This window comes from Podarcis raffonei, chromosome 3 (genome assembly GCF_027172205.1).
Source record: "Podarcis raffonei isolate rPodRaf1 chromosome 3, rPodRaf1.pri, whole genome shotgun sequence".
Lineage (NCBI taxonomy): Eukaryota > Metazoa > Chordata > Lepidosauria > Squamata > Lacertidae > Podarcis > Podarcis raffonei.
In genome coordinates, this window is record NC_070604.1 from 51,597,986 (window position 1) to 51,852,280 (window position 254,295).

At 40.9% G+C, this 254,295-nt stretch overlaps 2 protein-coding genes and 3 long non-coding RNA genes across 11 annotated transcripts; 3 read left to right on the forward strand and 2 right to left on the reverse strand.

Moving 5' to 3' along the window:
- Positions 1–93,084: 93,084 nt before the first annotated feature.
- PRDM1 (PR/SET domain 1) lies at positions 93,085–179,413 on the forward strand. Of its 6 annotated transcripts, XM_053381561.1 has the most exons (10): positions 93,085–93,514; positions 94,192–94,304; positions 94,914–94,953; positions 140,002–140,056; positions 158,492–158,741; positions 168,446–168,565; positions 172,262–172,511; positions 175,078–176,123; positions 176,753–176,881; positions 177,120–179,413. In XM_053381561.1, exons 5-10 carry the CDS (start codon positions 158,559–158,561, stop codon positions 177,693–177,695), a joined length of 2,304 nt encoding a protein of 767 aa, XP_053237536.1. In that variant the 5' UTR covers positions 93,085–93,514; positions 94,192–94,304; positions 94,914–94,953; positions 140,002–140,056; positions 158,492–158,558; the 3' UTR covers positions 177,696–179,413. The 6 variants fall into 6 exon arrangements, with proteins under 6 accessions (XP_053237536.1, XP_053237535.1, XP_053237537.1 ...); XM_053381560.1 differs by lacking the exon at positions 140,002–140,056; XM_053381562.1 differs by lacking the exons at positions 93,085–93,514; positions 140,002–140,056 and adding an exon at positions 94,005–94,088.
- Positions 95,122–110,546, reverse strand: LOC128410394 (uncharacterized). The gene is made up of 3 exons (XR_008329489.1): positions 110,460–110,546; positions 96,498–96,531; positions 95,122–95,973 (listed from the first exon to the last, which is right to left on the reverse strand). It is a non-coding gene; the product is annotated as an uncharacterized LOC128410394 (long non-coding RNA).
- A 9,604-nt stretch (positions 179,414–189,017) lies between the features above and the next one.
- On the forward strand, positions 189,018–199,711 carry LOC128410392 (uncharacterized). Its single transcript, XR_008329487.1, has 4 exons — positions 189,018–189,240; positions 192,477–192,685; positions 198,333–198,469; positions 198,617–199,711. It is a non-coding gene; the product is annotated as an uncharacterized LOC128410392 (long non-coding RNA).
- A 3,409-nt stretch (positions 199,712–203,120) lies between these two features.
- On the reverse strand, positions 203,121–233,877 carry ATG5 (autophagy related 5). 2 transcript variants are annotated; one of them, XM_053381566.1, is made up of 8 exons: positions 233,772–233,877; positions 230,982–231,144; positions 229,948–230,075; positions 220,369–220,447; positions 216,314–216,476; positions 213,384–213,478; positions 208,386–208,503; positions 203,121–205,507 (listed from the first exon to the last, which is right to left on the reverse strand). In XM_053381566.1, exons 2-8 carry the CDS (start codon positions 231,087–231,089, stop codon positions 205,371–205,373), a joined length of 828 nt encoding a protein of 275 aa, XP_053237541.1. In that variant the 5' UTR covers positions 231,090–231,144; positions 233,772–233,877; the 3' UTR covers positions 203,121–205,370. The 2 variants fall into 2 exon arrangements, with proteins under 2 accessions (XP_053237541.1, XP_053237542.1); XM_053381567.1 differs by lacking the exon at positions 233,772–233,877 and adding an exon at positions 232,974–233,178.
- A 295-nt stretch (positions 233,878–234,172) lies between these two features.
- Positions 234,173–242,508, forward strand: LOC128410393 (uncharacterized). The gene is made up of 3 exons (XR_008329488.1): positions 234,173–234,386; positions 234,895–234,989; positions 242,098–242,508. It is a non-coding gene; the product is annotated as an uncharacterized LOC128410393 (long non-coding RNA).
- Positions 242,509–254,295: the final 11,787 nt, after the last annotated feature.

Sequence of the window (254,295 nt, forward strand, 5' to 3'; positions counted from 1 at the left end):
CAAGTAGCAACTTGCCTGTGAATAAATAAGCCATCACAGATCAAGCACCGCTGATAAAAGATTAACATGGTGCATAATTTTATACGCCCCTACAATGTCCCTCTTACTCACTTTTTGCATAAACTGAAAAGCCCCAAATGTTGTAACCATTCTTCATAGGGCATCCCTTGATCATATTGCTTGCCCTTTTCTGGACTGTTTCCAGCTGTAGAATATCATTTTGGAGATTTGGTGACAAGAACCACACAAAGCAGATGTTTTCAACCTTTTTGAATCCACGGCTCCCTTGATCAACTACACTCTTTTTGTGGCACTCCTGTGGGGCTCAGGAGCCCAGTTATGTCACCCCTTGCCTGCAGAGCTGGCAGCCTCTTACCCTTTCTTGAACACCCTCCCTTGGGGAGTGTTCCCTCAGCCTCCTCTCCTCTCCCCTCTCCTTGGGAGTCCTCTGGGCTTCCACTGCTGCTGCTCCTGATCTCTGAGCTCCCCCCCCCCACCGCCTGAAAGAGTGGTGCCTCCTCACGCTGTCCCACAGGGGCCTAGGACATGTTTGTCCATTTCCAACAGCGAGGGCTGGCAGACTAGCTGGCTGGGCTCCCTTTCCTCCTTGCTTGCTTGCTTACTCTGAGGCTGCTTCAGCTCCTGCCAACCAGCATCCCCTGGCCAGCCCCAGAGGCGCCACTCCTCTGCGGAGCTTGTAGCCAGGGCTGCTGCCACAAACAGCTGTGCAAGCCTTTGGGAGCAGAGATGCAGGAGGGCATCAGAGGAGGGAGGGAAGGAAAGAGGGACAGAGGGACATCATTCAAGGCACCCCAGGGTGCCACGGCACACTGGTTGAAAACCACTGACACAAAGTCTGCTGCTATTTTACCATGCTTGTAGGCTTCCTAGGTAGGTTGGTTGGCTAGCTGCTGTCACAGTGGTGGGCCTTTGTTTAGCTCTACAAGGTTCTTCTTATGCCCTCTGAATTCCTCCTTATGAGTAGTTTCTTTGATCCAGTGTATCAGTTTTCTGTTCCCCTTCTTCAGTGGAAACTAGACTGCTGACCTGAAAGTAACCTGAAATGAACTGACAGGCTGGATTGCCAAACATGCTCTGATATGAAGTGTATGGCCCTCTGGGCAATGCCATGTGTCTTACTGTTCTCCTGAATGCAATGCATTCTTGGGGATTTTCAAAGGACAACACAGAAACAAAACAAAAAGCACTTTCGTTCATTCCATGATTCACATTGTGGTCAGTAGCCAAGCCCATTCTGAGGGTAGATAATTAGCATGAGGCAGATTGTTTTCATCTTTAATAATACATTTGTATGTAGAAAAGGGTGTGGATATTTACGGCAGTCACTATCGTGCTAGAGTAATCGCCTCATGGGTTTCACTATAAGTGCAGGTAATTTCCAGAATGTCTATTATTAGGTTCAATAAGGCATAGTCATGGGCATAATTACAAAATATCAGAAGGAAGGCAGTGACAAAGTTCTAGGGCATGCTGTAAACAAAGAGAAGCAGGGCTGTCTTGCCTCAGCAAGGTGCAAGTCAAGCAAAATCTTTTGGGATTCCTCACTTCCCCCTTTGCACAATACCCTTTGTTACACAAATGTAGCCAAATATGTTGTTGCCTGCAATGTGGCTTTTTACAAAACAAACAGAAAAATGCCTACTGTGTGGGGCTCCAACAGGATCAGATAGCACTGAGCCTGCTGTCCCATGACTGCAAAGATTTCTTCCTGCACAACAGAATGTTCTCACCCCCTCAACACTCTTTGTGCCCTCTTTTTCTAGGGTGCAGGGTGTACGCAGGGGGGGGGGAGTCCTGCTGCACAAGCAGAAAGCCTTGCGTTGATGGGACACAGTAGTTGAATACCACCCACAGTTTCTGCTGTGCAGCAGGAAAAACATTTCAAAGTAAGTTCCTAAATGAATCACAGGTTAAAGACGATGTCTGAACGAAAGTGCAACCTGTTCCTTTTGCTGTTGGAAAGCATTTTTGCCATACCTTGAGGAACCCTCTTGTTTCAGGCAGAATTAGTTACAAGTTAGCTTTCTTAACAAGTGGCTTCAAGTTGAACATTCTAGCTATCCCTAAAAACATTACCTACCTAGTAGAACATTTATCCCCAAAGGATAGCTGGGTAAAAGTCAGGAAGCTAATGTCTTATCACTTGTCTTTTATTGGCAAGCCCTGCTAAGAATAAGGGACATGGGTGGCACTGTGGTCTAAACCATTGAACCTCTTGGGCTTGCCGATCAGAAGGTCGGCGGTTCAAATCTGCACAATAGGGTGAGCTCCCGTTGCTCTGTCCCAGCTTCTGCCAACCTAGCAGTTCGAAAGCATGCCAGTGCGAATAGATAAATAGGTACCAGCGTGGCGGGAAGGTAAACGGCATTTCTGTGTGCTCTGGCTTCCATCACGGTGTTCCATGTGCCAGAAGCAGTTTAGTCTTGCTGGCCCCATGACCCAGAAAAGCCATCTGCGGTCAAACACCGGCTTCTTCGACCTGAAAGCAGAGATGAGTGCTGCACCTCTCCATAGTCAAATTTGACTGGACTTAACCATCCAGGGGTCCTTTACATTTTACCTTTTCACCTGCTAAGAATATGACTGAAGGTTAACATAGCAGCAGCCCAGCTCAAGACCCTTTTCTCTAAATTTAGCAGGGGATCAAATACTTTCCCCCCTCACTGTAGATAATTCATTCTGCTTATGCCTCACTAGATACATTACTGAGTAGGGGAGCAGAACTTTTTCAGCCCAAAGGTGACATTTCCTTCTGAGGGCCGCATGCCAGTGATGGGCAGTGCCAGAGGCAAAACTGGTTGGAGTAACAAATGTATTTTGTGGTTTCTGCACACACCCCTCTGCATTCTCCATCCAGACATTGCAAGAGGCATTATCAGAGTTCAAGGGCACATTCCAGCTGGGGGGGTGGGGGACACTCAGGCTGCAAAGCAAGGCCACTGGGGAAAATTCCAAGGGCCAGGCAGAAGCCTTGGGGGCCACAATTGAGTCCTGGCCTGAGGTTTACATACTCCTGCATTACAGTACAGGAGAGTAAGATTGACTTCAGCACATCCCTGTGGAAAGCAGCTCATTCACTTCTGTTGCCACACACATGGGTGACCTGTGTCTCATTCTAATTGGGAAATGCAATCTGCCTTTGTTGCCAGACCGGTACTTAGAATTTGAGATAATTTCCGAAAGCAGATCAGAAGCAGGTTTTCAGCTTGACATCCAAGAGTGCTCAATCTTCCAGGATGTTGCATAACCGACATTTCAGTCACCAGACAAGATTTTACTGTATGCAAATCTACAGAACAGATATATGATGAGTAAACTTAATGCAACCACCAGCTTCATTCCATGTGTTGTTGCTGCCATTATCAACATGACTGAATTCTGCTTGTAAATAATTAAAGGACTTGCCCCCACCCTGTCATCAGGGTGTGTCAAGAGTTGGTGTATCCCACTATAAATTGCATATTATCTGGACGTGAAGAAAATGAGCCGGTGCAATCTTGGTCTATGGATGTGCAAACTAGATTGTGCAAAATGAGTATGGAATGACAAAAATCTGTAACGTCACAATTTCTGGGCTTACTTAAATCCTATCCTATGGATTCACACTGAGCTGTGGAGGAAGAACATTGCTCCGGTATTAAAGGACAGGACAAATTGTACAAAACTAGTTCAACCAGATCAGGGCAGAAATTTACCTCAGTCCAATGTGCATAAACACAACATCATATCTATATATAAAAACATGTTATGCCTCACCTAGAGCAACCCAGAGACATTTCACGGAGTGATTGCACAGCTTATTAATTATGTCGAAGGGCCAGGCTTTGGTTATGCCCTATTTCTTAAAAAATGGTTGTAAAAAAGATTTGCAGTGTTGTGTAAATCACTACCTGTAAACAACCTAAAGCTGTCCTTTATTTCTTTTGCAACTCATGTAAATTAAAATTCCCAGCAGTATCTTAGCATATAATGACCTTTATAACTATGGCACATTAACAATTCAGCCATAGGCATGCTCACTTAGAAACAAGTTTCTTACATTCAGATGAGTTTACTTTATGTGTGCTGCGGATTGCATTTGAAATAATCTAGAGATGGGTGAATGGCAATAGTGTTCTTGTTTGTCTTTTCCGTTGTCAGTAATGCACACTGTTGTGCTCCACATTTGTTGACTTGAACTGCACATTACTCTCAAATTCCTGACACACCATCACTAACATAGGGCTAGTCCACACTTGAGCAGTATTTAGCTTTTAATCCATGTTTTCCTCATTTGAATTAGACCAGAGTTGTCCACACCCAAACATATTTGAATCTGTATATGAGGAACAACCTTGGTCATCTCCATTAATACTAGTAGATGTTCCCTTTTGTGTTTCCCCTTGCCTTCTCATTTGTTGATTTTATTATGCTGATTAAGTACCAAGAGGGCATGCATGTAGATAGTTGTGTGCACACCTTGTTGTTGCTGTTTGAAAAAATCCACACCCAAGAAGCTTGCAAAAGCACACAGTCAGCAATTGTAAATGTGCTTGTGCAGTTTTGTGGGTTTGTGCAAATCTGAGATATAAAAAGAAAAAGAAATAGATAAAAGGCTCAGCTCCTGACGCATTATTGCAAGCACGCTGGAAAGAAATGAAGGCCACTATATATTCTCATCACACACTTTTCACATTGCTGCTCAATGTATCTGGTGCAGAAATTTCTAATGTGATTTGCTTGTGCAGTTTTCCTGATTTTGTGGAAATCTGAGGGATCAAAGCGGGAAGGGAACACCCTCCATTGAGAAGCACACCACAAATAGTTATGAGCACAGCCAGAAAAGAAATGAAAACACTGGGGAAGTAGTGGGCATGGAAAGGGGAGTAGCAGAAAGTGATAATAGTTACACCCACCCAGGGCTTTTTTTCAGCTGGAACTTGCAGAAGTTCAGTTCCGGCACCTCTCAGGTGGGTGCCATTGCCATTATAAGAGAACAAGGGATACATTCATGGTGAATTCCGGCACCTCTTTTTCTAGAAAAATAGCACTGCATCCACCCAAAAATACTGAAATAAAAATCATCTGCTACCCCAAGTGGAGCAGTTTGGAGCCAGATATTCCCTAGTTTATTGGATTATTCCCGTTACAGGTAACAGGTAACCTTGGCATCTCAAATTTCAGCAGCAACATGTGCAACACCAAATTCCTTCCCACTGCCTCTTGCCTTCCACTGGACTTCATAGCTGCAAGGCCTGCTGTAGCACCCCAGCAGCTCCATCAATTGAAGTGATTAAGCTTCCCTAGATCCACCTTTGCAGGTAAACAAAGGAACAGCATTGAGATTGGTGTTTGATGGTAGTGTCATGTGGACTGTGCAAATTAAATAGGAACACCAACTGGTGCAAACACACTGCAGACTTTGGCCCAGAAGTTGGTATTCCTTATTCACCCACGTATGAGCATCACTGGAGGGGATGATTTCAAAAGTGAAGACATTTGGTCCTTCTCCAAAACACTAACAGGTAGGGTGGTCCCTTAAGTATCATCCCCAATGAGGAAATGTATCACATGAAAGGGCAAAAGATGGCACAGATAGACACTAATGTAGACAAATAGACCCAAATTTAGAAAAAATGGCTATAATTTAAATATAAATACATCTCACTGTAGTGAGAAAGCCTGTGACCAGGTAATGTGTGTGTCTTGTTCAACTTGCTATCCAGACACAAATTGTTGATCCACAACGTCAAGGTCTCTGCTCTCCCTTCTTGTTTTCCTTTGTTTTTAAACTGGACAGCCCTTTGCAGTATTCGGATCTGAGCTCCTTAGGAGGAAAGGCAGGATATGAATTTGATCCATCCATTCATGCATCAGGATTGTCATCTAAAGCTTTCGGAGTGGGAGTCCCAGGAAGCCCATACCCCTCAATTGTTTTGATAAAAACAGGACATCCCGCTTGGGGAGGCTGTGCTCTCAAAAGTATGGTGCCCCCAAAAGCAAGGTTTTGGGCTCATGTGGATCACTTGACTTTCCTGGGAGCACAGCCCAGAAGGTGTGTGGCCCATTTTTTTGCCTGGACCTGTTGGAGGTTATGGAAGCCCAGTGTACAAAAGAGAGAACTAGGAAGCATCCGTATGCACCTTTGTGTAATGTATCAGCCTCATAGTAACCCAAATATAGTGTTATGTACTGAAGTTCTCACCCTGGGCCAGCAGGGGGATACTGTAGATAGTTATGCAAATGAAGGATCGAAAAGTGACGTTCAGTGATTGGATAGTTTTAGAAAATGGCAACAGTTGCATTGTTCTGGAGCTCTATATAAGCAGGCTGACTGAGCTCCTCAGCCTAGTTCTGTTCTGGCATCTGAATAAAGAAGAGCTGTTTAAAGAATCGCTGTGTCGTCTGACATGTTCGCCCACAACTTAACATATAGCACTTGAAACTAGGACTGAATTATAACTACATCCCTGCCTTGCTGGTTGCAAACCTGTCACCTTGCAAAAGTTAGGCCTTTTTAGCCAGAATGAAGAGTCTTTGCGAAAGTGAAACCAACAGCTAATCATCCTGTTTACACATGCTGGATCTTTCCCCCTGACTAATTTCTCTTGTAGTGGGAGTAATTAGGTTTATTAGTAACAGTGAGCGCATTGTTACCTTCAGGCAAACACTGGAGGACTTGGTAACTAACAGAGCGTCACTTGACTTATCTTGCACTGTTAACTCCAGTCTTTGCTCTACAATTAAATGTCTGCCAAATATCATCTGTACTGTCTTGTTTCCTTTTGAAAGCAACAATATGGTATGTTAGCTGTGCAACATTTTCTGTCACACTGCTGGAGGGCTGGTACACCTGTGGGTGAACCTGTCAACACTCTACATGTGTTCAGCCACAAGGTTGCATTGACAATGAAAAACAGTGCAAAGGAAGTGATGTGCAATGCCCATAGAGCCAGTGCGGTATAGGGGTTAGAGTGCTGGACTAGGGCCTGGGAGACCAGGGTTCAAATCCCCATTCAGCCATAAAGCTCACTGGATATCATTGGGCCAATAACGATATCTCTCAGCCAAGTCTACCTCCCAGGATTTTTGTGAAGATAAAATGGGGAGGGGAAGAACCACCTATGCCACCTTGGGTTACTTGGAGGATATAAAAGATGGGATATAGATGTAATAATAATTACATCTATAACACATCTATATGTAATAATACATCTTAATCCTCACCTGAATCAAAGGAAATAAACCAGGATGTGCCGGCAAATGTGAGACTTTCAGTTAGCATTGGAAGATACCCTTTTAGTTCTGTGTAAAAAGTAACAGTATAGAAGTCAACAGGTAAAGACAGGTAAGGAACCACCATTTTCAGTGTGCCTCCAACTAACTACAAAGAAATAATAATGCAGCAACATTAAAGGCTCAAGTGAGGAGGCAACCTAGGTCTGGTTTGAGAGAGCTGCATACTTGGAACAGCAGCTCATATCCAAAAGTCCTCAAAATGACCACAAGACTGTGTAGACAGAAAAGATGAGAGTTATGTCTGTGACCTAATATCTGTGGCAAGTGCTTTCAACACTTTGGCAACCACCATCATACTGATCACATTAAAAATGATTGGGGATGTAAAAATTCTGTGGGAGGCATGAGCATGTTCAGCGCAAAATATGAGTTTTGTAGCCCTCAAAATATCATTCAAAAGCCACACACAACTTCTCCTTAATCTAATTCATTGTCTTTCTCCGCAGCTACTTTGGTACTATTTTTAAACTAGTGTTCTTCCAGAGGATTTCATCCTATGCAAGAAAGGATCACATAGCTAGGATTATTATTTCATAATGCAATATAATTAATTTGATTTGGCTATATTGTGACATTAAAAAGCCAAATCAGAGTGAGGGCAATGTTCTCTGACATCTCTCTTCATAGGTAAGCACTTTTGTCTCTGTTCACAGATCCCTCTCCCCTCAGTAACACACACAAACACTGAAAGAAGAGGTGTTTTTCATGGAGGATATTCTTAAGGGACAGCTTAGAAACTATAATAATAAGAGTGCTTGCCTGTGGGATAGGAATCATTTTCTTGGCAGTAACATATTGCCCTTTTGTGATCCAGGGTGAATCAGAAAAGAAACGCTACCTGGAGAGATGACATGTGAGCAATATCAAAGCCTTTGCTGTGCAAGAAAATTATAATCTGGAAAAGACCCTTGGCTCTGTTGCAACCATACTTATTCATGTAGCCAACCAGACATGCCTATAAAGCTACTGTGTAAACAAGTCAATGTCTGCAGGAGAGCTTGAACAATCGTTGCAGACTTTTCTCATCTGTTCCCTCCACCCCCAACTGAAAGCATTAAATCAGAATCTGCCAGAGAGGTTAATATGCTCCTTCCAAGTTGATATCAACATCCAAAGTACTTTCTCCCATTAACATGGAACACAATAGAAAACTGGATCTCTTGGGGATTAGGAAATATGCATACAGGAAATGGGGTCACATACCCAATTATTACTTGAAATTACAGTATACCAAGTGCAGCAATATTTCCTTTAGATCTAATCAGGGGAAAATAGTCAGGGGTGATGTAAGTATTTGTGAACTTATTCTGTAGGAGGAAGGGCTTGGCTGCCACACGAAAGACAGCTTAGAGGAGGCGGTAAAAGAAGACAAGGGAAAGGAGGGAAAGGCTTTCGTTAGGGTGTCTCATCCAATACAGTCATTGCCCTTGTTTCACTGCATCCTCCACTCATTTCAATGAGGCTTCTGCAAAACTAGTAGGTGGTGTGCGTGCGCATGTGCAATGAATCCCCGTTGCGTCCCTGCTTTGGATGAAGCAGGAATGAAATGCAATAGATATTTCCTGTTTCTATTTGTTTAAGAAAGCAAACACTCTAGAAGTTACTGTTGCACAGTTTGTTTGATGGTTGTTTTTTTCTTTTCTTTTTTGCATTGAGTCATAGAGTTGTAGAGTTGGAAAGGATGCAAAGGGTCTCTAGTCTAACCCCCTGAGATGCAGGAACCACAGCTGGGCTACCCAACCTCTGTTTAAAAACCTCCAGTCAAGGATAGTCCATGACCTTCCAAGCAGTCCATTCCATGGAGGAACAGCTCTTACCATCAAAAGGTAATTTCTAATGTTTGGTTGGAATCTCCTTTCTTGTAATTTGAATCCATTGATTTGGGCCCTACCCTCCGGAGAAAGAGAAAACAAGCTTGCTCCATCTTCCACATGACAGCCCTTTTGATACCCACAAAAGGTAGTACCTCTCCCCTAACACCCCACCCAGGCAGAATAGAGTGGTACTATTACTTCCCTTGATCTGGACACTATACTGCTGTTGATGCAGTCTAGAATTGCACTAGCATTTTTTGCTGCTGCTGCAACACACTGTTGACTCATGTTAAGTTTGTGGTCTACTAAGACCCCCAGATTTTTTCACATATTCTCCTGTCAAGCCAGGTGTCCCCCATTCTATATTCTGAGGCAGGAATAATCAGATGCACAAAAATAGAATGGGGGACACCTGGCTTTGGTGCATTTGAGCTAATGACAATAATACTGAACCTTCAGTTTGTAAAGGGACACCCCACCCCCTCATTCCTCCTCTCCTACACACAGTTTTTTTTTAATATTCAAAGGGATTGGTCCTGGTGCATTACATAAAAACATTGCAGGGTTGTCAGGTTGCAATCCAGAGATTTACTTGTTCCCTTAAAGTACACCAATGAAGCAGGAAGCAAAGCATTCCCCACCAATCCTTTCATCTGCATTTTTGATCACTTCCTGGGCAACATATCAGAAGGTCTGATCAAGGAAAAGGAGCAGGGCATACATAGAGAAGGAGCTGTGGCTCTTTTCTCTCCCAATTAGATGGTGGATTTAGTAGTAAAGAATGATTCACCAGGTGCAACCAGGAACCTTGCCTGTTTATTTTGGATATAACTTCCAAAGCTGCCCCCTCACACTAACCTGAGAAAGGTGCAGACCTAGAGGAACCTTCCCCTGGTTCCTCCCAATGTAAGGACAAAATTATCTGGCCTTCTACAGACTCAGAAGATGTAATCCCAGTAAGATCCCTATCCCCTCCACTGTGTAGGAATCAGTACCTGCAGAATCAGGCTAGGGGTTCTTCAAATCACTACAACTAATCTCTCAAGGCTTCAGATGCTTTCAGTTCTTGTCTGAGATAATATCCTTCATAGCTCAGCCAAGAGGGCCCACTGAGAGCTGACCAGGGTCCTGACCTCCTGAGAGAGACTTACCTTTCCTGGATCTGCTTTTACTTGGCCTGCGTGGAAAAAGCTCTAGTTTATTTCTTCCCAAGCCCAGCGGAACCTGCCTGGCCTTCCTCTGTTGTTTTCTCTCTGATGAATATTGACTTCAGTGTGATGTGAAATGTGCTAAATATGCTTTCATGCATGCAATCACGTCTTTACTGCCTTTATCAACCTTCCCCCGAAACCATTTTGCACCAGATACCATTATCTGCAATATGACAATGTAGGGCGCAAATTTGGGAGAAAACAAGTGGGGAAATATTCACCACATTTTTCTTTTTTTATAATAAATGTTTATTAGGATTTTACAAAACATAGAAATCATACAATCACATAAATCAAAACAGAAAACAGAAAACAGAGAATACACACTTAGTAAAGAAAAGAAAAAAGAAAAAAAGAAAAAAGATCCACTTTTAAGTTTCAAGGTTCTATATCCCTCTTTCCTGACCTCCTTACATCTCCCTTTTTTGTGTTCCTCTTTATTCTGTCAAATTCAGCAAATTCTAACCCTCTTTCAAACCTCATTTATAATTATATGTTCCCACTTATTATGTCTCTAATTTCCCTTATCTTGGTCCTTTACTCCACCTTATATACTTTAACATAATATTATTCTAGTCATACCCCCCTTCTCTTTTTTAAAATTCTTTTTTTATAGCTCTTTTAACCATATCCCAAATGCCATGTTACCTTCACATCCCACATCATTTTAACATTCAAACATTTTAGAATATTTCTGTAGATAATCCTTGAACTTTTTCCAATCCTCTTCCACCAACTCTTCTCCCTGGTCACGGATTCTGCCGGTCATTTCTGCCATCTCCATATAGTCAATCACTTGCATCTGCCACTCTTCCACGGTGGGTAAATCTTGTGTCTTCCAATATTTAGCAAGAAGTATTCTTGCTGCTGTATTCTTGCTGCTGTTGTTGCGTACATGAAAAATGTTCTGTCTTTCTTTAACACCAATTGACCGACTATGCCCAAAAGGAAGGCCTCTGGTTTCTTTGCAAAGGTAAATTTAAGTACCTTCTTCAGTTCATTATAGATCATTTCCCAGTAAGCCTTAACCCTTGGGCAAGTCCACCAAAGATGAAAGAATGTTCCCTCAGCTTCTTTACATTTCCAACACTTGTTGTCAGGTAGGTGATAAATTTTTGCAAGCTTAACTGGGGTCATGTACCACCTGTAAATCATTTTCATAATATTCTCCTTTAAGGCATTACATGCCGTAAACTTCATACCGGTGGTCCACAACTGCTCCCAGTCAGCAAACATAATGTTATGACCTATGTCCTGCGCCCATTTAATCATAGCTGATTTGACCGTTTCATCCTGTGTATTCACCACATTTTTCAAGGCCCATGGGCTTTGGGATTGGCTAGGTGCATCACAGGAAAACTATGACACAAATTTGCATATGTTAATTTATATGCAAATGCAGAAATAATTACCAGAATTTAAATTTTTACAGAATGCAATCCAATTAATTTCTCCTAAAAATAATTTTCCATTCAATAAATCTACTTAATTACCCACACAGATCACACCATATACCGTATTTTTTGCTCTATAAAACTCACTTTTTCCCTCCTAAAAAGTAAGGGGAAATGTGTGTGCGTGTTATGGAGTGAATGCAAGCTGCGCAGCTATCCCAGAAGCCAGAACAGCAAGAGGAATTGCTGTTTTCACTGCGCAGAGATCCCTCTTGCTGTTCTGGCTTCTGAGATTCAGAATAATTTTTTTCTTGTTTTCCTCCTCCAAAAACTAGGAGCATCTTGTGGTCTGGTGCGTCTTATAGAGCGAAAAATATGGTACATTCTTCAGATCACCAGATTAATAACCAGATCAGTTCTGCAACTATTTTATATCCGTTGATATTCTACCCAGATCATGCTGCCGATCAGTTATCCCATTCATCATTAAAGCTCAAATCATCTCTAAGTAAATCCCTCTTAAATGACATCATCTCTCCTCCCCACCCCACAACAAATTCAACATCCTGCCCAATTTTTGGGAACTTTCAGAGGGGAAGAAGAAAGCTGAATGATTTTGGGGAAGAGATAGTGTCTCTATATTGTTTATTTTTATTTTTATAGTTTATTTTATATACTTCCTTTACTTTCAGCAATATAAAATGTTATATTGTATATTTTTTCCTGTATGTATATTCTTTTCTGATTAAATGACTGTTACTTATCATTTTAGGGTGCAGTGCCGCTGTGCACCTTGAAAATGGACCACAAATGTCCCTGGGAAATAATGGTACTTGATGGTGTACTGTGATTTCCAAAGCCATTGTTTGGGAACTGGTGGCTTCTTTTCTTTCCCAAGGGAATACAAGGGAGTAGCAGAATAGAAAATAAAAGATTCAGCTAAAGTCTTGCTAGTGCAGCATATAAATCATAAACAACCATTTCCCACCCAGCACAATCCAAGTTATGAAACTGCAAGTTATATAATTAACTTTCCACATCATTTGACTTTCCTGTTCTGGAATCTTTGGTCTCTTGTTCCTACTTTTATACGACATAACCTCAAATTAGCTCTTTGGAGAGCAGGATAGACAGCTACTTAAGTGTTTCACAATTTCAGTATCAGACAAAAGTGCTTACCTGTGCCAGGTTTTATAAGCCCAGTCTGACAGCTGAAATTCATTGTTTTGTATTTTTAAATTGCCAGACATAATCATGGTGTAATCGCAATGCTACTTTTGGCAATTCATTTTGTAACACCTAATTCTAGACATGTCTGCTCAGAAGTCCCAGTGAGTTCAATGAGATTTACTCCCCGGTAGATGTATTCCAAGCTTGCATAAACTTTGTATCCCTGGCTAAGCAATTGTTTCAATTTGGCAAAGGTGAGCTAGTTTCAAAGTAAAATAATCTAAATCAAAAGCGAGCCCAGTTCCACTATGAGATGTGCAGTTGAGCCTTGCCATGTACCCCCAGAAAAGAGTCCCATGTTTAGGATTTCAGCCTAGGATCATTTTGGATGAGAAAACTATGCTTATTATTTATTTGTGGTTCCTTTGTTAAATCTGTTTCCCACCTTTCCACCAAATATGATTGATTCTGGAGCTTGGTAATACAGTAGGGTTGAGCAAAGTGAGATAAAGCTTAGGATTCCTCACAAAATAACAAGGAGGCTGCTTGAACGCTATCCAGCACCATATAATTATCTCTCTCTATATATGCAGTGGTTTGCACATGGATTCAAGTACCATATCTCGATTTGTTTCTTTTCTGCCTGAAAGATTCCTACTGGCAGCTTAACCAAAACCACATGAATGTGGCAGATCTCATAGTGATCCACTGTGTACAAACAGATAATTGTCTGAAGCGGTCATCATCAGATGTAATTTCAACATGTAATTTCAACATGCATCAGATTTGGGCAAAACCTGAGGTGAAATGGGATGACTTGTGAAGTATCTGGGGCTGGTCACAGGTGAAGTAGGATTTCTATGAGGTGGGCACATCAAATTATAGACTCCTAAAGTAATTTGTGGCATCTCAGTGACCGAGACATCAAAATAATGCTGCAGACAAGCATCTGTTGAAAAATAAAGTCATGCCTCTAAACTTACCATGGTGGGATGGTGGGTAAGGAACAGAAAACACCCAAGTGGGAAAATGGCAGGGAGGAAGATGTTCATTGTGACTGACAGGTCTAGCTTGAATCAGAAGAACTTACGTTACCAATATTGTTCAATCCAAGCACTTTTGGAAAGGGGACAGAGAGTGAAACCTACATCTCTAAGCTTAAGGAAGTTACTAGGATGGAGGAAGAGAGAGCTTCTTCATGACTAGCAGGTCTAGATTGTCACATGGGTGAAGCCAGCTAATCAGGATTCATGTAATGAAAGGATGATATCATACAGCCAATCAGCTCTGGCTGTGTGGTGACAACTCTAAGAACAGGTAAAGTCAATTGAGAGTGAGAGCAAGAGAGAAAAGTAAATGAAGTAAATTGGAAGAGTAGCATTTGTTTTACTATGTTAATGATTTTTGAAAAATAACTGTGAATAGTCAAAGTTCAGCCACAGTTGGAAGTCACTTTAAAGCCTATCCCTGGAATCATGCAACAATACAGGGAGGCCTAATATAAGAACTAACCATAACAAGACAACTGTAATTTTGCGTGGTGGCTTGTTAGCAATGCAGATTTTGAACTAATGCATAATGATGATATAAGTTGGCCTTTGTCCATCCCCTCACCTGCACTAATTCCATCAGTGTGGCACCAGAAGGAAAGTGAGATGATCAAAGTGCACAGGCATGGTGCCAGATTTGATTGCAGGCATGCCATGTATAATCAGCCAGGTCATGCCGGCCCCTTCTTAATTGGCTACACACCCACAAATCTGGTATAAATTAATGTATGGCCATCTGAAGAAATGTCATTCTGTTCTGGGTCAAGGCAGTCATTTACTTCATAGCATTCGGTATACTAATTTGCTTGATGGACTTGTTTACCTTCCCAAAGCATTCTTCAAATATCTGTTTCATTCACAATGATGCAACTTCTGACCATGCTGAAATACAACCTACCCACCATTTATGGTAGCCCACCAAGGACTCAATAAACCTACTTTTTCTGCCTTTGCCTAACTAGTGGGTTGTTATTCTTTATTAGATTTCTTATCCACCTTTCACCATAAGGTTTCAGGGCAGGTTACAGCAATTAAAAATACAATATTAAAAACAGTTAAAAGAGAGTATAGTAATATCATATTGTTGTATTCAGGAAACTAAGCCTCCTGTAGCCTGGGAAAAATCCTGCAAGAGGCATATATTATTTTAGAGAAAGTTATTTTAGTTATCAGCACCTATGTGAATCTTGGTTTCAATAATAAAGATGCAACAGACAAGAAACCTGGGAGGAATTTCCATGTGTCTGGAAACAACTTCTTGAGTCACAGGTTGTACAGACTTGGTTAGCTGGAAGCCATTTGTAGCACTCTAGGAACTGGTAACTTTTGACCTAGGGATCTCATGCCACGTCAGCAGCTTTTGGCTCTCTTCTTGCTAGATAACTGGAAAATGGAAATGTGATAAACAACTTCATAAAGCAGGCTACAGAATCCTCCTTCTTGTTCATCACATTACGCAGCTCTGTCTTTCCAGATAGGGATACTTCATTTCCTTCTTGAAGCATATATTTCTAAGATAGAAGTATGCACATGCATACATGTAATAATATGGTATGCATAAATTTAGGAAGATATTCAAAACAGGACTAGAGGTATATTATGCATCAACTCAAGCTATTATTGCTACACAGCCTACTTATTTCAGGAGGAAATGACCCCACACTAAGGCATAAATATATATTAAATTATGCATTGTATACATTATAGAGTATATTTTGGATAACTGACTGGTAGGGTGGCCAGGTTCAAGGGAGGACAGGACTCCTCCTGGCTGTGTATAAGAGGATATTTCATTAACATAACACACTTTGCCAGAGAGAGCTTTGCCAGATGAGCAGCACAGGCTCATTTCAGGCCTCAGGTGGGACCATAGATAGCTGTGGAGTATGAAGCCACTCCTGACAGTTTTTTCACTGGTTTCAGGCCCTGGTAGCAAGCCAGTGGTGAGATCTTCTAATCAGAAAAACCCTAGGGTCACCCCTTCCTCAGTTTTATAACTTGAACAGAGTTGTGCTTTTAATGCCTTTGCTTCTTGTCCTGTGAGTTTAGCATGGGTCAGATCGGTAAAAACTTTACAAATATGATTCTAATGGTATATTCTCAGTTCAGTAAACCAATAAAGAAGCATCCACTCTTTGAAACTTTCAATGTATCGGAGTGCTCTCCTGAGAATTAGATGAAGATATTTGCTCATATTCACCCTCCTCTTCATAAATATAACCTCATTATATTCCCAAATGGGCAGGCAAGGGAGTCCTGAGGAGAGGGGGGAAAGAGATGCTTTGAACATCGCGAAAATGCTTGAGGTGTTTTTAATCAATTCTTGAGAACATGACATAGTCCTGGTTATCTCTTGCTGCAATGTAGCTTCACATCAACCAGAGCCAGGGCCTTTTCAACACTGGCTCCGGCCTGGTGGAATGCTCTGTCTCATGAGACCAGGGCCCTGTGGGATCTGATTTCTTTCCACAGGGCCTGTAAGACAGAGTTGTTCCGCCTGGCCTTTGGCTTAGAATCAATTTGGTTCCCTCCCCCACTTTCTTTTTTCCTTTCTCCTCCTGTGATGAGGCTGCATTTTAATGTTTTAATTGTTTTAATGTTGTATTTTAAGCTTGTTTTTTTTAGTTGTATTTCAATCAACTTGTTTTTATTATTGGTTATTAGCCACCCTGAGCCCAGTCTCGGCTTGGGAGGGCGGGGTATAAATATTATTATTATTATTATTATTATTATTATTATTATTATTATTACTATTATTACTATTATTATTAACCTACCTCTCCTCAATCTCCAGAAACATAAATGATGAAGACCTTTCCCAAGAAAACATGTAGCTCCTGATTGTGAGTTCTCAGAATAAAAGGCTTGCAACTGCAAAGCTACACAAGAATGCTTACCAAGGAAATTAATCCACAGCAGTAGGGATCAAAGTGAGTTATTGGACAAGGCTTGAGTCCCATTGGAACCTGACAACCCACATTAACTGAGGGGACTATTTACCTGTCATAGCTGTTCAGCATATTTTTTTTTTATTTATGAGAGTGAATGGAGTGTGGTGGTTAGAGTGCTGGATGAAGACCTGTTCAAATCCTCACACATCCATGCAGCTCACTGGGTGATTGTGGGTTGCCTTTAATCGCTTCTACATTTGTTTTGTTTTAAGCTGTTTTAATGGAATTTTATTGTTGTGGATTGCCCTGCACACCCTTTTGGAATGATGGGCAGGTTATAAATGTGAAGCAGAATAGCAGTGCCTAATCTTCCTGGCAGGGTTGTTGTGAGGATAAAATATGGGGGAAAGGAGAGAGAGCTATGCATGACACTTTCAGCACTTTGGTGGAAGATGAGTTATAAACTTAACAAACAAACAAGCAAATACATAATAATGATGGGTACATAACTGCTATAATCAATTGTATTTTATTCAAAATACATTAATATTTCATATGGCTTCATATTTGTACATGTATAACTTACATATACAGCCGTACCTTGGATCCCAAACACTTTGGTACTCAGCTGTTTTGGCTCCCGAACACCACAAACCCGGAAGTGAGTGTTCCAGTTTGCGAACATTCTTTGTAACTCGAACATCCGATGGGGCTTCTGCAGCTTCTGATTGGCTGCAGGAGCTTCCTGCAGCCAATCAGAAGTCGCACTTTGGTTTTCGAATGTTTTGGAAGTCGAATGGACTTCCGGAACAGATTCTGTTCAACTTCTAAGGTACAACTGTATAATGGACATCTACAGAGGGTCTGTTCATAAAGTGTATCACTTATTATTATTATTATTATTATTATTATTATTATTACTGCTACTACTATTACTATTACTATTACTATTCTTATTTATTACCTGTCATTCACCATAAGGACTGGACTGACCCAGCAGGGCTCACCTTATATAATTCACAATTCTTTAGTTTAGTTTATCAAATTTGTTGATTGTTTTCCACAACCAGAGAAAATAACTTACAGAACAAGAATCAAAAAGAAAAAGAAAGAAAATACAGTGTGCTGTTTGCAGAATATTCCTCTACTGTTGGTGGCCTTGGACTTATGAGGATCTTGAATGCCAAAAGGTGGCAGGGAATTGGCAGAACACAATGTGCTAAGGAGATTTCAGTTCCTGGTCACAGGTTCCAAGGTAACAGGCTAATTCTTAGAAGAAACAAGAGTTGCAGTTTCTCCAGTCCAGCTAATTCAAATATGTCAATGTTGTCATCATAATCATCACTTCTCAGTGTTTTCCAGGTAAATGATGTACAGTTTCTAGTTAAGAATAGTTTGCCAATGAGTCTGTACATGAAAACTCACTGTGGAATCTGGGAGTCAACATGTGTTACTTGTTTCCCTGTTGAATTCCATCCTCAAGGTTATCTGGAACAGGTTGCACCTAGCTAGATGCATGTACAGTTTTAGGCTTCTGGCCTTTCCTCTTAAGGCATTACCACACTTCATTGTAACCTAGATTAGGCAGTGACCTTTCTGCTTCCTCTTCTCTGGCTGGTGTTTCTTCAAAATTAATCTCCAGGCTTACTGATACAGTCACATCCCTACATGTTGCCTTCTCTCCCTTTTGCCTTTCCAGAAGCCCATTAGATTTGACACTTTGTTCTCAAATTTCAAAAAGTAATGTGGGCACCTGTTTTAATCATGTTGGAGCCCCATTTAGCTGTTGTTATTGCAAATGACGAAAATGCCTTGTAGTGTTGTGTCATTCCCCTTTCAGCCATAATGCATATGGGCTGCAATAGGAACTAAGAAGGACCCAGGAATGCTGCAGCCACACCCTACCTGGAGAGCTGAGGGCATCTCAGTCCACTTCTTAGTAAAGATATATCTCTACGGGTATATCTCATGATCTCTTGCATCCTTTGCAAGCTCTGTTGTCTTTTGAGCATTGCATGCTCCACCCATCTGGTTTGTTCTCTCAGTCTATGTATTATTTTAGCATTATAAACCCCTCAAGGCAGGGTTCTGGCTTATTAGTTGTTCCAAATAAAACAGTTCAGCATTTTGCACCGGCATTAAAATCACTGGGAGGATTCCAGTGTGTATTTCTACATGCTGCCCAAGAGCAGCCCGAGAGATCTGTTGTTGCGGCTGTTGCTGTTGAATTCCTGTCATTTTCACTTGTAAAGAATTACTCTCAGCCAAAAAGTCAACAGCTTGGAGTTTTCCTATTACCTTCCTGTTACCTTTTGAAAATGCGATCCTATCTGTGTTTTACACCCACAGTTGGTGCAGACTGGTCTGTTGGAGAAAATGGCGTACAGCCCTACCAGCTCCGCTCTGCCTGTCTTGCTACTTACAGCCAGTCCAGAGGGTCCTGGCTCTCAGCTTTCTCCACCTTAGTCTCAATGTTGCCATTATAGAACTCAACGGGGAGGAAGATGGGGACAGAACTAGAATTTGTTGGATCATCTGCTCATCACTGGCTCTGGCTCCACCTACTGCTGACCTGTCTTCCACCCTGCCAGTCCCAATGGGCACCAGCCACCGCTGCCCAAAGCCCGGGCATCTTTCATTAATCTTACACTGGCAGAGCACCATGTCACACAGGCAGGGTAGCAGCAGTTCCTTTGTGCTGGCTTCTGTTGCAGGCCTAAGCCTTATGTCCATGAGACTTTGCTTTCAATTGGAGAGTGGCAGGGTGGAGGAGGGGTGTAATGGGGGAGGAGTATGCCTTAAACAGACTCTTCACTCTGCAGAAGAGGTGGTCTAAGTTAACACACATCCATTGAACTAAGCGGAGAAGCAAAGGGTTGTGCCCCAAGCTCTACTTCAGACACAACGGAAAACGGGGTTCTGATAAAAGCCCTCATCAGGCATTTCCCCTGTACATACCCTGTTTCCCTGAAAATAAGACAGTGTTTTATATTAATTTTTGTTCCCAAAGATGTGCTAGGTCTTATTTTCAGGGGATGTCTTATTTTTCCATAAAGAAGAATACGGTACACATACCGGTATTCCGGGGAGGCCTTATGTTCAGGGGAGGCCTTATTATCGGGGAGGTCTTATTTTGGGGGGATGCCTTATATTACAGCGAGAGGCAAAACTGGAAGTAGGTCTTATTTTCGGGGGATGTCTTACTTTCGGAGAAACAGGGTATACATGTATATAATGAATGCATTGCCCACAATGATGACACAGCCCCTTGCTATCAGTGTGTTTTTCACCGGTCTAAAGGGAGGGGAGAACTGGGGGCATGCAGTTGTTCCCATACTGTGTTGTGACAGATTCACCTGTCCATATCAAAACAAGATGAAAATGTAGCTACACCTGTGGGCATTGTGCTGTTCTTCCAGTCTTTTCAAGAAAGCGGGACTTGCTGCAGTAATAAGAAAGACAGAAGCAATTGAAAGACCTACGAGGCTTACAAATGGATGGTGATACCCCACCCCCACCCCATGACAAAATGCGACTGAAGGAGGCATAGTGATTCCACACTGAACGTCTAGTGTGGAAGCAGCCTACATAGGATTGCAACAATGATATGCCAATAGAAGCCCTAGCATAGCAGCCGCCTGGCATAGTGGAACCATAGGGTTACCCTGCCTATCAGTTTGCCAGTCACTATTAACTCCTGCTCTATTCTGCCTCCAGAGTTGCTATGTAGGTGTTGCTGATCATTGTCGATGTGTTTGTACAGTGCCTCGTGCGGCCATCTCCATTCTAAGCAAGGCTAGTAATCTCGCATATTTATATGACCGACTGCTATAATAATTATAGGGTGTTTTGAGTTTCACTTTAATTAATGGTTGTGAGTGACTTTGGATTACTTGCAAAAAGAGAGCTATGTGAACATGAAAGTCCTGAAGGGCAGACTTTCCAAAGTGTAAGGGGAGGCTACTCCAAAGAAGAGGGAAGTCTTTGTGAGAGTTCATGTAAACCTCTCCCTGAGTGGTTCCCTTTTAGCCCTGATTGGCCAAAGCGGGTTGGGAAGAAGATACCCATCCACTCCTTTCTAGTCAATCAGTGGGGGGCAGAAGCCCCAGCTCCTTAGAACCACTCTTACTGCCATGGAGCTGTTAAAACAGCAGAGTTTTACCATCTTATTATGATCCTTCCCTTAAAAAGATTTGGGTGGCTTTGCCATCACATTTTAGTTTTCCAGGATAACATTCGTTCCAGGAAAACTGAGAAAACATCTGTACAGCTTTCTCCTCCACAGAAGGGAAGGGAAGGGTTAAACCATGGTTAGGCAAATTAAGGCCCGGGGGCCGTATCCAGCCCAATCGCCTTCTAAATCCGGCCCACGGATGGTCCAGAAACCAGCGTGTTTTTACATGAGTAGAATGTGTCCTTTTATTTAAAATGCACCTCTGGGTTATTTGTGGGGCCTGCCTGGTGTTATTATATGAGTAGAATGTGTGCTATTATTTAAAATGCATCTCTGGGTTATTTGTGGGGCATAGGAATTTGTTCATTTTTTTTATTCTTCAAAATATAGTCCGGCCCCCCACAAGGTCTGAGGGACAGTGGACCAGCCCCCTGCTGAAAAAGTTTGCTGACCCCTGGGTTAAACTCACCCCTCTTCATCCACTGTGATCCTGGTAATGTTCAGTGTCTCCCACTATGCCGTATACATTTGCAAATATATGTTATAGGGAAGTTTTTAATGTTTGATGTCTTAGTGTGATTTGATTTGTTGGAAGCTGCCCAGAGTGGCTGGAGCAACCCAGCCAGATGGGCAGCATATAAATTATTATTATTATTATTATTATTATTATTATTATTATTATTATTAAACACCTAGTTTGACCTTTCACTATGCTGGGGATGCCTGAATAGTTTCTTTTTATTTGAAGTGACTCACACTGTCTATGTTTATGAATTCCTACTATAGAAGTTTCCCATGCAACCATCCTTTCCACGTGGATTTGAATCAAGTGTGGCGAGAAGGTGACAAATCAATAATACCAGTTCCTACAACATGAAATGGATTTGGCAAGAAGCCAAAACTTTAAGCTGTACATCCCAGAGAGCAGGAGTTCATTGATTCTTATTGACAGGTTATAGAGGAGTGCTATTTTTGCCTTCTACATCCCTTGAAAGCTTTGGACCACAGGTGAGATGAATAGTGCAAGTATTTTCTCCTTGCAACTCAGCTCACCATTCATCAAAATAGATTTCAGGGTGGAGTACAACACAAATTACATAAAAAGTGTCACGGGTGATATCCAGCTAAGTCATACTTGGAGTTGATTTCAGTGGGTGTAATCTGAGTATAAACTGCACTCATAAACTATAAAACAATACAACCAATAAGAGCAAATAAAAATTACAAAGTACGGTAGGTTCTTTCAATCCACAAAAAGCCACAAATCTTCAGTTAGCACCAAAATGCTACATGTGTTGGCATGCAAGCATCCTTCCACAAATGGATGTCTCATGTCTTTGCATAAGGCATGTCCCCTGAGAATGGTACATGAAGTCAAGCCTCCTTTGAAGATCTAAAGCCATAGTAGGGCATGGCAAGATGACCTTTAAAGATCATAACATGTTTATAATGCAAAGCATATTAGATGGTTACTTCCTCAAATACTTTTCTTCTATTGTCATAAATAACAATCAACAGTACACTAACCACTAGAGTTTAAATTTGGATTGAGGTGCTGTTGTTTTTGCTTACACCCAAACTAAAATGCATGTTGACCTGTTTCTGACCCCAAGAAAAAGGAGGATTTTTTTTCATTATGCAACACTTTCGACCAGCTTACATAATCTGAATTAAAAGTATCAATGCTCACCAAGACAGTTCATTAAGTGCTCTAAAGCAATGCCTTGGCTGTTTCCAGTGTTTTTACTTCCAGCAATGTGAAATTTCTGTGCTGAATATAGCTGCAGTTCTAGGCAGCTACAGTACCGGTATATAGAAGCCTTCCACACCAACTGAGATGCTGATTTGCTATTTCTTTGACTTAAGACACTAGTATTGTAGGCTTTCCATGTATTTGCATAATCAGAAGAGAAAAGAAAGGAAAAGAAAAGAAATATTTTAATGGGTTAGTTTCACAGTACTGCTATTTACTCAGTATTCCAATACCATTAGTCATTTAATCATAGGTCCTAGGGTAAAAAAAATAACAAAAGACTATGGCTCTGCTCCAAGGCGTTTAACACACACACACAAAAATATTTATATATAAAACTACAGTAGTACCTCAGGTTAAGTACTTAATTTGTTCCGGAGGTCTGTTCTTAACCTGAAACTGTTCTTAACCTGAAGCACCACTTTAGCTAATGGGGCCTCCTGCTGCTGCCGCGCTGCCGGAGCACGATTTCTGTTCTTATCCTGAAGCAAAGTTCTTAACCTGAAGCACTATTTCTGGGTTAGCAGAGACTGTAACCTGAAGCATATGTAACCTGAAGCGTATGTAACCCAAGGTACCACTGTACTATAAAACTACTATTGGTCTTCTAGGATAGTGATTGCTTTCTGAGAACATTTCTCTTCTAATAGAAATGATGGGAAAGCATATAGTGGAGACTGAGTGTCACAATGCCCAGGGTTGCCCTTACCACTGCAAGCAACACCACAGAGGGATATAGGAGCAAAGGCCTGCCCAGAAAATTGCTGTCATGGCCCTAACAGTATGGCTGGGGTCCATACTTGTATCCTAGGGCAGCCACTAAGGCCCCAGTCTTTTGCAAAGAGCTGGTGTTAAGATCTTCCCAACATTTCCCCCCAGTCCAAGACTATGAGCAATGCAAGGATCTGACCTCCTTTTTCATTTCCGACATTTCCAACCTAGTGTTACTTTGGAGCATTATGAAAATTTTAAAAGGTGGTTAGACCCAGCTGCCCACAGCTGCTTGGAGTGCCACCACTGCAGTTCGGCCTACTGACAGAGCAGAGGCCCACCACTTTGACCCAAGCTCCTTCAGATCCAGAGGCAGCCCCACAGAACAGAGTTCCATTCCCAGCCTTGTTTATCTTGACAACTGCCTAGAACACGCCTCCGTTAGACAATATCAATGGTTGATGAGTGACGTTTCCTGCATTCGGGATGAGTAGCTTTATGGTTGTTGGACTTTAACTCTCATCAGCCTCTACCAGCATGGCCAATGGTTGGGGAAGATAAGAACTATAGTCCAGCAACATCTGGAGAACCAGAGGTTCCCACATCCCTGAACTACATGCTACCTCAATTCCAGCCAGTCAAAATGGGTTCCTCTCAATGCCTTCTGAAAGCAGCTAGTTTTCAGATGGCAGATTTCAGACTGGCTTTTCCCGCTTTCAGTTCCACCTCTCTTTGTCTCATAAATAAACAGGCATAGACATTGGCATTTTGATTTTTTCCTTTAGGTCCTAAAGAGCCAAAGTGCATGTTACTCTAAATGCTTCTTACACTGCAGGTGTGGGTGTGTTTTAACTGCAGCTCATTCATTCATAATTTTATTATGATCAAAGACCAGCTCGCAGGAAGCTATTCAATCCAGATCTAAAGACCAGTGGTGTGGAAGAGGATTCGATCCTTTGTCCCCACACCTTGATTTCAGTGAAATCCTCCCTGCCATTTCCCACCCACACCCCCAAATAACAGCTTCCCTTACAGGTCACATGATAGCTTTGGGGAAGAAATTTCCATCAGAACCATGATATGGGCATAGACTGTTAAGTTCAAACCACTTCCCCCACATGGGTGGTTGCTTTGAAAAACAAACACACAGGCACAATTACAAAGACACATTTAATGTGATGAATAGTTTGGTGAGATCTATACTGTGACTGCCACATAGATGCTACATAGTGAAATCCTCCCTGCCACACAGATGGCAACACAGACTGTTGTAAGTATAGCTGGATAAGGCAAATTGCATGTAGTATAGAGAAAAAGATAGGTGTCCACTTTATATTAGTACGTACTCTGTCTAGCACCTACAGCATTCTCTAAATGTCATAAAGGTAGCCAATAATCAAACTGTCCTCTTATCCCATATCTCCTGCCTTTAAAAGTAACAACATCAAATTCACCTCTGTATTGGGCTAATACCCAGCCAATGTTTTTACATTCAGAAGTGCTCTGTGATGAAGGTAGACTAATCCCATGCTTTGATGAAATTCCATCACCCTGTGGATAGCATCAACAGTATCACAATAGATACAGTGAACTGAAATGGGTTCCATTTTATTGAGTAGCCAGTGTAAGTAAATAAATGCAACCAGCCCTTCCATAGAACTTCACTCTTTATGTAGCAAGAAATAAACACCCAAGGTCACTTCCAGAAAACCTGTTTATTGAGTATTCATCCTAATTTGTTTGCACAAAGTTTGCAGAGACTGTTGGCTATTTATTGAGCATTGATTGTAGTTTGTTTGTGAAGCAGTTAAATGAAATTGCTTCAGCTAATGTCATCCCACACTTTCCAGTGCATTTCCCCATCACTTTCCTTATCAGAAAGGCTTGGAGGGAAGCAGGATCATTGTGCAAAAGCTCCAAGTCAGCTTTAGTTACACAACCTGTATTGGCTGGTGTGTCGTTAAATGCCCCCCACCTGAAAATGACAAGACTCCAGCAAGGAGACCCTGAGAAACATGAACCCAAGCAAGCAGATTCACTCTTCCAGCTCTTCTGGCAGAACTGCAAGGCCCGTAAAGAGAAACAGCTGGCCCTCCAGATGCTGCTGGACTGCACTCCCATCCTTGCTGATCACTGGCCCTGCAGGCTGGGGCTGATGGGAGTCACACAACAATGGGAAAGCCGCAAGCTCCCTATCGCTTCTCTATAGTTTACCACCAGGTCCTTTTAAAGCTGAATTGGATTATAGTGGACACCATGACTGAGGCTGCATTGAAGCAGCATTTTATTCTGTTTTCCTAATGTTTCCTTGGCCTGATAATTTCCATGTTTTATGTGATCTTTCACAGAATGTAAAAGTCACTTTTGGAAATCTAGCGGAAATTTAGCACTCGTTTCTGTGCTAATTGTTTGCAAGCCAGTTAACCCAGAAAATTGTGAGAGTTTTAAACTGTGATTTTCATAGTCTTCAAGGATCATGCCATGTCGTAAAACAAATAAAAAAGCCACTGTTCCATAATGCAGCAAGTATTGCAGTTAAAAGTAATGTTAGAAACCAGGACAGAAATGCTATCTTTATAACCAGGAAAACTAATGCAATAATCCCTGTATCTGAATGCCCCCTGAGTGCAGTAATCACCTACCTTTCTGCAGGGGGTAGTTTACAATGGACTTGTGCAAAATCTTGCACAATTGTTTCTTTTGTTGATTACAAAGAGGGTTAGCTGTAACCCCCTCCATAGGATAAAGAAGAAGCAGTTTTGCTAGTGCTACTATCCCATTGTAGATGCAGAAAGTATCACTGGGCCATTCACTAGTGATTTGCTGAGAAAAAAAAATTATCTGGGGCACATTGCAAAACAGGAGAAAGACACTAGGCTAAATCAATAAGAGGAATGCTAATCAAGGGAATTCCCTTCCAAAACCAGGAAAAAGCAAAACTTAATGCCTCTTCCTGCTAGAGCTAGAAAGACTACATCATTCACCTGTCTATCATGCTAATGCTTTTTATATACTCCTTATAAATCAGCTCTAAAAGCTTTCTATAAATGCCAATTAGCAGTTAAGGCAGAGCACAAATTAATCCTAGCTTGAGGACAGCATAGGGAAAGTCAGAGCATGTTCACATTATTACATTTTTTTCTACACTCTTTTGAAATGCATCTTCGTGAATATGCACTCACAGTCAGTGCAGCCAACATTCATAATAAATTCCAAAGGTGCTGGTACCCTTGGATCACAGAAGGCATGCTCTTGTGCTTGAATCCATCCCAGTTTTCAGTGAAATAAAAAGGGTTGACTGGCTAAAAAGCAAGTGAAGTAAGAAACACTAAAGGCTCAACCAGATATGATGACGAAGATCTGTGGTCCAGATCTACTCCGTTTTGTTTAAGAAGCTAATAGCCTTCCCCAGCCAGGTCCCCTCCATACATTTAGGGCTACATCTTCCATATTCCCCAACCATTGGCTATGCTGGCCGAGACTGATGGAAGATGTAGTCCAAAACATAAAGAGTGAACAAGCTCACAAGCTCACTCTGAAACTCACCTACAGGTGGTACCTAACACCAAGAAAACTTGCGCTAATACGCCCAGGAACCTCACCAAAATGCTGGAGAGGGTGCACCTCCACAGGCACATACCTCCACATGTGGTGGGAGTGCCCCAAAATCCAACTATTCTGGACAACAGCCATACAAGAAATATGTAAAATAAATAGGCAAGTATTAGACATCACCCCAGAATTGGCCCTACTAAACATCTTCCAAGACGACAATGCCCATTTACACCACAAAGAACTCATAACCCACCTACTTTCAGCAGCCAGAAACACCATAACCAGACACTGGAGAGACACTGGAGAGACCAATGGTACCAAATAGTATGGGAAACTGCCCTACTAGAAAAATTAACCAATAAACTGAAACTGACACGGGGACAAACAGAAGAAGACGCCTTAACCCCGGAATGGCTCCCCTTTATCACATACACAGCCCAACAAGACAATGACAATAATCCACCAACAGCATACAAATCAATATGGCTAACCTGATCCAAAACACCTACGCACCCCACTCACACACGAAAACAAAGGTCACCACAGCCAATCACAAGCAAACAACCACACCCTAGGCCAACCCCAACCTCTCTCACCACCAAAGAAACACAAATGAACAGCATGAGCAACGCTGATAGCAAACCCTACATACATTAAGCAAAATAGAAACATCGCCACCCGACCCCACCCCCACCCATCCTCCCCCCCTCCACCCCTTTCCCCCCCTAATGGCTCAACAAATGAAACTGATTTGTAAAAATGTTACATGGAAAAAATGCGAGAGACATTACACATACTTCTGTAAAACAAGAAAACCTTTAATAAAAAAAAAACAGAGCTCTGAGGAGGAAAGAAGAGCCCTGATGCTGAAGGTGAAAAAAAATAAAAAATAAAATAAAGAGCGAACAAGGTTATAGTGCCGGATTTATGTATAGGCTAAGTAGGCTGAAACCCAGGGTCTCCAAATCTAGGGGGCCTCGCCAGCCCTCCCGCTCCCCAGTGGGCAGTCTCCCCTCTCCCAAAACTGTAAACCCAAGACTTCGGGCAAGGGCAGGGCAACTCAGGCCCAGCAACTATTTGACTCAGGGCTAGCCAGTGGGGGCCAGTTTGAAGCAGTGGGGCGCAACTTGATTTTTATTTTCATTTTGTAGGGCCTCAGTTCACAGCCAAAGTCTGCAAAATCTTATAGATATAAATAAAGTCCATCTAGATTGCCCTGGTGCAACCTAGGGCAATTGCCCTAGGGCCCCCTTATGAGAGGCCCGTGGAGCCCAATTGCTCCAATTGCCTTAAGGTCAGCCCTGATGAGACTGCACAGGGGTTGGACTGACAAGCCCTGCACCTGGTGTCACCATTCAGAGTACAGACTTAAGGACTTGTTATGGAAATAAAGGGGGGCACTTACTGGAAATCAGTTTTGTCACCTCTCCCCCCAAACCCCGAGACAATGAGCCCAGCCACCTTTTATTCACAGTAACATAAACACTACACTACAGCATGGCCATAAACTTGTACGTTCAACCGCTGAAATATACACCCAATATGTAGCAATGGAGATTTCTGTTACTGCTCCAATCCAAGATAGCCCTCTCTCTGATACAGAAATCTGTGGGTGCAGAGGCAAGCTGTATACCCACTTTGAAGCTCACAAAGCCCATCACTTCACCCTAAATAATTGGGGCAATGGGGGGGGTTGGCTCTAATAGTGCAGCTGAACTATGTGCAGTGGTGGAACAGATTTTGAAGAATACATTACAGATGAAGCCCTAACCCAATCAACTCCAAGGCAGCTTTGCTGTCAGCTTGAAAAGAACATGAATTATAACCGAGACAAGCAATGTGGCCAAGCAAGCGCTGCTGGAGGCAATTCCACTTTCAAATCAGAGAGCAATTTTTTAATTAAGCAGCTTCAAGGTTGCATTAGCATGTTTATTATACTGCTTGAGCAACATCACGCATTTTTTAAAAATGCTTTTCCTTTCCAGAAGCTTGAACAGAATGCATAACATCCTGTCTCCTTGTTTCCCTTTTTCTTTCTACCTCTGTTCCTCTCCAGTCTCTACACTTGAGCTCCTTCCCAAGAATCCAGCACAGCATTTTGAAGTCCCAGCAATCTGGAGCTTCAAAGTACTGCATCACCTGATGTCATTGTGACCTCAGGTAATGGACAGGTGAGGTGCCATGCCCACCTATCAAATTCTGATGAGGTTGAGTGAGATAAGGATCTGGCCCACTGGCAATATCCAGTCCCCACACCCCACTCTACAGGATTGTTCCCCACATTGGATTATTTGTGTTATGCAAAGGCACATATGACCATCCTGGTGCCTTATTTTGTGTGTGTGTGTGTGTGTGTGTGTGTGTGTGTGTGTGTGTGTGTGTTTTGTTTAATGCTCCTTCAGGAAAAGGCAGTTGAGATGAAAAGGCTGGGGAACAGCATAACTCTTGTTCATAATTTTCACAACTCAAATACCACCTGGCTTCAGGACTTCTTCTGCAGGGTTTGCAAACATATGCAAACAAGTAAAATCCACTGGGGGGAAGGGAGGCAATCTGGAGTGAGGAAATCTCAGGTGGGGAAAGGGATAAGCTCTTGAACCCCCAACCCACCCCACACACATACTTTCAAGTCAACCTGTTCTGAAGGTTTCTTTGGTACGTATTGTCATGTGCAGTCAGCTCTTAACTCAAGACCAGCCAGTCTGAAGCATTAATGCCACTGGACAGGGTGTAAATCTTAGAAATAATGTATCATAGAACATTAGCCAGTTACTTTTATCACTGTAATTTCAAAGCTTATGTTGACATTTTGCAATACTTTGAAAGCAACTGTTTCTTGTCCTCAGAGTTTAAACAGTTGCCATTGCTCACTAATATGGAAGGCTAACAGCCTTAGATTCACACATAAGAACATAAGAAGAGCCTGCAGGATCAGGCCAGTGGCTCATTTGCAGATAAACTACATCTGTGATTGCTGTTGGATGCTGTTCTCAGAGTGCCAACCAGATGCCAATGGCAAGTCCACAAGCAGGACATGAGCTCAAGAGCACTCGCTCTTCCCACTATTTCCAGCAACTAGTATTGAAATCCCCCAGGGATCTGTCCCCCAGTGAAATGTTTCGTGTCATCGCCAGCCAGGCATCTTTACCACACTATGACACTTACCTTCTGTCTGGCTGAAAATAGGAGCACAGGTAATCACAGGCAGTTAACACGGACAAACAACAAGTGGCTTTCCCCTGTGATTATTCCTTGTAGAGATAACTGTGTTATCTGTTTTTGGAAAATGAACTAAGCTACAAAAGAAAAGTGGCTTCTCAAATGAGAACAAAAAAACCCCCAACCCTGCTGGATATCGTTTCGTGTCACCCGTACCAGTAAAAGTTTGAATGAAGACAAAACAAGAGTTTTTACAGCATTCCTTGTTTTTATTCTAACATTGGTGGTGCCATGGAGTCTGCACACCCATCTCTCCCCCAGGGCTTTTGCAACACTTAATGAGAGTTCTGAACTCACAAATGATATGTACCTGTGATGCAAATGGATGCCAATTGGTTCAGCATCAAATTATCTCCACTTAGGTCCTCAAGAGGAAGATTGTAAACATGCATCAACTCAAAACGTGTAAACAGAACCAGTAGTTCAATATGCTTGTCATCTGATATTTTAAGAGAGGTGGGGCGGACCCTCATTTCTCAGTGCATACTTGCTCAAAACTCCTCTGAAGACAAACTGTGCCATGCATCATGTATCATTTATGGTGCCTGTAGTTCTCATGTTCCTCAGCAATTCTACATGTAAAGAAATGTCAAATACCTAAGGCCTCCGTGTCAGGAATCTGGCCTTCCCTATCACTGCAGCCATCGCTGATAAACAGTGCATGTGCCACAAAAGGCCTATTGGAGAGAACACTGGACATGATCATACATGGGTACATTCAACACATGTACAGCTGTCCACCCAATCTGTACCCCACATCAACTTTTAAATCCACCATGCGTTCACATTATTATTTCTATAGACTCTTTGTACATGTGCAAAGCATAGCATTGGAGCAGTCTTATGCACTCCTTTTATATGGATGAAGTAGAGAAGAAAGCAGGTGTCACACGCTCCCTCTCCACCCTTGAGTAGCAGCCTGTGGGGCAGGTTGGTGCTGCTCACCTGGCTTCCCAATGCAGACTTCACTGCTGGTATCCAAAGAGGGGGTAGGGAGGTGGCAGGGAAGTTGGTGTGGGCAGAGCAGCAGATCCAGTCCAATGCTCCTGCTCCTGCCACTGCACCTGTACCCCACTGACCTCCCCACCACCTCATCACTACCCCTCTCAGTTACCAGCAGTGGCTTCCACTATAATAAGCAATGCAGTCCCACCATGGTCCACAGGCCACGACTGACTCTTCGAACCTTGGGGGATGAGGGTTCTGAAATACACAGGGAGTCTATACAAAAAGAGCAGACTCTCCACTGCACAGAGTCACCCTCCAACTTGGGGTGGGAGAGGGAGAGGGTGGGGCTGGCATGCTCATCTTCACTTACTTTTCCTTCCATCCATGCATCCAAGTTAGTTAGTTGGTTAGTTAGTACACCACCCTTTATCCGAAGATCTCAGGCTGGTTCACAGTGTAAAAATACAATATAAAAACACAAAATACATAATGAACACAAGAACAAGAGAAACCAACAACCCTCCCTCCCTCCCACAAACACGTTTATATAGGATATAGAATGTTAAGTCTATTTGAAGTCTATTTGAAGAGAAACATTTTTGCCTGGCTCTGACCAAACCAATTCCTGCTTAGCTTCTCCAAGGATGTTGCAACCTATGTGCCTCCATGTAACCCACAAGTTCTCTGCAGCATGGAAATCTGATTCTTAGTTTGCTACACACATTACTCTACACACACAGAGAGAGAGAGAGAGAGAGAGAGAGAGAGAGAGAGAGAGAGAGAGAGCTCTGTTGATATCATTTTAGTTAAAATGGGAGCCTAACTCTCCACCTCTTTTAAGAACTGGATATGCGGAAATAGCCACAGGCTGGGGCATTTTGGCATTGTAATCCTGTCAATCCATTTGCACTTTCCAAACATAGCTTTATTGTGAAAGTTAACAAACAAAGCAGGCAAGATGGGGAGGGGAAAGTATGAGCAAGAATAGAAGATTTCAGCAGGCAAACAAAGAAACAATGAAAGGGTGTGTTCTCCCTCCTGAAAAAAGTCCTTCAAAGGGTGTTAGCTGCAAAGATAATAACACCAATGTCTCCCCTTTAAGGTAGTAAGTCCTTTTGTTCAGCAAATAACATGGAGATAACTCATCCCTCAGTGTCACTGTTTCAAACACATTTAAATTAACCCTTCTAATACCACCATCATCTCAGAAGTGTCTGTGGAGGGCATATATTGATTGAAAGTGTATTGTATTGTAACCGTATTGTAACTTTTGAATAAATGTTTTCTGAATTTTTTATTTAAAAAATTAACCCTTTAAAGGCATCAAATTGCTCTCATATTCACAATTCATCAGTTGCAACTCCTATATCATCACCATCGCCAAATAATTAATTATAATAATAGTTTATTTTATTACATTTATATGCTGCTTGATTGTAAAAAAAAGAAAAAGCAACCTCATAGCAGTTTACAAAAATATAAAGCAATAAAATTGATAAAAACTTAGAACAATACTTTAAAACATACCAAAGTTAAAACAGATAAAAATTATCTCAGTTCAATAATAATAAACACTTGGTTGTCACCTTTGTACAGAAATCCTATACTCGGTAAAAGGTAAAGGGACCCCTGACCATTAGTCTAGTCGTGGACGACTCTGGGGTTGCCGTGCTCATCTCGCTTTACTGGCCGAGGGAGCCAGCGTTTGTCCGCAGACAGCTTCCGGGTCATGTGACCAGCATGACTAAGCCACTTCTGGTGAACCAGAGCAGCGCACGGAAATGCCATTTACCTTCCCACTGGAGCAGTACCTATTTATCTACTTGCACTTTGACGTGCTTTCAAACTGCTAGGTTGGCAGGAGGAGACTGAGCAATGGGAGCTCACCCCATCGCAGGGATTCGAACCACCAACCTTCTGATCAGCAAGCGTTACATATATAGATCAGGTCATCAGACTATGATTCCTACTGGATTTGATAGCAGGAAAACATGGTGCTGTAAAAGCAGCAGGATTTGTGCTTGGGGAGTGATTCGACTTTTGCTGTAGTCATCTTTTCCTAGTTTTTCAGTGATTATTACGTGGAATACTCTCAGCTCACATCCTTAGGATGAAATGGCTGACTCATGTTCTTATTTATCTGAGTGTCTCAAGAAGGGAGCATTACGGGAGGATGGGAGTCTAGTCTCCTTGCTGGGTTAGAATTGTCTGAGGAGCTCATAGGTCTTTCACTGTCACAAATACTTTAAACAGCAAATCCAGGACCGGATGCCCATCACCAGACCCTGAGTCTATAAGAGGACCATTTTATCTGTATAGCTGCATTCTTAGGTTTTCATTGATTGGTTGCTATACCTGGTTTTGTTTTTGTAAATCGGTTTGGGTCACCTTAGTGAGGAAAGTGACTAATATATTATTGCTGTTATGAGAAGAGGAGGCAGAGCAAAGCACTAGCCCCTTCTTCCATCTCCCAGAGTAGATTGCCATTAAGTCCTGTTCAATCCCCTGCAATGCAGGAATCTTTTGCCCAATGTGGGGCTCAAACCCACAACCCTGAGATTAAGAGTCTACCAGCTGAGCTAGCCACAGAATGTTGAGTCATCCTAGATGTAGGGCAGTGCAGAGCTTGCCCTATGTCTATCACTGTCACTGCATTTTCCATCGTTTCCTCATTCCTTAGTCATTTTGGGCCTCACTGAGGAGCTGCTTAAGAGATCTCAGTTGTCTACATGTGTAGCTCATCAACTGCTTTGTTTTTAATCTGTTGGCAATCTCAGTCCTTTTTGCTTTGATGTGACAGTACACAGAACAGCTCAACCAATGTAACTAGCACCAGGTTCTGTGCTTGGGAGTAGCCAGTGTGCTACCCTCCAGATGTTTCAGACTACAATTCCAATAAGCCCCAGCCAGCATGGTCAATAGAGAGGGATGATGGGAGTTGTAGTACAGTAACCCCTGGAGGGGGTTGCACTGGCTACCCTTGGCTTCCCTACTATGCTGGCTTGTGGGTGTATTCTTAGCATATTAGGAGCATAGGACTATTATCAACATAGCTGACTGTAAAGTACATTTGGGATGGGAGACAGATAAAAAAAATAATCTGAATAAACTATCTTCCATCTTCGTAATGCTTCCATATTCAGTTCTACACTGTGTTCATTGTTGTACACAGATTCTTTTACAGAAGCAGGCTGCCAGGGCTTAATTTATGACCCAGAAACTTTGTGTTAAAAAAAGGGGTGTGTGGCAGAGTTGTGAAATGCTGCTAAGAATGAGCCTTGTTGGCCTCCCATGACCCCCATGAATCTCCTGGCAGGGTTGCTTAAGGTCATCTCATGATGTGTCATTGTCTTAGGAATTCATATTTCTCTCAGGTCACAACCCTTCCCCCCTCTACTGTTGACTGTCACAGACCTAAGTAAGGTGAATCTGCACTGTATGCCTCCAAACCTTTTCATAGCTTGCCTTGTTCTCTTGCCTAGGAGAAGTGGAGCAGCTCAGCTCACTGGTAGAACACAAACACTTAGCATGCAAGAGGGCCCAGGTTCAATCTCTAGGCTTCAGTCTACAGCCGTGGAGACCTTTTGCTGTTTGCTGTTGACAATACTGACCTAGATGCATCCGTTCCATGAATTCCAGAGATGACCGTAGATTAGCAGTAATTATTTAATTGTCTAAAAGTGACTGCATATAACAGCCCTAACAAACTCGCTAATGCTGACCTTTCTTGTGTTTCAGTTCTACATGTAGGTTCACTTTCTATGCCATACTATACTATATAAGGCATCATCTATATATGCAGGATCATATCTTACTGCAGCACTATTGGTCTAACTTCTTTTTTCAGACAGGAAGCTATGTCCCTAAGCCTTCCATGGAGCATGCGGAGGAGGTTAAGGAATGGGTGGGTGGATCCAACTCTATTTTGTATGTTGTTGTTGTTGCTGTTGTTGTTGCTGCTGCTGCTGCAAGGGCTCTAGCATATTTCATGAACCCAGGAAGATACAGAGAGCTAATTTGACCCAGATAGGTTTTGTTGAAATAGGCCCAATGCAAACTGGAAAGGTTGCACCATGAGGCTACCATGATCTTCCATTGTTGCCTGACCAGGTCCAGCCTGAGGAAGAAGCTTGTGCAACTGGTAGAACATGGGCTGAAACTGTTCCAGATTCCTTCACATTAAAAATAGGCCTGCACTGTGTTTTCACCAATTAAAAACAACAACCACATCCTCATTTGCTTATGATTTTCATGCATTGTTCACCATTTCTTTTTCCAACATGCTGCTTGTTGCACTATACGTTTCAAACATTGGCTCCTACCAGAGGTGATCCCAGCCAGCCTGGGGTCCTCATAGCTGTGTCCATACATTGTGTGAGGATAATTAACAATGTGTTCACATGCTTCAAATATGTTGATAACCCCAGCTGAGACTGTTGGATTTCCCCTGGTAAGTAGTTTATAAGTACACAAGGACGACCTTAAAGGGCAGGCTCTAGCAAAATACACTGAATACTGTACTTACTACTGTACATTCAAAACATCAGGTCATATAGACAACTTCCAGAACAGTTAGTCCTAAAAATTTAATAGTCTAGTCAAGCATATAGTGTTCAGTGCAAAACGACAAGTGTCTAGATTAATCTAGAAGCTGTCTAGATTAACTTTATACCAAGGAACTTATTTTTAAACTATATCTCTCCCTGTGAATGCTTAGAAGAATATATATACATCACACACACACACACACACACACACACACACACACACACACACGATGACATGTAACCTCTGGGAAGGTGATACAAAAAATAAATAAATCTTTTGAATGACTCATTATATTTCAGACAATCCAATTAACATTCTGTACTGTCTTTAATATTTCTTATTAACTCATGCATTCAGTTCTGGAAGATTATCTGCTCATCCTACCAGCTACTACTTTTAAATTAGTTCTGCAATCTCATACACATGTGCTCATAACCCTAGTCATGATTTTCAGGAGGAAACCGTCATTTTGCTGCTAATATGCTTGTCCATACCTGCCACAGAATTTCCCATAAATTCCACTCACTAAATGTTTATGCCATTCTGACTCCAATTTCACAGCATATTTGTTCATTTTCCATCACTTACATTTTTGTTTTCAGGCAGACAGACGTCTCACTTACCAGAAATTAAACGCTTCATTTCCCTGTTTTTCATTTAATAGGCATGTGTGACAACTGGCCAGTTTTTGAAATGCAAAACATAATGTCAGCAAAAAGAAAGGATATGTCTGATGCTGCCGTTGGTCTGACTTGGATTAACTGCTCTTCCACCTCCCCCACTACATGTTGTGAGAATGAATGTCCACAGTCATATTTTCTGACCTATATACACATTTACTTCTTGTAGGCAATAGATGAATTTGTCAAATTTTGGTTGATCTCAGTTTCTCATTTTTTCCAATCATAAATTCAGTTTGCAATTATTGTTATTTTTAGGTCCTCATGAAAACCCATCAGCATTTTAGTGCAAATTCCAAATCCAAAAATATTTCCACCCACTGCTAAAAAATGTACAGGTTTTTTTGTATGTAGTTTTCACCAATATGCAAATTTTTGCGAATATATATCTGTATCTCCCAAAACCAACACCCATGGGTTGAAAAAACTGCTCAGAGAGAGGAAATGCCACACGAAATCTTACATAGGGGAAGTGAGTGGCAACCTCTCCTGTGGCCTTGAATGAACTTTCAGGCCAGATTGCTTCCTGTAGTTATTTGGGGAGGTTGACATTACTGGGCAGTTTGACCCTCAGTGGTGACAATCCTGCCAAAAACTATTTACTTTCCTTTTAGGAGGAGCTTTGACAGGTAAGAACTTCACGCCTTTCATAGTTCAGAAGTGGAGAGAATGTTATAATTTGTGAGACTGTCATTATATGAAATTATAACCTGACAGACCTGTTGTGACATTAAAATGACTGGCAGAGCTTGTTTTGCTTCTTTTGCAAAGAGCAATTTCACTTCTCTGTCCCTACATGATCTATAAATCTCACTTTGCGAGATTCTTCAGTACCACACTGTTCACTGTGTTAAACAATAACAAACTCAGGAACAAGAAAAACTGATTTCTATCACCTATAAACATTAGGTACACATGGCATAAACTACTGCTAGTTATTAGGAAGGGAAGCATACGAAGGCTAGGCTCTCAGCTGATGGAAATGCAGCTTAGCTTCTCCACCACTCTGCATGCGATCTCTGAAGTTTTAGCTGGTGTTGCCCATCTTCTCAACCAAAACGATATGAAATTCCTTTAACAACAGATTTGTAAGGCTGCTGAATTCTGCATCCAAGTATCGGATTTTGTGGCTGTCCAGCACAAGCGCAGAACTGCATGGAATAAAATACAAATTTTGGTAATACGGGGTTCATGAAGCTAGATGGAGATTGCTCTCCTCAGATCACTTCCTGTGCATACCTAGTTAATTACTGCGGGTGGTGTTTGTTAGTAGCAAACTTACAAAACAGCACCTTGATTTGCCTATTCTGAGCTCCCATTTCTTCCCTGGGAAAGGAGAAGAGGCAACCAGTGGCGTAGCGTGGGGGATGCAGGGGGGACCGGCCGCACCGGGCGCAACATCTGGGGGTTAGGGTTAGGGGGCGCAAATCCACGGGTTAGGGGGCGCAAATTACTTGCCTTACCCCGGCTGCTGACAACCCACGCTACACCACTGGAGGCAACATACAATTCTAACTAGTTTTCATGCTGGGTTTGAGAGGGTGACATGCGACGTCAGAGTCTCTCTCCACACAGACAAAGGGAGTGGCCACAGGGATGGCATTCTCACTTTGTTCAGAAACACACAAGAAGATCAGAAGCAGTGTTCGTAGATTTAATCCAACAAGCAGGACTCGTACCTAGGAAACTATTAATTAACAGCAAAAAGAGCATTTGCTGAAGAGCTGTAAATAAATAAATAAAATCTGGAGATTTTCAAACCCCCCTCCCCAACTTTCAGTCTTAAAAAGGGTCTCCAATGTGGTTTACGGGGGGAAAGAGAAAAATACCACAAAACAAAGTACTAAAAAGCAAAAAGAGCGGAATTTAAAAACCCAATCTAAAATAAAGAACCATTAGAAGCCAAGCAAAATAAAAATGCTTTTGCTAACTGCCTAAAAGGAATGGGGTCAACCTAACCTCCTTAGGGAGGGAACACCATAATGGGGTACTGCCACACTTTGTAACCTATTCTCCAAACCCTAAACTGTGGCTAACGGCATCTACAGTTTGTTTAAACAAGACAGCTTCGTACTCCATGGATTGAAGTTGACTCATTTCAGACAAACCATAGTTATCATTCACCACAGTTTGTTAAGTGCCGATAACACAATCTGCTTTGGCATATTTTAAACTGGATACAAAAGATTCCAAAGTTTGGCTCTGCTAGAGTGTGAGGTATCGCCCTGCTTTAGCATGACTTCTGACCCAAGGCACTGTCTCGTCATGTCCTGTTTTTAATGACGTAGTGAGCTGTACTCTAGCTGGGTCTTGGGGAAAACATGCACCGTTTGTAACCCAAAGGCAGCTAACTAGCTATGCATAGGGGCCGACTAAGTGCTCGATAACCCTAGGCTGTGTTGCTTGACTGGAATTGCAAAAACAGGGGTGCATCTGTCAGGCTTGTGTGCAACATTCAGTCTCATGGGGCCACAAGTTATTCAGGCATGTGTGAGATAGTTGAGTTCAAAGTGCTCCAGCTCCCCCATGCAAACTAGCTAGTGGTGACTTTGATAGATTTATTCTTTTATCAATGGCTACATCAAGAAACAATTAAGCTTAGGTGTGTGGGTATTTTACTTTCAGTTTCCATGTGATCAAAAGTTAAGCACATCTTTGCCAAAGGCGCTTCTAACCAGGGCCTTTTCTACTGCTGTTCCCAGGTTGTGGAACTCCTTCCCTAGAGAAGTTCACCTGGCTCCCCCTCTCTGAAGCTTCAGGGGAGCTCAGAGCTGCTAAGACCTTTTTATTTCACCACGCTTTTACTACAGGTTAAAGTCCTGTCTATTTGGTGTTTTTTTATGCTGAATTGTTTTGTCCTGCTCTTGGTTTTATTGCATGAAATTGATTTTCATGATTTGGACTGTGTTTTAGGTATTTTATGAACTTTTCCTATGCACTGCTTTGAGTTCCTTTTATAAAGGAAAACAGAGTGTGATTAAAAAAAACAAAACTAACATAGTGGTCACATCCACACCATGCATTTAAAGCACACGGCATCCCCTAAAGGATCCTGGGAACTGTAGTTAATCCCTCACAGAGCTACAATTCCAAGCACTCCTAACAAACTATAGTTTCCCGGGATTCTTTTGGGGAAGTTGTGTACTTTAAATGTGTCTTAAGTGTACGGTGTGAATGTAGCCAGTATTTACAGAAAAACTCAGTTTTCCTCTTGCAAGCGGGAATTTAAGGTTCCCTGCAACATCTCACTTCATGTATCCGGCATTATTCTCAAAGATAACTGTGGAAATTAGCAATTTAAGCTTTGAAGTTTCTGAGTTTCTGCTTGCTGTTCTTGAATTTGGGGTGATTAACTTGTTTGTGTAACTTGTGGTTGGCTGTCTGCACATCACATGAGCCACAGGAGAGGAAAGAAAGCATCTGCTTCTATTTTAGTCAAATCTGCCAAAGCAAATGAGGCAAAATGCAAAGTCTATTGTCAGTATTCATTGGCAGGGTGTGTGTGTGTGTGTGTGTGTGTGTGTGTGTGTGTGTGTGTGTAATATTCAAACTTGGCACAAGAATATGAAAACACTTGATTGCTTTACACCAAGGATGGGGATCCTGTGGCCCTCCAGATGTTATTAGAGTCCATCTTCCAGCAGCTCCAGTAAGCCTGGCCGATGGTGAGAGCTGGAGAAAGTGGAGGGCATGTGGAGGACAGCAGGTTCCCCATCCTCACCTTTCACTTTTCACTTGGAAATGGGGATGCATAAGAATAGCACTAGACAAACATTTTCAGGAATAAATTTGGTGGCATTGTACAGATGAAACACACTGCCTTTCTGACAAGACTACACTTGCTCAAGTTATACCAAGACAGGAAAGGTGAAATATGGGCAGTGCTGATTTCCTGGATGTTATTATGCTAGGAAGGTTTCTTGAACAGGAATTCTATTGTTCTGTGGCACCTTTAAAATGCAAACACTCACATCTTTCTGGGAGGATATATTTTACTATATTGTCCCTACCTTGCGGATCATAGACACCATGAATCAGTGTGTTTGCTTTGTTTGCATCCTTGCCTGTACATGCAGTGTGGTAAACCCCAGCTTTTCTTGCATAAGGTCCAGTGTCAGGCATCTTAAAAGAACTTGGGTAGGAGGGCTGAGATTCAGCCCTTGGAAAGATACTGCTTGTCAAGAGTACACTGTTTTGGGATACACAGACCGATTGTCTGAGCAAAGAACATAAGGACTGTCTAGTCAAGAATCAAGTTTCCCACAATGGACAGCCACATGAAAAGCCCACATGAGGACACAATGCATTTTTGCATTCCCCTAGGCACATTTCCAATGTCCTTGTGAAGAATATGGAAACATCCTTCAGTTCTCTCTTTGGAGGAATACTGATATAGGATCAATCCCCCAGTTTTGTTCTGGCCATGGTAAAATGCAGTCTAGCTTGGTTGCTTCAGCAAACTGGCTAGCTTAGTATTCCTTTACCTGCAGCCATGTGTGTGAGAGAGAGGGGCTGACTTGTCTCCTCTTCCTTCTGCGCCCTGTAACAGGCATAATGTAAGCTGATAAATTAGATATTCAGGTCCTTTGCCAATGGAGGTCCACATTCATTCAAACTCTATATTTCTATGGACCACTGCGCATGAGCTTTTAAAAATAATTTTATTTATATAATTAATTTTACAACATACAAAAAAACTTAAAAAGATAAGCTTGAAAAGCAAACAATTTATCATATATATCTTATTTAGACTCCCCTCCCCCTCTTTCTGTGGTTCCTTGTTTATGCAATACTTTACTGCATTTCCAAATTAAACCAATTTATTATTTATACCCTATGTTCCATGTAGATTTTTTTTTACTAATGTGCTTATTTTTAATGCGATAATTTGTACACCCAAATGTCTGTATCTGCAGTGGCAGCTTGTAACATTTTGACTTGGTAGTGCTGCAATTTTTAACCCTGCTGTTTTTATCACAGTAGGACTTGTACTACACTTTTTTTAGGAAGGTGGATAGATTCCTCAATGGCTGTTAGCCCTGGTGGCTAACTGGAAAAGTCCTGAAGCATTATGCCAGGGAACAGAAACCTATGGCCTTCCATCTGTTGTTGGACTTCCCCTTCCATCACTGGCAATACTGGCATGGGCTGATGGAAGATGGATTTCAATAATTTTTGGAGGGCCATAAGATATTCACCGCCTTTGACTACTGGACACAAACATGGCATGACCATGCTGGGAGGTACTAGAAGCATCTATTTGGCCATTGTGTGACAGAGAATCTTGGTCCTGGTAGGCATTGTTCTAATCCAGCAAACTAGTGTTTGTAGTCATTGTGCTTGAATTGCTCTAAGCAGAGTTATATAAATGTACCAAGTAAATCAAATTATATCTTTGTGTGTAGCTGCAATTTTGCTGTTGCTTGCTAGAGTCAAAGAAGACAATGTCATGTCAAGGGCAAAAATTGTTACTGAATTTGGCAGCAAGATAAAAGCATCAACAGGCCTCATTCCTAAAATAGTCAAAACATTTCCATCATTATAAGTCACCAGACTTATTTGTCAATGGAAAGAATGTGTTCCTGCACAGATGAGAGAGAAATAGAGGAAGCTAAATGCAGGAAGGCACAGGGATTTCAGTAAAATAACATTCCAGACAGTGTCTGTTCCTTATGGTTCCCTCAAAAGGCAAGACCTTACGAGTCATTGCCATAAAGTAAGAGATGGAAGGACATACTGTGCAGTCCATAACTTGGGTCAAACTACTAAACAAACATTTATCCTTCGAGTCCAGTGGGACAAAACACATACCTGGGGAAAAGAGGTGCTTCCCCACTCAACTGCAGTGTAGACTGCTTGGTCCATGCTGTCCCCATCATCTGAACCAGTATGTATACTGGTTGCACAATGAACACCCTTCAGAAATATTGTGCAGGTATGCCAGTAATGTTTGATCCTATCTTGTGTCATGCATGCTGATAGCAATGGGACTATTTCCTTAGTTCCTTAGTGCACATGCACCCACAGATGTTTCCCCTAACATCCACAGGGCCCTTTCCCTCTACTGAAGTTCAGCTTGAAAGAAGTGTCCTATTGTAGCCAATAGAATAGGTTGTGGTGTGTGCTTGGGGTGGGGGGTTGGTGCCCACAACAGTTTCTCCAGTTTGTAAATGTGCCCACAGGCCCCAAAAGGTTGGCAACCTCTGCTTTTGTATCTGTCATGTGTTGTATCCACAGAATATAAGACTGTAATCAAAGCAAGTAGAAATATTACTTCCTTTGCCTCGGTAGTACATACCAGTATGTGCAGGTATTCCTAATCTTGTCAATAAACCAGGACACTGAACACAATCAGAGAGAGTTCAGGGTCATTTCAGGTAAACAGGGTTGTTCTTGGTTTGCTATAGGCTTTTGTGCCATAGGACATAAATTATTTCCATAGAGGAGGAACCTTTAAGTGAGGCTGTCTGCCAAAAAAATGATCATTGTAAAAAAAAAAAAATACTTATGTTCCTGGGTGCTCCTTAAATAGCCCTTCATTGCTGTCTCACTTGAGCTTGAAACTGTGAGAAACAATTTGTATGGTCTTCACAGCCATCGTTTACAAGGAACTTAATGAGTCACTGTCTCAGGCTGCTCCCTTGCATGCAAGCATTTGTTCTTTTCAACTTCCTTCTTTTTGGGGGGGAAATTCTTAGACACGTATTCCAAAATGTACTACTTTCCTTATGGAGAAATAAACATTTCTGGGGCATTAATGAGGTACACGTATCCAAGTCAAAAAAGTTTACTGATGATGTCTCAATAGACAAACACAAATGAAATAACTCCATGCTGAGTGAAGAATTGTAGCCACGTGTCCCTGTTCAAATGTCCCATACTTATTACTCAATAACATAGAATTATAGAATTGTAGAGCTGGAAGGGACCCTGAGGATCATCTAGTCCAACCCCCTGCAATGCAGGAATGTGCAGCTGCCCCATACGGGAACTGAACCTGCAACCTTAGTGTTATCAGCAAGAGGGAATAGTTTCAACAAAAGTTTGTGTTCCATTTATGAATATTATGTGGACGTATGAGATGGGAAAATTCAGAGAGATAGTCATTTTAGTCTGCTGCTACAGAAGCAGCAAGAACAAAATGTTGCATCCAACTAGGTTTTAATCAGAGTAAACCCCTAAAATTGATGGACCTAATTTATTCAAGCCCATTAATTTCAGTGGGTTGTATTCAAAGCAGCTAAGACCATTGGTGCAAGCATTTCTCTTTGTACAACAGGATATTCTCCCTCTCTCCTCCCTCTAAATCCCTTCTGGGGTTTTCCCCAACTCTCCAGAGAATTTTTGGGGACAGTGAAAGGTGTGCACAGGGAGTGGAGAGGGGGAAATCCCCTTGCGTAAGGATTAATCCTTGTGCTAGTTGCTAAAAACTAGTTGAATACCACCCAGTGGGTTTACTCTGAGTATGACTAATGTTGGATACAAGCTAAAAGAAGATTGTGGCACCTTAAAGACCAACACATTTATTATGAAGCAGATTAGAGTCCAGTTGTTTTTTAAGTAAGAAGAGTACAGCTCTTGTAGATAGGAATTTCAATCCAGCAAGGGTTGTTTTGTGTGCGTCACCCTGTTGGATGCAATCTATGCTGCGTGCAAAGAACTGTGAAAGTCCACATAGCAGTGGTGGGGAACATGTGACCATCCAGATGTTGCAGGACTGCAACTCACATCATCCCTGATCATTGGACATGCTGGCTGGGGTTGATGGATGTTGAAGTCCAATAATATCTGGAGGACCACAGTTTAGCTCCTTAGTGACAGAGAAATCATCAGGAGTGAGAGTAGCTCAGTCAGTAGAGCATGAGCCTCTTAAGCTCAGAATAGTGGGTTCGAGCCCCACGTTGGGCAAAATATTCCTGCACTGCAAGGATTTGAACTAGATGACCCTCAAAGTCCCTTCCAACTCCACAAGTCTATGATCACCTCATTATTCATGTACATATTTCACACATGAATAGAGCCATATTATGGAAGACACTATGCTAGGGCTAAAGCTGGGTCAACAATCCTGTACTAATGTAGGAACACCAACTACCACTCCTACAGCACCTCTGAAAATATGTTGCTACGCACTAATCACAATGTTGCCAACAACACCCCCAAAATAAATATGCATGGCATGCAACAATTAATGCCTGGCAACTACTCCATCTCAGTATACATATACACAGCATCCAATAAGGCAGCCAGCCAAAAACCACAAGACTACCTCGAGAATCAGCTACTATAGTGCTGAGGGTGGAAGGCTTGCACAGATATCCCAAAAGCTTTCCAGAAGAAGGCAGCTTGCTGTGAAAATAATGGCTCTGTGGCAATCCACATTCCACAAAACACATTTGTATCACTGTCTCAGTAAAAGGAAGAAGCTTTTCGCAAGCAAGTGCAATAAGGGATATGAAAAAATGGGCACCACCACAATGGTTCCTATTCAGCAAGGCAAGGGCAACACAACAGAAAGCGTGGGTTTGAGTGGGATATGTATGGGATGTGGCAACTGTTACAGAGAGTAACATGCCAGCCAAAGACAGGGCAGAAAGACCAATGCTAAGAGCATCCACAGTCACCAGGGGCCAAGCAGTGAAGGTGCTAAAACAAATAATGCATTGCAGGAGCCTTGCATGGGGGTTGGGAGAACACCAAGAACAAGACATGGAGGGAAGCAAGGGGCATAATTCAGTCTGGCAAGCTGATATAATTGCTCAGATGGAACACTTGAAACAGCATGCTAGCAAATGCCACCCATAAAGGCTTGGCAAAGAAAACATAAAGGTCAGGAAGATTCTTGTAAGTCCACATGCACTGCTGTAAATACACATTATCAGCTTTAGATTTCATGAAGTGTCAAAGTTCCTTCTCCAACCTCCTCAATCTTTCCATAGATGTTTATGGCAGAAGAAAAGGTATAATTGGGAAGAAGCAAGTGGATCTGAAAACAATGATCGAATGAGTAGCAACAATAATTCTTTGGCCATTATTCATCTGATAGAAGCCTATACTTGCAGTTCATAACATATCTGAATTGCTCTGCTGACCCAGCTTTTTGATGTATCTAGCCATTGTTCTGCATTTAACAATTACCAGAAAATGTTGGTGCAATTTCTGCCTAAAGCAGTAATAGAAATGAACAGGTTACCATTGTTCTAAAGTCTGTCTTCTCAGTAAATATGATATTGAAAACATTGCCATCATGACACAACGTATTTCTATTTTAAAAATTGAATGAGTCTTTTCATATTGTGATCTGAAAACAATCTGAAGGCATGCACAAATTTTAATCTGGGAAAAGTAACCATATGAATCTATCTGTGTTACTGAGCAGTATTTAAGATTTATACTACCTTCTCATTATTCAACAGGGTGGTATCCAACAAAGTAGATCCGCTAGGACAAGGATTTCCATTTGCACAACAGGATCCCACCCTCTCTTCTCCCCATGTGCCCTCATGGCCTCCCTAAATCTAGTCTAGAGGTGTTGGGGAAACCAGCATGGTGGTGCGGGGAGAGGAAACAGGAGAGAAGTTCTGTTTTCATTTTTGACCAATTAATAATCATTTTTGCAATGAGCAAGTGGTGGGGATCTATTAAAATGTTGGTCTCCAAACACATGATGGATTTTGCAACCATTTTTTAAATTAGGCACAGCTAACCAAACCTTTGCATCTTGTGCAAATTATAGTAGCTATATGTTGGACTACTTCCTTTGTTTCCCACCATTTTGTCACTGAGAAATCATTGCTCATTGAGGGAAATATTGGTTGCATGAAATATCCACCCACACTTCACCGCAGTGAACTTTAAAAGTATTTATTTCAATATAAGAAACTGCACTCTTCCCTAATTCCCAGGAAAAAATGCATACATGTGCTACTGCTCATTACTGTATATGACTAAAAGTGACAACACGGGTGAATTACTAGTATAGTTTGTAAAGCCTGAGTGTCAGTTTTCGTTTCAGTTTTCCCTTATGTTTTCAAATCTACTCTTTATTTATTTAAAATAAAATTTAAAACAAAACAAACATAATTCTAAAAACAAAGCACAGCCTAATCTGAATAAAGCAATAGGAACAATTATTTTATGCATTACTTGGGGCATCCATATAGTTAGTGATAAACATTCTGAAAAATTGCAGAACACTCAGAACTGTAATGCACAACTGGAAAGACCTCTTCCATACATTCAATTTTTGCTCTAGTCATTAAAACATGAATTGATAGAGCACATAATCCACTGAGGCTGCCCCTGCCTCTTAATTCATGCTGGCAGTATGTGGAAGTTCATATTTTGCTTTCGTACATCCTGCAGCTCTCTTCTTTCACTGTCAGTGATATCACTACTGCAGGTCCTCACCACTGAGCAAACTGGGGTCACCCAAACTGCACAAAAGATGGAGTGAGAGCCAGTTCCCATGGCAAATTTGCCAGGAATGGAGACTGAGCATTTGACTTGGGGCAAAGATGTGGCAACTTTGGACTTATCCACACCTCCATTTGCCTTACTGCTTTCCTCCAAGGAAACCCAATCTTTAGGGTTCCTGTCTAATTGCTGTTTGTTCTGATTTAGCACTAAAGAGTAGGTTTTCTAGGGGAAAGCAGCAGGGCAAAAGTAAAACCTTTTGGACCCATGCCTAGAAAGTGCAAGACAAGCAGGAAACCACTCAGACCTGTGCTTTCTAGGCATGGAATAAGCAGGTGAGCTCTTGGTTTCAGAAAGGGAACAGTGCAGAAAGCAGCCCAAACTTTATCATGCCTCCACAAATGTAGGCCAAGTGGGTCATATGCTGCAGCATTCAGATGGCATCTACAGTCTGTACTAAACTCTGCACAGATTCCCTTTAACTGCATTCCAGCCACAACTATTTTGGGCAAAACTAAATCCAAGTTCAATTATTTGTGTCTTGCAGTTTGGCAAGGTACCGTAAATAAGATTAGGACTCTGATCAAAATCAGTGAGCCTTAAAAGTACTATGGTGGATCATGTGCAGTGTCATATGTGAGCCTAAACCTCTATTAGTTGAATTCTGATTTTGCATGTTCACACGCTTAAATCAGCAGGAAAGAGCTCAGCTTTGGCTTGAGTCTACATCATCATTATGATCATCATCATTATTAAACGTAGGTGAGTGACCAAACATTTAAAAAAAAATTAAAAAATTATTCCCATACATTTCTCAACACCCTCAAATTAAAGAGCTTGCTGGATCAGGCCAATGGCCTATCTAGTGCAGCATGCTGTTCTCACAGTGGTCTGCCATATGGTATTGCTTTTCCCATAGCCTCAGCCTTGGATTCCAACAGAAAATCAGGCATGGCTCTGACTCCCTGGCTTCTGCCTGCTTCTAGCCTGCACTCTATTTTGGCCTTAAAGGTAAAGGTAAAGGGACCCCTGACCATTAGGTCCAGTCGTGACCAACTCTGGGGTTGCGGCGCTCATCTCGCTTTATTGGCCGAGGGAGCTGGCGTACAGCTTCCGGGTCTTGTGGCCAGCATGACTAAGCCACTTCTAGCGAACCAGAGCAGCGCACAGAAACGCCGTTTACCTTCCCACCAGAGCGGTACCTATTTATCTACTTGCACTTTGACGTGCTTTTGAACTGCTAGGTTGGCAGGAGCTGGGGCCGAGCAACAGGGGCTCACCCCATCACGGGGATTCGAACTGCCGACCTTCTGATCAGCAAGTCCTAGGCTCTGTGGTTTAACCCACAGCGCCACCCGCGTCCCTTACTTAAGGGCCCTTACTTAAGGCCATTACCAAGAAGTTGACCTGGCTACTTCAACAATTGAATCCTCTGTTAGATTTTAACCATTGCCAGATCCAGAACTCCAGGGATCAGAAGGGATTAGGGCATCATACAAAGTACCGTAAACCCCACTCCCAGCAAGATCACAACAATATATATAATTTGTATGTGCTCCTTGAAGTAAGGCTTGGGGTACAAGAGTGGCTATTGAATTACTGCACTTTAAAATCAACCACTACACCACTGGTAGCACCTGGGAAGCAGGCCTTGAGAAGTCAGAAGAAATGTCCTTAAAATGGAACTGGGCAGGATTTTTGCAGCATTTCTGCATCCTTTCCTGATAGTTTTCCCCTGTGGTTTCTTCAGAAGAAAATGTGTCCAAGCATAATCACCCACATAAAGACACTAAGTGCCCTGAGGTTAGATTAGCCCTACATGCACATGTGAAATTGATGAGGCTGTTTGGCAAGAAAACAGAAAGTTTGGTTTCCTGTCTTCTCAAAGCCGTGTCCTCCGGTATTTAAGGAACTAATAATGCTTGACTTTGGCTGGCGGGAATCAAGAAGGGGTGGGTCAGTTTTCACATGCAAATCCTGGCAGTTCTTTGAAAGCTTGCACCACAGAGTCATCTGGTCTGGCTGGTATCTTGTGTGTGGCTGAACAGAGATAGGACCAGCTTGATAGCAATTGTGCTGGATCAACCAATCAGGGACATCCTGCAGGTCAAATTAGATAGGACACATGATCTCTGTGAACAGAATCATATACACACCCACACCACTTGATTGCCTTGCCACATTTCCAAAGGAAACATGAATCCTGGATCAGTGCCTGGAACTCCTGGAATCTCATACTGCTCAGAGATTGGGGTGGCATGTAACACTATGAAATGCGTTAATGGACTGAAGTGACTAGAAACCCTTCGGGCTTTCAGAAACTTTAAGAAGAGTCAACATTTATTGTAAATTATGCTCAAAATTCATGTGTCACAAATTAATTATTCACACTTGCACAATCTGACAGGAAGCTTGTGAAAAGTACAGTAAGAGGAGATCATGCCCACTCCATGGCAACTTCTCAGGAAGCACTGCACTTAACTCGCAAGCTTGCTGTTCTTGTGAAACAGCATGAACACAAGGAAATATGGACAGCAGAATGCAGTCAGCACAGAATGCAAATGGCCTGTTGTTTTTGTTGTTTGTTTGTTTTGTTTCTTTGGGTTTTGTTTTTAGAATAACATGTACTAATGCAGGATAGGAACAAGCTTCTAAGTGACCCTCTTGGAAGAGCCTGTAGGACAGGACAAACTGTTCTAGCGCAATAGGCACAAGCCACCACCCATCTTAAGTGCAGTTATAAACTGTCAATATAAGAAGACCACAGGTCCAAGCTAAAGACTAATCTCAGCCAGTTCAAAGCCATGAATAGGCTTTCTTCAGCTTTTACAGACTTCCAAAGAAAGTGCTGAAAGCTTTGCTTTTGCAGCCACAACTTCAAAGGCCTGAGAGTAAGCCTGATCCATAAACCTCTAGGCGCATTTCCAGCAGTGCTTTTCCTGAATCTGCTCCTGCTCTGGTCTATCCAGTTCACTGGTGCTGCTCCTTCCTCTTCCTTCTCCCACCATATATGTCAGAGTAGCACCTGGGAGGCAGTCAGCTGGCCACATCTGAATGTTGGTGAATATGCCTAGTAGGCAGAGTTAGAACAGATGGCACCAGGGCTTCGCAACTTTCCCTTCCCCCACCCTGGGCCTTGATTGCCTAGGCCTCTGCTACTAAAATCTGTTAAGTCTAAATAGCTCTCACTCCTCACTTATCTTTTCCTAATATTTGCAGATGCCTTGTCTGTGCACTTTGACCTTATTTTGAAATCTCAACAAGGACTTAAGTGGTACAATTGAACTGGCTTTCGTGCAAAGGAGTGGAGTCAGTGAGTCAGAAGGATGACTCATAATACAGACCCGATTTTTCATTTACGCCAGTTTAAGAATGAATAACTTCATTTTGTTCCTTTGGCTTTAAGGGTACTATTAAGAACATAATGAGAGCTTTCTGGATCAGCTATCTAGTTCAGCATGCTGTTCTCACAGTGGCCAACCAGATGCCTATGGGATGCCTGAAAGCAGAACTTGAGCACAACAGCCCTCTTCCCACTTGTGATTTCTAGCAACTGGCCTTTTGAGGCATATTGCATCCAATGATGGAGATATTTTGCATATTTTTTATTCAGCATGTTATGTGCTACATGTGAGAGAGGAGACTGATGTTGCTGTAGTAACCCTGTGCAAAAGTGTCCTGGCAGGATTGTTGCATCAATCTAGTGATTTCTCATTCAGATGCACAAATGAAGCTTCTTCAGTAGTAAATATTATTAAACTAGAAGTGCTTGCAGACAAAAGGGAAGGATTGTGGGAACAGGGGAATTGGGAGGGAAAGGCCTTTCTACTATTCTGAGAGTTCGGCAGCGCGAAACCGGAGGCTCTCCAGATGTTGGACTCCAACTCCCATCAGCCTCAGCAGCTTGAACAATGCTCAGGGATGATGGGAAATGGAATCTAGCAATGCTTGGAAGTCTGCAGGATTACCCATTCCTGGGAAATTGAGCATAAGAGCAAAGTGTGCCTTCTATTTTTAATTCAGAGGGAAAACAGTGGCCCAGGTATCAAAGCATTGGGGAAGGGTGCTCTAGGATTTAGAACAAGATCAGCTTGCCTTCAGCTGTGTGTTGATCCTATCTATCCAAGGGCTCAATCTGCTTTTCAAAGCTTTACAGCCAAATGATTGGAATGGGGCTTCCATACATAGTTGATTCAGGTTGAGCTGGCTATTTTTGTTGTTGTTTTTAAGTTTTGTGTGGTTCTTGTTGTGTATTTATTATATGTTCATAGATTATCTTTGAGGGCTCTTGTCAAAAAGTGAGACACAACCACTATGCAAGTCAGAAAACAAACACAAATGCTATTACCATAGTAAAAATACAGACAACAGGAAATCTAATATCATGAAAGTAGTCTGTCACCCACCCACATTCTTTTCTCTATATTCAAATACGTAGCATTGTAAGAATTAAGGAAATACCATCCTTATCAAAATGAACTAGATTCATTCTCCGTAATCCCCATTGATAATCTTTTGTATTAGCTGTTGAAGACTCTTGCAACATTATGATTCATCATCAGTGTGACATTTATCTACCACAGAGGAAGACCTGTATATGCATGGATAACTGAGTTGCTGCATGTATTTTTCAGGAAGCAGCTCCAAACAGGATTCTAGGTTCTTTCCAACTTCTGTTCAAAGTCTGTGTATTTCTCCTTGGAGAGAACTGCAGAGTCTCACAAGGTCTGTCAATAGCTCCGGAATCTAATATGAAAATTGTATGTGAGCTGAGAAATCAAGTGTTAAGAGAATGGCTCCACTTACTGTCGATCAGAAACTTTCAGTGCCCCTGTATTCTTGTAAAATGAACCTACCCCATCCATCTGCACTGTCTGTGTATCAGTGCCTTAGTTACTTCCCTCTGAATTGTATTTAACTATTCAGTTAGCCATGCTAATGCATTGCCTTTCCACTATTTTAGTCAGTTGAGGTGGCTTAAGTTAGACTTCTTCAGGAGCTTCCATCTCTACCCACATTTTCTGCCCCTATATTGCAACATAGATTAGCGACTACTACTGGGCTTTCATTTTGCCTCATAACTGACCAGGCTGCAGTTAATCCAGCCATACCACTGCCATGAAAAGCGCCAAGCAAGAGGCACTATCAGTGTTCAAGAGCACATTCCAACCACGCAAAAATACCCAAGGAGGTGTGAAGTGGAGATGGTGAAAGTGTGGCCTAAGGAGAGGGGATGTGGCTGGAAAAGGACTGTGGTGTGAGCAAGAACCAGGTAGGGAAGCCTGGAGATCCACATTTGGTTCCTGGGTCCATCCCTGATTTTCAGATTCCACCAACCCTGCTTCTCCATTTATACCACTATTCCAGCACAGACAACACTGAGACAGATTCTTCGTTCTGACCCAAATGTTTCATGGAGCATGAATCTGACTGCTTTGCCCTTCTCAGCCACATACAGGTAGAGAAGAAGGAAGTGGCATGTCTTACAGGCCCCTGCACCTGCTATACGATTTTGGAAGAAATTGGAAGAGGAGGAGGAAGAGGTCATGGTTGATGAATCCAAGCAAGATAGCAAAATGTGACAGAAGGAAAGAGTATGCCTGAGAGCTCTCATCACCAGAGGACACTGGGGACCATAGAACTGGGGTTTTGAGACATGGCTGGGGATTTGGGCAGCAGGTGAGGCTTGTGAAATAAATGGTCAACGTGATTATGAAGGTCGTGATGGAGCCAGAGAGTGCTTTGGGCACATTTGTGACTGAGGCAACATACGTATTCGGTTATATGGAGTATATGAAACCTATATGTTTTGGGAGACAGGAAGATATCAAAGTATTACTACCATGTAATACTACCCTTGATGTCAAGTAGCTATTGAATGTGATGGTGATGGTTTTGATTGCATGCTGTTAAGTAGGATTGGACACACTGCTATGTCCCGTCCATCTAATTTTGAAAGTCCAAGTGAAAGAAAGTAAGAAAGGATTCAGCTAAATAGTTGCCCTAGCAGGAGCCAGCACAATAAGTCCTGCTAGCACAACAGGGCTTTTCTTCCTTCTTGTCTCCACCATAGCCCACGCCACCCCAATCTTCTCTGGGGAATCAGGAAAACCCTCAGAACAGTTGTGGGGAGGAGAGAGGAACTCATTCCATCAGGCAAGCAAAAACGCTTGCACTGATGGAACCATCTCTTGAATTCCATCCTTTCTGTTGTACCCAGTGTTAGTCCCACTCAGAGGAGACCTGTTGAAATCAATGGGCATGTTTAGTGCTTTAGAGCTATTACTTTCAGTGGTTCTACTTGGAGTATGACTTAATTGGCTATAACCCTTTAAGAACAATTCATTGTATGTATGACATTAGCTTTATTTATTTTTTAAATCCAATAGTTACACCTGTCTTACAAAAACAATTATGACACTAGAGGAAAATGTCATGGGAATGGAAGTTTGGCTGGATACATATTACAAAACCCTTTGGACTTCCCGAAAGTATTCTGCTTTACATAATTCGCAACAGATTTTTAGATTTACAGGAAACATTCTTCTAAAACACATCAGATTGCAATATTTTTCCATGTCGACAATTTAGCATATTCCCCAAAGAGCCCTCGCTTTGCCCACCACCCCTTCCTTCAAGTCGTCTTCTCCCAGTTGCTCATAGGATTCCATTATAATTGGCACTGAACTGCCTTTTGCTTCAAACCACTTTCCCCTCTGGCAGTGAAATCGTTTTGTGAAGTTGACAAAAATGGAATTTGATCTGCCACAGTGTGTCTGCATTTTCCTAATGCATTCTGGTAAAGCAAGCAATTGCATCATTACAAACCTGCAGTCAATTCAAATGGATTTTCTCAGCTCTACTTTACACTTTGAGACTTCCTGAAAAAGCACAGGGCAAGTTCATGTACAGTACATGCCAGAATTTCCCTGAAAGTCCTATTACTTTCATAATTCCAAAATGGAATTAAAAACACTTGGCCAAGCTAGGCTAACAGACAGCTGCTTGCAATTAGATGAGACATTACATGCAGTCTCCTAACCAGCTTCCCAACCTGAAAAACTATAGCAGGATTATAATTTCGAATTATATTTTAGCATAACCTCTTTTATCATGCTGCATACTCCCATAGGTCTTTCCTTATAGGTAACTCACAGACCACTTACATTAGAATAACCACATTCATGTCACAAAACTATTCTCCCAAAAGATACAACATAGAAAATTCCTATAATACATTCAGAAGAAAAATTGCTTGTACTGAACTTGTTTGTTCTCATTTCCACGAACATAGGCTGGATTTCTGGTCAATTGGAGATTATAAAATAAACTTTGAAAAGATTATCCCTCCTGTATCCTGTGAAAATCACTTAGAGTGAACATTACCATTCTTTTAGGGGAAGTGCTGATATGGGACTCTGAAAAGGATGATTTGGACATAAGACATATCACTCCAAAGTCTTCAATTTTTATATGATAGCTTCTGCAGATACAACTGTATCTCTATTATAAGCCCAACCCACTCCATAACACACCAACAACCACATCTGATGACATTAGTTTTTATCCCTTCAGAAATGGAACCTACAATCTATGTTTTGTAGTTTAGCCAAGCCTGGGTAGGATCTGTGAACAGTGCAATTCCTGTCACAAAAGCCTTTCTCTACCTTAGATGCATCAATGACATATTTGTCACCTGAAGTTATGGCTTCAAAGAAACACTTGAGCAAGCCCACCATTACTTCAATTACTTTTACCCCACCATCAACCTGAGCCTGGTCCACACAAGGGTTTCATTTTCTGGATACTTCAATGAAACTTCAATAACAGACATATAAAATAACCATATACGTAGGAAACAGACTGATACGCATCCTTCCAGCTTCCATCCCCTATGCACTACTAAATCTATTGTCTATAGCCAAGCCCTATAATGCAGTCTGGTCAGACACATCAAACAGAGGTTCACAACTTAAGAATCTGTACCAGGCATTCCTCAAACTACAATACCCACCCAATGAAGAGCGGGACACACCAGCAAGGTCAGACTAGTGCAAGAGCAAGCTATAAACAAATTTTATAAATATTTCAGGGCAGACACAGGGAAAAAAATGACTGGCTGCTTGTCACTTATCCTTCCCAACTGAATCTATTCAAACATATCATCCATAGCCCATCCTGAGTAATGTTACTTGCCTCTCACGCACCTTGGGTGATAGGCCTGTAGTTGCTTACAGAGAGTCTCTTAACCTAAAAGAGCTACTCACCAGCAACACAGGCCACATAGCAGGGAAATGGACACTTGGAGCAACCCCTGCAGAAGACCCAAGTGCCAACTCTGTTCCCATGTCTATTCTGGCATACCATTGCAGGACCTAATAATGCCATCCACAGCTTCCGATGTTTGTTCACCTGTTCACCTTCCAGTGTGATATGAACGCAACATCTACAGTCCCACGGGGAACACACTGGCAAAGCAGACCCCTTCAGCCAGCAGGATTGAGCCTTGTGTTCACCAGCTGGTAAGCAGAACATACAATCCTGCTGGGTGCTCCTTGCCAACTTGTTCCCTGCAGGGGATCCTGAATAAAATAGTAGATTCTCTCAGACCTCTAACCAGCACTGCACATGCCAAAGCAGCAAGCTTTTTACATGGTAAGAACCAAACTAGGCAAGACACTAATGTGGAATCAAGTCAGGGTTAAATAAATAAATAGTAAGGGGGTGGTATATGAGACATTTGAGACACTTGAGGATGATTTAATTCTGGATCACAGCACACAAGAAAGGTGGGTTTGACTCCTTCCTTTTCTACCATGACTCTGATTAAAATTGTCCCCTGAAGCCAATCTTATCCCCAGGAACTTTCTTTGGTTTCTAGTTCAGCCCTAATTTGCACACCAAAAGTTGTCCTAGACCTAGAAATTTATCTTACTAGTAATCTGATTATTTTTTATGCCTTGGTTTTAAATATATTCTTGGTTTTAAATATATTCCTTTGAACCTGCATGAGCTTTCAAATAATGCTAAAGAATAAAACATACATGGGCATAGCCGGGGGGGTAGGGGGCAGTTGCCCAGCCAAATCGATAAAAATACATAACAAACTAACTAACATACACAAGTTATTTAAAATGAATGTGGAAATGGCCATCAATTTGTGGCCTCAGCAATCCAATGGATGTGGTCTTTGGATAGGCAATATAAAAAGATGACACTTGTTCATATCTATGGAAGCCATTCAGCTATGTTATACTCTGAGCAGGTCCATTAAAAATAATTAGCATGACCAAGTTAGGTCCATCAATTTCAATAGGACTACTCTGAGCAAAACTTCACTGAACAGTTACCCTAGGACTTGATTTCAATGTGAAGGGTCAAGTGACCTTGAAGTATTGTTTGAATAAATCTTTTTCTGCACCAGACTTCAGACCTTACCACAAAACATGATCTGTGGTAGCATTGGACTTTTCATCTGATGCAACAAAGACTTGGTTCCCAGACAAAGGCCTGGTTTCAGCTAACATCGACACCACTTTCACCTTCCACTTTTTAAAGAAAGTGCTGATTGGCCAAGTTTCATTTCGCACACAAAAAAGCCACTTTCCTTTAAGGGTGGAGTAGGGTAGATGGCAGAATTGAAGAGAATTTGAGATTCAAACAAGCTGGGCTTGTTGCAGCCTTTGTAAAGTGAAGCTGTTCACTTCCCTAATTCAAACAAAACCACAAGATGATATCAGCAAAGCAGTAATGTAAGCAAATCCCCAGTTCAAAAATCATACTTACTTTCAAAAATACAATGTCACCCTAAGGTCTTGTCTTCTCTTTCTTTGTAGTAACCAATTCAGATCTCGTGTACACAGAATTATAAACAACACATGGTCTTGTGGCACCATAAAAACAAATAGATTCATTGTGGACTCAGCTTTCATAGACTAGAGCACACTTTATCAGCTGCATAAAATGTTATTCTTATTTATTTATAGAATTTTTATCCTGCTTGTCTTCATTTTTTTTGTTTTGTTTTTTCAAAAGGCTCCCAGCTCACTAAAAATCACAGGCTTACAATCTTAAAAAAATTACACAAAGGAAAATGTATTGGGAGGTAGGAGGGAAAAACTGGCAGTAAGAATTGTTCAACAGTGGAACAGTCTCCCTTGGGTTTCTGCCTTTGAAGGTGTTTTGTTTTTGATTTTTTGATGTTGAAAACTAGTATCAATGAAGATAACATTTTTAGTTTGTAAAACATGATATTTGAATAGAAAACTAAAAATTAATTAAGTGACCTTCCCCTAATGAAAGTTGTATAAATATTTCATATATAGATAGCTGTGCATTAATAATTGGAGACTGCAGTACTTAGTTAATTGGAGTAAACTGTAATTTTTATATTCAGTTGTTTTAATTGAAAATGCATTGGTTATGCTGGAAATATTAGCAGTTTGCCTATGTTTCTAGCATCTCTGTGGGAAAAAAGTATTTCCTAATGGTATATCTGTAACTCCTCAAAGCAAATTCCCAGGGGGCTTTTTCTGTTACTCCAAATGTGGATACTAAAAAGATGTTTATCAAGTTCAAAGCTAAGCTAGATACTCTCTCTCTCTTGTCATGATGTTCAGGGTATGAACCACAACATCTGATTTTGATTTTTTTTAAGCTGATAAGTTTTTTCACATCTTTGTAAATGAAATTGCCACTCCAGATATCTCAATTTGGGGGTGGGGATGGGGATTTGTAGCCCTTTCAGAGAAGGAAAAACACCGATAGCTTATTCAAAAAGCTTAGCCCCCAAAGCCAGTCTAGCTAACTAGGGCCTTAGAACCTAATCCTTGAAAACTCCATCTGGAAAATGTCCTAATTCCATTACTTACTCTTCACAAGCATCCGTCTTTTCATTTTCCCTATAACCATTAACTGTCCTCCTTGGCTTTCCAACTGTTTGACCCCAATATGTTTACACCAAATTAAGCCTCATTGGTTTCAGTGGGACTCACTTTCAAGTACTGTTAAATGTGTCATGTACTTCACTTCCTGAATTGTCTCTTAAGGCCCAAACTAGACATTATGTGTGCAATTTGTCATCTTCCCACATAATTTTACTCTCCTGATGTGGGGAAGAAGTCTGATGTGCATCAGGGCTGCAGCACAGACAGCATATACCGTGGCCCCAATCCAAATCCCCTCCTTTGAGCTGTTAACCACAGATAGAGAAACAAAGAGGTACGGTGCTAGCAAGAATTATCTACTAGGAGCAGAGGAATGTGCCATAGAATGTTAAGCCATAATATACTTAGCTCAATTTATCTATGCTAACTAGAACTCCAGGATTTCAGGCAGGAATCTTTTCTTAGCCAACCTGGTTGAACCTGGGGGATGAAGCAGAGACTTTTTGTGTGTGATTGGCCACTAAGTTTAGTGGAGAACCTGCAGGGCCCAATGTGGCCTCTCCAGCCACACCCTAGAACTTGGCCCAAGCCATCTATTTCACACACACACCCAAGTTCTTTTGCCTGGTTAGAACATAGCTTTGAGCTCTGGTGATGCTTCCTGCAGTGGGGAATTGAGAGGGGTATGTAACTGAGTGTAGAAACTAGCCTCCCGTACAAAGGTAAAATTTACTTGTGTTGCTTTGCCCACTTTCACCTCAGGCCCTGCCCGCCACTAGCATGTGGCCCTCAAAAGATGGCTCAGAAGGGAATGTGGCATTGGGGCTGGGGGGGAAATCCCTACCCCTAGACTGAGCAAATGCTTATAAACCATAGTTATACTGAGGACAGTCCTCACCCCTGGCTTATATTGCTTGCCAGCCCCACCTATGTTCCTCCATCCCTACTTTACCCAAATCTCTGCTGTTGTCTAAAACCACCATTTGAAAACCTGCCTTCTCTTTTGCTCCCCTCCTCCACCCTGATGTCATGCAAATCCAGGATTGGGATGAGGCACCACAAATCCTCCAGTTCTCTGACTTCATCTAAATCAAGCTTTGTGACATAGCGCAACAAATGCTCCAATGGGGGCTGTGGAATGCAAAGTTTATGGAGAGTAGGAATCAAGTTTATGGAGAGTAGGAACCACAATATTCAGTAACAGTATATCTTTGGAGAGCATCTGCTGTCCACAAATTACAGGGGAGCACTGCTTGTCAGCTTCCATACCCTGAGGCCTCTGAGTCGCCTTTTGTCAGATTTAGCAAGGCAGTCCTTCTGTTTGGGCAGCATACAACATGTCTGTTTTCTTGTGTGCGGATGTTCCCTCGAAGCACTTCCAAAGCTTGACAACAAGAAGGAATGATATTTGGGTATATTCATGAGTCAAGGGCTTATGGAGCTGAGCAGGTGCTTAGGGTTTCTCAGCATACCCATGTCTGACTAGCAAACAAGAGATGGATACAGATTTTACCCATATTGAGATCTCGGTCCTGGGACAGTGTGGCAGTGGTACCACTTCTGTAAATGAATGTACAATGGAATTCCCCTGAAAATACTTCCCTGTTGAGTAGGATGTTGTTGTTGTTAGTGTTTTATTCTAAGGGGATATTTTGTATATGCTATTTCTACAAGATAAGAGTGGGGGAGGGATCCTCCATTGCTCAAGGCACAATCCTACACCAAAATACACCAAAGTGTATTCACTAGAATTCTCTTTCTAATAAGTAAATTTCGGTTTGCAACAACTAAGACAAATCTTGCACTCTCACGGGGTGAAACTAATTGAAACTTGCAACAAATGTTGTCAAGTAGACTGTGAAGTCAACAATGCCCTTGTGGCAGTGACACAGTCACCCATGGCTGTCAACCATATAAGGCCCAGTTTATTTATCAGGACTTTGGGGGTCCCCAGTGCAGCTCTCATCGCCCCAACCATATTTCATACAAGTTACTAAACATGTAATACAGAGGCAAAAGCTAACTTAGCAAATGGTTGACACTACATGTCCCAGCATTCCCTCCTGTTAAATATTAATCAGGCACCACCTCTGCTGTCTTTTTGGTCCCTACTGAAGGCCATTATTTTTCAACAAGCCTTTTCTAATAACTCTCTTAATAATTCAGTACTGGGGGACTCAGCAATAACAACTGAAACCCCTAGTGTGGCAGACTGATAAAATAATTACAGACATGCTGCTTCAAAACAGAGAAACTAATGAACCATAGTGGTTTTTCCCCCATTTCCCAAGGGCACTTTTCAAGCCTAGTGAAAGTTGCACAGGAATGCACACAAATCAAATTCCAAGTCCCTGCCAATTCTCTTGACTGTTCACTTTTCCAAGTAACTTATGACTAAGTGTTTGGTTTTCATTTGATAATAGAAGATGAACATACAACTGTTTCTCTGGTTAGGAATCTGTTCCAACAGAGTTCTTAAAACACAAAATATTAAATTGTTGCTCTTCTTAGAGCACATTAGTCTTTAGTTAATATAAAGTGTAACTTACAACTAAAATCCTCCTCCTTTTTTTTTTGAGAATTCAAAAGAGGGCCACACTTAAAGAAACAACAACCAGGTAGATACTGAATAAATGACAGAGCTATCATCTTAGCCACTGTTACAGCTAATGACAGTAAGCCTTTCTGAGAAATATCCAGCATATCTTCTTCACAAGGGAATCTTATCTCACCATACTTCTCAAACCCTTTGAGACTGTCAACAAACATGTCATTATGACTAATCCAGTAAGAAGCCATTATATACTAAATTTTCACCAAAGGCTCATAAGAAAACTTAGCACTCATGGGATAAGAAGACGGATTCTGTTATGAATCAGTAACGAATAGAAATGTTGAAGGTAGTCAGAACAGAAAGTGACTGAGCATAAAATGTTTGGCTTTAAGGCTACCATTCTTCTTTATGAATGCAGACTTCAGTAGTGGGGTTTTATATGCATGGGGCAGGGGACACAGAATATAAAAATGCAGAAAATCAGGAATTACATTGAGACACTAAATAAAGATTAATTATTTTGTCACACTCATAACAGTAGAGATTTGAGATTATCTAATGAAATTTGCAAAAGGTTCAGGGCTCATAGAAATGACAATTCATGTTGTACACCAACTTACAGAATTCGGTGCTAAAGTGCCACCAGCATAGTTCACTTTCTAAAAATCTTTTGACAAATTGTACGCTATAAATGTCCACACAGCTATGGCAGCTCAAAATAAAACTTCCAGAAACTGTGCATAAATTATATCTCTGGTTACCAGAAACTGACTATATGGAGCTTTGCTAATTTGCTATGACATTCGGATGTCCTTATGGGCACTTTGCCATTTAAATAGGGAAACTGGATTGAATGGTTTGAAGCTGGAGACCCCACGAAGTGCTCCCATCACCTTTTTCCAGGTGCAATTTGCTTTTGTGAAAAAACCATCTGAGCCATAAATCAAACCTAGTGGAAAGTTTAAAATGTCTTACTATTTATAAATGAGCAGATTAGAATAGCTCAAAGCATTAAATTAATCTTACAGTGACTATCTTTTTTTTTATTAAAAAAACACTAAATAAATGAGAGGTGCCAATTTAGACATGAATTTTACTGACAGACTTGAGAAACAGCAATCAAGCTAACCACGTTTCTAGCTAAATCAAAGTTCAGTATAAATTCCTATTGATCTATACATTTGCAGTCAATCTGGCCAAGATTGTTAGTTACCAATGGACAGCTGCTTATAGCTGGTTTATAATGATTGGTTGGCCACTCCCTATGTTGTTATTCTAACGGGGGGACACAAATTACAGAGTCAATAGTTTGAATATGAGTTCATCTGGAGTTCCGACTGGTTCAAATGAGCATTGTGGATTTTATTACACTGACAGCTACATTTGTAGCTATTAGCAAATAACAACCCAAAAATAGAGATCAAGGTCTATTATTTTTTTCCAGTTAGTGGCCATCCTTATACTGGGCCTATCTTGGAAATGAGTCATCTTTTCTGCCTCACGCAAGTGTAAATTTAGTATTGGTTTGGCCTAAATTTCCAGTAATTTTAAATATGAAACTGATTCTATTTTGCACGGGAGGTATTCTTCATTTGAAAACAATGAAAAATTATCTCCCTGACACCCAAAATGCCACTTGCTTTAGTACCTATATAAGTGGCTCTGTCTTTATCACCACAGCAAAAGCACAATGAATTGCAGCATACATTTCTAAGAAGGTTGAAGTAGATATCTCAGGCCACAGGGCCTTGAAAGAACTCCAGATCTCGCAGTCCTTCTTTCAGGAACCATTGATCTCTGGCATAACTCCCATAAATTATATTATGATAGACACATTGTGATGGAAATGTAAGATGTAATAAGATAAAATTAATTTGTCTATACAGTACCTTTAGTGCTGTATGGAAGTGGAAGTGAAAGCTGGACCATAAAGAAGGCTGATCGCCGAAGAATTGATGCTTTTGAATTATGGTGCTGGAGGAGACTCTTGAGAGTCCCATGGACTGCAAGAAGATCAAACCTCTCCATTCTTAAGGAAATCACCCCTGAGTCCTCACTGGAAGGACAGATCCTGAAGCTGAGGCTCCAATACTTTGGCCACCTCATGAGAAGAGAAGACTCCCTGGGAAAGACCCTGATGTTGGGAAAGACTGAGGGCACAACAAGAAGGGGACGACAGAGGATGAGATGGTTGGACAGTGTTCTCGAAGCTACCAGCATGAGTTTGACCAAACTGCGGGAGGCAGTGGAAGACAGAAGTGCCTGGTGTGCTCTGGTCCATGGGGTCACGAAGAGTCGGACACGACTAAACAACAACAACATACAGTACACTACCTTATAAGGTATTCCTGGATGGAACACCTTTGGGCAGGGGCAGCCACTTAGAAACAACTATGCTGCCATTTTGAGTTCTAGAAAATTTTCTGTATTATAATAAACCTAATGAATGATCTTTCTCTCCAAAGATGCCTGTTCCATGCATCTCTGTTTAGATGTCCTGGGAACATTCCCCAATACATTTTTGAAGGCAAATGTTCCTTGGACCTGTTACAAATGGACAAATGCTTATGGTAGTTTGGTTAAAGGTAAAGGTACCCCTGCCCGTACGGGCCAGTCTTGACAGACTCTGGGGTTGTGCGCCCATCTCACTTAAGAGGCCAGGGGCCAGCGCTGTCCGGAGACACTTCCGGGTCATGTGGCCAGCGTGACAAAGCTGCATCTGGCGAGCCAGCGCAGCACACGGAAACGCCGTTTACCTTCCCGCCAGTAAGCGGTCCCTATTTATCTACTTGCACCTGGGGGTGCTTTCGAACTGCTAGGTTGGCAGGCGCTGGGACCGAGCAACGGGAGCGCACCCCGCCGCGGGGATTCGAACCGCCGACCTTTCGATCGGCAAGCCCTAGGCGCTGAGGCTTTTACCCACAGCGCCACCCATGTCCTGGTAGTTTGGTTATCTTGTTGCAAATAGCTTTATAACATCCTGTGAAATATTTGCCTGTGCTACTTTAACTCACGTTGTTCTGAGGCATATTTGCAACTATTCATATCCCTACTGTCTTACACAAACAACATTCAGGTAGGCCAAACGTGCCTTAGCACATTCTAAAATAATTCCACCTTCAAATAAACTTCATGGCAGGTATTGTGCAGCTTCAGTAGTATCACAGATCTCCAAAAACTGCTGCATTCTGAAAGTAAAATGTTGGTTTACACAACTAGACAGTTATGTTTACACACTGAAATGTTAAGAAACTAAGCTATGTCAGAGTTTAAAATGTCAAATGGCAGGTAACCTGGGAATCCACTTATTAATTTGTCAATAGCTTAACTGTTTAGGGGTAAAAAGAACTTACAAATGTAAACAAACAGTTGCTTTAACTTAAGTGAGACCCTCCTTTGCCCCCAGGATCAGCTCCAGGACATTTGCTGGGAAGCTTTCTTTATCTCCTGACAGTGTGAAACACTTTACCTGCAAATTGACTTGTGTGTAAAAGGAAGCCATCATTCATGCTAATGGACCCCCATCAGCTTGCTTTCACTATATCATGATACCCTAGAGCAGAATTGTGAAGCCTTTTAAGCCCAGGGCTTAGCAAAGGTTTTAACAACTCTAAAATGCTAACCTTCATTTCCATACACATTTCAAGGCACTATACAACACACTTCTGTGTAAACTATTTTTTAAAGAGTTTCTGCTGCAGGCTTCTTTATGACTAATGCACTGTTCATGTCTTTTTTATAGCCAAAACTCAAGAAAATGCAGATATGTTTGTTTTATATAAAATGTGTTGGAGTTCTTCAGATACCAAGCAATGGCAGACAAACAAGATCACCTCTCATTCCAGATGAATTAATCTGAATAATGTCCCACAATAAACACAGAAATAATGGGTGTATTCAGCTATGCTCTACTCAGGGTAGACCCACTGAACTTAATGGACTTAACTTAGCAATGTTCCTTAATTTCAACAGGTCTACTCTGTTGAAATTAATGAACAACGGGTTAATTAATTTCAACAAGCTGTGTTCCCTGGGGAGAATCGCAGGTCAGACAGAGAGCAGTGGAGGACTGCATTCTGCCTGTGGGCCCGAGACTCTCCACAAATCCAGATTGGAGTGGGGGGATACAGGTGCCTTGGGGGGCAGGTGAGGCAGCAAACAGACTTAATTGGCCAGCAAATTTTAAAACCTTTTTGAATTGGGTTGCATTTAAAATATTTATATGCTACTCTCCCGCTTGGAAATCTGCATGGTGGTTTTGCAAACAAACTGCAAATTTAAATAGGCTGCAAATGAGAAGTGCCAACTTAAAAAAACATCCATTTCCTTCTGTAGAAAATAAAGAATGCACTTTCTACCATGATACTTGTTTGCAACGTATGCCTGCATCATATAATGACAGAGTATGCTTCCCTGGCGCTAGTTTTGTAAAAGTTTGTGTCAAAGTTTATTTACAATTGGAAAGGGGACAGTGCAGACTTTCATCCCCTATGCATTGGTTCTCCACCCTTGCTGTAGAAGAACCCAGATTCAATTCCCTGCATCTCCAGAAAAGGCGAGGAAAGAATATGAAACTCTGAAGACTTCCTGCAGGTCAGTTCCAACAGTACTTACCTAGATGAACCACTAGCCAGCTTCCTATTTTGCTGTATGAAGAATGTAAACAACATGTGAGCATGGCTTTGCATGGTCATTGTGAAGGAAAGCAGACATCACAAAAAGTATATTTTGCAAATTACAAAAGTAGTAGTAGTAGTAGTAGTTTGTATCTATGCTATTTGTCTTAATAAACTCCAAAGTAAATGAGTCATGGACTGCAACCCAAAACTATGCATTTTGTCCTTTTCTATACAATGAGTCATTTTATTTTTATTGGTTTGGGCACTACAGAACTGCTGTCGTGGATTAATTTATTCCAGAAGTGTACTTCTTAGATTCATTTTCCAGAATGAGAATTACTTAAGCCACTGTTAGTGCAATCCACGTGTCTATTCAGAAGCAGGCCTCACTGAATTCAGTGGGACTTATTTCCAGAATGTATGCAAACAAAGCCAGTAATGGTTACTAACATGGTAAAATATGGTCTGTTTTCCAATAAGTTGTGAAGATGGACCTGTGCAATAGCAACAACAACTGGGATGATAAGGAACATTTGGGATTTAGCTTTGAGCTTATTGCACCTGTATACTAAAATACAAATCACTAAATGGTTGCAAAATCAGATAAGGGCTTAAAAACAGTGTATTTTAATGGTTTACTGCCTAGAAATTGTGTCAGAAAATAAAATGTGATATGGAAAAGGGAAATACAAATCCTACAGGGGGAACATGCAATTAATTCCCTGTGTCTGCTAATAGTATTGACTTTCATATGGTTTTTAACATTACTGGAAGCTTACACTAGAACCCTTTCCCCCCTTTGTAAGCTTTGGTTTTCATATTTGCCTTGATTAAATAGTCCCTGTGTTTTCTTTTGCATCTAATCTCCATGTCATAATTCTCTTAGTAATATATCTCTGGTTTCAGTTTTCCTATTACAGCATATGGATTTATCTTGTGAGAGCAATAGCTACTTCAGTTGTGAATTATGTTGACCTGAATTTCAAAACCAGGCAGTGCACAGTAGAGACGTGTTTGCACTGTGTCTCTGGAATACTGTGAGGACACTATTCTCCATGGGTGGAATCCAATGTTGCCAATCAAAAGTTTGCATAACAGCTTTTGATCCCAGATAAGCTGATGCCTCCACTAACATAAGAGGAGAGGAAGTGATTTCTGCCATTTCCCCCTTCTCTCTATAGGCCTGCTGCATGTTGGGATACTGCCAGGGAGATAAAGTCCATCTGAGCCCCCAAGCTCGGTGCCGGACGATCCATCGACCTCCCGTAGTCAGGCAATATCAGCAATTCAGCGACACTAAGCCTCAGGCTTAGTGCACACTCTGACAGCAGAATTCACACAGCAAAAAGTTGCACAAGCATGAGAGCAGAACATGCATATTTACAGTTTATTAGGCATTGGTCAGAACAAAGGAGACATGACCGTCTGCTCCGACTGCTCAGGCAAAACAGCCAAAAAACGAAAGGAACTTACAACATAAACATCCTGTGAGACAGGAACTTACGCAGGTTGTTATACAAACATCCTGCTCCCTTTTAAGGTGGAACGGAAATATCCTAACATCGCAACACCCAGAAAACTATTCTAGAGGATCAAGTCCTCCAGAATGTGGAAGGTGGCTGCAGGAGGGAAAGCAAACCAGAGAACGTTGCCTCTCCAACATTACGATGGCATAACCGCCCACTGATCAAAAGCCATTATGCAAGTAAAAAAACAGCATTAGATTCCACCCAATTGGACGAGCCCAAAGATCAACAACTTTGCCATTGACAATGGCAGTGATTGACCCAGGTCCTTCTAGCAAGAAAACACTGCAACCTGGCAAAATTCTGGGTCAGCTGCCAATATGCTGTAGGTGTTGCTTGAAAAGGTTTCCCACCATTCAGGGCTTAGTGAACTGTAGCTCAGGAAGGTTTGTCATATGTCCATTTCTGGCATATGACAGACAACAAGATTCCTACTTACAGTAGTACACGTTGAAAGAAAATTGTGTTGCTTTTATTAGAGCTCTTTACATGCTCATGTCAAAAGCAGGTAGTACACAAGAAGTATGACACCACTGAAGGAAATCTAGGGCATTTTCACATCTGAACCTTAACTTGAATTGTGCATTAAAGGTCCACTGTACACTATAATTTGCGTGGCTTAGAGTGTTAAGCTAAATTTGGTTTAGAATATAGCTTTGATTTGAGAAGCCCAAATGCTATTTGTAATATTATGGCTGAAAATTGTCCACTGTATAGACAGTTCTATACCATAGTTGCACACTACCCTGTTTGATAGTGCATCAGTCACCATTTGATCAATGGGAAGCTGAGGTTGGGAGAGAATGACCTGTGTGATACACTCAAATGAATAAATAGCCCAAGTGCAAATTATATTCCGTTTGCATCCAAAGTTCTCCTGCTGGAACAAGCTGGCTCTTACCTACTAAAAGTCCAATTATGGTGGACAAAATGGAGGGGGGGGGAAATACTATATGAGTGAAGGTTGGTACCAAAAGCAAAGTAGGAAAGGAAAGGAAACATTTGAATAGCTATTGAAACATAAATCATGCAATGAATTCAGAACACAAAATTTATATTTAACTAGAACCAGTGTCATACAGTATCATGGGGAGATCATTTGTATTTACTAACAATATGTGCATTCAGAATCCTGAAGCCTAATAGATTACCCTGAGCAAATCAATGTCTGTGATTTTCTTGACAATCTGTGAGGTAGGTTAGAATGAGAGATAAAGATTTGGCCAAGGTCACCCAATGACCTTTATGGCAGAATTAAGGATTTGAAAAGGAATGAACACCCAAGTTCTATCTTGCACACTCCAATGACTCTAGTTGTAACTCTGAGAACAGCATATTTGGAGTGATCCCATTTGACAATATGTGAGGTAGGTTAGAGAGAAATTAGGTAATACCTAATATGTTGCTTTTTTAGTTCCTTGGATGAAGGGTGAGATACAAAGGGGATGAATAAAATATAGTGGGACCATTATATTGTAAATTTGAAGGATACATGAAGATAGTCGCCAAACTGTTAGGATTTTTCCCCTACCCAAAGAAATAATACACTTTAGGTACATATATTTACTACTGTAAATGCAACATGGATTCATTCTCAGTTTTTTAAAAAACAGGGACATATGGCTGGATGTTAATGCTGGGATGAACCCTATTTAATATCAGCATTAACTCTTTAGAAGCAGTTGCTATTGTAGTGACATCTGGAAGAAACCTTTAAATAGATTATTTTCTAACCTGGATGAAGGATTCATCCAGCATTTGTATCCAATACAAATATTGTTGTTGTGTTTTTTTAAAAAGTATTAGTTTTGTGAATATAAATAAAAACCATAAACAACCATTCAGGAAGTAAATAGTCCATAAGTAAGTAGCAGAAAGCTACTGTTTTGCAGAAGGAAACATAAATGCCATCTTTATTCATACAAGATTGGTTGGCATCCACCTGGAAGAGTACACCTTCGGGGGTGAAGTCAAACTGTTGGAGAGTTACAGTGCTTTCTGTGGCTGAAGAGTATGATACGGGAGAGACCTGTTTTGTTGCAGCTGGGGCAGGTGAAGGCGTCCAGTTCTGCTGATACCAGTGTGCCACGGTGTTTCTTCTTTCTGCACTCCTCACAGTGGTCATTCCTCCCCTCACTGCTGTGGTTACATGACCTGACTGGTTGTCTCTAGGTACTGCAGTTGTCAGCAAGGGATTCCCAGCCTTCATATCACATTTGCAGACATCTCTGTAATACAGAGTTGGTCTGCCAATTGGCCTGTTGCCTGAAGCTAGCATGTGCTTGGGGATCCTGCCATCTTCCATTCTGTAGACATGACCAAGCCAGCGTAGACGTCACTGTGACAGGAGTGCAAACATGCTGGGAATGTGTGCTTGGGAGGCACATCTGTGTTTGAGACTCCGTCCTGCCATTAGATGCAATGCAGGTGGAAGGCACTGATACGTCACTCCTAGCGGGTGTAAGTTGCCCACGACTCACTTCCACAAAGCAGTGTGCTTGACATTCAAGCCTGGTAGACCTTCATCTTGGTATTGGTCATTGACATCGCATTGTCTCATACGCTTTTGGAGAGACTAGCCATAAATTCCCATGAGGGAAAAACAGGTGAAAATTATATTCCGTTCTTGCAGGAGAGGTAATAAAGCTACTCCAGACATAAGATATTACCACCTGAATTCAACATATTTCAGTGGCTTCATTTGGGAACATCACAATAGAAAACAAGAGGAATTAGTTGGGGGGGGGAATTATGAATTATATGTTCATTGGAACCATTAGAAAGTTTAATTAAAATGTCTTGGCGAGAATATGCCAGAAATCCAGAAAATGAATATCACACACAAGAAGCCAAGATCAGCCATTGTCTGACATGGAACAGTTTGTGCTCTCAGTTCTTTGTCTTTTAGAGCTGACAGTGGCCACAATCAAACACAGAGATGCTTAACCTCAATAGTTTTCTTTGACTTAAGAGTGCTTAACTCTGTGTTGGATTGCGACCAATGCAGCCTTGCAATTCACATTCTTCTGTGAGTTAAAAACTGTGCCTGTGCTTTTAAGAAGGAAAAGTTCCAGTGCAAACTGGATGCATGTTCCAGTTTCCCTTTCTATAGGCAATTAGATATGATGGTCTCTCAAACAGCAATAGGTTCTGGAACTATATGGAGCTAGACCAGGGGGTAGCCAGATATTACTGGACTACAACTCCTGTCATTGCTCACCATTGAATCCATGTTATATAGGTTGCTATACCACCTGGGGCTGATGGGAATTATAGTCCAAAAACTTCTGAAGAGTACCATGTTTGCTACCACTGGACTATACTGTATTTGCATGTCACAAAGACAACTTCTTCTGAACAGGAAAAAATAGATAAAAACTATTTTCAGCTACTGCTCAGCATTTCTTTGTGGCATGTACAGAAAATGTGGGTATTCGTCTTACACATTACATCAATGAGTGTATATTTGAGAACTGCAGTGAACTTCAAGAGGTGACAATGGCCTGCAGTACTGAAGACCTTACCATCTAAAGTGAGGATCCAAGGCATGTCTGGCATCAGGGGTGGGCACAGGGAGGTAACGGCTGAGGCCAATAGCCCAGTAGAGGGCTCACTACCAAAACTGGATCCTGGATTTGCCACTGCTCCTCAAGGCTGTTGCTGCCTCTCCAATTGCTCTCTCCGAGTAATCTCTACACACTTTGTCCACCCTGTCTCTGTGTCTGTGTGTGTGTGTGTGTGTGTGTGTGTGTGTGTGTGTGTGTGTGGACTGAGCCTAGAGGGAGAGGCAATAGGCAGCAGAAATTTTAATGAGGAGGAGGTGTGTGCCCCTGGGTTAGAAGGCCATGAGAGCAGCTTGATGAAGCTCCCCCTCCCCCCCAAAAAAAACTGGAATTGGGAATGATCCCCCAAACCATGCACTAGTTATGTGGTCCCAAGGGGGTTTATATTTCTTTTCCTTTAAGAGGGTGTTTCAAAAATTATTTGCGAAATCTTAAGTCCAAAATCCCATTGAGCTATTGCAGGTGCCTTGCAGGAGTCTAAAGAGCTCTTGGGATCCTGGCCCAAGTACTTTTTCCTGTTAATAACTGTGTGTACTGAAAACGCCTTGCTATCATCAGCCATCTTCAAAGCATAGGATCCTTTCACACCATTTCATAGGTTTCCCCTTTCCAGCAATAAAAAAAGGATGCTATAAAAGTCATGATTTAAATGATATATCACAATTTTATAGACTTGAAAGTTAATTTTGCCTAGAAACATTTTATGGATGTTGGAAACAAAGAGCAGGGGGAAGTAAGGTTTGCTGAGATCAAAAACTTTCTTTCCCTAGAGAGATTTAAAGCTCCCTCCTCTCCTCCCTCCCCCCCCCCCCCGTTCTTTGCTATGGTATGTTGTGAGCACAATCACCCCAAGATGAAGTCTACAATATCGAAAGATTAACAGGGGGGGAATGCTTGTAAAGGGATGGATTTTAGCTGTTCCGTGAATAAAAGAGATTATGTTCAGTTTCTACTACAAGGGAAGTATAGGAGCAGCTAGCCGAGCTGTTTTGCTTAATTAGTTTCATTACAAGATGCACTAAGACTATTAGGTGAATATTAGGCTGTTTCTAGGTTTGAAATGGACAGATGTTAGCAAGATTAAATCAAAATGCTCTTCACTCCCATAAAGGCTTTTATATGCTCAAAGGAGCTCAACACTTCATTTTCTCTAGACATTCCCCGGTTTCTAAACATCACTATAAATCTCTCTTACTGGGAGTTAAATTGTGCTGCTCATCTCATTGACTTAAAAGGCCTCATTGGTCTCATTAGTCCAACAAACAGGATTTGCTCCCCCTTGTCTCTTAAAGTCTGGTCATTTCTCCTCTTGAAATGTTTATTTACCTAGTTCCCTGCTAAATGCCAATCTGATTTTCATCCTAGCTGAACTGTGGCTATTGCATAAACATTACAGTAAAATATTTGCTACACTCCATAGAAAGCGGAAGATGATTGCTAAAATAAACATGAACCATATGAAGTTGTGAAGGTTGCTCTTAGTATTTTTCCCTCCCTGAGGAAGATGGAATTACAAATGTAGAAAAACTCCTGAACTTAAGAGGTCAAAAAAGAAGAAAAAGAAGAAGTAATCAATAGTAGAACTGACAAGAATAAATATGTTTCTTAGAATTATGATATTATTACAACATATAAGGAGTTTAGCTTAATATGCCTTCTTATCACTACCTCATCAACTTTCATAAAGGTAGCTCTTCAATGAAGTATCAGCATTGTGAAATACTGAAAGCTTGAGGTGTCAACAGGAGAAGTAACTCGAATACAATGTAATCACTGAAACATTAACTGTAAGCAATTATATGCATAAAGTTATTGTATCGTACATGCCACTTTTTGCCATTATGTGCAATTATAAGTAGCCTTAACCAAACAAAAGTTGGCAAGTATTTGCTATAACTAAACACCATACACATTTGAGTGAATATGTATAGGATTGTTTTGTAAATGTGCAATCCTAAACACACCTAATAACACAATGAGACATGTGTTTAGAAGACGTCTCTATTCAGAAGAGACAAGCAAACAACTTTGCTGCATGGGTCTTCTTTAGCAATTCTTTCTTCTTTTTTATTATGGCTGCTGTTTTTTCCTCGTGTTAGGAATAATCAAAGAACAGTAAAACAAACCACCGCCACCCCAAGAGTGGGTAGATTACTGTGAGGCCAGCAACCCTTAGAACAACACAATTCTAATCACTTATCCAAATGAATAAACAAATAGTTTTTTAAAAAAAATTAAGCAGAGGTTGGTTGGCCATCTGTCATGTATGAGATTCCTGCAAGGGTTTGGACTAGATGACCCTTGGGGGTTCCTTCCAACTCTACGATTCTATGAGTCTATGAAATTTACATTAGTTAGAAAATACTGTAGTGTGAGGGAGGTTCTATCACATCTTCTTTAGCTGTATACATAATAAATATATACCAATCTGTTTTAAATGTTGATCGTTTCATTTCAAACCCGTCTCAAACTTTGTTAGTCATTTTTTCTATCAAAGCTAACTGCCTTACAGTATTTTTTTTAATGTCATCTGGCAATGAATGCTGCTTTTACCTTTACCCAATGCTGCTTCCAGAAATGTCCAAATACCTTTCTACTACTAACCTAGCTGCCAACAATAACTGGCCAATAAGATGTTGGTAGCCATGGTGAAAAATGAAGCAGGCCAGTTTTTATTTCAGATAAATTAATCCAGAATACCTTTTTCTTTGTTACCACACATCATGAGCTCTAGCGGCACCAGCAACTGGCATGCAGCCCATGACAGACTATTCCTAAGATAATGTGGCCCTCAACAGACAAAAATGCTGCCCTTGCCTTTGCTAGAAAATACAGATTTTAAGTTTCAATACATTATTGCATTGTAATGTAAAAAATCTCTTAACTAAACTGAGTCTTCTTTTCAGCTCACCCTAGAAATAGAGGTGGATTTTGGATCAGGACTTAGGGTTGAGTAGATTTGTATTTAGTGAGTATTTGGCTTTCAAGAATGTTTCAAGTGTAAGGTGACTAAATAACACCTTGTGGTCTTGGGGTGCAAAGCAGCAAAACAAATAAACCCAACTGGTAGCAGCTAAAATGATTATTAACCTATTATTAACCAGCTGTCGTGCACATGAAAACAAAACAAGAGGAGACACTAGCATATTGTAAGATAATTGCCTTGAAAAGTAAGCAAATGAAAGATGTGGAATTATCAGGCATGTTTCTTTTCTTTTTTTGCATGTTTACACACACACACACGTGCGCACACACACACAGCGCATTCAAAATCCTTCAGTGAAATACACCATAAAAAGCTTAAAAATAATTTATGTCTGTGCATTTTAATAAAATATAATGCTTTGAAAGGATTGGTTACATTTTGCCTAGCAGAGAGTGTGGTGCAGTGACCATCAGGTTTTGTTAAATGATTAATGCTATTAAATGATTAAATCTTTTGAAGTACCAATTCCTGCTGAGTATAAACAGAAGGTGAAACACTTTTAAATCAATTACCTGATGATAGTGGAATAATCTTCTTACTTTAATCAAAGCAATTACTGTATGTCAAGGCTATTCATTTAAAAGGTTTCCAGGATCAGACCCTCTCTTCCTCGGGTGCTCAAACTCACACTTTCAGTGATAGAATAAACATTTTCTGTATATTTTCTGCATTATGTCTGAAAATAATAAGTGATATATTCCGGAGAGTGGGATATCAAATGTATGAGTTCATCCACCACTAGCCCGGTTGAAAGTATTTTAGCCAGTGTCAAAAGTACTGTGAAATTAGTGCCTTAAGCCCAAAGGGGATTTTGACACGATGACATCCACCCACATGCCACAAGAAAGACTGATTTTGAAACTGAAAGAAGTTTCAAAAGCACTTTTGAATGTGGCATAAGTGGAATAAACTGGTGCACTGAGAAGACTGCAAGGCTGCATACAGCAGCTCACCCACTCATACTTGGGTCAAGTTACCAACAAAATTCTAGCACTGTAGACAGTTTCCTGTGAGCACAATCCAATGAATAAATATCCTAATCAAAATAAGAAAGTTTTTTTTCTAAAAATCTTTGTGTGAGCCCAAGCAGTTCTTTATTATAGGTATTCCATACATCAGTGCACGTAAAGCAGAGGTGTAGAATCAAGTGGTGCTGCTGATGCAGTTTAAGAGTGAGAGCGCAATACAAGAATTACCAGCAATGAATTGCTCATTAGGTGACATGTAGGTGGGAGGCACAAACCAAAATATCATGATGCTCCTACCACTTTTCCATAACTATACATAATGAAAAAAAAAATTCCTTCCAGTAGCACCTTAAAGACCAACTAAGTTAGTTCTTGGTATGAGCTTTCGTGTGCATGCACACTTCTTCATGCACACGAAAGCTCATACCAAGAACTAACTTAGTTGGTCTTTAAGGTGCTACTGGAAGGAAAAAAAATTTTTTGTTTTGACTATGGCAGACCAACACGGCTACCTATCTGTAACTATACATAATGACTTATAATGCAACTGGAAAATTAGCGTAGAGCACTGAACATATTGTGAAGTTCTTATTGCTTGCAATAAATTGCTAACTAACTTTCCCCTGTTGATCTCTTTTTCTTTCTCCCAGGGATCTTGACAAATATTGCCGAGAGTGTTCCTGTTGCAAACGTGTGCTATGGGTTTCTACAGGGCACTGTTTTGCCTCCAAGTATATTTAATAATTTATAAAACAATTTAATCCTCTGTGAAAAGGCTCACCTTGAAAGCATCATCATTAGGTGTCTCTTCAGTATGACCCCAGTATTTTCTTTAAAAAGCAACTCCTTTAAAAAAAAATAAAACCATGAAGTGAAGAGATTCGCAAGTGCTGAAACTCCCTGATCTGCCTGCTCTCGCTCATCATCACCTGTTATAGCCTGAAGCATTTGTAACATTCACTAGGATCCCCCCCCCGCCCCCGCACACACACACACTGCCAATTACTTACAGCCCAGGCCAGTTTAATAACCACCTGAAAAGAGAAGCGGCCTGCCAGAGAGGCCAGTCACCTTTCACCTGCAGAGCCCTTGTTCCCCTGTCCACCCTGAACCATTAGCTCTCCTTAGCAGAAGAAAACACAGGGGTATATTGTATTCTCCCGAATCCATTCATCAAAGGCAAGGTGGGTTCTCCTCTGAGAAGTGAGGTGATCTATTCTTCTTTCCTATCTCTTACTGTAACCATAGGAACTGCTGAAGAAGTTATTGCAGCAGTAAAATGGCAGGAGGGAAGGACGGGAGTTTTAGTTTCCCAGTTCCTATAATAAGAGACTGAGATCACTGAGAAAAGCAGAGGCCAAACATTTCAAGATCTGTATCTGAACTACCAGTGGTTTCTTGGCTGTTTGCAATTAAAATACTGTAAACCTCTTCACTTGCTCCTTCTTCCTTATTTGCAAGCTTGCTTCTGCTGGCACCTGGATTGCTCTTTGTGGCAGATGGCAGGTGGAAGTTCTTGCCTCACTATGTGAGAATGTGATGGCTTTGACAATCTTCTAGTCCCTTCCAACTCTATAAACACCACGCTATACATAGTGTATATAGGCCTGTAGCTTCAGTTTACTGTTTTATCCTTCTGTCCAACCCAGCTTCCTAAAATCATTCCATATTTTATTAACATTCACTCTCTTCCCTTTAATTACTCTGCACATTCACCCAAACGAATGACAATGCACTGAGAGCAAGATGCAGCACTCTCTGTTTCAAGAGCTGAGACTGACAAGTTGGCTAGCAACATGTAATGCACTTTTACAGCGGAAAATATTTTGGAAGTTAACGATCATATGACAAAAATGTATAAGTTAATGAAGTTGTCTGGAAATTCTTTGGCAGGACACATTAGCAGACATGTCAGAAATTCTTTGGGTTTTCTTTGCCAACGGACTTGCTCACTTAACATGCAAATCAGGCCCTTTTTACACAGGTTTGAGAGGTCTGAACAATTTGGTTTTACCTTGCAATATTCATGCAGGGAAATTGCTATCAGGAATATGCACTCTATTTGCTTAGACTGCTATTTACTACATCGTCCGAAATGAGTTTTTAAAATGGTATAGGCAAACCACTCTTTCTCATAAAAAGTAACGCCCATCAGCTGGATCCAGAGGTTGGAGGGCAGATTCTACATCAGGTATTGACTTGTAAAAAAATATAAACAATCATTTTCTCAATGACAATTTACTTACCAATGGTATGGATGTAGCCATATGGTAAGCCAGACATCTGCAGTCTCCTACAAGTGCTAAGGAACAGCTCACCACACTTCGACACCTGATTTTAAATTCAGGGAAGCAAGGGAAGTGGCAAGGCAAGGCTTTCTCCCTACTTGGCAGGACAAAACAGTAGTAAAATAGTAGTAATAAAATAGTTAGGCATACACGTGGCTGCATCTGTATGGTTGCCTGTATTCATTCACCCTTCTTTGTGGATGATATATATTCTCCCAGAGCCAATTCACACCACAGAATTGCAGAGAAAAGTAGTGGGCTCAGTAGACTGGGGTGAAGGCAAGGTTGGCAAGGCTGCGAAGTGATGCTCAATAAAGGACCCATGATAGCGGTCTGCCTCTAAGGTTTGTTATGGATGAAAAACATATCAAAGAAGACTGACTTTCTCTAGCCATAGCTCTGTCGAAAGTGCACATTTGATGTGTGTTTGAGGTTTTTAATAGTGAATTCTGTACTGTATGTTCAAAATGAGTAAAATCCTATGGTTGTGCAACTAATGTGGGGGGGGGGAGCTCCTCACGCTCCAGTTAGCGAAAAGGCGCGATCCGAAGACTAAGCATGGCAATCTCTCCCCTCTCCACCGCCTCCGCTCCCACTAGTCCTTGTGAGGTGACAGCGCGCCTTTTTCCGCCTGATTAAACCAAGCGTCCAACTCGCGTTCTCCTTGATAAGGGGACCCGCGCGCTATTAAGGCCCCTCAAGTCGGATTTCCCGCCCAGGCAGCGAGGCGCCCCTTGATTGGCCGCCCTCGGCCAAGTTTACAAACCTTCAGGCCGGTTAGCAGAGCCGTTCGCTCCGAATCCCTCTCCGCTCTGCCACTTACGTTTCGCGCGAAAAGGTGTAAGGGATTCTCGTCAGCAGCAGGCGGTGAGCGCTATAAACGCGGCGACGGCTCTTCCCGCCTCCCACACAAATCGCCCCAGGTCGAGCGGGTCTTTCTTTCCACCCCACGAGCGTAGAATTTTGGCCTCTTCTTGTTTGCTCGCCCCCTCCCTAACACTATTGGTATGAATGACACGGGGCGTGTATTTTCCGTCGCAGGGTTGGACCTTCCTCCATTTACCAAGCGCGCCTCGCTGTTCGCGCGTCTTTCCCCCGCACGTTCTTAGGAAGGAACGCGGGAATATTTTCCCGCTTGCCAGGCAATCGCTAGATCAACTTTTCTTTGAAAACAGCAACTGCTACGAGGGGTAGGAATTGCTTCAAGCCGAAAGGCGTTCAAATAAAGCTATTAAAATGATGATGATGATGATTGGGGGAGGTGCACCGCCCTTTCGAAGCCAATAAAACACCAGAAGCGCCACTGGGCTGTGGCCCCGTTCAGGCGCTAAACAGGCACCATGTTATGTCAAGGCTGGATTATAATTATAATTAAAATGATGCAACCGAAGGAAATGGACCAGGCCTGGGTGTGCCAGCGGCCCTCGATCATCGTTGTTTCACCCTCCGGTGTCTCTGCCCCGGGTGGGTTGGCCGAAAAAATAGCCCTTGCCACCTCACTGACAGAGGAAGGGCTTGTGTTCAGTCTACCAGACGAGATGACCCTAAAGGCTGCGCCCCACTCGCCCCGGAGCAGCACCGTTGCGATTCCTCTGGCTTTAGACTTGAGGAGATTACAGACTAGAAACACCGCGTGGCCGGCGCGCAGAGGCGACAGTGGAGATGGGGAGACGGTGGACCAAAGAGGAGGCGGCTTCATCACAGCACTGCCAATAAGCTTGCGGGGGAGGGGGACCTACTGCGGATGTAAAGCAACTTTCAGGCTTGTTTCCTCATCCCCTGGCGCATCCCGGCCACGAGGCTGAACCAAGGACCACGGAGCCTTGGCGAATCATTCCCACTGAACAATATCGGGGGGGGGAGGGCGCAGGTGCGCCCCCTAAATCAAGTAAATAAATAAGTAAATAAATAAAAATACTTAACTAACTGACCAGTCGTGTGGCAGATAGCTCGGTTCTGCCTCCCCCCCTTCCATACCCTGGCTACGCCCATGGGTCCGCCGGCGAATCAACTGCGGAGCCGTCCCTTGAATTAGACGGACTTCTCTCTTCATTTCGGTCCCCTTTAAGAAGTGACATTTTAATGACAACCGTTGGAGTCGTCAGATTGCAAGGGCTTTTGTATTCGCCACATGTTTATCGAGCGCTGTCGTTTCTGTTGCCTTTTAATTAGACGCCAATGAGCAGGCTGATAGAACGGAGGGAGCTCCTTTCCCCCTTCTCCGCCTATTTATTTATCTATTGTATATGGGCGGGGGGAGTAAAGAACGTGATATAAATATCCAGGTTTCACCCATTCTCCTAAAGGCGCCCAAGTTTCTGGTTGATTTCAATGGAAAAGGTTTAAGCAGGTGCCCAGCTCTCTTGTGAATGGGCCGCTGTGCTTGTGCTGTAAACATTTAAGCTTCACGTTGAATAATCCCAAACTGCACCTTGCACATTTCGTAGCCGCGCTATTTAACCCCCACCCTGTATATAAGGCGGAGGGTGATGAGAATAGGATGCACACTTCAGGCATCAGATAAACTGATACATACTGCGAAACTTTTGGCATAATACATTAAGAAGCCACAAAACACTTTCGGTGCAATTCTATATATGTCTACTTAGAAGTAAGCCACAGTGAGTTCCGTGGGAGTTACTCTCAAGTAAGCGCGTGTAGCGTTGGTTTAACTCTCACTGAAACTGATGGGACTTTAAAGTGCTTCAGTTTGACAGGATGCCCCAGATTTAATATTTATTATTTTAAATATATATGCCACAACATATGAGAAGGAATAGCCCTACCAATGACTACTCTCCCAGTCCAACTTTCCCATCTTGCGCCAGACACCTGCAGGCCATGAGGACGTTTTTCAATGTGTTTTTCTATATCGCTGGCAGTGAAATGGCATCCTTTCTGTCCTCTTCGGAGCAAGGCAAGAAGTACAACAGCGCAGATTAAGTGGCTGTAGCTTTCTTGATGTTCAACTCCTCATCTGGCAGGCAGAATGGGTTTATTCTCGGCTATATCTGGGGAATACTGTAGTTGTCCCCAAGTGAAATATGTTAGCCTGCTACTTGTGTCCATGGAACTATCTAGCAAAAACCGCTGTAATAGTTACATTAAAAGACATTTCGCTTGGATTTTCTTTTGCTGATGCAGAGTTCTGTCTGTGCCACTCCGGAGTATGTGTATACCAAATCTTTAAAATTTAAAAGCTGATCCGTGAAAAGATTAACCCTCCCCAGTTCTCTCTCAGCCTGCTTCAGGCGAAATAGGTTTTTTTCCCCTTCCCCACTTGAACCTAAGGCATATTTGTTTTTCTCCTAAAATTGTTTTAGTATAATCAGGGAAGTTTATAGGATGCGTGGTTCTGCCCTTTCAAAGCATGTTTACGGGAGAAGGGAGGGTTTTAATCCGGTTTAACAGGGAAGTGGGATACGTGGGACTTCTTCTGGGTTATTAAGCAGTGCAGAGTCCCAGGATGTGATCCAGTAACAGGGATGGAGAATCTCTGAAGAATAAACGCGAACGGCAGAACGACCGTCTGAGTCAAGCGACAGCAGATACTGCGAGGAGGAGATCCCAGCTTGGAAATATGCAAAATAAAAACCAACCCACGCTTTGAAGTTTATCGTATTCCCTCTAAAGTGCTGCCACTCAGCATTCAAGAATGTTAGCAGTTTAAATGGAAACCGTTTCTGCCCGTTATTCTGTTATTAAATCGAGGTGGGGAGACGCTTTGCAATTTCAATAGAAAGGAAGATTGAAATGGCGGGGGTGGGGAGAATCTCGTAATACTGATAAAATTATTAGATAGAATTATTTGTGTGGAGCATCTACTCGCGTTGCGGGGGGTTGGACTAGATGAGCCTTGAGGTCCCTTCCAACTCTGCAGTTCTATGGTTCTATAGATTTAAATTCTATAGCACTTACAGTGCAAAACGGCTACCTAGAATTTTAGGAAAGGGGGTGAGTATTTGTGTAAATTTATACGTACGGTATTGAATTAAGGAATGGAGCTGTGTATGGGTTAAATATATTTAAAATAAATCTTTAAAGAAGGTTAGAAACTGCAGTATATGTAAACTTTATCGGGAATAAATCCCACGGAAGTACTGTAAAGATTAAGATACAGTACTTATGGAACGGGGCAGGGGGAGGTAAATTATGCGGTCGCTTATGGAATTGAGTGTGTCCCTACCTAGTTTAGTAGTAAGATTACCTTCTCAACTTCCTTGGATGGGGTCCCTTTAAGTCATTACATGCTTAATTACAAGTTACGGAGCTGTAAATTTTGAACAGTGTCTGCAGCAAGAGAGACGGAGAGAGAATGTGTCAGATCACATGACTGGATGGAACACCAGAAGATCCTGATGGAGGTCGGAGTCCCGGGAGAAGCCAGGAAAATCCAGTTTTTGGATGCTGTTGCTGCCAGTACCAAGTGGGGGAGGGGAGAGAGACTGCATTCAGCAAATCGAAGGGAAGAAAAGAAAAGAAATCCAAAATCTTATTCCTGTCTGCATAATTAAATAAATAAGATGCCCAGGAAATCAAACCAGGCAGCTTCACTGTGCGCGCGACTGCAGCATTGTGAACTGGTTCATAAGCACTTTTTAGGAAAGGCGAACGTGCATCTACGATTACTGTATTACAATCAATGGGGTGTGTGCGCGCCATTGGGTTGTAATTCCCTTTTCAGCCACGGACCTTTGGGACAAAGAATTACATTCTGGCTTCATCTTCTCTGTAAAATGGAAATTTGCTATTGTTAAACAAGAAACAGGTGCGCCGATTAAAATAAATAAATAAAAACCAAGGCACTGTTCGCACAGCTGTGTAGGAAGCATTATTAGGAATACTACGCTGGGAGAGAGAGAGAGAGAGATCGCATTCTTGTGAGATTAAAGATATTGTCCCAGCTAAGTAGAAAGATTAGCCTGAATAGGACGGGAAATGTGGGGAGAGAAAAGGCGTTAAAAGGTGGGAAGTCCCGAACCTCGCCCCTGCCCGTGTGTTGGGTCTTCCTCTAGTCAACTGATCCCTACGAATGGTGCGCGCCATCCCGTCCCCTCTGTCCAGGACACGCGCCGAGCAGCTGTCTGCAGGTTACCTGGGAAGTGGCTAGTGTCGTAGCAGTGACGTCATTCCATTCCTCTCTGGGAGCTCCTTGCCACTCTTTGCAGGCCAGATAAGCTTTTTGCTCAGAGAGAAACGGGGGAGGGGTTGGGGGCAGAGACTTCAGCAGAGGAAGAGAGAGGTTTGCTAAGAATTGCGAGGCTACAGGTTAGCGGTCGCTCTTCTCTTTGGAAAAAGGCCTTTTTATTGCGACTAAAGGAAATGTCACCAACTGGTAAGCAAGCTTTCGAGTCCAGCAGAACTCTTAAACCGTTTGAGTGCTGAGCATCAAGCGGAGCGGGACAGCTGGGTTGGCATTGAAGCCACAAGTTCTACGGTGCCAGATGGGGCCTGGCGATGGCAGTTGCGATGAACTGTACCTGGCAGTTCAGACTTTACGACTGGGAATCTTCCCCACCCCACCCCCCTGTTAAAACACTCCGTGGGGCTTCACTTTGCCTGGGCTCCCATCAATGGAATGCACAGTCAAGTATTCACTTACACCATTTTAAACCCACTCTTTAGTGTATTATATAATAAACTGCTTGCAGAGTGGCTTACAAAAATCAGCAGTGACATCCCCTGCCCTCTGGCTTGAAATCGAAAAGGCACAAGAAGTGGGGAGGAAACAAGCTGAGGCCACAGTTCTTTAAAAGTTGTAGCTTTTATAAGGACTGGCTGGGGTGGAGACTGCATACTGGACCATCCATCACTGGTCTAGGGGGGTGCATCTGTCAAAGTAATGTGTGAACACTTTCTCTAAGTTACCCGTGACAGTTTCAACAGGGCCAGCCACACTGCTGCATTTGATCCTGTGCCCTCTCGGATAAGTCTTACAGTGCTCAATAGGGCTTCCTCCAAAGTTCGTGTGCATATGGTGGCAGCTCCGACACTTAAGCTGATTTTATCTGGTACGAGACTGGCTTTAACTTTACGCAGCTTCTGCGATTCGAATCGAGAGAAGAGTCAGGTATAAGAGATCCCCCGCCGTGCCCACCACAGTGGAATTTAGCAGATGCTGCTTCTGCTGCCTGCAGAGCACGCTGTTCACGGCATAGTTGTAAAAGCTGAACTGTAACTGGCGCCAATTTCCCACTGTAAAGGCTGTTTCAGGTTATGGCAGTGGCCTTTTTTTTCCCTCCCCCCTCCCTCTCCCCCCCCCCCATTTACTGGTAGAGGAGCGGAGCTGTCCTGCAAAAGTTTTATGCGTTTATGGTTCTGGAATGGCAGACCGCAAAGAAACTTCTCTCTTGGTCTGGCTGGTGAATCAACCAGTTTCTATTGCAGAAAGAAACAAACCGGCGCTGATGTCGGGAAGGTATATAAGAAGGAATCCCTTTCCTCTCTCCCTTTGAGGTTTTGCTTTAATGATTTTTTTTTAAAAAAAAATCTCTTTAAACTTCTATCAAAAGTGCATTGCTATTAACCGGGAGAAAGAGAGGGAGGGAGGAAGCAATCAGACAATACCATCTTTCAGGGGTAAGTGTGGTAAGTTAAGCAGTCAAATGGCGTTGCCCGGTAAGTACGAAATGGAGCTGGAGGAAGAATTCACTCTGAGTCCATATGACATATACAATCCCAATTCCCTGCCCAGGAACAAAAGTTTTTGAAAGCTATGGATTGTGTTGACCTATTTTTCAAGGCAAGACTTCTTCAGGAAGAACTTCACACAGTTATTTTCCTACAAGTGCTTTCCAAGATTCCTAATACCCTGTGCCACTTTTACTAATGCAACATTAGGGCCTCCTTTATTTAAACGTACAGAATGATAGCAGCATGGGCAAATTACTTTAAAATGCAATGCAGGAGGTGTGAATGGCAGCCAAATGTCTGGAAGCTGACTAGCACCTCTGTCAGTGTACACCTGTGAACTCCTCACCTCAGAAAGGAGCTGCAGAAAAGGGCAACCCAAATTATCAAGGGGGTGCAGCAACTCCCATATGAGGAAAACGTTTACAGTGTTTGGAACTCTTTGGTTCAAAGAAAAGGCAAGTAAGATGTAACATTATGGAAGTTCATAGAATTATGGCATGGAGAAAATGGATAGAGGAATATTTTCTCACTCTCCTGTCCCATTAGAACCCATGGACAACCAAGGAAATGTTGGAAGACTCAGGACAGACAACAGAATTACTTCTTCACACAGCATGTAGTTAAACCATGGTACTGTGGGACCTCAGGTTACGTACTTAATTCGTTCCAGAAGTCCATACTTAACCTGAAACTGTTCTTAACATGAAGCACCACTTTAGCTAATGGGGTCTCCTGCTGCTGCTGCGCCGCTGGAGCACGATTTCTGTTCTCATCCTGAAGCAAAGTTCTTAACCTGAAGCGTATGTAACCTGAAGCATATGTAACCCGAGGTACCACTGTACTGTGAAACTATGAGGATTTGTGGAGGACAAGACAATCAATGGCTACTGGTAAGGAAGGCTGTGTTCCACCACGGCAGTGGTGGAGCTTCATGCTCTGGCACCGGGGGGGGGTGTGGAGAGCAGGTGGGGGTGGGGCTGGCGCACGTCCTGGGGGTGTGCCGCACCACCCGTAGGGGTGTGGCATGCATCCTGGGGGCGGAGTGCACCGCCTGCGGGGCATGGCACCCAGTGTGGGCAGAGGGGCAGCTGCACCCCACCAGGATCGCGCTGCCAGGGGGAGTGCAATCCCCCCGCACTCCTCTTCCTCTGCCAGTGCACCACTGCTGTTAGCAGTGTTCGAAACTCCCATTGTTCTAGGTGCATTTTGCAACAGGGAATTTAATTAGCGCAAGCAGTTTCTGAGCTCTGGGCGCAGTACTGCGCCTAAGATTTCAGATTAAAACTGGAAGGAAAGGAGGGCCTATTTTCTGCCTCCTCACTTCCAGCTACTCTCTGAAGACTGGAGAAGAGGCCCTCCTAAGAATATTAGCGGGGTGGGCTGGGGAAGGACTAGACCGTGTGAAAAATGAGCATAATATTTTAGCTGCAGTTCATTCATTTTCAGCTTTGTATTCCTGTTATAAAAAAGCGTGCCTAGACATTCCGTTGTTGCGTTCACAACCTAGGTTTAAGGTGCTATTTAGCTCCTAGCTTTCATATCTCTGTTTCTAACACTGGCTGTCAGAGACATTGTGCCTCTGAATGTCAGTTGCTGGGAAGTGCAGATAGACAGAGTGCTGTTGGGCTCATGTCCAGCTTGCAGGCTTCTCAGAGGCAACTGGTTAGCCACTGTGAGAACAGGATGCTGGACTAGATGACATTGGCCTGATCCAGCTCATCTTCTGTTCTTCTGACATGAAGTCACTTGCTTGTTGGAATCTAAGAGATTGCACTTCTAAAGGGAACTAAATTGGTTTAAGCAGAGGTATTCTTGTACGATTTAACTTGTTAAAGGTTCTTCTGTGAATCACAGTCATAATTGCTTAGCAGATCTGAAAAGAGAGGCAGTGTTTATACTGTTCTAGTTTTTATCTTCTCAGACTTTCCCTTAAATTATACAGAACAGGCAGAGCTTCATTTATCACTCCTGAAAATACCATCATCCTTGCCATATGCCCTAAGGGAAGTGTTAAAACAGCAAGTGTGTTTCCTCAGAGTTGAGGTACATGACCTTCTGAGTTGCGAAGCTTAAATGGGCCACTTTAGCAAAGCAAGATGAAACTTGTTTTTTTAAAAAAAAAACCTACTCGCTCATAGAACCACAATTCCTTAGAGTTGCACCATTTTGTTGCATCCACACTCCTCTGCAGGATAGAGAGCATTTTAACTGCCATAATAAGTGCACACACGAACCTCTGCTCACTCCCTTAAGAGGGGTTTTGCTGAGAGTCCTAGCTTTTTGGAGGGCAGCTGAAATGTCTGTCTTGTTTTATTTCTCCAGATGGGACAAACGCTTTGGAATATTTTGCGAGAACCATTTCCTGTCTTCCCTCACACACAAATATGTATTTTATAACCATTTAATGGCACGTACTCTGGACACTCTGTATGCTGATGCAACACCTTAAATCTGGGAAACAGATAGCTCGGCTAGGCTTGATTACTTTATTGGAGAATTTTCCACTCGTCCCACCTTGATCTGTTTTTGCTCCTCAGCAAAAACCTCCCTCCCCCCACTTTTTACAAGCTGTCAGGTATAACACTAGCAGCTCAGCACTCCATGGGAAACACCATCTTTGCTGAAAAATCACTTTGTATCTATTATTCAATGATGTTTTGTATTAGCATTTAAACAGTGTTTCCCATTTCAACACTAATCCAGAAGGAAAGTTGTCTTGTGTTTATCAGGAAATCAAATGATGGCGGCAAATAGTATTTAGGGCTACTTCAAATTAATTTCATAATAAGTAAATGGATCATCTTAAAAGAGATGGTGAAGGGACAGAAGCAGACCCTGTCTTTTCCTCTGTGACAAATGGTGACCAACAGACTATGGTGGAAAAAATATTGGTCAAAACTGAACACTCTGCCCTGAAATTCCACTCATTCAACAATCAGTCTGTTGGCTAGGAGGACCAATTTGCTAATCCACCAGAGCTCTGCCCACTTCAGCACTTAGTCTACTTAATTTTATTTTATTTTTGCTGCAGCCACAAAAATGTTATGAGAGGCACAAGCAGGCACCCAAACTGTGGGTTAGCCGCCCCTGGTTTAAAATACTTTAAGGGGTGTAAAAGGCCCCTTAGGATATCCTCCTGATATCATAAATTTGTTGCTCACATGATTACTTTTTGAACTGCCCCCCTTCAAGTGTGCACACGTGGAAAAGTTATGTCATAGCTGGTTATTCATATGCTGAACAAGAATGCAGAATGATTGTAATCTAGGAACAAAATTCAACAGGATCGTCCAAATCCAACAAAAAATTCTACATGATCCTGTTTATGGTTGGGAGTGATTCGCTGAATTCCAGCTGTTAGTGTAACATCAACATTAGCCTAAAGATTTTTAGAGAAACACAATGATAGTATTTCTTTTTTAAAACAAGGTTTTCTTGCACTCATTGTGATAAAACTAAAAAAGACCCTAGCCATACAGAAAGCAGTGGTTCCACTGCACAACCAGCAATGGAAGTGATTCAGCAAATCTCTTTCTTCCTGTTACACAAAACTCTGAAGCTCACAAATATTCCATTAGCATTCATGCTTTTAAATGGCTATCCACATAAATGTATTATAGCAGGGGTCAGCAAACTTTTTCAGCAGAGGGCTGGTTCACTGCCCCTCAGACCTTGTGGGGGGCCAGACTATATTGGGGGGGGGATGAACGAATTCCTATGCCCCACAAATAACCCTGAGATGCATTTTAAATAAAAGCACATGTTCTACTCATGTAAATACACCGGGCAGGCCCCACAAATAACACAGAGATGCATTTTAAATAAAAGGACACATTCTGCTCATGTAAAAACACGCTGATTCCCAGATAGTCTGCAGGCTGGATTTAGAAGGTGATTGAGCCGGATCTGGCCCCCAGGCCTTATTTTGCATACCCATTTATTACAGGGGCAGAGCTACCTCTAAGACACTTATTGTTATCAGCATGTGGCAAATTCAGAGTGAACTGGTCCTGAAATGTACCTGAACCGGCAAAGCTTTTTACCTCTGAGGGGATTTCTTAGTTGTAGTGATCCCTGTTCTGGTAACCTGCAGACTGGACTACTGTAAGATATTTTATGTACAGCTTCCCTTGAAGACAATTTGAAAGCTGCAACTGGTGCAGAATGTAGAGGCTGGCATCAGTGGACAGACAAATATTACACTAATTGTTAAAGGTCTGTACTGGTTGCCTGTGTGCTCTGAGGCCAATTCAAGGTGCTTACGTTGACATGTAAAGCCCTCCATTAAATTAAAAAGATAATCTCATGTCTTTACTTTGCATTGGCATCAGTGCTGACCTTAAGCATCTTTGCAGTTTAAAAGGCAAAATATCAAAAATTAAACACAAATAAATTGTTGAGGTGAGGAAACTTCTGTTCTTTTGAGGTCTGCCTGCAGATGTGTCACTTTTCTCTATGCTGAGAAACTAACCCTGAACCAGTGGAACTGCTTAAGCACGAGGGAAATTTGTTCCAATTAGCAGTCTTGAAACATTATTTTTTTTAAGTCTCTAGTGGTCCTAATTCATCTGCTGTGAATTGCCCTGGAATCTTCAGATGAAGGGCAGAATACAAATTTAATAAATAAAAATAAAATAAAATAAAGAATACCCGAATCAACTAAATATTACTTTCGCTGGGTATTGCCCTCAGTGTGAAAAGTCCATCCAAAATCAATGGTAAGGCAACCTCTGATAAACAACTACATTTCACTTTAATATTCCCAGTCTCCTGCTTTCCTAACTACACACACACACACACACACTCAACTGTAAAAGTTAGTCTATAAAGCATTCTGACATGTATAAAATGATGTGCTCGCCACATCTGAGAGGAGTCAAACTTTCAGTGTGACAGCACCTGTATCTTGGACCTCCCTGCCTATTAACGTTAGGCAGGCATTGTCATTGGACTGTTTCAGACACCTGCTAGCCCCCTATTTGTTTCAGCGAGACTATCTGGATATATAATCTAGTTAGGTATAATTATTTTTAAAAGTTGTTTTTATTTGTTTTATATTGTTTTTACGTGCATTGCTAAGGGATTTTTTTTTATTAAGTGGTCTAAATAAATAAAAATATTATTATTATTTTCCGGGGGGGGGTTGCCTAGAAAAATCCTGTTCTTTTCAGTACTGGAGTTTTTGGGGCGAACATAAGGGGTTGTGTTCTGTCTTTTCCTGTCTCAGGCATTACAGAACATGCCTAGACAGCTTCATATACTATGTTATCAAATAATGTAAGCCAAGGTTCTCTATTGTTATAACCAGGTGTCAGTTCTCCTGAAAGTCACTCCTCATTATATTTTGTAGAAAGAAACACTTTTAACTTTTACCATATGGAGAGCTCCCACCGAGACTTTTAAAAGAATATCCTATGTATAATAATCCAGTGTGAATAGTTTTTTTAAAAGCCTTTCTTTCTCCAGTGCTAGAGCCCTAAAATATATTAAACCACCCCCAAACTCTTCACATGATGCCAAACACCCAGCACTTGAAGTTTGGCAGGTTTTGGAAAATAAGGGATTTACTTTCATTCTGCACATCCAGAATCAATGTAACAAGCTGTGAACTGAATAGCCTTCCTTCCACCAACCGTGTGTGTGCACCACAAAAGCTACAGGTTTTCTTTGATGTAATCCCTGCATTACACACTCTTCCTAAAAGACACATGCAGAGAAATCCTGTGTAAGTAAGCAGTGGTGCAGTGGAGTACTGGAGCAGGGAGGAGCAAGTATGAAGAACCACTGCTAATTTCAAAGCAGGGACAATGCTATCATCTCCTAGGGCATTTTTTTGCCAATCTTTCGCATGCAAACTAAACCCTTCTCACCAGATAAGCTAAGCAGAGAGAGAGGCAGGGTTAACATGCCACTTTTATTTTGAAAAATTCTAAAGTCCCTTTATTATGACCAACCCAAAAGTCAGAAAATAGGAAGCAAGCTTTTGAGTCACTAGAACTCTTCATCAGGCTGGATATTAAGCAAGGGGCAGCAGGGAGGAGAGGGTTTCTGGAGGGGGGGTAGAATCTGGCATGGTACTGAAACCATAAAGTCTGGATTGGTTAGAAAAATATATCCATTTTTGTTGCATTGTCTTAGAAGGAGCACAGCTGTGGGGGCTGTCATGAAGAATGCCTGCACTTCAGAATTTACAGCACCACTGATCTGCACAATGTAATGGACTGTTTTTGGCTGAAATCAATTAGGAACATCATCACTTGTTTTGAGTTGTCCTGGCTTATGCAGATCTAAGATTCCGACATCTACGCAATCATAATCTATGCCTTGGCCTGAAAAATATTTCAGATAGCACTTAATACAAACTGGCATTCATACCTGGTAATATCTGGCCATACCTGGTATTTTTGGCACCAGGTGCAGAAACCCTGAGATGGGATGGGCTAAATCTGAAAATCTGTTGTTTTACTCTTGTTTTTGTCTGCTGTTTTAAGATTTAATTTTTTTTTATTTTTAAAGGATCTCCTTAATAGCTTGGGTCCAGGGTACCTATAGGACTGCCTTCTCCCAAAGGATTCTGCCCATGCCTTAAGGATCTGATCGAGAGGCCCTTCCTTTTATCCGATATGAGCAAATGCTAGTTCAGTTGGGTTACATGAAACTGTCCTTTGAGTTGTGAACCTCCACACATGGAGGTGTGTTTGGCACTGGTCTTAAATTTCACTGCTAGACTTTTTCCTAACCTTTACAGTTTAATCTGCTTCTTTTTAGTTAATAATCAAGCCATTTCTGTTGGTTTTGTTTTGCTTGTTTTTTGAACATCGTGAAACAGCCTGGGGCACTACTTTGTTAAGTGGGTGAGTGGAATATAAATTATTCTGATAAATAAGTAATTGCAGTAAACCACTAGAAAGAGTTCTCAGTGAAAGGAGTGTATACACTTAATAAAGAAATAAATCACATGTGCATGTTTCTACCATTGAAATGGGTGAAGCCTAGAAGAGTTTAACTTTGCCTGGATCATGCCCTTTACATTTAGACATGAGAAAAATAGGAAAAAGTGCAATGGCTCAGCAAACATCATAAAGCTGGCCTACTGGGCACTTGTATTTAAGGGTGTACTTTTATATAACAAAAGGACATTTGAGAATGCTCAGGTTAATGGACAAATTAACAGTTTAAAGGGAATTCTTGTTCATGCAAGACATAATTATTGTGTGGCACTCCCTGCCACAGGAGACTGTTGGAGCACTATAGAATCAAAAAGAAATTAAAAACATTTATGGGTAGGACTTTTTAACTGCAGTTTCAATAACTACAGGATATAATTTAAGTCTATCAAGCCTCAGCATTCCTGACTTCAGATTGGCCAGAAAAATTATTCTATAATAAAGCATTACAAAACGTATGTTGGCTTTTTTTCTCTCTCCCCTTTTAACATGTTACCAGAAGCGCTATTGCTGGCAGCTGCACAGAAACGGACAATTTTAAAATCCTATCCTTGTTGGGAGCCAAGGCTTTTTACTGCCTTTGTGTGCTGTACACTACTCTTTTATGTAATGTTTGTGGAACCTCAGAGATGTCTTATTAACTGGCATTATGATTGCCTAGTGTCGCTTTAAAAAGTAAGGAGAGGGGAAATGAGCCACACTTTCTTATGTGTCATCTCCATGCTGTTTTGCAACATCCATAAGCCATGCTTAGCAAGAGATGACGCAGGCTTCTTCTGACTATAACTGCTGTTTTTATTATGAGATCCCTGGGGAATGTATGCTGCTGCATGCAGTCGCGTTAAAACCAGAAACGTGAGAGGTGCCATGCCTGACCAGTGCTATTTTGACAGAAGGCTAAGGCTTATTGAAGCAACTCATACTCATGTAATTGTACCCGTCCTCATTGAACAAATGAACCTTGGCATCATTCAATTCATTCTTCAGCCAGAATCTTGCAGGGTGGCCTTAGGCCAGCCCCGGCTCCCTATCTGTAACATGGGGACCATGATACTGGCCTTATGTACAGTTTGGCTTTCAGGACAAAGGCCTGTCTAAATTTGATGGCTGCCATCGAAAAGTCTTCAGAGACGATGCTAGTCTTCAAAGTCTAGCTACAGAGAAGACCAAATGTACTTCAGATGTTGGCAGAGCAGACAGAAGGATCTTAAAATACAGGAAAGCACTTACTGGAAAATGCAGTCCTCCAGATAACTTGGGCTGAAGCCGTGTACATCAAAATCGGCTCTTTGAGCTGTGCCCAGAAGTCACTGTAGTGTTGTGGGATCCAGTGGCGTAGCGTGGGGGGTGCAGGGGGGCCGGCCGCACCGGGCGCAACATCTGGGGGGGGCGCTCGCACTCGCAGCTCTCTGCCCCTACCTCGAGTGCTAAAATCCACGGGTTAGGGGGCGCAAATTACTTGCCTTGCCCCAGGTGCTGACAACCCACGCTACGCCACTGGTGGGATCTATTCAATATAATAATATTGTTGGTTTTCCCAGCCACTCTGGGTGGCTTCCAACAAAATATTAAAATACAATCATATACTGGCTTTCATTTATGAAGTGCAAGTCATGTTGTTTGGAACTATGATGTTGACAGACATGGTGAAACCCTTTAAAATTGGGGGGTTTTCAAAAATAAAATAAAATGTGGTAATCTTTCGAAAAAGTTAGCAGTTTGTAAAACTTAGATGAAGCAATGATTTCATTAGGTATATATGGTAGCACCCTTACGTTCTGTGTGATTTGTTAAGCGTATCTCATGCAATCCAGCAAAGCATTTCAGCTTCTAAATTATGTTTATCACACCCTTAGGGCATATTGTTTGATAAATTACTCTCCAAAGGGAAAGGAAGCCTTATCCCTATCTGAAGTGTGCATGCACACAAAAGCTCATACCAATAACAAACTTAGTTGGCGTCTAAGGTGCTACTGGAAGGATTTTTTTTTTATTTTGTTATCCCTATAAGTTGGTCTTATTAAATGCATTAATTAAACTTCCCACTACTAACATGTCCGTCCCCCCCAGCATTTACCATTACTGTCTACCAAGCACTAAGCCTGGGTTTTTAAATTTTCTTTTTCTGTCTGCATTTGGAATACAGAACATTCAGCCTCACATATTGACACTTTAAAATTGCACACATGCAATCACGCTGGCTGGCTTAAGGATCCTATGTAGAAAATTCAGAGGCATTGTGGAATATATGTACTATCCTGCTTCACACAGGTACACTTCTATAAGGTGGGAAGCCCCTGCAAAGTCTGAAGCCTTTCCCAGAGCAGGCAGGGCTAGATACACCTTAGCTGTATACCTTGTAAAAACCCACGAGGAAAAGGAGGGGAGATACAGAGATATGGGAGAAGGCCTAAACTATTTCTGACACACACCCCCAGACATGTTTGTCCGTCGACCAGGACATGGGGTTGGGGCACCTCGTGAGGAAAGCCGCTGCGTGCCCAGCGGGGGTGAAGTAGTTCCCCAAATACAAGGCGAGAGGGACACAAATGTCTCAGGCCTGAATGAAGGCTTCGCTCCTCAACAGCCTTGGCAACCAGAGCTCACCTCGACGTACCACTGAGGCTTATTATGTAAACGAAGACCTTCCCCACGCCCGTTTCTTTCCCAAGGAAAAAAAAACCTGCAGTGTCATTTCCCCAGCGAAGGAAACCAACCCACGCCCCCCTCCCCTCCCCCTTCCCCCTGTCTGAATTCCCTCAGGATCAAGCCTGACGAACCAAAGTGAAAGTGAATGAATCAAGTAGCTCCCCCCCCCGTTTCCCCTAAACAGGAAAGCGGGGGGGGGGGGTTGAAGAGAGTGGCACGTGACAGACGGGAAACTGCCCAATCAGAGGGGGTTTGGGGAAGGAATGTGGGGAGTGTTTTTAAACTAAAAGGCGAAGAAAAAAACCACCCAACAACAACAACAACACACACACACCACACACTGTCAATGTTAAGCTGCCGGGGCGAATAGCTAGCTAGCTGGGCGCGTGGCTTGTGCTGCGCGAGCTCGTCCGCCAAGGCTCGCAGCTGCGCCTCTGCCCCTCTTTCCCACACCCCCCGCGCGCACCAAAAGGCGGCTTTGAAGTGCCCCGCTTGTGTGCGTCGCCTCGCTCTTCTCTTCGCCACGCACCCACCCAGCCACCCACGAGGCTGACGCTCGCAGGGGTCCTCTCACGCACGCGAGCACACGGGGGCGGCGGGAGGGGGGTCTTGTGTGTACGAGCGAGCGAGCGAGAGAACCCGCCTCGTCAACTCGGGAAGCAGAAGGCATGAGAGGGAGCCGCCGCTCGGAGGGAAGCTGCCCCTTCCTCTGAGGAGTTAGAAGGAGGACGCCTCATGTTCTCCACACAAGTCTGACTGGGGCTTCTTCCAGCCGAGATATAATAGAGCCTCTCTATAACCCTCAATAGCCCAGGAGGGAAGCATAGGGACAGCACGGTGCCCAGCTCCTGCTCCTCCTCAGCTTCGCCCTTCCCGGCCCGCGCGCCCACCCTCCGCCTCTCTCCTCGCGCGCCCCGGTCCCCGTCTGCGAGCGCGGCGGGCTGTGGGAGAGCAGCGGCTGCCGGCGTCTTGGCGCGCTTTGTGCGCGATGCTGCGTTTGCCTGCTAGGGAGATGGGGCCGGGGCTTCCTGCTCTTGGGACACAGCCTAGTGGGAAGAGTCGGGTAAGTCGCCCCGGTGGCTGCTCGTGTGGATGCATGATGATGCTGGCATTGCGGGGGGGGGGGAGGTTGTTCAGCGCGTCTGATCCTGAAGTTAATCGGGAATGGAGGAAAGGCATGGGGCTCTGGGTGGGAGATGCGTGTTTATTAGACTTCCTGTTCGCACGTGCCTGGGAATTCCATCAGGTTCACTCCCGAGCAGACCGCGCTGCACAAGACCGCCTCGTCGGGCAAAGCTTCGAGTTTAACGGACGGGCTGCAAGAATTGTGAACTTAAATACTTTCTGCGCACGTGTGCCTTTTACTTAATTTACCTGTGAATAAGAGACTTGCTTCCAATGGTGCACGCTTAAGACCACAGCCTTCCTTTTTATTTTCACGTTTTTGAATCATCAGGCTGGGTGTGGGGGGGGGTTGGTTTTTGGTTTTAAACATCCCCCCCCAAAAAAAAAGTATGTCTTCGCATAAAATCAGCACTAAACCTGTCCAGGGTTATGGAAGTGCCTCTTTCCTTCCCTCATCTTTGTCTTTCCTGATTTTTTGGTTTCTAAGGAACCTCTCTCCAACCTGAGTGAAGGTGTGTTTGTGTAACCAGACACTGAGACTTGCTGTCTGATAGAGAATTAACTCAGACCCCACCAAAGCTTACTTTGAATTCAATAGAGGTGTTTGTTTTTCAGGTTTAAAGCTCCAGACCGAAGGGGGGGGAGGCGTCCAAAGAATTCACCTGAAGAAGAAACTACCGGGAAGATCTTTAATTCCTTTCTTGAAATCCTACCGCATTTTGGAGCAGGTGGGATATTTTCTACTGGAGGCGGGGAGCAGGGAAGGATTCTTTTTGTTAAAAAGAAAAAGGAAGATTGATTCAAATGTATTTCACATATCAGATCTGTTAGTTTAGGGCAGTCAACCTCTCTAGGATTAACGTGAGATTTTTGAGGAACCGCTGTTGCTCAACCCGTAAATAAAAGTGGAGATGGTGACACTCTCGTCTGGCTTCTGGTAAAAAGAGAACAAAAACATTTAATTCCTTCAAGGCACCATCCATTCGTGCAGGAGGGTGGAGCATGTGGGAGAGACAAGGAGTTTAACTATTAACCTTTATTGGGAATTTATAAATGAATTTGAGACTTCTCTGGCTTTTCCCATTTTTGTTTGCTCTCCTTGCAAGATTATGGCAGATAAAATTAGTGGCCGTGCTATTTAGGAAATGGAAGACTTTACTGTTGACCAGTAAAAATAATATGTCAACAGGAAACATCCTGTTTGTATTGTTCAAACAGTAGGGAATTAACTGGTTTGAAATGTGAAGTGGGGGCGGGGGGGGGGCGGATTGCAAAAGAAAGTGCTAAGTGAAAATTATATTTTGTTCTATTAGGATTCTGTTTGCTTTTCCCCTTAGATCATTTGCTTGAAAACACTAAAAAGAAGATTTGGAAAAGGTAAGACATGTTTTAACCAAAGATTAAAAATCAAGGCCATGTCATGCGGCTACTTACTATCACTGTTAACTTTCTCTGTTTGTTTAGCTGATCTCCTGAACAAGAAGGTGCATTTCATAAGAACAAATTAGCTACAATGTATTTAGCAAAGATGTCATTTCCTTTATTTATACACATTTTAACACAGTCTATGAGTGCTACCCTTTTCCATTTTTTAAAGAAGTACATAACTGACAAATGGAATGAAAAGGAACACATATTGATTATTGGTATCTTAATTAAAGTGTCCATCTTGACACCTAGGAGTTGAAGTGAAATAAACTTTTCGTTGTGGAAACTTACATGCTCACTGGCTTCAGCATCAGAACTACTGAAAGCTCTAGAGCTGTTCATCAGGGACCAATAAATCATACTTAATATATTTTAATACGAGAGTACTTAACATAGTTGTTTCTAATGGATTATTCAATGGCTGCAGGCTTAGTTAAACTGCTATTGTCTGTCAGTGCATAGGACTGTAGCCAAAAATAAAGTGTCTAGAAAGGTTCTTTAGTAGCTCCTTTGTGTCCTAGTGTGGCAAATCATAACAAATTACATTGTTTATTGTCAGTATATACTGTAAAGATTATCTGTTACATTTTGTTCAGCTGCAGTTAAGTTTCATTCATTTAATTTTGCCTTTACATGGCTGTAGCTGCCAACAAGTGGACTCATTTATTGAGCTGAATCACATGGATAATATTATCTATCAAGTCTTTATCATACAGTAGTTGACTTTAATAAGCTGAGGCTGCAGTCCTGTCACACTTCCTTGAAAGTTAGTTCCATTAAACATAGTGGGACATCCTTTTGAATATATATGTGCAAGATTGGGCTGTATGTGACCTACAATCTATGTGTGCTTACTCATAAGTAAGTCTTAAGAGTTCAATGGGGATTATCGATTTATGAGGAGGTTGCAATCCTATGTACAATTGAGACATTAGCTCAGTTCTAAACTGCCTGCTCAAGAGAATTCAGCTGTAGTTGAGAAGGAAAAAAAATTTAGTCTTGATGCTGTAGCAGAAGATTGCAAAATTATTTGACAAATATGATCAACATGTGATAGTTGAAAAGTAATTTATACTGATGTCGATTTGATTCACTATATTTCTATGCCAATTTTCATTAAAATAAATACAATTTTCAACACTTTTTTCTATTTTTAAAATTATTGTTCGTACTTTTAGATATATTTGCTTTTGGAAACATTCCCCCCCCTTAAAACACTATCCTTAGTAGACTAATATAGGTCAAACAATTGAATATTTATTAATTTGACAACTTAGTGAATGGTGCAGAATATATAATGGTATAAATCTTCTTTAACTGGAATGAATAGCAAAATTCCACTGTTTCAGGATTTCAGAAATTAAGCGTTATTTAGGAAGATGCTTTGGCTGTGTTAATACAGTAATGCATGCTACAGAAATGTTATCTAATAGATTATATAACAGTTTCTAAGTCACACTTTGACTGAAAAAAATGTAATGAATTACCGGTACCTGCTCAGTTTCATTGAATACATAGCTCAGTTCCCTGCAAGAAGAACATTAAAAAAGGTTGTTTTTTTTCCTAAATTCATCTGAGTAAACACAATCAATTTTAATAGTTGTAAATCTTTCAATATTGCTCTAAAGATTGCATTACGTGTGCAAATGTGCATTAACTTGAATAGATTACTAGCAAGTTGCAATGAGCCAATATGGGCTAAATGTCCCATTATTAATCTTTGATGTGACTAGGAAGTAATTTTATTACCACCCAGCTCAATATGATGTGGTCAATCAAACATAACAATATTTAGTCTAACACGCAAGAGTGAAAACTTATCAAAGATCTGCTTGTAATAGAGTACAAATAAATGAAGATGTATAGCTGCTTAACAGGTTTACAGTAGATTTTTACAGTAGGCCTGGGAGTAAAAATGTTTTTTTTTGTTTTGCTCTTGTTGTTGTTGTTGTTTTTTTAACAAACTCATATACAGTGTCTGATGTAATTGGCACTGAAATGCAACCATGTAATTACCAAGGCAAACAACAACAAAAATCCATACAGGGAAATGTAATTGGTATCGTATAGCAGAAGTATTAATTTCAGTCCCTGGTGCTACAGATTAAGAGGTGCAATCCATCTAATTTGGACAAGGCTCCAGCATAAGCCCCTTTGAAATGAACAGAGTTTGTGGTCGGTAGACTGCTCTCTAAGTGATTCCATCTGATATGAATATAAATATCTGATAACTGTGAGTGTAAGCATTGTAAATCAACATAATTTATTTTCTTGGCACTGGAAGGTTTAAATAGCATGTCGATTATTTTCCATCGTTTTTGCTACTTAAAAAAAAGAAAAGCAACCTGTGGTAAATCGCTGTCACTGAGTATTGGTTTTAGAAGTTGAGCAGCGCTTACTGCTGTGTATCTCTTTTTCCCCGCAGTCTGCCCACCCACCTTCTTTCCTTTTTCTGCTAGTAATCATCTCAGTTTCTTTAAAATTGGTGCCTTTTCCTTCTTGGTTTGAATGCTAAACAAATGTTTGCTTCTCCAATTATTCTGTGTTTGGGTTGTCTTTTCAGTCCACAAGGCATGTGCCTAAGCATGAAACAAGATAGGTACTGCAGTAGTACTGATCCTTTGCCACAAGCCCTAATAATATTTAAACAGAAGTACAATATACTTCCAGATGAGCATGTTAATGGTCTCTGCCATAACAACTTATTAGATTAGCATTGCTCTTAGGAAAGCATTCCTATAAAGGATTTAAATTATGCTACACTTGATTTTTCAGTTGCAGTGTAGAGATTACAGTACATAGCAGACTTTTTTGGTCTCATCACAAACTGCTTTTGATGCCCCCTTTTGAATTTCAAAAGCAAGTTGGTACCAAACAAAATTAAAATGCCCCGTGGAGCACACAGGGCTGATTTTTACAAGACATGGGAAATGCAGAGGTAACATCCATAAGTGTACATGAGTCCATGTGGCTGATGTAAAACGTTCTTAATTGTGGTGCCAGCCCATTGGTTCCCAAACAGTTTATCCCATTATCACTTGAAAATTGCTGAGACTCTTGGCAGACCACATAATGATTTTTCTGCCTGTTGCAGCAATTGCAATGTGCTGTGCAAAATGCTGTATGATTTTTAATAGTAGTATTATTGCTTTTCATTCCTGATATTGAATTCAAATAGCAACACAATAAAATACTATATAAGAAGCAAAAGAAGTAATACAATTTTAAATCAATAGGAATATTTAATGCCAACATGTGCCACATTCCACCTGAAAGCATCTCATAAACCACAGCTTGGGAACTCCCATTCTAGCCTCCTTGCATGGTGCGTTCTGCTGCTAGCCATTCCTGGAGGGAAGCCCTGCTGATGCTTAGCCACTGCATGCCAAGCAACCTTCAAAACCTGCAATATAAATTTGTTTTGAATGGGGGTCCTATGTCCATAGTGTGCATCTTCTCCTTTGGGTTATAGCTTGGTTATAATTAGTAAGAATCACAATTTAGCAACTGATAGCAAATTTTTCAATAATCATCCATTATGGATGATGGAAGTTGAAAAGGATTAGATACTATGAAAATGAAAAGCATACTTGGTAGCTAATGTTTACTTGATGGGACAAGAACTGCTGGGATAATATTTACATTAACCACAGTAGAAATTTTGATTCATAAGTGAATTGTTTTTCGATTGGCAAGGCGCATTGTAGAAATCTTGGACTTAATCCTTGGTTAGTATCAATTTTCCTAGTTTCATTGGAAGCGATGTATGTAGAGAGAGACTAATATCAGAGTAGGTTAGCCTTGTATTTGTTCTAGGATTAAACTGTTTTCCTTTAATGTATTTGCCAATACACTAAAGTTTTGCTATGATCTTTCAATCTGCATTCCAGAAGCATACAAGCATAAAAGGAGGATTTCCATCTCCCCATCTCATTCACCTTACCTATGCAGTCGTTGGTTGACTTTTGTTTTAGGCTAAGGCATATGTTGCATTAATCATATCTTCTATAATCCCCCTAAAAGCCGTTCAAAGTTTGTGCCCTCCTTAAAGTCAGACATTTTTAATCACACCTGAATAGTAGCTTCTATATATTTAGAAGTGCTCCAGCCCTGTCTAGTTTACCAGATGTAGGTGTGTTATAAGTGGCTTCCTGATAATACTGTGTTCGTGATTAAAGGTTCCTAAACACTCATGTTGGCAACCCTCTTATTATCAGCTTGTTTGATGTAATGGAGTTTAGGGACTGCCCAGTACATAAGCCTGTCTCTGCAAAAAATTTGTCTGTATTAGTTCAGGAAAACATCCTTTTTGAATTGTCACAACCACTATGGGTTAAAATAAATCAAGACTCCCAATTTGTAAACCTTCTGTACTAAGAAAAGTATAGGTCAATAGGAAACAAATGGAGGCATTATTTATTTCTGTTAGGTTTTGAGCACTTGTGAAAAGAATTGTGAAAACCAGTCTTGGCAGTTTAGGATATCTTGTGTTATCTAATTAATGTGTACTTTGATCAATTTACTTGAACAATGTTAAGTAGGGGAAAATGCAAAAGAGAAAGGGTTTTGAAGGGCAAGTGTCTTGTGGGAAGGATATATTATATATATATTTATAATGTGAAAGCAGGTATCACTATCTGCCTTCCTTTTTTCTATTTATCTGCTTTCCTAATAGTAAGTTTTCAGTAAAACTGTAAAAAGGAAAAAAATACAGTGTATAATATTACTGCTATTGCAGTACCTGCGTTTGAAAAATACCAAGTGGGCAATTTCATGCATTCTTTAAACAAATTATCTGTTTTTGCTCTTCTCATTACCTCCTTTCTCTGTTCTCTTACCTCTTTTATAGCTACACCCAGTGGCGTAGCGTGGGGGTGCAGGGGGGGCGGCCGCCCCGGGCGCAACATCTGGGGTTAGGGCAAATCCACGGGTTAGGGGGCGCAAATTACTTGCCTTGCCCCGGGTGCTGACAACCCACGCTACACCACTGGCTACACCAAATACTGTCTGCAGTCTTATATATTATTATAACAATCTTCTATTAAGTTTAACATTTTGAAATTTTGGAAAATATGTGCAAGAGGATTTCCCAATATTTTTGGAGTTGCTCTGTTTATAAGGGGGGGGGGAGAAGAAACCCCAAACAACTTCATGCTGCCACTGATTTTTCAACAAACAATTGAATTTCTCCTAGCCAAAAACAATAGACCTATAACTACCTATGTCCTGTTGCAATGAATGATACATGGCAAGAGTCTGTTTTTTCTTGATGTGGTAGATTGTTTTAATGATAAATAACAATATAGACTCTGAGATTAATTTTGGCTATTATCAGTCTGTGGTCCAAAAATATTCTATTTCAGGATAGCCTACCTGTGTGTTCCTTGTCTTGAAATAATAAATTTTAATAGTACTAACTCAGACTTCAAAGTCTAGTCCAATAGAATAATTAGATATTTCATATGAGATTGGTGTTGTGCTGTTTGTTTGTTTGTTTGTTTGCTTGCTTGTTTGCTTGCTTGCTTGCTTGCTTGTATATTCCTTGCATTCCTTTATTGCTTCTTGATGTATGTACATGAAAACAGAATATAACTTTTCTGTGCAAATAAATATTTGCTTATTTCATACATGTTGACACTGATGATGTTTGAAAAAGATACTACACTGGATGGAATCCACTTTCTGCCCATTCAATGAAGGTCTTTCAATGCAACAAAGTGTTTTCTAGTAGAATAGGACGGGGGTGATTTTTGCCTCCTCCTTCCCAGCCTCCCCAAAATCAGCTTGAGAGAATTGTTGGGGAGCTTTCAGGACACGAATGAAGGTGGCATGAAGGAATGCCTAGGGAAGAAGGAATTGGCAGTCAGTTGCTTCCCCTCCTCTGTTGGATTAAAAGTGCATTCATGACTCCAAGGGCATAAACTGGAATCCACCCATTTTAAGCATAGTGACTGTCAGAAGGCCTGGATCTCACAGAAACAAAATACTGCAAAAAGGATATAAGCCTAACAGATTTCCCTTAACCGTATGATTTAATATCCTCACGATGGGAGTTCAGATTTCTGGATCCGGTTATATTATAAGGTGTTTGAAAACATTGTTTAGTTTCACTTGCTACCTGCCTAGTTGTGGCTGGTGAAGGTGGAGAGATAAAGCCCAGGAGCGCAGAACTAGCTTCCGAAAACTCAGCATTGTGGGACCATTTCCTAAATATTATGTTCACTTCATAAATCCATGACCTTTTAAAAAAACTGAACCATACTCATCTAGAATTTTTATTTAGCCTAGCAAACTGCAGTAATGTTCTGGTAATGTAATGAATGAGTACTGTAGTTTCACAACTTTGTTGCATTTCTAAAAACCTATTCAGTGTTCAATATCTCTTTCTCTCTCTTTTCAAACATCTCTGACTAAACAAGACCATATGAGTTTAAGATAAGTGGCATGGATTTATATGTTTAACCTATCAATATGCCTTTTGACAAAAACATGTTTACAGAAGATGTAAACTAAATTTGACAGAGAAGATAAACCATTTGCAATGCTGCTTGCTTTGATAAAGCAAAAGTCTTGAGCTATGTTCACACATCGTGTTATATCACTTTGGGATGTTTCATGGGAAGTGATTCATAAACAAACAAACAAATGTTAAACAAGTCAAAAAATAGATGCACAACCTGTACACTGCTCATTCACACTAAACCATAGTTAAATGTGACCTGCGAACTAGGCCTCCTAACTAATAGAGTAATTAAAAAGTCTGTTTTTATTCATAAAGATTTATAAATGGTTTACTTTTAATAAAATGTATCTATATAAAAAGGTGTCAGTGTAGTTTACTGATTGTTTTGCTCCTACAAGCAAACAAGATACATTTAAAGGAAATAAAATTTCTATAAAACAGCTTCATAATTGTGCATTTATAAAAATGGTAAAGTATCACACATTTATATTGTTTATAGGAATGAAAATATTAAAAGGTCTAAAAATCATAATTAAAACAAACACAAAATGCAATAACAATATACCACTGTCTGAAGGAGTCTCTGAATGAGGAATATGGACCTTTTTTTAAAAAAAAAAAAGGTGCAAATGTCAGCAAAGTTGCATAAGTGTTGCAAAAAGATACACCACAACTTTTCCAATTCCACTCAACCAGTCCCATAGGAAGTTGGATGGAGGACTGGTTAAGAAAGGGATGCATGTTGTTATTAATTTTAATTTACAGAAAGAAACACCACAATGTTTCACACAATAATAAAATGGAACAAATTAAATATTTCTTTTCATATAATATGTGCTTTTCATTTTAAAATATAGATAGTGCCTTGTTTTATTGTTGTTAGCCGCCCTAAGCCCGGCTTCGGCTGGGGAGGGCGGGATATAAATAAAATTTATTATTATTTATTATTATGTGCTTATTAAAGTGGTTAATGCAACAAACAGCTTATTTGTCAGACTGAGCTGCATTGCTTTAATTTTGGTCAGCCTTCTGCAATGAAATCCAGCTTAAAAGTGACAATGTGCACAAGATGTTCTTAAGTTGGCCAGGATCCAAAGAACCAACAACTTTTGCATGCTCACGCATGGTTTTGGCTTGTGTTTTCTGAGCAGCACAACTTGCCCTGCCCGCCCCACAAATCCCACATATGCAGCGCAAAACACTTTTGGAATTGAGGGGATTTTCAAAAACAGTTGGTGATATAGGTGTATGGATAGCTTATTTTGTGCCAACCTGGAGCCAAAGAAACATCCATAAAAATATGTGTTGTCTTTAAGGTGCCACAACTCTCTTGCTTGTCTTTGCTTTTCTCAGGGGAGGGGTGGAAGACAATAATACAACAGGACATGCTCAAGTGCTTGAGTGTGCCTAAAGTATCTTTCTGGATTCCACCCAACTCCCCCACCCCCTTGACAGCAGTGAGAAACTGATTTGGGAACTTGCAATGAATCTCAATCTGTTTTTCTAGGGAAAACGTGTTATCTAAAATCTGTCTTAACTAAAATACAACGACAGCTCCCTGTGTGTCTCCTGGCCTGCCTGTCAACATTAGCTTTATAAATCATCTTTTTATATAGGTTGTGTTTTATAAAGTGACTTAAAGTTGGTGGATAGGATTTCCCAATGATTAGCCGATGTTAAATCCAGGTAGTAGCTTTCTGTCCCCTTTTTGTCATTCAAAGCTGAAGGAGACAATAGGTGCTGTTTGGAATTAGAAGCTGCCGGTCTAACCTAAGTGTTTCTTCAAACGCCTTAAGGCATTGTGGATTTATGCAGATTCCTTTTTTTATATAAAAAACATGAAATCACAAAAAATAATAGGAAGCTGCTGTTCGATTAAAAAAAAATTAAATTACAAAAAAATAATAATTACATCTCACCTAAGATAGTAAGAAATGGGGATGACTGTTTCTCCACTGATATTTCTACTTTTTAATTTTCTGGTTAGGCCATTTATCTCTATTGTATTTCTAATAAGAGTATAAAGTACTATCCTATTTTAAGCCTTCAAAAGAAAAAGGGGGGAAAGCCTGGCCTTTGTGGTAGGGAAAAGTCATATATTCTTTTCTTTCCATGTTTTTATTTAAAATATCCATTGCCTAAAACAGAAGACTTCTTGCATGAGTCTTGGAAAATATGCTGTGTGCTTCTTCTTCTTTTTTAACAGTTTGCTTTTTATGGTGGTCCAAGGAAATGGAAATTTACTGAACAATTTTTTTCCAGGGGAGGTAGTTTCCAAAAATATTTTCAGTTAAAGGAAAAGGAGATCCTAGTTATATAACTATTTTTGGTAGTTTGCATATATTGTACAACATCCTACACCAAAAGAAATGTTGAATCAGATTACTGCACATTCAAAGTAAGAAGCGTATGTATTCTTTGTGGGGAGCCTGTGGTGCTCCAGATGTTCCTAGGACTGTCACCACCTCTGACTGATTGCCATGCTGACTGGGGCGGATAGGAAGTTCAACAACTTCTTGAGGGCGACAGGGTACCTTAAGGCAGATATGGGATTATAGAACCCTGCTCCCCACCCCTTCCTGTAATGGGTTTTAAATGGGCATGCATGCAAACTTTGCACCAGGGCATTACAAGAAAAAGGAGGCATGTGTGCACCTCCCATATCTTCCTCCAGTCTACCCTTTCTCCTTGGTCAACAAACAAGTCTATTGTGGGTAGAGGAATGGATGCAGAACGTGGACTCCCAGTCCCACTAACCTCCCTTCTGTATGCTGTGGTGCTCACTCACATGAACATATTGAAGCAAGCGGAAGGAGCAGGCGGAAATAATTTGTGTTATGTATGAAAATCTATTTATCAGCACTGTCCTAGCACTGATAATATATGTGTAGCAGTAAAAAGGTAAAGGACGCCTGGATGGTTAGGTTCAGTCCAAGGTGATTATAGGGTGCAGCATTCATCTCACTTCAGGCTGAGAGAGCCAGCATTTGTCCACAGACAGCTTTCTGGGTCATGTGACCTGCATGACTAAACCGTTTCTGGTGCAACAGAGCACCATGACAGAAACCAGAGCGCATGGAAAGCCCTTTACCTTCCCGCCGCAGCAGTACCTATTTATCTACTTGCAGTGGCGTGCTTTTGAACTGCTAGGTTGGCAGAAGCTGGAATAGAGCAACGGGAACTCACCCTATTGCGTGGATTCAAACAGCCAACCTTCTGATCGACAAACCCAAGAGGCTCAGTGGTTTTGACCACAGTGCCACCCGTGTCCCAGTATACTGTACCATGTAGAAGTACCAGTGGGACCTGCTACAAAATGTTTTTAAATTAGTCCACACTTGGCTATGCACTTTGTCTATGCATTTCACATGTGAATATTGAGTTTGCTGTTGATGTACAAGACATCAGGCTATGTACAGCTTTTCTATGAATTTGAGGTAGTAATATAGAGCATCCTTCTCTCTTTTTCTTTTTTGGTCCTGCCACAGAGTCTAGTCATACAAGTTTTGGCACATTTTTATATTGCTTCAAGTGAACACCAGAAAAATCAAAACAAGGCCTGGGAATTGGGACTAGCATTGTTGCACTAAGGTGTGAGGACATTTTTGGTATAGAATCATAGAATTGTAGAGTTGTTCTAAAATAACGTGTGTTCAGGTAGACCTTTTAAAAGAAAACCTGTATGAAGTGAAACATATTACAGTACGCTGTTTGAATTCCATGGGACTGAGAGGAGAGGAGTTCCAGTTAAGATGCATGGAAGAATCTTCCCCCACTGCAGAAAGCGTCTGCATGTTTCACACAAGTTTCAATATGTTTGCATAGTTACCAAGCTACTCATTGTTCATTTGTAGTTCATTGGTCCACTGATAGCAGTAAAACAGAAATGAGTTCACGTAATTCTTGCAACAATGCTGTAAGTCAGTATTGTTACTGAGGCTGAGAGATAGTGCCTTTCCTTTGATTGGAACTAGGATTTTCCTGATTGATAGCTCAGTTGCTGAAACGATACTCTACACTCTGTGTTATTAGTCAGGCAGCATGTTTTTATACAATAAGGTATACGTTGAGTTAAATCCTACGAAGTCATGCTAGCAAGTCTATTGATTTTGATAGGTCTTTGTTTATGGCTTTGCTGAATTCAACCATATGATTATTTGCTGCCATAGAAAGAGAGAAGGGAATGTTTTTGCTGCAGTTATAACTATTTTAGGAATGCACACCTGTGAATCTATAATGCAGAAGTAGATTTTCATGTATTTTTATTCTCAGTAATTATAGTCAAAGCCTGGAAAGTGTTGCTGATGTGGAGGGGGTGGAGAAGGAGAATGGGGCTACGTAGCTTATCCACCCTGACCTTTCAACTTTTCTCATTGTTAGCAAGCTTTCACTAAAAGATGGTCATAACCTGAAACCAGTTGTGCAAGGATTTCCACCCCCCTCCTCTTCAAAGTTCTATTATCTAGCGTGGGTTTAATCAATTCAGGATGGAGTAGACTGACGCACGATAAGAAAAAAAGAAAGGAGAAACTGGAAATGAGTATTTCATAATCAAATTCTTTAACTGGCTAATCTTTCAATCAAAACTAATGACATTGAAAAGGTTGATGAGTTTAACTAACTTATATTGTTAAGAGAATTTTTTTCTTTTATAAAAGTAGACCTAAAACAAAACCACCAGCAAGACCACCACACAAAAACCCAAACAGAAACAGATGATTGCTTTCCAGTTTTCTTACAGCTTGCAATAAAGCATATTGTGAATCAGTAAGGCTTTTAGCACTCCATGCAAAGCCTTAATTAATCACAATGCTCAGCTTATGTATATGGCTATGTTTAATATATGGGGTGGGGAGAATGCAATGGAACACAAGCAAAACTGAATTCAGAACTATCATAAACATCATTGTAGTATTTTTAAAAAATTAATCACAGAGGGTATTTGTCCTTTTTAAACAGCGTCTACTTTTTCATAGCAATATAAGTTCACCTACCCACCCAACTGTAACACACATTTTGCAATGGCTTTAAGGCCACTTTGAATCAAGATTTTTTTATGGGATGTAAATGGGTGTGGTCCCACAGAAGTCACTGAGAGTGAATTGTCCCCTGATATCAGCAATAATTTTGTCCTCATTCAAATGCTTCATTTTTTCATAAATAGACATTGTACTTAGATCAACACTGAATGCATGGGGCCACATTAAGCACTTGTTTGCATTTGCTTTTTTGGGTGGAGGGATCAATTCCAGTCCAGGCTGGGGAAAATAATTATAATTAAAGACTAAGAGAAAATTATTCTCCAGTGACTCAAGGTATCAACTAATAGTTCTAATTAGACAATATTTTGGATAATGACAAACTATCTGCAGTATTCGACTATCAATAATCTATTTCCTACTTGTCACAGACAAGAGCATTCAGCAACACTCTAATAATAATAATAGGACATGGTCCTTTAGCAACTTTCTCTTTCCCCATGGATAGTTTACGTTGCAGACAGGAAATAAAAATTCTTGTTAGTGAGAAAAGGCAACTGTTGCTTTTCTTTTACTGAGAAATTATTCAGACTGACAGAATCAAGATTAGCAATCTGGTCTCACTTTTGTTCACCTACTTTCCATTGAGTGATGTCTTGACTTTCTCTTGTCATTACTTGTTTCAGTCAGGACCAGTCCTACCTTTAGGCACACTGATACCTAATGGTAGGAGGAGCAGCACAATGTTGGAGGACAGAACTATGTGTGCCACATGGCCTACCCTGTGCCTCTTGCACTATTCTTCTTCCCACAAGTGTGGTAGAATATGCTGTCCTGTCAGCAGTATTTTATAAGATATTCAACTGCCAGCCTAGTCAGCTTCTGCACATGGAATTGGAGAAGGCTGCCACCTTGTCTTTGACTTCAGGCAGCAGCAAAATGTCTTCAGCTAGCTCTGGTCTCCATTGGGCAATTTTTCACACCTACTATGTACTACAAGTGTAGTTGGTGGCCATGGGGCTCTTTTTTTTAGTATGAACATTTAGAAGCAGACAATTAACTGCAAAATTGTGTTTGAGACATTATTGAGCATAGTTCAGTAGTCAACTGTGCTTTTATGCTCTTTCATTTGTTGTCTTTAAAACTGGTGTTATTTTAAACTGACAAAGTGACCTAGCCTGATACTTATTCAACCAGCAACTCTAGTAAGCACTAGATTCGCAACAGATAATATTTGGGCAGATCACCTTGCCTGTTTTCATTTTTATTGGAACTCTTTATTCCACAAGGTCCAGGGGTCCTTTACCTTTACTGAGAAAAGCTTTAAAAAGCTTTGAGAGCTTCACCTGCAAGTCTCAAGAGGCCTTGGTGCTTGTCTTATCTCCTTGTATTTATACTTCCATTTCCCTGGTGCATCACCTGTGCCTAATTCTGTGCACTTTGCTCCCTGGAGAGTCAACAGTTTTGCAGCATCAGACGCTACAAAACATTGAGTGTCTCACTCTGATTCCTCACAACAAAAATTTTTTTTCCTTCCAGTAGCACCTTATAGACCAACTAAGTTAGTTCTTGGTATGAGCTTTCGTGTGCATGCACACTTCTTCAGATACTTCTTTCTGTAACTGATTCCTCACACTTATTAGTATTGTCTGAAAATGAGCTTTCCCATTCACCACTAGACACGTGTACAGTGGTACCTTGGGTTACATACGCTTCAGGTTACATACGCTTCAGGTTACAGACTCTGCTAACCCAGAAATAGTACCTCAGGTTAAGAACTTTGCTTCAGGATGAGAACAGAAATCGTACTCTGGCGGTGGAGCGGCAGCAGGAGGCCCCATTAGCTAAAGTGGTGCTTCAGGTTAAGAACAGTTTCAGGTTAAGTACGGACCTACGGAACTAATTAAGTACTTAACCTGAGGTACCACTGTACTTTGTTTTGTGGAGGAAGAAATGCAAGAGTTTTAGGAAAGGGAGCACACTGGATCAGGCCCAACTAATCCAGCATCCATTTCTCAGAGGGACAATCAGATTCTGTGGGAAGCTCACAAGCAGGATATGAATGGAACAGTACTCTGCCCAACTTCAATTTCCAGCAAATGGCATTCAGAACATAAAGCAACATGACTAGTAGCCATTGATAGATTTAAAATTCACAGAGGATAAGGCTATCCAAGTTGGTAGCCATCACATTCTCATTGGGAATGTATTCCATAATTCAACTATTCACTCATAAATGCAGGTTGACCGTAGGAATTCGTTTTCAGTACTAGAACTGATTTGAGCTTGTAATCTTTTCTCACAGAAATCCAATCTGAGTTAGCCTACCATAAAATTTCAGCAGCCTAGTTTAGTTGGGAAAAGTCATTTTGTTGATGCTATCATTAAACAAATAATCCAGAGACCAGTTGATACAGATCCCTCTTCTCCCCACCCTTGGTCTAGGTAGGATATGTTGAGGTAAAGCATGTGGAATTCTCTCCTCCATATTGTCTACCACCTACATTCAATCATTCTTTAGTATATTGTTCGCACAAAGCTAAAGTCTGTCAGCTTTTCCTCAGCCCTCCACTGGTAAATTTCCTCTCCCCCACACTTTAAATACTTATGTGTGATTTTTCTCTCACAATGTAAATGCAGTAATCTTTTGGGAAAAGTAAGAAACAGTCTGTAATTTGCTATGAGTCAAAAAGGCTCTTTAACAATGAGTTATTAAAGACTGAGTGCTATCGTCTCTTTTTATCTTTGCAAATGAGATTATATATTTGATTGGAACAACTGGTCTTTAAAGTACTGGCTAGCTGTGTCTACTCATCCAAGCCTCTTGGTACAAAAAAAAAAGTTGGTTTAAATTCTATTAATTTAAAGTAATTCCCTTCAGTGGTTTTAAATGTCTAAGAATCATAGGTTTGTATACTCTCTTGATCTAGTGTGTGGAAAACATCTGAAGGCCTGAATTGGGAAAATGAGACTTTTTTACTTCCTCTCCATGAGTAAGGGTATGTCAGCCTTTGCCAACTGATGCACTCCAGATGTTTCAGACTACAACTCCCATCATCCTCACCACTATGGATGTCCTGGTTGGAGATGATGGGAGTTGTAGTCCAAAACAACTTGAGGGCACCAGGATGATGAAGGCTGGCAAATGTGTTGTTTGGAATGTCAAGTAATATTACAGTTGATAATGTAAAAACCAAAACCAGAATTTCTCAAGTTAAATGGATGGGAAAGCCCCAAAATGAAAATGAATATCTAGTATTAGAAACAATTTAATTAAAATCTTTCCATTTAATGTTTACATTTAATCCTTTTTCTGAAATGTTTATTGTTTCCAAAGAAGTCATTCATAATAAGTTTAAAGCTTCATAGTGAGGGTGACATTGTGTGCAGGATATTGACATTCATGTCTCTGTATCTCTTGTTTAAATAACTGAAGAAGACTTTTGGCCACTTTTCAGCACACCACCTTATCAAAACTCCATTTCCATGATTGATGAATCTCAACTCTTGTTGGGAGAATGAAGTGTTCAATTACCTTGTGTTCATGTGTTAATGAAGCAGAAAGTGGCTTAAGGGGGTTTCTTTTCACTACAGACGCCTGTTTGGTTATGCACATGCTGCTTTCTTACGTTTTTTCTTCTATGTCTCTGTCTACACTCAAGCGGAGCCCTTAATGGGTAACAGTGGCAAATCTGTCTGCTTGACAACAAGCCTATCAGGCTTCTTCAGCTCAGCAGGAACAGCAGTGGCCTGTAATTAGTGGAGCCATCAAGCAAAGTGTTTGGTTTAAAGTGATTTCTTTCTCTTTCTTTTTTAAGCAGCAACTTTATATAAGAAAACCAACTATGTTCTTTCTCATTTCCATGAAACTATCATCAGTGCCAAACCTTTTAATAAACCAAAAGAATACTGTAGTTATGAAACTGATAATTCTAAGGCCTCACACATAATAATACAAGTTACAAAGGCATGATATTCTTAGCATATTTTGTTGCAGTTTATGAAGAACTCACCTTATCAGATTATCAAATGCTCTTATTGTCAGGAAATAATAGTGGCTCTGAAGAATGGACATCCTTCAATATGTGATAATGGCATTTGTGATGGCATTTATCTTCTGCTGATAAATGTTCAGAGTATATGCAAACACTTGGTATCATATTTTTTATTTTTAAATTATTAATACATTTACACCCCACCTTTCCTCCAAGGAGCTCCAGGTGACATACATGGTTCTCCCCCACCCAATTTTATCTTCAACACAACCCTGAGAGATAGGTTATGCTGAGAGGCAGTAGCCGACCCAAGATCACCCAGTGAGCTACATGGCTCTCGGATTTCAGCATATTTTCTATACATTACTGGGATATAAAATATGGAACACAGAATATATTGGGTATACTTGGGTATACGATTTATTGGTAGACATGTTGCTCTGAGTGGAAAATAAATTAGATTATTTTTCCTCATACACAGAAATTTAGATCTGTATGTTCCAACTGTTTATTTGGTTGATGTGTGCTACAGTTCTTAAATATACATGCTAAAGAGTAAGTTTCATTGAACACAACTGAGAGTTACTTCTCAGCAGAAGCAGCGCCTACCTATCAGTCACCTGATGTCATAATGACGTCGGGTGAGATACCTGTCAAGAGTTCAAAGCCTATTGCTGTAACTGCCTGTCAGCTGATGTATGATTACAGCAACCGCCTTTGAAGGTGAGCTTCCAGCATCAATCAGCTGATTGGTTCAGAAACTTTAGCTGGTGCAGAATTCAGAGGCCAGGTTGCTTACTAGGGCAAAAGGTTTGAGCATGTAACATCAATCCTGGCCTGTCTGCACTGGCTGACAATTAGTTTCCTGTCCCAATTCAAAGTGCTGGTTTTGACCTATAAAGGTTTAAATGGCTCAGGACCACGACACCTCAAGGTCTGCCTCTCTACATACTAAATAACTCAGTGGTTATAATCTGAGGCCCCTCTTCATGTGCTGGACATAAGGTTCAGAGGATGGCAGCACAAGAGCAGGCCTTTTCTGCAGTGCCTCCCTCTTTGTGGAAGGCTCTTCCCAGGGAGCCTCACCTGGCACCTTTGTTACATATATTTAGGCACCAGGTGAAAACATTCCTCTTCTCTTAGGCCTTTGGCTAATTAAACATCCTATGGCCTTTTACACTTGGGGAGGATATTGTTTTTGGTTTGTTACTATGGTATGTATTTTTGTGTTTTTATATTGTAAATGACTCTGTGATCCTTGGATGAAGGGCAGTATAGAAATTTAATAACAAGCCAGCAAACAAATAAATATTTCAATGGGGTTTGCCCCATTAGCACAAAACAGTTCACACTGAAGCACCTTGCTAAAATGGTGGGGAGCTCTGCTTTAGCAAGTGTTTCAGTGCAAACTACTTTGCACAAATGGAGCAAGCCCTGTGAAAGTGCAATCTGCCAGTTGACAGAGGGTATTTGTCTCGAAAGAGGCATGCTCTTATTAGTCCAAAGCTGTTTGCATTGATAATACTTGCTAAAATGGAACTTTTTTTAATTTCCAGGGAATAAAGCTCTGTTTCTGCAAGCAGTGTCAGTGCAGACTGCTTCAAAACAGAATGGGGGGGGCTCCCTAGTGCAGATGACCCCCCTGTCAGCTGATGGGAATCTCCACTTGCAAAAGAACAGTGAGGAACTCAGTCTAAGCTCCTGGCTGTTCAGTTGAAGCTGTATCCATATTTGCCCCACCCTGACATCAGGTGTGATGGCAGGTGTGTGGTAGTTGGGTGTGGTTTGGGGGAAATGTCCTCATGGGCTAAACTAGGACATCTGCCAGCCCTAATTAGGACCACTGGCAGAAGGTTTCCCACCTTTGCTGTAGAGCAGGGTCTTATTGGATTGTTCATAAGCCTTTTGTGCTGGTCTTACCTGGTGAACTGGTGATTGCTGCCCTATGGAAAGCAGTTCAGATATTCAGGATGTTAGTGTAGCTGTAAGTAGAGAGTATTGTGTCAACACAAAAATCAACAGTATCAGCAAATATCACAGTCTTTTAAAACTCTGGCCTTGTTTAATACAAAAAAGTTACACCCCCCCAGCACTTCCCCAAGTTTAACATTTTAAAAATTACTCTGTCAATGCTACTGCAGATAAGGTTCATAATTATTCTACACATATGACAAGGAGTGGGGCTGTGGCTGAGCCAATGTGGGTTATACAAGCCCTGCAAAGTAAACCTGTATTGTTATACAGTGGTACCTTGGGTTTACATACGCTTCAGGTTACAGCCTCCGCCTACCCAGAAATAGTACCTACCTCAAGTTAAGAACTTTGCTTCAGGATGAGAACAGAAATCACATGGCAGCACTGGGAGGCCCCATTAGCTAAAGTGGTACCTCAGGTTAAGAACAGTTTCAACTTAAGAACGGACCTCCAGAACGAATTAAGTTCTAAACTGGAGGTACCATTGTACTCATTTTGCTAGTAGTAGTTCGGAGTTGGTGTAGTTTATGATAACCTCTAAATGAAGTCCTCTGTTGTTAGCCTAGTGTTTGTTTGTTTTAGGGTTTCATTGAGGGTTTCAGTGGTGAGTAGAACAGCATTGTCTGGATGCCAGATCTCCCCACTGAGAAGCAACAGATAGACTTAGAATACAAGTTTTTTTAAGAGGCCAGGCCTTCCTGCCACTCAGTCACCAGATCTAGCAACCATCAGAACTGTTCTCTAAGCCCTACTTGCAAAGGAAAAACAGAGAGCTTACTCTAGTTATGTTTGCTTATTTATTTACTTCCCACTCCCTAGAAAAAATATTGCAGACACCCATGTTTACAGTGCCTGCTCATTACTAAGTTCCATTGAGTTCAGTGCAATTTACTGTCAAGTAAGAGTGTATACTATTCTAGCCTTAATCAATCTTCCTCCATTCGTTTTAGCAGCAACTGTGGGCAAAGGCCATGACTTCATTTCTTTGAGATTCAGGCAGCCGATACACTTGTGATTCTTTTGCTTTCTATAGAAAAAGCTTAAACAATAGCAAACAAAATAAGAGTGCTTTCGAGAATTGGCAAACACTGCAGACAGAAGTCTAGCAGGGTCTGTGGTGCTGCTGTTGTTTTTTAAAAAAAAATATATTATTGCCTTGAGCGCCTAAGCAGTTGTTTTTCAAAATGTTGAAGAGAGACTAAGATCAGAGCACTGTCTAACTTATTCTCTTTTATAAAGTAGTTATCACTAGATATCTATCTGATTTGGATATACTATCTGAAAATTGTGAACCAACTCCCAACAGTTTCTAATAACTTTATTTAGAGTGAGCCATTATTTAAACATGTAAAATAGTTTTCCACATGGCATATATACTTTACCCAGTAACAGCAAGTTGGTTGTTGTTACATCCGACAGTGTTAAATTTCCCTTAAGATTCAACCTGTTTCTTTCACTACTCTCAGCTCCCTCAATCAGAATCGACATGAAGACAAGCAGTGATGGTTGGTACTGTGTTTTGTCTCTTATCTCCTTTAAAGGACATGTGAGAAGTACTTCAGCTCCCTCAGCTTTTGAAGCAGACCCAACCTTGTTTGTTTTCAAATGAAGAGTTCATTTTGCCTCTTTCTGCTTCTCTGCCCACCCCCCACTACTCAATGAGTGGAAGAAGTGCTTGTTACTTAGCTACTTCCAAAGCAAAACATTTGAAGTGAAAGATAAGATTTATTGTAACCCATGCTAATAACAACCACGCATGCCCTCAGTTTGTGTGTGTTTGTGTGCGTGTGTTCATGAGTTCATTCTGGAATTGACTGTAACTACTGTGACTTCAGTGACCTCACCTTCTGCCATCCCCTTCCCCCTCCTCCCAGCAAAATGAATCATTTTAAGAAGCAGCCTATATTTAGCACAAAGAGTACAAGGAAGTTCATAGCAGGCCTTCTTCGCCACTAGGACCCTGTGCAAATGCCCTCTCTGGCCATGGTGATGAATGGTACAGCATCTCTGCTCAAGCCGCTTTTTGAACTCCAAAGGTCACTTGCAGGCACACATCTTCTCTTCAGAATGAGACCCTGAAGGGATGTTGATTTAGTGACATCTTGCAAGGAATGACCCTTCCGATCAACACTGATAATACTGTAGCAAGGGTGACATTAGGAGAGGGTCACTGGATTTAAATGAGAGAAAACAATGGTTGGACTTCATAAACTCTCCTTAGGCTAAGGATGCTGATAGCGCCTGGCAGGTGTTAAAAGGCGATTCTGGATTGCATATATCATGTCTACAGCAACTCCATATCTCTACTGTCTCACAGAAGTTAAAGGTTCTGTAGTGGCTTAGTAATGAACCTGTTGAATGCTGGTACCAAATAAATAAAAATCCCCTGGTTTATAAATATTCTCATTATAGCTAGGACCAGATTTCAGGAACCCACAGCACAGCGGCCCATGACATCCAAAGAGCAGCATATGTTAGGGGTGGCAGGTCTGGCATTAGCTCCTGGATCAGCATGAGGATACTGAAGCACACCAGGATTGATGCTGGTCACTGCAGCATCTTCTCTTCTCCACTTTTTAATTTTCTTTATTTTTAAAATGCCATTTAAAACAAAAAACAAAAACAAAACAAAACATGGGGTACAGGGGACTGCAGGGGAGAAGGAAAAGTGGAATATCCAGTGCATTACCTTGCATTATGTTCATGCAATGCTGGATACAACCACAATGTACAGCTGAAATGAAGCCAGTGTGGTGTAGTGGTTAAGAGCGGTAGTCTCGTAATCTGGGGAACTGGGTTCGATTCCCCGCTCCTCCACATGCAGCTGCTGGGTGACCTTGGGCTAGTCACACTTCTTTGAAGTCTCTCGGCTCCACTCACCTCACAGAGTGTTTGTTGTGGGGGAGGAAGGGAAAGGAGAATGTTAGCCGCTTTGAGACTCCTTAAAGGGAGTGAAAGGCGGGATATCAAATCCAAACTCTTCTTGAAATATCTGCCCAACCTGCCCTTCCCATTTACTACAATTTCATTTCCTTCTCCTTCCTCTTTTGTTTCTCTTGTATCTGGTTTTTAGATAGAAATGTGGTTTGGATAGGGACATTTCAAAGTGCCATGCACACAGGCACTGCTGCTGCAGCATTGTTCTTAGTGGTATTTATTGTTGTACACCACCCTAGTATATAGAACTGCAGTCTTCTTCTTTTTAAATGCTTATAAAGCTGTGCCTTTTTGCATGCTGTGCATATATTAAAAGACAAGACAGTCTCTGCATGTAGGCTCACAATCTAATGGACATACTGTAAAAAGAATGAGGAGGAAAGACTTGATGGATAGGACCAGGTAGGCATTCCTCCTTAACCTGATGTCCATCCTGGGAGACAGGGAATGCAGTCCCCCAGCACCTCTAAGCTCCCTAGTGGGTGCCATTCTGCAGTCCTAGGCAATATTTATTTTTTTATTTCATTCATTTTTATTTTTATTTTTTATTTCATTTCATTCATATCACTGCTTGATTGTAAAAACAATGACCCTCAAAGTGGTTTACAAAAAGATAAAACAATAAATATGCCTTTATACAGTGAAAAGCAAGGTGGATTCTTATTTTCCTACAAAAGGGTTATATCTCCAACATTAAAACGAAACCAGTCAGTTCATCTGGCAGCAGCTGTCTAAAATATGAGGCAGATATCTTGCCACCTAAGGTGTTTTAAACTCAGAACTGAAAATTGGTCCTTTTGCAAACAAACCAATCAATCTACTATGGTGGCCTTCATTCCAGTGTAATGATAGGCCCATCCCCATTTGGAAGCAGTGTAACTTATTTCAGAGTAAATATGATTAGAGTTGGGATACATTATTCTTAATTGCTTTTTAAAATAGTGTTACACAGAATTCTGTGAAAAGCCTATGGGGCCTTTGGCCTGTGAATCATGCAATTGGCCTAGAAAACTGCAATATGCAAAGGGAAAGCAAAGACTACCATGGGTTGCTTTGGGAATGGCGGTTAGTTTATAGATTTCCTATTGTTACACATATGGTTACCTTCACATGGATTGCTAGGGACAAATAATAAAAACAGCATCTCAGGAGACACTTCAAAGATGCACTCGGACCAGTAGCAAACAGTACTTTAGTTTGTTGTCCCATCAAGTTCTTTCCTATTGAAAAAGATGACAATTTGTTGTTCTTAAGCATTTGTATCTAAAACAGATATACGTGCCCTTGTGATTCACCTGTAACAAATGCAAAACAAGGAAATTAAGTAAGAGCTCAGAAATGAGTGGATAAGCAAACAATTCACCACATCTGTGGGAAAAGATGAAAGCACGAAGCTATAATGGGACCAAACCGAAGAATCTAAACAAGATACATCTCAGAACTGCAGTAAAAGTAATTTCAAAGAACACAATGTTCGCAGCAGACGTCACGACTGAACAATAAATTATTCCTCAATATGACTCCCACAGTTTTCCAAAGTCCAAATCTTATTCCAAAGACGAGTCTCCCGTGCCCACGTTCAGCAGTGGACTTCTTACAACTGTTTCAGTTCTCATTAAACTGATTTACTGGACTCACTGGCTCTGTTCAGCTTCAGTTTATTCCTACTTTGTTTAAAATTCGGGAAGTGCTGGGGAGGAGGGCACAGGACACTAATGGCTGCACTTGTGCAAATGGAGTGACAGCTGATTTATTACAAAGGTTATAAAGGAGAAGTATTAAGTGTGTTCCATTCGGCATGGTAAAAGACATCCTGCACAATGTCCAACAAACCCTGAGAGCACTGTTTTGTTAAAAGAGAGAGAGAGAGACGACGGTGAGGGGGGGCAGCTCCAACAAATATGTGCTCTTCTTCTTTTGAGCAATAATTAAGATTGTAAATCACAGGCAACATGAAACAACTGTATCCGACAGAACATGGACAGTTCTGGAGTTTTGCTGTGCTTGTGTGATCAGTCTGAATACCTACACTGAAGCACTAATGGGAGGGCAAACTTCAAAGAGGTATTTTGGCATGAAGGGGAGGCCTGTGAGACCATTACATGGATAAAGCTGTAAAATAAACTCCTCCATGCAAATTGGGCAGGGAGGGGGAATGGGAGGCTGAAAGGTTTGTGAGGATCCAGAGATTTTTCCTCTTTAAAGCACGTAGTAAGTTCTATATTTATTAATTCTTTATTGTAGGACCATCTTTATTACAGTAAGGAATAGACAGCTGAGAATAAAAGTTGGGTTAGGCACCTTTGAAATTAAGTTGTTCTCTCAGGTAGCCTGATAATTTAATAACTTCTAAAGCATTAAAATGTTTATCTTGTTTATGTTGGTTCATCAGTTACTTGACTAGAGGGGAAATATCGCCCATTTTAAAAAAGGACAAGGCCTGTTCTATCAAGAATCGCTGGGTGAGTTAAAAACAAGTCACAATACTATACGTATATGAACCATGCTGTTGACAAACAGCAAGCACAGTGCTATGAGCAGTTAATTCAGATGCAGCTTGTTTTCCAGAATGGAATATTTACAGCATTAGATGCAATCTCCTCTTTAGGTTGCCCATTTCTTTTCGTTCCTTTGGATGCTTACGATCTGCACCCTAACTTCAGACGCAGCCCATAGTACTGTGTATTGGGGTTAGTTTTGCTTCAAGTGGAACATTCTGTCATAACAAAGATGTTCTCTCTTTTGTTTTGTTGTACCGTATGTTAAGTGAAGGAAGGGGAGGGGGAGGAGAATTATAAAGGCAAATAATTCATTAAAAATCTGGAATGATTTATGCTTACTGCATCGAATTTGTGGGTTATTCACTACATGCACACACAACCACCCTTCCACTAGGCCTACTTTGTAGTTCTGTCTCCTTTAAAGAGCCACACAACAACACCTTTTAATGGTATCTGTTGAAGAGCGCAAGAATCTCTTAAGAAGTGCATAGGGTTTGACGTGTCCTACATTAGCTAAATAGCAATGTTTTGGGTATGGTTGCTTTCTTAATACAGGTTTTTAATTCAGGAGTTAGAGCAGGGGTCAGCAACCTTTTTCAGTCGTGGGCCGGTCCACCGTCCCTCAGACCTTGTGGGGCGGCCAGACTATATTTGGGGGGGGGGATGAACAAATTCCTATGCCCCACAAATAACCCAGAGATGCATTTTAAATAAAAGGACACATTCTACTCATGTAAAAACCACGCTGATTCCCAGACCGTCCGTGAGCGGGATTGAGAAGGCGATTGGGCTGCATCTGGCCGCTGGGCCTTAGGTTGCCTACCCCTGAGCTACAGTATGCCATGGTTTTGAGGATCAGGAATGTGTCACAGGTTCCTTATTCTTTCTATATTATGTGCCAATTCCTCCATTTCCATGTTTTCTCTAACTACACTTTACCTTTGTTTTCAAATTAGGAAGATCATAGTTTGCAAACCTGATTTCAAAACACAGTTTGGAGTTTAGCATTAACCAGAGTGTATATCCAATTTAGATGTTGTAATGAATCATGGCTACTACAGATGAAACCAGGAAATGAAAAAGAGAATTGGTTTGAAGGATTGGAACATAATACCTGCATTATGTTAATGTGTTGTCTCATTGCTGCTACCATAATGTAGCAGGGTCTCCTACTTGCTGCCTATGGGCACCACACTGCCCTCAGCTCTGCCCTTCTAAATTTTAAATTGAAGATGCATTACATTTTATTTCGTTAACAATCTCAGTGGAGGAAAGGGGAATTACATACCTACTTTTCTGTTTAAACAACACCTGTATTTTGAGGGAAAGTAGGTCATTACTTGCTTCAGGAAGCTTCCTTTCATCAAAGTTATTTTTTCTTGCTAATATTCTAGATTCTTATCCCAAGGAGAAATGCTTTATCTATATGTCAGAAAAAGGAAGCTTTATTTGATTAAAAAAGATAGAAAAATACTTGTATGTGTAAGCCTACAGAGGCTTTCTTGGAATACTATGATGAACTTTCTGATTTAAAAAGGGAAAGTGCAAGTCAGTTTCCTCTGTTTCTCAATACTTTCAAAAGGGACACAACTGTGTGTCGCATTTAGTTTTCAACTTTACCAGCAACCCAGTTTTAGCACTTTATTTGTTCTGGCAAGTTTTTTTTATGCTAGCAGTTTTGCAAAATAATGATTGTGAGAGTAGGGCTAGTATAGAAAGTAGATATATGTTTCTAATCATTTGCATATATGCAGTGCTTTTTTCTGGGGGGGATGCAGGGGTACGCATACCCCTAAACATTTTGTAAATCTATGCTTGGCTTCATTGAGGGACAATATTTCAATATGTGTAGGAAAATGAGAGTACCCCTAAACATTTGTTTCAGGGGAAAAGCACTGTATATATGTACAGGCAAATCAGATAAATGTAGTGAAAGATATTTTCAAAAGAGTTTGGGGTGATGCTAAAAGTGCTACCAAAGCTGCAAATATAATTTCCATTAATAAACAGAAGTGTTTTTTTGAGGGGGGGAATGCCGGATTTAAGGTTGCTGAGTACATAGCGAGAATCATCCTTATGATCCTGTGAATTGGCATTGGTAACATTTAAAGGTTTTGTTTGGGTTTTTTTGCCGTTTTTATCAGCTATGTTATGTCCGTTCTTCATACTCCTTAACCAGTACATCTTGCAGTCTCCCAAGTTTTTCCATACGAAGTCAAGGTGAATCACTGAGGGTTGCTATGTTTTGTCATCTGTACAATTTTTACTTTAAAACTTTTCAACTAAGATCATTCCCTTTGTGCCCAGTGACACACGATAAATGAGCTAAGCTCATTTGGAAAAAAGCTGGAAGAGAATATCAGTTCCGCACTTGGTTGCACTGCCTTTGCTTATAATCTGTTTGCCAGTCTTCAGATGCTAACCAAGCCCTTGTTTAATCTATTTCCCTAATGGCAATTAAGAAATGTTTTCATTTCGCTGGCAGAGGATTGTCAATGAAATCCCTTGGCTGTTTGCACTCCTTCTCTCTGGGTACTTAAAGGTGCCCAAGTAATTTTTCTCTCTCTGCCTCCTTCCCCTTTCCCCTCACTTAGCCTTAAGGCATCCAAAGCATTCCCTGTATGTTTAAGCAGCAGCATGGAGTGAGGAAGAAATGATTAAGCAGCTGAATGTTTAAAATCCAACTAAATGCACCGATTATTATCTGCTTAGGGCTTTCTTATCTTGCACTGTGTGGTGCTTAATGGCAGGCCCATTGTCTTCAGCTCAAATGCATTAATGAAGTAATCAGGGCAGCAGGCTGATGTCATAGGTGGTTGAAAGGTGACCTATTGGACCGATTTCACTTACTCCACCCCTTTCTCAGATTTTTCCAACTAGTTCAGTAGGCGGGTTAGTATTTTAAGCAGTTAAAAAAAAAGTTAGCTGGGTTGCATGTGTGTCTGGTAAAAGGATTGAAGAGGCTCGTAGATATCCTGCTTAAAAGATGTACTCTGCTTCTGTTCTACTTTCTCGTTAGATAAAGACTCTTATCCGCTTCCAAGTAGCTCAGTGTGAAAGCAGTCTGCCCTTATTCACACCTGTGGTAGCTGCTGGCCAATTATATCCTGCAGCCTGTGCCTTGACCTGTGTAGAAGGTGAGGTTTGGTTTATGTATTGTCATTTTGTTGTAGATATTTAGACTGCAACCCTATGCCCAATGAACTCTTAGATCCATTGAACTCAATGGGGCTTTTGGATTGCACGGTACACTATACAGTAATAGATGTTAGAACTTTGTGAAAGAACTTGTTCTGTTTTAATGAGCGTTTTCTTTCTATACCAATAGCTGAGATTTAAAAATAGTATTTGCATAATGGTTAACTGTAAAAGGTTCAATATTAAAAATCTGACTTGATGTAAAATAATATTTATTTAAATAGCCCATCATCATCTGTTTGTCTCTGAGGTTAACTAGGCACCATATTATGCAAATCTACGTAATATGCCAAATCTTTAGTCGAATAATTTATTATGTTTCAGTCTTTTAAAATCTGTTGCTCTTTGAGAGAGATCACCATCTCCATGTTTATAAAGATAGGCATTATTGAAAGTATTATTCACCCTAATTTACCTTTAACCCTTACTTGTGGCCTAATAGAATACTGTCTTAGCTCATGTGAAACAAAATGCCTAAAGCTTGATATGTATAGTGTTTTGTAATGTCTTTCTAAATGAAATAGGCATGAACATATTGATTGGATAAAACACAGCTTCACTTGCACGCTTGGAAATCTTTTGAGTGCATTATATGAAACAAAAACTGTTTCTATGGTTTGGAACTGAAACAAAAGTTAAAAACTGGTTCTACCAGAAAGACCAGGTAGCAGAATGTGTGTGTGAGTGTGTGTGTGTGTGTGTGCGCGCGCGCGCACACACACACACACACGCAAGTGGATATTGGAGTAGAATTAAAAACATCCTTTTTGCCTTTGAATGAGAGAGTTTCTGTAGCACACATTTTCTCTGTCTTTGAAACATCGATCTCAGGCTCTTCTACCAAAAGGAATCCACAAGGATTCATTTTACAATCTCTATAAACATTTTTAAATCCCAAAAAGTATTCAAAACTTTGTTTATAGCTTGCTTATGTGATTTATAATAGAACATATGGCAAATAAAGTATTTGGGTGTTATGTCAATTGCTGCAATTGTCTACATTCTAAAACACGGTTTTATATTAGCTCCACTGATTCATTCCATTCATTTCCCCCATGCAAACTTTTAGATTACTCCTATGGTTCTGCATTTGAAATCAAATGAAAAAGCTGTATTTACTACAATGTACATTTTAATTTAAAAATATCAGAGTTCATCCCTCCTAGCATATGAGAGAAACAAACCATAGCTTAGCATTATGGACAAATTGAGGATTGTGATTGTTTTTAGTCCAATGTCGAGAACAAACCTCGGCTCCAGATCATAGTTCCGAGCAAAACAAACCACAGCCCTTTGTTATTTCATAGAGCTAATGCTCAAAGTGTTCACTTTGGATACAATAAATTCAGATTCAAATTGCTGCTTAGCTCCACTTCATACTACAAGTGTACTGCTATGATTAAGGAAATCGCAGCAAACTTTAGTCATCTACATTTGTTTCGTTTACATGGTATTTTCAGCTAATGACAATAGTGCAGAGAGTAAAAGTAAAGGTAAAGGTACCCCTGCCCGTACGGGCCAGTCTTGACAGACTCTAGGGTTGTGCGCCCATCTCACTCAAGAGGCCGGGGGCCAGCGCTGTCCGAAGACACTTCCGGGTCACGTGGCCAGCATGACATTGCTGCTCTGGCGAGCCAGAGCCGCACACGGAAACACCGTTTACCTTCCCGCTAGTAAGCGGTCCCTATTTATCTACTTGCACCCGGGAGTGCTTTCAAACTGCTAGGTTGGCAGGCGCTGGGACCGAACAACGGGAGCGCATCCCGCCGCGGGGATTCGAACCGCCGACCTTTCGATCGGCAAGCCCTAGGCGCTGAGGCTTTTACCCACAGCGCCACCCGCGTCCCTACAGCGCCACCCGCGTCCCTAGAGTAAAATTAGCCACAAGAGTAAAATTAGCCACAAGTAATTATTTGCATGCTGGAGAACAATACAGCAGCTTCATATATTAAAAAAAGAAAAAGGCTGAAAACTGTGGGACGTTTATAGCTTTTCAAGGGTGCAAACTACTTCTGCTGGCTCTGACAATTTCCTTTTGTTTGTATGGAGTAACTCTCAGGCAAACTTAGCTTCTCTTAAGTTAACATTTATTTCCTTGCCATTCAAATGAAAGGAAGATAGCACTGATCAAATCATGTGATAATTTGAAGGGAAAAGTGCTAAACTGCCCCCACCATCACCCCTTCCTCATTTGTCCTGATGTTGATTGTGAGTTAAATAAAAGAGTGTTGACACTGAAATTACTTTCAAGTCTGGAAAATTTAATCAGCAAAGACCTTGGTAGCTATAAATTTGTAGTAGCAGTCCCTAATTTATCTTGTAATTCCGTGACAGGACCTGAATTGCCTGTATTTGGCCAGATCACTTCAGCAGACAGTTAATGAAAGAAGAGAGGGAACATGAAGGTCAAATGCACCAAAATCTTTTTCAACATACCAAACGCCCCACTCTTTCTTTCTTACTATACCACATTTTGATTTATATGGGCTTGAATCAAAAGATCTATCTGCTATGGGGGGGGCTGTCCACCAGTTTATTTCCGTCTTCAGCTGCAGCTATCCTTTCTGCATTGCATACTGTTCTTAAGGATTCCTGACCCTGGCTGCAGCCCCAAAAACATGTGTGAGCAGACGTGCTTCCACCTATGGGGGGGATTTTAGATTTTAATTTACAGTTGCTTCATGCCCAATTGGTTTCCACTAGAATGCTTTGATGAGATAGTGAAGTAAAGTTGAAAATTTTGAAGCGTTGCTTTTACTTTGGAAAAAGTAGCAGTGCTAATCTAACGTGACTGATGTATACATCAATCTGTCACATTTCTTCCATACTTATTCATTCAAAGGTACTAGGCAAGACCCAGTGTTTGCTAGTTTGTTGCCCAGGGACAGATTTGCTAGACATGAACGAATGGTAGGATTAGCATTTTGGTAGCAAGATGTTTATCATATTCACTGTCTAGTATCCTGCTACTTATGGCTGAGAAGCAAGCATGAAACAACTAAAAAATGCTTACCGCTGTGTTAGTAGGTATGGGCAGGTAATCTCTTTCTGTTGTTTTTTTAAAAAAATCATGGACCATTAACAACAAGGCAATTTGGAAAAGAATAAAAGGGTTTTTGCTGCTCTTGAAAGGAGAAAGTAAGGTTAAGTAAAGATCTAATGCATTTATTGTCAGTGCTGTCAGTCTTATGATTGAAATGATTATGCCAGTTTCTGAAATCAGTACAAATATATTATTGTGAAGTAGCTGGTTGCTGCCAATAGACACTACTTTCACACCTCAGCAGGACCCTAATCAAGTTTTTCAGAAGCAGTTTTAATTTAATTTGACCTTCCTAGGATGATCATAGGCCTTGGTAGAGAAAGTAAAGGTGATGCTTGTGTTGCTGTTTCTGATGTAAACTGCTTACAGTAGTTTGAGGCTGATGGCATTATGGTCCCAAGGTTTCCTAAGTTTCATTTAGCATGTCTGAAACCACAGATGTAGAATAGCTGCACTGACTTTGAGAAGACCACTGGGGAATAAATACCTCTTTGGTCGCTGAAGTAAAATAAAGCTCTTTTTGCTTGGGAATATTCCTCAGTCCCTACTGAATCATCAGTTCAGGTGGTAGTAGCACAATTCTGCTGTAAAGGAGCAGGATGATATCTACATTTTTCATCAGTTTGCGACTTCACTGCCTTAATTATTGGCCATGACCACTGACACACTGTCAAGAGAGAGAAAGACAAAGGGCCATGTGTCATGTGACCCTTATATTGCTATTGACACAGGAGACTTTAGGATCCACATTTTAGAGTGAATAGCCACTGCACTACGAAGAGAGAAGCGTTTGCTCAAGTGCACCATTCTCAATGAACTGGAGTTCATTGGAAGCTTTTTAAGGCGGGAAAGTGAGTATTTAATGCTTATCAATCAGGGGAAAGGGAAGAAGGAATGAAAGTCACTGCTCTTCCTGATTTGATAAAAGGGGAGGGGGAGAATATCAACTTCCTGGTGTCCAGGTTGGATTCTTTAATCCAACATTGTTACATTTTCTTCTCCTATATCACGTACACTGTAATAGATTCTCATGTGACAGTGGGATACATTGGAAATAAGCATAGAATGGTACTGCTAGTGCACTTTTAAAAAGACATTGATGGGTACTAAATTGGTACGCATGCATCATATATTTGTCTCATCCAGTCCCTTTTATACATAGTAGATGGATGGAGTTCTAGTGTAAAAAGAAATATACAGGAGCGAAACAAATGGAAAGTGACTTTTCAAAGTAGGCATTTTCTGGCATAAGTGGAATTATTTCTTTGCTAAATGTAATAACGCAAAACTCTTTTTAGTATGACTGGAAAGTGGTAAGAGCAGGGCATAACTTGTGGGACCAAAAGACAGGGAACCAGTATTGTGGTTTAGTACTGTTTAAAATTCCTTTTAACTTTTATTCTGGATTGAAGGTCTGCTAGCCAACATTCTTTAATGTATGTAAGCAAACAGGGGGTTTTTAAGTCGAAGGTTTTTTTTAGGAAAGGTGCAGATATTTCTATGTTTCATAGGATTGCTTTTCTAATGCAGCTTTAAAAAAAAAGTATACACACATCAGAATAATTTTTATTGCTGCACATGTTTGCCTGGTCCATTTTCTGAGCTTGAAGCTGATGTAATGTCTTCCTTAGTGTCTGAATTAGTGTTTCTAGGTACTGTATTGTTCATTTATCAAAAAGGACCACCCTCAAACCTTTGTTGAATGAGGTGTAACTGCTGCTCCACTGACAGAAGGGTAGACCCACTAACAGGACAGCACTTCAACTGCGAGTGGCCCATCCACATATCTGTTAGAAGCTCCACAGGTGTAGATCTCCTGCCAGTATTCTGGGAGAGTATGGCAGGGCAGCTGAAGATCTGCAGGGCCCTAAGCCCTATCAGTTTCCCCAAAGTATTATGTTACACCAGCCCTAAAGCTGTTATTTTTAGTTCCCTCCCAATGACTGCAATGAGCCAGCAGTAGCCCCTCCACAGAATCTCACTACTGGAAGATTTTATGGCTGTTTAACACCCCAACAGTATATCTATTTCATAAAATAAATAATAAAATAAAATAAGATTTCTTCAGTTAGGCAGCAGCCCTAGTAATCCCTGCTTCAAACATGAAGGTATATTTCTACTCTTCACAGGGAAAATTGTGTGATTCCTATTTCACCAGCCCCAAGTAGTTTGTCTGAAAGGTAGAATTAATTAATGCCCAAAACAAAATACAACTGTACATTACTCATGCGTTTTGAAAATGTGGATGGTATTAAGTACTTCAATTCAATTCCCCCCCTTTTTTGCCTGAATCAAAATAAATTACAGTATATTCATTTGCTGGGGAGACCGTACATGAAAACAACAAATGAATCTCCAGCTGCAACTGATGATTCTCTCCTGTCCTGTATATGCGCCTCTCATTTCTTTGGATCTCATCCAGTATGGGCTGTTGGCAAAACAAGAATATTTCCACACTTCACATTCAGTGTTCCTATCTTCTTTTTAACTTCCCCAATTTTATGGTAGTTTCAGCTGAGCTGATATGGATATCCTTGAAGCAGACAAGGTGTCTTCAGTTTGAACAGTGAACCCAGCTGTAAGGAGGCATGTTTGGTCAGTATAAAGTTTTATCTCTAGAGAAACATGTTTTATTGAATGCACAAGGGTCAGAAGGGTAAGAGAGGCAAAAGTATAAGAAAATAAGGCTATTAACAAATTTACTCTTTGGGGAGGGATGCTGGGGCAGTAGGCTAGTCCAGATTTTTTAGTCTATTTTTGGAGTTTTCAGGATCCCCACCCCCACCCCCGTTCTGAATGGGAAGACTTTTCTATGTTTAAAGAGAGGTGTATGAACAAGAACAGTGTTTCCATTTCCCCACTATTTCACATTTCCTTTCACATCATGGGAGCATAGGAAGTTGTCTCATTCTGAATCAGAAAGTTGGTCAATCTTGCTCAGTTTCCTCTACACCGACCAGCCATGGATATTCATGTTCTGAGACAAGGGTCCCTTCCAACAGTATCTAAAGATCCTGGGGATTGAACACAGGGCCATTTGAATGCAAAACATGTACTTACTACTCAGCTAATCCTCCACCCCAATTTGTTATGGTCTTTTATTGAATTTGGGGAATTAATTTTGAAGCAGTGTCTGGATGGGTGACCACCTGGGAATAACATGTATGTCACCTCGGGCTCCATAGAGGGAGGAAATATTGAATATCAGTGTAAGAAAACAAACAAACAAACAAATATCAACTTACAATACAGGGCAAATGGCACACAGCAGAACTTGGATATTTTAAACTTGCGCTCCTTCCTCTAGCATGAAATCATTGGGCCAGAAAAATTTTAACATCTGGAAAGTATGTTGATGAGGGAGGGGAATTCTAAACTCCTCTTGCCTCTAAGTTATGACTTAGGCTTTTGTCCAAAAACACTCAATTATGATCTTAGTCAAGCATATGTAAAGTTATGCTTTGGCAATTTAGAATTATTTCCCATTAATAAATGTAATGTAGGGTTGGTTACATATATTATTTCTGAACAACATATTTTGTTCCTTGTAAAGATACAAAACCTATTGGCAACACTCCATAGGAATGCCATATGCACAGTTGCATTTAAAATCAATAGGATTTTAACACTTCCCATGCATTTAAGTCCTATTAATTTCCTTGAAATTTGGTGCACCTTAACTTTCCAAACATTAGACCACAGAGATATTTCTGAACTTAGCAAGATGTAATTTTGTGATTCTAATATTTTGACATATATTGAAACAGGATATTTAATCAGTGTAGCAATACATACCCATTGCATTTAGGAACTGGAGTAATATTCAGGGAATCAAGTCTTGGCTTTGGTATAAAATTTCTGTGTAGTTACACCAGTTGTGATCATTCTGCTTTTACAGCAGGGCCCAATAACAATGACAAACATAGGGGCAGCTTCCAAAAACATAACTCCAGCATCAGATTACTCCTCATCTGTCCATAACGTGCAGTTATAGAAATGTGTGATATGATGTCTTGTTCTGCCCCTATAGACTAGTGTTCAGCTGCTGCTGAAATAATCTGTTGGTTTCCCCCCCCCTCATGCCAAAGGTTCAGCTAACACATCATAAGTATTGTAAGCAATGGCAGTCTAGTTATATTTTCAGTTCAATATAACATCACTTAATCACTTGATCTGTGGTGCCCATTAAAGAGTTCCTCCCCACTTCAGTATAATGTCCTTCTGCCCCAGGACCTTCATTTTCCTGAGCTGAGAGCACAGGAGTGGAATCTCACATCTCACCTAGGTACCTCTGGATTTCTGAACTCTTCCAGAACTTTTAGCTGAGGAAAGAATCACCCAGGCTTTGGATGAGTTTAAATAAACAGTAGTTAAAAATTGCCTTGCTGAAACAGGCCAAGGGCCATCTCATCTAGTGTTCTGTTTTTCGACCATTGGTGAGCTAATGGTTTCTGCAAGGCTCACATAATGGTGACAACCATTGTCTGCTGTTTGACTTTACTATACTGTTAGTAAATTGGCTATCATCATCATCACCATTCTTTTTAAAAATTATATTTCACCTTATTTTCAAAAGAAACAAAAAATTAACAACGTACAATATTACAGCATATGTTCAGACATAAAAGATAAAGGTAAAGGACCCCTGACAGTTAAGTCCAGTCACAGATGACTCTGGGGTTGCGGCGTTCATCTCGCTTTGCAATCCGAGGGAGCCAGCGTTTGTCTGCAGACAGTTTTTCCGGGTCATGTGACCAGCATGAATAAGCCGCTTCTGGTGCAATGGAACACCGAAACTAGAGCAGTGCACGGAAACACCGTTTACCTTCCCGCCAAAGCGGTACCTATTTATCTACTTGCACTTTTTGGCGTGCTTTCGAACTGCTAGGTTGGCAGGAGCTGGGACCGAGCAACGGGAGCTCACCCCATCACGGGGATTCAAACCACCGACCTTCTGATCGGCAAGCCCAAGAGGCTCAGTGGTTTAGACCACAGTGCCACCCGCGTCCCTATGTTCACACATAGTAACCCCCAATTCCAAACCCAGTCATTGAGCCCTAACCCACTCATGAAATAAATTAGAACAGCTAGAATACAAGTTAGAACACCTGAGGCCAAAAATTAGGCTAAGTTGCTGGTGTTTTTCTATGACAACACAAATTAGTCTGGCATAGTTTAGGCGGAACACTGGACATGGGGGTTGATATTTATGTTTAGTGCAGTTTTCACTTGTAAACCCTGCCAGAGTGCCTTACTTGATGCATTATATCCTGGGCAGGTAGAAATAAATTATTATTATTATTATTATTATTATTATTATTATTCTCATTGTGCTCCTGAATAGAGAATGGATAACCCTGATTACAGGCTACAGTAAAACTGCGCAGGAGTTGGAAAACATGTTAACGAGTATGTATGGCAAGAGAAATTTAACCACCATGAAGCTTAGTTAACGATTAATGCTAGCTGCTTGAACCTGTGCTTCTAAAGCAAACATTGCCAGTGTGGAGTTAGATGAGCAGTGTTTTCCCCTGTGCTCAATGCAGGCTGAGATGCTGTGTGTATATCTGTCATCTTTTGAGAAAGAGAGAAAACAGCAGCAGTGTATCAGAAAGTCTTTTGCTGCCTCTTCAAACGCATGCAGGAGGCATCATATTACTAAGACTTGCTATTTTCAAATGAAGAAGGAAGGGTGGCCTGGTGAGGTGCCCATTGTATATGTCTTGAGGTTCATAGGGTAACTGACCTGACTTACCCAGCTGTTGTTTTGCTTGTTTAACTGACTGTTGCCCGAGCAGGTGCTGGTGCAGCGAGAAGCTGCTTAGGATAGCTTACATACTTTTGCTTTCACACTTCAAGGAGGAAAACGAAGAGAATGCTAGTCGAGTACATACTTCGTACAGACAGTCACTGGCCCAGTTTGCACTTCACGTTAAACCGTAGTTTAAAATGAGCTGTGTGTGTATGTGGGTTTTTTAAAAAGATGTTGCACTGCTGGTACTTGACTCCTCTTTGTCTATCAAAAGATAATCTAATGTTTGCTGGAAATGTGGGGGAAGCAAAGTGGATTAGATACATGTATAGTGGACTTGTGGGAAAATCAGAAGTTTTGAGGGGGGAATGTTAATGTAATGATTTGAAACATTGTAATTTAGTGGAAAATCTGCTGACTGAATGAAGCCAGTACTAACCAAATTTCATACTCAAATAATTCCAACCAAGCAGGCAGGAGTGGTTTAATAAAATATGGTATACAGTAGAACCTCGGGTTGCGAACATGATCCATGCAGGAGGCATGTTCGCATGCTGTGTCTACGCATGTGCGTGATGCACTTTGGTGCTTCTGTGCATGCGCGAGCACCGAAACCCAGAAGTAACCCATTCCAGTACATCTGGGTTCGGCGCATCCGTAACCTGAAAATGCACAACCCGCAGCATTCACAACCCGAGGTATGACTGTATTTACATGATGCCTTACTTGCTTACTGAGCTTACAGAGGTGGTATGATTAGGAAGAAAGATGACAGAGCAAAAGAACAGTTTGAGAGAACATGGCCTCCCTTCACTGTTTTCATGAAGCAGTAGTTTAGTCTGGAACCATTTATAACTTTTTCACTGCTGGTATAAATCTGAGACTATATATGATGTGAATGAACAGTGTGTTGCAGCATGCAGCTCAAATATTCCCAGGGGTTTCCTCCTGATGCTGCCATGCTGGGCATGAAGAAAAGCCAGTGCTTATGTTGTTGTGTTGCCTGAAAGTAGGCTAAACCTTGGTTGCTATCATGGGTTCTTTTGGCGGAAACAAACCATGAGCCTAGGTTCAAACTACACAACACAAGAGCAGCAGAAGAAGCAGGCAAGGAATACCATGGGAACTTTCCAAGAGCATGCACCAGCATGCTGCATCTTCACATCAAGCCAATTTGTTTAAAACTCTGCTTTCATGTGATATGTGAACCAGACCACTGTAGATGACAGGGAGCTGTGGAACAGCTGCCAGAGTGTTGACTAGAAGCCTATCAACTGGAACATAAAGTGCCCAACTTGTAGTAACTGAATTGGTTTTCTGAATTGGTTGGTTTGTATCAGAGCCCAATTTGAAGCGTGGTGTTTAACCTCCAAAGGCCTTAACATCTAGGACCAAGATACTTTGGGAACTGCTTTCTCACCAAACACCAGCCCAACTTTAACCCTAACCCTGTACTGTCTTCACCAAAGATTCAACAAATGGGTGAGAGATAAGACCTTTAAAGTGGTAGCACCCAACATTTAGGTATGTACTCCTTGGGGAGTGACATCTTCCCGTATTCAAATGTGTTTTCATCTACTCATTGGATGGATATGCTTTGAAAACAGGCTTTTAATATTTAGTGGCCAACAGCTTGTAAAGGGGGTTCAACCTGATGCTACTACTCTACTGTTTTAAATGTTAGGATTGTTAATTCTTTTTTCTTCATTAAGTTACACTCTACTTTTCTATAATACTTTCATATTCAAAATGGGCTTACAAAGCATGGTAAGCAGCATAAAGCAATTGAAATAAAAGATGAAAATATAATTAATGATCCTACTATCTAAAATGATTAGTGTGTTGCAGTACTCAACAAATTTAAGAGTAGATAATAATAATAATAATAAATTTCAAAATCACTTAAGGCAGGATCCAAATATCTCTTTTAAGCATACCCAGTAGGATTTTTTTTAAACTTTTTGACTCCATCATTTGCTTTTGATTGCAAAGAACAAAGTTTAGACTATCCATGAAAATCATTTGGGGTGAAAAGTTACTTTTCTAACACTTTTATGACAATTTTATCAGTTTCAGTGTACTTCCAAATATTTACAATGCTTTGCCTGGGGGGAAAGTACACATGAAATCTCAAACTCTCATAGCTAGAGTATTAATGCCAAAGACTGTCTGGAGTACAAAGGTTATAAGGTGCATGTTTAAAGAGTCTGCAGAATAGAAGGCCAGGGGCCATGCTGCCAAGTTGTTAGATTCATGACAGGACAGGGGCTTCGTTGCAGTACCTAAAACTGAATAGAAAGAGAGTTTCAACAGACACATTGGCCTGGTTAGCACATAATGCTAAACCATGGTTCATTAAACCACAGCTTAACATTATGACTTGAATTTATGTGTGAACCCAGCCTAGCAGATTACTTATGGTTACTATGATTAAAGGTCACTCATTAACCAACATTTGCAGTTGGTTTATAAATCTTAGTTAACACTAACCATAGCTTAGTATTACTAGTGAACCAGGACTTCCATAACTTTGTTTAAAGAGACATCATCACCCAAAAGCTACAGAGCTGCAAATGAAAAGTGGCAAAAAATAAAATTTTTAAAAAATTAAATCCAACTTCCCCCTGGGCTTGGCTGCTTTCACTGATGCTCTTAACTACTGTATTCTGTGACATAATTAACTAAGGTTTAAGTGATCATCCGCTAGACACCTTAGCTTTCGCTATGGTTCATGGTCAGCTTTAGCTGTGGTTAACATTAACCATGGTTTAGTGTTAAGTGCAGACTAGGCCATCAGCTACCATTATAATGTGCAGCATTCAAAGACCCTGAACATGCTGATGTTAGCATGAGCCTCTCTGAAGCCATGTAATTTGAAAATGAAAGTAATAGAAGGAATAATAAAGATTTGCCCTTCTTTCTTTATCTTCTTTATTATTACAAAATATATAGCCCATTTTTTTACATATAGGTGTCCAAGGTCAGTATAGCTCTGTTACTGAACTGATCCCAGAGACAGGATTTTCCATAACAGAATATACATGAGGCAGCCCACGTGAAAAACATTATGTCAGAATATAAAACACATGTGGCTTCTGCAGAAAAATGTTATATTGTTAGAAGGAACTTGTTATTCACATTTATTTTTAGTTAAAAGCTTTTTTTCAGTTTCAAGTTTTGAGGAAACTAAGTGTGCTGGCCAATCAAGGACTAATTCTTAAGGGGCTGCTTTGTGTCTCCCAGAGACTGCCAATATCTGTTTGTTGAGTGATGCAATGGTTTGCTGATTAAACAGCTCACCATAGGGTTTGGGGCAAAAACTGTGGACATTTAACCAATTTGAACAATTTATTGCTGTAATTGAAGGGTTTAGTTGGTGTTTATTAACTAACCTTCCTGCTATGTTTACTAACTTATCATGAGAATAACCCTTGGCCCTGACTTTTATTTTTTAGATTTTCCGTAGGTAGTATGGATACTTAAGTTGTCAGTAGTCAAGGTCAGGATTTCATATAATCCTGTTTTTCAGATTCAGAAGAATTGCTGGCTTTCCCCCTCAGTGGGAAATATATAAATATTATAAGATATATGTTGCTGCAAAAAACTTTCCTTTTACTTTTAGAAAAGCTTGTCGTTTTTCTTTCTGTCTTTCTTGACATAGACGTGACATCTGAAGGATAGTCTAAAACTCACACTGTGCCACTGTGTTTTCCCTTTATATAAGATTTGTAACCATTCCTGTCCTAATCATCATTAAAATGGACTCGTAACTGGAAGAATGGCATTATTGCTGTGTTGTACAGCAGGAGCTCCAATGAAATGTCAGAGGCACACGTTGCTTCTAGCACAGGTCTATTCAATATAACAATATGTGCTGGTGGCAATACCAGCCTACTTTCTCCCTCCCTTCTTCAAAAGCTGTTTAACTAGAACTAATTGACCATTCCTAAAGTGCAATTAGCAAGGATATTAATCTATTTTTGACAGGTGTGGAAATTGGTTTCTTCTTGCCTATTCAGTAGACACTGAATCTGAGTAACCATGCAAAAGTCTGAAATGTTTCGCCTTTTACATTCGCACTGGATATGTCAAAACTGAATACTGTAGACCATGTTTGTCTGGTCTGTTCAGCCATAGAGAATCAGGCCAAGAAAATAAATACACTTGTAGTTATCATAATAGTTGAAATAAAATGTTTTCACTCATCATTTGGAAAGAGAATAAAAATATTAAGAGTTTGGGTTTTCTTCGTAAAAAAAAGTCAAACATTTTCCAGTTTTTCCTTTTCGGGTGGGGGTGGGGGGGAGAGAGACAGACGTTCCTCAGTTTCCCATGTGTTCTCTCACCCTGCTCCCGCAAGCATCCACATCTCAAGAATTTATCCTTAGAACTAGACAAGGAAATTTGTATTTCCTCCTTTAATTACAAGGAACTTTCACAGTACATGAATGAAACACAAAGCCTACCCCAAAGACATACATCTGTTTTACATAAGAGGAATGCATTTAGGAGTGTGAGAAATTGCTTAAAGATTATCTTGATACTAAGAATATGCAGTTTATTTACTTTATAATTATGCAGGGTTTGCTTTTGAGAAGCCCTCTATAATTTTCACTACTTAGTCAAAGATGTATAATAAGACATCAATTGCTATAGGCACCCACCCCAGAAGGAAGACATGAGACAAGTTATGGACTGAGCTAGGCCAAAACATAATTAAACATCTGCAACAGTGGTATTAACAAAGGCCCCCTAAATATCCTGACTTCCTATGTAGGCCAATCTGTTGTTGATCCTCAGAGAAGGAGGAAAACCATGGAGTCCTCCCACTCGTATTGTAAGTTCGTCTACCTGGCTCAGAAAATGAAAGAGAGCTATCATCCCCATTTAAATTTCCTTGAAGTGGTTACACCACTGAACTGCTGTTGCTGAAAGACTTCATTATGTCCAGGGGTCCCCAAGTATTCCAGATCCAATGAGATTGCTTTTAGGATCACTATTTCACACACACACAAAATTCAGGATACTCATCAATGACCCAACCTTCCCTAACTTTGCAGAGTCTCTGTGTATATGTGTGTGTATGCATATATGTGTATTTAAAACAATTTTTAAAAAGAGAACTCAGTGTTGTTATATGGTGTGCTCCAAATGTTATACATGGCTGATGTATACTTATTAATAATCTCACATACTATAAACCTGTTCACCTACACTTCACTGCTTTGACTTGCAAAAGCTACAATGTTGCATAATTATTTTGACAATTGAGCCCCTTCAGTAACTCCAGACCACTCCTGAGGAATCAAGGCCAGCCCCCAAATTTGTCTTCAGCACAATACAACCTAAGCCTGGCTGCCAACATTCACATTTCACTAGTGTTGCAACGGCTACCTTCATGCAAATCTAGTTTATTTTAAAAAATACAGATCCTGCTTGTTTTATGTGAACTTCGCAATACATTAATTACAATTGAACCTGCCTGACAATTGCTATTTGTATTGGAAGTAGAATCACAGAATTGTAGAGTTGGAAGGGACCACAAGTGTTATCTAGTCCAACCCTCTGCAATGGTAGGAATCTTTTGTCCAACATGGGGCTTGAACCCACAACCCTGTAAATCACCCCATGGATGGACAGCTGTCTGTTGAGGATGATGTACCTATGAATTTCCTGCACTGAATAGGTGGTTGGACTAAATGACCTGTGAGACCTATTCCAGCCCCATGAATCTTCAAAACAGGGACACTGACAGAATAATAGAATACAGCAATATGCACTCTGTGTACCACTGGGGGAAGTAGCTATTTGCTGTAAAAGTAAGAGGTAGAAGAAGAATCATAGATTCCTCTGTCTTTCATTTTGCAAGTCAAGAGGAAATGACAAAAAGTAAAAGCAAATGAAGATGGATGAAACGCCAAAAGGGTGAAGGGGATTCTCCTGTACAGGGATCAAGAATTGACTCCTGGGTCACTTCAGCTGTTCCTGCTCTTTGTGGTGTGTGTTTTTCAAAAGGCATTTCCAGAGGGCCACTTCCTGATGGTAGCTGAGGCAAAGACCTTTAAAACTTTGTCTATAGGTCATTCAGAGGTCATTGTAAATTGAACTCAATATCTTTGATAGGAGGGAAGAAGAAAGCTCTAGGGAACAAACCTATTTTACATATCATGTTATTTTTGTAAAATTAGTTGGGTTGGTTAAAGCCAAAATACCCTTATCAGGTAAAGGAGGGCATGTCTTCAACTTCCAGGTGGGAGAGATAATTGGTACACTTTAGCAATGAAGGAAGCTCAGTTAAAATCTAGTTTTCTGCAGGTTGTAATAGAATAAAATGGATAAAATTATTCTGTACATGGTTTACAAAAAAAGGAAAAATGTCATCATTGGAGGAAAATAATTGTCTTTGAGAGAGAAAGAACAAACTAGTGTTTAATGAGCAAGCTCTGCCTCATATACCAAAAATTTCAAAACACAGAAACATATCTATATTTCACGCCAGCACTCTAAACATACTTGCTACGAAGTAGATCACATTTCCATAATATATACATCCATTCATTTAATCTCAAATTGAATTAAAATATTAGTGTAGATATATACAGAATACAAATGGTTTGAATCTGGACTGCTCTCTGCCCCAGCCTCTTCCTCCTCACTAAATCCTGTTGCTTCTTGAGCTTCTGACACCTCCTCCTCCCAGTCTGTCCCCTCTTCTCCCTCTGACCACTCATTATCACCTCAACACAAATCCCCTGGCTTTGAGACACCTTCAACTTGGGGTTTCCTTGGGGGTTGCCCAGCTGTTGCCCCCCTCCACATCCAGCCAATCCATGACAGCTACAGGAGAAAGGAGGGCATTTGGAAAAATTGCTTGCCCTCCCTCCTTTTGCTAGAAACAAATATAGAATTGTTCTTGCTAGAAAGAGATTATAAGCTATGATATCTTCTGCGTGGTCTGTGAAGTGGGTTAAAAAAAAAGTCCCTTAATTTTCCACAGTACCTTGAATTTAGGTACAATAACTTGATTTCAATGAATAGAGGTATGGCTTGGGTGCGGGGGCTACTGCGCTGCCAGCGTTGCTGCCACTGCTGATGCCAGGCGTCTAATGGGGCCACCTTGAGCAAGTCCGGTCAGGTGGGCGGGCGAGCGGGCAGAGGAGATGGGGGATGAGGGCAGTGGCGCCAGGGCCGGTTTCCAGATAGCCACGAGTCTGGCAGAGGTAAAGAGCTTGATGGGTACTTCAGAGCAGGCGCTGTGCCTCATCCTGTCCATTTTCATGGGATTTCAATTAATAACTATGAGGCCCATATTTCTAATATTGCATAATACCAATGACGGACTGGTTTGTGTTACTCAGGGCAGGGGTGGGGAGATGAAAGGCTAGAGATACTGTCCTGACTAAAAATAAGGGTTTTTTAAAAAAACCAAGAAACATTTGGCATCAACTGGAGGCTGGTTTAGGGGTTATTGTCCAGAAGGAGACAATACGTGTGATTGTTTTCTCTCCGGAAGCCATGCCCAGGTGGTGAAAGTTAAGTATTGTTGCTCAGATAAGGTCTGAAAGCAGTTTTCCTGGATGTCTTCCTTGCCCTTCTGTCAAATGGTCTCTATGAATGCAAAGCTGTGGACAGACATAGTCCAGACCTATTGACAGCTTTTGGAGGTGGAGCAGCGAGGACTTTGAGCCTGCATTTTGGATACGACACTACTTCACATTTCTGACTAGAAATCTAAACTAGAGATGCAGAGATGACAAGAGACAAGTGGCTTGAATTAGGAAATTGCCTTTGCATCTTTAATACTGAGAGCATCCTAGCTGCAGTGCTTTTTTCTAAAAAAAAAACAAATGTTTAGGGGTACTCTCATTTTCCTACTCCTATTGAAATACTGCCCCTCAATGAGGCCAAACTTAGATTCACAAAATGTTTAGGGGTATGCGTACCCCTGCGTACCCCCAGAAAAAGCACTGCCTAGCTGTATGTGAAAGGGTATTATCCTAGAATGGTTTCTTTAAATGTTAACTTTTATGTTTGCTGCTGAAGCAACATGTATAGAGAAACAACTGCACACAGCAAGCCTCTTTAAAAGATAGGGGGGACCTTGTTTATATATCTTTGGCTTTCAGTATCAACGGCAATTTACGTGTACTGCTCATAAGCTGTGAATAAATCTGCATTGAAAAATATTGTAGAACTTTGTAAAATCATGCCTTCTACCTTTCAGTCTACTAGCATTATATTATATCACATTACACATTTCAAATTGGAAATGCTTTAATCAGCCTTTATAACTGTCTTAATAGCATAATTGTTCCATTTTTATAAGAAGGAATTGTTACCTAAAAAGATAACTGCTGTGCTCAGATTTGCATTTCCTTGTCACCACTTTTTCTGAGTGAAAAAGTATTTTTTCTATCCACTCTTTTTTCTCGTAGTGAAAATGAAAAGTGTGTGGCTTTACCAAAGCCAGGATTATATATAAGTAAATATAGATTATTATTATCACCATCATCATTTTATAGCTGAACCTAATGATGAACAGGTATTGTTCTTATCCTCATTTATAAACCTGAAATTAAAGATAAACTTTATATTTTCAACAGTGCCCACTTGAATATCTATTTTTTCTTCTCGCATTTGGCTTTATTGAAAATATAATTGTAGTATTTAACACTTCTGAAAAGAATTACAATTGAAAACTTCCTCCTATTAACAGACAAATACTATAAATGCAATACCGACAGAGGCTTCTTTCCCCATGTGCTCTAGGCCTTTTCAAATTTCTGTAGCGCATTTTCTGGTTTAATCCTCTTGGGGTATTGAATGTTCAGTTTATTTATGATGCTATATATCTCTGATACATATTGAATACTTAAAAGAGAGCAGTGAGATTTTTAAAATGATCCCAGAGTGATGAATAATACGCTCGTTTGCTAAATATTTGTGATCTGATTTTTATATTGAGTACTAATAGTTATTAAAATTGGTTCTTTAAAGAGCATGTGATTACAAACCTCAGGAAAACAAATATTTTTGTTGGGCCTCCTGCCCAATAATCTCTTCCAAATATTATTGCAAATGGTGTGTGTGTGTGTGTGTGTGTAAAAATGAAACAATAAGCCTTCAGAAAGAGGTTATAATAAAGAGAGATTGTAAGAGTTTATTATTTTTGTAGTTTTGAGACCATGACTTCCAAAATCAAAGGCCTGCCCCCCAATAATCCTAATGGATTGACTTCCAAAATTCCTTGGATTTGTAATGCTGGACTTGTTTCTCTCTGAGGCTTAGCTGGATTCCCTGCAGATAGATTTTCAGGTTTATAAACTGTAATACCACTTAGTCCAGCTGTAAATTTGTGGTGAATTACTTGATACAACATTATAGGAAGAGAGCAGTTTTACCTATAAAAGTCCAGTGTATCAAATACCAAGGGAGCAGGAACAGGGAACGGACTTTTCAATTAGTTGGCTGTGTGGCCTGATTGAACAACTGCCCTGTGGCTAACAAAGCTTTGTCTGTAGTATCGGCTTGCTCCTCGTCCAACAGGGCAAATAGAGTGATTCTGTGATTGGTCATTAATGGGCTAGTCATCGAGTGGAGGTTTTGTTCTTAAATGGGGGCTTTGTCTTATCCCTGCTGTTTAAGCCCCCTCCAAGCACTCCTCACCTGTCATATCTGTCATACATTTAATTCATCACGCTCTCTGGTCAAAAGCTACACTGATAGTATCAAAAGCAAAAGAGGGGGATTCTTATAACTTTAGCGATCAAAGGAGATTACCAGGCAAATAAGATTTTAATGAAGAAGGAAGGTTTGTGGAAGGACAATTTACTGCATTGTGATTCAACAACTTGCATGTTTTTTAAACTCGTATTATTAAAACTCACCTGCAATGGTTCAAACATCCAATCACTGATAAATCTGCTGCTTCAGAGAAAGACATGTTTGTGTTTTCATTTAGACTTGCAAATTTTGTTTGCTGCTAAAAGAAAGAAGTCTGTATACATATTTCAAACACTGTATTTAAATATAACAAATTTGGTAGAGCTTGCCTTACGTCACATATTTATCTCAACTCTAGATTAAATAAACCCTACTGGGGAATTATTTGAATGCCAGTACAACCCTAAACACTCTGATTTGTAATCATTTCAGATGCAAAACAGATGGAAATTTGCCAGTTAAAAACATTGATTGATTTGGGCACAAGGTTAGTATCAAGAACATAATACTATGGTGGGCAAAGGTCCACTATGCCGTATTTGTAAGGCTATTTATCACATAAATATTTATTGGGTCAGGGCCTGGTTAAAGACTATTTTCTTATTTGTTTACAAGAGAACACATCCTCAGTGGTGGCGCCTTGTCTTAAAATTTAATGACCATTGCACTAATTCAGTTTTCCAACTGCATTTAAAAAGAAGAGAAAAACACCAGTCTGAATAGTAGAATGCTAACAGTTTGGGCTTTTTGCTTTTTCATTTGGCAATTTCAAAACCATTGATGGATTATCTGCAACAGATGCTGGTGCTGCAGAAGGTTGAGTGCAGCCCTGAATTTTCAGAGTCATTGGGGGGTGGGGATCAATTAATTGCAAAGATATTAAACATAAAACACAATACAGAGATTCAGTAATTATTTAATCTCACTGAAGTATCATTCCAAATGTGTGTGTCGGCATAATTGTATTTTATTTTATTTTATTTTTACCTTAAAGAATTGCCTTTGTGGTTGGAGAAAATTATCAGTTTTGTCTATCACACTGTAAATATAAGAATAATTATATCACCACAAATTTGATTGTATTGTGGCAAGTCACAAGTACAAGCCAAATCAACAATAAATGGGTGACAATCTTCAATCCTGTAGCTAGGTTTCACACATCCAATCATTGATGATTTCACCCCAACAGAAAGTCAGAATTGGACAGAAAATGGGTTCAGAGTAATTGTCTATACTAGCAGAACTGAAATATTCCATGTCTGAAATTAAAACCTGCAGGATTACTGTCCCTGCCTATAGTGCATAATGGCAGATAAGGCAACAGGTGACAAATGGTATGGTGTCTTGGATGTCTAGTATCGGCCATTAGCACAAGGACAGGGAACATACTGTAGTCTGAGGGCCACATTTCCTTCTAGCCAACCTTCTAGGAGCCTCATGTTAGTGGTGTGTAGGGCCATGAATGTTAATTCTACATTTGCACAGTAGGATTGTTTCTACACACACTCACATGTCCGAATAGGCAACGAAGAAACAGTATCAGAGTTCAAGGACACATTTGAGTCAAGCATAAATTCCCAATACAGAAGAAAAGCAGGACTAACGGGGAGAAGCAACAGATGGGGAGCAGGTGTGGCCTGACAGAGAGGCCTGAATGCTGCATTTTGCCCTCGGAACTGGGGTTCCCCATCCCTCCATTAGTATTTTTGTGCGCACAGAATATAAGCAAGTTTTATTGGAAATATTAAGTGCAGTTTTAATCAATCCAAAGCAAATTTTATTTTAGCATAATCTGAATAGTGTGAGAAATGCAACAGTTTGTGCCCCTCCTGTGACATTCGGTTAACACTGGAAGGTCCAGGCTAGCCTTCCCCAACTTGGTGCCCTCCTAGATCCTTTAAATGACAATTTCCATCAGCCTAGCCATAAAAAGCCCTACTTGCTGGAGTTCATTGGAGTTGTATTCCAAAGCATCTGGCTGGGGAAGGCTGACCTAGGTTATATGAGAAACACCCACGATATGGCTCCTTTGTGCACCAGAATTGCAGTATTTCCTAGGAAATGGTAATTATTGAGAAAACGTGTTTAGCTTTTTTGATTTGACCTATTGCATAGTTGAGTAAGATGACAGATAATGCTGGTCCTGATACAGAGATGCAATCAGAAGACAGCGAAACCGCCAACATTTTCAAGAATTTCCTCTCCCCACCATTCACTGCTGATCAAAAGGATAGTATTTCGAGAAGGAAGGGGAGAACAGTGAATCATGCATGCCTACCTGAGTCCTGCATTTTGCCATCCTTCCTCATTTACCCCCAGCCCTTTAATGACTGCAGTGCAGATGAGCTTAACGTGCTGAGTGGTATCTTGAAATTATATATATATTATTACAGAATGCCACCAATTCCACTAAAATAGCTTGCTCATTGACTGTGCTATGTACACTTCATTCAGTTAACTGAAAGAAGCATACCTCTTCATTTAACTTAAAAAGCATCCTGGAGGTATAAAGTATAAACTCAGGAAAGACATGCATGCATGCACAGTATTGAATTGTAGCTGGTTAGAAGCTCTCCTGTTTAATGCTGGCGAAGCCTTCCTTTATCTCTATACAATATGTATAGTAGCACCATCTGTTGAACTATTAAAACATCATCCTAGCTTCTCACATTAAGAGCTCAGTCAGTGGCAATACAGGGTGCTTCCCGAACTGCCTTTTTTTTTAAAATATTAACTCTTTCCATCTTACTTGCCAATACAAATAAAACCAGGCCAGTCAAGAAGCTAGGAAATGTCATAAGAAAAACAAAGGAAAGCCCATATAAACACACTCCAGTCACAGGACAGAACAATCCGCCTTGTTTATATCAACAAAGCTAAGTTTAGTATATTAATGTCTAGTGGGAATATGTTTTCAAATCACTAGCTCTTCTGTGAAAAGAATCTTTGCATAAAGTGAACGGTCCCTTGAAAAAGAAAAAGAAACCTCTCACATGAAGTAGTGTACAAGACAAGCTAAGCTTTTCTAGGTGCAAAAGTTTTATTTCAACAGTAAAGGGAAATGTCTACCTTGCACAGAATAGCGCCACTGTGACCAAACTTGGTAACGTGTCGGCTCCTATTTCAGGCTGTACTTTTTTAACTGTAGGAGATATTTGATAAAGGAAAGAGAGGGGCGGGGAGGGGTGGGGGGGTGGAGAGAAAGAAAAGAAGCAAGCTCTTCAGTGACGCGTGCGGAGCACGTGGAAGGTAAATCCCCTAATTCATTCTATTCTTCCAGCATTCCTTGGCGGGTAGCCAAGCTAAATATTTCTGCTGGATAAAAATGTGCTGTTGTACGCAGCAGCCCTCTCTTAACTGGACAGCTAACTGTGGGAGAAGGGGGGCTTCTCCAAGCAGATGACGAGCCAACATGTGTGCCCCTTTATCTATTTATTTATTTTTTTATTTTATTAAAAGGCGAGCTTTATGGGCTGTGATTGGATTAACAGTGAACCCTGGAGAAAGAGGAAAAACAAATTGGGAAACGGGTTTAGCACCCCCACCTTTTTGTCATCTTCTTTCGGGATTTCCTGGCTGGCTGCCACCTTGAGTCTATTGAATGTTCTTTAGATAAATCAATTAAAAAGGCTTTAATATTTTGGGTGATTGGAGCACAGCATATGGGCTGTGGTGCTGGTGTCATGCGGTGCTTGCCGTTAATTGAAATGATTAATAGAAGTGTTATTTTCCTTAAGACTAATTGACGAAAATAATGTAATTGAAAGCATGGTCGGCTTCTCCTAAATGCTGTCGAATCCTTCTGGATAACCCATGTCCATCGACCATTTCCTGAAACTAGCAAATAATAGAAGTTTTTTTAAAAAGATCACACAATAATTGTTGTTCTGTTTAACAATAAACCTAAAAGAGTGGGTTTTTTGTATTTCTGTTTCAATGAATAATTCCTTAATTGACTTGCATCATGCATTTAGTGACTTTTAATTAATGAAATTAATAAATCAAGTTATGTGGTTTGCTTGCATCGTGCCAACGAAGACTGAGTTTTCTGTGGCAAGCTAAGTCTTAACATTCCTGTTTCAGTAGTACAAGCCTTTGTGCTTATGAAGCCACTGCTGTTGTGTCATTTCCTAGCGCTGCATTTCAGAAACTGCCCCCAGACAACAATTCCGCCTTTGAAATCTCATGTCCTGGAAAATCCGGACGTATGGCAGCCCTACATTTCCTGGCAGCTTAACATGTAGGCCAGAGTATTTCAGCTGGCCCTTAACCTCTCTGTCATGCATTACATCAGCATGGTCAGTCCAGTCTTTTTGAACTTACTGCCAGCTCCACAGTGTGTGTCTTGCCCTGATTCAACATTCCATTGTTTGCAGTTTGAACACTTACATGCTTCGTTTACCCCTAGTGTAACAGCACAACATATCGGCCAAAATCTTCAAGCATTTCTGCATAGCTACTGCAGAGTTTTTAATTGCTCCTTCTCAGAAGCAGCTGCTTTTTCCACCCTCCCACAACTTTTGCTGCATAAGCAAATTTCAAAAACAGTTTTTGATTGGCGCATTCTGTTCCTGTTCCATGGTTTGTGTGTGTAATATTCTACCACTGTTGAAAGTTTAGGAATGGGATGCTAATGCCAGATTTTTTTTCCAATCTGGCAACAACAAAAAATCCTGATTTTTTGTGCTGATAAATAATACTATTCAGCTTGTCATTTTTCCTGGTGGGGAGATCAAGGCAAGAGACAGAGTAGTGAGGCATCTTTCTCAGCTTATATACTAGTGGCCAGGCATTGCAACTTCTCCTTGAAATATCCTAACCCTTTTATAAGTGATGGTGTCTTTATATACCTATGTGCAGAGGAGGAGCAAACATGTGATGTATCTGCTTTCCTCCTCTGCCGTAATCTAGATCCATGTAGGAAAAATGTTGTGCATGATAGAGATATCTGAGGAACTGTCATCCAAAACACCTGGTGTGCGCTTCTGTATGCTATGATGTAAGTGCAGAAGCCCAGAAACAATCCAGTGCATGGTTAATACAGCAAATAAAATATACTGTATGAGGAAAGAGTTTTCTTCCTCAAGGCTTTACCTTCAGAACTTGGGAAACTTTTGTAAGCTTGGCTCAGCTGAGGAGCAGGCATGCCCTTTCAGGCACCACAAAATCAGCCAATGTAATCCTTTGTTACGAAACCCAGGCAATTGTGTGGTTTACATGATAGTGTCGGTTTTAAAGACTTCCCACACATTTCCAGTCTTTTTTTAATTTTTGGTTTAAAGAAGCTTTTGTATCATCAAAGGCTATAACCCCATTGAACAATGTAGCCTACTTGAATGACTGAAGTGGACTGTGGAAGGAAGTCTTCAGGTTAGTGGTTGTTCTATGCAACTAATTCTAGCTCTAGACTTACTTGCTACCAATTGCCTGGCTTGTGGGAAGGTGCAAGTAAGAATATTATGGTGCACTGTACTTTTCATATAGGGAATTTTGAGGGGGGAAATGTATTCATAACAACATTATTTCAGAATATTCAGCATGCACTAATATACAATTGCACACTATAAAATGTTTGCCATAAAATTATTATTTTTAATAATTTATTTTATTTTAATTAGGTTTGAGGGTTGGAGGATATTGTGTCTGTGTGGTGTCCCTCAGACCTTGTGGGGGGCCAGACTATTTTTTTCGGGGGGGGGAACGAATTCCTATGCCCACAAATAACCCAGAGATGCATTTTAAATAAAAGGACACATTCTACTCATGTAAAAACAGGCTGATTCCCAGACCATCCACGGGCCGGATTTAGAAGGCTATTGGGCCGGCTCCGGCCCCCAGGCCTTAGTTTGCCTACCTATTGTATAGACGTGTTACTGAGGAACTGCTCTGAGTTAAGTTAGTCGGACTTACCCTACAGATTTTATTAATTTATTTTATTTCTGTATATAATCATTCTGTCTTATGAAGCAGTCAACAGTATAGATATAAGCAGCGGTGTAGCTAGCCATTCAGGCACCCAGGGTGGCTCGTTGGCATTGTGCTGGAGAGAGCCAAACATGGGGGCGAGGCAAGCTGCCCACTGGGCAGGGCGAGCCGGGGCAGGGCTTGCTGTGTGGAGCCTGTAGGGTGGCTGAAGGAGAGGTGGTGGGCAGAAGCAAGCCCCACACTGCCGTTTCGGGCAGTGCAGAGCCTTCAGGCACCCAAGCCACTGTGTCACTTCCAGGTGAGACGTGGCTCGGGTGTACTGCAGGCCCCGCAGTAAGTGCCACCCCCCATGGTGTGGCATCCAGTGCTCCCTGCCCCTCCTGCCCCCCTAGCTACGCCTCTGATATATGGACATATGTCAGCTCATTGTTTACTTTAAAGCCTTCGTGCTTCATGCTACTGGATGGAGAGGCAGGGTAGAAATAGAAAAATAACAGTTAAATTCTTTGGACATGACATGGCTTTGCCCTTCACATTCTTATAGCAGCACTCCAGCTCTTCAGGGGAAAGTGCCTTACCTTCTTTGTCCTCACTCCAAAGTTGTTTGAGTAAAGCGGAAAGCTTCATGCTCATCCCTGCAATTCAAACACCTCACCTTACCTGAGATGGCCGGTCTGACGAGGCCAGTATCTTTTTAAAGCAGGATGGGGAACCTGTGGCCCTGCAGACACAGGTGCCAACTTAAATAAAATATTGGGGGGCCCAGGTAAGCCCTGCCCCACTCAATCATAAGATGCAGCACACACACACCATTTTATTGGCAATGCCCATCAAGTTTGGGGAGGAAGCTAAAATATTGCATTGGGGGGCAGGGTGAAGGGACCTCTGCCCCTCGGAGTTGGCTCCTATGCCTGCAGATGTTGCTAGACTACAACTCCCATCATCCCTGACCATTGGCCATGCTCACTGGGACTGACTGGAGTCCAGCAACATCTGGAGAACCACATGTTCCCCACTGCTGTTTCCCACTTAAGGAAATTTAGTCTTCCTTGCACATTCCCCTTTTTCTACCAACAAGTGATCAGAAAACAGTGCATATGGTTTGTATATGAGCAACGTATTATTTATTTTTGCTAATATAAATATCACCTAACGACAAGAGGGAACTGTTGCAGATTGTAGATATACAACACCAGCACCTGTTAACACGAATCTCTGAACATTTTAGGAGAAATGGGGTTGCTGTGATCAGATGAATGTTATATATGTGCAAGTGTGGCAGTACACACACAACTTTCAGCTGTTGCAGTAGTCCTCTGGATTGGGGTCTTTACGTTTTAGGTGAACTGTATTGCAGAAACAGAAAGTTGCCACAAACAGCTGATAGTTTACTGACATTTCTATCAGTAAGCTAAATCCATTGATACTTGGTTTTTGGTTTTGAAACAATTCCTATTAGTCCTGAATCCAATCCAAAAGTCAGGGATGAAAGCAAAGCCCATATTTTATTCAATCAATGTACATCTCAGGTAACTTGAAAAATGTCTTTATTAGGTAGGAAAGGCATCGAGTCTGTGTAGGAACATAATATATTTATTAAGGACACTCTTTCATGATTTTTGTACTTGAGTGTCTTTTTACATTGATAAATAAATGAAAGATTTTAAAAAACTACTCAAGTCTGTGTTTTAATGTCATATTATTATATAATGGAAAATTAAATCAGACAAAGTTTGTGCTGGTACCTTCCTTAAGTTATTTGTCAAATGCATATTCTGCCTTTCAAAAATAAAACACTTCCTAAGGTGGTTTACAGGGGTATATCAAAACGCAAACAATAAAATGCAATAAATAAAATTTAAAACATTATGATCATCTCAACACATTATTTATTTTGCATTATTAAATTGTCTGATGTTATTAAACTATTGCAACTTTTCAGTAAAATTCAGTAAAATATAACATATTAAAGCCACCAGAATGAGATCATGCTATCCAATCTCCAACCAAACTGCAAATAATTGCAATAAGCTGTGGCAGAAAAGGTGGGTTTTTAAAGCCCCTGTGAAAGTATCTGTTTAAATATTTTTGATTATTTCCCAAAGGTCTTGGTAATCAGAATTATCAGACCACCAGCCTAAGCAGAGTTTATTTTGTTAATTGCTCTTGTTAAGCCTAATTACTGAATGGGGTGGAGTAGAAGTAAAGGGGTGGGGGGAAATCTTCTCACAGGAGGAAATTCTAAAATCCAAGGCTCGGCTCCAGACAGGGTTAGAGGAGTGTCTCAGTGTGAGAGGTAGAGAGCATGTGTCCTGCGTGTTAATGTGTGCATGCGTGTGCGTGGTGTGTGAATGAGTGAGTGAATGAGTGAGTGAGTGACAGAAGACAAATATACGGACTAAAACCCTGGGATGCATGAACGAAGATTGGAAACCTGTCCTACATGGCTGTTCAAAGGTACTGCTAAAGAATATACTGCATTAGATTAATATTTATGTATTAACAGACTGTGGTTTTAATTGTCTTACAGTATACCTTTTGCTATGTTGTTGTTTTTTTTACTTTAGTTTTAAAGAAAACCTCTTGTGTATGCACTCCAGTTAGCTTTGGCAACCTGCGTTTGTCTGTTTTCATAACACTATTTCATTACGGAAATTATATGCAACTGTTCAAAACGAATGTCTTTGCAAAGAAAAGGGCTTTTTTAAAAAAAAGTTTTCTGTTTTGTTTGGGTACAGTCCCAGTTCATAGCATTTATAGCACTGCATTGCATTCCTCTTTTTTGGTATCCCTCCTATAACAGCAGTTTACTTCAGTAAACAGAAGTGCAAAACATAGATGGAAGTTTTAGTAGGTGTTACCTCATGTGTTTATGACCTGAAGTTTTATTGCTTTGCGATTAAAATGTTAGGAATTTGCATCTTGCCTTGTTTAACCACACTTTTTGTGTGTGTCTGCTACAAAAACCTTTCAGTGCTATGCATTAAACAACACTCCCGTTGTACATAAAAGAAAAATGCTACTCTTCTGTGACAAATGAGTGTTTGGGTGGCACGGGCAGTGAGTTACTTGAGTGATTCGTCTTCTGGCTAGCTGGAGATACTGAATAAATGTGTTTACTTTCTCCCTCCTCCCATGGTATTTATACTAGTTAATGTGTTGCGCCAGATAAATCTGTTTCCTGAGTCCATCTTTCAGCTCTGTTCTTTTCCTTCCCGGTTGACAAATGGTTTGAGTTTGACACAGTTTTATCAGCTGGGCCCCTGCTGGGTGCTGCTTGCTTTTGCTTTTATCATGGAAAGTAAATTATTTGCAATATTCTAACTAGCAGTTGGCAGGTCTAATTTAGTATGAACTGCCTGTTGTCTTTTCTTTGCAAAGCCCAGTTGTTATCCTAAATGGAAACAAAAGATCCAGGACATTCTCTATTACAAGCTGTTCCTCCCCCCTCCCCCTTTTTATTATTATTCGAAAGCACTTCTTCATTTGTTTAGTTAGCTAAAGCTTCATATGTTGAAATATAGGCTGGGCTGTCATTTCTAGTAACCTTATCTATAGTCTCCATAATTTCTTTGTTTAAAAGTATTGTTGTTTCTAGTACAGAAGTGTGGTGGGGAGCCAGAGTAGGATGCAAGTGAAATGGTAAACATAAGTAGGTTTCTTACTTTTATTTTATTAGTAAGCTTCTATTAAAATAGAGAGATGTGGCTTATTTTTAAAACATTATTTAAAACAAATGGAGATTAGTACTGTAAAAGCATAAGCAGAGGAGTGATGCTTTCCTGCCCGTCTGATCTGACTTGGACAACTGAAAGATGCCAGCGAACGGCATTACTGACAGCTTGACTGGGGGCAGCACAGTGGAACTCTCCACTCTCTGCACATGAAAGTATTCCTGGTAAAACTGTAAATGTAATGTTTTGAGAAGCCTGTGACAACTAGGACTCCAGTCCAAAAAATCCGACAGCAAGCTGTCGCAAAACATTAACCCATGCTGCATGGGGAAATAAAATAAAAGTCTCTTCTGTCAGCTCTGCTAGCATAAGAAGGTAGGGGAAGAGGCACTTAAGAAATAAGAGGGTAGAATGCTGCTAACTTGGAAATAGGCATTAGTTCCAAGATAATTCTCCAAAGTATGTTCAGATGTAAATAAATTTATAGAATTTTTAAGACCAGTAGGCATTCCTACAACCATATTTTCTTATTCCTGTGCTGCCAAACCCAGGCACCCTGAAATTATTAATTGAGCTCTGCAAGAGGATTAATTATGCTGTTTTGAATCTAGTAGATGCAGATATACAAAGTTTCCTCTGCTATTATGCACACAAACAAACATAAATAATTACCTGTCTTGTGAGAGCTATATGAAAGGCCTAGGATTCAATTTGCTGAAAGGCAGCACTCCTAGCTCCACTTACTGGGAGTAAACCCCATTTAAATTCAGCACGTCTTTCTTCTGAGTAGGTATGGTTAGAACTGCAGTGTTTGTTAGCATAACAGTGTTCTTATGTATATAGCTTATCGGAAGAATAATGCACTCAAAAAAACCTATATAATCTAGCTGAACACACACATACCAGTGAATGGATAGAAGTAAAATCTCAAAGTGTGTGGGTGGTGTATGAAAACACACACACACACAAGTGTAATGTGAAAGTTTGGCAGCCAGTATTGGTCAGACAATATGGCTTGTCATTGTGCATGTGCTCCACTTGTTGAGCTTTTAATAACAAAAAGTACAATTTAATCACAATTTTGCCAAAGTGGCAAAATTGGCTGCTGTTTGCAGATTAGAATATTGTTTGGTGCTACAGAAATATTATCCTGGTGCTGAGTTCTGATGTTTTCTCTTTTCCTCTCTGCTAACACTCCTCTGTGCTTTTGGAGGAGGCGGGAAGGGGTGGAGAGAGGTCCAGATGGGAAGAAAACAGGTCCTGAAAAGACCACATAGGAACTAGGTCAGGTACTCTGGAGATTAAAGAAGCATGCTTCATCCCTGTGTGCAGGAGGCAGGGACAAGCAGCACACAATTACAAGGAATTAGAACAGCAACAAGTAGTTCAGATTTATCAGCTTTAATTGTCTATTGTCAGGACAGAGCTGCTCTTGTAGATCAGGCTGCTGCCAGTGCCTTAATACCTCTAATGGACTCTCCATTGTGGGATTATCTCTTCTAGGGGACAGTGTCTTTCTTGAAAAGTTGTTGTTTTGGGAGATGCAAAAGAAGTAAAAATAAAAAACAAAAACAGGCCTGGCCTTTTGGTAGTCTCCAACACATACACACACACACCACTTCCTTGACATGTTGTCTTCTTAAGGAAGTCAGGATGAAGACCCTTGTGATGCCTTTCTGTCAGCAACCTGTATTCTTTTGCTGGAACTGAGAAACACCTATTTGAACATTAACCTTCCTTAGGTCAACCTTACTCAATGAGCCCCAGTGGGAAAACAATAGCCTGTTGATAATCGAGCAGATAAGCAGAGATGCATCATTATAAAGGAGGAGTGGGAGGGAAGGAGGGCTCTCGGTTCTCTTTGTTTTAAAAGCTTTCCTGGATTTTGCAAAGCAAACATTTACAACATTTGGAAAGAAGGATAAGGTGTCAGCTATTTAATGAGAACAGATGAAATTTTTGTTTTTATACATGCCAGTTTGACTGGATTGAAAGGGTGCAACCACCATTGTCAGATAGGTAGGAAGTGAAAACCACCTCTCCAGAGAATGAGGAAAAGGGATAACTTTCTTAGAGTAAGAAAATGTGATCAATGGTAATGGAGTGGCTTTAGGAATTAAGGCAATCGTTTTCTAAAGAGTATGTTTTGTTGTTTCATTCTGCTTAAGGGTTGGTTTTTAGGAGTAAGTGATGTTCATAAGTGCATTTCAGCTAGGAGATTGTATAATGTTATTTCAAGAGACACTAAGGCATCCACTTACTTAAAAACAAATAGCAATTGCAAAACTCCTTAAGGTCACCACTTATTACTCACCACTAAATGTAATGCAGCCACACCTCTTCAACCATTGATCACACTTTTAGTTCTAAGAAGTCTTTGTGCCTGTTCCCTTCCTTTGTTGCCAACCCTGTTTTAAAACAAAATGTACAGTATAAATCATCAGAACATCTTCAATTAATTAAGTCAATTCAACGGATAGAAACGTGTCCTGAGTTCAAATTACTGCTAATGCATGTACTTTGCAGGTGGCTTTGGAAAAGCTGCCATCTATTAACTTTGATTCTCTATCTGTAAAGGGGGGAGAATATTTGATAGAAGAAGCTATAAAGAAATATTAAGAAGTGTATGTACATTGGTATGATTAATGACTGATTATATAGTCATTACATTAGGATCCCTAATGCCACATCTGCTTGTTCATCCAGTGGGCAAGATTGAGAAAGGAGATACAAAACTTTACCTGTATTTATTCAGAGCTAACTGGTAAACCTAAGCATTTTCTGTTAGAGTTATCTTGTTTTTAGAATCCCTTTAAGAAGGGAATGAATGTTAAACTAAGTGGAATTTAGCTAGTACTGGGTATTCCAGAATAAGTTACAATGCTTTGCACATTCATTTAGACTCACAATGAGGCAGGAGAAGGGTCGTATATATTATAATAAAGCTAGCTCTCCCCCTGGATTGCTACCTCTAGGACATTTAGTATCTTTCCATGGGTGGAAAGAAAATAGCCAGTAGCATTGTCCCACAAATGCTTGCACGATGCAGGAAACATCTATTGTTGCATAAGCGGACTTGCCCTCATTCTCTGTCCCCCCACACTCCCCAAACCAGCTCCAGAGGGCCCCACAACCCCGGTGGTCATCATGCATGATTTGATTTTTCTCATGCAACCCATTAGCACAAGGTGTAAAAAAGCAATTCAGTGACATCTTCCACATCCAGATGGCAGCCTCTGACTTCAATATATGGCAAGGAATAAGATAAATAACGTAGCACCATGCACATTTTTTTCTTTCAAAAATGAGGTGGGTGTTGACACTGCATAATACTAATAATAAACCTTAGGTAAATTTGGAATGCACTCTTATTCTTCATCTAAAAAGCTGCTTTCTCAAGAAAGCATCTTGGGAGTACTGTTGCTCTCAAGCTGGCATTTGAAGTGTGCAGAGCATTTTGTTGTTGCCAGATTTGGTGGGGCCTGAAGTGACCAGATTAATTTTCCTCATGCAAGGAAACGAACCATGTACACCACCTTATAGTCCTTGGAAGAAAAAACGAGATATAAATGCAATAATAAATTGGAGGAGAGTACATTAGGATTTGTTTTTTAAGCATGTCACATTGTAAAAGGCATGCATCGGTGCCTTTATCCTCATTTTTAGGATCATGATCTGGTTGTCTCCCAAATGTTTACAGCCATAACAATGCCAATATGGAGGAGGAGGAAAATGAAGAGATTTGTTGCTTCTGTTCACGTGGTCATTCTGTCCCTGACCTTCTTAGTGTAAGAAGGGGGAGGGTGTGAAAATAGCTGTGTTTTAATCTTTGGGGCACTTTAAGGCCCCTAAAGAAAGTTTCTCCAGCCATTTTCCAGGTGCATTGCACTCTTGGTCCTGCTACCCCCCCTCCTTTTTAAATGATGTATATGCATAGGCATAAAGAAAATGTTGAAGAAAACAGCAGCTGCAGCTGAAGCTTGAGTAACATCAGTTTACTGTGGAGCTAGAGTGGCTGATACCATCAAAGGAAGTGGGGTGGGGGTGAAGAGAGAGTTTCTGACATCAGCGCCTGTTGGAGCCATTCATGATTTGCTGCTGGACTGCAAGCTATTGCACACATACAGAGAGAAAGAGAGAGAGAGACCTGTCTCAGAAATGCTGACTAATAAGGTAGTTGAGGTTTTCTGTGAGCAAAGAGGGGAAAATGAAAATGATTAAAAAGTCCTTTTTCTGAAATGAACAACACTGAGACTGCAATTTCTAGATGACAGCACCTACTGCTATGAGAGAATCCTATGCAAAAACAAAAAAACTGCCAGTCAAGTCACTCACACCTTGATAAATATAGGTCCAAGCACACATTTGTGCGCACACACAAGTCATTAAATCATTGGCTGTGTGCATATATAAGGGACAGAAGCTATGTCCTATTTGCCACGTTTAATCTGATATGTTTGCTATGTTATGTGTTCATCTTCACTTTGTTTTGCTGGAGATACTGATATTCTGATCCAATACTTTTACTAAGAAAGACCTACATATGAAGCCTTGGGGGGGGGGAATGTCACTAAAATACTTCAATCCCTTCTGAACAGTCACAGTTAGTGTTATGCAGTTCTTGCAACTCTCCATGATACAGTGGTACCTCGGGTTACAGACACTTCGGGTTACAGACTCTGCTAACCAGGAAGTGGTTGCTCCAGGTTAAGAACTTTGCCCCAGGATAAGAACGGAAATTGCGCGCCAGTGGTGCAGCAGCAGCAAGAGGCCCCATTAGCGAAAGCACGCCTCAGGTTAAGAACCATTTCAGGTTAAGAACGGACCTCTGGAATGAATTAAGTTCTTAACCTGAGGTACCAATGTACACTGATGACAATGTAATCACAAGGCAAAAGGGGCAGGGGGAAGTAGTGTGTCTCATTTTTCTTTGCGGCATCACATATGAGCTCCACCTTTTCTATAAAATTTTCTCAAAATTTTTTAACTAGCATACATGGTTTCCTCCCACCCACATTTTAACTGCTGTGGTAGGTTAGTCTAGCATATATTGAATGGCTGAACAGAGATTGGATCCTAAGTGTCCTTAGTCCTAGTGTAACGCAGGTATGTGCATAGGAGCAGTAACTGCAACTGTGCTCTACAATGGTAATTAATGCTGGGCCGGCAGCTTGCTTATGTACTTTGCTGAATATCATCATTGCGCACACAATAAATGGTGGGCAAACAGAGTTTAGCCTTCCAACGCCCACCGTCATTGTTTCAATCAAATGAAAAGCAAAATAGCTATTTCATGATAGGCAAGAAGAATCACCATTCTTTTTTAGTGATAGGCCAGAAAAAGCCTGCGCTGAAAAGTTGTTTGTTAATAATTTTGTTTTTGTAATTTCTGCTTTTTATTTTTAAATTACCAGGGACCTAGAAAGCTCTGAGACATATCCATGTCAAAGTGAGACTTATATCTTGGTATAGTGGGTGGGGTAGGCAGCTTCAGTATGACTACGTTGTTTTTCCACTCCATGTGAAGTGACTCAGGCCATGTTACATGAGTTGCATGTTCACCGCTTCTGTAGGACAAGTTCTGTTGCTTATTAGCAGCAACATTTATAGGAAGCTGTCATGTCAGTTGCCATGGATATCTGAGGTTGCCCATCACTGTAGGACAGTGACATGGTGGGAAGAAACCATGTCAGTCACATGATTTACATGATTTGTTCCCACAGGTGTTATGGGAGCAATAGACAGAAACTGATCTCTGGCCACCCTGAATGGAAAGAGACAACCATCAGCTGTGGGATGGTCATTTTAATTTATACTCCTGATTTGGAGAGCTAGCCACCTGTAACTTCCAGCCATATGATAAAGCTGAGGTTATAAAGATCCCTCCCCAAATCAATGTATTTCTGAGTAGCTACAGGAATGTGTTGGTGTGTGGGTTACCATATATCTATAGGCCACAGACTTACTATGTCAATGCTGAGTATGTTTTTAAGTAGCCTCTATTGTTGTTAATAGTCCTCTGATTCTATCTCAGCATCAGTTAATTACCCAAGTCAAGGTGGCCAGATTTCTTTGCTTTAAACAAATGTTTCTTCCTACTGCATATCCAATTACCTTTATACCCATCAGCGTGATGCCCTTACCACCTTTCTTGTGGAATTACGTACCAGTAACAGTTAAGCCAGGACACTTGTTTGGCGCTGTTGTCCTACTTATGTCCAACGGTATGAGTACTTCTCTATTAGAAGATGCCAAAGGTCTTTACACAGATATGTACTATTCTCAGTACTGCGTCACCTAGAATGACATATAATCCTTTTCACCTTCTTCTGTAAGAACTTCAGGAGGGTGATGGTATGGTGTATGCATCAGACAGAATGGACATTTCTTCGAACAATGCAGATTTCCATATAGACAGGTAGTTGTGTTTTGCATTTTTATAGCAAGTCAAAACAAGTTTCTGCCCACGTAAGAGGAAAGGCATGATAATAATAAAACATGTCTGCTGATGTGATGTAAAAAGGAAAAGTAGGAGACTTGTCCTTTGGTGAACTGACTGGGTGATGTTTGTAATATTGTGAGTGACTATAATTGGAAGTATGCATCATCATAACTGTTGTGAGCTGAAGGATTCCTCAATGAAGACAAGGACCACTGAAGGAAGTTAGGCATCTGGTTTGTTTGGTAATGAGAAATAGGAATGCAAGGTCTGTGCGCTTAATAATAAACAAACAGGACACTGTATGCCATCATCACAGGATGTCCTTCCTTCAAGGCAATTCACTAACAGGGAGAGGAGGAAAAAGAAACCGCACATGTTCCTCTTAATTATATTCACACCAATACTTCTTTGATCAGCAACATGCTCCTTAAGTGATTGTGTCTAATGAAAGCATCACTGATGGAACTTTTCTTTCTGTTAGCATATGACCCATTCTCTCTTAAAGCAGGGACAGGCTTAGTTTCCACTTTGAAATGATTCACTTTTAAAATACTGCAAAGTTAAGGCTGAAATCTTACATTCACTTACCTTGGAGCAAGTCCTGTTGGACTCAGTGGGGCTTACTTTTCAGTAGACATGTGTAAGATTACCTTGTAAAATATAAAACTACTCAGAATTGTAAGAAAATATGCAACCTGGAGAACAATATTGTTGCAAATACTTTTTTTGGAAATTGTAAGCATGTTTGTTTGAAAAATGCCCAGTTAAAATAAACAGATTTAAGCACTAGGTAATAGTTTCTAGTGTTACACCACCAAATGTTTGTCCTTTTGCATGCGAGTTAAGCTGGATGCCAGCAGAATGTTAGCAGGCATACGTGTTAACAGGAAAATCTGTATTGGTGTGATCTGCTGAAAGGAAAAATTCCTTCTGAGTGGATCAGAGTTTCATTGGATATACCTGTGTGAGTTACAGGTATAGCCCCACCCCCTGCTCTTGGCAGCCGTGACTGTGAGTAAATCAGATGAGTGGCTAATAGGAAACCTGAAACAGGGAGGAGAAAGGAAGAGTCTGTTTGGTTAACACAGACTGAAAGTATCGTAACATTCAGCCCTCCAGTGTTTCAAAGAAGTTGAAGCAGTAAGTGCAGCAGCACCTGTCTGACAGTAAAGACAGAGCCAGAAGCAGAAGCAGAAGCAAAAGAAGCTAGCTCTATTGGTATTACTTGAACCCGGCCAGTGGAAGAAGTAATGTTTACTCTGTAGATATGTGTGAGACTTACCTGAAACGTCGTGCTGCCAGCTGGAATTATTTGTGGACTGTACCTTGGTAAGAAATTTTCTTCCTACTCCTGTCCGGGAGACAGATGATTTTAGCACTCTTTTGAATGGAGACGGCAAACCTGTTAAGGTTCTCCTTGGAGACTTTCTCTTTAAGTTCGAGAGACCTTTGTTTTTATGATGATTAATTCTTTCACTGCTAGTGGCAACTGCCGGTTCACTGAGTTTCAGTATTAGTTCTCTTGTCATAGCCTACAAAGTGGTAAAGGTATTGTTCAGATTGTACTAGGATTTGATCTCATCAAGCCCATTAAAAGCACCGTATGAAGAACTATTAAATCTGCTCAGTGCTGTGAGGAAGTGTGGAATTAAGTTGATAACTTTGTTCTTCCAAACACTTCATCTTCTGAAAAACACTTCTTTGAGTTGGAAATATGACCCTGCTTTACTAAGATACAAATGAAAATCTCTGGTAGGATTAGCAGTACAATGCTGGAGCCCAAAGCCTTTGTTTTGGAAAATGCTGTAGTTTAATCCAGTAACTTTATACCTGGGGAAACAAAGTGATATGTTAACATTATCTTTTTAATGGGTAAGTAAAACTTAATTCTGTAAGTGTGTTCTTCAGATATTTAGTTTTTCCACAGAATACTATTACTCCACTTCTTTGAAAATATGTTCTTTTCTGAATGAGAGTAGAACACAAATAGTATGTGCTAACATTTATAGGAACCCTAAAAAAAAATATTTTCCTGATATTGTAGATGGGAAACTGAAGCAGAGGGGAGGCTTGCCTGTGGAAAGAGAGTACATGGCTGAGGTTTGAAATAGTGAGCCAATGCCATACAGCATATCTAATGCAGTTCAATCCCTATATTGATGGTAGATTTTGCACTTTGTATTTAATTCTTTTGGAAGGCACAGAAAACAATACTACTGTATTTTTGTCTCTTTCTGATCCAAGTGAATATTTCAAGTTATTTCAGACTGGCTGTTTTCAGACTGATGTTGGTAGGATACAGTCTCCCTCAGCTGTCTATGTCAGAGGATAAGAGGATGTCAATAGAGGGGAGGGGAGCGTTGTTTTTGAAAGTTGTTTGTGTGTTAGAAGCTGGTGGGAAAGTTCAGCCTTCCCCATTTGGAAAAGGCAAGCCTGTGTTCCGCTCGTCCAACGTGCACTTTCCATTTTTAGCCCATTCAGACGCAGACAGCAGTTCCTTCCTTTTCCTTTCCTTGTTTATGACACTTTTCCAAGGCAGCTTTTCCACAGGCTCTTTTGCACACAAAGCCTTGAATCTGCAGATTCATCCCCCCCACCCCTACCGTTCAGATACTGAGGGAAGGTTCTAAAGAGGTGTGCACAGGTGCTGTTCTCAGACATGCTTTTCCTATTACTTTTTGTGACTTTGTTATTTTTACCAGCCCCAGCTCTTGAAAGCATTCCTTCAGGGAAGGCAGCTCAATTTATAGGGTATAGGGTATATGGTGTCAGTCCTCAGCTATCCCACTAATGCCATCTATTTGCCAATAGACAGCATTTAGGTCACAATGCTAGAGGTGCTGAGAAAGGAATGGGAAGTAAATTTTCTTTTCTTTTCCAGGCTGCCACACTGTGTAGTTCATATATTGTGAATCCCAGAGCAGTGAAGAAAAGGACCAGAGTTGATAATGAAAATGGACATGAAGGATGCTGACATGACTCTATGGACAGAGGCTGAATTTGAAGACAAGTGTACCTACATTGTAAATGATCACCCCACGGAGCCCAGCACAGAAGGCTGCAATGTAACCCAGGCTGAGTCTTCCTTGCCAAGGAACTTGATTTTCAAATATGCAGGACATGGCAAAGAGGTAAGAACATGTTTGCAAAGGATGATTCAAACCTGGTAGCCAGATCACATTGTTCTTGGAAGTGGGTTTGTCTTCTTGATTTCTACATTCTTTAATGTTTGGGTGACACGGCTTTCCAAGGTTCACCCCTTGAAATACACCTGTAGAAAATACCTTCTGCACAGGAAAGCATAAACATCTCCAAACTGCCATAAATCGACTAATGTCTGTGTTGCTAAATAGGCAAGAATGTTACTTAATTTAGGAATGGAAATTTCTAAAGATTATATTGTAGATTCGGGTTCTAAGCATACCTATCTGTAGGAGAGAACAATATTCTCTACTCCTAGATCAGGTAGTGAAATACTATGGTTGCATTGACGTGGGTTGCTTTTCCTTGAATTATTAGACAAAGGTTTTTTTTTTAATAGGCTTATTGTATCAGTTCTTTATGGGGTTCCAAGAAGAAAGGATGATGTTAAGGCCAGGTCATTAAATAAGTAGCCTGTATTTATGTGACTTGTTTATCTAGGGCAAGGCACCTTTATTTGTAGCTGGACGCACAGGTATATTTCAGTCCATGTCTCTGGAGTGGGTACATTCTTTGTTGTTGTTTCAGAAGGGCTGGAAAAAATTATCCCGGATGAGCAATTGGTTGCCTGTTTATTCCTTCATATAGAGTAGCTATTATAGCTAGGCGTGAAGTTCAGCTAGTTAATAATGGTAGGGACGGCCCATCATTTTTGTCCCTGTCCTGCAACTTGTGGTGGAACAGCTATAACCTGTGCTGCTACTGTGGCTAAATAAACTGACCACGGAGCTAAGGGAGGGTGTAAATCCATTCCTTTCTAGTTATTAAATGTATCCTCCTACAACAAACAGCATGGAAAGGCTTGCATGTAGAAAGGCGACCAGAACTTCAACTGATACAAACTGGATCCGGATGTCACAGTTTTGGGGAATGACCAGGAAACCTGTAATAGGCTAGTTATCTCTATGGACTTGCATTATTTCACACTCCCATATAGCCCAATTAAATGATTAGCTATGAGAAACAGAATTAGAAGCTTTAAAATGTACCTAGTATATACCATGCACATGACTTAGGTGGGGATACTGTAAAACTCTTGACAAATGGCACTTAATTGATCTGCCTAAGCATCAGCTAATATGTAGGAAGCAGCTAACATCATTTTTCTGTGATAGGGTGGCCTCGCTTGCTTGGTTTGATCTTCTTTGCCACATCACAAGCTGGCTGAAAAAAACTTTTTTAAAATTGCTGGCTTTGTATTGGCAAACATGTGTAAATAATGGATTGGATCCAGAGTTAAGCACAGAGCTAGCTGACATTCCTGCTTGCCGTTGCAACCCACCCCCCTGCCCCCAAAAGTGCTTCACCAAGAGCTCTGAGCCTCTGCTGAGTGGGATGGACTGTGGGAGAAGGGAGGTCCCCCAAAATCAGGCAGAAGCACCTTCCACTTGTGGGAGTTCCACTTATGGAAGGTACCATGGCATGATTTGGGGGAATCCCCCTTCCCCCGTAGTCCGTTCAGCAGAGGCTCCTAATCCTCAGTAGAGCTTTTTGGGGTCTGGTGGTTTGCTGTAGGGAATAGGAAGTCCAGCTCCCATTTACTCTTTTATATATACTGGGTTACATATGTCTTACTACACACAGGTCTGGAACTACTGCCAAGGCTGTTTTGAACAGTACTTTAAGTTCTTGAAATGTTTGTGGTTGTTTCTCATAATTAACTACTTATCTGGATTCTTCTAAGGAATTTGGATAGCCAGTATCCTCATTTGATTTCATTATAGTCTCCCTTGACAAGTGAAAAGTTAGCAGAAGGAAATACTTATTCTTCCTTGATTCCATGCCCCTCACACTCCCTTTAGAATTGAGATATCTGTAACTTTCTTCATTATGTGCTGCCACAGATTTAACTATGTTTGGGGCCTTTACTGTGTTCCTTTTCACATTCTCATAATTGTCATTTGATCGGCAGGGTGGGGTGGGGGGCTAAGATCAAGAGATGGTGAGTTGCCCAATCTTGTGGCTAGCCCCAGATCAAAATCCAATAATCTGTTTACTGGTCTGGATTTCAGCTGATTCATTAATGGAAAACAAAAGAAGAGAAACTTGCTCTGCTTTCAAGAATAATGCCATTATAACTCAATAAATCTAATACTTACTCCTCATTTACAAAGAAATGGTTGGAGAACAGCATCTTTTAGACGGGCATGGGCTAAACAAAGCTTTTGGTAGATTTTGGTAGGCTTAATTTGCACAAATAAACATTCTCTGTCATAATATTTTTGAGAGATTACTCAAATATCACCTCATGTAATTATGTAAGTAATGAGCTGATTTAATGGAGAAAAACATGCTTATGAAATATTAATGCTGTCATTTACAGCTGTAGTTTAGAGTAATGTTCCGAGATACACCTGTGTTGTGTATGTGCACCTGCATGTGCTTGGATTGTATTTTTTTACTAATCCTAGAACCTCACCTTTGCATGAAGGCTTGTCATATGCTTGGAGATTATGTAGTGGTATCATTTTAAAGTGACTGACTTCAGTTCTTATTTTTTGAGGCTTTGTTTATCTATATAGGAACATTCATTGTAAGGTATATTCAGCTGTTTGATCACAGCTAAATAATTTAATTCAAGTGAAATTGGATAAGTTGTTGGACATATGATCTGTGTTGTAACTACTCCTAAATCTTATTTATTTATACTATTTCTATGACACCTTTTGGGTGAATCTCCCCAAGTGGTTTCTGGTTGTTGTTGTTGTTGTTGTTTTTAAAAAAAGATCAACGATAAAATACTGAAAGCAGGCCAGGGGGTGCGGCGGGGGGCGGGGGAGCTAATACACATTAAAAAGCCTGGGTAAATAGATCCAGTTACAGATAGGTAGCCGTGTTGGTCTGCCATAGTCAAAACAAAAAAATTTTTTCCTTCCAGTAGCACTTAAAGACCAACTAAGTTAGTTCTTGGTATGAGCTTTCGTGTGCATGCACACTTCTTCAGATACCTGAAGGTACCGGAAGGTATCTGAAGAAGTGTGCATGCACACGAAAGCTCATACCAAGAACTAACTTAGTTGGTCTTTAAGGTGCTACTGGAAGGAAATTTTTTTTTTGTTTTGGGTAAATAGATGTTTGCCTTGCCTGCAAAATAAAACAGAGATGGGACTAAGCAGGTCTTCTTTGGGAGAACATTCTAAGCCAAGGCTGCTATGACAGAGAAAGCTCTATTGAGGGGTCATCATGAAGAACCTACAGAGTAACTTCCAGTGAGGACGTTAATACCTGGATAGAATCATGTGGGAGAAAGCATTCCTTTGTGTTATTTTATGTCCCACTATTTAAGGCTTTAAAAGTCAAAGCCAGCATCTTGAATTGGGTCCAGAAACCACTGCAGCTATTTTAAGAGTAGTGAGATGTGTTCCACACACATTGCCCCAGTATATCCTAGTTGCCGTATTTTGTACTAACTGCACTTTATGAGCTGTCTTCAAAGGTTAGCCCACATAAAACACATTTTATTTATTACATGGCATTTACATCTTACCTTGGTGCACATTGTTCTCCCACTCATCATTTAATCCCCACAACAACCCCATGAATTAGGCTAGGCTGAGAAACAGTGTTAGATTTTTATATACATAAAATTTATCAAGGTGGCTTGAAGAAAGTCAGCATTTAAACCTTTATATAACGTAGTATGCTGACCCGTGCGCTAAACATCCGTCACTTACGTGCCTTCTTTATTTATAAAAGGATAGCTGCTAATGCTGTTGCTATGTGTATTTGTGAAAAGGAAACAATAAGAAAACATTTCCTCTCGCTCCACCCTTCTAAAAAGAATAAATTATAGGATGTAGGCCCTCTTTTCAGCTGCATCATTCTTTCAGTCACCGTAGCTGAAAAACAAAAGAACGAAAGTTTTCATTGTTCAAAACAACATGCTAAGTGAACAAGTCATCATGGTAATACTGGGGAAGTGGAAGTTAAATTAACAGGGAGTTAAAATTAAATCATTCTTTCTCAACACCTGGCTGTCAATCCAGTTCCTACTTGTTTGGTTAAGTATTGTTTGATTCGGTATTATGTTAGGGCCCACTGAAATAGTAATAGCATGTGTGTTTAACTACATACATACTGCTCTTGATGGCAGTTATTTCTAAAGCTATTTTTAAGAAAGAAAGAACTCTTCAGGAGACATATTCCCATTTCTTTCTCCTTAAAAATTAAAAAAAAAAAGAATTGGAGAGAAAACTATGGGGTACCATTTCTTGTCCAGAGGCTCCCATCATGTCAGGTTGTGCTCTATGGCACAGGCGAGTGACAGAGACAAATGTAGTGAAATAGCTGAAAGGTCAGGGATGCCCATAAAGTATCTCTGGAAGTGGCTTCTGTCAGGACAGATGAAGAACGAGAGAACTGAATCTTTTCAACTGCACACTGAAGTGTTTATAGAAGGCATACAGTAGCTCCGGCAATAATTCATTAGGACCCTGGTCAGTTCCAACAGTTGTTTTCTTCCTGAGTTCAGAAAATGTGTCATCTTTTTAAAGGGCCCTTTAAACACCACTTGAGTAAAGAAGTAATTCTGTAGCTTCTGCACCTGAAGCACTAGTAAAAGCAGAGTGGCGATCTTCTTACAAACCAGGATGAACTGGAATATTAGAGATCCTGTTGCTTTCTGATAGTAAAGAAACAGCTGTCTCTCTCTTCATAGTTGGCTTTCAGCTGACTGTCACAGGATGACGTTGGTGTCGTTATGCCACATACCATGTTAAACTCACTAGGCAGGGGGACACGTTAACTCCACCTTTTAGTGCTATGGAATTCTATGTCTGGCTTTATATACTTCAGGTATGTAATTCCTAAGCACTGAGGGAATAATTGGGTAGTATTTAAGCGTAAAAATATTTCATTGGGAGAGGTGTGCATGTTTCCAGGTGTTGATGTCACGGCTGTATTTTTAGAGCAAGGATAAGGAAACTGGCCCTCTAGATGTTGTTGGACTTCAATTTCCATCAGCCCTAGCCAATAGTTAAGGATGATGGGACTTGTTGTCCAGTGTATCTGGAGGATGACAAATTCCTCACTCTTGCTTTAGGGGGGGGGAGAAAATGTGCTTATCTGTTATCATTGTAGGTAATGTTAAACTGTAACAATGTAGTGAACTTTTAAAAATATGCTATTACGATTGACATGAGAATCTGGAAGAAAACAGATGCTAGAGAGGGTTTTTTAACATTCATAAGAGCACCTATATAGTTTTTACAGGGTCTGTCGTATATTTGATGGTCTAAGTTTGTACAGTGTCATTTATAAAACAGGTGTGCCTAATGACACCTTGTGGACAAGTGTGAAATGTCAGTTTATGCCTGGAGTAGTCAATAAGGCCTAATTAACTTCCATTTCTGTCTTTTGGTTTGTAATGGGAGTATTTTTCTGGTATTTGTGTACAACCTAAGGCCTCTGTGATGACTAATAACAATAATATGGTCATGAAATAGGCCAATTCATCACGATATGAACTTTCTTGTGAACCCCAGCCAAAGTCTTTTCCCTAGTTTGGGCAGAAACTTGGGTGTATACAGAAGTACTGTAACATTCAGAATCTCTGTTTTAGTACTATAAATTTTTCCCTGTAGTTAAATCCCTAGAAACCACAATTTAGATATAGCTGTTCTAAAATATATTTGTTAAAATGTCTGCTTAATTACTGGTTAATGAACTATGACAATATTCTGCATATTGTGAAAGAGGTACGTGCTGTTTACAGTAAACATTGTAGTAATAAGGTATCACAGAAGCTAGTAAAATAGGCCTTTGCAGACAAGACATTTTTCATGCATCTTTCTGATGCACACTTTCCAAGCCCTGGATACACTTGTATTGCTTTTCCCTCTCAGAAAGCACATCTGATGGTACTGCCTTGCCTTCTGGAATGCCATGCAACTGTAAAGGGCACCTGTTGGTTACTGCCCTTGAAGTGAATTGCAAAAAGTGACACAGCTTTCTCTCTCTCTCTCATTCTCCCTTTTCTTCTTCAAGCAATAATCTACCACCTGAGAAGTTTTTATAGGATGGGATTTTTTAAAAGGAAAAAATCTGGGAAGGTTGTGTATTTCATTTCTGTTTAGAGTTTGCACCCTTCAGGCAGTATGGTCCAAATTGGCAAGGGTTCTGAGCAAGATGCAAACATTCTACTCTGTCCTCATTTCCCTTGCCACCAATAGGCTTAACTCACCTATTTGCTGCCCATTCCCTCCTCCATATGCACACACTATGGGAATAGGATATCACACAGTCATCTTTCCAAAGGGCATAGTGCAAAGTATAAAATACTGTTGGGGCATGCATGCTTTGTATGACTGTACAAAAATCCCCAAACTGTTTCTATTTGACAAGTTCCAAGTAATACTGATTCCTAGACGTTCTGAAAACCTCAGTATGCTTTGAATTAAACTTAAAAGATATCAGTGTGTGTGTGTGTGTGTGTGTGTGTGTGTATTAACTGCATTAAGAGCAAAGACCTATCTTACGTTCAAACTGCAAGTACACGTCGTATGCTGGCTGTGAACTTTTCTTGAAAGTTTAACAGAATGTAAATCAAGAAAGATGGGGAAAGCAAGAAGAACATCTGCCTTTTTCACCTCTCTATGAAAAATGCACGGGAATGACAAAAATAAACACAGTCATTAGGCATGTTTCTACTTGTTTTTGAAAGTCCCAGTTCATTCTGTTTTCAGTGCAGATGCACAACTGGTTTGACTTAAAAAAGAAAAAGAAAGGCTTTGAAAACATACATGAAACAATAGCTACAAACTCTCCAGTCAGAGTCATGGCAGGCAGAATCCTACATTTCAGTGTTTGTTCTTGTTCTGTTCTGTTAAGGGTATTTCCACTCTGCCGACATAAACTGCTTTAACAGAGAATGCTAGCAATTGTAGTTTTGCAGGAAGGGGAGGGACTTCTATCAGAGAAGTCTCAGGCATCGTGCAACTACAATTCCCATAATTCTTTGAGAAGCCATACCAGTAAAATTATGTTTCTGTAGTAGAGACAGGGCCTCAAGAGTTTAGCTGGTAGACTGTGGAGTATTTAGTGGGGTGTGTGTGTCAGCACAAAGAATTGGCAAAGCAGGCAGGCAGGCAACAGTATGATCAGTTGAATAATGCTAATTATAGACTCAAGCAGCTAGATGTCCTTTATCTGAAAACGTTTAGTATAACATATCTGAATACTTCAGAGATGTGTTCGTTTCTGAATAAGTTCTTCAAAGACCAGGTGGAGGATAGTTACAGGCATGGGAAGGATGCAGAAAGTTAAACCTTTGCTGCCTGCCCATGAAGCAATAATCCTTTCCATAAATAAAAATAAAATAAAGCAAGAGAGTTGCCTCTGGTCTTCCAGTATAAAAACAGTAGATAGTTACTGTGGCTCAAAAGCTAGTTAATTTTGCAAAATATTGAATCTATTACATTCACTAATAATTGCACACTGTAATTTAAGTACAGTACTTATATTACAGTAGACTTGAGTAAAGGGAGAGGCCATACTGGGATGTTACGTTGTAGTTAATATGCCTATTTTCAAGTTAAGTACAGTGGATCCATAATGCAATTTTGTCCTTTCATTATTTTGGCAGACATAATGAAACTGGTTAGTAATGTGAGAAGAACATGACTCATTAGCTTTAACATGAATGTTTACTAAGTCTGTGGAACAAATGTCTTATATTCATCCCCCACTTTCCATTCAAGCTGCAGACACCAGTATTTTGAAGTCCTTATTCATGTTTCCTAGTTTACTGACTCTGTTGGTATATACAATATAGAGAGCAAATTAAAATTTAGCAGGCTTAGTGGAGGTGAAAAGAATGAGAGGAAAGCCCCTTTACTTAAGCACTGTATTGTAAAGGAGATACTGACAGGCATGCCTTTCTGATAAATAATGACCTTATTCCTGTTTTGGGGTGCATGGTTTAATTACTGGCAAGGAGGAAGCTGAAGTGCTAGTATATTTTACACTTCCCATAGTGACTCTGTTTTTCCTTGATCATATCCACATCAAGAAAGTTAAAGATCTACATACAAAGGTGATCAGTGACTATACTATTTAGATTTAAGACACATTTGGTGTAAGATTTATTTATGCTCACTGAGTAGAGCACATTTATTTATTTCAACATTTATATACTGCCTTTCACTGTAAAACAACAAGGAGTTTACAAGATAAAAGCAACAAAACAAACAGACATTAAAACAGAAATACCACTGATATTCTAATAGAGCTGTTATAAGAAATCGCTTCTCGGAAACGACCTCACAAATAGATACATCTTCAGGAACTGGTAGAATACCACCATTGCAGATGCCCACCATGTCTCTAAGGAGAGGTTATTCCACAGCATGGGGGCCACTGCAGAGAAACCCTTTCTCAGGTCACCACCAGATGCATTTCCAATGGGCACAGTGAAATTGGAAGGGCATCCTTCTACGATCTCTGTGAACAGACTGAAATGTGTGGAAGGAAGGAGGCACTCTGTCAGAGATCCTGGTCCTGAACATTTCAGGGCCTTACAAGTCAGTGACAAAACCTTACATTTGGTTCAGTAGTGAATTGGCAGCCAGTGCCTTTTAGCACAGATGCAATGTGTGCCTTGGGGGAAGCTCCACTAAGTATCCTAGCTGCCACGTTTTGCACTAGCTGCTGATTCCATACCAACTGTAAAGGCAGTTTCATATAGAGCACATTGCAATAATTCAACCCAGAGGCTCCTATTAGTGCATGGGTGACTCTGCCCAGGAAAAAGCATAGCTGGTACACAAGCCAAAAGTGGTAACCAGCACTCTGGACCAGCAAAGTCACCTGAGCCTCCAGTGACAAAGATCAAGCAGCACCCCAAGCTATAAAACATCTACTTCAGGGATGTGCAACTCTAGCCAGGCCCAGATCCTGAATCCATGAACCACTCACCTGCAGAGCCTCCATCTTGTTAGGATTCCACTCCAGCTTTTATTGGCCCTCATCCCGCCCACCAACGCATCCAAGAACTGGTTCAGGACCTGCACTGTGACACCTGACTCAAATTAACAGAGAAACAGGGCTGGGTGTCATCAGAATTCCAGGATTATAAACATAAATATGTAACTAGCAAGGTAGATTTCAAATGTCATGTCTGCAGGCTTTATTGGTCTCTATTTCTCCACTGAAATTTCATTTTTTAATGGGTATTATAGCATGTGATAATTGCATCTCAATGTCGCATTCAAGTTCTGAGTTCATTTCTTCCATGCAAAAATCAGGCAGTTAGACCATTGGTCACCAGTGTTTCTCAGCTTTTTCTCTCTCTAATCTCCTAAGGCCACTTTTATAGTTCATTCACCTATAAGATCTTTGAGAGTGAGCCAGTACTCATGTCATACTGTCAGGTGATCACAGAAACAGATAAACAAATTCTACTCACCTTTGCAATGCTTTTTGGTATGTGTTATTTCCAAAAGATTATAGTTTTGCAACATCACTAAGTGCTGAAATAAATGCCACTCTAGAGACAAAGGAGGGTGGGGGATCCCTTGCCTTTACATTGACTGCTTCCCTGTAATAACAATGTAGGGCACTTTTGTATCAAACTGTTTTTCCTGTGTGAATGCATAAACTTATTTAAATGGTTTGACATGTGCTCTTTTCCTTTCAGGTTATTGGAGTTATTAGCAAAGACATTATCCCCAAAGGAACACGCTTTGGACCCCTGGTTGGTGAAATCTATACCAATGGCACAGTTCCTAAGGATGCAAACAGAAAATACTTTTGGCGGGTAAGTAGGAAAAACTAATGGTTATGGGTAAATAGTTCATTAAATAAGCACCACTGAAAAGAAACCACACTTCAGTGTTGACACCTGCTTAAGTTGTGATGGTTGAGGTGGCAATATGTTAACAGAAATACAGGTGAACTGAGTGAACATACGCTGAGTGAAATACAACCGAGTGAACTGAGAATGATAGAAAGCATCTTTTTTATTTGTCCTACAATACATCATTGTTAGAGCATATTTTTTTAAAGCCTGCTGATTCACAATCCTATACAGTGCCAGTTTTTAAAAAAATCATCTATCCCTTAATTTCACTATGAACCTTACCCTAGGATGTTTCTCAGACTAATTAGTAATATTTCTCAATCTCGTACTCTGTGATGAATTACTTTTTGAAGTACTGAACTATTATAATAAGCTATTTGTTTTCCATTGCACAAGTTAGTAGGGCCACTTCCTAAAATGCTGCCAAGCCTGTTGTCTCAAGATGCCCTTATTTAATAGTTGCGATAAAGGGAAATAGCACCTCCTAGTTGGAGTACTGGGCTTGGACACTCACTGACCAGATAGTTTTGAGCAAGGCCCTGTCTCTTAATCCAGGGGAAGGCAATATGGTGCCCTTCAGATATTGTTGGACTCCCATCTTCCAAGAGCTGCAGCCAACATGACCAATGATGGGAGCTGTAGTCCAACAATATCTGGAGACATAATGTAGGCTACACCTGTCTTCATCTAACTTACCTCACAGGATTGTTGTAAGGTTAAAAATTCAGAAGTTGTTGGACTACAACTCTCACCATCCATGACCACTGGCTATGCCAGGACTGAGTTAGAACGGAAACACATCCAGAAAGCCAGACATTCCCCATCCTTGGGCTAAAATATCAGATACGTGCCTCTGTAATGCCTTAGGCAAGATGTCACTTCTTAGTGCAATAAATATTATAAAAAGAATTTAGCTTTAAAAAAACAACAACAACACACACCATTCTTTTTTTTTAAAGGCTGCAGGAAGAAAATTACCGAAGACACGAGTGTCTAATGTCAAAGCTGTCAGGTTTCTTCCATTCTAGAGGCTTACTAAAGTATACCAACTTCAATCCACTTTACCCAACCCAATCCTTCAACAAAAGGGCTGCATTCCAAGTACAAATAAGTTTTAATTTAGGATTCAGGGTGGGGGATAGTTGCATAGCTTAAACCTTTGTGTGGCGGCATCAGGAAACTGTCCTGCTGCATCTGAGCGTTTGCCACGTATCAGATCATTCCAACATCACATGTCATTCTGAAAGCTGTCCATTTAAACACTGTTTCCATGTTTTCCTTTGTTACATCTTAATGATTCAATAGAAACAAGTGTGACTTGATTCTCCGTTCTCCTTAACCATTAGTATTTTTTCAATAAAATACACTTTAAGGAATCTCCTGCACTGGGAGATGCCAGTTGGCATCTGTCATCAAGTCCTTTCAGTGCTCATATCAGGAGAACTAAAGAAGGGTGCAGGGCTGGCCCTACCATTAGACAGAGTAAGACAGCAGCCTTAGGCGACAATTGCTAAGGGGCAGAGAGCAGCAGTGAGGTGTTGAAGGGTAGACTTTTGTATGCCATGCGTCAGTACATGGAATGGAGTAGGGTACCATTTTTTCCTTCATCTCAGGCAGGAAAATATCGTGGCCTCACCCTAGAAGCATGCATGCTTTCAGACTAGTCATTAGCACATTTAAGTAATTAAACAAATCTTACAAGAGGATTCTGACTATGTAACAGGATGTTATTCCAGACTTTCATTGAGGAAGCTAACATCATGCTTGTGTTATGTGCCTTCTGAAAAGTCTTGGTATTTACTTTTGTTTATTCTTTTGCTTCACACACTCTCCAAGTAGAAAAGGTTCTTTCCTAAGGGCCTGAAAACAGTCTTGCACATGCAAAGGAAATTGTGGAAGATAATTTCCCACATGTCATATAAAAGACATCCTGATTTGGCTGGCAGGAACAGGAACATCTGTTGTATGTAAGCATAAATGTTCCATTCAAAATATACCCTCTAAAAAGAGAAGGCATGAATATGCTGTGCAAACTCCAGGGTGATGTCATTTCTTGTAATTGCTACAGTATGACTCAGCATATTTTTAATCTTCCATACGATACATGGAAATCTGGTGAGGTGGCAAAATAAAGTTTTATGAGGCCATTCGATCTTACTGCAGTGAGATGTGTGTGTTTTGAAGAAAGCAATACAGTAAATTCTACTAGCTCTGGAAAGATGACTGGAAGTCACTTGGTCTAACTTCGGAAAGTAGTTTCTATCTGTAATAGAAGTGTACATCAATGGAACTCAGTTCCTGGAAGCTTGCAAATCGGAGCTAACAAACTCCTCTTGAGTGCATAATTCTTCAGGCTTTGTTCCATCTTTCTCATAACAAAAACACCGCAAAATCTCTCAAGCTTCTTTGATGAAGCCACATGTATTTCCTCAGCCTCAAATGGCAGGAAGTAAGAAAGTGATTCTGGTGTTTACTGCCTGCGTTAAAAGGCCAGCTTTTGTTGCTGCTTTTTTTTAATGACTTCTCAGTCGATTCTTACATCAAACAGCATTCAGAAGAAATTGAACGTACATGTCAAAAAGCACAGGGAAATGGTGCAACATTGCATTCGGACATGGGAAAACCAAACTGAAATTCTATCCCAGCCATTACACTAATCTATGGCACTAACTTCATGGGGATTTTATTTCTAAGTAAAACGAAACAGGAATGCATATTGTCACTGGCCCAGAGCCCTTTGGAACAAGGCAGGAAAGAGGGGGGAAATAAATATTTCCTATTTGAACATGATGACTTGTGAAACTTTTTTTAAAAAAACCTCACAACCTTATAGTTACCAGTTAACTATAGTTAACTGTGCCATAGTTTCAGTGGTAAACTGAAAGCAAGGCTACACTACAGTCTACAGGTACAGCTTTGTCAGGAGTTTTCTATATTCACTTTCATATTCTCAGATGCACACTGGAAAACAAGGATATATCGAATCAGTACATTATTTGTTCTTCCGTCACATGCTATAGAGTTCTATTTTCTCAAACATACTAGCTGAGAGAGAGAAATATTTCTCTTGCTGTCACAATCTGGCCCGCTTCCAGATCTCCTGTTAGTTATATGAAATACAGTTCACTTTACCCCACCAGCCCTTTAACAAAAGGGCTACATTCCAAGTATGCTCAAGTGTCACTTTAGGACTTTGGGGTGGTTGATATTTGCGTAACTTAAAGCTTTGGGTGGTGGTGGTAGGAAACGGCAAGTAAAGAGGCCATAAGGGGGGGCGGGAAGACAAGGGCAAGGAATTGGTTGTGACATAACCATGCTAATCAGTCTTTACAAAAGTGACTCACCACATTATTGCAAGCACACAGTCAGACCTTAAGTCAATAATACCACCCACTTGTTGACCAGCAGTCCAAGAGTCTTAAAGCAGAGGCACTGAATACTGAACTTTTAAGTAGCATGCTTTCATTTGAATGCTAAGCATCAAAATACACATCGCACCAGAAAAAAAGTTACAAAGCATATTCCATTTGGATCATCTCCTACAGTCTATAAAGGGTACTTACCATCCACTAGTATATTTCATTGCCTTTTTTTTTTAAAAAAAAGGGTTCTTTTCCATTTATACCTTACATTTCTATCTTCCATTCTCTGCAGATATATTCTGGTGGTGAACTTCTCCACTTCATTGATGGATTTAATGAGGAAAAGAGCAATTGGATGCGTTATGTAAACCCAGCACATTCTGTTCAGGAGCAGAACCTGGCTGCTTGTCAGAATGGAATGGATGTCTACTTTTATACTATCAAACCCATACCACCTGGCCAGGAATTGCTTGTGTGGTATTGCCGGGACTTTGCAGAAAGGTTACACTATCCTTCCACTGGAGACCTGGTGATGAATATAAGTAAGTAGATTACAGCAGACTTGCATGCAAATAATGTCTTTTGCCAATGGGGTGTGTGTCTAAAATATGCATTATACCTGCAGGATGGGCCAAACTACACACAAAATTTATCATGAAGTTTGCTATAATTTAGGGCCTTGACATGAGAAGATAGTAGCTTTCCCCCCACTGGGGGCCTTTAGCTGGATCAGGACCACAGGGATGACACCCTCCTGGTAACCAGAGTAGGTCACCCAGCACACTCATGGTGGTTCTAGATCATGGCCAAACACTTCAGCAGAATTTGTTGTGAACGTAATTTGTTTCTAAATGGGTCATGAATGATGTAACGATAAACATCATCTCCATTCTTAGCTTGTCTGGAAATTCTTTTACCTCAGAACTTCTAGCTTCTCATTCATCTCACAAAACAGATGCCTTATTTAGAACAAAAATGTGAATCAGCATTATTAAAATCCACTACTCAAAATGTTCAGCAGCATTTACTCAAGAAATTACTCTGCACGCCCACAGCTATTTTTCAAGGTCTCAGGGGAAAGAATTAGAATTAAATCTCTCAGGCAACTGTTAGGAGGTCCACAAAAGAAAGGTTCTTTAAACTAGATCTGGGCAGAAAACGATTCACTGTACATTTGCCATTTATGTTGTTTCATTGAGCACTAAGTGGCTATACTGCTAAAAATACCCCTCAGATTGGGTGTAGCTTGTGATGAAGATATGCTAACCTTACAGTTGATCTGTATGTATTAAGACAAAGGAACAGCATTTTTTTGGCATAGATGAAAACTCGTAGAAACCATGGCTTAAATTTAGTTTATGAAGTCTGTGGAGTGGGGGGAAGCAGGTGCTTTGTGTAGGCGAGGATGTAGGCTTAATAGGGATTTTTGCACAAATGACACTGAACATAAAGCATATTGTGAAGGGACCACAAAAGACTCACTTCAGTACTTCACTGCATGCAGCGTGAACATACTGGACCAGTATGTGAACCAGCAGAAATGTGCTCTGGTTCCTGTAACTTATCTAGGAGTGTTGTGTTTCTCTCTCATATTTATCTTGGTGTGTGTGTGTGTGTGTGTGTGTGTGTGTGTGTGTATACCACCACCACCACCACCACCACCACCACCACCACCACAAATGACAATTTTAACTTCTTGCCTTTCTGACAAGACTTTGCCAGAAGACTGATAGGAGCATGGCAGACTGTCTGTCTAATAGTTCCACATCTATCACTCCATTCTTCTGCTATGCATGTGGGCATACACACATCACTTTTCATCTGTTCCTCTGATATGTTCCTCTGAATTTTTTTTCTAAGTTGCTGGCTTAATGAAAAGCTAGCAGATCAAAAGCAAAAAAATAAATAAATAAATAGGAAGATAGGAATAGGAAGGAACTCCCCCCCAATGCCTCTAGGAAAATGTGGAACTAGCAAACTTTAGACCAAGTGTTGTGTAGTGGTTAGAGTATTAGACTAGGGCATGGGAGATCAGGGGAGACCAAATCCCCACGCAGTCTTGAAGTTCATTGGGTGAACTTGGGCCAGTCACTTACTGGCCCACAGGGTTGTTGTGTGGATTACTAGGTATGAAGCCTAATTCAAAATGTTAGATTTTGGACAAAAGTAAGACTCACAGTAATAACTGAATCAAGAAGTTCAATGCTATCACTTTTGGGGTTATATATCACACTACATGTGTTAATTAGTTTACCAGTGACAGTATATTTGTCATTGGTAAATTAATCATGACTGTTTCTTGAGAATGGTATTTTGGCTCACTACAAGTTTTAATGCAGTTAGCAATGTTGAAGCAATTATCACCAATCTGCTACTGTAAAAGGTGTGCCTACTTAATATTTTTTAAACTCTGATTATCACTGATTGTAATTTTTGCATCTTATTACCATTCAGTTCCCACCTTACAATTTTCTCTTTTATGTTTACCTGCCTAGTAAGATTTCATTTCCTGCATCTGAGGAAGTGGGTATGAGTCCACAGAAGTTCATGCCATAATAAATTTACAAAATTATTAGCTAAATCAACAAAGTCTTTAAGGAGCTACAATAGTCTTTTTTTGCTTTTAGTAGCACCTCTTGTGTGTCTCATCCATAGTTCTGTTATTCATGCATGATTGCAAGGCACTCAGTCACCTTTTAAAGTGACGAGTGTTGAAACTTGTTTGTTTTCGTTAGAAGCAGTCGAGGGAGCTGGAACAGCGAAATCCTTTTGCCTTAGAAAGGTATATAGTAAGCTGCCTTGTTATCTACAAAGTATGCATCAGGTGCTACTGTGTTTTCTGTAATCAGTTTAATCCAATAATATACAAGAAAGGTGAGACTAGAACAAATGTAGCAGAAATGAACTGATTGGATCATGATAAACACCCAGGATTTAATAAGCAGCTACTGAGTTTATTTGAGTTTAATGCTGTGCTAGTCCTTCCACCAATGCAAATACCTAGGAATGACTATTTATATGTGTGTTTTAAGGCAGAGGCTAATGACCAATGTCTGTAAATTGTCTTTATTGGCCTTAAAAATTCATTGCCTTGTTTTTATATTTCAGCACAAAGCCATGTTAATCCAAAGCAGCCAGCTAATGACAAAGATGAACTTTATCTAAAAACTGTTCCCAGAAGAGAGCACAGTGTGAAGGAAATCCTGAAAACTGATTCCAGTAATCCCAAAGGAAAGGAATTATTTTATAGCCACATTTATCCACATACTCAAGAAAAAGACTTGGAGGGCTTGAGAAAAAATTGTAGTCCTGAAAAGCCTTTCTATCCTCGTATTGTCTACCCAATCCGACCACCCATCCCTGAAGATTACCTGAAGGCTTATAGGATTGAGAGGCCAAGTTACATTGCCCACTCACCTATCCAGTCTTCTACCACACCAAGCCCCTCAGCAAGAAGTAGTCCAGACCAAAGTTTGAAAAGCTCAAGCCCTCACAGCAGCCCAGTTACAGTCTCACCCCTAGCTTCTATGACTCAAGAGCACAGAGAACCTTATCCTTACTTGAATGGACTCTATAACTCAGAAGGATTAGGGGCATATTCTGGGTATGCACCTTCAAGCCATCTCCCACAAGCCTTTCCCTACCACAAATTTTTGTTACCACCATATGGCATGAGCATCAACAATTTCAACCTCTTTCCAAGGATGTATCCTTTCTACAGCAGCCTACTCAGTGGAGGAAGCATCCCCAATCATATGCTGAACTCCTCTCCAGGACTTCCAAGTTCCTTGCCGTCTGATGGAAGCCGACAGCTGCTGCAACCTGACCATCCAAGGGACTTCCTCATCCCTGCACATAACAGTGCCTTCTCTATCACAGGGGCAGCTGCCAGTATGAAAGACAAGCCATGTAGCCCAACTAGTGGATCGCCCACAGCGGGCACAGCAGCCACTTCAGAACACATAATGCAACCTAAACCTACCTCAGCAGTGTTGGCTGCCACCAGCAGTGAAGAAGCCATGAATCTTATCAAGAGCAAGCGAAACATGACTGGTTACAAAACCCTCCCATACCCACTGAAGAAACAGAATGGGAAAATAAAGTATGAATGCAATGTCTGCTCCAAAACCTTTGGTCAGCTCTCTAATTTGAAGGTAGGCCTTTGAAGAAAATATCATTTCTAGACCTATGGATAAACAAACAAACAAACAAAACCCCAAACCAATCTGGTTACTGTCTCTCTGGAAAGTCTTTCTTAAGCACCTGTTTCTTCTAGGCTTTAATCACCTATGTTGGTTTTAGTATAGTATCTTGATATTGTGGTAATAACTTTTGAGGTTTAATAAACCTTTGAGGTTTAATTACCTTTTGACATTTTCAAATGAAAACTCCCTGCAACAATTGAGCAAGTTGATTTTAGCATGTAGTGGACATAATTTTTCCATTCTCATTCCTTGTGGGACTTTTGTTCTGATAACTGCTAAGTGAGAGCATCCATGGAATAGTCAAATTTAATTTGTGTTCTTTGTTGGATCATCAATAAGTGCAAAATGTCCCTAGAAACTTAGAGAACAGTTCCACTGCTGCGTTTTTTAAAAACATACTTTTTAGGGAGCCTTTTTTAAAACCTATCCAAGTTAACTGTATATTGTGTAACTTTGGGCAAAAGTAATAAAAGGAACAGTGCCTGGTATTTTAGATACTCAATAATTAGATTAGGATATTTAACACACTATCTTGGAAGCTATTACGAAAGTATAATAAATGTTCTGTTTCTTAAAAGGTTCACCTTCGAGTACACAGCGGAGAAAGACCATTCAAATGTACTACTTGCAATAAAGGATTCACTCAGCTGGCTCACCTCCAAAAGCACTATCTGGTACACACAGGAGAAAAGCCCCATGAATGTCAGGTATGTCACAATTAGTATATAATGAGATCATGACTTGGGTGCAAAGTAACATTGAGGCAGACTTGAGCACACAACTGGAACACACAACTGGTTGTGGTTTTCTAAATGGAGATAAATGAGAAAGTAAAAGAATGGATGACACTTTTTTGGAATTACTTATGCTTTTCTATTAAATGCATTTTCAAAGAGCAAACTACCACCTTTCTTCTAAGGTTCTCATTCTCTCCCCCCTGATCAGGTCTGCCACAAGCGATTCAGCAGCACGAGCAACCTGAAGACCCACCTGCGGCTACATTCTGGAGAGAAGCCTTACCAGTGCAAGCTTTGCACTGCTAAATTTACCCAGTTTGTGCACTTGAAACTGCACAAACGGCTCCACACCAGAGAGCGCCCGCACAAGTGTATCCATTGCCACAAGAGCTATATCCACCTTTGCAGCCTCAAGGTCCACCTGAAAGGCAACTGCCCTGTTGTCCCTGAACCCACCCTTTCGACAGAGGACCTCAACCGGATCAATGAAGAGATTGAGAAATTTGACATTAGTGACAGTGCAGACAGGCTGGACGATGTTGAGGACAACATTGACATGGCATCTATAGTAGAAAAAGAAATACTTGCTGTGCTTAAACGAGAGATGGAAGGAGCTACTCTTAAAGCATCGCTGCAGAGGAACCTGGGAAATGGGCTGGTTTCCTCAGGATGTAACCTTTATGAATCATCAGATATGTCAATTGTGAAGTTGCCTCAAGGTCATCCACTACCTCGGGTACCTATAAAGGTCAAGCAAGAAGCAGTTGAACCAATGGACCCTTAAATGCTGTGGGGTGTGCGTGTGTGAGAGAGAAGTGAGTGTGTGTACACATGTGCATACTTACATGTGCATTCGTATGTATGGCAAAGTGGTTTGTGTTGTTTTTTAATTTATGACTTGGCAAGTCAGGGTGCCTGTAGCAATTGCTTGTATATAGTGTCAATGCTGCAAAGCAATCTTGGCTTACAGTAGTTTATCTTACTCCATTTGAAAGAAGGAACTCCAAAGTTGTATTCTCAGGGCATGAAAAGAGGCAAGGACTATGTATTACCTCTGCTACTTCCAAAAAAGACAATCTTTTATCCATAATCATTTTCCAGTAATAATTTATTATGCAATTTACCATTAACAAAGCAATAGATAGAAAATATTCACAATGATAGGAAGTTTCATTATAAGGTTGAATATAAGTGTTCATATATATATATATATATATATATTGTCTTGTGGCCATTCTTTGTATAATTTCTTCCTGTGCATCTGTTTAGCAAATAAAAACCAGCAACCTAAGATTGATGGGGAAGCAAAGGGGGGAATGTTACATTCCTGATTTAGAAATTAGGTTTTTGTTTTGCCAAAGGTAAATACTAGAGTTTCCTCCAGTTAGAACAGTGCTGTATAACTGAACAAAGTGGGTAGAACTGTGAAATTTCCCCAAAATGTATGCAGCAGCCAAGAGGAAAACGTCATACTGGTATAGGCATAGAAAAGAGTGATGCGATGATTTTCTGTCTACAGTACCTCAATGTCTAAGATGAATAGGAAAGTAAAATCATCTGCCAGAAATAATGCATCAAATAGGTTTTCTAAACAAACATGTTGCATACCTTGACATTGAGAGCAATAGTATTACAAAATTACTTATTTTTTTCTTCTCACAAACTGTTTGTATACATATGCAAGGAATAATATCCCAAAGATGCTGTCCGAAAGGAGAGTATTGCTGAGATTTTTGCCAGTGAAGTACTAGGGGGGAATCTGATTCCTAGGCTCCCCGGGAAAGATGTGCCAGATCTCCCCCAACCCCATTCCCTCTATCTACTTTCCTTGGGTAGAAGTTGCTAACAAAGTCCTTTCTTGGCATACTTTATTGGTTACCCACCCTTTCCCTATATGACTCAAGATCTCGCTCAGTATTTGTATTAGTACATTTTGTGGTTAATTTAATTAAAGATAAAAAGGGCATTGCAAAGTTGCTGAACAACAGTTACCTCATTGAGTGTGTCCAGTGGTGCAGAAGATGTTGTTTTATCTAATGCTTTGCTACTTTAGAGAACAAACCAAAATGTGCAGAGGAGAAGATAGAAGGCACATTCTTTTCTTTTTTGTAAATCTTTTTTGTTTTGCTAAGCCCAAAGATACCATGTCGGCATACAAGGTGTAGCAAAGAATACATGTATATTTATAGATATTTATGCCAATATACCATGTATGTGTGTGCATGCGTATATTTTATACCACTTAAGTTTGTGAGACAAACCTTATAATGAAATCTTACTTGCATAGCTTGCTTCACCTTCCAAAGGTATGACTTAACAGCCTCCAGCCCATGCTACTGTGCTAAGGAAATCAGTAATTTAATTCCGAGTCTTAATCCTCTAAACCATTACTCACAAACAATTTGTCCACATATTATAAAATTCCCACAGAATTCTGTGAAGATTATATGGCTGAGTCTTCTATCCCTCTCATATTCTTGTGGAAGACACTTGTCTGTGGGGGGGGGGGAGACACATTAAGAAATCGTTGCTGGGGGGAAAAACAAAATCTCACTCACCTATGTATGGTATAAATATAATACAGAATGGTAATTTGTTTTTATTGCGCAGTCTGTTGACTGGATCAATAAATAGATTGAGATAATACAGATTGGTAAAGGGTAGGAAGAGCTGTTTAAAATGTCGAGTGAAGTCTGCCATTGTTTCCTCTGCTTCTTAAAAGGTGATCGCGTGATCACATGTACGTAACGGAGGGAAAAAATAACAGCGTTGTTACACCCTGTTCTACTGTGTGTATATACATTCCTATCTCAACATAGTCTTAAAGAGTTAGACTGTTTCAGAAATGATATCAATCTAATGCCTTCTTATTTAAGATACCAAACATATCTCTGGTCTAAAAGTAGCTCAAGGAAAACTTTAAATATAGCTTTTTTGAAGGAAGGGCTACTGTTCATTACATTTCTGCTCCCGTAAATTGTGAGGCAAACATATTTAAATGTAGCAATGTTTCATAAATGTAGGATTTAACTGTAGGATAAACCAAAGTACCACTACTATGACTGGACACACTGTTGCTTTTATTAATTGCCTGTAGTGCTTTCCTGTATTTGATACAAAATTTTACAAAGATTTATATGCATCAGCTTTAAAATTTGCTTCCTTTATGTCCAATCTTCTCCTCTCAGTTTAGGACCTTTACATGTGAATGTAGCAACAATCAGTGTTGTTTTTTTTAAAGAACAGGCTCTGACCAAAGTTAACAGGCTTTTTACTTTGCTAGAACAAACTATCTTATGTTTACGTACTGGTTTACATTGTTATTTATGTGCAAAAATGTCAAAATGTAAATTAAATATAAAATGTTCATTGCTTTACCCAATGAGTCAGCTCCATTTCTTAAATAACTTGTGGTATTTCATTTCCACTTCTCAGTAACATAAGGTATATGACAGGTGAAGAACGTTTCTCAGCCGGATGGTCACATTACCTTGTGGGGGAACTTCCTGAAGCCACATGCCACTGGGTAGATGAGACCACAGACAAAAGTGTGCAAAGCCCTGTAGCAAAACTTAGAGGTTTCCCCACATAGCTCTGTCCAGGCAAACATAAGGCATTGTTATAGTTTTTATTTTATTATTTATTGATTTTGTATACCTCCCTTCATCTGAAGATCACTGTGTGGTTCACAACATATAAATACAAAATGAGAACACAAAATGCATCACAAAACAAAAAAAAACCAATAACCCTGCTCCCACAAACACATTTAAAAGGCCATAGAATGTTAACCAGCTAAAGGCCTGGTTATAGAGAAATGTTTTTGCCTGGCGCCTAAAGATATGTAATGAAGGCACTAGGCGGGCCTCCCTGAGGAAAGCATTCAACAAATGGAGCCACTGCAGGGAAGGCCTGTTCTGGTGTTGCCCCCTCCTGGGCCTCTGGACAGAAGCACCCAAAGAAGGGCCTCAGATGATAACCATGAGGTGGTCCTTGAGGTACTGCAATCCTGAATAGGCTCCATGAAGTGGGTGAGGGTGTTAAAAGACACTCATGTCAATGACGTGAGCCATTTGGATGTTCCAGAGATCGACCAGGGCTTTGACAGAAGTGCCAGTCATATCAACTGGAAAATCCCCCAGAGCCATCTGGAAGCCTACTGGATCCATCAGCCCCCACACAACTGGACAGGAAGCCTGAAGAGAGAAAAGAAAATTTCTATAGACCACAGCAACTCTCCCTCCCCAACCTTCAAGTCTGACAAAGTTCTGAGTACCCAGGTGAGACCAATTCCACCCTGCTTACTCACCCAGGTCTCGGTGGTACAGGCCAGATGGGCCGCCTCATCCGTAATCATATCATGGAGGTGTTACTCAGAGCCAACCTGGCATTCAGCAACAGCAGCCACAGACCTGAGGGCTGGCTGATAGGACAACCACAATTCCCCAGATTGGAGGAGGGTCTGTTCAAAGACACATTTCAATCACACACAAAGGAGGGCACATAGCAGGGCCCTTTTCCAGGACACTCCATTCCATTCTTCCCACCTTGAGGCTTCCACCACTCTGCCCCAAAACAGGCACTCAGTCTGACTGCTTGAGCATGGTCAGTCCTCATCGGGCTGTTTTGGGGCATCAAGTTGCTTCTTTAGGTTTTTAACTTAAATGATGTTTTCGTTTTTCAATTTCTGCAAACCTTGGGGTTCCCCTGTGCATGCTGATGCCACCTTCCCCTCCCCCCAGTAGCCCCATTTTGGCTTCATTGCCATCAAAAAGAGCACTTGAGTTTGCTATTAGTATATACAAGGGAGAGCCACAACAAAACCTTGCAGTGTGGAATGCGCTTCCACTCAGACTGTCAGCCAGCAAGCTATTTCCTTTGTGAGGATATACAATTCCATGTTCTCTCACTGCTTTTCCATTCTCCCCTGCCGCACAAAAGACACTTGGGGATTTTGTGGGGGGGGGGGCATTGAACATGCTCTGCTCTTGTTAGGCTGAATTTGGGTTCCCTGCCACCCACCCTCACCCTTTATGGGCTTTGCTTTTCTAAAGCATTTTGCATGTTGACAAACTGGTCTTCTGATAAAGCCACTTCCGGCCTGCCCAGGAGGTGGGGTTGCAGGCTTCACGCCCACTCCACGTGAGCGGGGGCTGGTTTCAGCCCCCGTGAGAGCAGGGGAATCCCGGCCGCGTCATCCACCCAGCCAGCCAATCGGGTGGCTGGGGGGCCTGGCCTGCCCTATTTAGGGCCGGCGCGGCCAGGGCTCGCCCTCTTTTGCCGGCTAGCCCCCACGTTTTCCCACCCTCCCTCCCTTTAGGTAGGTTTCTGACTTTGCTATGGACTTCGGTCTGTCGCCGCAAGGGGCATGGTAGGAATATTTCCCAATTGGCAATTTACAGCCATTTGGTTTTTTGCCTACCTCATAGCAACTTGTCACAACTCCTCGGCATTGGCGGTTAGGCATTGGTAAGAAGGGGTTAAGAGGATGTGGGGGGGGGAGGAACGCCATCACCTCCCCCCAGTGAACGAAGGGTGGTCCTATAAAGGACTCCGGGGGGGGGCATGGCCCTGTCCGAAGCCTATGGAGGTGTGGGCCTAAGGCACGCCCCCGAGCGGTGACCCTGGGGAGCTCCTAGTTGACGTGCCTCAGCAGGAGACGTGCCTCTATGGTGTTAACCCTTCCCGTGTCTCCAGCAAATGGGCTGGAGCTGGAAAGTCGATAGGACCAATGCCTAAGCCAATGCCTCTCATTCCTGAATTCAATAAAGTTGTGGCCTAATTCGCCCATTTAACCTTAAATTATGGTGTCTGGTGTCTTTATTTATCTTTGGTGGGGGGCGGGAACTCGCCACGCAACTCTGCTCTTGGTTATGCATTGTGCTTAAGTACTATAGACTCCAATGGGCTTTCAGCATGCCAAGCTTCTCCAAAATTGTATATTTTCCTTTGAGAGGGGAACATTTGGAAGTTGTTACATTAGATAGCTAAAGCCGCTGTGTCTCTGTATTGCAGTTTGTTTTCTACCTAGACAGCAATAGTCCCATATTCTGCATGCCAGACAAGTCCTGATATATTTTTAAGAAATTAGATGTGAATACAAGCTAAGTCTCAGAGAGTCACGAAGCATTCTTACTTCCTTCCCTCTGCACTAGTCTCAACTGCATAATAAATGGGACTTTCCCCACAAAGCTAATTCCACATTTGCTATTTCTATCAGCTAACAGCAGATCTAAAACAGGATAGGCCATGTGGCATCCTTTCCTATCTAAACTGGTAGAGGAATAATGTTCCTTTTCATATTGAGACACTCAACTCCGTATGATGTTTTAAAAGTATTCCTCTGTCCTCTTAAATTCATTTAAACATCTGTCTCAGGAATTTGAAAAACTGCCAACACAAAACTGTGGAGTTAAGAAAACCAGAACACCTTTGTCATAAATGTGCCAAATGGTGCATGTTATACTCCTATATTCTACAGGTTTTTTATATATAAAAAAATACACACACATACACAGGTACACATACACACACACACCTGAGATTAACCATTACCACCATAAATCATACTTCATTACTTGGCAAAGAGAGACATTAGTGCTGGAGAGTTATGTCCTGGGGTCACTTGTAAGCTTTAGAAGATGTTTCATAAAACACATTACAGTCAAAAGGCAAAGTGTATTAGAGCCAGCAATCTCATCAGGCTGCAATGGGCCAGCAGCTGCTGCTTTTGCTGTTCTGTCAAAACTGAAGCCAGTTCCCTCTGAGAACAAAATCCACTGCCCTTCCTAAGATTAAAAGAAAGCAATTAATAGACTGATTGGACTTGGAAGGAAACACCCAGTATAAGTAATAAACACTGCTGATAAAATTAAACCCTGGCATTATCAATTGCCTCTTAACACTGCTGTAACTCTCATGGAAGATTCTTTATCACAGTGCTGTAATAAAGATGCTTACTGGTTTTATAGATGCTCACTTGTGCTTTGCCAGTTATTCTTTTTTGGAAAGGAGTTTATATACCAAAGATCTGGGTGCTGTAAGATGGAAGGCTGTTGAGCATACATGGTGTCCTCAAGCCCCCTTTTGCTGGAAATAAGCTACACATCATTCCTGCCTAGGGAGGAAAAGGAACCCACAATCTTGCTAGAACAAAGAGGACCGCCATGCCAGCCCCTACTAAAAGAGTTTTATACACAAGTGGGATAGTAGTAGTTTTGTGTGAAAAAGACATGCACAATAGGCATTTGAGGGCAGGTTGGGAACACAGGGTTGTATCCAATGCTGGCTGTACTTAGCAGAGCCATGTACAGAACCATTAATTTCAATGGGTCTCTTTAACTGGTAAAACTTAACTGGAGAAAACCAACAGTATTAGCAAGGCTACCAGACCAGCAGCAAATTTGTAGCAGGAGGAGTCATCCATATTAGCCACCCTCGGGTTTCTTAACAGGCAGCCTCTAGATTTTTTGGACTACATCAGCTCCAACGAGCATGGCCAAAACATTTAGAGAGCACCAGGTTCAGGAAGGCAGTTATAGAGTATCTTTCAGTGCAGCTCCTGAGAAAACTGAAATGAGAACTCTCTTTTCTACTGAGGTAAAGAGTACCACAGTTGCTTCATTGAGAGTTTGCTCATTGTTTATCCTCTTTGTGCACTCTTGCCTATCAAATGGTCAATGCAAAATGAAGCCAGGCAGCCCCATGAAGCCTCGGTGCTCCTCTAGATATAAATAACTGACAGAATTTGCCTCATTTTTAAACAGCTTCCCCATCACCACCAGTAACACACACACACACACACACACACACACACACACACACACATTATTCAAGGCCCATCTGAGCAGTCTTATTTGGCCCAGTTAGAAGAAATTTGTTTTCTCAAACTGTCAGCAAATTTGAAAGGTGGAAGGGTACATTTTTTATTATTAAAAAAAGTGAAAACTGGGCTTATGAAGAAGCAGTTAAAATGCTGTGTGGTCATGAGGTTTTAAAACACTCTTTGAGTCGAGTCATATGGAGAATTGCTTTTGCAGGACCTTTGAGCTGGAGTGCGAGGCTCGTGTTCTAACCTCCCTTTACAAAAATGAGTGCATGTCGTCTCTGTGGGTGTGAAGTATCTTTGCTCTCCCCTACTGGCAAGTTTCATTTTGATTTGCCTTCAGAAACCCTGAGGACAATCTGTGCTTGACTTATCACCACAGAATATTGACAGCATGACTTCATCACAGATCCGCCCAGCAAAACCTAAAGTGCCTTTCTACAATAAAATTAAGTGAGTCAATAAAGTCAGTCAGTTTGCCAGAAGCTGCCTTGGAAGGTGAATTGTAATATGGAACCAAAGTCCCTTTTTAGTGCTCTGCCAAACTTCCAGCAATATTCTACCTTTTCTCTTAACATTGGTAACAACCAATGATGAGTAAGGAAACATCCTAGTAAGCCTTGTTATCGCCAAAACTCAGTGTATTTTTCAGTGGGCAAGAATAGGAATGCTGCCCCGTGCACTGGGCCTTAAGACATTAGTAGTAGTTGTGGTGATTGCCGTTGGCATCTGTCTGTCTCAGGAGACAATTGAAAAGTGTGCCTTCAGAGGTAAACTCAAACTGTTGGAGAGTTACAGTGCCTGCTGCTGGGGCAGATGAAGGTATCTGGTTGCTGCTACAGGTGCATCATGGCATTTCTTCTCTCTGCACTCCTCCCAGCGGTCATTCCTTCTCTGGTAACTGCTGTAGATACACAATCTGTCTGTCCCCAGGCACTGTATTCGCCTGCAAGGGTTAATGTTGCCAGCCTTCAGGTCACGTTTGTAGACATCTTTGTAGGGTAGATTTGGTCTGCCAACGGGCCTAGTGCCTGAAACCAGCTCCCCATTGAGATTTCTTGGGAAGTTTGCCATCATCCATTCTGTGTACATGACCAAGCCAGCGTAGACATTGCTAAGACAAAAGTGCAAACATGCTGGGAATGTGGGCTCAGAAAAGCAAATCTTTGTTTGCTTTCTTGCCAGGTGATGCCCAAAATCTTCCTGAGGCAATGCATAAGAAAGGCATTGAGGTGTTGCTCCTGGTGGGTGTAAGTGCCCACAACTCACTTCCATAAAGCAGTGTGCTCAACATGCAAGCCTGGCAGACCTTCATCTAATAATAATAATTTCCATTATCTGCTTCTCTTTCAAACTGAGGTCCCTACACTATGATTCATCAATGATTTCTTTATCTGGTTACTCTTCTTCACATTCTTCCAGTTCAGGAAACCACCAGTAGGTTCATTTTATCCCAGTTCTGTTTATGGGAACTGGTGGCACTTGAGATGTTTCTTGAGTTCCAGTTCCCATCAGTCCTAGCCAGTGTGGCCAATGGGTAGGGAGTTGGAGTTCAACAACATCTGGAGGGTCAGAGGTTCTCCATGACTGGGATAGGGAGAGAAATAGGAGCATGTAAGTATTGTCTGTTTCAACCTGCAAAGGTTTTGACTCAATCAGATTGTTCCAGATTCAATCAGTGCATCTCCCATAACTTGCTGCTGAAATCCTGTAGCTTTTTAAACTTAAGTGTTTAGTTTAGGCCAGGGTTTAGTTTTGTCTTCTTGGGCTTTAGTCCCTCCAGATAGCAATAACGTAGCAGCACTGGGAAAGCATCACAGAAGAAACTAAAGCAGAGGGAATCCACCAGCAATGCACCAGTATTGTGCCAATAACATGTTGCAGAAGATAGCTGCAAGAAAACACCAGTCTGGAGGGAGCCCTGGACTTCTTCCGTACAGGACAACTGCTGCTAGACTTCTTGGGGATCTTAAGCAAACTTTTCAATGCTGATTGAAGTGAATATTGAAGAAGATTTTGACTCTCAGGCAGTGAACTGGGTATTTTCATCTTTTTTAGTTCTACATATGGGCTCCAGGCTGAAACAGACACTGTCCTCCCTCCATTCCTCCACCCCTCCATCACTTCTCCAAAATGCATTATCTTCACATCAAAACTACAGCTGGTCCTACAACTCATCCCAGAGAAACTTATTATCTCTCATCTGTTGCCAGAAATACTCCACGCCATTAGAGGACTGGAATCTTCAAAAATGTGCTGAAACCAAGTGGCCTATCACTTCATGTAACTTAGGAACAAATGGGTATTGGACTGGACACTCATCTTTGTTCCTGCTTCAGATCTTGAACCACTCAAAGAAATAAAAGTTACATTTTCTTCCCAAACCAGAGATCATAGCACTGTTCTTTGAGAGGATGATGAAAGGGAAACTTCTTTTTGCATTACTCGATTTTGCCTGACATGATATAACTAAATTGGAGCATCATTTTTTATTCCTACATATATTTGCCACTCTTGATGATTTCCAAATGCAGACACCTATGCTAATTTATTCACATGTTCATTCTGCATTCTGCGCCTATGAACTTAGATTACACACACAGATAGAAAAGAAATCTCACATTCCTGCAAAATTGGAGAGGCGTTATTTGAAACAAGCTCTTGCTGACAATTCTAGCAAGCAGTTCTTTTGACAATTAGAAACTTCCTCTCCAGTCATACACCCTGAACAGCAAAAGCAACATCCCAGTTGCCACTCATCAGCTTTGGAACTAACTTCCTCCAAGTTTCAAAGAAGCCAGCACAATGCAATGTAATATGCTTTTATTTGAATGCTGGGCAAGTATGTTGATGATGCATTTGTGAATGTTATGTACCCTGAGCTTTTAGGAATAATGTGTGCAAAAATCCCAAATAAAAAAAAATTACTGAACAATAACAAAGAAATGTATGGCAAAGGTAACAACAACCATTAATTGCACATTCTCAAAGGCAGAATAATTGTGTGTCAGACTGGCTCGGTAAAACTTCCTCTCTACCTACCCTCAGCATTTTGTTACCTTCAAACCAAGTGTGTGATTGGTGAGGCAAACAGAAGATGACCACACATTTTGTTCTCTCACATTTGAAGAGCAATAACTATCAACCCTAGTTCTATGCTCAGAATCTCTTAACTTCATTCATAAGCTTGTATTGAAAGTGTGAGGGAAGCTAACCCTTTCCCCCACTCTTGAACAAGCTCACTTTTTGAGGAAGGCATGGCGGTTAAAGTGGTCTAAGAGCCATCTAATCCAAGTGAAGTGATCTCAAGTAGGTGGCTTCAGAGTTGCCTTTCCCCACTCACTTCAATTCTCTGTTTCCTGGCCTTTTACAAACTGATGTATTAATACAAGTGGTGCAACAACTCCAGTCATTTATCTTCCATTAGTTTATCTTGCAAGTTTGACCCTGAAGTAGGACTCAGGAGTAGAAATATTACACATGGAGATTGCACCCATTTAGCACCATTTGTTTTCTTCTCCCAGCCTCACTTGCTCACTTCACTTCTATGTGTGAGGGAGAGGATAATATAAACAGAGTGGAGCTCTTAAACAGATAGGTGCTGTGTTCACTTCTGCTCCAGGTGTTATTGCAGTGACACACAGTGAGTGTTACTGCATTAACTGTCAGTTGACAGTACACCCTGTACACCCACACAAACACAAATTACTCCTACCATGGTGACCTTGTCAGTATTTAGTAGGCCCTGGTGTTTTGTTTTGTTTTGTTTTAACATGCTTCCTGGTTTCTTCCATTATGTCTCTCCTGACTAATTGAATGGACTCACCTCTTTCTCTTCCAACGCACAATTTGGTAACAATGGAATTTAAACTTTACACATATATTGGCTGCTGTTAAGAAGGAAAGTCCATTGGGGTTTAAGGTGCAAAGTTATTGTTTTAGGCGTGTCTTTTTTTTTTTTTTTGGTGCAATTATATCCTGAACCCCTGGCCTCCCTGGCAGCAAGTCAGTATACCAAGCCCAATGTTCAAAGTCCAAGGGTCAATCCACACAAGCAAAGTCCAACAGTCAGGAAACACACTTCAGGGTCAAGCCAATTCCAAAGTCCAGCAGTCAGGATAGAGTCAGTTCCAAAGCACAGCCCTGTAGGGGTCCAAGAACACCCAAGCCAAAGTTCATCAACATGGATAGCAGACACAGCCCCTCAGCTCTGCTCCCCTTTTGTACTTTGCTGATTGCAGCATCTGGGCTTGACGAGGCAGGTGACCCTCACCTGTTCCAGTCCTGCTCCAGCAGAGGAATCACACCCCTCCTCCCAGAACTAGGGAGCTGGGCTGTGGGCCCTTGCTTGCCTCAACCTCCTAGAGCACCACTCCCACTGCTCCTCATACCTCAGGGCCCAATGTGTTTGTGGGGACTGGGGCCCCTCTGGCTCTGGTGATAGGTGCTGCTGCTCTGGTTTGTGCGCACTGACCTCCATCCCCTCATCATCCTCCGTCACCCTGTGAGTACTTCCTTCCCCATTCCCTGCTTACCCAGTCTGCTACACCCCTCGCAGGGATCCTCTTCCTCCCCTCTGTCATCCTGCCAGTTCATGACAAATTACAGAATGTGCACACTTTGCACATGTGTGCTTTGCAATTACAGTTTTTAAGAAGCAAACATTCATTTTACACCCAGGGCATTGTTGGGATGTTAACCCCACAAGGCCTAAGACCCAGGCCTTTTGTGCCAGGCCTCAGATTGCCTTCTCCCTCTTTTTAACTTCCTTTATCTTTTTTTAAAAAATATAGGGCAATTGGGAATGCTACAAAGTGAGATGCATGTGAGACTTTAGCAATCACACACCCTAGGCTGTGTACACACATTTAAAGCACATTTGAACCCTATCCTTCTCAAAAACTCTAGGCCACTGCAGCTTGATAAGCTCTGTGAGAGGTGAACTACAGTTCACCTAGGATTCTTTTTTTAGAGGGTGGGGATGTAAGCTTTAAATGTATGTTGTGTATGTGCCTTAATTTGCCCAGAGGCCAAGGCAAGCTGCAGAGAAACAGTCAGGACATGCCAGAGCAGTTCTCCAGCAACCAGCCTGCTCTGCTGCCACTGCTGCTGCCCACCTCTGTGTGAGGCAGGTACTATGTGTAGAGAGGTGGGAGGAGGCCTAGGGGCAGGGTGGGAGTTTGGGTCAGCTGTAAGGTGCTTGGCAAAGTCTAAGGGGAGTGGCAGGGAGCTGGTGAGGTCTGGAGGGATTGGCAAGAAGGGGTTCAGCTACTAGTAGTTTTTATATATATATATATATATATATATATATATATATATGATCTTCTGAATAGGTTATGTGGGGTGGGGGTAGAGGGTCCACTCAACACACAGCATACCTTCCAAGTGCCCCAGAAAAAATGGGACATTCTGTATTTTCAAGTGAAATCTAGATAGCCATTATAGGTGCAGCACTCTCACACCCCGAAAAAAGCGGGGGGGGGGGGGGGAACGATGCCCAGGTCATGTTACTTGCCCAGGAGCACATCTTGGAAGGCACATGGCATTGGAAAATGTTAGATGGTATGACACAGTGCACTCAAGCCAGAAAATCTTGTTGGTTGCCATATCTCAGAATAAGTCCTGACAGCCAGAGTAAGTTTTGCCCTATGACAGTCATCTATAAATATAAACTAGCACATAAATATAAATATAATATAAATATAAATGTGCATCTATAAATATAAACTAGCACATGCAAGTTTTAATGGGCATTTGTACAGTGGGCCTGTACTCCAAGTGTTTGAAGTAGTTTACCACACAATGTCCCTACTTTATACCTTAAAACCAGGATTAACCATATATATGAATGGGATATATATGCATTTTCCACTCACCCCTATGATTGAGAATACATGCATACAGAACCAACACTTCAGAGATAGGACTATGGCAAATATTTTTACCTTTTGAGCCACACAAAAAAAACACCAGGATTTTTACAAACCATGATGAAGCAAGGAGGGACAAATCATTCCTTAGAAATGAAACAAAAAACCTGTAACCTTTCCTTAAGGAAAGGTATCCAAACCGGAGACAGAGATGTTTACCAAGCACACTCTCATCCATTGGGCTATACAGCACAGGTATAGCGGTTAACGACGCGGGTGGCACTGTGGGTAAAACCTCAGTGCCTAGGACTTGCTGATCGTATGGTCGGCGGTTCGAATCCCCGCGGCGGGGTGAGCTCCCGTCTTTCGGTCCCAGCTCCTGCCCACCTAGCAGTTCGAAAGCACTCTTAAGTGCAAGTAGATAAATAGGTACCGCTTTATAGCGGGAAGGTAAACGGGGTTTCCGTGTGCTGCGCTGGTGCTGGCTCGCCAGAGCAGCTTCATCACGCTGGCCACATGACCCGGAAGTGTCTCCGGACAGCGCTGGCCCCCGGCCTCTTAAGTGAGATGGGCGCACAACCCTAGAGTCGGACACGACTGGCCCGTACGGGCAGGGGTACCTTTACCTTTATAGCGGTTAAAGTTGACTAACAGAAAGACCAAAACCTGCTTCATGCCTTAACTGTCTCTGCTTCTTAAAGAATATTTTCACTCCCATTCTACTGGTCTACTTCTAGTATAATGGATGGGCTTGAGATGAATATCTTAAGGCAGTAGACTAAAGGGGTTGGGCTTCACTCCAATACCCAGGTTTAGTTCAGGGCCAGGAAACCCATGGTCCTCCAGCTGTTGTTGGACTACAACTTCCATCACCCCAAACAACTGGTCATGCTGGATGGGGATGATGGGAGTTGTAGTCCAACAGCACTGGGTAGGTCAGAGGTTTCCCAAGCCTGTTTTAGTGTTAAAGAAGAATCACCTCGCCCTCCACTTTTAACCAAACTAACAACTGCATTAATAGTAAGAATGCTTGTCTGGTTTGTCCTTCCATTAAGTACTCAGGCAGATTACCAATCTACCAGGTAGGTAAATGTGAGAAAGCCTTGACACTTGATAAGACCACGGACTTTTACCACATATTAGAATGTGTGGCAGGAAAAACACCCACCCGCACTCTTATGTTTGTACTAATACAAGAAAGCAAGTAACCACATGGCAGAAAACCTGACCACATGACAGATTAGTTGTCAGTGTGTTCAGCCTTTGTGACATGACAGCGAGGCCTCCCAAGCTGTATATGGGTTTTTTTCTCTTAAAACTTTAATTAGCCTCTGGTAAAAGCAAAGTAAAACTGGTTGTTGCAGTCAACAGTTTCCTCACATGAATTAAGTGTTGAGGCCAAATGGGCTCAGCAGCTGCTCAAAAGGAAGGATGAGTACTTGTCAGTCCCTTAAAATAGAGCTGTCTATCAGGTTCTGCCTCTTAATTAACACACCCTTCCGACAGGTTAAGCCAAATTTCTGCAATTAGATGTTCAAGAGGAAGGCCACTATATATTATTAACTTTATATGTAGGGTGTGTTCTGCCTCGTGCCTTCAGCCACACTTTGGCATTTAGGCCTTGCACAACAATAATTTAACAAGTCCGTCACCACATGACCTTCTGTGCATCCCTTTTACTTTATGCACGTTGATGTTGTACACAAAACCTACACCTAGAAGGCTTACCTGTCCTGAGATGGAATAAGTTGTACTAGGGATGTCAATCAATTCAAAATTTTGTCATTGATCAGCCACAGGAGGCTTCTTCTTGTGCTCAAGACAGTAGTACTACTTATCTAAGCTTAACTTAGCTTAACTTGTCTTACAGGCACCTCTGGAGGAGCTCCATAAAACTGTAGAATCATAAAATTGTACAGCTGGAAGAGACCCCAAGTATCATCTAATCCCAACCCCCTGCAATGCAGGAACGTCAGCTAAAGCATTCATGAGAGATGGCCATCCAGCCTCTGCTTAAGAACCTCCCATGAAGGAGAGTCCACCACCTTCCTTCAAGAATTGATTGCTCCTGCTATTTTCGTAAGTCATTTAGAGGTATTAGTAAGCTCAGAAGACAAGAAATGTGAAGTTTTTTGTTGCAGTGGTGCTTTATGGCAGCAGCTTTGGAACTTGTTGGATTTGGTAACATCCATGCTGAGTGAAGAATAAGAACAAACCAACCATAACAAGATGGGTCACACAACACAGATAAGCTTGGTCCCCCCGGATTTTTCCAGAGAGTTTTGTATTTTAATACAAAGTTCTTGATTTGCCCAAGGAGTGTCTCCAAATTCTATGCAGTTCTTACAACACAATACTTTTTGACTCCTTGTCTACAGTGCCAGAGTCTGGCCTGGAGATTCCATAGTCTGGCTCTTCTCCAAATAGTTCAATCACCTCTTAACCGAGAACCAAAATAAAGAGCTTGGAGTGAAATGTGTCAGATTTAACAGTGATTGTTTTAAATCTTTTAACCCACACAATTGGCTTATGTTATATTCAGGGTCCAAATAATCTGATTTCTCTGTTGGCCTTGTATTAGAAAGCAAGGGCTCTTGACAGTGAAGTCAAGTCAAAGATACAATTTAGTCACCTGCACCCCAAAATTATGGTGACAGATCAAAGGATACACGCCAACATAATTTTCTCTTCTCTGTATCGTTCCAATTTTAGTATATGTGCTGCCGAAGCGAGCACCATAATTTTCAACTCTTTGGAACAAGACAGAATCAGCATCAGTCCTGCTAATCCTTAAACATGCCCTTAACATCACACTCCCTCTTGGGCTTCTCCATCTCCCTGTGGCATATGTTTGACCCATCTTATTGCTCCTTGTCCTAGATTGGTGCGGTGTAATTCAGTGGTGACAGTCTGATGGCCATCACACCACACCCAAAACACTTCTGGGCTTCGGCTGCAAAGCCCATTAGTTAAGTATCTAGTTGAACACCCTCATTCCTCATTCTCTTCTTTTTCTTTGCTGACACCATTTTGTCATTTACCTTTGCCCATTGGCATCATGAAGCTTCTCTTCCCATTTTTGTTTTCTAATAACTAATCTACAACACAAACACTTAGAGCATATGCATACATTTAATAAAAATGAGGAGGAATATAAATCGGGAGGGAAAAGGTTGGGAAGGTAAAAAGAGGTGCTGGGGAAGGGGGTGATGGTGAGAGAAACAGAGTGCCTAGTGGAAGGGGACTGCACAACAACCGACAAGGAGGTGGAATTGGCATTCCAGAAAAGCAGGAAAAACTGCAGTGTTATGCACGCACACTGGGGAAGGAGGAAGTCCCATTGCACCCAGTCCTTCTGTGTAAATATGCATAGTGTCACATATGCTGGGGGCGGGGAGAGACTATTTGCCCGCCCACCCCAAGATGTTGAAGAAGTGGGATTCCCCTTAGTCCTATCAAGCATGGCCAATAGCCAGGGATGGTGAGAGTGGTACTTCAGCAACCTCCAGAGCATCAAAGGTCCCTCACAGCTGATCTATATGCCTCTGAGCACAGGTAAACATGGAATAGCTAACAGGATGGAAATGCTGTTAATCTAAACATGAAGGTAAAGGCTAAAGGGACCCCTGACTGTTAAGTCCAGTCACAAACAACTCTGGGGTTGCAGCGCTCATCTCACTTTACTGGCCGAAGGAGCTGGTGTTTGTCCGCAGACAGTTTTTCCAGGTCATGTGGCCAGCATGACAAAGCCGCTTCTGGAGAACCGAGGCAGCACACGGAAATGCCGTTTACCTTTCCACCAGAGTGGTTCCTATTTATCTTCTTGCACTTTGATGTGCTTTCGAACTGCTAGGTTGGCAGGAGCTGGGACCGAGCAACGGGAGCTCACCCCGTCACGGGGATTCGAACCGCCGACCTTCTGATTGGCAAGCCCTAGGCTCTGTGGTTTAGACCACAGCGCCACCCACATCCCTTTAATCTAACATAAAAATCAATAAATGGGCAGAGCTATCCAATGTGTCTCTAGCGTACACAGGAGCCAATTCCTAGGGGTTGAGGTCTCTTTGGCCCCCAATAAAATATTTGAGGGTGCCAGCCTCCCCCTCAAAAGGTGATGGGTATTACCATTCAAATGTTGGGCATGTGTTGCGTCTTGTGATCACTTATGTGAGGTAGGGCTTACCTGCCCTGCCAATATTTTATTCAAGTTGGCACCCCTGCTAGTGGAGGAACTGCTTACTAGGCCCTACTGGCCTCATTCTGGACAGGGCAGAAGGTGTTGGTGCTTTCTGTGGCAGATTCTGCAATCATACCTAGAAGTTTGAGGCTGGGGCTCCAGACTGTGTGTCTAATAATAACTTCCGTATTTTGTAACAAAGAATACTTTACCTGTGTTGTTTTTGCTGTAGCACTGAACGATGCATGAGTGAGACCTGTGATTACTGTTAAGTGAAGTATTTAAACTTACTTAATGTTGTAGTCAATTTACTGTGAGAGGGGTAGAGGCGGGGGTGCACAATCATGAGTGTTTAATACTCTAACAACCTATATTTCCTACACTGTGCAAACAATGCACGTATGTCTCTCTTGACTAGACAGTGAGTCAAGCATCGCACACTTTTTTTCTTTTAATTCAGGCAATCAGGCAGTCACGCACACACATGGGACATCAGGATTAACTAGTAGTTTCCAGCAGTTTCCTCCTCCCCTTTCCCAGTTTTTCTGTTTTATATTTTTACTCCAATTGGTTTCAATGGAAGGGAAAATAACTGCATGAGTTCCAGTGCTGGCATCATTTTTCCTCCCTTGTCAGGGGCATGTCAACGGCACGAGACCATATTTTAATTATCAGGCTCCAGCTTCTTTTCCAGTCTGCCACTCACATACCCTCAGCTGCCCTCCTAAGAAGCTGAGAATTGCTTCCGAAAATATTCAGAACTATTAACTCATCCTCCCTACAATCCCATCACCTGCTCCCTTTACTGGTATCCACAAACTCATCTGTCACTGGCCTCATTGTGACATCATGTCCTTCCACTCCTGTCTCTCTGCCACACTGCCGCACATGCCTGGAACCACCGTTGCTTGTGAAATCCTTTCATAAGAACATCAGAAGAGCCTGCTGGATCAGGCCCAAGGGCCATCTAGTTCCAGCACTCTGTTCTCACCATGGCTAGCCACATGTACCAGGAAGCCCACAAGCAGAAGCTGAGAGCAGCAGCAGCACTCTCCCCTCCTGTGGTTTCCTGCAACTGATATCAGAAGCATATTGCCTCTCACAGTGAGGGCAGTACATCCTTATCATTTGTCCCACTTCACTGTAATTTACCCCATCCCTACTACTAATTTCTCAAGCTCCCTTGTCTCCCATTTTGTTGCCCACTTAACACTGATTGGAATTACCTCTGGGAAGGGACCATGTCACTTCTAGCTCTCTGTACGGCAACCGAGCTACAAAAAATCCTGAATATGAATAGTAGCAATAGCTGTTGACTAACTCTCACACCAGGTTTCAGGGCGCCCTTGCGTATCTGCCACAAGGTGTAACTTCCTACTCATTAAAAGCGAAGTTCTTTCAGCATCTGCAGGTAAAGGGTCACTGCTCATTTGAAAGATTGTAATTAAGTAATAGAGTTTCTCTTAGTCGTGATTATGATTCATTTCCCCTCACACTCCACCCCGTTTTCACACAAACACTTAATGCCAGAGTTGATTCCTGTTCCACCTGCATATACTCGTAAGTCAAGGAACAAATCTCTGTTCTGTAATCACTTCTTTGGAAGAAATGTGTTGTAGTTGATCATTACCACCCTGACCCCCACCCTCCACCCTTTAGAGTTTGGCCGCAATCCAACCCAAATTCAACACTTTTGTTTTTAAAAAAATCAATCACTTTTTAATCCCATTCACTTTAATCAAATGCACAACAATTCCATCCGCTTGACCACTGTGAGAACAGGATGCTGGACTAAATGGGCTATTGGCCTGCTCCAGAAGGTTCTTATGTCTATCTATCTATCTATCTATCTATATATATATATATATATATATAATTTCAAAATTAAACAAATAAAAGTGTTGTGCTATAAACCACCATGGAGCATTTAACTCCCTATGGGTGATCTAATTTGCATAGAACATACACTTCTCAAGCTTGGTTTGGGAAACCACTCTAGCCAAAGGCACAGGAACACACTCTTAATGGTGCATTGTTCTTTTGGGAGCGGGGGTGGGGGGACCCCAGAAAGTTGCACAAGATCTATGTGCTTCATTCAGAGTTGCTGCCTGCCATTTAGGATTAGGTGTTTACAAAGCTTTCATGTCAGTGTAGGTGGAACTGCACATAATGTCTAATACTAAGGTTGCTTAAGCATTTTATTCTGCCTTTAGGAGGAACAAGAATTACTTCACTGAGTACCTTTTCAAAATTAATTTTTTATTTTTTAAAAAACTTTTTTTGTTGTTAGTTACAAAATGACCCAGAAAAGACACACCCTTCCAACAGCCCACAGAAGCGAACCAGAAACAATATAGCCCACTTTTTCATACAGAATATGAAGACAAACTGCAGGAAAGAAATTGGAATAGACAGGCCTCATTCACATGGCATGCACATCACTTGATTTATGCATGTTCATTCGGAAGTACAACTGGTGCTATTTTTAGAGTTGCCGGAACTCACCATGAACATCTCCTTCATTCTCTTAGAATGGCAATGATGCCCACCTGGGAGGTGCTGGAAGTGAGTTCGTGTGAGTTCCAGCTGAAAAAAAGCCCTGATTACAACCCGGTGGTTTCCCCCCCAAAAAATGTCTTTAGGATTGCAGGCTTTCAATGTGATCCTATGCATGTCTATTCAGATGTAAGTCTTGTTGTATTAAGGATACTTACTCCCCAGAAACTGCAGTCTAAGGTACCTGATCACAGGGTGGCTTGTAAGACTCCCGTCAGACCACATCATTGAATGTGGCAAGGTTGGAGGTGACGGAAGTGGCCTCAAGCACACTTGAATAGGGTTTGAGAGCAGAGTTTTCCCCATGAGATGCTTCCATAGGCAGAAGAGAGGAGTAGCAATTTCTGCCACTTCCTCCTCTACCTAAAGACTCCATGAAAAGCTGATCTGGAGTGTTGTGTGACCCACTGGAACTGGGCGGGAGGTGGTGTGGGGGATGACAACAGGGGAGGCAATTGACTCAAATCCTCCACCCATCCCCTTCCTCCAGCAGGAAAATGGAAGAAGTGCTTCCTGGAAGGGTATGTCTGGATCCAACCCATTACTACTGGTAGCTGAACATGTGAACTGACTGTTCAGTTGAAAGCATAGCTTTGAAAGCAGAGTGAGGGATGTGAAAGCTGTGTCCAATCTTGTATCAATGGAGGTCTATTTGCATAAGGAGCTCCAAGTTGCACTTATCATATCTTCAGCACATGCATGTGAACCTGCCTGCAGAACAGAGAATCCAAGTGTTATACATGCATGTTTGAACCAGTCTTGGAAAATGGGGCACCAGATTTAAGGGATCCAACTCTCTGATAAAAGCTTTCAGTACTTTCCCACATTTTTCTGACAAGTGAAGCATACATTTCCTCCAGATTCACTTTGAATTCTTAGTTCCATCCCTTTTCATACTGGGTGGCACCAGGTGATAGAAAGAAAAGTGATAAAGAATCATAGTAGCTGAGCAAACCCTTCTCGGTGATTTATAATTACTATGATCTTTTTTAGAACCGTAGATGAAAATTAAGAATGACTTTCCATAGCCCTTGATGTTAAGAGTCATTTCCTCTAACATAAAAGACATGAGCTAAAAGGGAGCCCTTGCTTGAAGTGGCATGACTTGAAAATCAAACTCATTCACCCCGGTGAGTAACAACACTACATCCTTGGCTGCCAACATTAAATTTACACAGGCAACTTTCTGTTGTATGAAATTGATGAATCACATGTTCTTCATTGTACCTTTTTTTTCTTCCATGGTTATTATGCTTTCCTTTTCCTCCTCTTTTCAGTTCTTCTGAAATATGATTAAACACTGATTATTGTGAAGACTCCACCCCACCCCCTGGCCACCAGTCTCTTCCTGATATCCTCTTCCACAGGGTTTGCACTGAAGTAGGAGGCCTGAAAAGCAAGCATGCCTAGACATATAGTTTCCTGAGGGCAAGCCTTAAGATGCTTCAGAGTGTCAATTAATATAAAATAGAACCTTTATGACCACCACAAGGCTGTTATCTGCCAAAGGATAGAAAAGTAGCCGTCAACCAGCAAAAGAGGGTATCATTAGAAAAACCTGGGAACAACTAAGCTTGATTAAATTGTCAGCAATGTTAAAGAAAAAGGATAATTACCAAGAATAAATTAAGTCAGTTAACAGCCTATGCAAAAAGAGAAGCCATTACTTCTTTACATTTTTCCAGTTATAGTTGCAATTGGTACTTTACTTCCCCAAGAGGATGTCCTAGACTGTCTTCATATGACAAACAGTGTAGTAAGAGTTATGTCTCCAGCATGAGTCTTCCTGGAATCATCACGCTTGTGAGACGGGTTCCATGCCTTGATGCTCATGCATTAGTTACCCTCCCCTTTTATTTAAGAAAAACCACATGCCAGCCACAGCCATTTGCCTACTCAGCAGGGGGGAGCCCTCGGTTTCCCCAGCTGAAAACAAATCCCACCACTAGCAACCTCAGCCTTATCGGAATTTGGTCCGATAATCTGGGAACGTGGAGTTACAGGGCTTTGAATTAAAACACCCTCTTAAAATGGTTTCTGAAATCTGCTCTATTTACGAGTTGTGAAAAGTTGCCTCATACTGTCTAGTCATAACATTAAACGCCAGAGACAAAATGCAGAAAAGGGAATTCCTTTCTTCACAAAAACACTCACTGCGTGCTTCTGACAGGCCAACTGCTTTTGAGTTAGGACATGAGCTGGCATGGCACTTTTTGTTTCAAAGGGAGACAGAAAATGAAAGGGAATTCAAAATGAAGCAGAGCAAATTTATGTTCTTCAATGGGGATACAGGAATCTGCGCATGTTTAAAGCAGGCTTTAGTGCCACCATCCTTTGCAAACACTGTGTGCGCATTATCTAAATGATACCGAAATCCAGATGCAAGCTCTCAGAAATAGAAAACCAAACTATTTTGGAGAGCGTGGGAAGTTAAGAGTCAGTTGTTCCTATTTATTAGTAATTATTTTCAGCTGTGCTGGCAAATGATTAAAACAAATTGCTAGCCTTTAATGAGACATTGTATTTCCCTCTTTTTCTTCAACAATAAAATGGAAATTATTTCATCAGTAGAAAAGTGATATATTGTACCTGATGCTGGAGAATATTGGGAAAGGGAAACAACATGCAAAGTCACCTTTTGGCATTAGGGCAATTTCCATTAAATTCTTGGGCCAGGAATTCAGCAGCTGATGCAGACATGACTTGCTATTTGGTTATTATATTCTCATTTACATTCTCCAATCACTACTGTGTTTCGGGATGGTTTTCTTTTTTTAAAAAAGAAAAGCCGCAGAGTTATCTGAGCAGGGGGAACTCTGTATAACTAGAAAATTGTGTCTGGCCTTAATTTAGTTAAGGAGATAGGCAAGCTTGCTTCCGTGCCCCATCAGGAATAGCAGGCACAAATCAAGAGTGCCTCTGACTGCACAACTGAAGCAGGGTGTTTATTCTAACATTCCTATTCTTTTGTGCTAAAATGCAACCTTTTATGCACAGCCAGATTATGACTATTGTCCTAGGGATAACAGTAAGCTTTTCAAAGTCTTGCTCTGAACCCCTTAGTTCAAATAATGTGTAGCTCCAACATAACTTTCTCATTACAATTACTTGCAAAAGATGTTAAGGAATCCATAAAATAAATTCATGCAAATCAATTATCTCAGAATTACTTTCTGAGAAACTATTTCAGTATTTCCATCTAGTGAACAAACCTGTCTGACATTTTAATCAGTTCACAGAAGTAAACATGCTTGGAAGAAACATAGTATTCCATTCATTGTAAATACAGAGGAACAATCACCTTGAGGCCTTGGGGAAGTACTTTTTATTACAACGGCAGCAGAATGGTATTTACATTTTCCTGTTTGTACAATGACTCTCGCTGCTTTGCTTTATCATTATCAATAGCAGTCTTTCATTAATTGCACAAGCAGATAAAGTAATTATTAATTTTCCATTTCCAGACCATATTATTTATAAGGCCTTATTTTTGTTGCGTTAGGACACAGCAAGACAGCATTTATTTATTTTAAACAAGGCCCTGTCAGAAGGCTTACAATGCAAAGAGTATTGGTCAAACTTAATATAAAAGTCGCCATACATTTGAAGAAAAAACATGTTCAAAACCACCCAGTTTTTATACTCTGTGACTACGATCCTATGCACTACTTTACTATTATTATTTATTGAATTTATATAGTGCCCTATACCTGGAGGTCTCAGGGCAGTTCACAGAACAAAAATACTTTAGGATATCTCCTGGACTTGTTTACATTTAGAAGGATTTTTCTCCAAGTCCATTTTAAACAGGAGGCCCTGCCTACAGCTGCATGGCATGTCACAAAATGGTATTGTCAATTTTTCCGAGTTCCATAAGAATTTCTAGCAGGCAGCAAAAGTAGGGCTGCTACTCAAGAACTGCGTTAGGAGGCTGTGCATGTGGACCTGTGGGGAAGTGACTGTGATCCAAGTAACTTTTCCTTATTAGCCACTTTACCAGTGCATCACATGTATGTTAGAGGTGAAATGCATACTAGATTAGACTAGAACTGCTATTCTAATCTAATGAACATAATTAAAATGACAGTGATCTTTTTTAAAAAAACCTGCTTTACACGTATTTATACTTACTCCAAAAATCAGGGGTTTGTGTGTGTATGCGTGTTTGTAATATATCAGGAATTGGCACCTGCTCGAATTTCCCCATCTCTTTTGTTGTTATCTCACGTTTGAGATGTGATCACAAGTATATGCGAGTTAAATTTCATTTTGCTGTTGTATAGCGTAGGGTGAAAGTGACCACTAGAGACTTGGATGCTGTAATTGAACCGCAACATTGGCCTACTTGATTTTTGTCTTGAGCTACTGTATTAAGTGAGATCAGTTATGGCTACTCTGGTTTAAAGTATCATGCTGAGGACTCCAAGAACTATGCTCTAGAAGGACTCAGGTTTTGGGATAAAGTTCCATTTATGTTCTGATGAATAGGCAGTTGCATTTTTTGCTAAGCAAAATGCCAGCCTAAGAGAGTCAAATTTCACTAGTTCAAAACACTTTAAGGCAAATGTTGGAAGGAGACACACACTTTTAATCTCCTTAAAACAGATGTTATCCTCCAAAGCATTCTTAAATCATGAGATTGTGCACACATGAATTCAGCTACCAACCATCCATTGGTTGCGCCATCAGGTGCTTGGAACAGGCCAACTAAATATACGCCATCTCAAGCTTACAGTAGACACATAAAGATGCAAACAAGACTATATGGGAGAATCTTCCCTGAATGGCTACAGGGAACAAATAAATTGCCCTTGGTATGACACCGAAGCAGAAGGGGTGTTACATCCTATTTCTTACTTCTAATTTAGTGAATAGCTGGCACTACGATATAGCCAGAAAAAGTGAGCTACTGCTTTTTTCCCCTTGCTTTTTTCTTGCATTCCTGCTTTATTAGAATATCTAAACTCAAGACTATAGTACACAAAAGCAAGCTCGATTAAATTCAGACATCCCATCCCATCATGGCTGAGGAAGCTGAGCTACATTTCTCAATGGACAAATTAGCATTTGAAATTGGCAAGCAAACCATAAATCAAAAACCATGTTTTAAGTACATTTCCAAACAGTTCTTTGGGGCTAGCTGTAGTTTGGTGTGATGCCTGAATTCACAAACCAAGTCTCATCAATTACTGCAACTCCAGAAGATTCTGTAGAATGAAAATAATGCTAAGCAAATAGAAAATGAAGAGCAAATGAACAGCTTATAACCATGGTGTGACCATTGTGTGTTTAACACTCAAATCATTGTTTAACACCTGAACTATGATTAGTAAAAACAATGGTTTGGTGTGGTGTATGAATTAAGGACTAGAAATGTCTTTCTGGTGCTAGCTTATACAGACAAGTTTGGTTTCCAGGAGTATCTGCCTAATAGACACAAAGCTTCATCAGGCATTCAAAATCTGTGCAAAGTAACTGCACAAGGGAGGTTACAGCCATAAGTACACAAGCTCCACACACCCCTCCACTGTTTTAGATGCCCTGCATATGCTGAAAAATAATATTCTGAAGCAGGGAGCCCACCCTATTCATCAAAGCATTCCACATCAAAACAGTTGTTTTATGCCCAGCAACTATTTCCTTCAATTATGTTAAATGTTAATTATTATAAATGAGTAAAGCAATCCGTAAACCAGCCTATAAACATTTGAATAGGAGTCAACAGGCTGCATATTTCCATTCCACTCCATTTAATCAATTATGAAGTCATTTTTGCAGAACTGTTGAACTGAAATTTTATTTGACAAAATACTAATTCTTAATATTTGCCATTGAAAGGGTTAAAAAAGAAGTAACACTGGTACAAAAAAAGGGAAAGTTTAGTTGTCATTATTTCATTGAAAGCTTTGTACACTCAAGTTACAGCTTAAAGGCCTTAGGTAAAAAGACATGTTTAGAAGGCTGGTCCAGAGTAGGGCAAAACAGTTATGTAAGAGCTTAGTATAAAATTGGCATTGCCAAAAATGCAACTTATTGAGTGGAATCCAGTTGGGGTCACTTTGCTGACAAAAGGCATCCACCAGTAGAACAGGGAGAGAGGCCTTTATTATTGATTCTCAACTTTGCAGTTCCCTATCATCACCAAATTTGTCCTGAAGGCTTAGGGGTTCACCAGGACAGACATGGGAGGCACTGCCACTAACTGTCTCCTTCCCCATTCCCCTGTCAGCAAATCCTTCTCTCAGCAGAGTAACACCAAACTAGCTTTCACTGATTGTTGCTTATTTTACTAAAGGAGATTAAAGACATTAGACCACTATTGACAGAGTTGAGGAACCTGTGGCCCTTTGAGTGTTGTTGGACTAACTCCCACTATACCTGACCGGGGGCCATGCTAGCTGGGGCTGATGGAAACTGAGACCCATTACTATATAGAAGGCCACAGGTTTCACAGCCTTGCTTTACACCAAAAATTTCTTCCTATCTCCCTAAGTATCACATCTTTCTTAAGGATGCTTGGACAAGTTCAAGGCAAAACAGTGTGAAGGAAACTCCAGTCTTTTCAGCATTTTGTAAAGATGCTTTACAGGCATACTTTAAAAAATGATTTAGTTGTAAAATAACCCCATATTTCCTGTTAGATTGTTTCCTGTTAGATTAGTGTTAAGTAGAATCCTCCTTTGTAGTCTTCGTTTTCCTTCTTGTAAAATACATCAGTTCATCTACCCATTTTTCTTTGTATTTCTTTCTTTTTGGTTTTATTAAATTCTATTTTTCCTTCCAAGGCCTTTCCATTTCTCCCCTGCATGGGCTCCAGCTGGAATCCTTGGTGAAGAAACCTTCCTTAGCCAGGAAGAGGGCAGGATTCACGGAGCAAAACTTTTCTTATAGTGCCTTCAACCTTAAGAATTAGACAGCAGCACTGTCTTAGCAAAAAAATGCCAGATCCTTTCATCCTCTAGAGCCAACTCTGCATTATCAACTCTTAACTTATGCAGGGCAAGTCTAGTATCACAGTATCATTTTCTCTTGTTTTATGACAATTACACAGAACTACTTTGCTGGAGCTGCCACAAAGCAGAAAAGTAGTGCTAGGAAGTGGCACAACACTGCTTCCAGCAGTTGAGGTTTTGCTTCAATCATTCTTTGGGCGCTTGAGACAAAATTTAAGACCCATCCCCCTAAATCCTCCAATCTGTGCAGATAATCTGGCATGAGGGAGATCTTTACATGGAGCATGCTGCTGTTCACAAGAGTCAATATATTTGTTTGTCTTTTTAAGAATATATTCTAATAAAGCTTTCTTATACTATTTTCTGACTTAGGACTTGCTTGAATAAGGCATACATTTCAGTATATGCAGTGGCCATCTCCATATAAATTATGCAACAGAGTCCAATCATATATTACTTGAAACTTTGTCATATACTGCAGTCACCAAGACTTCATTTCAAGTAATATGATCAGAATATAATTTGTGAAATACAAAACATACTGTGATGATTATTTTAAAAAATCAATTTCCTAGTATAAAATTTAAGAGACATTACTCCAAAGTAAGGAGTTTAGCTTAGTTTCATCTTTTTATAATGGGTTCCTGCAAGTGATTATTTATACAACTGTTTGCATACTTCTCTAGAATAAAACAGTGTTTTCCCTGTAAAGACAAGCCATTGCAACATTAGAAAATACCCCTGTTTATTTATTATTAAGAAATACAAAGTGGCACTTATTTCCACTTATTCCCCATGCTTTCAGCTTCAATTTTTTAACAAGAAAACAGAAGTCTTACAGCAGCCTTATAAAGTTTCTCATGTCACAGCTGAAGTTAAATGACAGCAGTGGAGAAAACACGGGTGATGCAAAATATAGCCTGTCCAATTCCTCTTATCACATGATGGATCTTTCTTCCTGTTTGGCTTGCAGCAGCAAAAGTTTTTGGTCATGTCACCCTCATCAAGCCTGACACAACTTGAAGTTGACTTTGTTGCTCCAATCAAAGGCTGATCCTCATGCATACCAGTTGACACTTCAATCTGCAGGTTGTGGGATAACACTGATGTGAAGAAAATTATCAGGATAACTCATATGTTCACTTAGCCACTGTACTGGCGTTTCCAACATCGGTTCTATGCCATGAATCACCACTTGGTTCTTCTTTTCACCATCTAATTTTGAAACAGACAGATCACTTATCAGACACTCACAGGCAAACACATGGTTGAAGCAAAGTGCATTTGGTTTCATTACATAGTGAAATTCTGCAGAATCCATGATTTGTAGTTTTGATTATCGTCTTGCTACTTCATATTTAACTGAATGATCCCTCATGATAAATGAAAAGTTAATTCTAAAAAAGGGAAATATTCTGCTATATGAATCATAAAATGATTCATGCACCAATATCTTTTTTTTTTTGCAACGGTTATGATTTTAATAAGGCTATAAAATAGATTTACTGTTCTTCCCACCGTGTAAATTGAATGAAATCCTGTCATATGAGCAAGCTTCTGCTCTCTCGCCAGGACTTTTCTTCTCCTCACCTTGCTGCCTTCACACTCCACCTCCAAAATCTCCTGGGGGGTGGGCTACACAGCAGGGGGGAAAGGAAGCCCCACTGTGCAAACAAGGGTCTCTCCATTCATGCACAGGAACCATTGGATGCAACCTACTGCATGTATTCAACTAAGTGTTACCGAAAGTACATACAGTGAAATGAATGCTTACTTGGGTTTGAGTGGAACTACAAAATAAGTGCACAATAATCACAATTAAATAATAATAATTCACAAGGCACAGTGGGAGGGGATTATTTTAAACATTTCTATATAGGCCTTCGTTTTAAAAGATTCCAGGTAGATAATAAAATAATTAAAACCTAATACAATGCACTTCTTAGTAGCTGCTCCCAAACTCCCTCCTTAGAGAAGTTAGAACTGGCTCCCTCCTTGTTGTCCTTCTGCTGGCAGCTGAATACCTTCTTATTCCAGCACTTTTGGGAACTGACTGCTTTTAATGAAAGGGCTGGTGCCATGCTCTTTTTATTGTAATACCCTGTATATTTTTAACGGATTTTAAATATTTATATATAGTTTTGATTTTATGACTGTTTAATTGTTTTTAAATGATGCAACTCCTATGTTTTTAGCTGTTTCTATTTTATTGGTAGGCCACCTTGAGTCCCTGACAGGGAAAAAGGTGGGGTATAAACAAACAAACAAACTTATAATAATACAGAACAAATAACAAATAAAAGAATTAAAAATTACAAAGCACACTGTGAGATAAGTAGAAGAATGAGCAATTATTCAAATTAAAAAACGTTGGTAAATAAAAATGTCTTAACCTAGCGCTGAAAAGACACTGGGCATACTGCTTTAGTGAGGGCTTTCAAAAGCTGGGGCACCACCACCGAGAAAGCCCTATTCTTTACATTACATACCTCCACTAACAAAAGCAATTAGAATAGGCCTGGGTGGAACATCTTAAGACAGAAACAAAGGTGGAAATCCTAGTGGGCAGAGTCCACTAGTTGGAATGGTTGGATGTGTGTAAATATAGGGTACAATCCAACTGGCGCCTTTGTGATCATGGAAGGGCCTTGGATCCAGCAGAGCCATCCACTAACAGAAAGGGGGATTGTTGCTGTTCCCCCTCCTAGCCCCTGTCCCCCCAAAATTATGAAAACATGAATAGCTCTAACAGCACACTTTTTACTTCTATGTATCAGTAAAAATCCAGCTAATTGAATCCAAGCTGTGAAGAACCACATGCCTGGGGTTTGCACTGCATACATCATGCTGAAGGATTTCTGCCTCAGACACTGTGGTAATAGTCGGTGGGGTCAGGTCAAAGAGGGTTAAACTGAGTCAGGATATAGCCAGCCAAAAGGAATCCATCAAACACTGACTTTAAAAGGGCAATTAATCTTAGGCAGAAAATGCTTCCTGGGGAATGAGATCTCAATCTTAAGAGCACACTACATGATGTAGCAGTAAAAAAGTACATATACAAGCTTAGAGAGCTTTTATCCCATGATCACAAACAGAAGGGGAGTGCTGTTTATAAGAAAAATACAAAGCTTAATACTTTAAACTTCTTCCAGGCTTCTATCTGTGAGAAATGAATAAAATCATAGCACCTACAATGTATGCCTGGCCTACTTAAATATTTAATGAATTTAGGCAGAATAAAATGATTTAAGTTGTGAGCCCAAGGCACAGGGAATATTCTGATAGAGAGAAATAGTGGCAATACGTACACAGTAACATTGCTACAGAATACATTTCAGACTGAAATGATGGCATCATACCCATGCAGTGTCCTATTCTGACAATATGAAGAGTGGGTAGGTGGAAATGAAGCCAACATCACCATCTAGAAGTGCTTCACACTGTATGACACTCTGCAGATATCTATTATCTGATCCAAGAAATTGCCCAACTGATAAATGATAGGTCCAAAGAGAGAGTATTACTGAGGTCTGCCACTGTCACTAGTAGTGGGCAGATTTATCAGAGTAAGTATATTCTTGAAAAATAGGCTTTCTGATGCACCTTTCTTTAAAACCAGACACTAGATATACTTAGCATGCAAATCTTAGGCTGCATCATTTTAGTAAGCACTGATGGTGCTAACCTATTGTCCTAATTTTCAAAATGTTCAAACTTAATTCTAAATTAACCCAACTCTACAACAGTTAAGGGTTGCCCAGCCAAGATACTCAGTACTGCCCAACATGCCTAGGATTAAGTTCAAGCAACCCTACTCTCTTTCTCACACATGGTGCACTATTGCAGATTCAAAAATGCATGGTTTGCTACATCTACATTTTGTAGAATATTTTCAGTATAATTGTCTTTCAATTAACTTTTGTATCTCAAAAGACTGAGACAACTTTAACTCTGCTAGTAAAGTATGTTTAAAAAGGACTGTAACTTATTTTCCTACACAGCAATCCAGATAATAATTTAAATAGCAGCTGATCAAAAATAATTTTCCCTGGAGCCTACAAAGTACAAGAGTTATCATATTTTCAGTTAATACCTTCAGGATTAATTGCAGCAGGGCAAACTTCTTTTAGGAGATCTCCCAGTGTATGAAACTGTCCATCTACAGCGACAGGACGAAACAACTTCTGTATAAAAGGTCGCTCAGTTGTGGTCTGGCAGTAACAGTAAAAAATTAACAAATAAGCATCTATATGTAACTATCTTACATCAGTATAATGGATAAAATAGGCTCACTGTGAAATACTGCAAACAAATTGGCTCTGCATGTTACAAGAATCTATAAAACTCAATTTATATTACTTTCTTTGATACTTTATACACAGGAATTTTATTGACAGTAGTAGTAGTTGACATTTTAATGCTGATATATGTTGGACTGGGCAATAGGGAAGAAAGATGAAGATGGTGATCAGAGGAAAGGTGTCATTTACTCTTAAGTTTCCTCTAGTTTGCAAAGAGTAACTGCTGTATATAAGTCTATGGAATGGTTCTCAAGCAATGCTAAACCTTGCTTTAACATTACAAGGATGAGCATAGGGTAACCTCAGGCTTGCACTCTGGCCCCACCAGTAAGCTGTAAGTAGACTGGAAGCCTCCATTTCCAACTAATCACAGTTCAGCATTATGTCCAAACCCTAAACTATGGTTAGTATCAACTACAGTTTTGTAGAAACAAGCCAGCTTCTTAAACTACAGTTTGCTGGGTTTGATAACACAGCTACTGGGAGTTAATCAGGAACAGAAGTTAAAGGTTCTAACCTTCTCTGTAGTGATCCCAGAGGAGGGAGCAATCACAAGGCCCACCTGTGGCTCATTCTCATAAGACATTTCTATGGTTTAGCATTACATCTGGGTCAGCCATGTACCACATCAAACTTCATGTGTGAGGTGGGGCAATAAATTCATTTTGAATTGAATATTGCCATAAGAATTTTACCTACTTTGTACTTATGTCTCAGCTAGAATTAAAAACTGGGAGAGATGTAGTAGTTAAACACGGCAGAGTTATCTTAAACTAATATGCATAATTATATAATACAGGTCACTCGCAACTTGAACAGGTGTTACATTATGGGGATGGTGTGTATATGCAAAAAGGTGTAGTCAATCCATCCCCTTGGAACAGCTCCCATGTGAGCAATCTTACCTTCCAGAGATGATACGCCAAATAGGTCTCACCTCCCAAACAAGCAAACCACTTTTAAGCGCTCGGCCTTGCTTACTGTGCTCTGGGACAAAATTTTGCAGGATGATATCTGTGGTCTCCTGAGAGCCTGCGAGAGCCTGGTAAGCCATAGCTGTCAACTTTTCCCTTTTCTTCTGAGGAATTCTATTCGGAATAAGGGAATTTCCCTTTTAAAAAGGGAAACGTTGACAGCTATGCTGGTAAGCAAGGCAGGGCGCTTAAAATCTCTTTCTGCACCTGGAAACCCTGCACAAAGAGCTGTTGAACTCTATGCTTTCTGTGCATTTAATCTGTGTGATTTCAACTGGCTATGTAAAATTGAAACTGCGTAAGTTAAACACGCACAAGTTACAAGTTACCTGTAGCTTTGTCCACAGGTATCTTCGACTAAATATTACCAAGTCTTCTTGGTAAGGACATTGGCTTACATACATTGTTTAAAATCCAGTTAAGCCAGCAGTTTATACAGGATGTAATCATAACATAAAAAGCACAACCCACAAATTATAATTCTAGAAAGCCAACAGACTTACTAGTCTTTACATCTACATAAAAGAATGGGTTCTCTAATTGTATTTAAACCACTGCAAATTACTTTACATGTTGAACCCACACTGTAACCATATTATGATTTCCATATGTCAAAAGCTTAACAGTATAAGAACTGCAGTCCTTCTTTGGATATATCAGCATGCATCTCCCCCCCAAAAAAGACTCTAAAGAATAAATCTAACAGAAGTATTTCATAATTTAACAAAAAAAAATCCCAAAAAGTTTATTTTAAATTAAAAGAGAAATTAATTTTTATTTTTGTTACGTTAATAAATGTTCTACCCATTCACACTGTGAATTCCTGCAGTCAGTACCTGCTTGGCATGCTCAAGTTCATGACATCAAATAGAGGTGTGTGTGTGTGTGTGTGTGTGTGTGTGTATAGGGGGGGTCTATTTCTTCTCTCTCTCGCACGCTGAAGGGCATGAAGCCCACTGTCACAGTGATGAAGATGAGATTGATATACCCCGACAACTCATTGTGGAGATGTTAGAGGGCAGCAAGAAGGAAGGTACACAGCTCCATCTTCTCACACCAATCATGCCACCACTGTAGCAATGTCAGCACTATGGTGAAAATGACTGTGGCAATGAAGTAGAACCATGACATCCCACACCAAATGTGTTGCCTAATCATCTCTCCAACTCCAAAAAGAGCCTATCAAAGTTGATAGGGAGGGGTAAGGGTGTTTTGTTTTTGTAAAAAAATTATTCAAACATTTTCCACAGTTGCAATGACTGCTAGAGGCTGGCTGCTCAACTGAGATGTAATAAGCAGTTTTGTCAATATACGTTTCTGTAGGACATTACTCCATAATCTTTATTGCTACCATTTGAAATACAAGACACAATCACTCTCAAGTGCCGCAGAGGTCCATTACTACAACTACCGTAATCCCAAATAACAAAACCTTCACAGCTTAATGCAACCCCTGCCCCTCAAAAAAGAACCCTGCTCCCAGAAATCCAGGTAAAGAGGATTTACATACACATGGGTTCATACTAAGTCATATTCTGAAAACACATATATATTGTAACTATACTGTGTCTTTCACCTCCCCTAATCCCTTTTCTACTGTATTCAGCACTCTGAGAGCTCACTGTCCAGCTGAGGCATTTAGAAGATTCCGGGAGGTAGAATATAGCCAGGGATAGACTTTTATCATATATAAATTTGTCCAATCCCCTTTTAACATCACTAAATTGGTGGCTATTGACACATCTTGTGGCACTGAACCCTTCAGCTTAGCAATGTGCTTATATTTTCAACTATATCAGCTATAATATTTGCCAACAATTGGAAATAATCAGATTTCATGTCATCTGCAAATACTAAATTGTATACAACACGCACACTTTAAAGTATGATTTGCTGAAAGCTAATAATTATATACTTCTTAAGGAATTTGAAACAAATATACACGTAGCACACCCATAGCGGAAACCTTTAGTTGTCATGGTCTGTTATTTCCTAAAATGTTATCATTATGTCTACAACAGTATCAAAGTAATGTCAGTGATACTTAACCTAAATAATATGAATGTCTCAAAGACTGTGGTTGAATTAAGGGCAGCCATTAGAATTACACACACATCTGGAATGAAGTTAGGACTTATTTATTTTTATACAGTAATGTTTATTACAATTTTGTCTAGACAATATAATGCTGAAAAGATTTTGGTCACAAATAGTTTAAGGACAATTTTCCTAATCATATGTGGGCAACAACCCATGTCTTCCTCGTATCCTTTCATTTGGCAGGATATGCTGTAAGGAGTAAATGTAACTTTCTGATCTCCTACATGATTAAGAGCAGCATTATTTCAAGAATTGTGGATAAATTATGGCAAATGTTTAGACTGAGTATCCCACACAGTCTGCTTACGAATCTCTTACCCACCTTCTTCAAGATGCCACCCAAAAAAACCTTAATTTTACTTGCAGTTTGTTCAAATTTCTTGTATTCCTTCAATAACTAACACAAATTACAATGGTTGCAGTGTTTATAGAAAACTGCAACTGCCTTGGCATGGCATAGCAAAGCTTAGGCAGGCAGCTAAAATGAGGTGTATGAACATAGTTCTGACTTTTCTTCCTTCTTGAATGGAAAAGCATTAATCAGCATAGGAAAAATTAAGTTGGTTAAATTACATTATGCAGCTACAGCCATTAGCTTCTTTGGTATCATATGCTGGTAGAACTAATGACAGCAGAGTGATCACACAGACAAAACTTAGAAAACTTAGAACAGACATGGTAAAGTAGGGATGCAGGGTACTTAATGACTGTAGATGGAATCCAACTTTTAAAACTGTGATTGCTGGAGACTATGGTCTGGGTTGTAAGACAAGTTAACATAAGGAAGCCCATAGAAGGAAAGTTTCCTGACCCCTCCTCCTCCTGTGATCACTTGCCGCCACTCTGAAAAAAAACCCTCTTCAGAGGATCAGGAGCCCTGTTAAACTTAATAGTGCTGCAGAAGCTGGATTAATTTGGGGAGAGAGGGGACGTCTCAATATTAGATTGTTATTGTTATTAAGCTTATTACATTGCATTCCCTAAACAAACACTATGCATGCTACTGTTCTATAACTTTCCGAAACAGGAGGAAAGAAACAAAATAAAATTACCTAATTTGAACTAAATCCTGAAATTGTTATTACATGGTAATAACAACACTTCTCACCACTGTGGCAAAGGGTAAGGGAAGATTGCTGAGTTGCAAGAAAGTAACAGGTATAACACAGGGCTATATATGCCCAGAGTCTTGTGTGACTGAGATGTGGAACAAGGCACATAAAAGCCAGATGTCTATTCAGACAGATCAGGTAGGCTAGCTGCACAAGAGAAGAGTGTTGACATGGCACCTCATCAGGTGAGGCAATGGTGATAGCAGGATGCAGCAGCTGTAACAGCTAACTGGGGCAATGGAGTAGCCACTTTACACCTGCCTTTCCCTCCAATGGGAATGGGCCACCTCTGACCAGGTATAACCCAGGCTTAAGCTTGGGTACCAGGGGCATATCGCAACTGGCATCTATGTCAGTCTGCCTGAACAGCTCAAAGGTAGGGGTTAGAGTTACCCACACCTTCAAATGGTCTGAATAGAAAAGCATGCATGGCAGTTCCTTAAACAAAAGTTATGCCCTGTTTAATACCATTTATTCATGTTTGCCTCTTCCTTCTTCCCACAGCAAAAGGTCTCAACAAATATAAGAACTGGTCAGATTTCTAAAATAGAAAAGACTATGCAACATGTATGTGAAAAAAGATTTTTTTAAAATTTTCCTTTACCTGATATATTCTAAATGGGATGTAGCGAAATCCACTATCTTCTGGAGGGTACTCCATGAGTTTTCGGTTTATAGCCCAAAATTGATCAAATTTGTCTGGGGAAAAATGAAAACAATATACTTATGCGATGCTTTTATGGAATAGGGCATAAGAAAATTTCTATTTATTTTTTACTGTTGTCTACAGTAATACAGTAATACAGTTGTCTACAGAAATACAGAAAAGAAATAAAATGGAAGTATCCAAACACTAGGGTTGCCATTCTCCCAAAAGTGATTTTTTTTAAAAAAAAAAATCCCCCTACTTGTCATATGTCTGTGATTTCCTGGACATTTTGCCGCTTCAGCAAAAATTGCCATTTCTCTTGAGCGATTCCTGGACGTGTTTTTACACTTGTGCATTTTTCTTATATGCTTCTTCATTTACAAGCTGAACTGAGCCCTGAGGGATAGCTCAATCGGTAGAGCATGAGACTCTTAATCTCAGGGTTGTGTGATCAAGTCCCACGTTGGGTGAAAGATTTCAGAACTGCAGGGAGTTGGACTAGATGACCCCTGTGCTCCCTTCCAACTCTATAAATCTGATTCTAATGTTACATGCTACCTCAGGGCTTGTGCTTCCTTTGGAAATGAGGCACACTGGAGATTGTGGGGCCTTTAGGATAAATTAATTATTTACACATATATACAACCTGAGCCTACAATGGAGGGGCTTCCAGCATTACACTTGGCGCCCACCCTGTGGAACGCCCTCCCATCAGATGTCAAAGAGATAAACAATTACCTGACATTCAGAAGACATCTTAAGGCAGCCCTGTTCAGGGAAGTTTTTAATATGTAACGCTGTAATGTTTTTAACACTTGATTGGGAGCCACCCAGAGTGGCTGGGGAAACTCAGCCAGATGGGCGGGGTATAAATAATAAATTATTATTATTATTTATTAATTATTATTACTACTACTACTACTACTACTACTACTACTACTACTACTACTACTACTTCAAGAGGGCCCTGCTTCTGCCAAGGCCACAGTCCTGGATTCAAACTGTCAGCCCACATGGTGCTCTGACATCCCACCCCACCCCATTTGAACAGTAGCATTTGGCACTGTATTGAATGATACTTGCAGATGCTTTATTGAATCAAACTATTAAATCAACTATAAGTTAAACCCAAAGTTGTTATGGGCAGGACGACAAATGCATGTTTCATAGAAAAAGCAACTTGCAGATGTATCATTAACTATGAGGCAGTTATCACAACTGCTACTCTCTTTTCTTTTTGTGGTCATGAATTTTGTTTCAGAAAGAGGTTTAAAATCATCCCATCAATAATGAAAGCCATAATGAAAGCAATACTGAAAGATACAGCATGTATTTTAAAAAGTTCTCTTGGTTTCATAAGTTTTTCTTATTTCTCTTTTACTAAGGCCTGAAATATAAAATTAGTATTTGAAAGCTTTCAAAACATTTCTGTTGGGTTCCACAGGTGCAGTTTCCAATGACACACAGTGAAACCTGTACAACCAACATTTCTAAGCAACCTCTTATATTGGAATAACCACAGTGTTGTCCCAAACAAGCCAAAATAATCTTAAGATTTGAAGTAGAAGTGTAAGTGAAGAGAATCTTTGATAAACTGATTAAAGAACACAAACAAAACTTTAAAAGTTCCCATTTCCATTTTTCTGCCTTTAAATGCTTTGAATATTTTCCATGATAAAGCCCAATCCTATGTGATTTTTTTAGTATTCTGCAAAGCTATTATTATGTACTCCAAAAATCCTTCCTCAAGACTGCCTGCATGGGTTCCTAATCAACAGGATCAAATGAGGGACGTTAACTTCTCACATCTAGATTGCCATGTGTGGCTACTGCTGTGATGGAAAGTTTACGATTTTCTTTTACCACCCTCCATGAAATAGATCACACATCTGAACACTTGAACAAAGAGAAACTATGTCAACATCCAATAACATGAAAAAGGTTAGATAGTATTTAAATAACATACAGCACTAATACAGTGGTACCTCAGGTTAAGAACTTAATTCGTTCTGGAAGTCTGTTCTTAACCTGAAACTGTTCTTAACCTGAAGCACCACTTTAGCTAATGGGGCCTCCCGCTGCCGTCGCACCACCACTGTGATATTTCTGTTCTCATCCTTAAGCAAAGTTCTTAACCCAAGGTACTATTTCTGGGTTAGCGGAGTCTGTAACCCAAGGTATCACTGTACTTAAAACAAAAAGGCTAGAAAATATCATTTAGTCTTACAACCATCAACTAAACTCTAAGCAGATCAAAAAGGTAAAGCTTCTCAGTTGTATAACACTAGCTATATTCACACCTCATTTTTTAAACACTTGACATTTTAAGTATCAGTTATGATTCACGTTCAGCTAAAATTATCTTAAGATAAGCATTTATCATTAGCCACTCAAAAAAGAAAAATGACAAGCTATCATTTAAAAAATCATTGAACTCAGTGTGCTAAAATAAATACTGCACTTGCACACAGTGACAAAACATGGTTTACTGCTACATGCATGAGCTGGAATGAGTTTCAGAAAACCTTTGGGCTCTCATGCTACATCCTCCTCTCCTCTTTTCCCATGCAATTGGGAAAAGGACCTTTCCTCTTTAGGTGCACTTTTACAGACTCTGGCTTGGCAAACAACTCTGTCTGCTTTAGAACAAGCCAAATTCAAACCATGACTTATTCAAGTGGCCTGTTTTAACTAATAAGTTTGTGATAAAACAATGATCCCTGGTTTCTAACAAATTAAGATTCTGTGAAAATGAAACTAAATGTTAAGAGAAATATTTCTCCATGCCACATTATTTCAGCTCAAGCATACAACAACAAATCATAGTGAGTTGTATGCAAGCTGAGCCAAAGACTTAATTGCTTCACTTCGAAATTGTTTCTTACCATTCTGTAATCCCATCCAAAGTTGCTTATGATCCTTTTTTTGCATCTCATTGATAACTTGACTCTTATGTTTCAAGGCATCTGCTTCTTTTATACAAGCCATGAAGTGGGCTTCAATTGCGTCCTTTGAGGGACAGTGTAAAAGATCTTTTTCTGGAAAGTTCTAAAAGAAGTACAAAATTATGATCATCCAAAGGCAAGCAGTTTATCAATTCAACTTTTATTTTAGAGCAACAACCAAGACGAACCACAGTGAATAATTCCCAAGGGTTTAAGAGAACTTTAACTGTGCAACTAAAGCTGCTTAGCCCTAGGAAATGTATGATGCTCCAACTCCTATCACAGTGGTACCCCAGGTTAAGTACTTAATTCGTTCCAGAGGTCCATTCTTAACCTGAAACTGTTCTTAACCTGAAGCACCACTTTAGATAAAGGGGCCTCCCACTGCTGCCGCACCGCCAGATCACGATTTCTGTTCTCATCCTGAAGCAAAGTTCTTAACCTTAAGCTCTATTTCTGCGGAGTCTGTAACCTGAAGCGTATGTAACCTGAAGCGTATGTAACCCGAGGTACCACTGTATAGTTAAAGGAAAGCAATAGCTTTACTAGATTTCTCTTCTCCATTCTGCACCCTGTTTAATAACATCAAGCAGATGTCAATATAGTTCTCCTTTCACCTTCCTCAGACAAGGCAGGCAAACATAGACTAGCTTTTGAATCAGTAGAATTAGAATTATTTTGGTTTTAGCCTTTAGTAGAAATTCTCCACATAGCTCAGAAACTGTACTCAGAGACCTGTTGTTGTTTAGTCGTTTAGTCGTGTCCGACTCTTCGTGACCCCATGGACCAGAGCACGCCAGGCACTCCTGTCTTCCACTGCCTCCCGCAGTTTGGTCAGATTCATGTTTGTAGCTTCGAGAACACTGTCCAACCATCTGGTCCTCTGTCGTCCTCTTCTCCTTGTGCCCTCCATCTTTCCCAGCATCAGGGTCTTTTCCAGAAAGTCTTCTCTTCTCATGAGGTGGCCAAAGTATTGGAGCCTCAGCTTCACAATCTGTCCTTCCAGTGAGCACTCAGGGCTGATTTCCTTAAGAATGGATACGTTTGATCTTCTTGCAGTACATGGGACTCTCAAGAGTCTCCTCCAGCACCATGATTCAAAAGCGTCAATTCTTTGGCGATCAGCCTTCTTGATGGTCCAGCTCTCGCTGTCATACATCACTACTGGGAAAACTATGGCTTTAAGTATACAGACCTTTGCTGGTAAGGTGATGTCTCTGCTTTTTAAGATGCTGTCTAGGTTTGCCATTGCCTTTCTCCCAAGGAGCAGGCGTCTTTTAATTTCGTGACTGCTGTCACCATCTACAGTGATCATGGAGCCCAAGAAAGTAAAATCTCTCACTACCTCCATTTCTTCCCCTTCTATTTGCCAAGAGGTGATGGGCCCAGTGGCCATGATCTTCGGTTTTTTGATGTTGAGCTTCAGACCATATTTTGCACTCTCCTCTTTCATCCTCATTAAAAGGTTCTTTAATTCCTCCTCACTTTCTGCTATCAAGGTTGTGTCATCTGCATATCTGGGGTTGTTGATATTTCTTCCGGCGATCTTAATTCCGGCTTGGGATTCATCCAGCCCAGCCTTTCGCATGATGAATTCTGCATATAAGTTAAATAAGCAGGGAGACAATATACAGCCTTGCCGTACTCCTTTCCCAATTTTGAACCAATCAGTTGTTCCATATCCAGTTCTAACTGTAGCTTCTTGTCCCACATAGAGATTTCTCAGGAGACAGATGAGGTCATCAGGCACTCCCATTTCTTTAAGAACTTGTCATAGTTTGCTGTGGTCAACACAGTCAAAGGCTTTTGCATAGTCAATGAAGCAGAAGTAGATGTCTTTCTGGAACTCTCTAGCTTTCTCCATAATCCAGCGCATGTTTGCAATTTGGTCTCTGGTTCCTCTGCCTCTTCTAAATCCAGCTTGCACTTCTGGGAGTTCTCGGTCCACATACTGCTTAAGCCTGCCTTGTAGAATTTTAAGCATAACCTTGCTGGCGTGTAAAATGAGTGCAATTGTGCGGTAGTTAGAGCATTCTTTGGCACTTCCCTTCTTTGGGATTGGGATGTAGACTGATCTTCTCCAATCCTCTGGCCATTGCTGAGTTTTCCAAATTTGCTGGCATATTGAGTGTAGCATCTTAACAGCATCATCTTTTAAAATTTTAAATAGTTCAGCTGGAATATCATCACTTCCACTGGCCTTGTTATTAGCAATGCTTTCTAAGGCCCATTTGAATTCACTCTCCAGGATGTCTGGCTCAAGGTCAGCAACCACACTACCTGGGGTATACGAGACATCCATTTCTTTCTGGTATAGTTCCTCTGTGTATTCTTGCCACCTCTTCTTGATGTCTTCTGCTTCTGTTAGGTCCTTTCCACTTTTGTCTTTTATTATGGAACTCAGAGACCTACCTGGTATCTTATACGGAAGGCATTTATAAAGAAATACAGTGGTACCCCGCAAGACGAACGCATCGGAAGACGAAAAACTCGCTAGACGAAGGAGTTTTTCGTTTTCTTAGCCGCTTCGCAAGACGCAAAACGAAGCTTGCCCCGCAAGCTCCGGGGATAGCGGGGAAGCGCAGCGCATCTTCCCCGCTGTCCCCGGACCTCTTTTGAAGCAAGGGGCGGCGGGGAGAAGATCGCTTCTCCCCGTTGCCAGCCCCGCAATCTCCGGACCCCTTTTGAACCAAGGGGCAACAACGGGGAGAAGTGATCTTCTCCCCATTGCCGCCCCTTGCTTCAAAAGAGGGGACAGAGGGGAAGGCGCCTTCCCCTCTGTCCCCGGACCCCTTTAGAACCAAGGGGCGGCAACGGGAAGAAGCGATCTTCTCCCCTCCGCCCCTTGCTTTAAACAGGTCCGGGGACAGAGGGGAAGGCGCGCGGCGGTCTCCATAAGAACGCATTGATTGATTTTCAATGCATTCCTATGGGAAACCGTGCAAGACGAAAAACTCGCAAGAAGAAAAAACTTGCGGAACGAATTAATTTCGTCTTGCGAGGCACCACTGTAAAAGTCAAGTGTTCTAATACATATAGGTCGTCCCCCCCCCCCGCCACCAGAAAGCCAAATTGAGCTACTGTGGATCATGGCTCTGGCTTGCTTGCTCTATGCAGACGCAATGGTCAGCATGTGACAGGCTGCTTGAAAGGCTTCCAGATTAGAACCCATTCTGCATTTCAGTGAAGCTAAACTAAATTCATGGGGTTGGATCCAGAGTTCCTGTAAGCAGCAGTTGTGCCATTCCAGAATGCTGTTGGAGGTAATGCTGGGTGTGGGGTGAGATGTAGGGGGAAGTGGCAAAAGCCTTTCTGTAGTGGGGGCCTCTACCGGATTGCAGTCCCTAACCACAAATGGAAAGAGGCCTTTTGTATATGGAAGAGCAGGTATGGATACAAGCCAAAATGTGAAAGAAAATAGGGACAAAGTGGTAGGCAATTCTTGACAGGCAAACTTGTATACATTTATATACCACCTTTTTGCCATAAAAACGGTCCTCAAGGTGGTTTACAACAATTTGATCTTTACATTTAGAACTGTATAGCTGTGGCTCCCAATTGGTGGTCCATGGATGCCAAGGGGACCAGATAACCCACCTAGGGAGTCTGTGGCACCATTCACATAACAAAAATGGCCAGAGAGATGTCAAAATTTTCAAAAGTAGGGGGTCCATGGCTTGGCTTTTGAAAAACAGGGTCCCCACAGTACTTAGCTAATGGGGAACCACTGCTGTAGAGCATTAAACCAAGTCAACATAAAACAAACCCTCAAACAGGCAGGATTAAAATACAGTAAAAATTGGCAGAGTAAGAATGCAATCACCTAAAAGACAAATGTAAGTGACAGAAAGCAGGTGCAAAACTAGCAATCCTCACTTGCTGTCTGCTAGGGCTTTCCCTTTCCCCTTCACTCAGGCATATAAGAAATTGTGATTACATGAGCTGCCTCTGCTTTTGAAGTGTTGAACAACTCAAAAGATGCACCATAAACATACCTTAAAATGTACTGTTATGTTCCATGGAAGGGCTGTATTTGAAGCATGAAGGTCAAAAAGCAAACCAATAGGATAATGCCTAGTAACAAAAGAAAACATTAAAACCAAATAAATGACCATTTCATACTTGAAAATTTGCATTAAAAAAGATTGTTTCTATAAAAAATTAAAAAGCAAGCACTTTCCCCAAACTTTCAAAAGAAGCCTGTTAAATACAAAAGCCATTTCTCAGCAAACCTCTTTACATTCATCACAGAACTTTGTTGAAGCCATTGTGCATGACAATAGCAACAGTACTATAGCAAAGTTTAAGAAAAAATACATGCTGGTTACGTGTTATATAATTTTATAGTCTGTCTATCTGACAAAAAGCACTCTTAAGTGAATAGAGCATTACCTGAAAATTTGATGCAGAATAAAAAATATGCTGTGAATCAGTCCTACATACAATCGTGGTGCAAAAGATAGAGTGGCATAACTTTCTTTGGAGCGGGTGTTTGCCAACCCAACGCACATGAAGGCCTTCACTGGATAGCTCAGCAGCTCAAGACTCTGAGACTGCTTTTTTTTTTTAAGGTAAGTCTTTAAGCCCTTCTAGGAATAACACCTTGGCAAAATGTACATGCACCCTTCTAAACAATTTCTGTGAAATGAGCCAGCCTGGCTGCTCCCACCTGTAAAGTGTTTTCAGCAAACTAGTGAAGTCAAGAGCTGTGACTGATAAGTGAGTTTTTTTGGTCACTAGGTAGTAGGAATCCCTGCAGTCCTAAAGAGCTGCTGTTTTCCCTCTCCTTTTAGTGCAGTTTACCTGCTTCTGTCTCAATCTCTGTAGCTTGCCCTTCCTATCCCTCTAACAACCAGGATGCATTTTTTCCTATGGTGGGGTCTTCTGAAATCAGGTAGCGTTTTTCTTCAAATACTATGACACAATAAATGTGTGTGTGTGTTAAAGATTCCCCTCCCCCCTCCTAAAAAAGCAAATGTGAAGGCTTTGCAAAGAGGCTTAGCCATATCTCCTGCGGAGCAGGTAATAAAGACCAGACACTCATACAAGTCTACTTAGAAGACTGTATGTATTTAACAGGGTTACTCCTACAGCTGCGTACAGGATGGCAACCTAGGCTTTGGGTTAGGGGTAGCATTGAAGGCTCTTGTGCCTTTAACAGCTGTATGACAGGCAGAAATTCAACAGGTCCAGTCTTTTCTAGTATGGAAATGCAATTAGGGGAAGATGTGAAGGATCCACCCGTTTCCTGCTCTGCTTGTTTCTTTTGCTGACTGAGCAATTTGGAACAGGCAAATACTTGAGTGACTTTTTAAAAAAAATGTTGGCTGGGGAATAATAGCAAGAATTGCCTGTTACTTGTTTTGCTGCCTACCAGTCATTGTGGAATAGGCAACTGCTGGAAGAACTTTTTGAAAATGGGACAATGGGAGAAGAAACATGGTAATCCTCCTGTTGCTGCTATGCTTCCTGCAGGCATGTGGAGCAGGCAGCTGCTTAAAAGAGGCTTCAGCTGAATATAGGTAGAGGTGTAGCATCTAGCAACTGTTCAGACCTTTAGAAAAACAACACTTGGAGGCTACCCCCACCATACACCATCATTAAATAGGTCACAGAAAAACTTTAAAGAATTTTTTCTTAAGGAGTCAATAACTCCTTGTTATACTATGTCAAAAACTCTTAGTTAATGAACCTTCATCTTTAGGAATGATTCTAACCTGTATGGCCCAAGCAGTGGCATATGTAGGGTGAGTGGAAATTAATCCCCAGGCACAAACTTATAAGAAGTTTACCTGGTACAAAACTCAGAAACCAGGAAGGAAAAATGTTCATAAATAAGACAATAAACATGAAACTTCTTACACATCTGGTTCTAGCCAGGTGAACACTAAGATCCTTGTCCTAAATTCATTCCATCTTTCATAATAATAAAAAAGCCATCAGGCATATCTTGCCTCACCAAGAACAAAGAAGGGAAACATCAGCCTATAACTTCTTAAGTATTCTAGCACTGCAAAAGAAGTTGTGCTTGTATCTCTGGCATGCAAAGAACTCTACATCATCTAAATACCATTTCAGATCCTCTGAATAGACAAATACCTGTTTTAAATGGAATGAAAGACCAACCAGCCTTGAGCATGAACCACTCCCTATTGGCTAGCTGACGTGGGAATGACACAGGAACAAAGCAATCAGAGTTAATTATGACATCATGCTTACAGGAAACATAAATTAAATACTTGGGAATCACTGAATGATCACCCCTGCTTTCCTAATACAATCTGTTAGAATAACAGACATTTAAATTTACTAACAGCATCTATTCAGCAAGATAAAAGGGGGATGTGTGAGATAAGAGAGGATTTGAAGGTGTCCACATGACTCCATTTCACAAAGGGAATTATATATGCAAGTGTGTGCACATGGATGCTCCTCCACCTCAGAAATAACCAGTTCTCCGTTGAGGTTTTAGACAAATGCAGCTAGTTTCCATCACAATAAGGATCACACCCTTTGCCAGTGAAAAGAAATCTCGCTGGACAGGGGTGCAAGAAAAATCAGTGGAAGCAACAGCCATGGCAGCCTCTAATGTAGTTCCATCTAGCCTATGTCATAACAACTCCCCCGTAGCAGAGAACTGTCTATATACCACAGTGGGGCCTGTGTCTAAGTAGCAGTTATGGCTGCACCACTGGCTGAGCCATCTTGCAAGTCCCCTTATGCTACTTGGCTTGTGTGAGCATTTCTTCCATTTCTGTAGCAATGCCAATGTATATATTTTATAGAAATGGTTTCCACTGTAGTGAGCAGCTAGATTAACATATTTTACTACTCAATAAAACTTTCGAAGCAGGAGCATCAAGCTCTCTCAGCTATATCAGGTAAGTGGAATATATTTATATTTCACTATTAAATTGCCACCAGATACAGATGAGTGCTGTAATGCCGAATCAGCTATGAATAGATAGGAAAACAGAGTATTACTACTCCAGCCATGGTGGAAACAAACCCACCATTAGCTTTTCAGCATCATTCAGTCAGAAATCACTCCACAAATCTGCTCTGCTGATTTTTGGTAAAACACAACCAGTACTAATTTGGTTGTTTCTGTCTTATTGGACTCAGTCTTCCATGAGCCAATGTAAGAGAAAAATAGATCAGCAGTAGGCTGATCAAAGCCACTACCTAGAGTTCTTCTCATTTGTGCTCTTCATTTCCTTGCTCCTAATCTTCTGAAAATATTGCTACCACTCAAATCCCAGCAAGTTCCCTTACAAGTTTTCAATTATGCAGGTGGTAATGCTGGATTTATAAATACAGATTTATAGAAGACAAATACACATACATTTTTAGCAAAAACTAGAATCCTCTACATACACAAATTAATAATCCCTCTAATTTTAAGGCCTTGTTGAAACAGGTTCTCTTTCTAAATTAGTCAGTCTTCAGATCAACAACTTTCACCACACCTTCACCTGAACCTAGAACAATCCATACAGTACATTCACTTTCTGGACACTACTGTGCACTACATGGTGAAATGTAAGCACCACCGTATCAACACATACCGTATTTTTCGCCCTATAGGACGCACTCCCCCCCCCAAAAAATGAAGGGGAAATGTGTGTGCGTCCTATGGGGCGAATGCAGGCTTCAGGAAGCTATCCGCAAGTCTTGCAAACCCGGCGGGAGGTCCCGCGGGCTCGCAAGGCTTGCAGGCAGCAGCCTGCAGCCCAAAAGCTCGGGGGATAGCGGGGAGGCGGAGCGCTGCCACCCCGCTATTCCCCAACCTGATCTGGAGGCTGGTGGGGGGAGGAAGGAAGCAAGCTTGCTTCTCCCCCCCCCCACCAGCCCCACAACCTCGGGGGATAGCGGGGTAGTGGAGCGCCACCACCCCGTTATTCCCCGACCTGATCTGCAGGCTGCCGGGGGGGGGAAGCAAGCTTGCTTCTCCCCCCCCCACCAGCCCCACAACCTCAGGTGATAGCGGGGAGGCAGAGCACCGCCACCCCGCTATTCACCGACCTGATCTGGAGGCTGGCGGGGGGGGGAGGAAGCAAGCTTGCTTCCCCCCCGCCAGACCCACAACCTCGGGGGATAGCGGGGAGGCAGAGCGCCGCCACCCCGCTATTCCCCGACCTGATCTGGAGGCTGGCGGGGGGGGGGAGAAGCAAGCTTGCTTCTCCTCCCCCCGCCAGCCCCACAAACTCGGGGGACAGCGGGGCAAGCCGCTGCCCCACGGAGGCTAGAGAGGCTGTCCCTGAAGGCAGAAGAGGGAGACGGAGCGCTCCGTCTCCCTCTTCTAGCTTGGCGGTGGCTGCGCAAACCTGGGGGGGAAATAAAAAACAATTCCTTGATTTCCCCCCAAAAAAACTAGGTGCGTCCTATGGGCCGGTGCGTCCTATAGGGCGAAAAATACGGTATCTACATACATTTTGCTTTCAGATAGAACACATTACAAAATCCACTATTTATAGCCAGGTCCCTGTGATTCAGCTGTTTCTATACTGACCTGCTTAAGGATTTTTAGGCTACAGTATCGACACTCAAAGAACTGAACACCCAAAGAAATGAATACACAGATCAGGTCTAGACCAGTATCCAGGAATCTTCTACTATAGGGCAGATGTAGAAGAGAAACTGACAAACCACTTGTCACCACTTCCAGCTCCTAGTTGAAATCACTCCAATGTATCAAAGAACTATAGCTCATGCTGGGCAATAATGCTTTCTTCTCAAAGTCTTGAATGGTAGGCCAGTACTTTCTTACAGACAGCCCCTACCCTAAACAGCTCTTCATAAGGAACTCCAGGAAACCCTAACAGACCATACTCTGTAACAAACCCAGATACTGAATCTCTTCCCATATCCACTCAAACAACAGTATTTCAGGACCTAATAATATCAGCCACAACACCAAGGTGTCATTCACCCATTCATCTTCCAATATATGTGCTATCTTCCAGCATCCTGACATCAGCAAAGGGATTAACCAGAAACTAGTAGAACACTTCAGTTTAGCAGAATGCCGTTATTGACCTTAAGGTGCCAACCTTTAACAAAGGAACTTTAAAGAAAACTCAAGTGTGAAACTGCTGAATTACAACTTATCAAGAAATTCAATTCTTAACAGAGACAATGCCTTTCTCCTACGACAGTGATACCTTGGTTTACGAACTTAATACGTTCCGGAAGTCCATTCTTAAACCAAAGCATTCTTAAACCAAGGCATGCTTTCCCATAGCAGCGGGGGACTCAATTTACAAATGGAACACACTCAACAGGAAACAAAACATGTTCTGCTTCCAAGACAAAGTTCACAAACCAAAACACCTACTTCCAGGTTTGCAGCGTTCTTAATCCAAGTTAATAGCAAGGTGATGTGCTATCACTGATTATTGTTGTGAAAGTTTTACCATTCTCATTCTGCATACATTTATGCAGTAAGACTGTACTGTCTGAACCTGACCTATTTCTCAGGTTACTTCTGCTGCATCACATTAACATGGCCATTCTTCTGAAAAGGCTCCCTTGCAGATGATTTATTTTTCCTTAATATATTCAGAAACTGGTCAGATAAAAATCCCAACAGAAGTCTAAACTCATGTTCTGACAGTTTGGTAGCTCTTGTCAAATTTCAAGGCTATTGCTGACAGAAACTGAAAGTAGTAAGTAGTTTCAAAGTGGGGACAGGGGCTCTCTGAAAGTATGAACCACATACTATTTGAAATGCTTTCTATAGTAACAGTCTTTTTTCACCTCTTCAATCATCTAACTTTTATTCTGCTTACAAGTATCTCAGCAAATGTTACAACATAAGTCTGAGCAGCCCATGATGAGTAAATGCCCCCTGCAAAGAAAGGGTAAATAGTTGTACAAAATTATAAGACAATATAATATTTATATGATAGTGGTGAGAAAATTTCACACTCACTTGCAACTTTGCAATAATATAACTCTGTCAGTAAGCATGTGTTTTGTCAGATGTTTCATAGAGATTGTAGAGGATTTTGAGACTATTACAAGAGTACAAACTTCATATAATCTTTCCAAACGCTGTCAGACTCCACACATAGGCAATAAATAGAGCCATGATTCTCCCACACAAGCCAGTTACAAGAGGTTAAAGTAAATGTCTAAAGTGGTGGCTGACAGTTAACTGCAACAAAATGCAGGTTAGAATTTGATTCCAAAGCTGGGTGTAAATATTAATTTTACTGCATAAGTTCCCTTTAATGACTGCAGGCTAGCAAAACAGTTCATAGTTTTTACTTGTTTTATTATCTATGAATGGAAGGACAGGACAAGCCAAGATATGTGCGAAGCTGCAATATGTAGTTACTTAGCACCATCTGCTGGTTAGGTAAGCATTATGAAAGAACTTTTAAGTAAACTGCTGAGGCCACTGGATACAGAAATTTGTAATAACCATGATTACTACTAGTTGCTCTTTCATCACAGTGTTAAAAAAAAATATCTATTAGAGCCCTCTTTTCAGAGCCTGGGAAGTAGCATGTCACTTTGGCTGAAATCCTGTATCTAATTATCTATAAGCCACACTGAATTCAATAGGAATTACCTTGAGTGGGCATGCATACATTAGAGGATCTCACTGTACATATTTTCAAATTCCAGAAAAGTAGCAGCATTAATCGAAGTTTACAACCTCCAAGCAAACCCTCTTTCAGTTTCTCAAAGAATAACTGATTTTGTACAGCTTAAAGTAAAAATGCCACAATATATGTTAGTCTTTCAAAACATGTTACAAGACCTTTGTGGTTTTTAAACACTGGGATTTTAATTCCCATGTCTTCGGGATACTGAAATTAACACAATTAACAACATTCCTGGCTTTAAATATTGCAGATAAGCCCTTAAAACCTACAATCACACCATTAATTTTAGAGCTAATGAGAAAGGATATCACTCTCCATTTCATATGTTTTATCTAGGGACTTAGCTAGACTGGTAAAGAAAAAGTGATTTATATGTGTTGTATGTGTGATATAACATTGTGCCACCAGATGGTGACATGGAGTCCCATTTTTCTCTGTTTTCCCTGTTTAAATCTACAATGCTTTAAACTGAAACACTTCTTTGATGTGGGTGGTTCATTACCCATAGGAATAAATGGCACAGCCTAGGAACACTGTTGCAAACAAAGCCAAACCTGCTCCTCCTTTCCGCACCCTCTCAGATACTAAATGGCCCTCACTGACCATGTGTTTTATTTTGAAAACGGCTTTGGAGAAAATGGTTAAATGGTTTTTATTTTGTACAAGACATATAAAAAAACTATTACAGGATCATTGAGCCATCATTTTTTAATTTTAGCCTTCAAGCCATATGAAGGTGGCTGAGACATGGGGAAGGAAGGATAAAGATAAATAAGCCATATAATTGTTATAAGTTTGCAGGCACTTCATGATATTAAATGTAAAATGGAACACTGAAGAGTGTCTTTTAGCTTTTAAAGAATGTGCTTTATGAGCCAGATATGCTAAACTAGAATTTGAGCCAAGAGGAAGAAAAATGTAATAAACTTTCTCCCTGAGAAAAAGGAAAAGAGGGTGTCAAGCAACCACAAACTCTTCATGAGTTGCTGAGAATAACAGTTTGTTATGGAAGATGTTTAATCTTGATTTCCTCAACCACGGAAGTTCCTAATGCAAAAATAAAAATAGGCATCTCTAATATGCATGTGGTGTGCAGTTGCAGAACATCTGCTTGAGGATTCAAAAACTCGAAAAGTGATACAACTAAAAACACTAACATAATTAATTTTAAAATTTTCCAACTTTTTTATACAAAAACCAATTTGTGGACAAATATTAATTTAAGAACATCAGCTTGAATGCTATGTCATTGCTCTGTAAATACCATGTATGATCAAACTTAAAAGAATTCAAATATCACAGAACTATTGGGGGAAGTTTTGAATTCTAATTATCAAGAGCTATTAACACGCTTGTAGGTTAAGGATATGTCCATTTTAAAGAGAAACCAATCAATGATTATTTTCAAGTACTGTATTTTAGTTAGCAGAATTCTGATGTTTAAACTTAAGGTCATGATTTTAGAAAACATCACTAACAATCACATATTCATGAAAGTAACACAACGAACCTCACTCAAAAGCCTGGGCACATTGGAACCCATTATGTGCACCAACTATTATCAGTATCTTCTAGTTTAAAAATTCTAATTAGGGCCAACAAATTGTATTGCTTATTTATAATTGATGCCACTGTATGAAGGCCTCAAATGTAATTCAGGTGGGTAACAGATCTCTACTTGAGAAGAATGTAAATTGGGGTGGGATGTAACAAGCTGCTTAACATTTGTGTAACTAGGACAGTTTCAAATCTTAGGTATGCAGGAACCCTTGACTTTGCAGTTAACATCTCCACCAACACTTAACTTAACCCTAATTATTGTATTGTATTATTGAAACCTAGTAAGGGCCTGTTGAAGATGGACTTGTCTAGACCTAACTTTCTGTTCACAGTGACTATACAGTCGTACCTTGGATCCCGAACGCCTTGCGAGTCTAACGTTTTGGCTCCTGAATGCCGCAAACCCGGAAGTGAGTGTTCCAGTTTCCAAATGTTCTTTGTAACCCGACTGTCCAACACAGCTTACACAACTTCCGATTGACTGCAGGAGCTTCCTGCAGTCAATCAGAGGCCGAGCCTTGGTTTCCGAACATTTTGGAAGTCGAATGAACTTCCGGAACAGATTCTATTTGACTTCTGAGGTACCACTCAACATTGCTTGCAACTATACGTTGTTTGCAACAGTTCTAACAAACAGACTTAAGTACATTATCAGTCCTTTCCAGGCTGTGCAGACATATAGCGGACAGAATCTGTTGCCTCTTTAGTATTGTAAACTGCTATGTATTCTTATGCTGTATGTTCACTGTATACCCTGGGATTTCTGTAAAGTGGAGTGCCATTAGAAAAACCAATAAAACTTTTTTTAAAAAATTGTATAAAATAAAATTGGGGTGAGGATGGAACACAGCATGCAATTCAACTGTTAATACCAACACTTACACCCAATTAAGGCAGGTCCATGAAATGTGAGCTCCAAAGGTGGCATGGAGCTTTTAATCCTCATAGTTCACTTCTGATTTCAGCAGTGAGCGAATTATGTCTGCACAAGGCCATAGCAGCTCTACACCTGTAAACTGCAAGTTGATTTAATGGAAAGGAGAACCCTAGTTCTCAAGCTTATGCAATTCTCCGAGACCATGTTTCATGTTGGACACATCTGAAACTAAGAGATCACCATCATTTTTGTACTTGCAGAGACAGAACGGCTCACAATTGGAACTCTGTGCATGCACTGAGAAAGCAAGAGGGAAAGCACTTTAATCCTAATTGTGCAAAATAGAATGTTATTTGGTATATTGGCATCACTGAGGAATTAATATCTTTTTTAAAAAGGTTGCCCACAATCTTAGATTTTGATAGGGCAACTTCAATTTGCTTAGGCTTCCCAAGAACAATATGCAGTCAGGAAATATAGATGCTAACACTCTAAAATACTCAAAAAGTTAAATAACTCACCATTTTAGTGGTGTGCCTTCATATTCGAACCATATTTCTACAATATCCTCTTGTCTCATAACCTTCTGAAAATGTTTTTTCACTTTGTCCGTTACCAGTGTCAGGTAACTTATTCTGGGTAAAAGCAGCTGAAAGGAAAGGTAAACAGCACATCTTTATGAAAAGAATCACATGTAAAAGTTACATTAAAAATATTACTTGCTTTTCAGTCACATGAACAGTACTTATAACATAAATAGTATTGCGCTGTTGATATGCAAGTTATGTTCTACCAAATTCAAAGCGACTTTTATTCAAGTAAGTGTGCTAAGGACTGCAGTTTGAAAAGTGGTCAAGGTATATTCCGCAAAACACAGCTTCTTCACAAGTTCCATTTAAATAAGGCTTCAGAGAGAATCTTGGGTCTCACAGAGAAATGATCTTTTAGCATAATAAACATATTCCTCATATGGACAAATGGGACTGTGCCCAAACAGGAGAAAACTACTTGCAATGACAATTAACCCTCAAGAAAATTAAAGCACACTGTGCTTAAAGAGTGAAGTTTCTTCTAAACAGGATGCTTAGGACTTTGTTTTCCTACTGAGTATTTGGAAGTCTTAGGGGAAATATTTCCCCCTTGTTTTTTCAGGCTGCTGCTATTTCTTGGGAACAGAAGTTGAATCAATCTAATGTAGCAGCAGCAGATTATGGCATAGCAGCATCTAGGCTAGAATTCCTCAAACACATGGAAAAGCAATGTTTTTTTAATGGGCACTAAGGCTGTAAATTTCAAATGTTAAGATTTCCAAAACATCCAAATAATTTTACAAAGTTAATAACAGCATGGAAATTCATCCAGTCACAAAGAATTTTCTGTAATGGAAAAGCTGGAAGAAGTTCCCTTAACAGTTCTTGTTTAACAAGCATTATCTCCTCTTTCTTTCTATCATTTTTTCCAGCATCAAGAAGATGATGAAACACAGTATGTTCCTCAAGTATAGTCGAATACTAAACATCAAAATGATGGTTCTACATGTGATTGTAATACTTACATAGTAAGGTTCAGCTTCCCTTTCGGTAATCTCGTCCTGATATAGGGTAAAACAAGTTGGTATTCGCCCAAACCAAACATCTCTAAGTACATCTTTGTCATCTGTCATTCTTCCAAGAAGTACAGAAGCACATGTAGGCTAAATTATTCCCCCAGAAAAACCACTACAAAATATAAAAATAGTCAGCTTTTAGATGCACATGAATCATATTATCCCTTTAGTGTACTTCCACAACACATGATAACAAAGGCATTTCTTCTTTTAATCTACAGAGAAATGGCTGGCTGAAGAAAGCTAGACAAAATTTTGTACCCCAGTACATTAAACACCTGTCCCCAAATACAAAAATGCTTAATAAATGTGATAATTTTTTTCTCCTAGGTTCTTTTGCTGTTGTTCAGAAGTAGGAGCTGTGAAGGACTTGATCCAGATTAGGATCATAGTGCACAGGCAGGGATGGGTTTTGACACCTCCACATTACTTTGCTGCTGAAAATTCTGCCCTTCAATGCTGATATTTGTCCTCAAAGGTGGTACTACAGCAAATGGCACCTTTGGGGAGAAACAGCAGTTTCAGAAGGGCAATTAAGGTGGGAGAACCAATTGGTGGACAGAAACAATTTGCCTCCCTACAAATTCTATTTCTAAACAACAAACAATATAACAAGAGTAGGAGAAACAATCACACAGCAAACATACTATTTATTTAGGGACTGCCTACTTGTAGTGTTTTTTTAAAGCTATGTCCATTTTGATAAATTACATCCTCCTTAGGCTGCAAATCTATACCCACTTACTTGGGAATAAGTTCCACTGAACTCTGTGGGACTTCTTTCTGAAGATGATTCTTATTAGTTTTGCTTTTAAAATCATAATAGGGTGTTTTTTTTCTTGAATCACTGGCACAGGCCCTAGTGAATATGTATTAACAATGAGAGGTGTTTTGAAAGTTATTCCTATAGGTGTAATACAATCAAGTCAGTTTTCAATGGAGAGTGGCTTGCAAGTTACATCAATAAACTTTCAATTACTGATAGTGAAGCGTACTCATGAGTCTTTGGTAACAGACTTTGTCAAAAGCTTTTTGGAAGTTCAGGTATATGGAATTTACTATATAACCCTTATCTATATGGTTACTAATATTCTTGATATCAAAGTTTGCAAATAACTTCCCATTGAAGAAGCCATATTGTTTCAACCTTGCTCTGTGTTTAAGCACATTAGTGTTAATATCTCTACCAATTTACCTAAGACGCTCTCAAATGCCATAATTCAATTCCTAGAAATTGGTGAGACATGTCTATTCTCCAAAACTCTGGCAAATAGGTGGATTTTAATGAAACATATTCACTGCAATTTCACATCTTAAGTGAATGCCATCTCTCAGTGACTTGCTAACTAAATTGTAGTTTAGCTCTAAAACAGGCTTCCTCAACCTCGGCCCTCCAGATATTTTTGAGACTACAATTCCCAGGATCCTTGACCACTGGTCCTGCTAGCTAGGGATCATGGGAGTTGTAGGCCAAAAACATCTGGAGGGCCGAGGTTGAGGAAACCTGCTCTAAAACATTATCCTTTGTGACATCTGTTTGATTGCTGTAATGTATTGTATGTGGGACTGTCTTTAACTACTCACAAACCAGTTAGTAGCCTAGCAGCTGTATTTTGAATTAACTAGGGCCAGTTACTGAGAAGAAACCTCTCTGATAAAGGATTTCAAATGCTCCATAGTGAGTAGCAAACAGGAAGAGTGTCTTCTTAGTGGTGACATCCGGGTCACATAATTACTTTCAAACGCTCACCTGACAAATACACTGCTGTCCTTTTGGCACCAGGCAGAAACTTTTTATTAATCCTGCTAAGTTTTTAGATTTACAGTATTTTAACAGTTGCTTTTATCACCATTTGATTATTTTATATTTAGTATTATGCATGGGAAACACAGAAGAGCAGAATACAAATTCTTTAATAAATGAAACTGACGACTTCTTACAGATATCCTTTCCCAAAACAATGCCTCAGACACGGCCAATTCAACATCCTCTGCAGTGGGGACAGATAAAATAGTGGCTTGTGCTTCTTCTGTACACCTTGGTTTGCCTAAAGGTCTTACTGCCTGGCTGATTTCATGTTCCTGATGTATTTACAGAACAAAGAGACAGAGTCTGAATATTGGTCCTCCTAGGCCAGTACTGTACATGCTGACTGTACAGACTTCTCTGGGGGTGCCAAACAGAGGAGTCCTACCTGGGGACTCGACCCGCAACCTTCCGCATTCAAACCTTGTAGCGCAACGAAGAACTATGCCCCTTGCCCTGCTGGATCAGGCTAGCGGCCCACCTCGCCCAGGACCCCTTTCTCACAGGGACCAAGGAAATGCCTATCGGAAACTCGTAAGTAGGACCTGAGGGGAGACAGCCCTTTCCCGCGCTGTAACGAATATATATGGTTTCTGGTGGTAAAATGAATCCTCCCAAGCCTACCCTCAGCGCTATCGGGTGCCTTGAGAACACTCTACATACACCCAGGCTCACGTGTGTACGTGTGAAGAGGTTTACGAGGCGTGTGGAGGAATAAACCTCTGCCCCTGATGATGTCCCCCCCACCCCCCTCAGGCAGAGAAGGGGTCACAAGGGTGGGGCGGCAGCCTCTCCTGCCCCGTCCAGTCTCCGCTCCCTCATCGTATCACCCAACAAACAAGCTTCCCCAACAGACAACTCCTTTCTACGTCGCCGCCGCCCCCTCCTCCCTCCTCCCTGATGGGGGAGGGGACAACGGAAGATGCCGTTACCTGGCAGTTTGTTTCTTTCCTTGGCCGGGCCACCCCCTGAGTGCGAAGCTCGCTCGCGCACAAGTCAACACTGCGCAGGCTCGACTCCGCCCACTGAGCCTGCCTCCTCCTCCTCCTCCTCCTGCTGCTGCCCTCCCTCCCTTCAAAGTGCTCCGCTCCGCTCACGAGGCTCAGGCACCGCCCACTCCGTCTTGTCTCCTCTGCTCCCTCCGCCTTTCTCTCTTGGTCTTTCTGCGACGAGAGGAAGCAGAGGTTTGGCCGGCGGGAGGAAGGGAGGGCGGAAGAACGTAAAGTTTTAGGGCAGCACGACGCTCTCGCCAATTTCAGCGGCTTGGCAAACCGGAAGTGACGACGAGACAACGGCTCCTCTCTTGAGGCTTCGGCAAATGGCGTCACGCAAAGGCGCGCGTCAGATGGGTCTCTTGCTTTTGCCGAGTTCTCCCTGCAGGGGGCGGTAGATTCCAAGAGAATGAAGGGCTCCGCATTGCCAACGAGATGGCGGCTATTCTGAAGAACCGCAGTTTAGCATAAATACAGGGTTGCCTCTGCTAGGCCTGCTGCTAGTGTTGGCGCCAACTCCAAACTCTCCACAGCCTGTGTAACTTTAACACAAAGGTGGGCTACCGTGTGTATTGAGAGCCACATGCACTGAGGGTGATCTGTAGTGGGGGTACATTTGATGATGGGCTGGATGCATACAGGTGAAAAGTGTTTTTCAACTTAAACTTCTGCACACAATCATAAAGTCATAGGATTGTAGAATTGGAAAGGACCAATCTGAACTCTCTATTATTTGGCCATTCTTAAATTGGGCCAATAGACTCTGTGCAAGGTTTCAGTAAGTTCGAACAAATAGTGTTCATTCATATAAAAATAATTGCCTTCCTGCCACAGCCAACCCCCGCCCCCCTTCTTGTCTACATTGGGAGTGTTAAATATCTACTTGATGAGCACAAGCCAGTTGAGTAGGAATACTTTACTTAAGTGAATAAAATTAGTTGACACAGCCAGATTCTCTTATTTAATTTAGATTTTTCATTGACATGATTTTTTATTGACTTCTATACCATGCCAGGCTAACAGTTGTATTAGTATTGTTTGAAAGCATAATTCATGTCGACAGATACTGCAAAGCTTGGAGAGCCAGTCTAATAGATCTTCTGAGGAGATAAAAAGACCATTGGAAGAATGTCACCTCCAGCATTTTTGCAGCAACAAGTATGTACTTTTACCCATATGTCATTCCAATAGAAGGATATTTGCATTGCTTTGAACATGCCAGATATAATTATAAACTCAAGGTGAGGTTCTGTGAAGCTTGGGTGGAACTAAATTCATTTGAAAACTGGACAGACTGGTTCCAAATACAATAAATGAGGCATAAGCTCATTTATACTATAGCAAGTAGGCCGAGTAAATAAAAGGGAGGCATTTAAAAGATGGGAACGCACTGAAAATAACAGTATGCCACAGCAGAGACCAGAAGTTGCTTTAGATCTTCAAATTGAAGATTAGGTAGGATTGCAGCATAGAAGTCAATGTCAAAATGAGTCTGGAAATAACCCATTAGTCTATGTATCCAATGTGTCTATATCTGTGGGCAGCAGCAACAACATGAAAATAAGGGCTAGGTACTCTGGCTTGGATCCTACAAAAAGTTCAGTGATAATTTTACATTCCTCCCCCCCCCCCCAAAGAGCCTGTCTGGCAGGTTGGGTGGGTGGGTTTCCTGACTTTGCAGAGATTTTTCACGTAGCTTCAGCAGGGAGGATGTGACAAGAAACTTAATTGCATGAGGAAAATTAAGTTATCTTGGAATCCAAGCTATTGCATCCCATTGAAATGAATGGATATTGGGACAAGCACTTGTACAAATTGAACCTTGAGGCAGGCCTATTTTGTATGGCACAATGCTGAAAATCATAGTTGCAAAGTCCTATGTTCCACCAAAAGAGAGGGCCACCTATCCATCAGCGCCCAGCTACGACACTCTTCCACCCTCATGCTAAATCAGCCTCCACAATGCACAACACTGCTTATTAGAAGCAGAGATAAGATGCAGTGTAGAAAGGTGCTTGAAGAGGAAACAGCTATAAATGGCTCCAGCATTGGTGCTCAGGTGTATTCCAGGTTCAGGTCAAGATTGCCTTGATGCCCTTGAGCTACACTCCAACTAGGGCTTGGTCCCAGAGAACTTACTCTCAGTGCTGAGGTTCAGGTCCTAGGTAGCATGTGATTAGAAAGAAAATAGTGTCTTTGATCAGGCACAGATTTCTCTCACCAGTGTGTCATCACACCAAGTCACCACACAAATGGGATGAGATGAAAGGCTCTCAGGTCATGGCTGTGGCTTCCAAAGAAGTCCCATGGCTCCTCATTTTAGAACTTAAGTGTTCCATTTAATAACTGAAGGAAAATCAATTGTGCATATAGATTAGCTATTTGGAGAGAAGGGAAAGAAAAAGAGAGTGCAGAGAAAGGGCCAAGCAGGGGGGGAGAGGGAGAGAGAGTGCCAAAGTGTTGGTATAGGAGGGATCATTCAGTTTGTAGCTTGAATGTTAATTCTTTAAGTGCTAAAGTCCAATACTTGAAAGCCAAGAGAGAGGTGGGTGGAAGTGCTGCTTAGCAACCAGTCAGAGAGGTGTGATGTTTGATGAGTTATCATATGCCCTAATTGGTTGTGTAGATCTGTATGTTTGCTTGAATGCCTCCCTGATATGTACAAGGCCTGAAGTAAGTAAGACAAAATCTTTCTGTTTCTTTCTCCTCAAATTATAGCCTCTATGAGTATGCAGAACACATAGTCCTCACCACTGAGCTAATAACACATAGAGTCATATTTTGAAGACAGAACCAATCTAGATTAAAGTGTTCCACACCTCTTTGCTAAATCTGGCCTAATCAAAATTAAAGAGCAAAGCAAATAAACAAAGCAAACTTTGCCACAGCTGACAAGGAGGGCAGCAGCCTGCAGGAGCCCCAAACAGGCTGGAGCCTGTGGCAGATGGTGACGGGCAGCAGCATGTCAGAAAACAGGTGCAGGATTAGCACCCGGTATGGGTGTGCTGAGGCTGACACCAGTCACCAGAGCATCTCTTCTGGTCTTTTTAAATTAGTGTTCAGTCATGCTACAGCAGACTCAGCAAAGCCATGGTTGAGCCAGCACCACCCGGCACTTCACTTAGCATGTTATCCAGCACAACATGAGGAAAGGGGCTCATCCCGAGTGACTGTCAGTGCATACCAGGTAATTTAAGCTTGGATTAAACTGTTCTGTCGCCCTGGCGCAACAAATCTACTTTTTAAAAAGAAGCACATTTTATGCAGTTAGGAAAGTGTCAGTTGACAAGAGGGGTATAAACACCTAGCAAGCAAATCAGGATGAATGCTCATTATTGTAGAACCACTCCATAAACCAGAACAAATGCTTAGTAAAAAAAAACCCACAGAGATATAATCTAACATCTGTACAAGCATTCCACAAGCAAAACTGGATGAATGCTCAATAAATAGGTGGCCTGAGGGAGAATCTAAAAGGAAACTTTCCCTACTGTTGCCCGTTAAGCTTATAGTAGCAGGCAGGCAGGCACAGAGAGACCAGGTAGGCAGGGGAGGGGGAGAAAGCTGGGTGAGGCCAGGCAGGCTCAAGGCAATAGCGAACAAAGGCTAACTGACACCCGGGGCGGGGGAAACCGCCGGCTGTGCATGTGTTGCGCTGCTAAGTACAGCGCATGCATGCGACACCGCGCATGCGTTGTACATAGCAGTTTTCTGCCAGCACTGCACACGCCACCCAAACACCGTATGGACGGTGGCGGGATCCTCTGCTCATGGCTGCAGTGGTGGTGGTGAGATCCTCTGATTGTGGCTGTAGTGGCGATGGAAGGATCCCACTGCCAACTGTACAGTGTTCGGGCAGCGCTGGCAGCAAACCGCTATGTACAGTGCATGTGCAGCGTCGCTACGTACAGCGCATGCGTGTGGCACCATGCATGCGTTGTATGTAGCGGTTTGCCACCGGCGCCGCTGGAACGCTGTACGGACGGTGTCGAGATCCTCTGCTCGCAGCTGCAGCCGTGAACAGAGAATCCTCTACATGCGGCTGCAGTGGCACGATGGCTGCTTGTGCCACCACGCACGGGGGCGGCGGAGCGAGCACCCCACGGGGTGCCTTGTCACCCCCCAGACATGGCACCCAGGGCGCACCGCCTCCCTGCCCCCCTTGCGACACCACTGGCTCAAGGAGAAAGTGGGGCAGAGGCAGTGGCGGAGCTGCCATGACAGAATGGGGGTCACTGGAGGGCCCTTTGGACAGCACATCCTTAAACCTGGCAGCCCTCCTAGTCAACATATTCCCCCTTATTTCTCCAGAACTGCTAGAGATTTTATTATTCCAATTAAATAAATAAAAAGAATCTGGGCCACATAACGTCCTAACTGGGCAGCAAACAGCATTTCTAGAATCTGGGCAGAACCCAGTTAAAAGGACTGTATTGCAATTTTTCATAGGGTTGCAAAAGATCATTACAGTACTGAGCCCCCCCCCAACACTGTCTCTGGAGAACCATATCCATGAAAGTATAAACACAGAAAAAAAGTTATAGTTGTAATAACTTAAAACCTTTTATTGTATTGTATTTACTTTGCCTTAGAGAAACTAATTGTGGCTGGTGTATTATGCTGCATTTTTTATGCTAGAACGTTAGCTTTAATAATATGATTGTTTTATTGAGCTGTTTTTAAAAGTTACCTGCTGCCTTTTATTGTCACATTTTATGGGAAGAATTGTATTCTTGAAAGGCAATATAGATGTTTATTAAACAAATAAGTGTCACACAGATTGAAGCCACCTTTCGTGGCTTTTTGACTTAGCAATATTTCGAGAAAAGCCCTGCATTTGCAACGCCATGTTCATCAAAATTCAAACATTCTGCAAATAAATTCAAACTAAAAATAGTAAAAATATTGTCCAGGGTTTTTTATACCCATAGTAACCTTGTACTAATTTGAATATACACTATTGCATGAATTTAGGGACCAACCTTATTTTAGAAAAGCAGGTAGTACTTTCTGCAGTATACTGATACAATGTTGCAGATGAAGGGTCTTTCCAGATTGGGATTTTTGTGGCTGTTTTCTGTAATGATGTCTTGACACAATAATAGTGCAGTGGTGGAGGATTTATTTTGCAATAATAGTGCTTTGGTGGTGCTTTTGTTTTTTCTGCAATGCTTCCACATTATTGCTGTCTGGGGGTGGCTATAGTGCAACAAAAGCAGGACAAAAATAAATCACCATTTGTTGTATAAAAGTTTCAGCATTTCAGAAGGAATCATAGAATTGTAGAGTTGGAAGGGACCCCAAGGGTCATCTAGTCCAAACCCCTGCAATGCAGGCATCTCTGCTAAAGCATCCATGACAGGTGGCCATCCATTTTGAAGTTATGGTATGTGCACAGGTTGGAAACGGAGCAGTCTCAAAACATTTCCAGGCACAAAAGGTAGTGAAAGTAGGATTATATGTGGCAGCTGCAATACCAACATGAGCACAGTGCCTCATGAATGCCCATTAGAAAGGCCCTTCCAGATTTCCTATCTTAAAATATTACACTGTTGCAACCATACCTTGTCACCACCAGGTGTCAGGGTGTTTCTGTCACTTCCACATGTCCTCCCACATTGTAAAAACTAGTTGACCAAGTTCTATGACTATTAAAAATAAATGTTACTGTGTTCAGTTGAACAGTTCTTTGGTATGTAAAAACATATTCATATTAAATAACTTCCGCTTTGTATTCCCCCCCCCCATTTCTCCTCCATCAAAGGCTCATTGATGTAGAATAATGGCCCCCACTTGTTTAGACATTCAAGAGTAACACAAAATGTCATGTTCAGATCAGTGGTGGGAAACCAGATGTTGTTGTTTCAATTTATTACCCACCCTTCACCCAAAGCAGATTACAACAATTAAAAATTCAATATCATGTGGGATTACATCTGCCACCATGCCTGACAATTAGCCATGCTGGCCAGGACTGATGGGAGCTGGAGTCTACCAGTATCTGGAGAGTCACAGGATCTGCATGCTTAGTATAGATTAATCCACGATTTCTTAGTTGGTGGGAATGAGAATAAAAGTACTAGCCCATTTCTGATTCACTCTGAAACTGCTAGTGAAAATTTACTATAGATACTCCAGCAAGGCTGCAAACCTGAACACATTTACTAGAATGTAAGTCCTGTTGAATGCATTGGGACACTTTAAAAATCATACATAGTATTGCTCTCTTGAAGTTTAATGACCACGGTCACTTCCAGATGACCTGTTTATTTAACATCCATTCCAATGATAGTGAGGAAATTGTGACATCAGCTGTTACTGAGCATTCATTCTGAGGGATACATAGCCTTGTGTCAAACTATGGCCCCACTATTTCCAGTGCATTTTCCTGTCACCAATAATGGACAGCGTGGCCAGGCAGTGGCATTAACATGACCTCCTGACTTATTGGGAAAGAGAGGGATGAGGCATGGTGCATGTTAGAGAGATTGGCATGGTGCAAATGCACTGACGGAGCCAGCCTGGTGCTCCTGTTGGTGTGTTTGCACCACACTGACCTCCCCACTGCCTTCCTGGTTAGTAGTGACTCAATTGTCAGGAGGTCAATGGAGTACTGTTGACGAGTTATCAGCTACTGCCTGTCGCTTTCCTTACTGCAAAAGTGTGCTGTTGTTTTAATGTAAGAGGGTTTGTTGAGCCAAAGCACCAAATCCACTTTTAATTGTGTAAGCTGAACACATCGGTATGTTAGACAAACAGTTTGGAAACACCCAATAATAATACTTTGAAAAAACACAGAGATCTGTCTTCAAAGAAAAGCCCACATAGAAGTTTCATGTTGTTGTTTTTATTATAAACTATGTTTTAAACTCATGTTTGAGTTACTTATTAAATGATTTAGTGATGAAAGTCTAACTCCAAGTGCATAGAAAGGGGAAAGATGTAAACATGACTGGATCTTAGAAGAACTTAAAAAGTGGTTGCAACTTAAAACACCCACCACGAAAAGCAAGCTCTTTGGGCAAGTTACATTCCCCCAAACCAATGATTTTAGGAGGGGTGTTAGTTTTTCTGGAACTATTTCGAAATAAGTTGCTTGGGAAATGTATTCTGTATTTTCGTTTCCTGCCAAGCAGTTTCCTAGGATGAAAGAATGGTCTTTTCAGATGGCAAGGTTGATGGACCAGTCCTTGCATGCAGCAAGGTTTGTTTTCCAGTAGAGGGAAGAACATGCAGCAAGTTCTTTTCCCTGTACCTGGGCATCTCTACTTGGGTGAAGAATCAGCACACTGGGATAGGTGTGAACAGTCAGCCCTCGATGGAGGTTGTTCCTAGGATCCCTTCCCTAGGCTCTACTGCCAAGTGAATCTTATAAAACAAAATGCATACAGTGGTACCTCGGGTTAAGAACTTAATTCGTTCCGGTGGTCTGTTCTTAACCTGAAACTGTTCTTAACCTGGGGTACCACTTTAGCTAATGGGGCCTCCCGCTGCTGCCGCACCACCACTGTGTGATTTCTGTTCTCATCCTTAAGCAAAGTTCTTAACCCGAGGTACTATTTCTGGGTTAGCAGAGTCTGTAACCTGAGGTACCACTGTACTTAGATAAACTCACAGGCACAGTTTCCAGCTTTAAAAAAATGAGGAGTTTGTGCTTCTGTTGAGAGTCATTTCAGATTATGACACAGTTGCAGAAACATTGCAGTATTGTTGCTTAAGTGCTGCATTTTCTATGAGTTAGGAAGGAATGTTAATACTGTATCAACTATTTGAAACTGGAACTGATCCTACATGTCCATGCTATTTTAAAAGTTATAAGCAAACAAATCATTGCTGCAGTTGCAGGAAACATCCTTACTAATGATCTTATGTTTCATCTTTGATCCCACATATTTTTAATTGCATTGAAAACACTACTGAACTAGCTGCACAAGAGGACATTAAGTTAGTAAACAACTTAATGATTTGGAGCAGTCGGGACTTGCAGTTTCTGGTTAAGAGCAACCACTACTACTCCAAACAGTTGCTAGAGCCTTGGCAGATACGCGGTTGCAAGCTACCCTGTTTTCAAAGTTTGCGTGGGCTTTGCTGGGGCTCCGATGCCTGCAGTGATAGTGAGGGGGGAAATGGAACTGCTTGTTAGTGCAGTGGCCTTTGGTACTCCTGATCGGTGCAAGTTACAAGTAGGTGCCATTAAGTTTAAAGCAATTCATGCCCAGGTAAGTGTGTCTGAATTACAGTTTTGTTTTGTTTTACACATTCTCAGAAACATGCTATACAGAGCAATCTCATACTTAACAACTCAGAAGTCCCAGCAACTGAAATGCAGTTTACTCCCAAATGGATGGATCTGTCAATTTCAGTTCGCTCGATTTCTTCTTTTTCCAATCTTCAATTCAGTCCTCCACATTTCTGCAACAATTTGCATTTAAAAAATTCTTCAAGAAAATACAGCAGCATTTGTGCACATTTCTCCCAATAAACACCTTTTTGTATTCAGGTTTTACATTTATGCAAGCAATTCTCCCTACTGCAATGCACTTTTGTATGATATTTCCAGTAATGCGTTCACTTTAATAGCCTTTCCCAATAGATTCATTTTTGTAAACAGTGTTTGGTTGGAGAATGTCATTGCAAAATTGAATAATTATGAACTTCAAAGGATGGCTGTGGTTTGGTTCACATATTAGTTCCAAAAAATGTATTATTTAGATTCATCTATCTATATATATCTCCTATCATGCTTTTCACACCACTTCATTTTCACAGCAAAAAAAGTTTATTATATTGTAGCTTAAACTAAATGTTGATGAAATCCTCATATCTTCACAATAATTAAAAGTGCCAGAGCCCTGCCCTCTTTTTCATCTGGCTATCCTATTCAGTATCCACACATACACCCCAAAATTGTAACTCTATGTATTTTGGATGGTCTAACCTACCTTTAGTGTATCTCTCTGTATACAGGTTCAAATCATTTTGCATGTAGCATACATGTATTTTCACACATTTTTCCCTCATTTAATATGAATTTGCTGACTTTTGATAGGTCTCCATTGCAAAATATTGATGATGATTGGCTTGCCCTAAAGAACCCCATTTATTGTTGCCATACCCTGAGTCGCTAAAATCGTAACGTATGGATGAATGTGCCGGTTTGCCTTTTCGGATCAGAATCATTGGTTTCTTGTCCAAATGACTGTCTCTTTTAAGTGCTTATGCAGCCACTGTGAATTCCACTTGGTAATATATGCACAGATCCAGTCACTCCCAAAGGCACCTTGCTGGCTTGCAGGCAGAGAGTGAGATGGGTGAAGGGACAGAAAGGGTTGGGTGAGCAGGTGGGGGAATGGAATGAGGAGCACAACAGGTGCAAACTCACCCACTGCCTTGAAGCATTTAAAAGGACAAGTCAGGATCTCTGTGTGAGGGCCTGGCAAACCTCCCCCTGACGCAATCTTAATTACATAGATCCACACATATATTTATACTCTTGCTGATAAACTATAACAGAGCACTTTCATTTTAAATGATTGATAATCTCAATATTCCCTGTTAAATTTGCTCATATAAGTAAGTGGTACTGAACTCAGAGGGGTTTGCTTCTGAATCAATATGTTTATGCTTGTCTGTGATCCAGTTGCAATGCTAGTTGTGTCTACACAGAAGCAAGTTCTATTGAATTCATGGGCCTTGCTCCCAGATAAGTGGGGTTAGGATTGCAGCCTAGGCCTGTGTACACACTGTTCTTTTAAAGCACATTCAAAGCACATTTGCTCCCTCAAAGAATTCTGGGTATTGTAGTTTGCACCTCACTACAGACAGAGTTACAATTTCCAGGAGCCCTTAACAAATGACAATGTGTTTTGAATGTGCTTTAAAAGTATAGTGAGTATACAGGGTAAGTCTATCATTTATTAATCCCTTAACGAATGAATGTTATGGATAAGAGCAAGTATTTCTAACGTTTCACTGAAAAGTATCCCATGCTGCCCCAGCAGTGGTAACTTACTGCTCTAATTTCAGTAACATTTATATGGCCAGATGATTCCATAACAGTCTTCAGTCGAAGCTTGCTTCAGATACAGTAAAACCTGTTTTACTGCAATAGTAAAAACAAAAATTGCTAGTGTTTTTCAACTGACTTTCATTCAGCCACGCCTAACACCCTTTGGCCCAAAATATTTGCTGTGTTAGTATGCTTCTTCCCTTTCATTTAATTTTAATGCACTGGTAAAAAACAAAATATTCAATTGACCGTCAGTCTGGTAGAAAGTGTGTACCGTATTTCAACACGTACTTAATATAGATCTTTCCTAATGACAACTTATTTCCTAATGACAGCAATGAAGAAATCACTATTAAATTGTATGTTGTTTTTCTTTAAAAATTCCAGATTCAGTGGTGGTATGCTGTAAATCACCTATCTTTGACAGATTTGCAACCCTTTTTCTCATAGCTCAATTATAGTTTTTATATGAAAGCATGTAGGAACATTGGAACATAATGAAGCACCTGAGTTTCTGCTGACATATGTAGCTCAGGAGATTCATGTCTGAATCCATTTGTCTTATGGCTCTCCAGGTTGACAGATAGAAACTGTATTCACCTCTCTGAGTTAATCGATTGCAAGACACTGGAAAGAGGGACCATCTGCTAACTTCTGTGGCAGGGATGGGGAACCTCAGGCCCGGGGGGGGGGGGAGGGGGAATCCAGCCCTCCACGCCTCTGTCTGGCCCTCAGGACTCTCTCCAGGCTGAAAACCTTCTGATCTACAAGCCTTGCTTTGCACCTTCCTTGAGAGAAGGAGAAATGTGAAGAAATAGTTGCTGCTGATTAGGCAGCTGGGAGCTGCTGGAGTTGGCTTCTACTACAGCTATCCAGAGTCTTCTGTGCACATGACGACTTGTTTACAGGTGGTGTGAACTGGGCTTAGAATGTCAAACCCACTCACTGCCTCTGAAGTCTGAGTCATAACATGAAGGTACAAGCAGCAAAGGACAGAATGGAGGCTTGTATCCAATAGTCATTAATTTTTTTACTTTTAATTGTTATTTTCCTGTTTGTTATATTGTTGCTTTGATGATGATGATGGAAAGGTGCAGTTTCACACAGTGGGTAGGCAAATGAGTAGTAGACGGGAAGCAGAAGGGGTTCACATTTCCTGTTTTTCCACATCTTTTTCATGCCCCAAATAGTTTTTTTTAAAAAGATACTCCACCCACAACCTTTAAAGAATGACGTCACAATGCCTGCTTTTAGAAATCGCATGAGTACCTTGGTTTGATTCATTGAATGTTGCTCAACATACTTCATGCTTGAACTGATTCCCGAAGTCTCTGCTGATCCTATGTTGTTAACCCTGGGCTTCCTGTTCTGATCCTCATATTGGCATATCAAAGTATGGAAGGCAACAGTGGCTTTTCCCAGGAGTGACTTTCCTTTTAACCCTGACAGCCAGTACAGTCTGTACTTCAAGGTCTTCTTGTATGTAACTGCAGAAAAACATGAAGGAAATGGTATTATCCGATTCCAGGGTTTGTCACAGATGGTTAATTAGCCAAAATTTGGAACACCAATTGGCATCTTCCTAAATATTCTCACTCATAGAATTGTAGAGTTGGAAGGGACCTCGAGCGTCATCCAGTCCAACCCCCTGCAATGCAGGAATCTCAACCAGATCACACACGACAGGTGGCCATCCACACATATTAAGTTGAACCCAACAACATTCATCATGTAATCCACCAAATAGGCTCACAATGCAATTCAGATAGGAAGTAATCCCCCCCACAAAAGTCTATATCAGTATAATCATGCTCTGTATTTATGTAGTGCATTTCAGAGGACATTATATGCATTACTACTTCGATTTTTACACCAGCTCTGTGTGGTTGCCCAATACGATTATCCCCATGTTATCGAAGGCAGGCTCAAGCTAAGCAAATAGAAACTTGACTAAGACTAGCTAGTGAGCTCATGACTCAGGTGAGGTTTGAACCACAGACTTCTCTGCTCACAGTTCACACCCTTATCCACTACAATCTGCATCCACACTCTCTACAGAAACTGTCATAGATTCTAATGTATGGATTCAGGGCACATCTTGGATTTACTATTCAGCCAAGAAACGGGTCTTCCCCTGGATGTGGGTATTAATATCTTTTCCGTATGATGGTCAGATCAATATGTAGTAAAAAGACAAATCACTATGAGCCACAGCCTGTGTTGACCTGATCTTCTCTCAGAGACTGATGGAATTATGTAGGTTTTTGAGATCTCTGGAGAAAGTGGTGCCAGATTCTGGAAGTATGTTGGAGGTGGAGGCTGCAGCTTTGGTTACGGCAACAGCGGTAGCTGTGGTGGTGGTAGTGGTAGCTACGGAGGCCACAATGGCAAAGGGAGTGGTGGCAGTGGAGGCGGGCAAAGGTGAGAGGGAGGGAGCTGAGCAGGTGGGGCAGTGTCTGTGAGATGGGACAGGGCCAGAGTGAGGGGGGATAGCTTCTATTGAAGTTGTGTCCTGATTTCCCTCACTCCAGTGTTGGGAGGTATGGCAGTCGCAGCAGCTGCAGCATTTCTTCCTTGTTCCCACTGCATTCTGAGGAATGTGGCTTAGCAAAGCCATTATAAATTATGGTCAGTTTAGTTAGATGAAGATGCCGCAGCCTGGATACTGACTCATCTGTGGCAAGCTTGTGTGTGTGTGTCTGCTTAGATTGGTTTGACTTCAAAGCAACTGTCACAGCTTGTCTCGTCTTTTGTCCACTGTTACCTGGACAGACTTCAAGCAGTGACAACCGAATAGTAAAAAATGTGCTTGAAGGTATGCGGGCAATTTTATTTCTTTCATAAAATTTATATACAACTTGATTGTTTAAAAAAACTCTCAAAGTGGTTTACAACAATATGAGTTGTTTCTTTGAGGCTAGGAAAGCAAGCCAGGAGATGATGGTCATAAGAACAACCTGAGAAGAGCCCTGCTGGACCAGGCTAAAGGCCCATCTAGTCTTGCATCCTGTTTTCACATCCTTTGCTAGTAATGGCTGTCAGGGTCTTCTTAATGGTCTCCAGTTTTAAAACATAAATTATCAGGCCCAGTTGGCAGCCCAGAAATAATCTCATATTCCCAATACGCAGGTGCTTTTTCTTTCCAAAACTGCAGATTCAGAACAATACTATCTACTGTATTTGTGCAAGCACCCCCATGTACTCGTGCACCCACCATAAAGTGTTATAAAGTGTGTGGGAAAGGGGCAAAGGAGTGGAGAATCTTGAGAGTTTTCTGCACTGTGAAGTAAGACAGGTTCTCAGTTGTTGAGCTAGACAGATTATTCTAGAGGTTGGAGTTAACGAGTTAATTGATCTTAACTCCTCCAGATGATCTTGCGCCCCTGGCAGAACTGTCCAGATTGTGCCCCCTAACCACGGACAAATTAACTCTTCTTTCCGCCTCTCCTCCAACCCCTCCTCCACCCATTCAATTCACCCTCCATTTAAAACCTTTTCTTATGAGTCAATAATCAATATTTTTATTTATAGACATATTTATGGACATATTTTTAGCCAATTTTGCGCCCACGCCTTGCCAGCACCCCTGGCAGAGGCCCACCTCACCATCCCCTAGCTATGGCCCTGTTGGTGACTGGTGTACAGGTACAAATTTTCAGTGGGCGAGTCATTGGAAAAGTTCCATTTCCATTCTAAATGTCATTTTAAAAGTACTGCAAAGGAGGCACTAAGCTTGCTCTCACAATGTTATCTCAGACTCTGCCCAAGGTCTTTACGAAATCAACAAATTTTACAACAGATACTTGGATAACATTTTGTAAATAAGCAAGGCGCGTGGGGTCATTCCATCACAGGTTACTGAACCATAGTGATGAAGCCTATATTTAATGTTTTTGCTTCTCCTTTTTTATAAAGCCACACAGCACATTTTGAATTTCTCCTTTCATTACCTTTCTGAGAAGAAATTCAAATGTTGAATGCAGACAATCTTCCTGCATATCGTTTCAGTGAATTTACTGGGTGTGGAAAGTTACAAGGGAGCCTGGTAACCACATGAAACTCTTACTATTACGGCTATATGCAACTAAATCCAGTATAATTGTACGAACATACTGGATTCCAAACATCAAAGTATGACTAATTGAAAGGAAAGATTAATTTGTTCATTTAATAGCTGTCTCTTACTTAATATTAAAAGATAAAACAGCTCTTTGTCACTGAGGCTCCTGGTTCGTACTTATGACGGTGAATGCTTCTTAGATAATGTTTGAACTTAAAGCAAGTACAGAGATTGTGTGTCTTTGAATCTCTCCTGACTGGCAACATTAAAAGACCTCAAGGACCGGCTCTTCCCATATAAACCAACCCCGGGCTCTGTGATCATCTGAGGCCCTTCTTCGTGTGCCTCCTTCACAAGAGGTCCGGAGGGTAGCAACACGAGAATGGGCCTTTTCTCTCCTCAGGGAGGTTCGTCTGATGCCTACATTATACATCTTTAGGCACCAACTGAAAACGTTCTTCTTCAACCAGGCCTTTGGCTGATTAATATTTATGGCCTTTTGAATGTGTTTGTGGGAAGAGGGGTTATTGTTTTGCTTTTGTTCTAACTATTTATGTTTTTATTCTGTGCTTTTATCTTGTGAACTGCCCTGAGATCTTCGAATGAGGGATGGTATATCAAAATAAGAAATAAGAAAAATAAAGACAACAACATTTCATAAGAATTTGTCACTTTCCACTTGCTTATCTTAGGTAGAGGAATAAGGAAACATGTACACAAATGCATACATAATACACACAACCAAGCCTAGAGGTTGCAGCAAGTGTTCCAGGTCTGTGCACAGTTTAGAGCAGGGTGCTGATCAGGTACTGGACAGGTCAGCTACTCAGTAAAGCAAATTGCTCAGACTCAGAAGCTGACTTGAATGTTACAGGTTTATAGAGCAATGTAGGTTCCAGTTGGCATGTGGTGCCTCTCAGCTGACAGTCTTTGGGCTGGCACTGAAGCCCATGTGATTTGTTGTAGGCGTATTATGCTGGTGATGTGGGGCAGGGAGCTCCATTGCAGCAGGTCTTATGCAGAATTGGGTGCTGAAGGTCCTTTGCTATGTCAGCACAGGTGGTTTTTAACACAACCCACAGATGATACCGACAAGGCTAAGGAACACTGGCTGGCTACAACATTTGTGCTATACTTTCTGGTTTTTCTTGTGTGGGCAGAGCAATCCTAACCCTGCCCAGAGGATGATTGGAGAGGCAGAGCCACCACTGCATCTGAAGCCCTGCTAGCTTCTCCTGGTCAGGCTGGAAAGTGGAGTGGTTTTCTTGGAATGTTTTCCCCTCTGGGTGATTGTCAGCTGCAGGCTGGTGCAGCAGAGGAGCCTGGCTTGGGCTCTTCACCTGACAAATGAGCCAGGAAAAAATCCAGCAGATCCTGGGTTGGCCCAGCCTTGCCCCCACAGCGCTCTGATTTGGGCTGCTAGGCCAGCTACTGCCCATAGGAGGGCTACTGTCAAACCTTCCCACCTGCTTGGCTGGAGGTTATCCCCTGCTGCAGTGCAGCCCCGCCCCCCAATCTGCATAACGCAGGAGCTGATGCTTCATCACACACAAACACACACACGGGGGGGGGGGACATTAACATTTGGAAGGGGGAATAAAATTGCTCCCAGAACAATGTACCACATTTAAGTAGTAAAAGCTTTTGTGTCTATGGATGTGCTTTCTCAACCTCAGTATTCATTAGAAAACAAGATAAAGTAAAACTAAAGTCTGCAGTTTGGGAAGGAAGTATGCATGCGTCTGAAATGTGAAAATAATTATTTCCGAGTCAGCAGCTTGAAATGAAGTGAAATGTGAGTGACACAATTGTTTCTGCAGTATTCTGGTGTTATGATAGAGGGAGAAAAGCTTTGCTCTACCCATTTCTCTGCACCATGTACAATATTATACACTGCTATTGTACAAATAAATCATGCACCTTTCTGCATTTGCTTTATCCTCTTTTAGCGCACCTTTGTTTCCAAAGGTCCAACTTATGATTTTAATGATAAATTATTTTTTGGTTGTTGGTCTTTGTTTTTAGCAATGTACTTCTCAAATTCTTTTTTAGCATTCCTTATTGTCTACTTGCATGTCTTTGACTAAATTTGTGTTGCTTTTTGTTCTCAGCATTTGAACAAAAAAATTTCTTGAAATCAAATGCTACCATGTTGGGTTTTCTTAGGAATCTGTTGGTTTGGGTGGGGACTATATCTTCTTTTTTTGGTCTGTTTAATTTGTTTTTAGTAAATGTATAGGTGTTTCCCCTTTTTATGGGGCATGAGCCTTTATTCTGTGAAATAGTGACTGTGACATTTTTCCAGTTTTGTCTATATAATGCTTGCATTGTTCTTTATTCTTAATAAGGTTACACTTTAAAACAGAGCAGGTTGGTCTTCTCCCTGATGGTTAGGAATCCTACAAAACGGATTAATTGGATTTGCTGAAGTAAAAAGCTCATGTTGAGGATGCCAGGACTCTGCTGGTATATTTGTGCGCTCCCTAGCTCCAGCTTGAAGGATGTCAAAGGCTACTGTGTCTACATGGACAGATATAGGGAGCTTCCTTTGACTATATGTGTTCTAGCCATGCCTGTCCCCTGACCCCTGCATCAGATATAAAGTGGGATTGCCCTTAATTCTGCTACAGTATTCCCTTGACAGGACCAAAACCTGATTTGCCTGTTTCCCATCCCAATGCTTTATCAAGTCATCTGCTAACATTTGCTGTTGTCAAAATGAGGTTGTGGCTTCCCTTGTTGCTTGTCGTAGTTCCCCCTTCTTCACGTTGCCCTAGCAAAAGGTCCCTCCTGCAAGATGGATATTGTTCAGTTCTTCCAACTTCAGGAGGAGTGCTGGCATGTTTATTATACAGCCCAAATAAGTTGCCTAGGTGTTGCCCCTCCCTCTTTGTGGGTTTGTCATTCAAAAGAGTGGTTACAGACGGTCTGCAGTCACATCCAGACTATACATTTAAAGCACTATGATACCATTTTAACATGGCTTCCCCCAACAAATTGTGGAACTGTAGTTTGTTAAGGGTGCTGAGAGTTGTTAGGGTGCCTGCCACCCTGGGCTTCTTTGGGAAGAAGTGCAGGATATCAATTAATCAATTAAATAGGAGACCCCCGCCCACACCCCTCACAGACCTACAATTCTCAGAGTGGTTTAACCATTAATCCCTGAAACTTCTGCATGGAATTTGTCACTGCTCTTCCCTCTTCAAGCCCCTTCTGGTTCAAGAGGACAGTGGGGCAGGGAGTGGTGGGGATTCAGCTGTCCTGTCTCTCACCTGAGCAGCCTCTTCCTCCACTTCTGACAGGTTTTGTGCCCCAACCTCTGTCTTTGACTGCTCTGACCCTTCCACTTCCCCCTGACTTGGCTGCTGCCACACGGGTGGCACCAAAACCCATAAACCACTGTCCCCCCTCCTGTGCCAGTCTGATATTCCTGTGCAGATTGTGTTTTTGCTAATAGTTAATTCCAACCTGCACCGTGTGATTTACTGCTGTCTTGCTTCTGACATAGCTGTGTGTGTTTTGGCTCCATCTATGCATGCCTAATGTGGACAGCTTTGTCATCATGCAACTCAGTGACTGGTGTGTGCCATTAATATTGGGAGCGTGGGACGATTCAACTGCAACCAGTTTCCCTTTTCCCCAGGATTGTTGACACAAGTCCAGAAGATCTGTACAGCAGCATCTTACTGATATAATTGCAGTAATATTCAAAGTAGTACAGTGGCACATAAAGAAGATATGGAGATCTTATATGCCATTAAGTCAGGCTGAAATTATGTATTAACCATTGTTTGCAAAGGATCTTAATTACAGTTCTATTAGCAAGTTACTCATTATGTATTTCTCTGAAGCCTTTACCAAAAAAGAAAAAAAGTTCTAGTTATTTCTATTTTATTGAATAACACTAAAATTGAATTATGGTATATTAGCGGTGTGATAATGCCATAGGCAAAAACATATGCATATGTAAAGGAACTTGGCATTCTAACATATGTAATTGAGTTGTAAAAGATTTGCATTGCCAATAGTAATTATCATGGCCAGTACTCTAGTGATGGCCTACCACAGCTATTTTGGGTTACTCTGTCATCTGTATGATTAAATTAAGTGATACATTCTAATTTATACTAGAATAACAGCCCAGTCATTATTTGTGTAAGTTCATCTTCTTAGTGTCAAAGGGCCATGGGGAAACCCAAACATCAAGAAGTTGAGTCCTTTGACCCAATGTAGATATTTTCCTGCGTTAACCTATTATTATTATTATTATTATTATTATTATTATTATTATTATTACTACTACTACTACTCTATCAGAGTGCCACTGATAGAGAATAGGCAAGGTGCATTGCAGCAAACTGTCTACAGTTCAAATTGACCAAAACTACATGATCCAAACTACATCCTGCAATGGAGTACAAAATTAAGCCAACCAAGCCTATCAAAATGATTAATTTCTGATCATCAAATACAGGGTTGGGTCCAAAAGGCCTACTTGTGCAAGAGGAAAGTACTTAAACTTTGTAAGGTGTGGAGGGTGTCCCCCTGATTTCTGTGGATTTCTTCTCAGCTGCAAATCACATGTTGTTCTGGCTGGAGGGTTTTCCACTTGTCAAAAATGGCTTTTTGAAGGTGAATAAAATTGCAGCAAGAGGCAATAAAGCCTCATTCTGCCTGTAGATGTGTGATTACAATTGTTTGGATCCAACCTGAATAAATGAGTCCTTTCCAGCCAGTAGCAGCACTATCCTTTAAGTGCTGACTCAGAAGGAAGTCCCACAGAGTTCAATGAAACTTAGTAAGTAACTGGGTATAGGACAGAAACCTAAAATCTCATCAAGAGCAAGTGCCATTGGGAAATTGCCCTATTTGCCATTTTCATTGTTGTAGAAAGAAGGAAGAACTCTAAGATCCGGGCTGTATATTATTATTTTTACCAGCTCTACCGGTTTAGAATTCTGAAGGCTCCATGTCAACAGCTAAAAAACAAAACTAAAGTCAACTGAAGTCACACACCTGGGGAAGGAGGAACTTGTTGGTTGGCTTTTTCCTTCTATTATTTTTATCTGATTATATTTCTATCATGACTAATTTGTCCCCTCCCCTTTTTCTTGTCAAGAGAGATTCAGAGATTTTGTGAGGATGAAATGGGATTAGACCATATATGCTACGTTGAAATCCTTTGAGGAAGGGCAAGTGGAAAATAAGATAAATAAATAAAGTGACTCTTCCTTGTGTGTCTGGCTTCAATCCATTCCAGGTTTGTGGTGGGATGAGAGTTTGCATGTTAGCAGGGAGTCTTCCAAATTCTGAACAGGCAGAGTTGAATTACTTATTTTATGAGAAATGAGTAATAAGCTCACCCCAGCTGTGAGATCTTAGATCAGGGAATAAAATTCCTGAATTCATATGAACCACAACTATCTTTCCATATAAAAGTAATAAGATAAACTTTAACAAATTATACAGTGTCCCGATGTCAAAATTGCTAGATATATTTGGATAAAACAGTAATAGGATATAAGTGAAAAAGTAACAGAATCAGATATTGTAGTGCAGGGCTGTGATACTGGTAGCCTGTTGACTGGATGTGACCCATGGATACTCCCCATCCTTTTCACCCTAACACCCCACTGGGTACCAGGAAACCTTTACTGAGTGTATGAGATAATCAAAGGTTAGAAGAGGTGACATAGACATATAGAGAGCCAAGGAAGAGGCTGGTGTAAGGTAGGAGTGTGTGACAGAGCAATATGGTGCCCTTGCAAACAGTCTTGGAGGAGACTGGCACCTTGGTGATACAGGGTTTCCCTCTGGGCATCTGACATGGGACAGCGTTTCTGGTGCCTTGTAGGAGTGTCTGCTATTGGTCTCTACATATGTTTTACTTTGTTTTTTTAAAAAGATTAGGGAGGAAACCTTGTAAGTTTCAGTGTTTTCTCATCCAAATAAAGCCATACCTGTGTAGAGCTGCTACCTGCTGTCAGGGACTTGAGGAAATGGCCAGCAGGCAACAATAGAACAAGGGCATTTACAACTCTTGAGAGCCAACCTAAGTTCACCATTTGTTTATGGAGGCTACACACCCATAAACTTATATTTTAAACTATTTAATCAGTTCTGAATTGTTATTAAGGGCTTATCCACACTTAATTTCCTCCATGCATAGTCCATGCTTTAAAGCTCCTTTTTTTGCTCCTGAGATTTCCCTGTGAAAACCCCCTCTTTACCACTGAATTAGAGCAGAAAACCCAAATTGCTGTTTCCTGCACTTGATCTTTAAAGAGCAAGTTTTCCAGCGTGTGCCTGGAAAGTACACAGCAAAAGGTAAGTGTGGATAAGCCCTAAACTGATCTTTTAAACTTTAACCCTCCTTTTTAGTTTTAAAGCCATCC

Excerpts from the sequence above, each read along its gene's own strand:
- PRDM1 (XM_053381561.1), top strand. The coding sequence starts at position 158,559 with ATGAAAATGGACATGAAGGATGCTGACATGACTCTATGGACAGAGGCT. Across the intron at positions 176,124-176,752 it reads GTCAGCTCTCTAATTTGAAG|GTTCACCTTCGAGTACACAG; the intron begins GTAGGCCTTTGA and ends GTTTCTTAAAAG. Across the intron at positions 176,882-177,119 it reads AAAAGCCCCATGAATGTCAG|GTCTGCCACAAGCGATTCAG; the intron begins GTATGTCACAAT and ends CCCCCTGATCAG.
- ATG5 (XM_053381566.1), bottom strand. The coding sequence starts at position 231,089 with ATGACAGATGACAAAGATGTACTTAGAGATGTTTGGTTTGGGCGAATA. Across the intron at positions 216,477-220,368 it reads ACATAACAGTACATTTTAAG|AACTTTCCAGAAAAAGATCT; the intron begins GTATGTTTATGG and ends TACTTCTTTTAG. Across the intron at positions 205,508-208,385 it reads TGCTGCAATTAATCCTGAAG|ATGGTGAAAAGAAGAACCAA; the intron begins GTATTAACTGAA and ends TTTCAAAATTAG.